Raw genomic sequence first — 230729 nt, forward strand, 5'->3', positions numbered from 1 at the left:
CAAAACCAAAAAACCAAAGTCCTGTCAACATTCATTAGCTTTACTGTAGTATATTAGATTAAATACTAACCTCAAAATTACATTGTTACCACTCTCATCATTAGATTTTACTACCACACCATTGTTTTGAATAGTTTCATAATAACTATAAATAGTATATAAATAGTAATAGTATATATAATACTTATAGGTACATATTAGTTATTTTATTGAAATAGACCGTATAGATCTTGTAAACTGGATAAATAGGCCTATTTCGAAGGTACTCATGTGAACTTTTAGTCCCAAACAACATAATATAAGATTTTAGTCTTGATATAAACACTATATTTAGGAAAGATAACATAACTTGTTCTTAAAATAATAAGTCTGATTATTAATTTTTCTTTTAATATAGATTCACTTAAAACTGTCTGTTCTTCCTTGTGAGATTTTCTTTCAGGTTTATAGGTCCTATAGTGCTTTTAGTAATTTCCTGTTTTCTTGGTCATCGGGATTTTCTTATCCATCTGGGATAAAACAGGTGGCGCTTATATTTTATTGATCTCTTGTTGAATCCACGCCACTCTACCAAAGTGGTTAGTGCTAGTCGGCTTCCCTTTGAGAAGATCCCCTGAGCTGTCTCTATAGCCTAAGTAAGTCTCCCTCCTTCCATTGGTTCCCTTGTACCCGCTTTCTAGCCCTCACTCCCCATATCTTTACTCTCCTTTTTCGTTCCTGTTATTCCCCATCCCTCCATTCAAATTTCATTCAATCCAAGTATAATTAAAGCAATATTAAAGTAATAAATTGTTAATAATTAATTATAATTAAATAATTCTTTATTTTTTTATTTTTTAAATTTTTTTTTATTTAACAACTGATCTTTCGCTAACGATAAACCGCTTCCGAAAATGCATGAAATTAAAGCTCCAGAATATTATTTAAAAATAGAACAATGCATTTAGTATGAATTTTGGATTTGTTATAGGTTTTTTTTTGTATATTCTCTTTTTCATTTTTTTTATGTAAAAATGTTTTAAATGTGTTTCCTCGATTTTTGTGCATTATTTATTTATTTTTCTTTGGTTGCTTACTATTATATACTTTTTTTTGGATAATTTATTCTACTTTATAGCCTACAACAGCCCTCAACTGCGTTGAGAAGCTGTAATTATGCCTTTTAATCGGCATTTTATCTGTCATTTTTTGTTATAATGATGATTTTTTTACAGCTTTGTAAACCTATGTATATGTGTATTAATAAACATTATTATTAAATACAATATAAGGCACTTTTTCCAATATAATTATTCACTTACTCCAGCTGTTTCTGGACAAACAAAATATCTTTTTCCACTGTATGAAAAATTATATTAAAGTGTCTTTCTCTGATAACTCAATATACCCAAAATTTCAACTTATATTTTTTTAAAACCTGATTTTGAGAAAAAAGTCTTGAAAACATCTTGTCGGACTTGCATTGTCTTATTTATTTAATGTAACACGACGTTTCGGTTAGTAAGTATCTCCAACCGTTATCAAGTATAAACTGACAGCATTTTTTTTTTTTTTTTGGTAAGGTTAGGGAATGCTCTTTTACGCACACCCAGCTTGAGCTGGGTAGTGTGGGACTCTCCTAGATAGGAATACCCACTAAACCACTCACCAAGCAAGGTTTGACCTCTCACCTCCACTGACTGCCCGGTTACGGGTCGGAAAACCTGCTTAACCGGAACCTCTATGTTCGGTTGCCTCTTGCTCTTTTCTAGAAGAGCGCCTCTTTTCAGAGTGCTGTCTCTTCCCTGTATCTCCGTATTTCTACGGCAGGGCTCGTAGTTCTTCAATCATTTCTGGGATGCTTGTAAACAAATCCCTGGGTCTTTTATAATAGACCCGTCTTTGTCTTTCTACTGCTGGATCGTAGTTTGTTAGGTGTTGCAGATCTTGGCATGGATAATTTCTTAGTTTTTCATAGAATTTTTGGGCCTTGTTGAGTATAAATTGGGGGATCGAAGTCCAATTTATGTCTCGATGTATATCAATGTTCCTAATAAACCAAGGTGCATTTAGGGTGGTCCTAATGCACTGGTTTTCTGCGGATGAAAGTCTCTTGATGTTGGTTTTGGACGCATACCCCCACACCGTTGAGGCATACGTCAGCTGAGCTCTCATAACTGCTTTTATTATAAGCAGCTTTGTTTCTTGTCGCATCTCGCTCTTCCTTCCTAGGATAGGATAGAGTTGTGTCATTGCTTTCTTGCACTTTGCTATGTTGGCAGCAATGTGATCTCCCCAGTTCAACCTCTTGTGGAGGTTTATTCCGAGGTATTTCACATTGTCCTGCCATTCTAATTCGGTGTCTTCAAGTGTCAAGTTGCCTTGATATGGGATGCGTCTCTTTTGGAAAATGATCGCTTGAGTTTTGGCAGGGTTGATCTTGATTTTGTTGTCAGAGCACCACTTGGCAATTTGGTTCAAGTTGCCCTGTAGCGCTCTGCCAACAACCGCTAAGTTGCGACTCCTGGCCAAAATAGCAGTGTCATCTGCAAAAAGGGCTGTCTTGATATTTGGTGAAGTTGGTAAATCACTTGTATATATATTATATAGAATGGGGCCTAGGACTGAGCCTTGCGGTACTCCCGCTTCTATCGTCTTGATTTGGGATGTCACGTTGCGTACTCTAACGTGGAAGGATCTGCCGTGTAGGTAGCTGTGAATAAGTTTAATTGTCTTAATTGGGAAATTTAGTCTCTTCATCTTATGTAATAATGACAGCAAACTACTATTCTATAGGCTTATATACTAGATGTGTGCAGCGATGTGGAAAGGAAAGTCATCCGTGAAAAGAGTTCGGGGGAGGACACGCCTCTCTCTAGATCCTACACTGTCCTGAGAGTAGAGGCTTCCAGATGTTGGGTATATCGACGCTTGGCTGGCTGAAGATCCTCTGATTCTGTGAAATGAAAGCTGCCTCTACGAACTTCCTCCTCCGCCAGTGCTGTTCCTTGTGCAGAATCTTGGCTTCTGACCAATGGATATTGTGTCCATTATGCCACGCGTGCTCTGCTATTCCGGATTTGGAAACCTCTTCTCTTTGGGTCCAGCTGCGATGTTCCTTCGCTCTGACTTCTAGGGGGCACTTCGTTTCACCTATGTATGAGTCACTGGTTTGGTCTTTGATACCACGCTTCTGATAGTAGTGCTAGATCTAAAGGCAGTTCTAATATTGTACTTGCTGGCAATGCGTCGGATTTGTTCCGATGTACCCCTCATGTAAGGTATGGGTAGAAGCCTGGTTGTCGTGGTGGCCTCGTCTCTGATTTGATTTGGACGCGTCCTTTGGATGGTCCTACTTATTAGCTTCTTTGGATATCCATTCTGTTGTAGGTCTTTATAGATGGTATCCACTTCAGTCTTGAGATCCTCGTCGCTTCTACAGATGGTTCGACCTCTATTGTAGAGGGATCTTATGATGCCTACTTTGGTGGTTGCAGGATGGTTGGACTCATATAGTGAAAATACTGGCCTTTTAACGAGGACATCTAGGAAAGGTAGAGCTGAGTCCTTCTCTGTCTCTATCGTGAACTTGATTGTCGGTCTGAAGTTGTTGAGGTGAAGCAGAAACTCCTGAAGTGCTTTTTCCTTTTTGTCCCAGATGATGAAGGTGTCGTCCACATATAGAAGCCAGAGCTTGGTTTTGCAATGGGAGGCATCTATTGCATGTTCCTCGAACCATTCCATGAAGATGTTTGCTATTACTGGGGAAAGGGATGAACCCATCGGAAGTCCTTCGGCTTGGGCGTAGAATCTATCCTTGACCTGAAAGTAAGAATTAACAGACTTAAAAGGCTTGGACTAAATTGAAAAATTATTCCAAATGCTTCAGACGTAGAAGAAATGATTGTAAATGTCCCTAAAGCCCTTAAGAAATGCCTGGAATAAAATTATTATTACTCTGGAACGCAATAAAAAATTACGTCAAATACCTGGAAGAAATAGACCATTATCTGTAGTGCCTTAAAAAACAGGCTTTAAATGCTTGGACTAAATCGAAAAGTTACTCCAAATGCTTGAAATATGAAAGAAATGATTGTAAATGTCCCTAAAACCTTTAAGAAATGCATGGAAAAAAATTTATATTACCCTGGAACACAATAAAAAATTACGTCAAATACCTGGAAGAAATAGACCATTATCTTAACTGTCTTAAAAACAGACTCCAAATCCTTGAACTATATTGAAAAATTACTCCAAATGCTTGAAATGTAGAAGAAATGATTGTAAATATTCCTAAAACCCTTAAGAAATGCCTGGAATAAAATTAATATTACTCTGGAAAACAATAAAAAATTACTTTAAATATCTGGAAGAATTAAACCATTATCTTTACTGCCCTTAAAAAACAGACTTCAAATGCTTGGACTAAATTAAAAAATTACTCCAAATGCTTGAAATGTAGAAGAAATGATTGTAAATATCCCTAAAACCCTTAAGAAATGCCTGGAATAAAATTAATATTACTCTGGAAAACAATAAAAAATTACTTTAAATACCTGGAAGAATTAAACCATTATTTTTACTGCCCTTAAAAAACAGACTTCAAATGCTTGGACTAAATTAAAAAATTACTCCAAATGCTTGAAATGTAGAAGAAATGATTGTAAATGTCCCTAAAACCCTTAAGAAATGCCTGGAATAAAATTAATATTACCCTGGAACACAATAAAAAAATTACTTCAAATACCTGGACCATCACCCCGTCCAGAGGCAGTGTGGTCCGAGTTGAGAAAGCTGCATCCTTGCTTAGTTTGTCTCGGATGATGTTAAGAGACTCTCCTATGGGTACATTGGTGTAGAGACTTTCGACATCAAAACTCACCAATCTGTCATTGGTCTCGACTTCGATCCCTCCAAGAAGGTCTACAAAGTGGGCAGAGTTTCGCACGAAAGACGCTGCATTTCCCTGGATCGGTCTAATGATCTCCAAAAGGAATTTCGAGAGTTCTGATGTCGGCGCAGAGGCATTTGCTCCTTATGAATCCTTGGTAGTCCGTATAGGTGTGGAGGTTTGCTATAATGTGGTGTCAGCCTAAAGCGTACCGCATCCGACAATGTTGAGGAGTACTTTTTAAGTGCTCTGTAAATTCGACCTTCTATGGTAGTCGTCGGATCCTTAGATAGTATTCGCCTTTGTTCAAAACTTCCTCAACCTTGTTCTCGTAGGTTTCCAGGTCCATAACCACAGTTGCATTGCCCTTATCTGCAGGAAGAATTTTGATGTTCTTTTCACTTTTGAGATTCCTGAGAGCTGTTTCCTCTTCTTTGCTGATGTTCTGCGAAGGTTTCTGTTTTTTAAGTGAGTCCAGAGCAACCCTTACCTCGTGTCGAAATTCATCGGCCTCAGGACGTGGTAGGTGGATTGATTCTACTGAAGACACTATGTCTATAAAGGATGGTTTTGAGGATATGGCGAAGTTTAGTCTTCTGTTTAACACCTTTTGTTCAGCATCGGTAAGGGTTGACTTTTTGACACATTAATGATGGTGGCGGGGAGGTTAGAGGTTGGTGCTGGTTGAGTCCTGTTGGTTCGTCTGGATTTAAGGTTTTGTATATTAAATAAATAAGACAATGCAAGTCAGACAAGATGTTTTCACTGTACCATTGTCTACCACCTTTAAAAAACAAAAAAGTCTTGGGTGTGAAACCATAAATTTCATACATAATTTAAATTTTTCCTTTAAAATTGTTTATCGTTATTTTTTTTTCTCCATAACACTTACATACGGATTTTTTTGTTTTTATTTGTTCTGGAAACAAATTTTGTCCAATATTTTTCCAAAACCTCCACCTCTGTGCATATATTGGTCAGGGACAACTGAATCTGTACAATTGCAAAAATTGTCTAGGGCACGACAAAATTTAGGGTGGAAGTGGAAATTTGACTTAAATAATTCGCTTGGGGTGAAATGTTACTTGTTATCCCTAAGAGCGAATAAAATAGGGTAAAATAAGAGGACGAATGGACAATTTCATTTTTGCTTGAGAGAATTTTGGCGAACGCACTGGGAAAGTATTAAAAATACTCCCTATAGTAATAAATAGAAACCCTGTACAGCCTCAAATTTAAAAACAAAAATTATTTGCCAAAAAATAAAGCCAAACATACCCGAAGATCTACAGTTTAAAAACTGAAATTAATTAATTTTTAAAATGGTATCGTGACCAGTACGAAAGAGCAAAGTGCAAGGACTTATAACACCCATTATTTTATTATTTAGCCGTTTTCGGTTGAATACTGAGAAGGTGCTATATAGGTGCTAATTGGATCGACGCACATGTTATTATTAGTAAATAATACCGGGTGTTAGTAAATAAGTGCGACAAACTTCAGCGGGTGATTCTGCATAGAAAAATAATGACAGTTTGCTATATAAACGTATGTCCGCAAATGCTTCGTTCTCCGACATACGGGGTGTTAGGGTTTTTCTTCAAAATTGACGATTGAGACAAATTGAGATATGCAAATTAAATTTGGAGGGTTTTAAGAGGTGCAATTAAGAATTTTATGTTCACCATTGGCGCGCATACAAGTGATTGTGAATGAATAGAGATATTTAAAATTAAAAATAATTTTTGAATTCCTCGTTCAATTTGTGACAAAAAACCTCTTTCACTTTTTTTTCATATGTGGCGCCGTTTTTATGCAAAAAAAAACATCTTGACGCGTATTTTTCATTTCTTTAATACATTACCAAGAACTATCTAATACAACCAGTACAATAATAGAAAATAACAATACTAAAATCTTAAATAGGCTATAATTCGATTACTCAGGTCATCAACATTTTTGACGGGAGTGGAATAAATTAATGACTTAAGAAAATCCCAAATGCAAAAGTCTAGATGATTTAAATCTGGCGATCGAGCGGGTCAATGTTCTGTATCTCCCCTACAACGATTTGGAAAAACTGTATTTAAGTGATCACGTACATTGATACTAAAATGAACCATAAGTGTTGCCTCAGCTGTAGAGAAATTTCTTCAAAAAGAACAGGTAACTCTTCCTGTAGGAAATGAAGGTAAGATTCTCCTGTTAGGCGTTGTGGGCCGATTAAATGATCGTCAATTAATCCAAGCCATACATTTACTGAAAACTGATGCTGAAAATGAGCCTCAAAGATTCCATGTGGATTCTCGTCAGCCCATAAATAGAAATTTCGCATGCAATGTCCAAAAGTAGCCTCGTCAGTAAACAAAATACCATTTAAAAAATTAGGAATTTGAGCGATTTGAAAAAACTAGACGCGGAAAAAAGTCTCTAGGCAGTAGACCTTGAACACGTTGAATATGAAATGGATACAAATGATTTTATTTGAGAATTTGAAGTACAATTGCTTACATTCAATAGGTATGTTGGCAATTTTTCGCATTTGCAAAATTTTCCATTTTTTTCGATAAATGAATAATTAATTACTTATAAATAATAACTAAAAGCTTAATAGTAGAAGGAACGCTAATTTGACATTTTGTATTTCGCAGACGAATGTTGACATTTTGTATTTAATATTAGATAAATATTGACAGTATAGCCTACTGGATTAAAGAAATGAAAAATACGCGTCAAGTTGTTTTTTTTTGCATAAAAACGGCGCCACATACGAAAAAGAGGTGAGAAGTTATGGACCATAGAATCCCTTACTAATGTATATATTCCTTTATTCTGCATAATATGATTATCTGCTTATTTCACAAATAATATTAGTTTACTTATAGGAGCAGTTAAACAAAATATAACCAGTTAGATTTTAGACATTAAATAAGTTTTTAATTTAAATTAAAAACTTATTTAATGTTAAAATTAAAAAATTATTTTTAATTTAAACTTTCTCAGTGGCGTACTATTTTATTCTTTAAAAAAATTGAGACCGAAATGGTGAACATAAAATTCTTAATTAAAAATAGGCGATAACTACCTCTTAAAACCCTCCAAATTTCATTTGCATAACTCGACCGGTTTCAGAACAATAAATAAATCGTCAATTTTTAAAAAAAACTTTAACGGAAAACGAAGCATTTGCGGACATACGTTTATATAGCAAAATGTCATTATTTTTTCCGTGCCGAATCACCCCTTGAAGTTTGTCGCAGTTATTTACTAACACCCTGTATATTGGGTGTCACTATTAAGCGGCATCACAATTATTATCCTAAAACGGTAAGTTTCTATTAGGTTTTCTTCTTTTTTCCCTGATACAAGGCAAAAGTAAAGAGAACATAACCGAATTACAAAAAAAAAATCATAAGAGTATAGAAAGTTTCTTGCAAACAAGCGGCGATGCGGCAATTTTTTTGTAACAAACGTTACCTACTTATATACGCACATGTAGAAAGCATAACATATCCGATTATTATTATAGACGTACTTGACCGGGATTTGGGTAACACTTTTTTTTTAAATTTTAGCGAATTTGTTTAACGTATTATAAAAAAAATGAAAATCCTCCATTGAATAAATCAAACAAAACCCATCAATGTAATTGTTTTACGTCAAAGCATATACCAAAACCGTATTATACGTCCGTGGCTCGTATAATCCAGTCAAACTCGTATAGTCTACGCCAGTACTTGCTTAGAACATTATCATTCGTTTCTTTAAAGGGTACTACTGTCTGCATTCAGTTGAACGCGCGCTGCAATTCACGTGAAAGTACTATTTTACTTAAGAGAAACGTGCATTCGCGTAATAACTTTGACATGTTATTAGAAATATAAAATAAACATTTATTGTAGTGGGACCCGTGTGTGATTTTTACCTGTTTAAGAAGGAATTATGGATGTTATAATTATTCCAAGCGGAAATGATAATAAGGTGAGTGTTCCATTATTATTGGGTTCATTATTTGAATTATTATTCAATAAGCGTTAGATATATAGCGTATCAAATCTATTTGAATTTTTCTACCTAAAATGGTGCACAGGAATTTTTTTATGACCTAATTTAATTAGTTTTCTTTATTTTTTCAGTTAATTGACATGCACGGGTTATAAAATAATAATTTCAGGATATAAAACAAAATTATACAGGGTGCCTCCGATTAAGTCGGCACTATTGGTATCTTTGTTAATATTTAAGATACAGGGTCGGTTAAATTAGCAAACTAGTAGGATTTTTTCTGTTGATTGAAATGGTGAAAACAGAAAAAAAATTGAACATCGCGTTTTCGAGAAAATGTGAAAAATGTACTTTTGTTAAATGGAATCCCCTGTATATTTTTACATAAATCAAAAGATAATAATTTTCTTAATAAAAAAGTTTTTTTACACTAATAGCCTAAACCTAAAAATAACGAAGTTATAGCGATATTAATAATTTTGTCAAATTTAGGCAAGTTGGCCTTGAACTTTTTGAGAGCAAAACAAATAAATCATTGTCTGAATAATAAAATGACAGTAGCCGTAGAGATTTTATTAAATAAAGAAATACTGACAGTTACATGTTAGCAAAGTTTGTGATTTTTGTAAGATCTAAATTAGTAAAATGTCTTTTACGCATATTGAAAAATGTGATATGTTAGAATGTTACCTTGTATGTCGAAAAAATAGTGACAGAGCACTAGAAGAGTACCGCCAGAGATTCCAGACTCGTAACTTGCCAAACCGTAGATACTTTTTAATTCTCTACAGAAAATTTAGAAGTAACGAAAACGTGTTTAAAAGAACTAGAAGAAGGAACCAATTTATAGTAAGCGAGGATGTTGAAATTTCTATTTTGGCATATTTTGAAGCTCATATGGAAAACTCAACTAGAGATTTAACAAGAGCTTACGGTGTGAGCTTAGTAACAATTTGGCGGGTCTTAAAGAAACAAATTTGTGCCATATAGGTATCGACCAGTACAAACATTGTTGCCTGGCGATAACGAAAGAAGACTTGCTTTTTGCAACTGGTTACGTAATGCATATGAAGCTAATGATAATATTTTAAACCGTATAATTTGGAGCGACGAAGCTAATTTTTCATACGAAGGTATGTTTAACCGTAAAAATGTACACTATTGGTCCCAAGAAAATCTTTTCCTTACTGATCCCAGAAATTCTCAAAATCAATTTAGTATAAATGTTTGGTGCGGCTTAATAGGAAGCCAAGTAATAGGACTTGTGTTTTTTATGATGGCACTTTGACTGGAAGGAGATATGTTGATCTCATATTATCTCGAGCGCTGGAAGATTATTTGGATAATATTAACTTGGAGAGACGGCAACAAATCTATTTTCAACAGAATGGAGCACCTCCCCATCAACTAAATGATGTAAGAATATTACTTAATAGATTATTTGACGATAAATGGATTGCGACACGTGGCCCGATTCGTTGGCCACCTAGGTCACCAGACCTAACCCCTCTAGATTTTTATTTTTGGGGTTACATAAAAAATGAAGTGTATAAAAAAAATACAGAACCGTTGATGAACTTTAAACACATATTAGGCAAATAATTGGATCAATAGATAGAAGATCAATCCTTAAAGCTATAAGACGTGTGCTTAAGTGTGCTCAGAAATATATTGAACAAGATGGCGATGTTTTTGCTCATTTATTGTAAATTAGTAGTTTTACTTGATGTTATTTATTTTAAAGCCAACTTGCCTAAATTTGACAAAATTATTAATATCGCTATAACTTTGTTATTTTTAGGTTCAGGCTATTAGTGTAAATACACTTTTTTATTAAGAAAATTATTATCTTTTGATTTATGTAAAAATATACAGGGGATTCTATTTAACAAAAGTACATTTTTCACATTTTCTCGAAAACGCGATGTTTAATTTTTTTTCTGTTTTCACTATTTTAATCAACAGAAAAAATCCTACTAGTTTGCTAATTTAACCGACCCTGTATCTTAAATATTAACAAAGATAACAATAGTGCCGACTTAATCGGAGGCACCCTGTATACTCCATGCTTTCAATTTATTCCTAGCATTTAGGCGATTTTAATAATTTTTTTTACAGCGATTTTTGATATACCTCAAAGTGACTTTTAATTTTATTCCAGGCATATAAAATCATTTTCCAGGCATTTGGGGTAATTTTTCCAGTTATTTTTATTTCTTCCAGGCATTTGATAAATAAAAATTAATTTCTAATGCTCGGGAGGCATGAAAAATGCCATTAAAGTCCTAAAAGAATTACGCTAAAGGAGGTACTGTGTAATATTGTATTACTAGAGGTAAGTAACTGAAAAACGGACCGAAAACATGAAAGTTTATTTCCAGTGCTTGGCAGATATAGAAAATGACATTAATGGGAATTTAAAACAAAACTGGAAAAATTATCCAAAATGCCTGGAAAAAGTCAGGGATTGTCAGACCTAGACCTATTTTTTTATCAAATGGTTGACAGATTGACAGCTGCTTGACTGATGACGTAAAACAGCTGATTTTTGATGGCACATCAACCGATGAAAAAAAAATGCTTTTTTGTATTGTTGAGTTTTGTTTCCCTGTTTTGATTTCACATTTCAGTTGATTTCCAAATTTATTTTTCCTCCTTAGATTTCCTCTTTGTTGTTATATTTTAATAGGACTTCACGTAACTTGCCAGGGTGCGAAAAATATTACCCCTATGCCCTTGCCTCTTGCACTTTGTAAAAAAATCTTTAAAAAAAATTATAAAATGTCAAAGTCAACTCTCAATTTTCTTTTCAACTCTCTAACTTCGATAGTTTCAGAGATGTGAGCATTTTGTACCTAGAATCTTCAATTTCTTTAAAAAAAAAACATTTTTTCAAATTCTAATGCGAATTTTTCCATTGTAAAAAAGTTCTGCCAAAAACGCTGAAATATGTGTTTAATGATTTTATTAAAGGAAGTTGTGTTTCAATTTTCAGCTCTCTAGCTTCAGTACTTGCCGAGATATGAGCTTTTTATGCCTTGGATCTTTAATTTCTTTAAAAAGGAAATTTTTTGAAATTCTAAGGCTAATTATTTCATTATAAAAAAATTCTGCCAAAAACGCTGAAATAGGTGTCCACTAATTTTATTAGAAGAACCTGTGTTTCAATTTTCAACTCTCTAACTTCAGTACTTTCTGAGATATGAGCATTTTGTGCCTAGGCTAGAATCTTCAATTTCTTTGAAAAGAGCATTTTTTTCAAATTCTAATGCAAATTTTTTCATTGTAAAAAAGTTCCATTCCACATTCAACACTTCTATTACACCATTCCACCAAAACGAAAATACGATGAACCAGTGATTGCCATCAGCCAATCATTGACGGACCTATCATATAATAAAGAAACGTTATGTGATGGAAAGCAGATAATTTAGAAACGTAAATAGCAAATTTTGCTTAAGCTGTGACTGCTGAATTTAAAAACGCGCCCTATGTTGACAAATTTTCCTAGTGACATGTGACATTTCCTTGTGATGTTAGAAGTGTCACTCGTCCGCACAGTGTTGCCAGGTAGTATTAACTTTGTTGACATTAAAATGCGCAATCAAAGCGCCACCTTTTGAATTAGCGTAAAACTATTAAAAAAGTAATGAGGAAAGTATAAATCAAGGAATCCGTACTTTAATTCGGGAAAGTTCGGTCAGTTCCGTCCGATGTTTTATTATATTATATTTGTTTATTAAATTACGCTGTAAATGTAACAAAAGCATAACATTACCCTTTTCTTTCATCAAGATCTATTTATTCTTATCTGGTTTATGCTCACAATTTTAAGGATATCAACGACACCTAAAGGGTTTCTACAGGTCATAAAACAAATGTAACTAAGGTTAAATTAAGTACACGTAAAGACAGCAAGGACAAGATAAATGAGCATATATTGTATTGTACAAGTTTGTTTAATTTATTAAGTCAATTGGTTCAGCGCCATATAAGCTGTGGTCCTTCGATAAAAATAAAAAGTAAGTAAATGCAGTTTACTGATACTATCATTATTACAGGAAAAAGATACCATCTACTTATAAATATAATTTCAGAATGGCAAACGGTCGCCATCTTGGAAAAAACATTTTTTTCAGACCCAAAACAAAATGGCCTCTTATTAAATTAAATGTGGCCAATATAGGTAACTAATAAAACACCGCCATTTTGTTTCGGATCTGCAAAGTGCTTAATACTAAAATTAAGATGGCGTTCATTTGCCATTTTGACACTCATTTGTCATATTGCATCAGGTGTGTCTCACATTTTGTGTTTAAATCAACCATTGACATTATTGACGGTACTGACAATTTAATCTTGTTTGAAAAATTATTAAATAAATGTGAAACAGCTACCCTGAAACTCAATAATTTAAAAGACCGCAATAACTGTCAATATTCAATGTATTTTATATTCAAGATGGCGCCTCGTCGCCATATTAAAAATCTCACTATATATCTTTATTATATTATGTACATCCATAGTATTGAGAACAAAATAACCTCCGATCCGAGTGAATGTTGGTCTTTTATTCGAAGCAAACATAATCAGTCTCAAATCCCCGTCTAAATGAAGCTTTCTAACCAATCATACAATACGCCTGACAGCATTGTCTCCGCTTTTGGAGATTATTTCAAGAGTGTATACACGAACTCACTTCCCAGCGATCATCCTGTCGTCTCTGAACCTCCCTTAAGTTGCATAGACCTCGTCGCCCTCGCGGCTACCGACATTATAATGGCGAGCAAGTGTCTCAAAAGCAAAATGACTTCTGACCCAGATCTAATTCCTAGTTTTTTAGCTAAGGACTGCTCTGTTGCATTTACAGACCCTCTGCTCTACATTTTTAATCTGATCCTTATCACAGGTATTTTTCCCAATATCTGGAAGCAAGCCAAAGTTTGCCCTATCTTTAACCCTTTCGCAACGACTTTATTTTTTAAAAAATGATTTTGATTTTACTAATGGGATATATATGTCCCACACGAGCTGATGCATTCAAAATACGAGTTTTAAATTTTAATTTTTTTAAATAAAAAATCTTGTTATAGGATAAGGTAGCTTATAAATAAAACAAAAAATTGCTTTTTATCTATTTATATAAGCGTATAAAAGAAATACAACCTGGGACACGGGTGTCCCACTAGTAATGAAAACTAAGTGAACATCGGGACAAATGTGTACCACCAGATAAACATAATACATAAAATTTAATTATAGAAACCATAAACGCGCAAACTATTTATGGTATATCGAAAAACAGTCCGCGCATAACGGAACTTTGCAACCTGAACACATAGTTTTTGTACGTTTTTCGATTTTTTTTGACGAGCACGAATGGCATCTACGTCGAGTGGTTCCCTGAATAGGTAAATGATCGCCAACATTTACCATATTTCTTGACGAACTTGAAGGTCTGCCAGTACAACGTTTCCTTACCATGCCTGCATTTTCTCTTCCCAAATTAATAAGCGATTCAGCTAAGTTAACTAAAAAAACTATAAATGGAACATCACGATTGTGAGCTTCTTTGCAAAGTATCCACGCATTTGTGGCTGAAGTAAGAAAAAGTTTATAGAACACCTTTCTCCACCATTTCTGTGACTTCCGGTCTATATCATAAAGGCCGGAGAGTTGATCTGAGAGATCCACTCCTCCCATATAGGAGTTATAATCTTTGATTGTTTTGGGGCACGGCCTTAGTTCCATCCTTCTGTCGCCGTTCTACAGTTTCCATCTCAGAACTGTGGCAGTTTGAGAGAACAATTACTTCTTTTGAATCTTTCCATAAGTATGCAGCAACACCTACGTTGCTAAATAAAGAGTAAGAATCGCCTTTCTTCATGTTTTGTTTAGCGACAAAATCTTCAAATTTTCGAAGATTTTTTCGTTTTGGCATACATGTACTCACTGCAGCAAATTTTATGGAAGACATCGATGAAACAGAAGCAAAAAATCTATCAAAGCATACCATTACCTCCGGGTCTCTAATAGACTTACATAAGGTCTTTACAACCCGTTCACCTAATCCTTGGCCAAGAGTGCTATCTGGAGTATCAACTTCTTTCCCGCAATATATGTTCATATCATATACGTAACCAGACTGTGAATCACACCTTTCCCAAACCTTGATGCCCCTTTTTATTGGTTTTAGAGGAAGATACTGTTTAAGAGCTGAACGGCCTTTGAATTTTACCATAGACTCATCTATGCTTTGAAATGTGCTCTCCGAACGCGCTTTTGAAAACGTATGCTTCAAACAGGACATTACTTCTTCAATGTAATAAAGCTTTCCTGAATTTTCTGGACGACTTGGATTATTATAATACATCTTAGATGTAAGAAGAAGAAAACGATCGCGTGATATGGCTTCTTTTATAGCTTCATTTCCAAGTGACTTATTAGAGGACCAGTAGTTTGCCATGCACGGTACTTTGTTATATGCCATAACAATATAACACCCCAAAACTATCATGATCTCATAATGATCAGTTGGAGCATATGCTTTTTTTGTTTTGACTTCGAGAATTTGTAATCTCTGGTTAGTGCATTGGGAAATAAACATAGACAGGCTTTTAGGAAACAGTTTGAAAAAACACTCCCGTTCAGACGATTTATGAGTTATGTCCGAATACAAAATGCTAGGGATTTTTATTAAGCTGCTACTGGTGGTCCAATGAATGTTTGTAGTGTCACAAATTGCATTTTCAGAATTCTCCTGGTTTTCTTCAATTACTTCAGGTTCAATAAGGCTTTCAGGGCTTTCGTTTTCAATGTTGGAAGTATTGTCGGTACTACAAATAATTGCCAATTCATCCTGGGAGACTCGTTTTGGCTTCTTCTTTTTAGGTGAATCCATTTCGATATCACTTTCAGATGAGGGCTGGTACTCAGAGCCGGAATCTTGAAAAGGATCTTCCATATCTGAATCATCGGATAATCCATACTGGTCAATACTCATAGCCATTTCTTGTAATTCTTTAGGTTTTAGCGGTTTTCTACTGCAAGCACAAAAAAGTAAGCATCAGCTGATGGGTTTTTAAAAATATATATCATGTAGGTCTTCACCAAACATAACGACTATAAATGCTGTAATTATTATTTTTTAAACGTACGTACTGTAAACTGTAATAAACGTATTATACAGTATTATTTTTATTATATTAATTTGAATTCTAAATACCTATTGGAACTTTTTATAAAATTATTATGTTTAAATTTTTACGAGGTGTAGAGGCATAAATTCCAACCGAAAAATATCAAAAAAATATTCACATATTCAAAAGGCTTACTAACTTTTTGTAATTTTCAATGATTTTTTGCCTTATAAATTGACGTTATAAGAAACATACAGCTAATGCCTAAATTTCCACTTTAATCTTAATTTTACGACTGGGACATATACGTCCCTAAATCTAAATATCTGGGTCTTATTTTATTCAAATACAACATACAATATTTTACCTTAACTAAAACTTACCTTGTCATAGTTTTAATTCACTTTTAAAGACAAAAAAACACCTTTAATAACCACAAAAACAAGAGCGCCACTTAACCGCTTGTTTACATTTCAAATTTACTATCCAATCTAACCTCAAAATACAGCCCACGAGTTATATTTAATTTCAAAAACTGGATAATACTACTGGGACAACAGCCGATATAAAAATAATACATTTTTGACCCACCCGTTTGTAAAAAGAATTGCCTGGGACATATATGACCCACTAGTATTTTTTAAACATTTAATTTAAAAATAAATGCGTATATTAAAAACAGTTTTTTTGGTGGGACACATATCACCCGTTAGTATCGAAAGGGTTAAAAAGGACGATGCTGGAACAATAGAGAATTACCGCCCTATATCCATTATGTGCAATTTCTTAAAGTTATTCGAGTTGGCTCTTTATAAATTAATTTTTCCCAAGGTTAAGTCCATGCTCAAAATGGCTTCGTTTCTGGTCGATCATGTACTACAAACCTAGTATTCTTCTCTCAGTTTGTGTGCGAAGCACTTAATGATAGAGGTCAAATCGATCTTATCTACACAGACTTTCAAAAGGCTTTTGACCAGATTGACCACTTCATCCTATTAAATAAGCTTGAACGCCAGTTTGGATTCTCCGATCGCTTGATAAAGCTCCTTAACTCCTATTTAGTTGACCGCTCTCAGTTTGTAGTGGTCGAAGGCTTTAGATCTGCTTGCTTTTCACCCACCTCTGGAGTTCCTCAGGGCTCTAACTTGGGCCCCCTTCTCTTTAACGTTTTCGCTAATGACTTGATCTCCACCCTCAATAGCTCTCGGTTAGCATATGCTGATGACCTAAAGCTTTTCCATAGGATTGACTCTATAGCAGATTGTGGTCAACTGCAAGAGAACATCAATACTGTACACCATTGGTGCACTTTAAACCGGCTTAATGTGGCCAGCTACTTTCGAATCAAAAGTCCAGTTGTCTTTAATTACTCAGTTAATGGAGAGTCTCTGGCAAGGTCTACCTGTTTTAAGGATCTTGGAGTCACCTTTGACCAAAAATTTTCTTTTATCCCTCACATCGAAGATACTGTTTCTAGAGCTACTCGCATGTTGGGCTTTATTATTAGAAATTGCAAACTTTTTTCTAACTGGACAGGCTGGACTACAGCTCCCTCATTTGGTCTCCCATTTACAACCAGCAGATTCACCTATTAGAATCAGTCCAACAGAGATTCCTTAAATGTTTGTCATTTAAGGATGATGGAGTCTATCCTCCAAGGGGTTTTGACCATAACCTGCTGCTCTCTAGATATACTGAACGGTCACTTGCGAAGAGGAAAAAAATGCATTCGGTGAAGTTCTTGTTTAATTTACTTAACCATAAAATTGACTGCCCATAACTTTTGCAAAGGATTTGCTTCCAGGATCTAGACAGTGTCCAGCTTTTAATTTTTATTTGGACACAGCCAGGTCCAACATTCTGTACCAGAGTCCTATTCACTTTATGTGCCAAAACTTTGACACTATTACTGATGCTTGTGACATTCACCATGACAATTTGGCACCTGCGTATGGTCGGTGGGGGAGGCTAGGTTATTTAATTTTTAGTTTGAATACATTTATTTACTAATTTTTTTTTGTTCTATTGATTTAAATTAATTGTTCTTATCCTAATTTACTGTTGATTTTTTATTATTTATTTCCTCAAACTCACTACTTTTTTTTATTATATAGCAATTCTTTTATAGTTTAGTTGCATGAATCTAATACAGTTCATGCATTCGTACTTGTACATTCATATATTTAATTCATTCTCCTGTAACTTGGTATATGTAACCTGTTGGAAATAAAGCTTATTATTATTATTATTATTATAATCTTTATTCACAAATGAGGCATCTATTTCGATACCAATATTACACGCGCTTATAATGTTATTAAGTATAAACAAAATGATAATAGTCCAAGTTCAACCACATTCGTCGTCATGGTCATTATAACCAAAAACTCGTAATTTCGGCTGTAGTAATTACGTAGGTCACGTTTATTGGGAAATAATGAATCGATTGCCGCACTACACCTGTTAGCGTGTAATTAAGGTAGAACCTTGATTTAAAATTTGGGCGCGAAATTTATAAACGTCACTTGTCATTTATCTGTGGCAATACGCAAATAACGTAGGGATGGTTTTTTTTTCAAATGACTTATTAACAGACTTATTTAACATCACAGTTATAAAATCCATTAAATTCCAAAAAAGAAGAAATCGTCAATGAGGAAAAAAATACTTTGGAGACAAAACTCCAAGAATAATAAATAAATAGAGTGGAGCTAACTGTTATCACATTAGAAAAAAAGGCAATTTATTTGTCAATTGACGTCAACTGTCATATTGCATCAGGTGAATGCATACCTGGCACACTCACATTTTATGTTTAAATCAACCATTGACATTTGACGGTACTGACAATTTAATCTTGTGTGAAAAATTATTAAATAAATGTGAAACAGCTACCCTGAGACTCAATAATTATAAAGACCGCAATAACTGTCAATACTCAATATATTTTCTACTCAAGATGGCGCCCTTCTGTCATATTAAAAATCTCACTAACCAAGACTTATTAACAGACTTATTTAACATCACACTTATAAAATTCATTAAATTCAAAAGGAGAAGTCGTCAATGAGGAAAAAAATACATTAGAGACAAAACTCCGAGAATAATAAATAAATAGAGTGGAGCTGGACAGATATAGATGTCTTCCGTGTTTTCTCTTCTCATATAAGATTCACTTTTTAGACGGGTTGTTTCTTATTAGTTACGTTGAGCTTTGGCGTAATAATTATATTTATTACAGAAAATAAACACAATCTGGCAACTGCGAGTACATATGTCAAAAGTTTAACAATGTAATCATATTAATGGCAACATCAAATAATCTAGATTAGACCCCCATTTTAGCATATTTTAGGTCTCTATTCAGTTATATAAAACAATGTATAAAAACCAAACGAAATTTTGTTGTTCAGATTTAACTAAGCGCCCTTCTAAGTATATTTCAATAAAATAGCTATCCAAAATTGAAACAAACATAACCTGGATGGCCTCAACCCTTTTTTCCATATAAAAATAATTTTCAGGATTTTGCTTATTTGTATGTCAAATGGCAATATCGCCCTAGATCAGTGAATAAGCAGAAAACAAGTTTCATTTGTTGTGGAGTTTTTGCATTATATGTTTTGAAAAAATTTGCAGATTTTGTTTTTTTTACCTTTATTTGTTTAACACCCCCTGTAGCTGCCTTTTGTATTTAGGTATGTAGTACAGATGCTGTTTCACTCTATTTTATAGTGTTAATTTACCCCACTCAGCACCCCTTTTTTACTCCCGGGTCCCGTAGGCTTCTAGGGTAAAAAAAAAAACAGAAAAAAAACACTTTTTTTAAAGCAGGGCTGACAGTTTTTTGCTCTATAAAGATACTAAAAAAGGCCTATATAGAGAAATTTTCTTATAGTAGAAAACCGTTTTGTAAAACCGTTCTGAGCCACTAGCTGACCCTGCATTTTATTGTAATAAAACTGTTACATGTCATTTGAAGTCGCTAAGATAATTAGCATGTAATAATATTATTTTAAAAAGGCGTTTTGGTTCATGATACCTATAAAGTATATTTTCCAAGTAGCACCCGTAATTTCATTTAAATCAACAATAATTACTATTGCCTGGTAGGCAACCAGCAAAGCGTCCTCAACACGATCTGTCACTTTGACATTCTCTGACGTGTGCTTGGGTCGTCACACCTAACCTAACTTTTTTGTTTTGATTTCGCAATTTACATTTCCACTTAGAAATTATTCGGATTTTATCAGCAGAAACTTGATCAGACGTCGACGGAGGACGCGGAGATCGGTACCCGGGTCAACGGAGCCAAAGGTAAAAGTACCGCGGACGTCATCGTGCGGCGTAAGAACCGCCAAACGCGACCAGTACGCGTTTTGGTACGACGGTTCGCTGTCATGGCCATCGGGTTCGCTTTATTAGGGGGCCTCGCGGCCGTTTTCTGGTACTTCTTTGGGCCCCAGTTTTTGGTACAGCTCGCCATTGTCGTTTTGGTTGCTTATTTGGCCGCCGGTCACTGGAGATGGTTTTATGTGGCACTGGTTACGGCTCCCAGGGATTTAGGGTAAGTACTCATTGATGTGTCTCCGATAAGTAGGGCTCTAGGTCACTGATCTTTTATGGGAACTTGTTTAGTAATTAATTGATGAATGTTTGCTTAGATGTTGCTTTAAGTGACTAATGATTTTTTTCTTGTCAAGTAAAGTTATTAATATGACACATTTGTATTCTGTGACATGCCACTATTGTTTAAATGCAAATCAAGATGTCAAGGCATTTCTGAAATACAGTATCGGACAAAATTAGAGAGACTCGACTACTTATGTCTTTTATGTAGGATAAAAATGATTAAATTCCTCTTTTTGTGCTGAAGGATGTTATGTTTTGAAGTAGTTTAAAAAGGCACTAAAATAAATTTTTAAAAAAAAAACATTTCTCAAGATTTATTAGGAAAAATTAAAAAATGCAAAAAATTCTGTGCGACAAAATTAGAGAGACTTATCCTTAAAGTACATTTGTACCCTATACTAATGAAACTAACCTAATACTTTGTCCAGTACCCTTTATTCTGGATAACTTTTTCACATCTATTCGGCATCAATCCAATGAGATTCAAAATTACAGCTGGATCCATTGATTTCCAGGCATTCTCGATTTCTTCAAATAATTGAGCACGATTCCCGATGTTTTTAGTGCGAATCTTTTTCTCTATAATCTCCCAAAGATTTTCAATTGGGTTCAAGTCCGGCGATTGCGGTGGCCATTTTAAAACTTGAATTTTGTTAGCCAAAAACCATTCCTTCACAAGTTTGGCCGTATGTTTGGGGTCGTTATCGTGTTGGAACGTGAATCTTAGCGGCATTTCCCATTCGGCGTAAGGCAACATTACATCTTCCAGTATAGTCCGATACATAAATCTATCCATAGTGCCCTTAATTTTGTGGATAGGACCCATTCCATAACCCGAAAAACAACCCCAAACCATTAAATTGCCACCTCCGTGCTTCACAGTACCAGAAACATATTTTGGATCAAGCCTTTTGTTTGCTGGGCGATGTACCAACTGCGCTCCATCACTTCCAAAAATATTATATTTAGACTCGTCACTAAACAAAACCTTATTCCAGTCCTTAGCTGTCCAGTAACGGTGACATGTTGCAAATAACATTCTAGCAGCTACATTTTTTTTTGATAGATGGGTTTTTTTTGCTGATCTCCTTCCAGGAAGCCCCGCCTCCACTAATCGCCGCTGCACAGTCCTGGATGAAACCCCAGGCGCCTCCAATTCAGCCAAAATCTGTGTTGAAGATAGACACGGATTATTCTGACTTAGTCGTTTAATTCTCCTGTCCAGCAGTACTGAGGTTTTTCTCTTGCGGCCACCTCTTTTAAGGTTTGTCACTCTTCCACGGAGCTGATAATTTTTTATTGTTCTGGAAACCATTTGTTTACTGACGTTGAATTGCTCTTTTTGTGTGTTGGCAAATAGAGAAGTCTCTCTAATTTTGTCCGATACTGTATATTTACTATACTGGGTTTTGATTTAGTGTATTAAAAACAGATAAAAATTGCTGAAACCGTATTGGAAAATACTGTTGGGGCTTTACATAGTCATAATTTACAGTGATAATTCTCATCAGATGAACTAAATGTCCCTTACGTAAATAATTGAGGAGCTTAAGGAGTAAGGTGGGATGGTTAAAATAATTTAGAGAAACTTAATTATTTAGGCTTCCCTGTGTGCTTGGAAGAAACGAAAATATTTGAGTAATTACCATAAGTCTTTTAAGCTCTACTGGGCTTAGGATACTACCTCAACTACCTAAAAATGTTAAAAATAATGTACTATATCCAAGAACCACTTTTATCTCTTAAATTTTGCAGAAAATTAATTATTTCAAGCTTCCCTGTGTGCCCAGAAGAGACAAAAATGTTTTTACAAATTCCAGGCAGTTGATGGAGTCATTCTTCTGAAATTTCTATATATCTTTCAAGGCTCTCCTAGACTCGGGACACTACCTCAACTGCCAAGAAATTATAAAAATAATGTACTATATCCAAGAATTGTTTAAAACGAGATTCTGAATTCAGGCAGTACTTTGCGAGGATCCTCCTTACCAAGTTAAACACTATGGCTTGACTCCTGTCAATATCTGTCACTTTTTGAAAATCTACTTTATTTCATTTTAGGACTTCTAAGAAAGAGTGCTGCTGTTCAAGTCTTAAAAAAAATATTAACACTACCATCCTTGTTTATTCTAGAAACTTGTTGTTTGATCTACTTTTAATTTTATACAGGTGTAGCTGCTAATAATTGTAATTTTATGAAATGTTCTGATATTGTACTTTGCCCATTACTTCACTCAACTTAGAATTCATTAATTTATTCTAGTTTAAAATTTTCTTACCAACTTCCTTCTTCAATTGAAATAAATAATAAATTTAAAAAGGAAGGAAGTAAAGCGCTTGATGCTGGAGAAAGCATAATAGAAACTGTTAGAGGATAATTTTTGGTTTTTAGTTTTATTTTTACTATTAGGTTATATTTTTCTTTAATTGCTTATACTTTTTTGTAATAGTTTGTTTATAACAAAGCAATTTGTTGAAACAATACCACTTTCTTTATTCTTATTCTTGTCACATGTGGTGAAGTTCCTGGACATTCAAAAATGCATCCTAATCTGATTTTTTGAAATGTGGATTAGGTGTTAGAACATATTTATCTAATAGACCACAACACACTAAAATTAATAATTTGGTATATAGTCAAAAAACTGTCTAAACAGAAATATTTAGGTAGGTACAATTCGTGGTACAACATTCAATTCCATAAACATAAATGATACAGGTATTATTCACTCATGTAACTAAATGAATCTTAAATGGGTGACCCATATTAATAATGTTGCATTCAGATATTAAGTACCAATCTTACTATTTTATTATATAAATCCTTAGTGGAATCTTTGTTACATTGTGCTATAGTGGCGTGGGATGTAGAACTATGTTCTAAAGGTTTTAAAACATATTTAATTATATAGCAATGATAGTGTCTTTAATATTCAAAAAGTTGTATATTCTAACCACCTGTATGTAACTCAAAATAATCCATTCTCTGAGACAAGAATAAATGTTATAGACATTTAATATTTACTACCAGTCACAAAATTTTAATTATTTAGAATGTGCTTCTAATAACAATTAGAAATGCAACACACATTAAAATTTTTAGTAAAACATTTAAACCATTTACATTTCAAAATGCACTGCAGTTACTGCAGTATTTCTTTCTAATATCATTCAGAAGGAACATTTTTTTTTGAGTGGGTAGCATTGTAAATTGAAGAGCAAACTTAATTCTTCTCATTTGCACATTACGGGCATTAAAGACTACAAAATTAAAATTTTCGAATCGGTAAATAAATCTGTATCTTGAATTTATAATTTATAAAACAATAAAGCAATTTAGTGGCAAGTGGACTGGCGAAACATGTTTATCACTTCAAAAACTTAAAAAAAACGGTTAATAGAAATGTTTTGTTAAGGGTTTACCATTTTTTAATACAGTTTGTATATTACATCTCAGGCTAGGAGAATTTTTAAGTTGTAAAAAAGGAAGTTTGATAAATTATGTCAAAGATCCTTTTAAGAGCCTCAATCTCCTTACACTTTCATCAAATTTAATCAAAGATCAGCAGTTTATAACTATAACACAAGGCAAGTAAGTCTTTTAGAGATTCAATTCCTGAGACTACAACTGCATATTAGTGCCCCAAGCTTTTTTAATAAACTTACAAGTGCACTTAAATGAATTTTTATCTCTTTGATGAATATTTATAGGCAGAATTGTGAAAGCCCAGGAGTAGACCTAGCGAGTGGAATATAATATCAATTCAAAAGTACATAAGTTCTTCCTTGTATGTTTTCTGTTTTAAGCTTGTATATGTTTAAGATTTTACTTACACATGAATAAACTTTACTTTATATTTTTAGTGCCTTAATAAAATACATAAAATGCCAAATTCAGGTGAAATATTTACAAGGACAAGACCTCCCCCTATACCAAATATTCCAGCAGAATGTGAGGAAACATCCTCACAAACCAGCGATTTTATTTGAGGATCAGGAATGGACGTTTATGCAGGTACCTAGTTATTTCACACCATAATTCATATACTAATAGCCATAACTGATAAAACTGCAATAAATATCTGGTTACCCGGTTTTTGCTTATAAGGCATTCTTATAAAACATGAATTATATTTTCCTTTATAGATTGATGAATATAGTAACAAAATAGCGAATATATTCAAGAGCCATGGCTATAAAAAGGGCGACATTGTGGCCCTGTACCTCGAAAATAAACCAGAGTTTGTCTGTATTTGGTTAGGACTCTCGAAACTGGGAGTAATTGTTTCTTTAATCAACACAAACTTAAGGCTGACTTCATTGGTGCATTCCATCACGATTGTCAAGTCACAGGCAGTCATTTTCGGTGCTGAATTGTCACATGGTATGTTATTATATAATTCAAGAGCCTTATCTTAAAAAGTTTATGGAGTACTACTTATATAATTAAAAGTGAAATATTTAATTATGTCGAAACGGTTTGTGGGGACCGAAGGTCGAAAATCACACAAACATATTATAAAAAAAAATTATAATTATTTTTAAAATGGTAATTTTGTAGCAGTACATTAAGCTTTTGGTATTATTAAAGCGTCATTTATGAACTGTGACCTTTAGTGTCGAGTTGTGTAAATATTAGCAATTTTAATTATTCCAAAAAGCTACGATAGTAACGAATTTATTATTATCATATTTAATTGTCATACAATACAGGGTGTTTCAGAATTATGGGATCAAACTTCTGGGGGTTGTTCAGTGCAACAGAAGAATCCATTTGAGTATAGGAACCCATGTCCGGAAATGCGTCTAAGACGCGTTAAAATTTATAAAAAACATTAATTACCTAAATAGGATCTGCTGCATTTATTGTTACCTTTTGTACATGATACCATAACAACAATTGTTTAAAATCAACGCTTATAAATGTCAATTCTCAATGTCATGTTTAAAAATTTTATAGCTTACAATTTTTAAACATTTATTGCTAATGGAAAACTTTACCAATCAAGAATTGGCGGATATGCATACGGAGCAACAAACTGCAATGCACGAGCAGCATCAGGTTGTATCATGAACGTCATCCCGAACGACAGGAACCTGGATACAAAAAGTTTATTGCGGTTCGTTGGCGGCTCGCTGAGACAGCCATGTTTAAGACCAAGATGCATGATACTGGTGTTGCTCGAACCGTAAGAACGGTCGAATTTGAAGAAGAGGTGCTTCACCATCAAATAGCACACGTGACGTCGCTAAGAATATGAATACGAGTAACGCTTCTGTCTGGCGGGTACTACACGAGCAACAACTCCATCCTTATACCACTTCCAGAAAGTTCAAGGTAAAGGGTGATTCAAATTGAGCTTCCACATTAAAAATATTAAAAAAAAAAGAAGAAATTGAAAATTATAGAAAAATATTTATTTTTCCCTTGAAGGTAGTTAATTACAATTATGTATGAAAGATGACATCATGTAAATGACCGCCGCGGCTCATGTGGCATGACGTAAACTGTTTGGAGAAATTTTCGACTACTCTGTGGCACAAATCAGGACCTATGTTGGTAATTTCTCGTCTAATCTCTTGTTTCAGCTCCGCAATGGTGTTCGGGTTATTCTTGTAGACTTTGCTCTTAAGATACCCCCATAGAAAATAATCTAAGGGAGTTAAATCACAGGATCGCGGCGGCCAATTGATATCACCGTTACGTGAAATAACGCGACCTGGAAACTTGCCGCGCAGTACTTGGATCGTTTCTCCTGATGTGTGACAGGTGGCACCGTCCTGTTGAAACCAGAGATCTTCGATATCCATATCTTCCAACTGTTCCCAGAAAAATTCTGTTATGATGTTCCGATAGCGAACGCCATTAACCGTAACAGCGTTCTCCACATGATCCTCGAAGAAAAATGGACCAATTACGCCTCCGGACCAAAAGGCACACCAAACAGTCACCTTTTGAGGATGCATTTTCACTTCAACAATCTGTCTTGGATTTTCTAATCCCCAAATACGGCAATTGTGAGTATTTACGAAGCCCCCAAGGTGAAAATGTGCCTCATCGCTAAAGATTATTTTCATTGGAAAATTTGCCCCTTGTTCTCTTATCCATTCGGCAAATACACGGCGCTGTTGATGGTCCCTAGGCTTCAATTCCTGCGTTATTTGGACTCTGTATGGGTGTAACTGCAAATCTTTTGTTAAAATCCGCTGTGTAGTGGAATATGTAAGGTCCAGTTGCTGCGATCGATGACGAATCGATGTTCTTGGATTTTCGTTCACCCTTTCGGCAACAATAGCAATATTGTGTTCCGACCGACCTCTACGAGCATGTCTAGGAGTTTTGATGTTAGCGACGGATCCAGTTTGCTCGAATTTTTGTACCAAATTCCAAATTGTCTTCTCACAAGGCCGATTTTGTGCGCCAAAAAATTCACGTAAAGCACGAAATGTATTTTTCCTTGATCGGCCGTTTTCATAATAGGCTTGGATAATTTTAACACGTTGTTCGGTCGTATATTGCTCCATGACTGTTTTGTTTATATTTTGACGTTAGAAATGTCACGTTGCCGTTGACAAATTCAGTAGCGATTCAAAAAAAAAAAAATTGTAATGTGGAAACTCAATTTGAATCACCCTTTATGACTGCAGCCGATTATCATCCTAGAGTTCAATTCTGTCAACGGCTTCTGGATCACATCATTGCACAACCAAATTTTTTACGATATGTTTTGTGGACCGATGAAGCCTCTTTCACGAGAGACGGTATTTTGAATAGTAGGAATAGCCATGTTTGGGACGAAGAAAATCCTTATGCAATTTTTCCAAGAAAACATCAGAATCGTTGGTCTGTCAACGTATGGGCAGGCATTGTTGATGATTATTTAATTGGGCCATACCTTCTATCGGAACGGTTAACAGGACCTATTTATCTGCGTTTCTTGGAGGAAGTTCTCCCAGAACTCCTTGAAAATGTTCTACTAAACGTTAGACAGCAAATGTGATTTCAGCATGATGGAGCGCCGGCTCACTTTGCTGTACAAGCACGCGAGTATTTGGCTCAGCGGTTTGGGCATCGTTGGATTGCCAGAGGTGGAGCAGTTTCTTGGCCTCCTAGGTCACCCGATTTAACGTCGCTCGATTTTTTCTTGTGGGGACGTGTAAAGTCTTTAGTCTACGAAACTCCAGTAGAATCAGAGCTAGACTTAATTGGATGAATAACAGCAGCATTTGAAATCATTCAAAACGAGGCTCACATTTTTAGTGTAGTCCGCCGAAATCATGTGCGGCATTTAAATCGGTGTATTGAGGTTGAAGGAAGACATTTTGAACAATTGTCGTGATGGTATCATATACAAAAGGTAAAAATAAATGCATTAGATCCTATTTAGCTAATTAATATTTTTTCTAAATTTAAACGCGTCTTAGGGCCGTAGTGGCCTAGTGACACACTTCCGGACATGGGTTCCTATACTCAAATGAATTCTACTGTTGCACTGAACAACCCCTAGAAGTTTGATCCCATAGTTCTGAAACACCCTGTATTTAGACACTTAAATGAATATATTTGAGTGTAATCACTAAACAGTTTTACAAAAATAAGACTTCTTAAGAACATCAAGTTCTGATTCTCAATGATATTAATTGTTTTTTTGTTGTTGTTTATCCTTCAAACTCACCAAATTTTTATTTAAAGAAGAACACTTGTTAATAATTTCAAACAAGTTTCTTTAAAAACTTGATACTCTAAATCAGTTTATCTAAAAGTAGTTTTTTTTTTTAAATCTGTATGCTATTTACTAAATATGAAAACTGATTTTTTTAGCTCTCACAGAGGTCCTCGATAAACTCGAATCCAAAGTAGCCCTCTACCAAATAAACTGTAATAATAATGCCAGTCCAAAAGACGAAAGATTCGAAAATCTCGATTTGTTGCTCAAAGATGCCCCCGTTACTAAACCGCAAATTAATGAAAAAATCGGGCATCACGACCATTTGGTTTATATTTACACCTCCGGAACTACTGGACTGCCTAAGGCCGCCGTCATTAGCACATCCAGGTAAAATTAGGTTGTTTTTCTCGAAAATACACCTAATTATTTTGTTATTAACTTAATTAAATAAGTACATTAATGTCTAATAGGGGAATATTTCGAATAACAAGTTTTTAATTTATTTTTTACGCATTAGGTTTTTTTTTTGACCAAATGGTTATTTTAGTCATTTCTTTTAATTATTTTCCACGTCTACCGATTCTAAAATACATAAAAAATTACTCGCAAAATATGTGGAACAAAAGAAAAAGTGTCTATTAAAATGTACCAGATGTTATACGTGATGATGCATATCTTATTGCTCAGCTCAAATATTCTTTAAATAAAAAATTGGAAAAGAAAAATGTATCCAAAGATTAAGAAAATAAATCCCACGTGTGATGCATCATACCTGAAAATGAAGATAGAAAAAAGAAAACAGAAGACAAGGCAGAACGAGTACAATTAAAGGATAAGAAAATATTAGAGCAGAAGGCTGAAATAATAAAAGATCAAATTGATGAAAAGTTGTGTAGATATCAAAGGCCTAATCATTATGAAATCCAGATTTCATGAGCATATTAATTATAAATTAAAGTATCATTTTCATATCTAGAAAAAAAATCTCATCAAAGACTTTCTTCCTTATTTTCTATGCAAGTCAGAACAAATAATTGGTAAAAGAGTGGATTTTATACTGATTATGCCAATAAAATCTAGAAACCAACTTGGTTCCGCCTACTTGGTTCTCTAGTTTCACAAGTCTCCAGATAGTTAAATTGAATAACAATAGTTATAATTAAAAAAAATTGACCAGATGCCGTTTTGAAAATTTGTACACATATTACGGACAATTTGGTTGGACACCTATTTCAGTGTTTTTCCAAATTTGTACGAGATTTCGAGAAATAATTTTTTTTTTTAAAATATTGATTTTTTTTTTAATTATTCGACACAATAGTCATAAGTCAAAAAATTGATCAGATATCATTTTGAAAATTTGTACACATATTCTCTGGACAATTTGGTTGGACACCTATTTCAGCGTTTTGCCGAATTTCTACGAGATTTCAAGAAATTTGGTTTTTTGAAAATATTGTTTTTTTTTTCTAATTATTTGACACATTATTCATAAGTCAAAAAATTGATCAGATATCATTTTGAAAATTTGTACACACATTCTCTGGACAATTTGGTTGGACACCTATTTCAGCGTTTTTCCGAATTTCTACGAGATTTCGAGAAATTTGGTTTTTTGAAAATATTGTTTTTTTTTTCTAATTATTTGACACATTATTCATAAATCAAAAAATTGACTAGATATCATTTTGAAAATTTGTACACATATTCTCTGGACAATTTGGTTAGACACCTATTTCAGCATTTTTCCAAATTTGTACGAGATTGCGAGAAATAATTTTTTTTTGAAAATATTTTTTTTTTCCAATTATTTGACACAATATTCTCATAAATCAAAAAATTGACCAGATATCATTTTGAAAATTTGTACACATATTCTCTGGACAATTTAGTTGGACACCTATTTCAGCGTTTTTCCGAATTTCTACGAGATTTCGAGAAATTTGGTTTTTTGAAAATATTGTTTTTTTTTTCTAATTATTTGACACATTATTCATAAGTCAAAAAATTAACTAGATATCATTTTGAAAATTTGTACACATATTCTCTGGACAATTTGGTTGGACACCTATTTCAGCGTTTTTCCGAATTTCTACGAGATTTCGAGAAATTTGGTTTTTTGAAAATATTGTTTTTTTTTTCTAATTATTTGACACATTATTCATTAGTCAAAAAATTGACTAGATATCATTTTGAAAATTTGTACACATATTCTCTGGACAATTTGGTTAGACACCTATTTCAGCATTTTTCCAAATTTGTACGAGATTTCGAGAAATAATTTTTTTTTGAAAATATTTTTTTTTTCCAATTATTTGACACAATATTCTCATAAATCAAAAAATTGACCAGATATCATTTTGAAAATTTGTACACATATTCTCTGGACAATTTGGTTGGACACCTATTTCAGCGTTTTTCCGAATTTCTACGAGATTTCGAGAAATTTGGTTTTTTGAAAATATTGTTTTTTTTTTCTAATTATTTGACACATTATTCATTAGTCAAAAAATTGACTAGATATCATTTTGAAAATTTGTACACATATTCTCTGGACAATTTGGTTGGACACCTATTTCAACGTTTTTCCGAATTTCTACGAGATTTCCAGAAATTTGGTTTTTTGAAAATATTGTTTTTTTTCTCTAATTATTTGACACATTATTCATAAGTCAAAAAATTGACTAGATATCATTTTGAAAATTTGTACACATATTCTCTGGACAATTTGGTTAGACACCTATTTCAGCATTTTTCCAAATTTGTACGAGATTTCGAGAAATAATTTTTTTTTGAAAATATTGTTTTTTTTTTTTTAAATTTTTGACACAATATTCTCATAAGTCAAAAAATTGACCAGATATCATTTTAAAAACTTGTACACATATTCTCTGGACAATTTGGTTGGACACCTATTTCAGCATTTTTCCAAATTTGTACGAGATTTCGAGAAATAATTTTTTTTTGAAAATATCGATTTTTTTTTCTAATTATTCGACACAATAGTCATAAGTCAAAAAATTTATCAGACAGAATTTTGAAAATTTGTATACATATTCCCTGGACAATTTGGTTAGACACCTATTTCAGCATTTTTCCAAATTTGTACGAGATTTCGAGATATAATTTTTTTTTGAAAATATCGATTTTTTTTCTAATTATTCGACACAATAGTCATAAATCAAAAAATTGACCAGATATCATTTTGAAAATTTGTACACATATTCTCTGGACAATTTGGTTGGACACCTATTTCAGCATTTTTCCAAATTTGTACGAGATTTCGAGAAATATTTTTTTTTTTGAAAATATCGATTTTTTTTTCTAATTATTTGACACAATAGTCATAAGTCAAAAAATTGATCAGATACAATTTTGAAAATTTGTACACATATTCTCTGGACAATTTGGTTGGACACCTATTTCAGGGTTTTTCCAAATTCGTACGAGATTTCGAGAAAAACATTTTTTGTTGAAAATATCGATTTATTTCTAATTATTCGACATAATAGTCATAAGTCAAAAAATTGATTGGATACAATTTTGAAAATTTGTACACATATTCTCTGGACAATTTGGTTGGATACCTATTTCAGCGTTTTTCCGAATTTCTACGAGATTTCGAGAAATTTTTTTTTTTTAAATATTGATTTTTTTTTCAATTCAAAAAATTGATAATTTTTTTTTCTGTAAGAAAGAGAATTTAAATGACTAAAAGAGAATTCAAATGACTGGAATAAAATGCCAAATTACTACGGACATAATGAGGACTTAAAAATAAACCATATCGATCCCAGTATGTCACTGTACATGGCCACCACGTATCAGACATATTTGGACAGATTTTTTGAGTATTGTCAGAGAAATAAACTTTACCTTAATTATGATAAATGCGCATTTATCAGTTTCACACGTAATACTAACTTATTTCAATTCGACTATAATTTTAATGGTATTCTACTTACGAGGACTGATAAAGTGAGGGATATGATCAATTACTTAAGCATCAAGTGTAATCGAATGCTGGAATTAATTGTAAGAATTAGTAGGCTACTAACCTCTAAAAGCATTATATTTTATAATCGTTTGGGTTTTGCCTCCGTCGTATGGGCTCCTCAATATGCGGTGCATGCTAACAGATTGAATACAATACAAAATAAATTTTTAAGATTTTTGAGCTATAAAAATACTGGTATATTAAACTTACAGGCTAATTTAATAGAACTTAGAGTTGAATATCAATTATATTCTCTTGAAACATGGCGCTCTCACACAGACATGTTCTTTCTCTATAAAATAATTAACTATCAGATTGACTCGAGTTATCTAATATCTCAAATACCTTTCCATATACCTCAGCGAAATTTTCGAAATTCTTATTTGTTTCCAGTCTGTTTGTATAGAACCAATGTAGCAAGGAATTCGCCGTTAAGTAGTATCCTTTCCCTATATAATTCCACATTTTTTTCTGTAGATTTATTTTGCCGCTCTCTTTCTATGTTTAAGAAGAGACTCAAAGATCCTTGTTCTAATTAACAAGAACACACAATTAGAAACTTAGCACTTTATTGTATTTCTGTTCTTGTATGATTTTTTACTTTTGTATTAATTAAGTACACCTGAAACACTTTGTAATTTGTGGATGTTCCTATGGGTTTCGGCCAGTTCGTTAACATCCTATTTGTTTTTGATAAATAAAAATAAAAAACACTTAAGAAAACCCCGTTTTTTCCTTTTCAGATATTTCTTTATTGCCGCCGCAATGAAATGGTTATGCGCGTTCCGTCCCTCTGATCGTTTCTACTGTCCCTTGCCCTTATATCACACGGCTGGTGGGTGCATGAGCATGGGCCAAATGCTCATTTACGGCTCGAGCATCGTCATTCGGAAAAAATTCTCTGCCTCCTCGTATTTTCCCGAATGTAGGAAATACAATTGCACCGTAAGACCTTATTATAAAACAGTACATTCCGAAATGTTTCATCGTGAATTTTAGACTGCTCAGTATATAGGGGAGATGTGCCGCTACATTTTGGCAGTACCGCCGAAAGAAAGCGACACCGACCATAAGATCAGGATGATTTTCGGAAACGGACTGAGACCGCAAATATGGCAAGAGTTCGTCGATAGGTTTAAGATTAAGAATGTCGCGGAGTTTTATGGTGCCACCGAAGGGAACGCCAATATTGGTGAGTTACTGTAATTTCGTTTAACATTAAATAGTTTGAAGAGGGAAGTGGCTGTGTTGCTCGAAGGACAAGATAGTATCATAGCAAAATTATATACCTAGCATGTACTTAGAATCGATTTTTACGTATAAGAATATTGGAAATATGTGCTGAGCATGTGCTAAGAATTATACTTATATGTACTGAGAAAATGCTCAGCATATAATTTTTGGCCGCAAGTAGCATGTGCTATGCACTAGGATTAGGAATGTTCTAGGAGTATACTGGGAATACTTGGCTCTGTATGCATAGCACATTCTTGGAACATACTTGCTACAAAAATCAGCTACATAAAATATGCTTATAAAATTTATTCAATAAAAATCACATAATGCAACATATTGTATACACTATTGTCCTCTTGTGTATTCCGTTTGTCAGCCAATCTAAAAAATAGAAATATTATAAAGTAAGTATAGAGTCATTATAAATGTTACACCCTTTATTTTTTTAAATTTTAACATTTAGAAGAAATTTGCTAGCAAACACAGTAGAAATTAAAGGTCTTATTTCACCAGAAATTCATGAAATTCATTCATTCACATCATTCATTGAACACAGTAGAAATTAAAGGTCTTATTTCACCAGAAATTCATGAAATTCATTCATTCACATCATTCATTGAATTTCTGGTGAAATAAGACCTTTAATTTCTACTGTGTTTGCTAGCAAATACCTATAAAAATACATCCCAGAACATGGACACCATTCTCCAAACTATTTAGAAGAAACTTTTTAATATAAAAGTTGGAGAATATGTTTCGTTTTTTTAGAATTTACTTAACATCGGTTACATATCAATATTGAAACCAAACCAAAAATTATGATAAAAGGCTAATAACTAATCTAAAATAAATAAAACCATATGCACTTAGTTTTCACTTCTCTTGTTTTTGTTTTGCAATCTTTCCTTTGCCTTGACCAGCCATCTTTTTATTTCACTGATTATTTCATCATCACACGCATTTGAGGTTATTTTACATTCTTCTATTACATCTCACTGCATCTAAAAAGAAAAAGTTCCATTAATAGTTATTTCAAATCTGTGATTTTTCCTAATGATGTATAGTGTTTTGGACTACGGAGATATAAAAAAATATATATAAAAAAACAAATTTTTCTATGAACCACAGCTGGGTTTACAAAAATTTATTGTTGTTAAACAATAGAGACAACATTTTTTTTAGATATCTAAAAAAATCTTGACATCCTTAATAAACTTAATATAGATTTTAAAAATTTAATATAAGGCTTATCAAACAAATCACCAACTTTTTTATAAAGTAGTCCTACAATTCCTAATTTATTATTATTATCATAGCATATATTATTTACTTCAAATATGCGTCCATCGTTTAGCATAACAAACCTATTACCAAATGTGTTACATGAAATTGTAAATGAATTACAAACCATTTTCTTATATTGTGGACTTTGCTATTATTGTGGACAGGTGTCAAAGGTCCCTCTGAGTGATCTGAGTGATCTTTATTACATTTTTGGCGAAATGACATATCTGTCCTTATTAAACAATTAACTTGAGGAAAACAAACATATCTTTCAGCTTCGCCTTCAACTAGGCAATGCGTACAAGAAAAATACCCTGTAGGGCCTTTAATTTGCAACAAGAATGATTTTGCAGGCATATCACAAATGACCATTGTTATCGCAAAATCTAACACAAAACTTTGTATGGTAATTCTGCCATTAAGTTGCTGACACTCTTACAAAATCAGATAAAAGCACATCTGGATGTGCAGGTTTACCTTATCCATGATATAAACCGATAAGAAACACAATGTTTTTTAGACTTTTTAATGACTTAATTGAATCTAAAATTGGCCAAAAACAACTGTCAGTACTTTTGGTTAAAGGCAAACCGTCAACATTAATAGCAAGTTCTATTGTATTCTCTTCCATAATTTTGATACTGTGTGCTTAAATCAAATAGTTTATTGAATTTTCAATACCAAAATAACAATAATTTTGAGTTAAATTTATATCAAATAACTTTTCAGAAGTTCTTAATAAAGTTCTAGCATCTGGCGGAAACTTAGTTTCGAGAAAATTTTTACAAAGCACGTTTTTAAGCAAATCATTCAGAGCAGAATGTGAAATTTTATTATAAACTGCCCACTTTCTTAAATCTAAATGAGCTTGCTTATAGGTAGAAAAGTTTATAAAGAACCGGCTGCTCAATATGCGCACAAACCCATTTTTCAACACAAAATCGATAGAAAATCCGGTGGCAGAGAGAAAAGACGAGCGCAATATATTTTCTCTCGCTTCTTATTAAAGAAACCGCAAGAACAAAGCAGCCGCCGTACTTCGTTTCTTTGTACCTGCCGGGGATTTAAAGCCTATGACGTAGCCTGAAGGCAGAAGGCCTACTCAGTGTCGTCTCGTACGGGAAGTGAGTTAATCGTGTTATAAGGCATTTAAAATCTGTTGTGTGTTTTTTTTAAAGTATAATAGTGACATAGACTATAGTTTTTTTAGTTAGACTATCCAATTTTTATTGTAAAAGGTAAGTAAAATTGCGGAAATTTTAAATGATGAGTGGATAAATATTTGCAACCATATAAACAACATAGAAAAACAATATTTCGAAAGATGTGATTTTGATGAAGCATTGGATTCTTTAAAATTTACAGTAAATACAGGCTCATCTGATGAAGAGATCGAATGGTCTTCATCGGATGAATCTGATTTAGGTTGTAATACACTATCTGATAGTGAATAAAAATATATAATATGTAAAATAATGAAATAAAACTTTAAGCTTATACCAATTTGTTTCTTTACACAAGTCGTTTAAAATACCTAATCCTTAAAAAAAATGTGAATAAAGAATAATTTTCAGCTACCTATTTGAAGTCCTGTTTTAAAAATAATTAGCGAACTGCATCCTCCTGTAAGTAAAACTATTTTTTATTAGATTTTTTATGGGAACATCACAATGCTAAAAAATATAATTTTAATTTATCTACATTTTTTTAAACGAATCTCGGAGCAATTTAATTCAAATATATGCATTCTTAGTTGGTATTTCAACTAAATCAAACGCACTTATAATATCGCTAGCTATACCTACTAAAAATCTAGGGCTATTTAAACTCTAGTACAAATAAATATTAATAATTTCAACAAGTGTGCCGCCTCCACTGTCTTCAGACCTCGACATAGTCATCTGACCCGATCGATAGAATAACGAGATGCGCGGATTTTGCCGCCTGTTGATGTCACCGGTTCTTTATAAACTTTTCTTACTATATAAGTAATATTCGAGTGGCTTGAGGCTTTATTTATAATTTCATTTGTAGCCAATGTCAAAGCTTTATTTGATTTGGCTGATGCCTGTAGTGGAGGAGTAAAATAAGAAGTGCTTGGACTTACTTCAAACATACTTGAATCCTCACTGAACTCAATATTATTAGTGCAAAATGTTGGTTCAGTTGGTTGAGAAGATGGAGAAATAGAAGTGGAGTCTTGAAGAGTGTCATCTAAAGTCAGCAAAAGTTCTGTTTCATTTTTTTTTGGTCACTATGCGTCCAAGTGAACGTTTACTTTTTGGTTGTTTTTTTGTTGACATTTTACGTGATACCTCTTCAAACTTAAGTTAAACACAATAACTAAAACTAATTAGAAAAATTAAAACCTATCAAACTAGGTATAAATTGAAATATTACAAATTAAAAAAGCTGTGTACCTACCTGCACTAATACCTAGATCCTCAGCACACACAAGACAGTCTTCTTTTTTAAAATTTCAGTAAAACTCAGAGTCTTCTGAAGAATACCCCGTTTCTTTGGAATTTAATGTTCCTAAACCTAACCCTCAATCCTCATTTATATACATTGCTACAGTAAACCCTCACGGTATACACTATTGTTATACCCGATTTTGACTACGGAACTACAGACCTCGTACTCTCGTATACGATAATAAAAGTTTCTCGAACAAAAGAACAGAGAACGAAACGGAAAATAAAAAAGTATATCCGTCTGAAGTATATCCTATAAAGTATTTTATAAGAATATGGCGAAATATTCTTAGCATATGTTATGAATAAATGCACGGGAACATACGTCTAAGAATATAGGTGGTACATAACTATATCTTGGTAGAACATGCTAAGAATATGAAAATAAGAATATACGTTCAATCACAATTTGGGTATATGCTATAGATATGAATATGCTTCTTATTGCTATGTGGGTAGTATTCAGAGCAATTTTATTTTAAAAGCTTAGCAGAGCACTTTCGGCGTATGAGCAATCATCAGTGCTAATTATTGTCAGTTAAGCCCAGAAGTAGTTCCCATAGTGGAAACACATTTGATATTATTAAAATTAAACATAACGTTTAGGCACACTTAAGACTATACAGAACACTAAACAGGACGAACAGTATTTAAAAAGGGGAGAACGTTAGTCTCCTTTGCTTTTGTTTACAGTTGTTTAGTTGGCGGGAAATACTATGTCAAATTAGGTTAGCCTACAGTTAACTTTACTTTAAAATTAATATTTATATTATGCGAACCTATCAGAGAGTGGTAGTAGCGAGAGATCGGTCTAGATGTCATTATCGTAAATGATGTGCGGTAGTGCGAGTTGGTTATAAATTGGTGGCACAAATTAGACTACAACAGTGAATCTTTGTTCGGATAAGGAAATTGTTATCCTTAAGAATGTAAAGGCAAACTTTCAAATTAGAAAATTGCCAATGCTTATAAAATTTATTTATTTTTTTTACTTTAACTTTTCTCTAATTTATCCATCTTCGTATCTCTTTTATTTTCCAAAATCCCCATGATAGACATCCTTATCTTGGACACACTGTATATGTAAGTTTATATGCAGTGTTTTCATTTTGATAGAATGTTTTTCATGTTATTCGTTGTAATCTTTGGTATGTTGATCAAATCCAAGTAAGTCTTTCCGACCCGTTTTTTTCTGATAGAATATTATGCCTAGATAAAAATTGAACCGTGAAGTGCATTTTTTTGAAAATTTTACTTATATCGGTCTATAGTTGCTGCTCTAACTTTACATAATAATTTTATTTAATCTGAATTTTTCGAAAATAACTTTTAATAAAGTTAATTTATCCAAATACCAACCATGAAAGAAGCATATTATTTTAGTAATTTAAGATCTCAAATTGGGATATAATTGGATAATAACTGTTTGTTTTATGGACTAGTAACAGCCTTCCGTATTATTTCTCGCTGTAAATTAACCCTCTTGTTACAGTAAATACCGATAATACAGTAGGAGCGATCGGTTTCGTATCGAGAATAATCCCGCAAGTTTACCCAATATCGATTATCAAAGTAGACGAGCACGGAGAACCAGTTAGGGACGCCAGGGGCCTGTGTCAGGCCTGCGCACCTAACGAACCCGGTAAGTTTAACTGAAAAAACCTAAAAATTAATAATAAACCTTATTTTCTATCAGGGGTGTTTATTGGAAAAATCATCCCCAATAATCCGTCCAGGGCGTTTCTGGGCTACGTGGACGAGGAGGCTTCCAAAAAGAAAATCGTTAGGAACGTTTTTCGTATCGGGGACAGCGCCTTCATATCCGGGGACATCTTGATCGCCGATCAGTTTGGTTATTTGTTTTTTAAGGATCGCACCGGGGATACTTTTAGGTGGAAGGGCGAGAACGTTTCCACCTCAGAGGTAGGAATTGAGGACGTTTATCTTTAAATGCCTCTAAAAATCGCATTTATGGCAACAAATTTAGTTAAAGTAAATTGTCCAAAAACAAAAAACTGCATATTTTTAATCGGTGGTGTCATATTTATGAACTTCTTTTTTGTGCGTTTTTACTCGACGTTATCAAAGCAATTAAAAGTACCATCACTTTTTTTTTTTATCGAAAGACATGAATGAAAAAGGCATTTTTAGGGGCCAAAACGGCATGAATACTTTATTTGCTGCTTATATGAACCAATAACGTCACAATAACTGACCGATTTTTACGCTCATTTATTTATATGGAGCTCTTATCGTTTGGTTATACAGGGTGTCAATTTGAAAAGGTACCACCCTATCTATTGGTATATTGGCTATTATCATTGCCCTTGTATAAAATTTAAAAATTTCCAAAAACGCGTCAAATTTATTTTTCAGGGGGTCATTTTTTAGGTTGGTTTACAATCAAATTGCAGCAGCCTCCTGGCGAGGACGGACTTAAACTCTAAACTCTTAAATGGTCGAGTGATACCTCATTTTAAAGGTCTTTTAATTACTTTTTCAAAGATACCACTTTTGATTGAGAAGTTTGCGAAAAATCAAGCAAACATGATAGACTTTTTCAACTAGTACTTGCGTGGTAATCACTTTAGTAACGTTTGACAAATTAGTTAAAAAATCTGAATCAAAGAACGGAAATTATTTTTAGTTACGAGAAAAGTCAAAGATGTGCAAGAAAAATGCCAGCATTGTTCAACGAAAGATATCCGATTAATAGTCGATTAAATCATAAATATGTTTTAAAACCAATTGCTAAGTTTATGGAAACTGATCATCGGTTGCAAATAAAAAAAGATGAAAGAGAGATTGTGAGAAATAATTGAAATGTCTTAAAAAGGTTTTTTGCTCCTTTTTTTGAAAGGGTATTTATTTTCCAATAATTTCATACCAAAACGTTTCTTTTACCTCAAAAACTCTCTGAGTTAGAGGCAATTTTGTCCCTCAAGGACCAGGAGCAGCCAAATTTGAGGTTTTGCAACTCGAATTGGAATATCAAAATTTTTAAGCATTAGTGGACATTTTTGGGTATAACTTGGGAACCACTGGGAATATTTTCATAATTCTTTGACAGTAATATAATGAAGTTCCCGAGGACGGATTCTAGGGTAAAAAAATTGTTCTAGAGTAAAAATATCAAAAGTTACGGTCGTTTTGGTTATGCCTAATTTTTTTGCAAATTTTCAAATGAAATTCTCATTATTGTTGAGAATAGTTTGAGAAAGAATTGAAAAGTCTTAAAAAGGTTTTTTGCCGAAGAAAGGGTGTTTATTTTCCAATAATTTCATACCAAAACGTTTCTTTTACCTCAAAAACTCTCTGAGTTAGAGGCAATTTTGTTCCTCAAGGACCAAGAGCTGCCAAATTTGAGTTTTTGTAACTCGAATTGCAATATCAATATTTTTAAACATTATTGGACATTTTTGGGTATAACTTTGGCACCACTGGGAATATTTTCATAAATCTTTGACAGTAATATAATGAAGTTCCCGAAGATGGATTTGAGGATAAAAACGTTGTTCTAGAGTAAAAAATTTCAAATGTTAGGGTCGTTTTGGTTGGGTCTTATTTTTTTGTAAATTTTCAATGAAAATTCTCACTATGGTTGAGAATATTTTGAGAAATAATTGAAATATCTTAAAAAGGTTTTTTGCCCAAGAAAGGGTGTGACTTTTCCAATAATTTCGTACCAAAACGTTTTTTTTTTACTTTAAAAACTTTCGAGTTAAAGGCAGTTTTGTCCGTCAAGGATCAAGAGCCGCCAGATTTCAGTTTTTGCAACTCTAAATGCAATATCAAGATTTTTAAACATTATTGGACATTTTTGGGTATAACTTGGGAACCACTGCGAATATTTTCATAATTCTTTGACAATAATATAATGAAGTTCCCGAGGATGGATTTTAGGGTTAAAACGTTGTTCTAAAGTAAAAATTTCAAGATTTAGGGTAGTTTTGGTTGGGCCTTAGTTTTTGCAAATTTTCAAAAGAAATTCTCACTATGACTAAGAATATTTTGAGAAATAATTGAAATGTCTTAAAAAAGTTTTTTGCCCAAAAAAGGGTATTTATTTTCCAATAATTTCATATCAAAATCTTTCTTTAACCTCAAAAACTCTCTGAGTTAGAGGCAATTTTGTCCCTCAAGGACCAAGAGCCGCCAAATTTGAGTTTTTGTAACTCGAATTGCAATATCAATATTTTTCAACATTATTGGACATTTTTGGGTATAACTTTGGAACCACTGGGAATATTTTCATAATTCTTTTGCAGTAATATAATGGAGTTTCCGAAGATGGATTTGAGGGTAAAAACGTTGCTCTAGAGTAAAAATTTTAAAAGCTAGGGTAGTTTTGGTTGGGCCTTAACTTTTTGCAAATTTTCAAAGGAAATTCTGACTATGGCTAAGAATATTTTTAGAAATAATTGAAATATCTTAAAAAGGTTTTTTGCCCAAGAAAGCGTATTTATTTTCCAATAATATCATACCAAAACGTTTCTTTTACCTCAAAAACTCTCCTGAGTTGGAGGCAATTTTGTCCCTCAAGGACCAAAAGCCGCCAAATTTCAGTTTTTCTAACATTTTAATTGCAACATTAAGATTTTTAAGCATTAGTGGACATTTTTGGGTATAACTTGGAAACCACTGGGAATATTTTCATACTTCTTTTACAGTAATATAATGGAGTTTCCGAGGATGGATTTGAGGGTAAAAACGTTATTCTAGATTAAAAATTTCAAAAGTTAGGGTAGTTTTGGTTGAGCCTTATTTTTTTGCAAATTTTCAAAGCAAATTCTCACTATGGCTAAGAATATTTTTAGAAATAATTGAAATGTCTTAAAAAGGTTTTTTGTCCAAGAAAGGGTATTTATTTTCCAATAATTTCATACCAAAACGTTTCTTTTACCTCAAAAACTCTCTGAGTTAGAGGCAATTTTGTCCCTCAAAGACCAAGAGCCGTCAATTCTGAGTTTTTGTAACTCGAATTACAACATCAAGATTTTTAAGCATTAGTGGACATTTTTGGGTATAAAATGAAGTTCCCGAGGATGGATTTCAGGGTAAAAACCTTGTTCTAGAGTAAAAATTTCAAAAATTAGGGTCGTTTTGGTTGGGCCTTATTTTTTTGTAAATTTTCAAAGAAAATTCTCACTGTGGTTGGGAATATTTTGAGAAATAATTCAAATGTCTTAAAAGGGTTTTTTGCTCAAGAAAGGGTATTTATTTTCCAAAAATGTCATACCAAAACGTTTCTTTCATCTCAAAAACTCTCTGAGTTAGAGGCAATTTTGTCCCTCAAGGACCAAGAGTCGCCAGATTTCAGTTTTTGCAACTCTAAATGCAACATCAAGATTTTTAAGCATTATTAGACATTTTTGGTTATAAATTGGGAACCACTGAGAATAATTTCATAATTTTTTTACATTAATATAATGGAATTCCCTAGGATGGATTTGAGGGTAAAAACGTTGTTCTAGAGTAAACATTTCAAATGTTAGGGTCGTTTTGGTTGGGGTTTATTTTTTTGCAAATTTTTAAAGGAAATTCTCACTATGGCTAAGAATATTTTGAGAAATAATTGAAATATCTTAAAAAGGTTTTTTTCCCAAGAAAGGGTATTTATTTTCCAATCATTTCATACCAAAACGTTTCTTTTACCTTAAAAACTCTTTGAGTTAGAGGCAATTTTGTCCCTCAAGGACCAAGAGCCGTCAATTTTGAGTTTTTGTAACTCGAATTGCAACATCAAGATTTTTAAGCATTAGTGGACATTTTTGGGTATAACTTGGAAACCACTGGGAATATTTTCATAATTCTTTTGCAGTAATATAATGAAGTTCCCGAGGATGGATTTCAGGGTAAAAACCTTGTTCTAGAGGACAAATTTCAAAAGTTAGGGTCGTTTTGGTTGGGTCTTATTTTTTTGCAAATTTTTAAACGAAATTCTCACTATTGTTGAGACTATTTTGAAAAATAATTGAAATGTCTTAAAAAGATTTTTTGCCCATGAAAAAACGTTTCTTTTCCAATAATTTCATACCATAGCTTTTCTTTTACTTTGAGTTAGAAACAATTTTGTCCTTCCAGAACCAAGAGCTGCCGAAGTTTTCCTTTATTCTAATAGTATATCGTATTTTTGGTAAACCATTAACTTTTAATTAAAAAATATAAAATTTTATTCTAAATAATTATTTAATGCCTTCTTTACGTTATTCATTTTCTATCTATAGTACTTTTATAGCAGCTGCTCTCTCTCTCTCTCTAGGGTCCTTTCTGTTTCACGGAACCCTCACTGATAAATCCTTCGACTGGTTAGGACATTTCTAGAAAAATGCGTGGAAAGTGATAACTTTAGTTTTAAACGTTCCATCTGGTCTGGTCACTCTATCTCCTCTTACTATAAATTTATCTTCAAAATATTCTATACAAATAGCAGAACGTTCAGTTATACTAAAATGATATATTACCAGTACTTTTTTTGTTTTATTATATTTATTTTACACCAGTTCTGGAAGGCATTATTAAATAATTAAACATATACGACAGTTTTAAATGCAATAAAATAAATAATTAATTTTCTTTTACTACTGAAATTGTTTTCCTCATTATTTAGGTGGAAGCGGTAATAAGTAACATAGTAAATTACAAAGACGTGGTCGTCTATGGGGTGGAAGTGCGCGGTATGGAGGGAAGAGCGGGAATGGCCGCCCTCTACGACCCCGAACGGACCGTCGATCTAAACAAGGAGTTTTACCAAGGATTGGTGAGGGAGTTACCCTCCTATGCCAGACCGATTTTCGTACGGATATTGACTAAACTCGATTTAACTGGTAATATATTATAGTTTACCGGCTGCTGATATGATTTTAACGTTACTAACTTGTCCCACAGGCACCTACAAATTGAAAAAGAACGACTTACAAAAGGAGGGCTTTAACCCGTCGAGTACGACGGACAGTATTTACTATTTAACGTCGAAGGGCCAGTACGAGCTGGTCACCCCGGAAATTTACGAGAAAATCAACTCGGGGGAGATTCGCATTTAGTATTTAAGCGTTAAATATCGACTGATAAGTTTTAAAAAGGTGGTTTTCTTTTTTGACCTATTGGCAATTTTTTTTTGAACACTTATTGGCATTTCCAAAGTATTTCGATGGAGGACTTGTAGGCAACACATTAAACTGCGCTATACTTACTTAGCAGACTAATTACGATGTTGCCAGCATGCAAATAAGTGTGTAAGGTAAACCTATTCAGTGACAGCCTGGGTTATGGTGTTTTAAGAAACACGACAATAACGACAACATCGCGGTTTAAGGTGTTGTCTACAAGTTTCGATTAACGGTATGACAATTAACGACCGTTATTTCAATCAATGTTAATCATTTGTTATAGTTAGTGTAAACTTACAAAACCGTACTTTTCTTAAATGGTTAATAATTAATTATGGACGGCATGCGATACCACGATGTTGCCAAATCATTTACGGATAAAATAAATCATAATTTTTTTTTCAAAAGTAAATTTTGTTAGTAATGGCAACATAGCGCGTTAATTCAACGAACCACGACTAGCTTGACATAAATAATTCCAAATCAAGCACTAGTAGATGGATTGTTGTCAAATATCTACAGGAGTCATTTATACAGTTACTTAGAAGGTAACTGTAGAAATGAGTACTTAGAAGACACTTACAGGCAGTGAAAGTGACTCAACTTCCTTGAAATGACTCTCAGATTACTCTGAAGTGCTTGGAGGAGCATTAAGACTACTCAAAAGATAATTCCAGGCACTCAAATTCGTAGAATAGGGTTTCCAGTAACCTTTAAGTGCCTGGAAGAGGCTTTAGAGTACCTAGAAGGCACTTTCAGGCAGTAAAAGTGACTCAACTTCCTTGAATTAATTCTCAGATTAGCCTAAAGTACCTGGAAGAGCATTAAGACGATTCAAAAGATACTTCCAGGCATTTAGATTCCTAGAATGGGGTTTCCAATAACCTTTAATTGCCTGGAAGAAGCTTAAGAGTACCTAGAAGACACTTTCAGTCACTAAAAGTGACTCATCTTCCTTGAATTTACTCTCAGTTTACCGTAGATGCCTGGAAAAGCATTAAGTCTACTCAAAAGTTACTTTCAAGCACTTAAATTCCTAGAATAGGGTTTCCAGTAAACTTTAAGTTTTCGGAAGAGGCTTTAGAGTACTTAGAGGCAGTAAAAGGGACTCAACTTTCTTAAAATAACTCTCAGATTAGCCTGAAGTGCCTGCAAGAGCATTTAGACTACTCAAAAGATACTTCCAGGCGTTCAAATTTGGAGAATAGCGTTTCAATAACCTTTAAATGCCTGGAAGAGACTTTAGAGTACTTAGAAGACACTTACAGGCAGTAAAAGTGACTCAACTTCGTTGAATTAACTTTCAGTTTACCCTAAAGTGCCTGCAAGAGCATTAAGACTACTCAAAAGATACTTCCAGGCACTCAAATTTCTAGAATAGGCTTTCCAATAAACTTTAAGTGCCTGGAAGAGACTTTAGAGTACTTAGAAGACACTTAGAGGCAGTAAAAGTGACTCAACTTCCTTGAATTCACTTTCAATTTACCCTAAAGTGCCTGCAAGAGCATTAAGACTACTCAAAAGATACTTCCAGGCACTCAAATTCCTAGAATAGGCTTTCCAATAAACTTTAAGTGCCTGGAACAGACTTTAGAGTACTTAGAAGACACTTAGAGGCAGTAAAAGTGACTCAACTTCCTTTAATTCACTTTCAATTTACCCTAAAGTGCCTGCAAGAGCATTAAGACTACTCAAAAGATACTTCCAGGCACTCAAATTCCTAGAATAGGCTTTCCAATAAACTTTAAGTGCCTGGAAGAGGCTTTAGAGTACTTAGAAGACACTTAGAGGCAGTAAAAGTGACTCAACTTCCTTGAATTCACTTTCAATTTACCCTGAAGTGCGTGCAAGAACATTAAGACTACTCAAAAGATACTTCCAGGCACTCAAATTCGTAGAATGGGGTTTCCAATAACCTTTAAGTGTCTGGGAGAGGCTTTTGAGTACCTAGAAAACACTTACAGGCAGTAAAAGTGACTCAACTTCCTTGAATTAACTCTCAGTTTACCTTGGGTGCCTGGAAGAGCATTAAGACTACTCAAAAGATACTTTCAGGCACTCAAATTCCTAAAATAAGGTTTCCAATAACCTTTAAGTGCCTGAAAGCGGTTTTATACTATCTAGAAGACACTTTTAGATTCCCCTGAAGTGCCTGGAAGAGCATTAAGACTACCGTAGAATGGGGCTATTTGAGAATTTTTTTGAGGTTTTTGAGCGATATTTATAAGACAAAAGTAAGCTTGATCAATTTTGTAATGGCGTTGGAAAGACCTATGATAGAGGTATCTATTTCTTATATTTGACTAACGGCTTCCTCTTCTGGGAGCCGTAAAAAATTTTTTTTAGGGCCTTCTCAAATTGCCCCATAGAGTGGGGCTTTTTGAGAATATGGCTTAAAATTGCATAAATCATCATTTATCCACTGAAGGGGATATTTGGAAAACAAAAAAAACATTTTTAAAAAAATAAAAAACATGTTAACATATAAAAAAAATATACAAAACAAAAAATATTTCTTGCAACATTGCAAATTACAATTAAAATATTTAAACAAAAAAACATAAAGTAGATAACTCTAAAAAATGATCAAACAAAAAAAAAACAACTTAAAAATAACTCTGGTTTGAAGGTAACAAAGGTTTCTTGAAGGTTACAAACAGTGGTAACTATATGTTTATTTTATGTTTAGTTCTGAAAGATTATCCGAAAAGGTAAAAAATTGCCTGGTCCCTGAACCTTCAATCTTAGGAGGGCTAAGTATCATGATAATCATTTCGGTTGTTACCTCGTCTTCATCTAACTTGGAGGAGATAAAAATCTTTCCGTTTTGGAGGATTTTTTTAAAAACGATGTTTTGAAAACCCGTTCCCCGTTTAGCAGGGTAACGGATTTTATTTGTACTATATAACATTGGCTTGAAATTGTTGCCGTGTATCGAACAACTACCCAATCATTGACCTTAAGATTACTAAAGTTTATAAGAGGATGGTCATCATCGTCACTTATTTCTTGCTGATTTTCATCATCATGTTCTTCTGGTTAGATTTCTTTATCAGGTTTTTTCAAATTAAAACAGGGAAGGTCTTCATCGTCAATATTTTGTAGCTGGTCTTCTTCATCATCTGATGATTCGCATGAACTTATTTCAGAAACATTTCTACTAGTAGACGGGTACAAATCAGATGTAGAAACACTTTTTCCTGCTTCTACAGTGAGCTTCTTGCGACGCGGTGCTTTACGCTGCTCACAACTACCCATACGCATTTCTTTTAGGACATCCAAAACTGAGCTTGAAATGCTTGAATCTAAAATATTAGAATCTGTACCTGTGGTGGACGATGCAGGTAATCTTTCCTTTGGTTACGCAGGATTTAGAGGGTACAATCCAGTTTTGGCAAATCCGGAGATTAAATTTTGCCTTCCTTTGCCATTCTCTTCAATCTTGTTATGGAGCTGTGCAAGCAATCTAGGGAATACATCTTTTGAGAGTGTAGTCATTTTCCGCCCTTGGCCTTTCTTCCACGTTGTCAGAATTTCGCGCCAATATTTCTTAAGTGGAGAATAAAATGCGACGTCTAATGGCTGCATGACATGGGTCGCATTGCTTGGCAAACAAATAAATGCAATATCCATTTTCTCGCACGTTTTAAGGACGTCTTCGGAAAAGTGAGAAGATAAGTTGTCCCCAATGAGAGCCTAAAATGAAAATTAAATATGGGTAAAATGACTTAAACCTCTCTGTTATACCTACTCACCTTTTTTCCAGGTTTATTTTTAAAAAATGGAACTACCACAGTAAAAAACCAATTTCGAAAACAAGCGGAATCGAACCACCCGCTTTTAGACCTATTATATCTGGCACCTTTAGGGCCTCCCTCAGTCCATGAGTCCCAAAGATGCTCACCTTTATACACTACATAAACTGGTAATATCTGGCCATCAGCAGTACCAGCATACATTAAGCTTTTGGCTGTTTTTGTCGAATTTATCACTCTTTCTGGGTACCTTGATCCTCTTTTATAAATATATTTCTTAGTGCCTGGGTTGTCGGTAAGGTTTGTTTCATCATAATTTATCATTAAACTAGGATTTACCGCTAATAAAGTATCTCGGGCATTATCAAAAAAATTATCGATAACTTCTGGTGAAAGTGAAGCTCTTTTAGTTGAAATTGGATGATAGACGGTTTGATATGAGCTTTTCGTGTCGTTTAAGAAAAGCTAATGCCCAATCTCTACCAGGAAAGTTATCCTTCAAACGAACCTCCTGTACACCTTTTTTATCCAGGTAATTCTTCGCAAAAAGTCTTAGATCCAATATGTCAAAGAGAAATCCCCAAGCTGCCACAATATTTAGGTATTTCACAAACTGTTCCTCTTCTTCCTTGGAAAATATTGAAGGTCTTCCCGGTTTTTCAAATATATTGGTCCCCCTAGCACGTCTGCTTATGGTGGCGATGGGCACTTTGAAATGCTCGGAGGCCTTAGCCAAAGTTAACCGCCCTTTTTTTACTTCTATTGCTCTGGCTAAGGCTTTCTCTGAGTAATGCCTACATGGCACGTAATTTTTGCCATTTCTGACATGGCTAAATGTTTTTTTATAAGTGCGCACCATTATCTCATACCATTCTAAAAAAGCCAATTTCATTTGAAAGCAATTTCTAACAATTTTCAAATAGCCCCCAGTCACTTCTCAAATTACCCCACTCCAGAAAATACTGAATAAAAAAAAAACAAAAGAGTCCTAAAATGTTTATGTTACCAATACACCTTCCTAAAACCCCATACTTTTATTTGGATTAAGTGCCAATATCATACAATTAATCGGTTTAGATTTACAGAGTAAAGTTAACCACTTACCGTTCTTTCACCAAAAAACAAAAGTGTTTTTCCTAATATTTTTACGCGCCAAATAAAACAGCTACCTTTCGTCGATCTGCGCTCGAGTACGCGGTTGCATGTGTACTAATGGCCTTGCGCGGCGTTTGCGTATTGTTATTAACTTTGTGGGCGTTGTTGCCGCTTTTAACATTTTTCGGATGAATTCTCAAATTACCCCTGATTTCCAGAATAGCCCCATTCTACGGTACTCAAAAGATACTTCTAGGCGCTCAAATTCGTAGAATAGCATTTTAATAACATTCAAATGCCTGGAAGAGGCTTTAGAGTACCTAGAAGACACTTACAGGCAGTAAAAGTGACTCAACTTGAATTAATTCTCAGTTTACCCTAAAGGGCATTAAAACTAACATTAGAGTTGTAACACTGAGACATTAAAACTTAATTATCCGATGTATTAAGATGACTGAATAATTGACAACTTCGTGGTATGGATTGCTTTCTGCAAGCCTTGCTTAGTACGAGAGCAAATGAAAAAAATAGTGGTATGAAGCTCAATTGTTATGATTTTTTCCTTGTTCTTCAGCGAATTACAAAAACAATTAAATAATAAAGAACTTCGTGGTACCTGCGAGCCTTCCTTAGTAAGGATGCAAATCCCAAAACGCGTTTCGCACCCCCATTAAGCTCCGAAGTGATAAAGCAATAACACCCGGACTAAAATGACGTTTTTGGTTTGATTTTTGTCCGAATCTCAGTGCGGTTACGTTACATTTTAAATATAAGGTAAAAAATATGTTTTTTCCCTACCCTGTATAGTAGTAATTGATACACGTGTGTTCGGTTGTTTGAATGCACTTTTGCGGTTACTTTTTTTTATAATTTTATAAGTACTGTTATTATTTTGTATATGTATATTATAACTCAGGCGTGGTTTATTATGTTTTCTTGTCAAGTGTTAATTAAAATAAATGAAAAAACAGTTTTATATGGTGTATTTTTTTATTGAGGCAAATCCTAAAGGGCAACTTATGGCGGCAGGACCTTATAAGGGTTCAAAATACCCTTGGGGTCGAACATCTTCTTCAGGTCCTTCATGATCGCGATACTTTCCGGGCTTTTGGAATATTTCATGTATTTAGGTTTCCGGAAACCGATCCCGTGCTCGGCACTGATGCTCCCCTTCAGCCTTGACGTATATTCGTAAACAAACGGCTCAATTTTCTCCAAAATTTCCCGGGAAAATTGTTTACAGGACACTTGAAAGTGGATATTTCCATCACCTGTAAAGAACGCATTATACATACACGTTATGGATGGTTATGACTGAATTACTACCAAGGTGTCCGTATCCAGTAATTCGTACGATATCCGGATGATTTGACAGTCTTTGCCGGAAAACCGGGACTAGGGAGTAGAACTGCTCGATCGGTAAGGACACGTCGTATTTGAATACGTAACCGTCCAGGATGAAACCTTCTGTTATGCGTTCCCTTAGGTCCCAAATATTCTGGAAAAAATAATGCAATATTTAGTCAATAGTGTAATGTGTGACCATCAACGCCCTATGTTTTTATGCTGAGATATTTACTAGTTTGGTCCTTGAAGTGTTTGTGGCGGTACGAGACTGTTAAATCAGCGCGATTATTGTTTATATTATTTTTACGCTAGCGAGCCTGCGAGCTCAAAACAAAGAGGTTTTAAATTTTAGATTTAGATTCCATTTGTTCGTTGTAACGTGCACAGCTTTTGTAGTCATTACTTGTTTTTTCCAAAATTATTAAATAATTTTCTAAGTGTCCACCGATTTTCATGAAAATTGATTCATAGGAAAGGATATTTAATTCTAAGCATAAAATATTCCTATACATGTAAAATATCCTAAGGTAATTTAATATATTATTTTAATAAACGTATATTTTATAATTACCCTGTATTCGTTTAAAAGTGTCTCAACCGCCCGAGAATTATCTTACATCCTTGAAAATCTACACCCTAAACATAAATAATAATATAAGCAGAGATTGAGAGAGACCCAAGGAAGTAAAAGAGTCAGTGAGTGCTAGGCACTTCGGCTTATAAAGAGCCATGTATAGAGTGGTCATAGTTGACCAGGTGTAGTGGTGTTTCTCCACTAGGTGGATATTAGAATGGTTGTGATTGTTTTGTGCACAGGTTAATCATGTCGACATGTCAGAAATATTTTATATTGTTGTTGTATAAGTCCATTGCTAGAATTTTACCGTATACCAGAGTTTGTCACTGTTTAGCGAGGTATTACCAGGTTGTGGTCGATTGTGTACCAATCGACAGGGATGCCCTCTTTGCGCGCAGTTCCTTCGAGTTGGTCTTGTGAGTTATAGAGTGGCCTCACTTGTCTTCTCGATTGACACATTTGGATTCTAAGATCTTGGTATATGTTATCTTAGTTTCCGAGTGTTGATATGCTTACTGCTTAGCGGCAGTGGAGCGTTTGGGGTAGCCTTAACTATTTTAGGGGACACTAGCTAGTCGTCGAAGAAAGAAGATATATATATGTAAATTATTAGCAATAATAAAGTAACTATATTGATGGTTGTTAGCATGACTGAATAAAGGGGACCCAGGTTCCCCGGTGAGTAAACTTAATCTTTATTAGATGGGTTAGTACAATAAATCGTAAACATTTTTGTTTCATGGTACTCTCAATCTCTTGCTGTATACATGGGGGAGCTCGCTGAATGAATTGCATTGTCAATACTCACGTAAGTTTAATTTTAAAATACCCAAATTTTACATACAAAATGTAATATATGCAATGATTTTTGAGGTAAGGGAGATTTGGCAAAATTGCCTAATACGTGAAAATCCGTTATAAATTCTCTAATTTTTTAACGATTTTTGTAAAAATTGGCTTATAGGAAAGGATTTTTAATTTCAAACCTAAAATGTTCCCATATAAAATTTCATATATTCAACGGTTTTTTAAGTAAAGACATTTAAGACAATCGCCTAATTAAGTGATTATATTCCTCTAAAAATTCTCTAATTTTTCACCGATTTTTGTGAAAATTGGTTCACAGGAGAGCATTTTAAATTCCAAATCTAAAATGTCTCTATTAAAATTTTAATAAATTCAATGGTTTTCGAGGTAAACTTGGAAGAGTATTAAGTCTACTCAAAAGATACTTCTAGGCACTCAAATTTGCTGCCCTCAAAGTGCCTGGAAGAGGCTTTAGAGTACTTAGAAGACACTTCCAGGCAGTAAAAGTGACTCAACTTCCTTAAATTAACTCTCAGTTTACCCTGAAGTTCTTGGAAGAGAATCAAGATTACTCAAAAGACGATTACTTCCAGGCACTCCTAAGATAGGGTAAGGAAATTTAAAACAATCGCCTAATTAGGTGATGTTTATGTAAAAGTCCGCTATAAACCCTCTAATTTTTCACCGATTTTCATGGAAATTGGCTCGACGGAAAGAATTTTTAATTCCAAACCTAAAATGTCCCAATACAAAATTTCATATATTCAATGGTTTTCGAGGTAAGGTAAATTTAGGACAATGGCCTAATTAGGTGACTTTTATGTCAAATTCTCTAATTTTTCACCGATTTTCATAAAAATTGATTCATAGAAAAGGATTTTTAATTCTAAGCCTAAAATATTCCTCACAAAATGTGATAATGCAATGGTTTTTAAAAATAAGGGAAATTTAGCATATTCGCCTAATTAGGTGATGTTTATGTCAAAATCCGCTATAAATTCTCTAATTTTTCACAGATTTTTGTGAAAACTGGCTCACAGGAAAGCATTTTAAATTCCAAATCTAAAATATCTCTATTAAAATTTTTATAAATTCAATGGTTTTCGAGGTAAGGGAAATTTAAAACAATTTAAGCCTAATTAAGTGATGTTTATCTAAAAGTCCGCTATAAACCCTCTAATTTTTCACCGATTTTCATGGAAATTGGCTCGTAGAAAAGAATTTTTAGTTCCAAACCTAAAATGTCCCTATACAAAAATTCCTATATTCAATAGTTCTTGAGGTAAGGGAAATGTAAGGTAATCGTCCATATAATTCATGTTTATGTAAAAATCCGCTGTAAATTCTTTAATTTTCTACCAATTTTCATGAAAATTGGGTCATTAAAAAGTATATAATTGTATATTAATGTGTATATTAATAAAGTATAATTCCTATATTCAATAGTTCTTGAGGTAAGGGAAATGTAAGGTAATCGTCCATATAATTCATGTTTATGTAAAAATCCGCTGTAAATTCTTTAATTTTCTACCAATTTTCATGGAAATTGGCTCGTAGGAAAGGATTTTTAATTCCAAACCTAAAATGTTCCGATACAAAATTTTATATATTCAATGGTTTTCGAGGTAAGAGAAATTTAAGACAATCGCCTAATTAGGTGCCAAAATCCTCCAGAAATTCTTTAATTTTGCACCGATTTTCATGAAAATTGATTCATAGAAAAGGATTTTTAATTCTAAAATATTCCTCACAAAATGTGATAATGCAATGGTTTTTAAAAATAAGGGAAATTTAACATATTCGCCTAATTAGGTGATGTTTATGTCAAAATCCGCTATAAATTCTCTAATTTTTCACAGATTTTTGTGAAAACTAGCTCACAGGAAAGCATTTTAAATTCCAAATCTAAAATATCTCTATTAAAATTTTTATAAATTCAATGGTTTTCGAGGTAAGGGAAATTTAAAACAATTTAAGCCTAATTAAGTGATGTTTATCTAAAAGTCCGCTATAAACCCTCTAATTTTTCACCGATTTTCATGGAAATTATCTTGTAGGTAAGAATTTTTAATTCCAAATCTAAAATGTTCCTACACAAATTTTCATAAATCTAATAGTTTTCAAAGTAAAGGAAATTTAAAGAAATGGCTCAAACAATTGATTTCTATGCCGAAATGTGTCATAACCTCCCTAATTTTTCACCGATTTTCATCAAAATTGCTTCCTAGGAAAGGACTTTTAATGATTTTAAACCTAAAATGTTTGTACACAAATTTCATGGTTCCATTCAATGGTTTCCGAAGTAAACGGAATTGAAATAAATCGTCCAAATAATTGATGTTTATATCAAAATCCATTTCCCACCGTTTATCACGAAAATTGGCTCACAAGAAAGAGTTTTAAATTCCAAATCTAAATGTTTCTATAAATTTGATGAAAGGTCATAAGAGAGGATTTTTTAAATTTTAAACAAAAATTTGAAGATACTCAAAAAAGTGAATAATTTATTACCTTCATTTTGCTGGGTTCATTTGTAACCGTTCCATCCAGAACCAAGCCGGAATCCATAACGTCACCCAAGAACCCATTGAGTTTCTCTTCGTCATGCGCGTTATTACTACCGTGGGTCTCTATCAACATATAAAACGGATATTCAGGTATCGGAGATCGCAGTTTCAAGTTTCCAGTACAAACCTCCAAGGTGCTCTCGTCGATCATTTCGCAGGAAGCCAAGATCTCCCCGAGGTCCCTTTTGGCCCTTTTTAGTACTTTTAGGACGTTTTCGAAAGACGGAAGACCTACAAAATGGAGTAGAGATAACATATCATCAATATTCCGCAGATTTCATTATCTTACCGACAAACGCTAAATTGACAGCTTTGGGTTTTGGTACGCAATGGATAGCAACTTTAGTAACCACCCCCAAAGAACCCTCTGACCCAATGAACAAGTGTTTCAAATGGAAACCGGTGTTGTCTTTCTTTAAGGTGCTTAGTAAGTCGATTATTTGACCATCCGGTTTAACCTTAAACGGATTATTCTTTACGTGTTAATTCTAGAGAAAGTTTATTTACAGCTTCGATTCCTAGCACGTTTCCGTGCAAATTTCCATATCTTAGCAGTCGTAACCCGCCCGCGTTTGTCGACACGTTTCCTCCAATGTGGCACGACCCTTTGGCTCCCAAATCCAAGGGCATCATCAGTCCGTGCTCAGCCAAGGCCTCGTCCAAGGACTCCAAGACGCAACCGGCCTGACATATTAAAACACCTGAATAGTGAACAATTGATTAATAAAATGTTTTCGAAATAAAAATCAATTAAATGTTGCTATTATAATAAAGACAATAAAAATTTATGAATAAACACAGTACTGACAGACTGAGTGAAGAAATTGGTTTTCTTTCCAACTAAAAACAATCCATATATCAACTATAGGTTAACTTTTCTTAAAGAAAACCTGAGTAGGATCACTGGCTCAGTCAAGAATCATTAGGCGAAGATGTTACTCTGAGATTTCACCGAGGTAGGGTTGGAATTATTTAATAATATTTTGCATAATGCTGACCAGTAACATAGACAAACTTTATACCAAATTTCATGCCTCTAAGTAAATGTTTCTTAAATAAACCCTGGGTAGCGTAACGGGCTCAATCAGAAATTCTTAGACGAAGAGGTTGTACCCAAATTAGCCCCAGTTAGGGTTGAAATTTCCTAATAATATTTAACATAACGCTGACCAGTTATATAAAGAAACTCTATGCCAAATGTCATGCCTCTAAGTTAATTTTTCTTACATAAACCCTGGGTAGCGTTACTGGCTGAATCAGAAATTCTTAGACGAAGAGGTTGTGCCCAAATTCATCCCAGTTAGGGTTGAAATTTCTTAATAATATTTCGCATAACGCTGACCAGTTACATAAAGAAACACATATACCAAATTGCATGTGTCTAGGTTAATTTTTCTTAAAGAAAGCCTGGGTAGTGTCGATGGCTTAGTCAGAAATCCCTAGACGAAGACGTTATCCTCAGATTCGCCCCGGTTAGAGTTCGAATTTTTTAATAATATTTTGCATAACGCTGACCAGTAGTATGGAGAAACTTTATACCAAATTTCATGCCTCTAAGTTAATTTTTCTTAAAGAAACCCTGGATAGCGTTACTGGCTCAATCCGAAATTCTTAGACGAAAAGGTTGTACCCAAATTACCCTCAGTTAGGGTCGGAATTTCTTAATAATATTTCGCATAACGCTGACCAGTAATATAAAGAAACTCTATACCAAATTTCGTGATTTTCGGATCATTTTCTTTGAGAAAACTTTAGTATTGTCAATGGATCAGTCAAAAATCCCTAGACGAAGAGGTTATCCCCAGATTTCTCCCAGTTAATGCTGGAATTTTCTAGTAAAATTTGTCATAGTGCTCACCAGTTATATAAGGAACCCCTGTAGCAAATTTCATAATTCTAGGCTAATTTTTCTTAAAGAAACCCTGGGTATTGTTAATGGATCGGTCAAAAATCCCTAGGCAAAGAGGTTATCCTCAGATTCGCCCCGGTTAGAGTTTGAATTTTTTAATAATATTTTGCATAACGCTGACCAGTAGTATAAAGAAACTTTATACCAAATTTCATGCCTCTAAGTTAATTTTTCTTAAAGAAACCCTGGATAGCGTTACTGGCTCAATCAGAAATTCTTAGACGAAGAGGTTGTACCCAAATTCCCCCCAGTTAGAGTTGGAATTTCTTAATAATATTTCGCATAACGCTGACCAGTAATATAAAGAAACTCTATACCAAATTTCATGTCTTTAGGTTAATTTTTCTTAAAGAAATCCTGGGTAGCGTTACTGGCTCATTAAAAAACTCTTAGACGAAGAGGTTGCACCCAAATTCCCTCCAGTTAGGGTTGGAATTTCTTAATAATATTTTGCGTAACGCTGACCAGTAATATAAAGAAACTCTAAATGAAATTTCATGTGTCTAGGTTAACTTTTCTTAAAGAAACCCTGTGTATTGTCAATGGATCGGTCAAAAACCCCTAGGCGAAGAGGTTATCCTCAGATTCGCCCCGGTTAGAGTTCGAATTTTTTAATACTATTTTGCATAACGCTGACCAGTAGTATAAAGAAACTTTATACCAAATTTTATGTCTCTAGGTTAATTTTCCTCAAAAAAACCCTGGATAGCGTTACTGGCTCAATCAGAAATTGTTAGACGAAGAGGTTGTACCCAAATTCCCTCCAGTTAGGTTTGAAATTTGTAAATAATATTTGGCATAACGCTGACCAGTAATATAAAGAAACTCTATGCCAAATTTCATGCCTCTAAGTTAATTTTTCTTAAATAAACCCTAGGTAGCGTTACTGGCTGAATCAGAAATTCTTAGACAAAGAGGTTGTGCCCAAATTCATCCCAGTTAGGGTCGGAATTTTTTAATAATATTTCGCATAACGCTGACCAGTAATATAAAGAAACTCTATACCAAATTTCATGTCTTTAGGTTAATTTTTCTTAAAGAAACCCTGGGTATTGTTAATGGATCGGTCTAAAATCCCTAGGCGAAGAGGTTATCCTCAGATTCGCCCCGGTTAGAGTTCAAATTTTTTAATAATATTTTGCCTAACGCTGACCAGTAGTATAAAGAAACTTTATACCAAATTTCATGCCTCTAAGTTAATTTTTCTTAAAGAAACCCTGGATAGCGTTACTGGTTGAATCAGAAATTCTTAGACGAAAAGGTTGTACCCAAATTACCCCCAGTTAGGGTCGGAATTTCTTAATAATATTTCGCATAACGCTGACCAGTAATATAAAGAAACTCTGTACCAAATTTCATGTCTGTAGGTTAATTTTTCTTAAAGAAACCCTGGGTATTGTCAATGGATCCGTCAAAAATCCCTAGGCGAAGAGGTTATCCTCAGATTCGCCCCGGTTAGAGTTCGAATTTTTTAATATTATTTTGCATAACGCTGACCAGTAGTATAAAGAAACTTTATACCAAATTTTATGTCTCTAGGTTAATTTTCCTCAAAGAAACCCTGGATAGCGTTACTGGCTCAATCAGAAATTGTTAGACGAAGAGGTTTTACCCAAATTCCCCCCAGTTAGAGTTGGAATTTCTTAATAATATTTCGCATAGTGCTGACCAGTTATATAAGGAAACTCTATACCAAATTTCATGTATCTAAGTTAACATCTTACTGTAAAAAATGTGACTAGCTGAGTGAAGTCTACAGAGTACGGCTTTCATCTCCTATTTTGCCCTAGTTAGAGTTCAAATATTCCAATAACCTTTTGCAGAGCCCTGGAGAGTTATATCCAGAAATTATACTCTCAATTTTATGTCTCCAGATTAACTCCTTTAATAAATATTGCCATCAACTCGATCAAAAAGTCTGCGAACAAAGACATGTCCCAGCAGTAAAAAAAAAATTAACAAAAGTTATCCCAAAAATTATAATTATTTGCCAGTGCAATTGTTAATTAACTATATAGCATTGCTAGTTTATTACAATTGAAAACTTTGTCAAAAACACGATTGACTGTTATAGCACTAGAGCAGAAAACAATATTAAAGAGACTTTTCCGATGTTGATGCCTGTAGATAAAATCAATGCCACAAGAGAATCAATTGTACAATTAGAGATCATGTTTTTCAATGAAGAACTAAAATGTTTGTTAGCTGAGTTGCACATTCTTCTTCAATCATGATATTTCGAAAGTACTGCTAAGAGCAGTTAGTTCTAAAAGGATGACGTAGATGAAAATGACCTGCATGCAATTCAGAATCTACAGAAACTTACGAGTGTTGTTTTCATTGTCTAAATGTTGTTAAGCAAATTGTCAAGTCCCGTGTTTCATTGAAATCACTCCTACACTTTTGACACCTTCGCTACGCTCCTTTCAAATTGAAATAGTTAATGAATTCTGTCTAGTTATATGATGTAAACAAAACATTCCCTTGCTAACCCATTGGACAGAATTTAGTTTTACTGAGATAATTTATCAAGAACTTCAAAACGTATTCATATAGTTCTAAACAGACCTCGATATATTTACCTGAAGTGTCATTAATGTCATAAATCGTGTTCATTTGTGAGGTACAAAGAACCACTTCGTCAAACACCGGTACGGAACCACCGACTAAACCGGTGTTGCCACCTTGCGGACATACGGCTACAGTGTGATCGTTACAAAAGGACAAGATCTTTGATACTTCTTCGGTCGTTTTCGGTTTGAGGACGCACGTACTATAACCTGTAAGAAATACACGTACTATAACCTGGTTGTTTATCTGCATCTAAGTATACATTTTTTAAATAAATTTGTTGCCCATGAAGGTTCAAATTCATCATTAAGTACCCGGACTATACTACCGTACAAACACAAGTAGCAACCGGATGTTTATGTTCAAAAAGTGTCCTCCAAAGGCGATAGTCCGGGGTCATGTTTCGAGTAACTGTGCCTTACTTACCTCTGACAGCCTTAATCCAATCAACATTATAACCTTCACATTCCGCAGGGTCTGTGATAACCCTTTGGGGTCCCAAGAGATCCCTGAAAAATTGAAGATGTTTGTCCCCTAGTGTGGCGAAATCCGCCCTGTTTACCGGGTAACGATCCTAAAATGTGACGTAAAATTTGAAGATGGCGACCGTAGGCCATTTTGAAGTGACAAAATACCTTGGTTAGGTCCGGTAGACCACTGGAAGCGTTTCGAAAGACGTACTGTGCGTTTTTGGCCTTCTGAAGGCTTCTTATGAGCATTTTTGTATTGAAATGCATCATGCCTCCCTTGAGTTGAAATCTGAAAAGAAAAATAGAATGTGCTTTTTTTTTTTGGCCACGCCCTAAGTAATATATTGTACAATTATTAAGGGATTGTACTGGAAAATTGTTTCAAAATTACTAGCAGGTTTTCTATGCGACTCCTTTGAAAAGTAACTAGTGCGTTCCTTTTTGTCACGCCCTAAATGTTTAAATTGTAAGGATATGCCTGAAATTGTACGTGAAAATTTACAATTATAAGAGTATTTTGTATAAGTTTTACATGTATGTGCTTTACTTCTAAGAACAAAAAAAAGATTTGCATTGGACAGTTTAAAACTTTTTGTGAGAGGTAATCAGCTAAGTATGGTTAAATAATAATAATAATAAAGCGCCTTTATTTAGCAAATACATAGTTTTACATAGTTTTGCCTTCGAAGGCGAAGATTAGCTAAAAGCTACTCTCTAAACTCTTAACCTTCTTAAATTACACAAAAAAAAATAAACAAACATAAATCAGTAGAAAATAAAACAATATTCATTTAACAGAAATAAGAAAATCTTTTGATTTATCTAAATGATTCCTGTAGAAACAGGTTCTTGAAATGTTTTTTAAAAACATACAGGCCATTGCTAAAATCAGGCCTAAAGACGTTCACAAATTTACCGGCGTTGTAAGTGAATGATCGTTCAAAGAGAGCCATTGAGTGATGGGGCATAGTCAGAGTGTTTTGCCTAATAATTCGAGCATGTACATATGATTTCTAGGTATAAGTTTCTCAAATAAATATATCGGAGCTTTGGACTTATAAAGGCGATATACTAAGGTGCAGTACAAAAACTTATATAGATAAGGTATTTTTAGCCACCCCAAATCATACATGCCTTGGGACACATGGTCAAACTTTCCTAGGTCAAAGATAAGTCTACAGCAGGTATTTTGCACACGTTGTAACCGATATTGTGTCTGCTGGTCCAAGCACAGAAAGAAAACTATCAGACAATATTGGATAATTGACATAACAAAAGTTTCGGCAAGTTTTTTCCTAGTCTTGAAGTTTAATATTGACTTATTAGCATAAAGCATACGCAAACGCAAATAGCTCTTTTGAAGAATAGTACTAACATGCTCTCTGAATCTAAGAGAGGCATCTAACGTGAGACCTAAAACTTTAATACTCTCAGAAAAAGTAATTAATGTATTATCTAATTTAATTTTTATAGTTGAAGTTATAATTCTAAATCCTGTCAAAAGTTCGACCGCAATTTTGCGAAACCACTTAACGCTTCTGCGTAGTGCAGTTGAATATGACGACATTTTTGATCGGATACATCGATAAATGACTTTGCTGAGTTATATTCGCATATTGCTGATGGTTTCATTCGCAGTCCTCCCTCTCTGGCACTTACTTCTTTTATTTCATCCCAGGGCCGTATCTGGACCAAAATTTTGGGAGGAAGGGGGGTTAAGCCAGTGACATTTTAGAAATTAGGGATAAAAAAAACTTTAATTTATAAATAGGTTTTACTAAAAGAAGATACCAGTTTAAACTAAAAAACACATTTAACAACGTTACAATTTTAAAAATAGTAATTATAATAACAACTGAATATTTCTTTGCTTTTCCCTCTCAAAACGATTTAAGACCTTTGCGGTATCAATTATAATATTTCTATGCACGCTTAAAAGGGCAAGTCCTGTTAGCCGCTCTTGACGAGTTGAATTCCGCAAATAGTCTTTTAAACGCTTTAGCGATGAAGATGATCGTTCTGATGAGGCTGTAGATACAGGTAACGTAGCCAGAATTTACAACAGAGTATGAATATTGGGAAACAAAGATGGATTAAGTTTTTGAAGGTGGTAGACAATGGTACAGTGAAAACTGACAGTCAGTTTACACTTGATAACGGTTGGAGATACTTACCAACCGAAACGTCGTGTTACATTAAATAAATAAGACAATGCAAGTCCGACAAGATGTTTTCAAAGATGGATTACATGCTGATAATGCATCAAGAGCATTTTTTGGCCTTTCTGCTTGAGGCAGCTTAATCCATTTTTGTTTCCACAACTGTAGTTCTGCAGATAACGTATCTAGGTCCAAAAATTCCTCATATAGTAATAAGTCTTCTATTTTTCCTATGTGTGCTTCGCACATATTTGGTACTATACCTAAATAAATTAAATACAAATAATACCGACGATAAACCGACTACTTTTATGTAGGTATGATGGCGGAAGCACATGAAGAGGAAAACCTTTTATTTAAATTGGAGTATATGGGACGAAAAGTTTGGTGCCGATGTTCCCGAAGAGAGCTTAACTACTCCCATGTCATCAATACAGGTTAGTAATTTGTAGTATTTTTATTGTTTTGTTATTAGTAGTAATTAGGTAGGTATAGGTAAAATAAAACCTATACCAAAGTATATAGATTTCAACAAGTAGAATCACTTCTTTGATTGCCTGAAAATGCCGCCTTTTTTTATAAGCGGTCGTAAATCACTTGTAAACTACGCCGGCACCCCTCGCATGAGGATACAAGTCCGTCCACAAAGTTCACATTAGAAATGCGTTTACGGGGGGCAATAAGGAAAGTATTAAGTTTAATAATATTATTGGGTAAAATCAAGGTTTTTTTATTTTAAAATATTTTGATGAGTTTTAATGCCTATTCATTGTAACACATTAAATAAACAACAACTAGGTAATAGGTAATATATTTATGTATGCATCCAGTCGCCATTTTTCTTTGCTTTTATTTCTTTTTATAATACTAATAAAACGCTTACATTTGAGTCAAAACCTTAGGAATGTTGTTAAGAAAACTAGAATCCCGTAAAAACTCTTTAATCTTAATAAAGGTGTACCTAATATAAAGAGTGTAAACCTAAATGTATACCTTAATTGCCGACTAGTTAAGCTGAATTTATACAGACAAATAGAATAAAATAAGGCCTTATTTGACATTTATGCATTTAAACAGCAAAATAAAATAAAATAAAAAATAAGGAATTACCAATCACATGCCAGGTATATTTCAAGAAATTGACCAATTACATACCAGGTAAATTTTATCTCTTTGTCTTTCAATGGGTTTTCTGACCAAAACGCCGTGCGTACTTTCGTTTTCAAATAAAAATTAAATATTAGTTGCATTTTGGTCAACTTCTCTCAATAATAAAAATGTAGGGTTGTACCGATTATCTTTATTTTTTTGATTGACCTGGTTACTTAAGAGGAATCATTTGGTTCAAACACTTAATTTAGACACCCTTTATTTAATCCTTTACTTTTACTTGTTTGGGGATTTTCCATATTTTATATATTATTTTATATACATATATTTTCCATTTTCCAGGATTTAATATAAATTATATTAAAGTAAAAGTCCATAAAACTACACTGAAAAAAATAGGGGGAAATATACCAAATAAATTTATTATTAATCACCAATTGTATTCTGTAGAAGCCCAAACTTTAGTAATTTTTTAAAGAATATTAAACTTTACTTTGCAAAACATACAAAATACAAAATATCATTTGTAAAATTTATTTTGCATGTAATTTTTACAATATACAAAGTAATATTTTAGTTTACACGGTAAAAATACGTAAACAAAACGGGAAAATACATATATTTTGTAAAATTACATAATTCGCTACGTAAATTAACAGACGCCACCAAATACGCCATACCTATACTCAGCTAATTTAGGCTAATTCAGCGTTTGCCCTTTGTTTAGTCACACCTCGCACCAAAATTATTAAGAGAGCGTGAGCTCAGGCTCCTATGGGATAAAGTATTGCGTATTAGTGCATTGGTTAAGTGAATTTTATCCATCTTGTTTGAGTTTTTGTGATAATACAGGTAAGTAAATATTATAATCATGTTTTTATGTAGTATTTGCTCGATTAAATTCATTAATATTCAAAAGTATAATTAACATTTGTATATACACCGAAATCTTAATGGATTATTCCGAGATAAGGAAATTTCCTAATAATATTCCGATAATCAGGAAAACTAAAGAAGAATGGCCATTACTATTTTCATCACCATCTCTCTTTTGGCATTTTCAAGAATTAACAGGTGCTGATATTCACCTACTCAATGGAATAAATGAGAAAGCTGATAAAATCACAAAGTGCCTTAAACTCCCCAAAGACGCTGATTTAGAAGAAAATGTATCAATAAAACAGCAACTAATTAAAAATTTAATACAGCACTTCAAGGAAGATATTGAATTTTTGATATCTCAAACGGAGGCAAGTGACATTTTTATAAATAAAAGAAAAAACCAAAAACTACATGACTCCAACCTTAATTACAACTGTAATATTATTTTTTATTTTAAATATATTTTTTTAATTCCAGGTCCAAATAAATTTATCCCGACAGTTTGCCACTAACGCCTATAATTCTAAAACAAGGTAAATAATTTATGCCTTAGAAGTATCAATCAATAACATATTATACTTATCTTATTATTTTAGAAAACAAAAATTGCTTTTATGTTTTGGTTGAACGTCAAATAATACAGGCAGATGGCTACACCAATTTTCTGGAGGCCCTAAAAGTTCTTCTTGCGTTGTACTTTGTACTAATCTTGGTTTACCCGAAAAAACTAGAAACTACCCTCCAAATTGGAATTTCTTCAAAGATATTTTCTAAAACTTCACCCCGATCAGGGAAGTAAAGCCAGGCAGGTATCTAATAGCCTAAAGAAGGTTTTTTTGTCTAATGAATTCAATAAAAAATAAAAAAACATAATAAGTACCTATAATATATAATATATCTTTGTTATATTATTATGCATACTATGTATATTTTTTATGTAGAAAAAATATTTTTTTTGTTAACATGTTACATGCCATGTAATGTTATTTATTTTGTTTACGTATAAGTACCTACGACAATAATTTGATGGAAGAAGAAGGTACATATTTCCTATATTTTGTTTTATTATTATTAGAACAATAGGTTTTTCTTAGACAGTGTGATTTTAAAGTCGATTTTTTGTTCTTTTAACAAAAGATTATAGATCAATATTTAACTTAATGGTGCTGGGTAATAAAATGTACAATTAAAAAGTAATCATTTTGTAAAATTAAAATTATTACTCGCAATGGAAAATCACCTTACTCGCCTGTTAAAAGGAAAAAATCAACTAAAGATTGCCTTTTTGTTAGTTGTTTATACCATTTCAAATTATATATATATTTTTATACTCTTATTTAACTATATAGGGCCCATATATAGTTAAATAAAAGAAGTAAAGCGCGCGTTTTCTGTTCGTACCCTTAGAAGTTTTAGCTGATGTCTTAAAATCTCAACACTCTACATTTAAAATTAAATCTATAGTTAGAACGCTATTCTGGTTAAGTGTTAATGTACTTCTTTAAGTGTTAATGTACCTTATATGTACCAGAATGTTAAATTATTATTTTTTTAATATATACTTAATTATATAAAATTTAAAGATTTTGTTGTTTAATTTCATACGTACATATATGAAGTAATATTGAATTACCAAATTTAACAGTCATATCCTGTTTGAGTTATATAACATAAGCAGGATCTGATTGGTAAATTATGTAACTCTATATTACTTAAAAGTATAATAATTTAAATTCAGTATAAATCATTTAATTATAAGTTTTAAAATTTTATTAATTTAAATATTAAATAATACAATATATATTTTGTAATTTTTACCAATAAAAAAATTAATTTCAAAGTATTTAAATGGACAATTTACTTGCCTAACAACTAATTATTCATAACATATTTTAAAATTTTAATAATTGTATTAATAAATAGTACAATATATATTTTGTAATTCTTATTAATAAAATTGGTAACATCGTTTTTTTCTTTAAATTATTATTGATTTTTACAGTATTTGAACGGAAAATTTACAAATTTTAATTGGTGAATTTACATTACATATTACTAATGATTATTACTTAAAATATTCTGTATTTTCATATTCACAATTGTTTTGTAATTATATGGAATAAGGATTGGTCACAAATTTACCTAAACTAAATACTGAATTTTACGAATCCTTTTTATCAATGTAGCACTAAATGACAGAATATTAAATTCACAAAAACAAAAAATATTGGCACACTCGGTAAACGTCGAAAATAAACTGAACCGAGTCAACCCTATAACCACATTTCGTCGACGAACCGGTATAAATCCCCCGCATGCGGGGGATCGATAAACTCCGATAGGCGAGAGGGGCGGCGTCGGCAGGTGCGGATGGTTAGTCGAAAAGGGTCGAGTGACTTGACTGTGTTAGACTGTGCCTATACCTACCTAATTACTATTATAATAACTAAGTGCCTAATAAGTATAAAGAAAGGGGTCACAAAATGGCGATGGCGTCTTCGTCTTAATCTTATTAATTCTTTTAGCTCAAAACTTTTACTATATTTACAGGTATTTCATAAATTATGCGTTAATTTAAATCAAAATTTTTGTTTATTAACACAAAATAGAAAATAAATAATATATAATTCTTCTAAATTATTTATTATTTAATTATAATATGCTTCTAAATTATTAATTATTAGTAAATATTTCTCGGGAATAAAAGCTATCATTATTGACTCGTGGTATAATCTACTATTTAAGTAGCTTTTAACCATTAGACATCGAAACAATTGGGATTTAGGGAATAAATAATTACTTTTTTTCAATTTTTAATTTTCAAATATTAACTCGTAATATAACAAGGTGGAAAATCAAATAAAATTTTTAATTTTTGCAACTGTAATCTATTCATTGCGTTATTAATGGCCAATTGCACCGTAAAAATAACAGTTGCTTAAAATTTAAACCACTGTTATTTTGCATTATGTCAATGGAAAATAAACCTGGTTTAAACTGCAGTTCCGTTGGTATTTGCATGGAAAAACAAAATTTGGTATTAGTGATAATGATGTGACTGGCTTAAATTTATATGACAAGGATGGTGTACAAGTGGATGAAGACTTTATTAGTATTTTGTTTGATATGAACAAAGAAGAAAAAGTCTTAGTATTAAGAGGGACTGACCCGATAATCGACCTAACCTTAACTGAAAACCATAGTTAAGCGACAAGAGTAAGTTAATCCTATATAATAGTTATTGTGCCGGCTGTACATACATACATCAGTAGATGACAGCTGTTAGTTCATGTTTAAAATATAACGTGTATGAAATTTTAAGTTTTCAGCTTTGAGCATTTTAAATTTATTGCAGATTTTTTTTTGTTTGGAAAAAGTATTTCCTAAAAATTGTCACCGCATGTATTTTTAAACAACCTTAATATTACTAAGGTACGTTTGGCTTAAACGCTTTAATCTAGTATTATGATACCTGGCCATAATTTAAGACATTTATTACTTTTATCAAACTTTTTACCACTTTTATTACAATTTTTTTTACCGGGACGCTCTATGACGTCAATCGATTGCTAAAATAATAATATAGCCGATGAACATTCTTATTTGCCCACCCGGTACAGTGTACAATCATTTCCTGGACACCCTATACACAATTTGTACTATTTTTTCATTAAAAAAGTCGTAATTTTACTCAATTAAAAAATTGTCTAGTTTAAAATAGTATAATTAGTCCTATTTTAAGAGTTCTCCTTAAATAAGTAGAAGAATCTTGATTAATTTGGTTCAACTATTTTAGGTTTTCTTACTGATACATTAACCAATAATTCGTCCACTCAGAATTATTCCTTTATGTTAACCGATGATGAAAGCTGTGTAGAAAGTGGTTCAAATACCAATCAAAACACCCTTTTTGTAAGTATCCTAAAGAGTTTCCTAAAGAGTTTTTTAAAGGTATGTACCTAGTATTAGGTATATCCGTATTTGTTTTTTTATGTTTAAGCATATTTTGAATAACTTTTTAAGTTTGTTTAATTTAAAGTATTTAAACTTTGTTCCTAGTATACGTTCCATAACCAATAAGACTGTAAATTATTGGTTAGTTATTAGTTTTTATTGGTTAAATAAGTATGTTAATAAAGTTTTGATTTTTTTTAAGGGGAATTTTATTTGAAGCTGCATAAAATATCCGGTGGTTATATCTACTATTACTCAATTTGCGAACTAAATAGTTTTCGGACTTTTAAATTAAAACTACTTAATTAATAATGTGTCTTAGTATTATTATTAAAATAGAAAAATTTTCCTACATAGGTACATGTAATGTCGGTAAGGATAATTCTTAAAATGTTTATTTTATGTACTAAAAATAATACACAAAGCTCGTAAAAATAAATTTTAAGAAATAACTAAAAATTTTAACTTAAAAAACTCAATTTTTACACAATAATGAGTAATAAGGACCTTCTTTTGTGAAAGTGATGCACAAAAGTTTGTAAAAATAAATAAATAAAATGTTTTTTTAGACTCAAAATAGAGTTAAATTTTACTCAACAATGAGTAATTGTGACCTGCTTCTGTGAAAATAGTACACAAATGTTTGTTAAAAGAAATAAATGAAACGTATTTTTAACTCAAAATAGTGTTAAAATATTTACACAATAATGAATATTATTGATCTTATTTTGTGAAAACATTACGAAAAAATAGGGAAATAAAAATAAAAAAAGGTAATTTTAACTTAAAAAAATGTAAATATTAATTCAATATTGTATAGAATTACCTCTAGTTTTATTAATAATTTGACTCATTTTATACTTAATGTTACTCAAAAAAATGATTTAATAATTAACTCAATAATGTGAGGGCTCGTTTTGATAAAACTTTAAGTTAATTTTGAGTTAAAATTGACTCAAAATTTTTTAGAGTGTACCACGTTGTAAATGTAAAAAATGCTCTGGTAAAATTACATTGGAATAATTGTATTTTTTTACTAGCTACAGTTTTTTGCTTAGTATTTTAGATAAATTAAATAAAAGACTAAAGTGGCAAATGGAAATTCAATAAACTCAGTAGGAACATAACAAAACTACATGGTTAGTTTAAAAAAAAAAAGGAAATATTTTTATTTGAAACTTAAACTGTTCAATATACAAGCAAACATAAACTCTTGAAGTAGCCAAGAACTTTGACATAGTCTATATACATTTTGGGGCCATATATAATATCAAATATGTTAATATAGGTACCTACTTACAAGCTAAATCTCACAAAAAAAACCCTTTAAGGTTGGAACTAATTCATTTAACATTTATGGACTCAAAAAAAATAAATAATATAATAATTTATAAATAATTATTTAATAAAATAATAATTTATTATTCTAACTTCGGTTAATATGAAATAACTTTTCTTTTCAAAAGATTTTGTTTTTTCGATTTGGTTCCTGCTTCGGGGTGTATTTTTGAAATATATCTTTGAAGGAACTCCAAAATGCAGGATGCTTCTTTGGGATATTCCAAATTAAAGACAAAATAAAGAGCAATTAAGCAATGCAATGCTCCTCCAAATGAGTCACATTTTTCCGTAACAGGTTCTTGTTCTAGGTATATTTTTATAGTATTGTTAGAGCCTACAAATAAAAAAAATACTTATAATCTTTTTTCAAAAAAAAAATTTACTTACCACCACATAATAAATGTCCTGGAATAAAATAAGTACATATAATATTTAACGTTATGATAAAAGTTTATTTATATTATTTAGTTTATTTTTTGTTATTAAAATTTTAGTTATTTGGCTCCAAATGGCATTAAATATAGCTTTTTAATACCGTTTATTATACCGGTAAATATAAATCATTAACATTATTAGTTTACAAGTTTTCTATTACAAGTTTATATAACCTTTACTTGCTGAAAATCTATACTAAATGCATACTAATAGGTAATAAGACATTTTCATAAAGGACCACGCACAGATTATATGGAAATTGGCAACCTGACCAGTCAGGCAATTTGACAAGTAATCATTGTTAACAGGTATTAATGTAAATATTTAACTTACCTGATACTTATAGGCACCAAGAAACAATAAAGAAAAACAGAAGGACTAGCACAAAATTCTTTATTACCTGTCGTAAGTCGAAAATAATAACTGAGTCAAAGTTTACTGAATAAAATACTAATAAAGTATTTTATTCAGTAAACTTTGACTGAGTCGTCATTTACGTTGAAAATTTCGGAATCGCTTGGGGACGCGTAAACACGCACTCTCATTGGCCGCGATTTACATAGCCAAGGTAAATTTAAGAATTAAGGTATAAATTTACAAAAAACTTATAATTTTACATTATAATAGTAAAAATAATTACAAATTTTATGTGATTTTATAATATGAATGTGATTTTGCAACTTTCTTCGGTAATTTTACAAATCTAATGTAATATTGCTTATAAGTTTCACAAAGTGATTTAAATTTACACAAGTTTATTAGGAATTTTAGTAAATACTTGGTTTATTACAAAATATTTTAATTTTACTGAATAATTGTTGTAACACTACTGAAGTTTCTGTAAACTTAAAAAGTAAATTTACAATCATTTTTTTCAGTGTACGTAGTTAAAAAGTGACTTTTGAAAATTTTTTGATATGTCTAATGTTATGTGAATGTGCCTTTTAGAAATACACTTATTTTGTTAAATATTTTACAGTAGGTATTTTATTTATATTGTCATATTATTACCTATAATTCGTATGTAATTTTATATTACATAACGAAAAATTTCCAAAAAAATACATTTACTATTTAATTTTACCTGGAAAACTACGTAAATTTACATAAATAAGCTTTGTGTAAATTCACATCGGATACATATGATTTTTAATAAAGAAATTCGCATTTTAATATTTACTTTTACCTAGCCAGCTCGGTAAATTTACATAAATTTATTACGTAATTTATATCGTAAGTTTACTTTAGAAACGTACATAATCTACTCTGTAAATTTCTGCATAATGGTTAGTGTATAATCACATCAAAAAATTACATTGTTTATTGTGTACCCATTTAATATTTACATAAGGAATGTAATTTTACACAACATATTGTGGTAACAAATTGCCAACGTAATGTTATGTAAATTTACAATGTGCGTTTTACCAGTGTATACCTAAGTTTATAGGTTAGATAGTAAAACTTAATGTCTAAAGGTTTTTATAAAAGTTTTCATAGAATTTGGGAATTATGCTTTTATTAATTAAATTTAGCAAAGCTAATTTCTTATGTCATAAAAGGAATCACTAAATGCATCGCAAAAGTGTGTATACACGTTCGGCGGTTGAAGAATTTCGAATATGATTTTTGCGTAATGTGTAAGAAGGAGACGGAGTAGAGCGAGAACAAACTTGGCTCCACCCTGGGCGGCTATCGCGTCGTCGTTGCGCTTATCAGTCCGGTTAAAGTTCGGTTGCAATTACTCGCATACCTATGTACGTGTTAGCCGATCATGTTTACAATTTATTTCAACATTTGGTACGAAGACGGATACAGTAATAAAATAAAAATCGTTTTCACTATTGATCAAAAGATTAATATCATTAAATGGTATTGTCATGCGGATAGTGCAGAAGAAGTTGTCGGCCGTTTTATATTTGCATATCCTGATCAGCAAGTCCCTACTGCTAAAACAATTTATAATATCTGGCATAAGTTTGAGCAGTGGGGATGTGTAAATCGGTGTGCAAAATGTTCTAGTGGCGATCAGGAACCTCGTCGAACACCTGACGCTAGGATTGAAAAGGAGGTCAAGGTGTGTGCTTTTGTGGAAGTAAGTGAACCTTGTTCTAGCTCCCAAATTTCTGAAGAACTTGATCTTCCAAGTCGTACAGTCAGTGGCGAAGCGTGAACTTTTTTTTCGGGTAGACAAACAATAAAAATCGTTAATTAGAAAAAAATCTTAATTCAATATTATTCATTTTAATAAAATAGAGAATGAAAGCGCCTGAAATATTAACTCAAAGAGAAAAATTATGTAGTGATATAAAAAAGAATAAAATAATTACTACTAGCAGTAAAAAAAAGATAGATAAATAAAAATAAATACTACTTACAAAAAAACACAACATAGGTATAACTATAACTTATAAATCCGTAATATCCATTATTTTAAAATTAATTAAAGACAAATAAAAACACAACTAAAATACAATTGCCAATATCGAACAGTCGTTCATAAATAACCACTAAAAAAACTTAAGATGTATTGCGCCGACCAGATCAAGCGTGTCCATAAACAATAACCCTCAACAGCATAATAAAATAGCTGGTCGACTTCAATAGACAAAAGCTCGAATGTCTTTTCCGCGAGTAAATTTCGCATACGTAATTGGCTGAATGCTGATGCGGCCGGACCTCTGCCACCTACTTGATGCGTATATGGTTCGATTAATTGCTCTAAATTTCGGAAGACAAACATCAATGTGTCCTTTTGGGGCTCGTATACAATAATTGGGTGTCAGCCCTGCATTTTTATTTTAATTGGTGCGTCAGGCGGGGCGCGCCTTAGATATTATAGATAGATAGATATTATAGCCGTTTAGATACTATATAATAATAGTAAGGAGCGACTACGCTCTGTGTTAATTTTTTTAAAATTGTAATTCCACAATTAGATGAAATAATTACGTAATAAATTAATGACAAATAACTGGATAATTTTGGGTAGACAGTGTCTACCTTGTCTACTCGTACGCTTCGCCACTGCGTACAGTGCGTGATATTTTGAAAAGAAATAAGTACAAAGCCTATAAAATTAAAAACACCCAAGAAATTTTTCCAAAAGATCAAATAAAACGCTTGGAGTTTGGTGAAACCTTAAGAGAAAAAATTAATCAAAATGACGACTTCACAAGTAATATTTTATTTACAGATGAGTCATCTTTTTCTCTTCTAGGTCGACATAATTCTTCAGTCGTGAGATATTGGTCTCGGGAAAATCTACATTTGAGTGTACCATTACGAACTCAATACCCGCAAAAGGTAAATGTTGGGCTGGTATTTTACCAATCACATTGTAGGGCCTTTGTTATTGATGGTACCTTAAACTCTAAGAGATATTTACTTTTATTGCAACAAAATATTACACCCGGTGTACGAAACTTGGATGTTAATTTTGAGAAAATTTGGTTTCAACAAGACGGATGTCCCGCTCACAACGCTAGACAAGTGCAGGACTATTTAACAAACACTTTTCCTGAACGGCTTATTTCCACAAGAGGTACCAAACCATGGCGTCCGCGATCTCCAACTTTGACGGAAATTCTTTACCAACACCGACATGAAAGAGCTATTAATTTGGACGAATTGCGACTTAGAATTATTAATATTTCTAGGTCCATTACACCTGAAATATTTGCCAATGTACGTAGAGAATATTACGACAGGTTGGAATACTGTGAAGCCCAACAAGGAGGTGTGTTTGAACACCTTATTAAATAATCCATTTATTTAGAATTATTATTTTGTTTAAGAGTTATTTTTATTTTAGAATATTGTATTTAGTTTTCACCAAAGGTTTTTAAGATTTGAGCATATTAAAGTTGTTTTTTTGACTTGCGATTATAAGCACGTTAAAAAACAACATAAAATTTTTATTTTTCGTGTGCGCGTAAAATTTCAATACTTGATTCGAGGCTAACCTACCCATCTCCAAACGCTTGCTAAACATCACTTCGAGCAAGCCGAAATTAAATTCACATTGCGAGCGGTACGGAGAATCGGCGTCGCTATCGGTGGGAGGTTACCGATGCAGTCGTTCTCTGTCTAATCTCTATCTATTAGGTCTAATACATTAAAACTCAATCCGTAAGATTCAACTCGCCAAACGTGTATATAATATGTAGGGCACAAGTGTTAAAGCTTATATAGCTTAAGTTCATCAGGGTTGCCAGTCTATTACAATTGTAATAAATCTATTACTTTTTCAAAACTTTTATTACCTTGTTACCATTTGCTAAAATCTATTACCTATTACCTTTAAAAAAAAAAATAAAAGCGCTCAACCTACATAATGAATTGAGTTCATATTTCGACTCCTGATTATTTGAAATTCGCACGCCAAAGAAGCGGTGGCGACGCGCCACGCTTTGACTCGTCGATGCGTCGACTCCTGAGGCGACATCCTAGCATATGTTAATTGTCAAGCACGTCCGTCGACTGTCATTACTAAGTCATGTGTCATTTATGTCAGAATGTCAATATTTTTATTATTTCATTATTTGTTTTTTTTATCTTTTGATTTTGCAAATTTGAGAAGGTTAAGTTAAGTGAAGATTTTCTATTAAGCCGAGTTCCCGTGACTGCCTTTTGAATCAATTTATACTGTTTGCCTTAATTTTTAATTAGTATGGACAGGTAAGAAAAAAAGGTAGCGAGTTGTTTATTTTCAATTTACAATTATTTTAGATTCCTTATTAAAAAAGCAAAACCAACGGTCCCAATGCAAAATCCACCCCCACAAGATCCACAGCCATCCACATCCAAGGCAAATGTTTCTCAGTGTGAGCTTTCATCTTCAACTGAAAATGAAGAAATGCCATTGCCGAAATCAAAAATGGAAAAAAAACCTATAAACAAAAGTTCAAGGTGGAATGGAAGCAAAAATATAATTTTTTGGATGTGAATGCAGAAGGATTAGCTTTTTGCAAAGTATGCAATATTGTTTTAAAGAGTGAATTGACTCATCTTGAGCGTCACAAGAAGAGGTCTTCTCATATAGCAAATATAAAAAAAGCAGAGAAAAATATAGCTTCTCATATAGCAAATATAAAAAAAGCTCCACAAATAACCACATTTTTGAATAATAATGAAATAAAGACATTAAGGGGTGTTAAAAGAGCTGAATATAAATTAGTGGGATTCTTACATGAGCACAATCTACCATTTATATTAATGGACCACCTCATCTTGCTAGAAGAATTTGAATTTGAAAATGTAGATAACCTCGGATTAAATAAACACCAAGCCATGAAGTAGGGATAAAGAAACATATTACACCACTCCTCGAACCAAACAATTTGATATATGAGATACTTAACTGCAAAAACTGAATGGTAGTACACTTTATAATAGGCGTCTTTTTCTTCGCGCATGATGGTTTAATGTTTCCGTTTCATATCGGCATCCGTTAAACTGTCAAAATTTATTTATTTTTTAAACTAAATATAGATTCGAGCCCAGAATATGCCTAACCCAACAATCACTACTTTTTTGAAAAGTTATTACCTTTTTTTCAAATCTGTTACCTTTTCATTGGACATTCTATTACCCCTTGCAAAATCAAACTGGCAACACTGAAGTTCATTATTCGAATAATTTTTAATCAAACTGGAGTAGAAGTAGTTCTATTTCTGGATTTATGAATTAATTAAACGTCCTATTGAGTGAGCCATATATTATACACCTACCTGTAACACCTTTAGCTTTTATTTATGATTATTTTGAATTCATGAGATATAGTTTTTGTTTTGTTGAATTAAAACATGCTAAGGTTAGCGAGGTCATGTCTAAGACTTTTCTTAATTTATTAAAGAATGAACCTGTGGGATCTCTTTTCTTTTTTATTGATCTTAATATTTTGTTGTTGTTTTGATTTATTTTTTGTTTATTGTTAAGGAAACAGTTTTGATTTAAAAAGGAAATTATTCTTGCTCTTAAAATGGTCTTATTTGATATATCAGTTGACTGTAGAGCATTTTCAGCTTCTAAAGCCAATGTTTCCCCTACACATCGGTCTTCCAGTATTCCGTTCTCAGTATTCCATTTGTTAAAATGTTCCCTCTATTCTACGTCCCTGCGCCGACATTGCGCCCATCCCCCCCAAACGTCCGCCTTAAATCCGTATAGAGCATGGCCGATGTGCGTTCAAGCGGGCGCACCTGCGCCCCCCATGGCTCCGCCTCTCTCCCCCTGCCCCTTTTTAGACGCGGACCGCGCGCACCGCCACGAGATCGACCGAGGTCCCCCCCCCCCGCGCTCCGCCAAAAGCTGCTCCCAATCAACGACATTGCGATTATAATGAGATTATATTGAATGTATGTGCGTCGGCCAATGAATGTTAAGTTATTTTAAAAGTTTTTGGTGGGGATCAGTAGTTATGGGGGGAGGGAATTCATTAATTGGGGGGATTAGTTAATTTTTCTTCACAGGATTAATCACGTGTATGAGGCTTGTATGTCGGCCATCTTGCTTGGTAAAATTGACAGGAGCTGACAGAAATGACGTTGTTGACTTTGACTGATCATCATTTGAGTTTGTTTTTTATTTCAACGTATGCTGGAGGCGTGGGTTGGGATTGGTTTAAGGATGCTTCATGCTATTTTAAATCAATAATTTTGTTCCCTGAAAAGTTATTCTCAATTCATATTTTAATTGATTTGCAGCAATTCCAGGTGTCCGGTAAGAAAATGTGAAATGAAATGTAATTTGAAGTTGATTAAAATTTGAGTTTGTCGGCCTTTTATTTGCATTTATAGTTATGCACTACATTTATAAACATTTTGTGTATTGTATTTTTGCAAATAAAAAACATTTATTATTAATATATTATTATCCTCTATAATAGAATCTGTGTGTTAATAAAATAGGGATATTATTATCCTACTGGTAATGTCTTTACATGTATGATAAGAAAATAACACAAAAATCTTCACAATATTTTCTAATCTGTTTGGAAACATTTTTAGATTAATTCTAATTTATATAATATCTATTATAATGAATTATTGTATATTATGTATATAATTTTATTTTATTTTTTTTTATATATTTTTAAGGAAAATTAAATAATAAATGTATTAAAGAAAAACATTGTTTTATTTCCATTTCGAAATTGGTAATATGTGGTTCACTATTGAACTCGTTTATTGTATGTGAAATAAAGCTGCAGAATTTTATCTTATCTTGATCAATATCTGATGCAGCAACAACTAATCGAAAAGTAACCTTTATAATTAGGTGTTTGCTAAATGATAACATAAGTTGAATTTTCCGCCTTAATTTGCCCACGCCTTTCTACCATTTTGATTGGTCCAATTAGTTACGTCAAACTGTCAAGTTAGTTACAACAGTTTCCGTTGCCAAGCGAAAGGACGCTAGCTGACTTGTCAGAAGAATTTCTATCAGTTTGTATGCAACCACCACTTCTCTATATATTTGTGTTCTGTGGGATTAATTAATAGTGAACGTACGTATATCAGGAATGATATTCCTCAGGGCCCATAATTTTCATAACATATATTAATTCACTTACTAATATTATTATTAACAATGGTTCAGTAATATCACTGAAGATGATGGAGATGACACGGTCGCTATATGTTCTGGAAGCTTCAAAAGTCAACAATTTATTATTTATTTATCCCTCACAGGCACTTGAAAGAGAGAGAGACAAAGAAAGAGTGTCACAAGATTGTAATTATATATTTCTTCAAGGTACTAGAGAGAGAGAGAGAACTGCATCCAAAGGCATAATCCTCTTTTGTCTTTATATTTTTCCTTTTATTTATTTATTCCTCACAGGCAGTTGAAAGAGAGAGAGACAAAGAGAGAGTGTCACAAGATTGTAAGAATGACTTTATCAATTGCCTGGAATTAGTCAATAATTAAATATTTCTTCAAGGCACTTGAGAGAGAGAGAGAGAGAGAGAGAGAGAGAGACAGAGAGAACTGTATCCAAAGGCATAATCCTCTTTTGTCTTTATATTTTTCCCTTTATTTATTTATTCCTCACAGGCAGTTGAAAGAGAGAGAGACAAAGAGAGAGTGTCACAAGATTGTAAGAATGACTTTATTAACTGCCTGGAATTAGTCAACAATTATATATTTCTTCAAGGCACTTGAGAGAGAGAGAGAGAGAGAGAGAGAGAGAGAGAGACAGAGAGGACTGTATCAAAAGGCATAATCCTCTTTTGTCTTTATATTTTTCCCTTTATTTATTTATTCCGCACAGGCATTTGAAAGAGAGAGAGACAAAGAGAGATTGTCACAAGATTGTAAGAATGACTTTATTAACTGCCTGGAATTAATCAATAATTATATATTTCTTCAAGGCACTTGAGAGAGAGAGAGAGAGAGAGCGACAGAGGGGACTGTATCAAAAGGCATAATCCTCTTTTGTCTTTATATTTTTCCCTTTATTTATTTATTCCTCACAGGCAGTTGAAAGAGAGAGAGACAAAGAGAGAGTGTCACAAGATTGTAAGAATGACTTTATTAACTGCCTGGAATTAATCAATAATTATATATTTCTTCAAGGCACTTGAGAGAGAGAGAGAGAGAGAGCGACAGAGGGGACTGTATCAAAAGGCATAATCCTCTTTTGTCTTTATATTTTTCCCTTTATTTATTTATTCCTCACAGGCAGTTGAAAGAGAGAGAGACAAAGAAAGAGTGTCACAAGATTGTAAGAATGACTTTATTAACTGCCTGGAATTAGTCAACAATTATATATTTCTTCAAGGCACTTGAGAGAGGGAGAGAGAGAGAGACAGAGGGGACTGTATCAAAAGGCACTAGAGAGAGAGAGAGAGAACCGCATCCAAAGGCATAATCCTCTTTTGTCTTTATATTTTTCCCTTTATTTATTTATTCCTCACAGGTACTTGAAAGAGAGAGAGACAAAGAAAGAATGTCACAAGATTGTAAGAATGACTTTATTAACTGCCTGGAATTAGTCAATAATTATATATTTCTTCAAGGCACTTGAGAGAGAGAGAGAGAGAGCGACAGAGGGGACTGTATCAAAAGGCATAATCCTCTTTTGTCTTTATATTTTTCCCTTTATTTATTTATTCCTCACAGGCAGTCGAAAGAGAGAGAGACAAAGAGAGAGTGTCACAAGATTGTAAGAATGACTTTATTAACTGCCTGGAATTAGTCAATAATTCTATATTTCTTCAAGGCACTAGAGAGAGAGAGAACTGTATCCAAAGACATAATCCTCTTTTGTCTTTATTTTTTTCCTCTATTTATTTATCCCTCACAGGCACTTGAAAGAGAGAGAGACAAAGAGAGAGTGTCACAAGATTCTAAGAATGACTTTATTAACTGCCTGGAATTAATCAATAATTATATATTTCTTCAAGGCACTTGAGAGAGAGAGAGAGAGAGAGACAGAGGGAACTGTATCCAAAGGCATAATCCTCTTTTGTCTTTATTTTTTCCCTTTATTTATTTATTCCTCACAGGGACTTGAAAGAGAGAGAGACAAAGAGAGAGTGTCACAAGATTGTAAGGATTGTAAGAATGACTTTATTAACTGCCTGGAATTAATCAATAATTATATATTTCTTCAAGGCACTTGAGAGAGAGAGAGAGACACAGAGAGAACTGTATCCAAAGGCATAATCCTCTTTTGTCTTTATTTTTTTCCTCTATTTATTTATCCCTCACAGGCACTTGAAAGAGAGAGGGACAAAGAGAGAGTGTCACAAGATTGTAATTATATATTTCTACAAGGCACTAGAGAGAGAGAGAGATAGAGGGAACTGTATCCAAAGGCATAATCCTCTTTTGTCTTTATTTTTTTCCTCTATTTATTTATCCCTCACAGGCACTTAAAAGAGAGGGAGACAAAGAGAGAGTGTCACAAGATTGTAATTATATATTTCTACAAGGCACTAGAGAGAGAGAGAGATAGAGGGAACTGTATCCAAAGGCATAATCCTCTTTTGTCTTTATTTTTTTCCTCTATTTATTTATCCCTCACAGGCACTTGAAAGAGAGAGGGACAAAGAGAGAGTGTCACAAGATTGTAATTATATATTTTTACAAGGCACTAGAGAGAGAGAGAGAGAACTGCATCCAAAGGCATAATCCTCTTTTGTCTTTATATTTTTCCCTTTATTTATTTATCCCTCACAGGCACTTGAAAGAGACAGAGACAAAGAAAGAGTGTCACAAGATTGTAATTATATATTTCTTCAAGGCACTAGAGAGAGAGAGAGATAGAGGGAACTGTATCCAAAGGCATAATCCTCTTTTGTCTTTATTTTTTTCCTCTATTTATTTATCCCTCACAGGCACTTAAAAGAGAGGGAGACAAAGAGAGAGTGTCACAAGATTGTAATTATATATTTCTACAAGGCACTAGAGAGAGAGAGAGATAGAGGGAACTGTATCCAAAGGCATAATCCTCTTTTGTCTTTATTTTTTTCCTCTATTTATTTATCCCTCACAGGCACTTAAAAGAGAGGGAGACAAAGAGAGAGTGTCACAAGATTGTAATTATATATTTCTACAAGGCACTAGAGAGAGAGAGAGATAGAGGGAACTGTATCCAAAGGCATAATCCTCTTTTGTCTTTATTTTTTTCCTCTATTTATTTATCCCTCACAGGCACTTAAAAGAGAGGGAGACAAAGAGAGAGTGTCACAAGATTGTAATTATATATTTCTTCAAGGCACTTGAGAGAGAGAGAGAGACACAGAGAGAACTGTATCCAAAGGCATAATCCTCTTTTGTCTTTATTTTTTTCCTCTATTTATTTATCCCTCACAGGCACTTGAAAGAGAGAGGGACAAAGAGAGAGTGTCACAAGATTGTAATTATATATTTCTACAAGGCACTAGAGAGAGAGAGAGATAGAGGGAACTGTATCCAAAGGCATAATCCTCTTTTGTCTTTATTTTTTTCCTCTATTTATTTATCCCTCACAGGCACTTAAAAGAGAGGGAGACAAAGAGAGAGTGTCACAAGATTGTAATTATATATTTCTACAAGGCACTAGAGAGAGAGAGAGATAGAGGGAACTGTATCCAAAGGCATAATCCTCTTTTGTCTTTATTTTTTTCCTCTATTTATTTATCCCTCACAGGCACTTAAAAGAGAGGGAGACAAAGAGAGAGTGTCACAAGATTGTAATTATATATTTCTACAAGGCACTAGAGAGAGAGAGAGATAGAGGGAACTGTATCCAAAGGCATAATCCTCTTTTGTCTTTATTTTTTTCCTCTATTTATTTATCCCTCACAGGCACTTGAAAGAGAGAGGGACAAAGAGAGAGTGTCACAAGATTGTAATTATATATTTCTACAAGGCACTAGAGAGAGAGAGAGATAGAGGGAACTGTATCCAAAGGCATAATCCTCTTTTGTCTTTATTTTTTTCCTCTATTTATTTATCCCTCACAGGCACTTAAAAGAGAGGGAGACAAAGAGAGAGTGTCACAAGATTGTAATTATATATTTCTACAAGGCACTAGAGAGAGAGAGAGAGATAGAGGGAACTGTATCCAAAGGCATAATCCTCTTTTGTCTTTATTTTTTTCCTCTATTTATTTATCCCTCACAGGCACTTAAAAGAGAGGGAGACAAAGAGAGAGTGTCACAAGATTGTAATTATATATTTCTACAAGGCACTAGAGAGAGAGAGAGAGAGATAGAGGGAACTGTATCCAAAGGCATAATCCTCTTTTGTCTTTGAATTAGGCAATAATTATATATTTCTTCAAGGCACTAGAGAGAGAGAGAGAACTGCATCCAAAGGCATAATCCTCTTTTGTCTTTATATTTTTCCCTTTATTTATTTATTCCTCACAGGCAGTTGAAAGAGAGAGAGACAAAGAGAGAGTGTCACGAGATTGTAATTAAATATTTCTTCAAGGCACTAGAGAGAGAGAGAGAGAGAGAGAGAGATAGAGGGAACTGTATTCAAAGGCATAATCCTCTTTTGTCTTTATTTTTTTCCTCTACTTATTTATCCCTCACAGGCACTTGAAAGAGAGAGAGACAAAGAGAGAGTGTCACAAGATTGTAATTATATATTTCTTCAAGGCACTAGAGAGAGAAAGAGAACTACATCCAAAGGCATAATCTTCTTTTGTCTTTATATTTTTCCCTTTATTTATTTATCCCTCACAGGCACTTGAAAAAGAGAGAGACAAAGAGAGAGTGTTACAAGATTGTAAGGATTGTAAGAATGACTTTATTAACTGCCTGGAATTAGTCAATAATTATATTTTTCTTCAAGGCACTAGAGAGAGAGAGAGAACTGCATCCAAAGGCTTAATCCTCTTTTGTCTTTATATTTTTCCCTTTATTTATTTATCTCTCACAGGCACCTGAAACAGAGAGAGACAAAGAGAGAGTGTCACAAGAATGTAAGAATTGTAATAATGACTTTATTATTAACTGCCTGGAATTAGTCAATAATTATATATTTCTTCCAGGCACTTTAGAGAGAGAGAACTGCATCCAAAGGCACAATCCTCTTTTGTCTTTATAGTTCCCTTTATTCATTTATCCCCCAAAGGCACTTGAGAGAGAGAGAGAGTGACACAGGATTGTAATAATGACTTTATCAACTGCCTGGAATTAGTCAAGAAAACATGTTACAAAATAAGTATTAGGAAAGATAAAAGACTATTTTAAATTTAAGTTTCTTGGTAATATTAAACTGCAATCAACTGAGGTTAATTTGTCACAGGTTTCTTGGTATCATTGTAAAAAAAAATGCGATCAACATATCATAAAATTAACAACTATATTAACAGTATATAAATCATTGAAGTAATTTAGTCTGGGAAGATTTACATAAAAATTCATTAAAACCACTTAATGTGGTACAAAATTATATTTAAAAAATACTCAAATCAAAATTACTCTAGTCTAAAGTTATTTTTAATTACGATATATAGGTACATATATACACACAAATCACAAATTAAATAATTTTAAAAATTTATAATTTATTTGTTATATTATAAAGATTTAGTGTTGACTGTTGATAATTATTACGTTTTGTTAGATTGGCATGAGTGATGAGGATGGAGATTATTATGACGTGACTCGATTATGGCAAGACGTATTAATTTATGTATTTATAAATTAAAATATAAAATAAATTAAATAATAAATTTAAATTACTGTACTTCTTTCTGTGAATCGCCTGTATCTCCCTTTGCCCGTTCTTCTACCTCCGCTTTAAAAATGAATAGAATATTTTTTTACATAATTAGAAAGTCGGCCATTTTGCAGGTGCAGGTAAAAGCCCCCTTGGCGCGCCTCTGACCTTCGGCATCACATCGAACCCACCTCCCCGGGACCGAATCTCCAATTGGTCCTTCGAGCCGCCAATCCCACCGGCCCGACAACGTCGAGGGCCTTTTTACAGGGCCAAGACACAGAAGTCGCGTATACGTCAGTCAACGAACTTTTCTCGCTTAACGGTTTTCCGTGGAAAATTTGTGTAAAACACCATCGACCTTCAGGTAAGTTTTTCTAGTTAGAACGACAAAAAATCTAAAGGGGGTGTCTTTTGAACGAGTCTATGCTGGGGTGCGGTCGCTTCTGCGCTTAGAATGTGCTTCGGACCGAATCGGTTGCGCATCATGAGGCAGAGTCTAAGCGGGTTTATACGGTTTTTTATGATTCGATAGGCCCCGAGGTCTATATTGCTTGCCAGTTGGCTAATAATAAATACGACGAGTCTGCGCATTAATAATATATGGTGGGTGTGTCTATTGTTATTGATTATGTTCTAGGTTAGGGCTATACAGAATAATAAATCCTTTATTAATAAAGGTGCAATACTGTTGATTCCTAATTCTACAAAATGCAGCATTAAAAAAATTATTTTATACCATAGAGGACCGTTAAAAAAGTCGCGGGAATTCAAAAATCTTACCACTGTAATTAATTTGCCAAAAGTAGCGAGAGGCATATTAAGCGAATATTTGACACAGAGGGCAATTAATGTTTCTTACTAGATTTTTCTATTAAATGGTTTATTATAATGTTTCAATATTCTTTATTACCATTTTTAGTACTTTACAACCAAAAAAAGCATTATTTCACTTACAGGTTATGTCAACGAGGTATAATACCGAAATTTTTTTGACAGACAGTGAGGGCAACCACTAACCCAAAAATTCCACTAAAAATTCGCAATGGCGCCAACGTAATTCTGATTACCAATCGAACTCGTATAACCTAGAGAGAGAACAAACAACAAAAAACAAACTTTCTCACATAACCACGACGTCAGCGAGGGCCCCAATAAACTTTACCAAGTGCGATAATGAAACTTTTCGCGTCTCTCTCTCTCTCACTCCCTCGTTTAACCGGTAACAAACGAGGACGGGATAGTGACGTGATAATGAACAGCGGAGGGGTCGTCGACCCCATCGTGTTGTCTCGATTCGATTGAAATGCGACCAGGTTGCCAAGTTAAGGATTTGTGGTTAATATAGTTTTGTATCGAAATATTATTATTTTTGTCATATCAACTTGACATTTTGCTGTTGACAATACAGCTTGACGTTCCATTGACATTTGACAGGTTGTTTAAGCAGTTGATTTTAAAGGGTATAGAACGCATTTGTATATAAATATTAATTGGATTTTGGGATACCTGATGAAGAAGTAAAGATTAGAGTGAAAAACTTTAAAATGCTGGACATTCTATCCATCCTTGGATTTCAAATGTCACCCTCTTCCTTTTCGCCCCCAAGATGGCGCTCATCATCCGCCATTTTATAAACTGTAACCGTCACTTTAAGGAGAGCCTAGACATATAGACATATCTCGACTTTAGTTCAGTATCATCCGATAGATGGCACCCGATGCCGCAGTATTTTTGATATAATTTACAGTACCCCTATTACATCAAAAAGGCGAAAAAATATATACCTACTGAACCTAAACTTTTGGGAATAGTTATCTATACTTTTAGCAAATATGTCTGCAGTGTTGCCAACAAACTATGAACCTGTTTGTTGACATTTTAAATCAATCTGATTATTAAAAGCTACATCTCTGATTTATTTTTTCGCAGTAAATCAACTTTCCCATTTCCTTGTTCAGACTTCCAGTTATCTGGGATCTAAACAACTAGGGTCTAATGAAACATTTCTCAAGTTATACTCTTTAAATCTGCTTAAGTAAATTAAATTCCTATGCCGACTTTACCTAATAATAATTCGGATTGCAACGTCCAATCCTCTGCAAGATGGCGCCTATTCGCCATTTTTAGCCCAAAAAAACCATCCAACTAGAAAAAAATAGACTTAGTGACGTCACATGTCACTTAATCTCAAATTTCCCTTTTAGTCGTATAACCGAGTATTAGGGAAATTTCGATGCTCTGGCAACGTGGCGCGTTCGGCGTGCCATCGAAGGCGGCGGCATCGCTTTCAAGGTCAGGGCCTACTGACCCATTTTCGTATCGAATAAGGGTCGACTGGCGATAATGTCAGTCAAATGGAGAAGCGTTCGGTGGGGGGAGGAGGTCTTTGACATTATCGAGTACTTTATGAGGTTATGTTCGTGCTTATGCTTTTTGAGGCTTTAAGAGTTTGTTTTTTAAGGTCTACAGTCGCCCAGACAAGTACTGTTGGCTATACAATTGTATTGGTATATAATATGGTTGGAAAACCTTATTTGGGTTAAAAAGTGCAACTTTTAATATTTTGAAATATTTATCAATTTTTAGTTATTAACACTTGACTTGTTAAGCTAAATTATAAATTAAATATTGCAAAAGAAAACATGTCAAAAGTAGAAGGAAGGAAGACCTTAAGGAAGAAATATACAGGGGGGTAGAACCCCAAAATAGAAAATATGCGATAGAAAATCAAAAATTATATCGCTATGGCAGAACTTGTCTGGGCGACTGTAAAAATGTAAAAAACGCACTACTACGTATTGAACTAAATTATACGTACCTACTTACATAATATTTTTAATCTTGTACCTGTTTCTGTTTCACTCGCACTGAATTACAAATAAATTCCACTTTTCACCTTGGCCGTCCGCAGTCGAGAAATCACTGGCAATATTTCGTTTTTAGATAATAAAAAATAATTTTAAAATTAAAAATAGAGTTAAAGAATTTATTTTTAGGGGATTTCGTTGATAACATTAATATAATGATTATTATTATGACGCCATTGCAAATTGAACGATACTATTATAGCCGGTGCAGTAATGTAGACGTTTTTATATTTTAAGTCCTTTCGTTATGCCGAGCATGCAAATTTTTATAGTCGCCCAGATAAGTTCTGTTCTAAGTGACAATTTATGAATTATTCAGAAAACGTAGCTGCAATTAAAAAAATTATTTGAAAAAAACCTAAACTACATATACTCATCTATATGTTAAAGCAGTAATTAGATACATATCAAGAGACAAATCAAAAACCCTAAATAAAATTTGGTGAGCATTCTTTCTTTAATAACATGTTTTTTGTTTTACGAGAATATCCCCAGTAGTTTTCCAGATATTCGGGTTTAAAGTGACTCCTCATCTTGAAAATTAATAAGTTTTATTGGTTCCACTGGAAGTCTGATATTTTGGAAAATATTGCTTGAACTAGTTTAGACCCTAAATAACATTTGATGAGAATTATTTTCTTAATAACATGCTTTTTGTTCCATGAAAATATCCCCAGTAGTTTTCCAGATATTCGGCTTTAACCCTTAACTACTGTGGTGCGGTCACCATGACCGCAGCGCTTATCAAGATCTCTAAAATTTGCCCCCTCTCAAGTTATAATGCCTTGGGCGTCCTTGTACCTTTAAAATTTAAATTAGTACAATTCAAGAAAGTAGTGCGAGTACGTCGTGTTTTGTGTCTCTATTTTTTTAGTTACGCCGAGTTAAATTTTTTTTGCGGTCATAGTGACCGCAGTACAGTAACGGTGAAATATTTTATTCTTTGCTTGTAACGAATATTCAAATTTATTATGGCTAATGATGCGCCAGGTCCGTCAAAAAAAAATCGGTTTTGCGATACTGATTTTGAGTCTACAGGTTTAAGGTGGTTAGATGAAATCGAAAATGAAATGTTGACTGCAATTGAGAGTGATGAAGATAGTGCCAGTGAAAGTATTTATGAACCAAGTGAACATGACACTGATACAGAACAGGAAGGGGATGAAGAGGAGTTTGCCAATACCGACGAGCAGGAAGATTCTGAGGATTATGAGGAACCGGTAAACCAAGCTTCCAAAAAATCAAGAAATTTCTATGGCAAAAACCGATTCAAGTGGTCATCTGAGAGCTTTACATCGCGAAGCCGAACTCCAAAGCACAATATTGTGCTTCGTTTACCAACTCTACGAGGATCCGCTAGTCTGTTAGGGCATGAAGCACAACCTTTTGCAGTTTGGAACTTGCTGATCACGGATGATATGTTAAAAACTATTTTGCATTGGACTAATGAGAAAATAAAGAAACAAAGGGCCAATCTAAAAAATTCATCAAGATCAGAGCATCAAGATTTGGACATTGTTGAGTTAAAAGCTTTTATCGGCCTGTTATTTTACAGCGCAATTTTTGTGTCAAATCATGAAAATATATCCAGAATATTTGCAACCGATGGCACTGGACGAGAAATATTTCGATGTGTGATGAGTAAGCAGAGGTTTGCATTTCTATTAGCGTGCTTACGCTTTGACAATTCTTTAGACCGAAATATCAGGAAACAAGAAAATCCACTTGCTGCAATATCTGAACTTTTTGATCAGTTTATCAAAAATTGTCAGACTCTATATTCTTTGGGAGTAAACTGCTGCATTGATGAGATGTTGGTCTCTTTTCGAGGAAGGTGCAGGTTTAAAATGTATATGCCCAATAAGCCATGCAAATATGGAATCAAGATCGTATGTATGACAGATGCACGTACACACTATTTTTTTAATTGGTATATATATACTGGAAAAGACTCTGATGGATTTGGTTTGGAAGAACATTTAAAAAAATTTAATAAACCAACGCAGTCTGTATTGAGATTAGTACAACCAATAGCTGGATCAAATCGAAATATTACCGCCGATAACTGGTTTACTTCTTTAGAACTTGTCGAGCAATTAAAGAATCGGAAACTTACGTATGTCGGAACTGTTAAAAAAAATAAAAAAGAGATTCCCCCAGATTTTTTACCTAAAAAAGACAGAAAAGTTGGTAAGGATGGAACTTTATTTGGTTTTACTAAAGACGTAACCTTAGTTTCATATGTTCCACAAAAAAATAGAGCAGTGATTCTCGTATCATCCATGCACCATTCGACATCATTTGACGATGGCACGGAAAAGCCAGAAATTGTAACCTACTATAACTCTACGAAGGGCGGGGTAGATGCCATAGATGAAAAATGTGCCAAACACTCTACAAGTCGCCGTACAAGAAGATGGCCTATGGTTATATTTTTCCGAATCTTGGACATAAGCGGAGTAAATGCCTATATTCTTCATCAGAGTTATAAGAACAATAAAGTAATGGAAAAAACCGACTTTATTAAAATTCTTGCTGATGAGCTAGTCAGGCCGCATTTAGAAAGAAGAGCCAATAATCCAAGAATTGCTCGAGATCTACGGTCTACAATAAAAAGAATTCTAAATATTCCTGAAGAACGTCTGGAACAGGTGGAAATGGAAAAATTGGAAAAAAGGAAAACGTGTTACACTTGTCCTTCAAAACTAAAAAGAAAAACTTTTCATTTGTGCTACATGTGTACAAAACCCATTTGTGTTGAGTGTTCGACAAAGCTTTGCATAAACTGCAGGCATAATTTGTAACTTTTTTAACATGTGCAATTTTTTTTTAGATAATGTTGTTTATGTAATGTTAAGTTTTTTTTTGTAACTCCATACCTTTATCTTTAAGAAAAAATAAGCCATATTATTTTAGAATTATTACTTTTTGTTTAATGTTTATTTTAAAAAAAACTGTAAAATTTTGAAAAAAAAGCCTTATGAAATAAAAACATTTAAAAAAATATATATATTGACTGGTTTTGTTTGTTTACCTTCGATTTTCATTAAAAACCTTTTAATATTTATTATAAATAATAAAACAATATGAAAAACACAAAAATATATTTTTTGGCGGTAATTATATTTGCGGTCACCATGACCGCACTACATGCGTAACGCTATTAAATCGACACTACAGTAGTTAAGGGTTAAAGTGACTCCTTACCTTGAAAATGAATAATTTTTTTTGGTCACCACTGAAAGTCTGATATTTTGGAAAATATTGCTTGAACTAGTTTAGACCCTAAATACCATTTGATGAAAAATCTTTTCTTAATAACATGCTTTTTGTTCCATGAAAATATCCCCAGTAGTTTTCCAGATATTCGGGTTTAAAGTGACTCCTCACCTTCAAAATTAATAATTTTTATTGGTCACCACTGAAAGTCTAATATTTTAGAAAATATTGCTTGAAATGGTTTGTACCCTGAATATCATTTGATGAAAATTCTTTTCTTAATAATACGCTTTTTGTTCCATGAAAATATCCCCAGTAGTTTTCCAGATATTCGGCTTTAAAGTGACTAAGCACCTTGAAAACTAGTAATTTTTATTGGTCCCACTGGAAGTCTGATATTTTGGAAAATATTGCTTGAACTGGTTTGGACCCTGAATAACATTTGATGAAAATTATTTTCTTAATAACATGCTTTTTGTTCCATGAGAATATTTCCAGTAGTTTTTCAGATATTCGACTTTAAAATGACTACTCACTTTGACAATTATTAATTTTTATTGGTCACCACAGAAAAAGTGTCATATTTCGAAAATTATTGCTTGGACTGGCTTGGACCTTAAATAATATTTAGTGAGCATTTTTTTCTTAATAACATCTTTTTATTTCACGAGAATCTTCCCAGTAGTTTTCCAGATATTCAGCTTTAAAGTGACTCCTCACCTTCAAAATTAATATTTTTTATTGGTCACCACTGGAAGTCTAATAATTTGGAAAATATTGCTTGAACTAGTTTAGACCCTAAATAACATTTGATGAGAATTATTTTCTTAATAACATGCTTTTTGTTCCATGAAAATATCCCCAGTAGTTTTTCAGATATTCGGCTTTAAAGTGACTAAGCACCTTGAAAATTAATAATTTTTATTGGTCACCACAGAAAGTCTGATATTTTGAAAAATATTGCTTGAACTGATTTGGACCCTGAATAACATTTGATAAAAATTATTTTCTTAATAATATGCTTTTTGTTTCATGAAAATATCCCCAGTAGTTTTCCAGATATTCGGGTTAAAAGTAACTCCTCACCTTGAAAATTAATAATTTTTATTGGCACCACAGAAAAAGTCTGATATTTCAAAAATTATTGCTTGGACTGGCTTAAACGCTAAATAAAATTTGATGATAATTCTTGTCTTAATAATATGCTTTTTGTTCCATGAAAATATTCTCAGTAGTTTTCCAGATATTCGGGTTTAAAGTGACTCCTCACCTTGAAAACTAATAATTTTTATTGGTCCCACTGGAACTCTGATACTTTGGGAAATATTGCTTGAACTGGTTTGAACCCTAAATAACAATTAAAAAAATTATTTTCTTAATAATATGCTTTTTGTTCCATGATAATATTCTCAGTAGTTTTTCAGATATTCGGGTTTAAAGTGACTCCTCACCTTGAAAACTAGTAATTTTTATTGGTCCTACTGGAAGTCTGATATTTTGAAAAATATTGCTTGAACTGATTTGGACCCTTAATAACATTTGATAAAAATTATTTTCTTAATAATATGCTTTTTGTTCCATGATAATATTCTCAGTAGTTTTCCAGATATTCGGGTTTAAAGTGACTCCTCACCTTCAAAATTAATAATTTTTATTGGTCACCAATGAAAGTCTAATATTTTGGAAAATATTGCTTGAAATGGTTTGTACCCTGAATACCATTTGATGAAAATTCTTTTCTTAATAATACGCTTTTTGTTCCATGAAAATATCCCCAGTAGTTTTCCAGATATTCGGCTTTAAAGTGACTCCTCACCTTGAAAACTAATAATTTTTATTGGTCCCACTGGAAGTCTGATATTTTGGAAAATATTGCTTGAACTGGTTTGGACCCTGAATAACATTTGATGAAAATTATTTTCTTAATAACATGCTTTTTGTTCCATGAGAATATTTCCAGTGGTTTTTCAGATATTCGACTTTAAAATGACTACTCACTTTGACAATTATTAATTTCTATTGGTCACCACAGAAAAAGTGTCATATTTCGAAAATTATTGCTTGGACTGGCTTGGACCTTAAATAATATTTAGTGAGCATTTTTTTCTTAATAACATCTTTTTATTTCACGTGAATCTTCCCAGTAGTTTTCCAGATATTCAGCTTTAAAGTGACTCCTCACCTTGAAAACTAATAATTTTTATTGGTCCCACTGGAACTCTGATACTTTGGGAAATATTGCTTGAACTGGTTTGAACCCTAAATAACAATTAAAAAAAATATTTTCTTAATAATATGCTTTTTGTTCCATGATAATATTCTCAGTAGTTTTCCAGATATTCGGGTTTAAAGTGACTCCTCACCTTGAAAACTAATAATTTTTATTGGTCTCACTGGAAGTCTGATATTTTGGAAAATATTGCTTGAACTGATTTAGACCCGACATAAAATTTGATGAGAATTATTTTCTTAATAACATGCTTTCTGTTTCTGTTTTTTTCGTTCTGTTTCTGTTTAATAACATGGCTTTAAAGTGACTAAGCACCTTGAAAATTAATAATTTTTATTGGTCACCACAGAAAAAGTCTGATATTTTGGAAAATATTGCTTGAACCATTCTTCAAAATAGGTAAATAAAAATTCAACAATTGTATAGATTTTACATACAATTTGATTCTGGAAATGGTACAGAATCAATTTGTGTAGAATTTCTCTATGCTATTGTGTTTAAACAACTGTGGTTCTATAATCAACAAATTGTGTATCAATTTGATTTATTTTATTGTATATATAGTACACTATTTGTATACTTAAATTCCACAATATTTTATATTCATTTAATATAATTGTTTAGTAAATAAGCAAACTCTTAGTGTTTTTTTAAAATTGTATGTACAGGAAAAAAACACAATTTGTGCATTTTAAATACACACGTTAGTGTAGGTTGTTTTTACAATATATTTTATTTTCTTTCATTTCAACTATAAAATTTTATTACAAATTGTGTATAATAATACTATATATTTGTTTTATAATTTTAAATATAGTGTAGGTTACTTATTTTAGGTTTGTATATCAAATTAACATAAGAAATGGAGTTTTTTATTACAATGTTTTGTATTTATATTCATAAAAATTTAAAAATAATCAATATATTTGTATAAAAAATACATTTTAGAGAATTTCGTCATAAATCTGTGTAATAATAAATTCTAGGGCGCCTGGGAAAAACAGGATAGGTCATAATTTGATTAAAATAAAATAAATCTTGTAAAAAATGGATCAAAGGTTTGCTGATCATTTTTTCCTTTTTTTGTTAAAATGCCCAATGACCTGTAGGTCCGTCGCAGTGATTATTATGTACTCCACAGCTTTCCGCTTACGGATACCGGCTTTTTGCTAGTAGATTGGACATATATGGCTAATAGTAAATTTCTGGATTTTCATGTAGAAATATTTCGTTGATTTCTTTTGTAAGAGCTATAAATCGCTCTGTTGATATGCTGAAAAATAAACAAAAATCATAATAAAATTAAGGGCATATTAACAAATAATAATATAGCTTACTACTGGGAAGAGGATTTATTAAGCTCATTTTTTATAATGAGTCGAGCCAAATCACCCCTTCTAAATTTTTTTGTTTTTTCCATATGATGGGTAAATTAGCTTTCCTTCCTCACATCCATCCAAGAGATTTTTTACGCTTTAAAATTAAGTTAGGATAATCCGAATAAAATTGCTCTTGTGGAAAATACCTTTTTTTACATCGTAATCGTATTTTGAAAATTATTGCTTGGCCTGGCTTAGACCCTAAATAATATTTACTGAGCATTTCCTTAATAACATGCTTTTTATTTCACGAAAATCTTCCCAGTAGTTTTTCAGAAATTCGGCTTTAAAGTGACTCCTTACCTTAAAAATTGATATTTTTTATTGGTCACCACTGAAAGTCTGATATTTTGGAAAATATTGCTTGGACTTGTTTGGACCTTAAATAACATTTGATGAAAATTATTTTTTTTAATAATATGCTTTTTGTTCCATGAGAATATTCCCATTAGTTTTCCAGATATTCGGCTTTAAAGTGACTTCTCACCTTGAAAACTAATAATTTTTATTGGTCCCACTGGAAGTCTGATATTTTGGAAAATATTGCTTAAACTGGTTTGAACCCTGAATAACATATGATGAGAATAATTTTCTTAATAACATGCTTTTTGTTCCATGAAAATATTCCTAGTAGTTTTCCAGATATTCGGGTTTAAAGTGACTCCTCACTTTGAAAATTAATAATTTTTGGTCACCACTGGAAGTCTGATATTTTGGAAAATATTGCTTGGACTGGCTTGGACCCTAAATAATATTTGATAAAAATTATTTTAATAAAAATATATTCGACTTTAAAGTGACTCTTCACCTTGAAAACTAATAATTTTTATTGGTCCCACTGGAAGTCTGATATTTTGGAAAATATTGCTCGACCTCTAAATAACGTTTGATGCGCATTCTTTCCTTCAGTATTTCTTACATATATCCCAGAAATTATTTTGAAATTCTTATTCAAGCCATATTTCATATCGTTCATATAAGTCAAATGATTTTTCCCAATTAGATAATTGTTCCTAGTTTCCAGACGATTAAAATCCCATTTTCCATGCCTTTGGCATATTGAACAAAATAAAGTTTGTTTCATTTCATCGCTCAATTATACAACCTAAACTATTGGAAATTTGCATTATCTATCTTACTTCAACTCATCGGATCCATCAGGTAAATATTCGCAATGGCACTGGCATTTCGGGGGGGTGGCTCCCTGTACGCCCTTCATGTCTCCCTATATCTACCCTCCATCGATCAATAATATAATCTGCCTCGGTCTGGTCCTGATGACGGCGAATCGAGTCATTTTTTTTTAACCATTTTAGATATACAGGGTGACGCAGTTTTAAGTATTATGGTCTTAAAAAGCTGATTATTGAAAATCAGAACGTTTTTTATTACTTTGCTTTGTCTTCTTAATATGCTCTTCCAGGGAATTAAAGTTAAATTGAGTAGGTCAAAAAAGAGGAATCTGACGCAGTTGGAATGACCATACTAGTCTTCTAAGTCAAGTCTCATATTTTGGTAAATATTGCTTAAACTGGTTAGGACTTTTAGTAATATTTGGTGCACATTCTTTGCTTAATAACGTGCTTTTTGTTTGATCAAAATATTCTTAGTAGTTTTCCAGATATTCGACTTTAAAGTAACTACTCACCTTGAAAATTAATAATTTTTATTGGTCACCACTGAAAGTCTGATATTTTGGAAAATATTACTTGGACTGGTTTAGACCATAACTAACATTTAATGACAATTATTTTCTTAATAATATACTTTTTGTTTCATGAGAATATTTCAAGTAGTTTTCCAGATATTCGGCCTGAAAGTGACTACGCACCTTGAAATTTAATATTTTTTATTGGTCATCACTGAAAGTCTGATATTTTGGAAAATCTTGCTTGAACTGGTTTGGACCCTAAGTAATATTTGGTGCATATTCTTTGCTTAATAACATGTTTTTTGTTTCACGAGAATGTTCGCAGTAGTTTTGAAGATATTCGACATTAAGGTGACTACCAACCTCGAAAATTAATAGTTTTTATTGGTCCCTACAGAAAGTCTTATATTATGGAAAATGTTACTTGGACTGGTTTGGATCCTAAATAACATTTGATGACAATTAATTTCTTAATAATATACTTTTTGTTCTATGAAAATATTCCCAGTAGTTTTCCAGATAATTAGGTTTAAAGGGACTGCTCACTTTAAAAACTAATAATTCTCGTCTGGACAGTTTGGTTGGACACCTATTTCAGCAATTTTCCAAATTTGTACTAATGTAAGACTTCGAGAAAAAAAATATTTTTTGAAAATATTGCTTTTTCTCTTAACATTTGACACACTGTTCATAAGCTAAAAAATTGACCATGTGTGACTTATTATTAAAAAAAAGTCACAAGTACCATAATTTTTTTGAGACATCCTCAACACCCAAAATCATTATTATGAAACGAATATATAAAAAAGCAAAAATATCCAACGATTTGTATTAATTCTTAAATGCACTATATAGTGTCCCACGGTAATTTTTTTAAATCGAAGTTTTTTAGACCCACAGTAAAAATCGTCCAAAACTATTTATAAATAAAACACCCTGTATTAAAAAAAAAACAACTCACTATTAGTAGGTATATTAATTTTGAAGGTATCCTCGGATTTATTTTGCATATTGGATGGCAATATACAAGGTGTCCAAACTATTTTTTTTAATTAAAAAAAAACTTTAATTGTATTTTAATAAGTTTAGTACTTTAATTGTATTTTAATAAGTTTAGTCTTTTTATTAAGGAGGTATTTTTAACTACTAATTCAGACAGTAGGTATTTTGATGGGCAAAATTTATCCTAAGGGAACTTAAAAAAGTCCTTTGGAATAAATATGTTGGTCTAGTTGGTCATTAGAGCAAATGCCTCTCAAGTGTACCCTAAGTATGTCCTAAATATCACTGTTTTTTACGAAATTATAACTGATTTTTTCAGTCTGATTTTTTTTAGTACATCCTGTATAAAACGTCGAAATATCTCCAGAGAAAATAAACAAAACAAACTTTCTGTGTGGTCCTCGAGATGTAAACAAGCAAATCAATTGTGTGGTGCTGTCCCGGGAAGGTTTTTAAATAAACATACCAGGGAATTTATATATATGTTACCTCATCATTTTTATGGTTACAGTGTAGTAATTCTATTTGCGTAGGATTTTTAGAAAAATATATCTTGTCTGTCCAGTAATGCCTTTTCTAAAGGTAATTCTGACCTTAAAAATCGTCTGAATCACGGTTATAAAGGGCATTTCTATCAATTGTACCGTGTGTCTTCATTTTTAGCAATAACTCATTTGAAGGAAAAAAAAATGAATATGAAAATGGTAGATCCCAGATTTCTTTATCAAAAAGTTGTTATTTAGTTGACAGAAAATCGCTTATAAAAGTCAAGTGTGTGGGGTACAAACTACCAATTTTTTTTTGAGTTGGTGTTTATATTTCTAAACTTTTTTAAAGTCATTTATTCGTTTTTTTCAGGCAATTGAAGCCAAGCCATTTTTTCTGGTCTCTAGGACATTAAGTCACTTTTCAATTAATTTCCTACATTTGAAGCCATGTTCAAGCTTATTCCATAAGCATTTAAAGTCACTTGTTTTTATTCATGGACTTAAAGTAATTTATTTATTTATTCTAAATATGTAAAACCAAGCAATTTTTTTCTCAGTTGGTGAGGTTTTGTTTGAAGCATATGAAGAGAATATGTGTACAAATTTTCAAAATGGCATCTGGTCAATTTTTTGACTTGTGAGTATTTTGTCGAATAATTAAAAGAAAAAAATCATAATTTTCAAAAAAAATTATTTTTCTCAAAATTTTGTACAAATTTAGAAAAACGTTGAAATAGGTGTCCAACCAAATTGTCCAGAGAATATGTGTACAAATTTTCAAAATGGCATCTGGTCAATTTTTTGAGTTATGAGTATTTTGTCGAATAATTAAAAGAAAAAAATCATAATTTTCAAAAAAAATAATTTTTCTCAAAATTTTGTACAAATTTAGAAAAACGCTGAAATAGGTGTCCAACCAAATTGTCCAGAGAATATGTGTACAAATTTTCAAAATGGCATCTGGTCAATTTTTTGAGTTATGAGTATTTTGTCGAATAATTAAAAGAAAAAATCATAATTTTCAAAAAAAATTTTGTTTTCTCAAAATCTTGTACAAATTTAGAAAAACGCTGAAATACGTGTCCAACCAAATTGTCCAGAGAATATGTGTACAAATTATGAGAATATATGTACAAACTATGTGTACAATGTCGAATAATTAGAAAAAAAATCAAAATTTTGAAAAAATATTTTTTTTCTCAAAATCTTGTACAAATTTCCAAAAACGTTGAAATAGGTGTCCAACCAAATTGTCCAGAGAATATGTGTACAAATTTTCAAAATGGCATCTGGTCAACTTTTTGACTTATGAGTATTTTGTCGAATAATTAAAAGAAAAAATCATATTTTCCAAAAAAAAAATTTTTTCTCAAAATCTTGTACAAATTTAGAAAAACGCTGAAATAGGTGTCCAACTAAATTGTCCAGAGAATATGTGTACAAATTTTCAAAATGCCATCTGCTCAACTTTTTGACTTATGACTACTGTGTCGAATAATTACAAAAAAAAATCATAATTTTCAAAAAAAAAACTTTTTCTCAAAATCTTGTACAAATTTGGAACCGACTATACTGAAAATGGATTAAAGGTTTAGGGACTATCCTGTATATAGGACTGGGCGACTTTTTCCAATTTCTCAAAAATACCTCTAAATAATTAATCAGCTTAATTATAGGACTGATAACGCATAAAAGAGATATTCTGCATTTATCAAAAAAATGCAGATTTAGTTGATTTAGAAAAAATTGCCATTTACCTATAAAATAATACCTAAAAAAAATTTTCTGCTTATATTTGAAAATAAAAGAAACCCGTTGAACAATAGCATCAGGTAATTCCCCCGTACCGATGTAAAGTACCTCCTCTTTGTTCATTTTCATACGGAGTTTTTTTATAATTAATTGTTTATTCTTCTCAGACTAACCAATAACAGACACAGAAACGGAGTAAGGGAATTCATTGTTTAAACCTTGGAGCAAACTTTAAACACTTCTATTCTGATATTTTTAGGCAAAAAAAACTACAATTATGTAAATTTTTTTTTTAAACATATTTCAAATAGCAGGGTTGTAAAACAGTAAACTTGGTGAATATTAGGCTTCATCAGCTTATGTTGATTCTCTTTTGCACAACAACCAATGACTGTAAAACTGTCGAAAGATCACTACTTTATGCAATATTTTAGTACTGAATACACTATTGAGTAGTAAATTGCATGAAGTTTATTTTGTCTCACTGATGAGTTCTGTATTTTGTCCTATGAACTGCCTTATCTGCATAAAGAATAGTGTCGTCTGCATAGACAGTACTAACTGTAAAAGATCGTTAATATAAATATTAAATAATATCGGGACCCAATGCTGATCCTTGAGGAACTGTAAAAAGTACAACAAAGGTGGATATCAGGTGAATTTTTTATTGACTTCCTATAGTACGGTCCTGTCCATTACAAGAAGAGTAAATCCCCTTGTTTGTTTATCGATATTGGTGCAATAAAAGACCGATTTCTTGTCGTCGAACCACAAGAACCGCTTGAGCATTCGTTCCTTCACAAGTCGGAATTTGTTTATAACAAAATGTACAAATTTTCGTTATTTTTCGTGCTCGCCTGTGTAGTTGTTATCGGCACTTATGGTGCTCCACTCGCTGAAGAAGTTGATGGTAAGTAAATCCTTATTTTTATAAATGTATCTTCTTTTAACCACCCTGTAGTTAGAGGTCCTTTTGGAATTAGAAATAAATTTCGTTAAACCTTTACAAACAAATTCAACCAATCCAAATAGGGTTTAAATAGTTTCTCACTTGGAATACATCTACTAAATCAAAGGTGTATTTTTTTCGGAAATATGCTGGAAAGATGAAAAGCTTTCCATGAAAATCTTCATGGATATTTAAAATTGTTGCACAAGGACCTAGATCCAGGTATATAGATTAGGAGAGAGGGCCCTTTAAATTGAGGCCACCCAGGTCTCCGGACTTAACTGCTATGGACTTTTTCTTATGGGCAACATTTTATGGTCAACATCTTATGGACAACAAGACTAAACCGGCCGATTTGAAGATTTAAAAGAACCAATTAGAAACGTGTTTCAGTTGCGATTGGGGTATTGACAGTTAGTAAATGGAGGACATTTTGAACACTCATTAAAAAAAGACTGTTTGACTGAATGAATTTTTGATGTTTAGGTAATGTTTGTTGAATATCGTTTAAAAGACTAGGAGTAAAATTTTCTCTCTTGTGTAAACAGAATCGTATATGATATAAGTATTATTTTTTACTATAATTATGTACGAGAAAAGTATAGATACAAAAACTATAGATTTTTTATCACCTATAATTTCCATAAATAGCATTTTTTATCAGGAAATTATTTTTTGCAAAAAAAAAACGTTTTTTATTAACCCTACCCTTGCCCCCCCCACCCACCCCACACGACTTACCAGTAAGAAATTGTTTTAAAAAATCATTGTTTTCCAAATTAATACGCATGCGTGGTTTCGTCGTTAATATCTAATCTATTAACACAGTTTTTTTAATTTAAATTTGATATAATTATCTATAAATATTTAATACAAAAACAGTGCTATTAGATTAGATATTATGGACGAAAAATGGTGATTTTTCAAACGAATTTCTTACTGATAAGTTGTGTGGGGTGAGTGGGGGGGTAAGGGTTGTGTCGATGAAAAACAATGTTTTTGCAGAAAATATTGTATATTCAATATTCAATTTAATAACAATGTTTATTTAAATATGATATAATTTTATATATAAATATTTAATATAAGACAGCGTTATAAGATTGGACAATATGGAAGAAAAACAGTGATTAGTAGTATAGATACAAAAACTATAGACTTTTTATCACCTATAATTTTCTTAAAAAGCATTTTTCTCTCAGGTAATTATTTTTTGCAAAAAAAAAACGTTTTTTATTAATCCTACCCTTACCCCCCCACCCACCCCATACAACTTACCAGTAAGAAATTGTTGTCAAAAATCATTGTTTTCCAAAATAATACTCATGCATAGCAGCTGGTTTCGTCGTCATTATCTAATCTATTAACACAGTTTGTTTATTTAAATTTAATATAATTTTATATATACATATTTAATATAAAACAGCGTTATTAGATTGGATAATATGGACGAAAAACAGTGATATGTCAGAAGAATTTCATCAAATATTTGAGGTGTAGTAATCGAGTTTAAATGTTGAATAAATATATTTTTAACGATAATAATACATGATCTGTTGGGAGGGTTGCCATTTAAAGAAATAATCAATGATAGCATATCTAGCATGTAAGATACCCCGTATAATTTTTTTTACATTAAAATTAAGGTAATTTAAAATACTAATCGACATATATTTCCGAAAAAAGAACACCTCCGATTAAGTGAATTTCTTCCAAGTGAGAGACTTGCACTGTGTAAATTACCTAATACATAAAAAAAATCAATTATCATATTTTTTTCCCTGCTCAGTATATTCATTTTTTTCAAAAAAAATATATCTACAGGGCGACTAAGATAACATCCTAGAGACTCATTCTTTTTTTTATATGCGCAGGTCACGTGATAGTAAAAAGGGCCACCTGCGACCTGCTCAGCTTCGAGGTGGCGGGGGTGAAACTGAACGATTCCGCATGCGCCGCCCACTGTTTAACCTTGAAGAAGAAGGGCGGCCATTGTAACGCCAATAAAGTGTGCGTTTGTAGAAATTAAGACCTTATACGTTTCATTTTTTAATTATTAATAAATTACGATTTTTTTTTGCATAATTATTCATTTTATTATTATGTAAACCCTCCTCTCATTCCTCAACTTTATTTTCACCTTCATTTTTTACAAATTTCTGTAATATTGTATTTTCCACTTTCCACGCCCTGTATAGGTTTACCCTCTAATTAAGTAGAATACTCCCTTTTTTTACTTTAATCTTTCCTTTGTTTTCTGGGGGTAATTTTCTTAATCAAGCCGCAATTTCGGAGTGGGGAAACCTAATGCGGTCTGGATACAAAGGAAAAAATTCCTAAAGGAAATGAGCTTTATTTGGGGCTCATTGGAGGGAAGGGGGGGATATAAGGTTCTTTGTGGTAACACAGGCGCTCCTTTTCTACCTTTTACATATAGTGCAAATTAGAGCGAGATAAGACGCGGTAAAAAGTCCCTCTGGTTTGCTATTTTCGAGCATCATTATTCTATGCGTATTGCCATAAGAAATAAAACAAAAAAAGAGTTTTTTTTAAGGTTGTTTATTCGTTAAAATAATTATTTACATTAATATTTAAATTTAAGGGTAAAGTAAAAAAAAATATTTATTTTACAATTTAGGCCTTACAGGTCAAACAGACTCATTTACAAGTACACAAATATATAACAAAATCATAACATAGAATTTCTTAGAAATAATTAAAATAAATAATTAATTACCGCTTGACATTAGGTATCACTTTATTTAAGGGTGTAAAAAGAACTAATAAATATAATAAAACAATTAACTGGTCCTAATGATCAACAATATGACAAATTTCATAATATTCAAAATATTTGACTATGAGTATCATTATTGTAAATCTGACAGATATAATAAAAGTGAAAATTTCAGTAGGTTGGTTTTTTAGGTAGAAAGATGTCTGTTTGTAAGACAGGGAAAATCTAAGTCATTGTTAAAAAATTTATATAAAAGCAGAAGAGCAAAATATTTTAAATTTTTAAGTTTTGCAAAAGCATTATATTTTTCAAGTAAATTTTAATGAACAAAACCCTGAGACGGGTACATTCTAAGTAAGTAACCAACTACTAAGTAAATAATGTCCAATATAGCCCCCAAATTTACACCTAAATCTTCATTGAATTAGGGTCATGTAATGCTAAATCTGTAAAGAATAAATGTGATACATAAGTGGAGTGTGACGTCTAATGAATGACAAATAATCAATGAATGTTTACTTTTATTGAAATTTGCCGGTAGCAAATAAACAATCCCTTTTCTGATCAAAATAACTGTAATTCTAATGTTGACAATGAAGCTAAGTTAACCTGATTTTTTAAATATTTCGTTCCAAATATGTACACACTTTATTCTTTAAAACAGTTGCAATTTTTTAGTAATGAAAAACGGCAATATTTCAAGGCAAACGTCAACGAAAAATTGCCACCTATTACCTAATAATAAAAAATCATTTACCCACTAAATTATTAACTATACATTATTTCATAAATTCCTTATCAACACATCCAAGTCAAGTGACTCTTTCAGATCTTTTACATGCCAAATACCTTTATTATAGTTACCAAATTCATCATTTGACAAACGTTTGTTTCAATTTACTAGCGCATCTAACAATGAATAATTTTTCCAACATACCAGCTGATTGGATAAGTACTCAACATTCATTTTATTAGATAGTCACATTTAATATGATGCTGCAGATTTAATCTACATACATCTCTACCAAAGTTAACGAAATCGAGGTTCAGTTTTGTGTCTCCAGATTAATATCGCATATTCCCAATGATTATCAGAAAGATATATACCGAGCATAGTTTAAATGGTTTAATTAGTCCTTTCTGTAGGATTTGCTCTTAGGTGATAGTACCCACTGTGCTTATTAGTCTCAACTAATTATCTGAATGGTCAACTAAACCTGGTGATAGAAGATAGATTATAGCTATATGTAGAGTAAAAGACTGTCTGGAATCGAAAAAAGCTCCAAGATCCCTAAAAGAACAACATTGTAATTGAAGTAAAAAATTACAGCCGAGTTTATCATTCGTATGATTAATATTTTGCATTATTTAGTTCAATATACTGAGTACGACCTCACAGGTACGATTGTAAACTAACATCCAACTGATCAAAAGGTTTGGTACAGTCAACATAAGATCTGTTGTCCTAGATCTTTCCTTAAGAAAGCCATTCTGTCATGAAACAATCATATTTTTAATATCATGAATTAGAGACTCAAAAACTTTACGGATATTACAAATAATAAATACAGGTCTATAAATAATTAATTATATCAGATCTATCATTAATACAGAGCTTATACTTTGGAAATAACCTGGCCAATGAATAGTGATTTCTCTTTAGATTTAGAGGATGAACTTCTACTAAATAACTATTGCGAAAGTGTTTACTGTACACTCAGAAAAATTTGATAGGTTGATTCAAACAAAAAATATTGTTAAGTAACAAAACCGCTTTTTTTGTAAAAAAACTACTATATTTTTATTTTAACTAAAGGGTAAAAGTTAATGTAATCATAAAAAAATTGTTACCATACAAAATTAATTTATCTAATAATTTAGATAATTTTAACTTAAGTTTTGTTGCCTGACAACATTTTCGTTATTAAAAAAGTTATTTTAACTATTTCTTTATTTGTTTTCCCACCGTTTAGTAAAATTTTGTTAATTCAAACAAAAAAATGTTTAATTTATTTTTAATTATTATTTTATAATATATTTAACCCACATTCTTTGTTAAACTACTAATATATAGAAAATGAACACTATTTTTTATTGAATCATCCCACTAATTTATTTGGATAAACCAAATTATTGTTTGCGATAATATTTAATAAGTTAATTTTACTTATTGGGAATAGTTATTTTAACAATAAGAAATTGTCAATTGTCTAATAAAATTTACTTAAGAAATAGTATAATTTAACAATAGTTGGGTTACATAACCATACTTTTTTGTTAATTGAAACTAAAATCATCCACAATGTTGTTTCAAATAACTATATTCATTGATTGATTTTACCACTTATTCCAGGTAAATTTACAACGTTTTTCGGTATTCCTGGAAATATAAGTAGCACACCATACATATTCTTTGCTTGCGGCCCGTTTCAATCTTTTCCACAATAGCACGTTGATAAAATTGCGCGCCAAATAATAGGAATAGGAAATAATTTTCTTCATTTTGTATTATACACTCAGTGTTTTGTGAGTTATTTTTTATATTTTATAAGAGTGAGTAAACAATTGGTGTAGTAAAGATGGATTATGATTTTTCAGTAAGATATACAAATCAGTTTGTAAATTCTCTACTCAATTCAACTAAAGACAACGAAGACGAAGGTGGTCTTAATTTATCCAGCCTGTCTAATCCTCTTGAAATTGGTGTAAAATATTCTGGGCTGACTTATCAAGTCGAGTCTGAACCAGAAATCGAGGAAACTTTGCAAAGTTGGGGCTTTGAAAATTTATTTGAAATCTTAAAATGTAAGTAATTTTTTCATTATTACCAATTTCATTTTTAAAGTATATCCACTTATTCCTTGTGCAATACTTATGGATCCACATTAACCTGCACACAAAAAAAACCTATATTAAAATCATTACATTTGCTGCCCAACAAACAAGTGTTTTGTTAATTTTCCAGTAACTAGGTTAATACATTTTCAACTTTTGTATTCGTATATTGTTATAGTTTCTTGCTATGAATTAATGAATATTTAACATTTAAATTTTGCGATAGATTATTAAATAAAATCAGCTTAAGTGATGAGCCAGAATTAGAGTATAAATCTAAGCATATCACTAAATCTACTTTAAAAGAAATGCCCTATTATGAAAGAATACAAAATTTGGATTTATTTAACGATGCAATTGTAAGCTCAGAATCGTTGATTTTTCTTAGGGAAGTAAAATATAAAAATACGCTGTATAAGGTCAATTTTTTTTTACTTTCAATCATTAAAATTGTATGAGATTGTTCATATAGCTGTGGAAATTAAAGAAAATTTAAAAAAATTGTTATTTGTGTTGAGCATAAAATTAGTAAAATCGACAATCACTTTCAATCTTATAAAGTATTAAATAAAATAAACAATTTTTTTATATTTTCAACACAGCTTCATGAATTTCACTACGCTCCTATTCACCTATATAAATCACCAAATGGTTTTGAATATATAAAACCAAAATATTATTACAAGCTTATAATTGATAATTGGTTATAAAAATAATGTAACAGATATAAAACAAAATTGGTATAATCATCAAAGGTGTAAAAGCAAAAAAAAATTAAATTTATTTTTTTAAATTGCCTTTAAGTATATTTTAAATAAGGATAATTTTAAAAATATTTTTAAAGTTGACCAAATAATCTTAAGTTATTTATGGATTAATTTTAAGAAATTTTGGATAAAAATCTTGTGTTTTATTAAACCCAACCAAAATAATTAATATCTGACTAAAATTGTAGCTAAAAATTATTATTAATTTTATACTCGTTAATGGTCATGTATGTTCAATAAAAAAAAATAAAACAAATGTTATGAGAACCAATTTCTTCATATTAAAGGATTAAACCCTTTCGTTTTGATTTTTTTGTTAAACTTAAATGGAAGTCAAAATTTAAGTGAATTGAAATGACTATTATTTAGTTAATTCGCTAAGACCATGTTAAAATCAACGTTTGGTTTATATGAAGGTATTTTGACGCATTTTCATATGCTCTTTTTGGTTGATTTTACTTATGCTTTTTGTTGAGTGTAATACTCTGCAAACTGACGTACAGGATGTGAATGGTATGGATGTGATGATACACCTGACAAAGAGCGGATATAAAATTAATAATTATAACACTTTAGTCATCAGGAATTAAGATATTCAGTTGCCAATACAAGACAAATTATTGGATTTTTTTTCAGGCACTCCTGTGAGAAAAATGTCGATATCCTTATGTTTAGTGTATGGATTTTAACAATTTTTTCAAAAAATACTTGGGAAGCCGTGTATCCCAGATATAAATAAATTCACTAGGTACAAGAATTGAAGATATTCACTTGCCTGCAATTTTTCTTCATATTTTTCACACAAAACTATTAAATAAAATACATTATATAATTAATATTGTACATACAAAAACTGTTTGAAGAGCATCAAATGCTTTTGGTTTTTTTTTTAAATCAAGAGGTAATGTGCAAAGATAAACCGAGCGAATGAAATTTGGAGATGTTTGAATTACAGACTTTTTTGAGTCAATTTAACAATTGTAATCAATGCATTTCAGATATCGAATCATTGATAATTGATCTAAAGATTCTGGTCCAGATATAGGATTCCACCCGTACTTAAATCGTAGCCCCACATTATCATATCCATCTCCTTACATTTACAATTATTATTATTTATAGGAAGAAATAGATCTCATATTACAAATTGCAGGCCAATCTGCGGTTTAATTATTCGAATCAATTGTGAAAATCTCAAAAAATCATTAAGGGTCAATCTTGCTAAATTAATTCGATAATCAATTTTTTTGACTACTTACAATTTCTAAATTGTATTAATCTGTATATATTGTAGATATTCTTTTTATTTATTTTTTAATTTTGTTTTGTTTTTCTTTTCTTTAATTTTGTTTTGTTTGTATTTTTGTGTCTTTTTTGTTTTACAGCTTTCTCTACAAATTGTAACAATTTCTTGACAATAAAGCATTGATTGATTGAATCTTTTCAAGCTATCTTGCTAATGCTAGAATATAGAAGCAAGGTCCAAGTAGACATAATTTATTGATTTTAAAAAAGCCTTTCGACTGCAATATCTTGCTACACAAATTAAGCTCCTATGGTGTAAGTGATAAACAAATTGTGAAAATAGGTGCCTATCAATCAAGCTCCATTTTACTTTGAGTTATTTGCTAATGACATCCTGACATCATGAGTGTTTTAAAAGGAGAATCACTGCAGGAAGATATTTCTGAACTATGTAATTAGTGCACAGAAAACAAAATGAACCTACATCTTACAAAATATAAAATCACAATATTTCCGAGCAAGTTAAACCAGTCTAAATATCCATATAAACTCAATAATGTTCAGATACTGTTCACTGATCATATTGGTCATATAATTTTAAAAAAAATTATGCCTAAGCTTTTAAAATGTTGCAATGTGTTTCAAACATGGATTTAATAAAAATTGGATCTACTTGGACTACTTCTGGTTAGTGTGTTCATCTCCTTATTTGAAGTTTATGTAAAAATATGACGTATGAAGAGCCATTTGTAAATATAGTCTCTGGGTCACAAAGTAATGATTAATACAATAAACTGTCCTTCAATGGAACTACAATATTAAAATTTTATGCACCTGATGTGCATACCAGCAGACAAACCAGTTTGTTTTATATCAATGCATGTAAGAGGGAGATACTGTTGAACATAAAATTATATATTTCTGTAGTAGTAGTTAATAAATTATTTTATTTTTTCAGGCACTCCAATAAGGAAGCATACTAATATTTTAATTTTTAGTAAAAAAAGTGCTAAAAAAACCTATAGAATAACCCCAAAAATCAATAATTACAAGATTTTAGCTGCTAAAAATTAAGATATTCAGTTGCGAAAAAGAGAGAAATTATTTTATTTCTTCCAGGCCCTCCTGTGAGAAGAATGTCAATGTCTTAATTTTTAGCCTATGTGTAAAAGTACTTGAGAAGTCCTTAGAGTGTACCAAATATCAAAAAAAAATTTAACCACAAGAATTTAAGATTCTATGCACTAAGAGAAACTCTTTTATTGTTACATAATTTAAACATTGATGAGATATAATATATCAATGAACAATATAAATTTTAGGTACCTATCTAATAATTTCAGTATAGTCAGGGTTATTTTTTATATATTTTATTTTGTGTACCTTAAGTGTGACTTACTTAAGCTAACTTTTATTTTATTGTACTACTGGGGGAAAACCTTGCATAGTAAGTAAATTAATACTTTGAAGATCTTTGAAATGAGATCTGGGTCCGCTATAAATTTATTTACAGTTGATGGCATTTGGAAAAATATAAGATGTTTATATTAAGAGTATTATTTACAAATCAATATTACAAGATCAAAAGCCATTAGATTAGCTATTAGTTCAGATTAAGTAGATATTAAAAAAGATCTTTGAAAGTAGTTAGCGAAAGAATGTAATATTTCAGTAGTAGGTAATTGTTGGTTCAGAGTAAAACATATTTTTAAATACACAGTTCTTAATAAGATTCAAAAATTTGTTGGGGTTATTATTACCATAAATATTCTAAGTCTAAAGCATCCAAAAAGCACTTTAAAGTTTCGAAATACCGAAGACACTTTTCATATTTAAAATCAAAATTTTAAAAATTCAAAGGTTGCCATCCTTCATTCACAATATAATGTAAACTATATTTATATAGGTATTATAATATTTTGAATTTAAAGCAAGTCATTACTGAGCCTATTAAACTATGGGATCTAATTCTGAAGTAAGTTCCAACCTTGTGGAAACATAGTTTTGTAATGCCAATTTTTAAATCTGGCGACAATAGCAAAATCGAGAATTACAGAAGTGTTTGTATACAATCAGCCATTCCGAAGCTCCTGGACAGTCTTATCTATGATGATATGAAATTATATTTTTATTGTAAAGAGTTGTTACTTAGCGAACAACATGGATTTATTTCTGGAAAGTCTACTGAGACTAATTTGTTAGTGTTTCAGCAGAATCTGTTGAGTGCCTTGGAGAGGGGATGTCAGATGGATGTAATCTACACCGACTTCTCCAAGGTGTTCGACAGAGTTGACCATAGTATTTTGGCCAAAAAATTGGATATTTTTGGATTTTCTAATCTTATGGTGAATTGGTTTGTAAATTCCCTGTCAGGGAGGACCCAGCAGGCACGAATAGGTAATGCAAGATCAAGCTATATTAATGTCACTTCAGGTGTTCCACAAGGTGGGCACTGTTCACCTTTGCTCTTTAATATTTTTGTGAATGATATTTATTGGTGCCTGTTTTGAGAACAGTGACTTCCTTTTATTTGCTGATGATTTGAAGTTTTTTAGAGAGATTTTATCAATACTTGCTACTGCAACGTGATTTGGATAGATTGAATGAGTGGTGTGTTAACAACAATTTGTTTTTTAATGTAAGCAAATGCAATTATATAAGTTTTCTCAAGCATACTAAAAAGGTTGTCACTTCATATAGCATTCAAGGAAGTACACTTCAATATTGCAGCATAGTTAAAGATCTTGGTATCTCGTTTGATGTTCATTTAAACTTTAATGCACACATAAACAATATTATTCTCAAATCCTCAAAGAATCTGGGTTTTGTACTAAGGAACTGTAAAGAATTTTCTATAGAGACCTGTAAGAGGTTATACATGTCATTGGTTGTTTCATTGCTGGAATATGGCTCAGTGATATGGTCGCCCTTTTACATGAATAATTGCTTGTCCTTGGAAAGAGTTCAGAACAAATTTATTAGGTTTTGTCTCTATAAACTTCTAATAAGAATTCCGGATGATCATGTTTATGATACTGTTTTAGAAATGCTTGATATGAAGACATTGAGACAAAGACGGATATATGCAGATTTAATTTTTTTGTATAAATTATTGAATGGTCAGATAATTTGTCCGGAACTTCTGATGACAATACAATTTAATATTCCATCTAGGAATTTAAGGCAGTATCGTGTCTTTTCATTACCATTTCATAGTGTCAATTATGCATTACATGCTCCTATTGAAAGAACTCTAAGAATTGTCAATACTAGGGAGGTTGAAATTTTGGGCATTTCCTTATCTAGATTTAAGAGTTAAATAAGAGAAAATGTTTAATTATTTTTTTTTTTTTGGTGCAATACTGAATATTATACTTTAGTAGGATATGTTTTTAGTATTTTTAGAATTCTGTTATATTGATTTAAGTTATAAAACTATTTTCGGTATTTTACATTTATAAGTAGGCTTTATTACTGCTTAATAGTTAGTATTTATATATAAGTCTCCTATTCAGCCCTATTCTCCTCTTACTAATACATCTTTTAACTTAATTTGTTTTAATAACCAAAAATTTGAGTAAAACAGCTAATACAACATCTAAGATAAAATCTGAATTGAAATTTACTGTAATGAATCCCTTAATTTTACTTAAAATTGTAAAAACCATTTGCAATAGAGCAATTGATCAAGTAATAATAAATCAAGGGTTAATAAATAACAATAAATCTGAGTATGCCTTTTTGCTGAAGTCATTACTTAATACTGTTAACAGCTGCGTTTTACAAAATTTTCATCCTACAATCTGGAAAAGGGCAATTATAAAATCCTTAGGAAAGATTAGTGATGCAAAGGGCTCAACTTTTGTTTAGCTGTAATCAGTTATGTAAGAAATTTTGGTTTATATTTAGTATTTGGAAGTGTCCATTAAATAAAAATTACCAACATTTTTCTGTGGAAGTGTATTGATCATTTACAAATTTCCGACTTTAGAATAACTGAAATCAGTTACATGAATAGATGTTTTTGATTTATTGCTAAAAAACACTTTGCGGGAATACATCATTTTTTTGCTAATAACTGATTTCAGCTAAACGAAAGTTCAGTCAGTTGGGTTGGATTTAAGTAAAAATAAATATTATATAAAACCCAACCCAACCAAACGATAATGCATCCCTGCAGTGTTTTTAGCATATTTATATTTAAAAAAATAGCTAAAAAATAAATCAAAAACATCATGTAACTGATTTCAGTTATTCCAGAGTTGGAAATTGTAAATGATGGATGCATTTCCGCAGAAACCTGTTGGTAGTTTTTGCTTATTTGACACTTCGAAATATTAAATAAACAAAATTTTTTTTATGTAACTGATTTCAGTTATTCTAAAATCCAGAAAATGGACAGGACGCATTTCCGCAGGAAATTTTTTGTCATTCTCAAATTCAAATTCAAATAGTTTATTGTCCAACAGGAAAATTCCCAATTACAAAACAATCGAAATAATTAAAATTAGTTTAAAAACAGTACAAGTTATAAGCACCTTAAATAAGTAGTACAAAAAAAATAATATAAAAAAATAATATAAGATCTAATATAGAGTGATAACAAAATTTAAAACAATAGCATAATTGTAAAAATATAAGACACACTAACCAAATGATAACAATCACAGAAAAATAATCAGGTATCATTCAAATTAAGTGAGGAACACATCCTTTTTTTAAAAACATATTCAGTGCTGCTAAACATCTATAGCATTCATCTGATTATACCATGTACAAGCACAGCACAGTGCTGGACAGATTTGTTAAGTTAAGAGAGGGATTAAATATATGGTGCCTCCTTATATTGGCAAGAGATACAAATAGAGGTAGCCTCTCTAAGAGCTCAGAACAATCAATTTTATTATTACAAAGTTTATATAAAAATATCTGACTAGAGAGAATAGTACTTTGCTTTAGTGACAAATAGTTGAATCTATTCAGCAGGTACTCCTGTTCCACACCTCTTATTGGATAAACTCCATCCAACTTAACGGAAAGTAACTTTAAGAATCTGCGCTGTACATACTCCAGTCTGTTAACATGAACATCATAGAAGGGGAACCACAACATAGAGCCAATTTAGACTTTACTAATGAATTTTACAATACAGTCAAGCTGGATATATTCTTAAATTGAGAAGTGGACCTTACTATAAACCCGAGGGATTTTAAGGCTGAACCAGTGACCTGTGCTACATGCTGGTTGAATGTGAGCCTTTTATCTACTTTAATGCCGAAATCCTTCACTGAAGAACAGTCTAGCAACTGAGAACCACTCAATATATATGGGTATAAAATCTCTTCATGAAGAATGGAAATTGTCATTTTTTTTACATTTGTTACAGTTTAGGGGTAGTTTATTTCTTTCACACCATTCAAAGACCCTATTCATGTCCTCTTGCAGCTTCAGGCAGTCCAGCATAGTACGAATGATACGAAACAACTTCAGATCATCAGCAAATAAAAGACAGAAACTCTCCATACAATCAACTAAATCATTAATAAATAGATCGAACAGCATTGGGGCGAGGTTACTGCCTTGGGGCGCCCACTCGAAGCCACATAATACTCAGACCCAAGACCATATTAAATTCAACATACTGAAGCCTGCCAGTCAGATATGAGATGAAGAACTCCACCAGACAACGATGAAATCCAGCCGAAACGAGCTTCCGTACCAGCAAACCGTGATCCAGCCGATCAAAAGCCTTCGAGAAGTCTGTGTACAGCACATCCAACTGGCTTTTCTGATTTATAGCTAGATATGCTGTTTCCAAGAAACAAGCCATATTAGTGACAGTAGATCTTTTCTGAAAGAAACCATGCTGCTTTTCTGTAATTATGTGCTTAATTTGAGGAGACAATTTATCGTGCACACATATCTCAAAGGCCTTCGAAAAATTAGAGAGAATTGACACCAGTCTGTAGTTCTCTATTCTGCCATGGTCGCCACTCTTAAACACTGGACATATTTTAGCCTTTTTCCACTCTTCCGGAAATGTATTGGTCTTGAGTGATAAGTTAAAGATTTGTAAGAGTGCGGTACAGCCAGGGCCGATGCACAGTCACGCAAAAGAAATGAAGGTCTTTGGTCAGGACCCGCAGTTTCTTTGTTTTTTAACTTCTGTAAAGCTTTTCTTACATCTGCCTTAACAAAAGATTGGACCAAAATGTTGTCTGAACCATATGTATCAGATTCTTTGGGCTGAACAATAGAGGACTCAACATAAACACTCCTGAAAAAATCAGAAAAAGCATTTACAATACTTTTAGGACCCACAACAGTGGTATCTTATAGCTCATAGAACCTGGAATGCGAGAGTTGTTTCGTTTAAGGTGAATGAACCTCCAGAATTGCTTTGGATCACTCTGAATAGCTGACTCAGTCCTGGATATATACTCGTGATAAGCAAGATCCATTTTTGTTTTTACTACCCTCCTAGCAGCTCTAAAATCCTCATAAGCAGCAGAGCACCGTGTATGAAGCCATCTCCTATGTAGCCTAGACTTTAATTTTAATAATTTCCTAATTTCATGAGTGTACCACACAGGATATGAGTATTTACTATTAGAGGGTCGAAAACGAGGAACAGCTAGACAAAAAATTTCATGGATTTTGTCATTAAAGGTTTTAACTTCCTCATTAACATCTGACTGGGTGTGTATAAAAGTCCAATCCACATCAGAGATAAGCTGGTAAAGATAGGGAAAATTAGCCCTCCGAAAATTATACTTAGGACTCTCATTGTTGGAGGGGAAATCTGTAACACTCTCGAATTTGACAAGATTCAACGAGATATTAATAGCATGGTGATATGCATCCTCAGTGACAAGGGGTTGGTCGTCCCTATCCACAGAACACTGGAAGTTGGAGAGAACTAGATCAAGCAAATTATTGTTGCAGTTAAGGGCATTATTAAATTGAGAGAGATTCAAAAACGCCATAAAATCCCTTAGGCCAGCAAGTTTAGTCTTACAATCATAAACATTATCCTGTATAAACCTCATATTAAAATCCCCCAACAACAAAATATTTTGGTTCTGAATTGCCCTAAAAGAGGAAAGGTAATCAAAGAGAGACAAGTAATTTTCTAAAGGCGAGTTTGGTGGTATATATATAACAAAAATATAAACACTTGTCTTGTTTACAGACACCCTGCAACCCACAATATCCATAGATGGTAGTATGACCTCCAAGTCCTTCAAATCAACCCTGACAGATGCCAAGTCATGTCTAACAGCAACAAGAATTCCACCTCCTCTTTTGACTCCAAGAGCCTTGAGATTTCGGTCCTTACGATACACTAAATAGTTATTTTCAAAAAGTTCCTGATCCCATACACCATCCTGAATCCAAGTCTCAGATACACATATAAGTTGATAATCGCCACCGGACACTGACTTGTAGAATTCGTGTGTTTTGCTATTAAGTCTCCTAACATTCTGGTAAATTATAGAGATATCCCCGTTGGACAAGGCTATTGGTTTTTTTGTTTACGATTGTTATCCAAGGACACAATCTTCTGGGATCCATTGGAGTAGACAATTCTCAGACCTGACTCACCAGCCTCCTTACGCCTCTGAAGTTCTGCCTTCAAATTTCGATACTCCTGTTGTTGCCTCGGTGATTTATCCATACTTAGAGACAGGTGTTTCAAATTAGTACTTTTTTTGAGTCTGACGGCGTTAGCAATCGAAAATTAGCAATAGAAGCTAAAAATGTAATTTTCTCTTTAATAGTAGATTTCTGCTAAAGGAAATTTGAACCATGTAAAGGAATTTAAAGACCTATAAGTACTATATTGCCCTTAGTACCCAGAATCTTTAAAAATTGATTCATCAACACCAACAGAAAGGACCAATCGAGTTGTGTCATTAACGGATTGTATAAAGTGACAAAATAAGCCTTTTTATAGTTATATGCATTCTGTAATATTTAAATATTTTAATTATTTAAAGTTATATATGTGTATGTTAGTGCTATTTTTCGTTTAAAATGTGCGGATTGGCAATATTTCAAAAAATTACGAGAGCAAGATAATGGGCATGTTCATCCAAAATTAAATAAAATGATTTTTGTACCATTACCATTAATAATAAGATCAAGAAATCTATTGTTACAGTTTTATATATAAGTGAAAATATTTTAAAAAAATACTTGGTGCCACCCTGTTAGACTGACCCAGTGCCTGTCTGCTCCCTTGACAACTGACAGTAAACACGCGGTTTATCTGTCATTTGCCCAGGTTGAATAGAACAGGGCCGGCTCAAGAAAATATTAAATGTTAAAAACTAATTTTTTATAAATTAAAATTTATATTTCTTTAGGGAGATAAATTTGTTTTTTTTCTGGCAAACTTAAAAAAAATTCCAAAAAAATCACTGCCGTTAAGAACACTTAAATCACGGTTTCTTCTATTTCATGTCACAAAACACACATACACGCAAAAACCCTCTTGTTTTCGCACACACGAATGTTCTCAGTATATTCCCTCGATATTCGCGGACAACCTCTCGATAACTAGACCGACTCGACTTACTTGAAATTTATAATCGAGAAACGAAATACGAACGAACGGAAGGCATTCGTCCTTCGAAACTTTCGAAACGTGACGCTCTTTGTTTGCCCCTTCTATCCGAGAGCCCCTCGGGCCCCCACCGTGCCCCTCCCCTGACCGATTCCCTGCCGCGGTGCCAGTTGTTGTTGCCCCAGGCTCCGACGTATTATCTAAATAAATTTTTGACGAACCAGTGGCGTCCCATCCACTTTTTTTCAAAATATTCCTTCAAGTCTAAATGAGAAGATCATATTCAAAAACCGATCATTTCATTTTTGAGCTATATTTTATACTTGCTCTATTGAATGATGCACTCCAAAACCAAACAAATCCCATTAAATCCTTACTAAAATCGGTCTACCGTAGGACCTTCCAAGCAAATACCAATAAAGCCACCTTAAATCCTGTATTTGCCATGTATGAACATAAAGGCGTAGTTAGATGGTAGATGTAGGTAGATAGAGTACAAAAATACTTACAATAGGGTAAAGAAGTTTACAAGTTAATGGGGTTGTCTCCAATAAGTATGAAATATGAAACATAATAAGACAGAGTTAAGCCCGTTTTATTCTCAAGAAGAAAAAAGTGCTTGTCACTATGGCCTGTGTTAGTTTTTAAACCAAAGAAAACCGAGTTAGAGAATATTGGCACACCATCTAGATTCATGGTGTCAAAGTCCAAGGTCATACTTGACAATTGATGAATTAGAACTTGTAGTTTGCAACCGTGATTTTTAAAGATTTTTATCCTGCCTGTAATCTGTAATTATTAAAAAACTACTTTTTTATGTTTGCCTACTAATTAATTAGATTTTGTAATCTGTTTAGGTGACGTAAATAAAATAAAAAAAAAGAACAAAAATGATATAGGGACGCCACTGTCCGGAGGTAATTCAGCAGCGTCGAATATAAGGTTTCAGGCACGTATAAAGGACAAAAGGGGGACGAATCCCATGGGTCGCCCCACGGATAGGATCAACAAAACACACACAGATGTGCAGCTGTTTCGCTTTTTTCCTACTTCTTTGGGACAGGGTCGGAGGTGCCATTTTTCAAGTTTTTTTTTGTTCTTGGGTGGGGCTACAATAAAACTGAAATTTTGAAGATTTTATCGAAGATCCATTTGATTTCTTAATATCAGGCTTTTAATTTCATAAGAATATCTCCACTATTTTTTGAAATATTCATCTTTAAAGTAAGTGCTCACCTAGAAGAACAAACATGACCTCAAGACTTTACTGTACAAAAATTTCTTTAGTTCCAAAACTGTTGCTTGGACTCTCTTGAATGTAAAACAATATTTGCATAGAATTGATTTCTTAATACCAGGCTTTTTATTTTATGAGAATACGTCCATTAGTTGTTGAGATATTTAGCTTCAAAGTGAGCACTCACCTTAAAGAACAAACATGGCCCCTGGACCTTACTGTACAAAAATTTCTTTAGTTCCAAAACTGTTGCTTGGACTCTCTTAAATGTAAAACAATATTTGCATAGAATTGATTTCTTAATACCAGGCTTTTTATTTTATGAGAATACGTCCATTAGTTGTTGAGATATTTAGCTTCAAAGTGAGCACTTACCTTGAAGAACAAACATGACCTCTGGACCTAACTGTACAAAATTTTCTATAGTTTCAAAACTGTTGCTTGAACTCTCTTGAATGTAAAACAATATTTGCATAGAATTGATTTCTTAATACCAGGCTTTTTATTATATCAGAATACGTCCATAAGTTGTTGAGATATTTAGCTTCAAAGTGAGCTCTTACCTTGAAGAACAAACATGATCTCTGGACCTTACTGCACAAACATTTCTTTGGTTCCAAAATTGTTGTTTGGATTCTTTTGATTGTAAGACAACATTTATAAAGAATTGATTTCTTAATACCAGGCTTTTTATTATATGAGAATACGTCCATTAGTTGTTGAGATATTTAGCTTCAAAGTGAGTGCTCACCTTGAAGAACAAACATGACCTCTGGACCTTACTGTACAAAATTTTCTATAGTTTCAAAACTGTTGCTTGGACTCTCTTGAATGTAAAACAATATTTGCATAGAATTGATTTCTTAATACCAGGCTTTTTATTTCATGAGAATACGTCCATTAGTTGTTGAGATATTTAGCTTCAAAGTGAGTGCTCACTTTGAAAAACAAACATGACCTCTGGACCTTACTGTACAAAAATTTCTTTAGTTCCAAAACTGTTGCTTGGACTCTCTTGAATGTAAAACAATATTTGCATAGAATTGATTTCTTAATACCAGGCTTTTTATTATATGAGAATACGTCCATTAGCTGTTGAGATATTTAGCTTCAAAGTGAGCACTCACCTTAAAGAACAAACATGACCTCTGGACCTTACTGTACAAAATTTTCTATAGTTCCAAAACTGTTGCTTGGACTCTCTTGAATGTAAAACAATATTTGCATAGAATTGATTTCTTAATACCAGGCTTTTTATTTTATGAGAATACGTCCATTAGTTGTTGAGATATTTAGCTTCAAAGTGAGCTTTCACCTTGAAGAACAAACATGATCTCTGGACCTTACTGCACAAACATTTTTTTAGTTCCAAAATTGTTGCTCGGATTCTTTTGATTGTAAAACAACATTTATAAAGAATTGATTTCTTAATACCAGGCTTTTTATTGTATGAGAATACGTCCATTAGTTGTTGAGATATTTAGCTTCAAAGTGAGCACTCACCTTGAAGAACAAACATGACCTCTGGACCTTACTGTACAAAATTTTTTATAGTTCCAAAACTGTTGCTTGGACTCTCTTGAATGTAAAACAATATTTGCATAGAATTGATTTCTTAATACCAGGCTTTTTATCTTATGAGAATACGTCCTTTAGTTGTTGAGATATTTAGCTTCAAAGTGAGCTCTCACCTTGAAGAACAAACATGATCTCTGGACCTTAGTGCACAAAAATTTTTTTAGTTCCAAAATTGTTGCTTGGATTCTTCTGATTGTAAGACAAATTTATAAAGAATTGATTTCTTAATACCAGGCTTTTTATTGTATGAGAATACGTTCATTAGTTGTTGAGATATTTAGCTTCAAAGTGAGCACTCACCTTGAAGAACAAACATGACCTCTGGACCTTACTGTACAAAATTTTCTATAGTTCCAAAACTGTTGCTTGGACTCTCTTGAATGTAAAACAATATTTGCATAGAATTGATTTCTTTATACCAGGCTTTTTATTATATGAGAATACGTCCATTAGTTGTTGAGATATTTAGCTTCAAAGTGAGCTCTCACCTTGAAGAACAAACATGATCTCGGGACCTGACTGCACAAAAATTTTTTTAGTTCCAAAATTGTTGCTCGGATTCTTTTGATTGTAAAACAACATTTATAAAGAATTGATTTCTTAATACCAGGCTTTTTATTGTATGAGAATACGTCCATTAGTTGTTGAGATATTTAGCTTCAAAGTGAGCACTCACCTTGAAGAACAAACATGACCTCTGGACCTTACTGTACAAAATTTTCTTTAGTTCCAAAACTGTTGCTTGGACTCTCTTGAATGTAAAACAATATTTGCATAGAATTGATTTCTTAATACTAGGCTTTTTATTTCATGAGAATACGTCCATTAGTTGTTGAGATATTTAGCTTCAAAGTGAGCTTCCACCTTGAAGAACAAACATGATCTCTGGACCTTACTGCACAAACATTTTTTTAGTTCCAAAATTGTTGCTCGGATTTTTTTGATTGTAAAACAACATTTATAAAGAATTGATTTCTTAATACCAGGCTTTTAATTTCATACGAATACGTCTATTAGTTGTTGAGATATTTAGCTTCAAAGTGAGCACTCACCTTGAAGAACAAACATGACCTCTGGACCTTACTGTACAAAATTTTCTATAGTTCCAAAACTGTTGCTTGGACTCTCTTGAATGTAAGACAATATTTGCAAAGAATTGATTTCTTAATATCAGGCTTTTTATTTCATAAGAATACGACCACTATTTCTCGAGATATTAAACATTAAAGTGAGAGCTCACTTTGAAGAACAAACATGACCTCAGAACCTTACTTTACAAAAATTTTAAATACAAAAATAAAAAAGCTTTCAGCTGCGTATATTATACATGGAAAAACAATGGAATATCTGTGTTCCCAATAAATCAAAAGTCAACTATGTGGAAAAATTAGGATATTGAATGAAAACTACCTTAAAAATAGAAGAAAAAAAGATCGTGCTGGACCTTAAAATGTGCATGCAATGAAAACTTAAAAGAGACTTTAACTACCTGAAAAACTGCCTGATTTTTTTTTTTTTAAATTTTAAAACACCCTGTATAGTATACACGGGAAAAGAATGCAATAACCCCGACCCCACTAAACCCATAAATCAAAAATTCACCAAACTATTCAAGGTTCGCCAAGAGAGCGTGTATATAGGTAACAAAAGGCCGAAAATTCAGGTATAAACCGGTCAGCCTTCTATAACGGCAAATTCTATAAAATATTCTTCGATTTTTGCCGAAGATTAGAATTGCTTGAAAAGGCCAGACATGCCGCTTTAAGTGCAAAATAAAGAGTCTCCCTCTTATACGAAAATCTCTAATATAATGTGCGAAGGTGTTTCCCTTCTAATTAATCCGAAACCAGCCCTTAATGAGAATATTATACAAACCCCTTTCCTCCCTTCTGCCTTTATGAGGGAAACTAATCATGTGAAACCCCCATAGATCCCTGGAAATTGCCGGGTGTCAGTGGGGAGGTTACCTTAGCAACCCTTATGTAGTATATCGGTTATATTATGTTAAAGCATAATTTTATATATACAGGGTGTCCCAAAATTACATCGCAATTGCTTCATATACAGGAATCTTGAAAAGTGAATCGTTTTTATGTTACAGGGTGTTTTATAATTCCTACTGAAGATGGTTTTGTCTCTGGTCTGTTCATTTCATATTATGTGCATGGAAATGTTGAATTAATGAATAACTATCAAGTGCCTGCAAAAACAAACCATTTTTTTGTTTAATTAGTTTACTCCTTCCAGGTAAAATATCTTCAGAAAGACTCCAAATATGTGGAAGATGTCTTTAAAACAGCGATTTTAAATAACGTTAATTTTTATATGAATTTATGGTCTGGAAACATCATAAATGGCTTGAAAAAAAATTATTAGCTCTATTTGGAATTATTCTAAAAATATTACAACTGTGACCCTTCCAGATGGAATTCTGCATGAATGCAAATGGATACTTTTTTCCACTGGAAATAAATTAATCAATTTTCCAAAAAATTGCATAGCAAGAATTGGAAAATGTATCAAAATTCGTGAAAAAATACTAAACTGCCTGGAAAGAAACCTCTATTTAATTGCTTGAGTTCAAATGTGTTAAGTATCTGTAACAAAAAAGAATGCCTTCCAATGTGAATCGAATCAATGCGAATGAATTATCATTAAAAATTTAAAAAACCTTCATATGTAACTGATATTATTGATCAAATAAGCCCTCAATTTCCTGATGGAAAATATGATCGTTACCCCAGGAAATGCAAGAATTAAAAAATGAGTTGAAATTCACTAAAAAATCCTTGACTGCCTGAAAATAAATCTTCATTTATTCGCTTGTATCCCAATTATTTTCAATTGCCTGTAAAAATTGTAAAACGTCTTGAAACTCGTGAAAAGAATCTTCAAGTGCCTGAAAAAAAATTTTAATGACTTCAGAATTGGAAAATGGGTTAAAAATCAGTAAAAAAATATTTAACTGCCTCGAAAGAAACCTCTATTTAATTGTCCAACTTCCAGATATCCTCGAAACATGCCTAGAACGAACCTATAACAAAGTAAAATGCCTTCAACTGGTGCCTAGCGCCAGGCCTCAACTGCCTGGAAATAAATATTCATTTAATTGCTTGACATTAAAAGGTTCAACTGCCTGGGAATATGCATAAAATAAACCTGTGACAAAGGAAAATGCCAAATTGGAGTAAAATGACTTCAAACTGATGAAAGCGATGTTCAAATGCATGAAAAAAAAATCTGCCAATAAAACGTGGAAAATCACTTCAATTGCCGGGAATGGTTGAATAAATAGGCCTTCAACTGCCTGGAAAATACTACAATTTTTTTCCTTTCTATAGAGAACTACCTGGAAAAATTGATTGATTGAATATATTTATAACCTGGTGTTTTCGTGACAAAAACAAGCCGCTGTTATAGTTTCAATCAATTTTTGGTGAAAAAAATCGATACGAGGGGATATAAAATGAAAAATTCCAAACTTTGGAGGTCGATATCTTAGCTTCTATGGGCATTATCGGGAAAATTCCAACGGTTTTGTCTTAGTTTCGTCCTTCCGAATCCAACGAGACCATCTGCAAGGTCGTAGCTCTCATATTAGCCAAGGTATTGCATTTTTAGGGTCAAAAACGAGGTCGAATAGTGATTTTTTTCGAATTTTCAAAGTGTTCTCTTCAATCGGGTAAATGAAAATTCTGGTTTATTTTAAATAATTTGTACAATAAATGATCATTTCGGCCAAGTCCATGGTGATCATAATCAGCTCAACTGCTTCGACAACGCTAAATTATCACTATTTGGAACAATTAGAATGATTTCAAATATATGGAAAATGAAATAATTTATGTTTATTTTAGGATTCATAAAAAAAAATGTTTTCCTTTAAGGCTGGATAAGTTTTCCAGATTCCTATCTCTACTTGGAATTATTCTGAAAATACTACAACTTTGCCTTTTCCATATAGAACTCTGCCTGGAAAACAGATACTTTTTCCCACTGGAAATATATTCTTCACCTGTCTGAAAAATTGCAAAGCAAGAATTGGAAAATGGATCAATAATCGTGAAAAAACATTGATGGACTGTCTGAAAAGAAACCTGTATGTAATTGCTTGGTTTCAAAAGGTATTTAACTGGCTAAATTGAACCTATAACAAAACAAAATGCCTCCAATTGCATGTAAAAATTAAAAAATGGCTTAAAATTCTTTAAAAAATCCTTATACAACTGCCTGGAAAGAACCTTCTATTTAATTGCTCGAGTATACCAAATATCCTCAACAGCCTGACAAAATTCCTAGAATGAACCTATAATAAAGTAAAATGCCTTCAATTGCCTGTAAAAATTGAAAAGTGGCTTCAAATTCTTAGAAACAAGTTTTCAAGTGCCTGGAATTGTTGATTAGGTAAACTTGGAAAAACATTTAAGTAACTTTAGTTGCCCGAATCAGAAAATCGATCATAATTCATAAAAAAAATTCCTCTACTGCCTAAAAATAAATATCTATTTAATTGCTTGATTTCAAAAAGTTCAACTATCTGAAAAAATGCCTAAAATGAACCTGTGACAAAGGAAAATGCCAAATTGGAGTAAAATGACTTCAAACTAATGAGAGCGATGTTCAAATGCTCGAAAAAAAATTAAATATCTGCCAATAAAACGTGGAAAATCACTTCAATTTCCGGGAATTGTTGAATAAATAGGCCTTCAACTGTCTGGAAAATACTACAATTTTTTTCCTTCTATAGAGAACTGCCTGGAAAAATTGATTGATTGAATATATTTATAACCTGGTGTTTTTGTGACGGAAACAAGCCGCTGGTATAGTTTCAATCAATTTTTGGTGAAAAAAATCGATACGAGGGGATATAAAATGAAAAATTCCAAACTTTGGAGGTGGATATCTTAGCTTCTATGGGCATTATCGGGAAAATTCTAACCTTCCGAATCCAACGAGACCATCCGCAAGGTCGTAGCTCTCATATTAACCAAGGTATTGCATTTTTAGGGTCAAAAACGAGGTCGAAAAGTGACTTTTTCCGAATTTTCAAAGTGTTCTCTTCAATCGGGTAAATGAAAATTCTGGTTTATTTTAAATAATTTGTACAATAAATGATCATTTCGGCCAAGTCCATGGTGATCAGAATCACCTCAACTGCTTCGACAACGCTAAATTATCACTATTTGGAACAATTAGAATGATTTCAAATATATGGAAAATGAAATAACTTATGTTTATTTTAGGATTCATTTAAATGTTTTCCTTTCAGGCTGGATAAGGTTTCCAGATTCCTATCTCTACTTGGAATCATTCTGAAAATACTACCACTTTGCCTTTTCCATATAGAACTCTGCCTGAGGGAAAACAGATACTTTTTCCCACTGGAAATAAATTCTTCACTTATCTGAAAAATTTCAAAGCAAGAATTGGAAAATGGATCAACATTCGTGAAAAAACACTGGACTGTCTGAAAAGAAACCTCTATGTAATTGCATGATTTCAAAAGGTATTTAACTGCCTAAAATTAACCTACAATAAGAAAAAACGCCTTCAATTGCCTGTAAAAATTGAAAAGTGGCTTCAAATTCTTAGAAACAAGTTTTTAAGTGCCTGGAATTTACGGTTAAATAAGTCTTCAACTGCCTGAAAAAAAATGACTTTAATTATACCCTAAGAAATCTAAGAATTGAAAATTAGGTTAAAATTCATAAAATAATCCTTAACTGCCTGGAAGAAACCTCTATTTAATTGCTTGATTTCAAAATGTGTTTAACTGCAAAAAATTGCCTAAAATGAACCTACAACAAAGAAGAATACCTTCCAATGTGAATCTAATCAAAAGTCTTCATATAACTGAAATTGTTGATAAAATAAGCCCTCAATTTCCTGATGAAAAATACGATAGTTACCCCAAGAAATGCAAGAATTGAAAAATGAGTTGAAATTCACTAAAAACTCCTTGAATGCCTGAAAATAAATCTTCATTTATTTGCTTGTATCCCAATTCTTTTCAATTGCCTGTAAAAATTGTAAAAGGCCTTTAAACTCGTGAAAAGAATCTTCAAGTGTCTGGAAAAAAAATTTAAATGATATGAATATTTAAGTATCTGGAGAAACGTCAGAATTGGAAAATTGGTTAAAATTCATTAAAAAAATATTTAACTGCCTCGAAAGAAATCTCTATTTAATTGCTCATAAGTTCCAAATATCCTCAAAACATGCCTAGAATGAACCTATAACAAAATAAAATGCCTTCAACTGGTGTCTAGTGCCTAGATTTGTAGATTACGTAAACCTGGAAATATACATTCATAAAAAATGCCTCAACTGCCTGGAAATAAATATCTATTTAATTGCTTGATTTGAAAAAGTTCAACTGCCTGGAAAAATGCCTAAAATAAACCTGTGACAAAGGAAAATGCCAAATTGGAGTAAAATGACTTGAAAACTGATGAAAGCGATGTTCAAATGCATGAAATATGTGTATAACGCATATGTTTATTTTAGGATTCATTTAAAAAAATGTTTTCCTTTCAGGTTGGATAAGGTTTCCAGATTCCTATCTCTACTTGGAATTATTCTGAAAATACTACAACTTTGTCTTTTCCATATAGAACTCTGCCTGGAAAACAGATACTTTTTCCCACTGGAAATATATTCTTCACTTATCTGAAAAATTGCAAAGCAAGCATTGGAAAATGGATCAACATTCGTGAAAAAACACTGGACTGTCTGAAAAGAACCCTCTGTGTAATTGCTTGGTTTCAAAAGGTATTTAACTGGCTAAATTGAACCTATAACAAGAATGCCTCCAATTGCATGTAAAAATTAAAAAATGGCTTCAAATTCTTTAAAAAAGCATTTAAGTGCCTCGGTAAAATAAGTCTTCAACTACCTGGAAAAAATACCTTTAATTATACCCCAAGAAATCTAAGAATTGAAAGATGGGTTAAAATTCATAAAAAAATCCTTATACAACTGCCTGGAAAGAACCTTCTATTTAATTGCTCGAGTACCAAATATCCTCAACAGCCTGAAAAAATTCCTAGAATGAACCTATAATAAAGTAAAATGCCTTCAATTGCCTGTAAAAATTGAAAAGTGGCTTTAAATTCTTAGAAACAAGTTTTTAAGTGCCTGAAATTTACGGTTAAATAAGTCTTCAACTGCCTGGAAAAAATACCTTTAATTATACCCCAAGAAATCTAAGAATTGAAAGATGGGTTAAAATTCATAAAAAAATCCTTATACAACTGCCTGGAAAGAACCTTCTATTTAATTGCTAGAGTACCAAATATCCTCAACTGCCTGAAAAAATTCCCAGAATGAACCTATAATAAAGTAAAATACCTTCAATTGCCTGTAAAAATTGAAAAGTGGCTTCAAATTCTTAGAAACAAGTTTTCAAGTGCCTGGAATTGTTGATTAGGTAAACTTGGAAAAACATTTAAGTAACTTTAGTTGCCTTTAGTTTAGAAACAAGTTTTTAAGTGCCTGGAATTTACGGTTAAATAAGTCTTCAACTGTCTGGAAAAAAATGACTTTAATTATACGCCAAGAAATATAAGAATTGAAAAATGGGTTAAAAGTCATAAAAAAATCCTTTATTGCCTGGAAAGAACTTTCTATTTAATTGCTCGAGTACCAAATATCCTCAACTGCCTGAAAAAATTCCTAGAATGAACCTATAATAAAGTAAAATGCCTTCAATTGCCTGTAAAAATTGAAAAGTGGCTTCAAATTTTTAGAAACAAGTTTTCAAGTGCCTGGAATTGTTGATTAGGTAAACTTGGAGAAACATTTAAGTAACTTTAGTTTCCCGAATCAGAAAATCGATCATAATTCATAAAAAAATTCCTCAACTGTCTGGAAAAATGCCTAAAATGAACCTATAAGTTCCGAAAAACTGCCTGGAAAATCACGGATCCTGTTAATCTCCCTCCACACGACTATGTCAAGCCCATAGCAATACAGCAGAAATAGAGAGATAAGAGGAGCGAATAAGATTTACGTATTTTATCAGGTAATGTGGGGTACATTAATGGCGGGTTTTATGACGAATAAATCACATCCCTTAAAGGGTTTTTTTTTTCTTAATTCAGGAAAATGTCCTCGGGATGATTATTTTTGAGATCGATCATTAAAAATTTGCCGAGGCGATCGGTCGGCTCGTCATTACGGTTCGATTCGTTTCGCTGATGGTAACGGTGGGTCTATAATGGCTCAATGGCCAGCCCTAAGCAATTATCCTTTACTCTATAGAGGGGCGTTCGTTATTTTCATTACGTGAGGGTATATATTCTTTTTTTTTGCAAGGAAGGGATGTTTTTTTCACTATGGAGGTCGTTGTCGAGTAGAAAGGATGATGAAGGGTCGTTGTGCTAGGAAAGGGAAATTGTTACAAGAAAAATTGGTGCATATGAATGAAGATGATCAACCGGAAACTCCTGGTTAAAAAAGGTTTTTCACAAAAAGTTGGAAAATTGCCAAAATTTATTTTTGATCTTAAGACTCTGCTATCTGGTAAAATGCAGATAGCCCCCAATCAAATTAATTTTGAAGGTGAACAACTGTGTATTGCACAAAAATTAATTATTTTACCAAGGCCTCCGAAACTAGTATTTCCCAAGTTTCAACAAGTCACATTAAGTAAAATAAAAACAATTTTAAAAAGTCAAAAAAATTTTGATGGTGGGAAGGGAGGCATATCCGAAACTTTCAAAAAGGGCTACAGTTTGAAAAAATGGATAAAAAAGCCTGCAAAAATGCTTCAAGAAAATTTCAAGTACAATATTTATCTTATACACTATTTTTCATTTAAGTAATAGTTTCCAAGTTACACGCCAAAAAGTGACTTTACAAGACAAACTTGGTTTTTCTTGGCTTCCTAATTTTCAAAACTAATTTCCCCAAAAACCGTCAAATATAGAGGAAAATCCCAAGAGTACTTTTTGTTAAGGAATTTTAAATACAATATTTTAGTTTATACACTTTTTTCCTTTCAAGCAATAGTTCCCAAGTAACAGCGCAAAAAGTGACTTTACAAGACAAACTTGAGTTTTCTTGGCTTCCTAATTTTCAAAACTAATTTTCTCAAAAACTGCCAAATATAGAGGAAAATATCAAAAATACTTTTTTATAAGGAATTTTTAATACAATAATTTAGCTTATACACTTTTTTGCATTTAAGTAATACTTTTCAAGTTACAGGCCAAAAAGTGACTTTACAAGACAAATTTGGGTTTTCTTGGCTTCTTAATTTTCAAAACTAATTTTCTCAAAAACCGTCAAATATAGAAGAAAATCAAAAGAGTACTTTTTGGTAAGGAATTTTCAATGCAATATTTTAGCTTTTACACAATTTTCCTTTTAAGTAATAGTTTTCAAGTTACAGGCCAAAAAGTGTCTTTACAAGACAAACTTGGGTTTTCTTGGCTTCTTAATTTTCAAAACTAATTTTCTCAAAAACCGTCAAATATAGAGGAAAATCCCAAGAATACTTTTTTATAAGGAATTTTTAATAAAATATTTTAGCTCATATACTTTTTTTCCATACAAGTAATAGTTTCCAAGTTACAAGCCAAAAAGTGACTTTACAAGACAAACTTGGTTTTTCATGGCTTCCTAATTTTCAAAATTAATTTTCTCAAAAACCGTCAAATATAGAAGAAAATCCCAAGAGTACTTTTTGTTAAGGAATTTTTAATACAATATTTTAGCTTAAATACTCTTTTCCATTCAAGTAATAGTTTTCAAGTTACACGCCAAAAAGTGACTTTACAAGAGAAACTTGGGTTTTCTTGGCTTCTTAATTTTCAAAACTAATTTTCTCAAAAACCGCCAAATATAGAGGAAAATCCCAAGAATACATTTTGTTAAGGAATTTATAATACAATATTTTAGTACCACACTTTTTTTCTATTCAAGTAATAGTTTCCAAGTTACAGGCCAAAAAGTGACTTTACAAGGCAAATTTGGTTTTTCTTCGCTTCCTAATTTTCAAAACTAATTTCCTCAAAAACCGTCAAATATAGAGGAAAATATTAAGAGTACTTTTTTATAAGGAATTTTCAATACAATAATTTAGCTTATACACTTTTTTCCATTTAAGTAATACTTTTCAAGTTACAGGCCAAAAAGTGCCTTTACAAGACAAACTTGGGTTTTCTTAGCTTCTTAATTTTCAAAACTAATTTTCTCAAAAACCGTAAAATATAAAGGAAAATCCCAAGAATACTTTTTGTTAAGAAATTTTTAATACAATATTTTAGTACAACAATTTTTTTCTATTCAAGTAATAGTTTCCAAGTTACAGGCCAAAAAGTGACTTTACAAGGCAAATTTGGGTTTTCTTGGCTTCCTAGTTTTCAAGACTAATTTTCTCAAAAACCGCCAAATATAGAGGAAAATATCAAGAGTGCTTTTTTATAAGGAATTTTCAATACAATAATTTAGCTTATACACTTTTATTCATTAAAGTAATAGTTTCCAAGTTACAGGTCAAAAAGTGACTTTACAAGACAAACTTGGGTTTTCTTGGCTTCCTAATTTTCAAAACTAATTTTCTCAAAAACCGCCAAATATAGAGGAAAATATCAAGAGTACTTTTTGTTAAGGAATTTTAAATACAATATTTTAGCTTATACATTTTTTCCTTTCAAGCAATAGTTCCCAAGTTACAGCGCAAAAAGTGACTTTACAAGACAAACTTGGTTTTTCTTGGCCTCCTAATTTTCAAAACTAATTTCCTCAAAAACCGTCAAATATAGAGGAAAATCCCAAGAGTACTTTTTTATAAGGAATTTTCAATACAATAATTTAGCTTATACACTTTTTTCCATTTAAGTAATACTTTTCAAGTTACAGTCCAAAAACTGACTTTACAAGACAAACTTGAGTTTTCTTGGCTTCTTAATTTTCAAAACTAATTTTCTCAAAAACCGTCAAATATAGAAGAAAATCAAAAGAGTACTTTTTGTTAAGGAATTTTAAATACAATATTTTAGCTTATACATTTTTTCCTTTCAAGCAATAGTTCCCAAGTTACAGCGCAAAAAGTGACTTTACAAGACAAACTTGGTTTTTCTTGGCCTCCTAATTTTCAAAACTAATTTCCTCAAAAACCGTCAAATATAGAAGAAAATCCCAAGAGTACTTTTTGTTAAGGAATTTTTAATACAATATTTTAGCTTAAATACTCTTTTCCATTCAAGTAATAGTTTTTAAGTTACACGCCAAAAAGTGACTTTACAAAACAAACTTGGGTTTTCTAGGCTTCCTAATTTTCAAAACTAATTTCCTCAAAAACCGTCAAATATAGAGGAAAATCCCAAGAGTACTTTTTTATAAGGAATTTTCAATACAATATTTTAACTTATACACTTTTTTCCATTTAAGTAAAACTTTTCAAGTTACAGGCCAAAAAGTGCCTTTACAAGACAAACTTGGGTTTTCTTGGCTTCTTAATTTTCAAAACTAATTTTCTCAAAAACCGTCAAATATAAAGGAAAATCCCAAGAATACTTTTTGTTAAGGAATTTTTAATACAATATTTTAGTACAACACTTTTTTTCTATTCAAGTAATAGTTTCCAAGTTACAGGCCAAAAAGTGTCTTTACAAGACAAACTTGGTTTTTCTTCGCTTCCTAATTTTCAAAACTAATTTCCTCAAAAACCGTCAAATATAGAGGAAAATCCCAAGAGTACTTTTTTATAAGGAATTTTCAATACAATATTTTAGCTTATACACTTTTATCCATTAAAGTAATAGTTTCCAAGTTACAGGTCAAAAAGTGACTTTACAAGACAGACTTGGTTTTTCTTGGCCTCCTAATTTTCAAAGCTAATTTCCTCAAAAACCGTCAAATATAGAGAAAAATACCAAGAGTACTTTTTTATAAGGAATTTTCAATACAATATTTTAGCTTATACACTTTTATTCATTAAAGTAATAGTTTCCAAGTTACAGGTCAAAAAGTTACTTTACAAGACAAACTTGGTTTTCTTGGCTTCCTAATTTTCTCAAAAACCGTCAAATATAGAACAAAATCCCAAGAGCCCTTTTTTATACGGAATTTTTAATACAATATTTTAGCTTATACACTCTTTTTCGTTTAAGTAAGCGTTTTCAAGTTACGGGCCAAAATATGCCTTTACTAGACAAACTTCATTTTTCTTAACTTACTAATTTTCGCAATTGATTTTCTCAAAAACTGTCAAATTTAAAAAGAAACTCCAAGAGTACTTTTTGATAAGGAATTTCCATAATAATATTTTAACTTATACACTTTTTCCTTTTAAGTGTTGGTTTCCAAGTTACAGAGGTAAAAGAAATCTTCATATGCTTGGATATTTTCCTAAAAGAGCTACCTTGAAGCTTGATCTCTTCAGTTACCTGAAAAACTGGATAAAATGGGCTTAACTGCCTGGAAAAAATTTGAAAATCCCTAGAAAATGACTTCAAATAAATAAATTGCAATAAAAAGGTCTTTAAATGCTTAAAGAAAAATTAAAAAAACACTACTTGGACTACTACTACTACAACTACTCGGAAAATTTTTAAAAAGGGCTTTAACTGCCTGCATGAATTGGAAACTAGCGTCAGTTTTATTAAAACTTCTAATAAGTCATTTTAGACGAATTACAGGTGATAAAAGCATTTTTAATTTTGAGCGGGAAAATTGAATCAACTTTCTATTGGAGCATGTGCAGTGATCTATCTATATATATATATATATATATATATAGTACGTTTCAGACGCTTAAACTGTCAACAATGCCTTGACATATGTCAAACCGGACAGTTATCCAGAGTATCCAGGCGGCCTCTTTTATAAGACCTACGAACTAATTTCTAACCCTTAATTAAGGGAGTGAACCCTTCAGACCCTTGTTGTTGACTGTGTTCGAAACGTGGCTATATGAATATGTATGAACACATTATGCAAATTGGATCTCTCCCTCTCTTAACTTGCCATTGGGGATGCGACAAGTGCGGACGCCATTGCACTTTAAGGGTTGTTTTTGCATTGGCTTTAAATGTAAATATGCTAGGGAATGCTTCCATGTATTGGTAAAAACGGACCCGTTTCTAATCTTTTTTGAGGTTATATACTCCTTTTCCTATATAGTTTCACAAGTAAAACGATAAAACTTTTCACCCCTCGATGGTGTACCTATGACCGTTCCCCCAAAAACCATTACGACTACAACCCCGCAAATCCGGAAGTGACTTCGCCCCCATCCCCTGGCCCTCCCTTAGTCTGCCATATACAACGTACCGAATTAGCCCTATCCCGAGGGATACGCGTTCCCTTCTGGTCGATATACACACACATACACACGCACCCTAGCAATTGCTACACCAGTGTAGGAAAAGATGGTGTTTTTTTTGTTAATTTTAGGGATTATTACAACACTAAAAAAATTATATTCTTCAAAATTAAATTTATAATAATGTAATTATTAAATGTTAATAACAAAAAGAAAATAAAAAAAGTCTTATGGAGGAGCTGGGATTTGAACCCAGGACTTTCCGCATGCGAAGCGGACACTCTACCACTGAGTTACACCCCCGATACACTACGATTTCCGATATGCACTACTCTCTATAAGTGAGTTTGGTATATTAAGGAAAACTAAGCTTTGTGCAAATGATTTTAATTTTTAGAAGAGTTTATACACATATTGCTCTTATTTTGGCTATAAAATGATTTACACCAACATGTTTTAATAATTATTCATTATTTTGAGGTTGTCAGACCTTAAAGGAGACAGCTGACATTATTTAATATTCGACTGTTAAATAACGTAGATAGGAAAAGAAGGTTAATTGCCCTAGAAATTAGCTTTTCCAAGAAATGTCACTTTTTAGAAAGTAAAGGGCAGATTTGAAATGGCTCTTTTATGGCATCCAAGGACCGAAAGACACCCTCCCCCCCGCAGGGCAAAATAATAAGATGCAAATTTAATATTGCAAAGAAAAGGTCATCTTATACCAATAATGGACCCGTAGTAGGTGGTCATCGGTCTTGTAAGTTTTTATGACGTTTCGACCATTGAGGTTATAAAAATGTAGACACTTGTCGTTTAGAAAAGTCGAATAAGCTACATGTCCCATATGAAAAGATGGCGCTGATCCAAATGCCATTTCTTTTAATAAGAGAAAAAATTGACCAGATGCCATTTTGAAAATTTGTACACATATTCTCTGGACAATTTGGTTGGACACCTATTTCAGCGTTTTTCCAAATTTGTACAAGATTTTGAAAAAAATTTTTTTTTTGAAAATATTGTTTTTTTCTAATGATTTGACACAATAGTCATAAGTCAAAAAATTAACGAGATGCCATTTTGAAAATTTGTACACATATTCCTTGGACAATTTGGTTGGACACCTATTTCAGCGTTTTTCCAAATTTGTACAAGATTTTAAGAAAAAAAATATTTTTTGAAAATCTTGATTTTTTTCTCCAATTATCCGACACAATAGTCATAAGTCAAAAAATTGACCAGATGCCATTTTGAAAATTTGTACACATATTCTCTGGACAATTTGGTTGGACACCTATGTCAGCGTTTTTCCAAATTTGTACAAGATTTTGAGCAAAAATTTTTTTTTGAAAATATTGTTTTTTCTTCTAATGATTCGATACAATAGTCATAAGTCAAAAAATTGACCAGATTCCATTTTGAAAATTTGTGCACATATTCCTTGGACAATTTGGTTGGACACCTATTTCAGCGTTTTTTCAAATTTGTACAAGATTTTAAGAAAAAAAATATTTTTTGAAAATCTTGATTTTTTTCTCCAATTATTCGACACAATAGTCATAAGTCAAAAAATTGAACAGATTCCACTTTGAAAATTTTTACACATATTCTTTGGACAATTTGGTTGGACACCTATTTCAGCGTTTATCCAAATTTGTACAAGATTTTAAGAAAAAAAATAAAAAAATATTTTTTGAAAATCTTGATTTTTTTTTCTCCAATTATTCGACACAATAGTCCTAAGTCAAAAAATTGACCAGATGCCATTTTGAAAATTTGTGCACATATTCCTTGGACAATTTGGTTGGACACATATTTCAGCGTTTTTCCAAATTTGTACAAGATTTTGAAAAAAATTTTTTTTTTGAAAATATTGTTTTTTTTTCTAATGATTCGACACAATAGTCATAAGTCAAAAAATTGAACAGATGCCACTTTGAAAATTTGTACACATATTCTTTGGACAATTTGGTTGGACACCTATTTCAGCGTTTTTCCAAATATGTACGAGAATTTGAGAAAAAAAATAAAAAAATATTTTTTGAAAATATTCATTTTTTTTCTCCAATTATTCGACACAATAGTCATAAGTCAAAAAATTGAACAGATGCCACTTTGAAAATTTGTACACATATTCTTTGGACAATTTGGTTGGACACCTATTTCAGCGTTTATCCAAATTTGTACAAGATTTTGAGAAAAAAAATAAAAAAATATTTTTTGAAAATCTTGATTTTTTTTCTCCAATTATTCGACACAATAGTCCTAAGTCAAAAAATTGAACAGATGCCATTTTGAAAATTTGTGCACATATTCCTTGGACAATTTGGTTGGACACCTATTTCAGCGTTTTTCCAAATTTGTACAAGATTTTGAAAAAAATTTTTTTTTTTGAAAATATTGTTTTTTTTTCTAATGATTCGACACAATAGTCATAAGTCAAAAAATTGAACAGATGCCACTTTGAAAATTTGTACACATATTCTTTGGACAATTTGGTTGGACACCTATTTCAGCGTTTTTCCAAATTTGTACAAGATTTTAAGAAAAAAATATTTTTTGAAAATCTTGATTTTTTTCTCCAATTATTCGACACAATAGTCATAAGTCAAAAAATTGAACAGATTCCATTTTGAAAATTTGTACACATATTCTCTGGACAATTTGGTTGGACACCTATTTCAGCGTTTTTCCAAATTTGTACAAGATTTAAAAAATTTTTTTTTTTTTGAAAATATTGTTTTTTTTTTCTAATTATTTGACACAATATTCATAAGTCAAAAAATTGACTAGATATCATTTTGAAAATTTGTACACATATTCTCTGGACAATTTGGTTGGACACCTATTTCAGCGTTTTTCCAAATTTATACAAGATTTTGAAAAAAAAAAAATTTTTTGAAAATATTCATTTTTTTTCTCCAATTATTCGACACAATAGTCATAAGTCAAAAAATTGAACAGATGCCATTTTGAAAATTTGTGCACATATTCCTTGGACAATTTGGTTGGACACCTATTTCAGCGTTTTTCCAAATTTGTACAAGATTTTGAAAAAAAATTTTTTTTTGAAAATATTGTTTTTTTTTTTTAATTATTTGACACAATTTTCATAAGTCAAAAAATTGACTAGATATCATTTTGAAAATTTGTACACATATTATCTGGACAATTTGGTTGGACACCTACTTCAGCGTTTTTCCAAATTTGTACAAGATTTTGAGAAACATTTTTTTTTTTGAAAATATTAATTTTTTTTCTCTAATTATTCGACACAATAGTCATAAGTCAAAAAATTGACCAGATGCCATTTTGAAAATTTGTGCACATATTCTCTGGACAATTTGGTTGGACACCTATTTCAGCGTTTTTCCAAATTTGTACAAGATTTTGAGGAAAAAATATTTTTTGAAAATATTCATTTTTTTTCTCCAATTATTCGACACAATAGTCATAAGTCAAAAAATTGAACAGATGCCATTTTAAAAATTTGTGCACATATTCTCTGGACAATTTGGTTGGACACCTATTTCAGCGTTTTTCCAAATTTGTACAAGATTTCGAGAAAAAAATATTTTTTGAAAATATTCATTTTTTTCTCCAATTATTCGACACAATAGTCATAAGTCAAAAAATTGAACAGATGCCATTTTGAAAATTTGTGCACATATTCTCTGGACAATTTGGTTGGACACCTATTTCAGCGTTTTTCCAAATTTGTACAAGATTTCGAGAAAAAAATATTTTTTGAAAATATTAATTTTTTTCTCCAATTATTCGACACAATAGTCATAAGTCAAAAAATTGACCAGATTCCATTTTGAAAATTTGTACACATATTCTCTGGACAATTTGGTTGGACACCTATTTCAGCGTTTTTCCAAATTTGTACAAGATTTTGAGGAAAAAAATATTTTTTGAAAATATTAATTTTTTTTCTCCAATTATTCGACACAATAGTCATAAGTCAAAAAATTGAACAGATGCCATTTTAAAAATTTGTGCACATATTCTCTGGACAATTTGGTTGGACACCTATTTCAGCGTTTTTCCAAATTTGTACAAGATTTCGAGAAAAAAATATTTTTTGAAAATATTAATTTTTTTCTCCAATTATTCGACACAATAGTCATAAGTCAAAAAATTGACCAGATTCCATTTTGAAAATTTGTACACATATTCTCTGGACAATTTGGTTGGACACCTATTTCAGCGTTTTTCCAAATTTGTACAAGATTTTGAGGAAAAAAATATTTTTTGAAAATATTCATTTTTTTTCTCCAATTATTCGACACAATAGTCATAAGTCAAAAAATTGAACAGATGCCATTTTGAAAATTTGTGCACATATTCCTTGGACAATTTGGTTGGACACCTATTTCAGCGTTTTTCCAAATTTGTACAAGATTTAAAAAAAATTTTTTTTTTTGAAAATATTGTTTTTTTTTTCTAATTATTTGACACAATATTCATAAGTCAAAAAATTGACTAGATATCATTTTGAAAATTTGTACACATATTCTCTGGACAATTTGGTTGGACACCTATTTCAGTGTTTTTCCAAATTTGTACAAGATTTCGTGAAAAAAAATATTTTTTGAAAATATTCATTTTTTTTCTCCAATTATTCGACACAATAGTCATAAGTCAAAAAATTGAACAGATGCCATTTTGAAAATTTGTGCACATATTCCTTGGACAATTTGGTTGGACACCTATTTCAGCGTTTTTCCAAATTTGTACAAGATTTAAAAAATTTTTTTTTTTTTGAAAATATTGTTTTTTTTTTCTAATTATTTGACACAATATTCATAAGTCAAAAAATTGACTAGATATCATTTTGAAAATTTGTACACATATTCTCTGGACAATTTGGTTGGACACCTATTTCAGCGTTTTTCCAAATTTATACAAGATTTTGAAAAAAAAAATATTTTTTGAAAATATTCATTTTTTTTCTCCAATTATTCGACACAATAGTCATAAGTCAAAAAATTGAACAGATGCCATTTTGAAAATTTGTGCACATATTCCTTGGACAATTTGGTTGGACACCTATTTCAGCGTTTTTCCAAATTTGTACAAGATTTTGAAAAAAAAAATATTTTTTGAAAATATTCATTTTTTTTCTCCAATTATTCGACACAATAGTCATAAGTCAAAAAATTGAACAGATGCCATTTTGAAAATTTGTGCACATATTCCTTGGACAATTTGGTTGGACACTTATTTCAGCGTTTTTCCAAATTTGTACAAGATTTAAAAAATTTTTTTTTTTTTGAAAATATTGTTTTTTTTTTCTAATTATTTGACACAATATTCATAAGTCAAAAAATTGACTAGATATCATTTTGAAAATTTGTACACATATTCTCTGGACAATTTGGTTGGACACCTATTTCAGCGTTTTTCCAAATTTATACAAGATTTTGAAAAAAAAAATATTTTTTGAAAATATTCATTTTTTTTCTCCAATTATTCGACACAATAGTCATAAGTCAAAAAATTGAACAGATGCCATTTTGAAAATTTGTGCACATATTCCTTGGACAATTTGGTTGGACACCTATTTCAGCGTTTTTCCAAATTTGTACAAGATTTTGAAAAAAAAATTTTTTTTGAAAATATTGTTTTTTTTTTTTAATTATTTGACACAATTTTCATAAGTCAAAAAATTGACTAGATATCATTTTGAAAATTTGTACACATATTATCTGGACAATTTGGTTGGACACCTATTTCAGCGTTTTTCCAAATTTGTACAATATTTCGAGAAAAAAATATTTTTTGAAAATATTCATTTTTCTCTCCAATTATTCGACACAATAGTTATAAGTCAAAAAATTGAACAGATGCCATTTTGAAAATTTGTGCACATATTCTCTGGATAATTTGGTTGGACACCTATTTCAGCGTTTTTCCAAATTTGTACAAGATTTTGAGAAAAAAAATATTTTTTGAAAATATTCATTTTTTCTCCAATTATTCGACACAATAGTCATAAGTCAAAAAATTGAACAGATGCCATTTTGAAAATTTGTGCACATATTCTCTGGACAATTTGGTTGGACACCTACTTCAGCGTTTTTCCAAATTTGTACAAGATTTTGAGAAACATTTTTTTTTTTGAAAATATTAATTTTTTTTCTCTAATTATTCGACACAATAGTCATAAGTCAAAAAATTGACCAGATGCCATTTTGAAAATTTGTGCACATATTCTCTGGACAATTTGGTTGGACACCTATTTCAGCGTTTTTCCAAATTTGTACAAGATTTTGAGGAAAAAAATATTTTTTGAAAATATTCATTTTTTTTCTCCAATTATTCGACACAATAGTCATAAGTCAAAAAATTGAACAGATGCCATTTTAAAAATTTGTGCACATATTCTCTGGACAATTTGGTTGGACACCTATTTCAGCGTTTTTCCAAATTTGTACAAGATTTCGAGAAAAAAATATTTTTTGAAAATATTCATTTTTTTCTCCAATTATTCGACACAATAGTCATAAGTCAAAAAATTGAACAGATGCCATTTTGAAAATTTGTGCACATATTCTCTGGACAATTTGGTTGGACACCTATTTCAGCGTTTTTCCAAATTTGTACAAGATTTCGAGAAAAAAATATTTTTTGAAAATATTAATTTTTTTCTCCAATTATTCGACACAATAGTCATAAGTCAAAAAATTGACCAGATTCCATTTTGAAAATTTGTACACATATTCTCTGGACAATTTGGTTGGACACCTATTTCAGCGTTTTTCCAAATTTGTACAAGATTTTGAGGAAAAAAATATTTTTTGAAAATATTCATTTTTTTTCTCCAATTATTCGACACAATAGTCATAAGTCAAAAAATTGAACAGATGCCATTTTAAAAATTTGTGCACATATTCTCTGGACAATTTGGTTGGACACCTATTTCAGCGTTTTTCCAAATTTGTACAAGATTTCGAGAAAAAAATATTTTTTGAAAATATTAATTTTTTTCTCCAATTATTCGACACAATAGTCATAAGTCAAAAAATTGACCAGATTCCATTTTGAAAATTTGTACACATATTCTCTGGACAATTTGGTTGGACACCTATTTCAGCGTTTTTCCAAATTTGTACAAGATTTTGAGGAAAAAAATATTTTTTGAAAATATTCATTTTTTTTCTCCAATTATTCGACACAATAGTCATAAGTCAAAAAATTGAACAGATGCCATTTTAAAAATTTGTGCACATATTTTCTGGACAATTTGGTTGGACACCTATTTCAGCGTTTTTCCAAATTTGTACAAGATTTCGAGAAAAAAATATTTTTTGAAAATATTAATTTTTTTCTCCAATTATTCGACACAATAGTCATAAGTCAAAAAATTGACCAGATTCCATTTTGAAAATTTGTACACATATTCTCTGGACAATTTGGTTGGACACCTATTTCAGCGTTTTTCCAAATTTGTACAAGATTTTGAGGAAAAAAATATTTTTTGAAAATATTCATTTTTTTACTCCAATTATTCGACACAATAGTCATAAGTCAAAAAATTGAACAGATGCCATTTTAAAAATTTGTGCACATATTTTCTGGACAATTTGGTTGGACACCTATTTCAGCGTTTTTCCAAATTTGTACAAGATTTCGAGAAAAAAATATTTTTTGAAAATATTAATTTTTTTCTCCAATTATTCGACACAATAGTCATAAGTCAAAAAATTGACCAGATTCCATTTTGAAAATTTGTACACATATTCTCTGGACAATTCGGTTGGACACCTATTTCAGCGTTTTTCCAAATTTGTACAAGAATTTGAGAAAAAAAAATTTTTTTGAAAATATTCATTTTTTTTCTCCAATTATTCGACACCGTAGTCATAAGTCAAAAAATTGAACAGATTCCATTTTGAAAATGTGTACACATATTCTCTGGACAATTCGGTTGGACACCTACTTCAGCGTTTTTCTAAATTTGAACAAGATTTTGAGAAAAAAAATATTTTTTGAAAATATTCATTTTTTTTCTCCAATTATTCGACACAATAGTCATAAGTCAAAAAATTGAACAGATTCCATTTTGAAAATTTGTACACATATTCTCTGGACAATTTGGTTGGACACCTATGTCAGCGTTTTTCCAAATTTGTACAAGATTTTGAGAAAAAAAAATTTTTTGAAAATATTGTTTTTTCTTCTAATGATTCGATACAATAGTCATAAGTCAAAAAATTGACCAGATTCCATTTTGAAAATTTGTGCACATATTCCTTGGACAATTTGGTTGGACACCTATTTCAGCGTTTTTCCAAATTTGTACAAGATTTTAAGAAAAAAAATATTTTTTGAAAATCTTGATTTTTTTCTCCAATTATTCGACACAATAGTCATAAGTCAAAAAATTGAACAGATGCCATTTTAAAAATTTGTGCACATATTCTCTGGACAATTTGGTTGGACACCTATTTCAGCGTTTTTCCAAATTTGTACAAGATATCGTCAAAAAAAAATGGGAGACCTTTAAGATCCTGACTTAAGTCCCTTCAATACTTGATTAAATTCTATTTAATAAAAACCGAACTTTTCTACCATGATAATCAAAATGTACCCAATTGGATACAATTGTACCCAAGCGACAACACTGTCTCGACCATTTCTGACCCGACTCAAATCCCTTGAAAGGAACGAACACCTGTCGCCACTTTTGGAACGAGGGGGCGCCCCCACTTAACCGAACTTTAATCAAGCCCCTCGTAAATGCGCCCGCGGCCCCTGAGCCCCTTTTTTGTATTTTACTCGTGTTGTAGATTGGAATGGCGTTTTATATATAGGGGGGAAACCACACACGTCCAGGAATATTCTTTATGGGATGTCTTTCATTCGATGTACAAATATAATACGTGTCATCGTGTACAAATTTTCAAAATGGCATCTGGTCAATTTTTTGAGTTATGACTATTATGACTTGTACAAATTTCCAAAAACGCTGGTATAGGTGTCCAACCAAATTGTCCAGGAAATACGTATACAAATTTTCTAAGTTATATTTTGAGTGGTTTTTGATTTATGGCCAGTTTCTGAATTTTCATTGAAAAAAAAAATTTGCTTAAAAATTTTTTTTTCAAAAAATGTATTTTTTTTGAAAAACGCTAATGTAGGTGTCTAATGAAATTAATTAAAGAATAAGTGCGTACACATTTTTAAAGGGGTATTTTAGGTGGTTTTGAATTTATGACCATTTTCTGAATTTTTATTGCAAAAAATGATGTTCCTTAAAAAACATTTTTAATTTTTTTAAAAAACGTCTAAAATAGACGTCCAATGAAATTTATTGAGGAATGTGTATATATACGAATTTTCAAAAGTGTATTCTGAGTGATTATTGATTTGTGGCCATTTTCTGAATTTTTATTGAAAATTAAAGACATTTCTTAAACAACTTTACTAGCCATTGAAATACTACAAAACTTGTTCTAAATCAGCCAATTTTCGATTTAAAACTAAACAGTTTCACATCAAATTAATATACAGAGTAGCACTCTATAAAATGGTGAAACATGACAGGAATTAATGTATAAAGTTATCCAAACTATAATGGAGCACCCCGTATATTAATATATTTTTGTATTCTATGTCAAATTTTAATAGATCTAATGGGTCACAAGTAGTACTTTGATCTAGCCCTTTCCGAGATATTATGAATTGAAAATTGTCACTTTTTTGCATTAGGCTTGAAGTTTTATTAATGTTCTTGTATCATTAATAAAACTTCGGAATTAAACGTAGGTAACTCGTGTGTGCAGCGAGGATTTGAGAAAAATTGAGTTACATGATTTGCTATCGAGGGATTTCTGTAAACCTCCAATGAATCTTGCCATTTTTTCTTATTAATATAAGATCTAAACTCTTTGTATGGTATAGTTTATAATGTAACAAATTCAATCAAGCATTTTTTCTTTGAAAGAAACTTTTCAAAACGCTTCCCCCACCCCGATCCAATCCACCATTCCTTTTTCTCTTTCTTTCAAAACAGGGAATTTCCAAACACGAGACATTATTAACGCCATATCTACATAATTCATCCTAACTAAAACCCACGCCAAGTCGAGCCTCCATGCTTAACGCACGGGCATGCGTCCCTAGGACCGAAAAACCTAAGCAGCCATTAAACGGAACGCGCACTCTCCAATCTTGAGTGTGCTAGAAAAGGATGGCAACGGATCCAATCCCCCTTGGACAATCGCCATATCGTTTTACCCGAACCGAAACCGAACTCACCCGAGCGGCTTTTGTTTTGGCATTGGTGGGGGATTAGAGACCCTCGGTGTTAATATGGACGGTTACCCCCCGCGCCCTTCAGGGGTGGGGCAGGACGTGTTCTGATTGGTCAGAATCAAGGGACGCCGTCCGAGTGATCGCCTTGTGAGCACCACCTTTGGCCTTTCGTTTTAGTGAGTTTTAAAGTGAACGAGAGCGAATTCGGTGCGTGTGCGGTTTTCGAGTGCATGTTTTTAACGCTCAGCTTAGTAATTATTTTTTACCTTTTGAGTTCCCGTTATAATATTAATGACGACGTTGTTTTCCGTTATTTTCCTTTGGTGATATGGAACGTAGTAGGGGTTTCGGGTTTTTTACGAAAAGGTCAGTTTTTGTTGCTATTTTTATTTAGTTATTTTCATTTTCCTTTTTGGTGGGCGTCCCGCAGTCCTCGTGAGGCACGACAACACATCAGAACAATTATCGAAACGGTACGTCACACACACACGTTAAATCTATAACCTAAATGTTGTGTTTTTGTTTTGTGATTTATCGACCAGGAAAAAAATATAAGAAAGCAAAATGGCGACGCACCAATTCAATTGTTTTCTCACCCTCCCTACCACCGGTTTGAATGTGAAAAGCGGCATTTGCGCAATCGTTTCACCTACTTCCACTTATCACCCAGGCCAATGAATTTATCGTTACAATGTTGCCGACCTTATCGTCCCGGGACGTTAGGGCGAATATCGCTTAACCCCCTCAGTAATTTTCGTTCGGTTTTCTATTTTGTGCAGTACAACTGCAATATGGTGACAAGACAAGTCTTGTTAAATAGTTTGAGGTTCATTTTGTTTTATGTATTATAATTTTTTTTGTATATAAGGTAAGTGTTTTTTTATATTATCACATGAATAATGTTTAAACTTTAACAACCCGAGTGAAATTAATGTTTTTAATAAGGGTATACCAACTTACCTTCTTGTATCACTTAATAAATCCCCAATAACATTATCACAATATTAATGTGCACAAAATCACACACAAGCGACGACCATCGGTTGTTTTTATTTTGTTCGCTGTCCTAAACTTAAAGGGGATAGACCGACGCGTCCGATCCTCTATTACACTGACGCGGCCATGTTGGCCCCGTTGCCACATCCCCTTTTAGTCTTAACCAAAAACCATTGTTTTCACACAATATACATTAAATTTATTAAAAAATAGCGTAAAACCCGACTAGAAATCATATATTAATTTAATTGAGCACCGTTTATAATACCAAAAGTGTCTCGGGTGTGAATGAGATAGTGAAAGGTGCGGCAACAGTGTGCGCCAACAAAACGGAGATCCACGCAACGGCGTGTTCTTAAAGGGGATATCCCGTAACGTGATTCAAGAGTCGCTTTTAAAGGGGATAGACCCGAAGGTTGATTGAATGAGCACCCGCTGGTAAATAAATGGTGGGTATCGCGGGGGGGTTAGACGGAAGGGAGGAAGGAGGGTTTTTGTACGAGAAATTTTTAATAGCTGTTGCCACAGTTGCAAGTTTGTTTATAAAACATCGGTTGGATATAACTGAATCAGGAACGTAGCATTGGTATGTCGTTTAGTTAAAGTACCTATACCTATAAATAGCTTTTTACCAAAAAAAAATTGTTGTTTATAGAGGCTTGGAACCGTTATAAATCAAGTCAGATATTTATTTATTGTTATAAGAGCGTAGCTCTTATTATGGGGCTCTCCCGCAGTGGAGTTTTCGCACAAAATTCAGACCGGTCGGACAAAAGTGTTTATAACTTTGGTTGTATTTGGGTTAGAGAAACGATGTTTACCTTTTTATAATCTAGAAATATGAGGCTTTAATTTGATTATTTTCAAATTTTCATCTGTTTTTTTGTTTAGGACTAGAACGCCTTCAAACTCAAAAAATTTTTTTTCATCGATTTGGTCAAGGGAATTCGATACAGGTCGCAAGGGTTTCTTGAATATTATGAAATTTAACAGATCGATTAGAGTTAATGAGGACCTTATCTGTATAGTTTTTGGTTATTCTCAGCAAACGGGAAGTATTTTTTTTAACGCTCAAAGTTTCAGACATTTGTGATATTCTAGCCCTTCTGACGGTTTAACGGTATCTTTCCGGCAATAGTGACTCACAGAAGATGTGTGCGCCTTATCGAGAGCTACAATTTTTATTTAGGACTTTTTTTGAAAAAATGTTTTTTTTAGGAGAAAAATCAAAAAAACCCAAAAAAATGTATTTTTTTTATTTTTTTCTGTGTAAAATTTTTATGGTGCAAAATTAAAAAAAAATTCATGTGGATTAATTAAACCTACATCCTTTCCGAATAAAACAAAGTATTAAGTTTAACGCTATCATTTATACAGGGTGAGCAGCGCTCAGTTGAAAATACCCTTTTTCACGCTTTTTTTCTTCAAATATTAATAACTTTTTATTGGCGGCACTTAAAGGTTTCATTCAATTGGAGCATTTAAAGAACCTTTTAAAACCAATTTTTCGACATACTCTACAATCATCTACGTAGAGCAGTTTTTGCTCTACACTATTTTTTGACTTTGACGCTTAATACCGCAATGGCTATGCCATCTACGAAGACCATTTTTGCCCTCAAACACGCGGAATTTATCTGGCTATAATTCACTAAATCCGTTTTATTTCATATATCACCATTTTCCAAGAAAATTCAATTTTCCATGATAGGTCCCAAAAAATCGGTCAGCTGAATATTGGTACCCCTACGGGCCCGATAATCAGGGTATAAAAACTAATGTGGTCTAGCACCCAACAAGTGCGCGTCTCCGTGGCAACGAAACCGACGATTTTCGCCCGTTTCCACCTAAAATAAAACCCTTTTTATAATCGAAATTTAACTACTAAAACCGATTGGAATCGGTCCAGAATTGACGCTAAACTGTTTCTAAGGCTTTATACTATTTTTCCATGTACAAATCATAAGGTAAAAACCTTTTTTTATATCCGAAATCATCGTCTGAAAATGGTCGATTTTGACGTCTACGCGCAATTTTATTGCCGACTTTTACGTTTTGACAGCATGACGTCAACATGGATGAATTGGCTCGGACTTGCTTCCTAATTTCATTGATAAAATGCTTAAAATAGCTCAGAACTTCCTGAAATTGGTACGAAATTATTCCAGAGACTCTGGAGAATCCGAATATGTGCATATCTTTTACCAAATCGGGTTCTTTTAGCCGTGATAATTCGGCAACGTTTGACATTTTAGCAATTTCCGTGTAATATAATATAATATTCATGCGACACAGTGTCTATACAAGGCATTTTGCTAGACAAAAATTACAACACAGTGGGTCCTAATGATAAAAAAAAATCTAATCGGGATTTAATGAGTATTATTATTTTATGTGGTAATTTTTTTTTTTTGAAACTTTTTTTGTATTTGCCCGATTTGAATGAAATTTGGTATTTGGGTTTGGTTTAGGGTATAATTATTAATTTTTTACAAATTTTTGAAATATTGAGTTTTAGGGTCACGTGACTACCAAAACTTTTTTCCTATGGGTCCGATTGGATTGAAATTTGGTATTTGGGGTTTATTTAAGAAATAATTATTGGTTTGTATCAAATTTTTAAAATATTGGGTTTGAGGGACACGTGACCATCAAAAGGTTTTTCCTATGGGTCCGATTTGATTGATATTTGGTATCTGGGGTTTATTTATGAAATAATTATTCTGTTGCCGGGGCAGCACCTGTTAAACAATCTCTTATAAATGGTCCTTTTTTAATTAGTTTTCTCTGACCAAAAGCTTTTCTACTGGTCCCAACTGATCTATTTTCTCAAACCGTTCTTCTGTTATCTTTTCTAGAGGTTTATATCCATTATAAATCAGTTGAAATAGGTATCTATAATCAATGTCAGGCCTAATATTTATTAAAATTCTTCAGGAAGCTTTGAAGTTAGAGCCTCTTTGATTTCTTTAAATAATGTTCACAAAAAAACCTTTGTATATAGAGGGTCGTAAACCCCAAAAATCTATTTAGTTATTCATTGTTAATATCTGGACAAATAATTATGAAAATCCCTTAGGACATACGGGAATTATAACGATTTAATAACAACCTTACACTTTCAAATTGGCGAAACTCTTAGCGCTCAAGACAGTCCATAATACATCATACTCGATACATCCATCACTATCTAATTCACATGTCATAATCGAAAATGGAACAACACTGAACCGTCGGCTAAATGTTGCGCCCTCTAAGTGTCGAGAAATAGTACTAAGCGGGAAAATATGGCGGCAAACTTAAATTTTGCTCTACATCCTTGTTAAAATATTAAATTGAATTGCATAAAGGGGGAAAAATTACATAGTTGTTGTAAATGCATGGAAATGATTAATACTAGTTCTTCCAGACAATTAAGGCCTACTCAGTGCCTAGGCGAAAAAAATTTTAATATTCCAGGCAGTTTATGTTAACTGCAACTGTCTAAAAAAGATATAAATTAGCCGAGAATACCTGGAATAGAAAAAAATTATTTCAGGCAATTGAGAACTATTTCCAATATTAATTATGTACCTGGAATGAAAAATATCTATTTCTTTCCAGGCAGTGCAATAAAAGAAAAATTACGTTACAATTCCAACTGCTTGAAAAGGGGCACCGAGTTTGTCGTAAATGCCTGGCAAATTTTTTCAAAGAATTAAGGATTTTTGAGGCTATTTTCCAGGCAAAAATATGATTATGAGTGCCTGAAATAAAATTTAAAAAAATTTTCCAGGCATGTAATTGGTAAATGTTAACTTTAAATTTATACGAAATTAATTTCGTCACAATTGCCTGTAAGGCATCAAAATTACCTTAAAATGTCTGGAAATTTTAAGAGATTTTTCCAGGCAATTTAGGAATTTATTTCCAAGTCACACTAAGCGTCTGGAATAAAAAAGATTAATTTTTCCAGGCAGTCCTTTACAAGGAAAATTTCAATTTAATTCAAACTACCTGACACGGGTAAAAATGAGTTGTGAATGCCTGGAATATTTTAAATATTTCTTCCAGATAGTTAAGGTTTTTTGAGGGTTATTTTTCAGGTAACAATATAATTATGAGTGCCTGAAATAAAACAAAAATCGACTTTTCCAGGCATTTCATTGATAAATGTTGACGTTAAATTTTTACGAAATTAATTTCTTCACAATTACCTGTAAGGCATCAAAATTACTTTAAAATGTCTGGAAATGTTAAGATATTGTTCCAGGCAATTTAGGAATTCATTTCCAAGTCACACTAAGCGCCTGGAATAAAAAAGATTAATTTTTCCAGGCAGTCCTTTACAAGGAAAATTTCAATTTAATTCAAACTACCTGACACGGGTAAAAATGAGTTGTGAATGCCTGGAATATTTTAAATATTTCTTCCAGATAGTTAAGGTTTTTTGAGGCTATTTTCCAGGCAAGAATATAATTATGCGTGCCTGAAATAAAATAAAAATAATCTATTCCAGGCATTTAATTGGTAAATGCTGATGTTAAATTTCTATGAAATTAATTTTTTCACAATTACCTGAAGAGCATCAAAATTACTTTAAAATGTCTGGAAATTTTAAGATATTGTTCCTTGCAATTAGGGGATTGATTTCCAAGTCACACTGAGTGCCTGGAATATAAAATACTAATATCTCCAGGCAGTCCTTTATCAGGAAAATTTCATTTTAATTGCAACTACCTGAAACGGGTAAAAATTAGTTGTGCATGCCTGAAATATTTTAAAGATTTTGCCAGATGATTCAGGATTTTCCAGGCTATTTTCCAGGCAACAATATGATCACGAGTGCCTGAAATAAAATTAAAATAAACTTTTCCAGGCATTTAATTTGTAAATGCTGACGTTAAATTTCTATGAAATTAATTTCTTCACAATTACCTGAAGAGCATCAAAATTACTTTAAAATGTCTGGATTTTTGCCTGATGATTGAGAATTTTCTAGGATATTTTCCAGGCAACAATATGATTATAAGTGCCTGAAATAAAATAAAAATAAACTTTTCCAGGCATTTAATTGATAAATGTTGACGTTAAATTTTTACGAAATTAATTTCTTCACAATTACCTGAAAGGCATCAAAATTACCTTAAAATGTCTGGAAATGTTAAGAGATTTTTCCAGGCAATTAAGGAATTTATTTCCAAGTCACACTGAGTGTCTGGAATAAAAAATACTAATATTTCCAGCCAGTCATTTACCAGGAAAATGTCATTTTAATTGCAACTACCTGAAACAGGTAAAATGAGTTGTGAATGCCTGGAATATTTTAAATATTTCTTCCAGATAGTTAAGGTTTTTTGAGGTTATTTTCCAGGCAACAATATAATTATGAGTGCCTAAAATAAAATTAAAATAATCTATTCTGGGCATTTAATTTGTAAATGCTGACGTTAAATTTCTATAAAATTATTTTTTTCACAATTACCTGTAAGGTATCAAAATTACTTTAAAATGTCTGGAAATTTTAAGATATTGTTCCAGGCAATTTAGAAATTTATTTCCAAGGCACACTGAGTGCCTGGAATAAAAAATACTAATATTCCCAGGCAGTCCTTTACCAGGAAAATTTCATTTTAATTCAAATTACCTGAAACAGTTAAAAAATTAGTTGTGCATGCCTGGAATATTTTAAAGATTTTGCCAGATGATTGAGGATTTTCCAGGATATTTTTCAAACAAAAATATGATTATGAGTACCTGAAATAAAATAAAAATTAACTTTTCCAGGCACTTAATTGATAAATGTTGACGTTCAATTTTTACGAAATTAATTTCTTCACAATTACCTGTAAGGCATCAAAATTACTTTAAAATATCTGGAAATTTTAAGAGATTTTTGCAAGATGATTGAGAATTTTCTAGGATATTTTCCAGGCAACAATATGATTATAAGTGCCTGAAATAAAACAAAAATCGACTTTTCCAGGCATTTAATTGGTAAATGCTAACGTTAAATTTCTATGAAATGAATTTCTTCACAATTACCTGAAAGGCATCAACATTACCTTAAAATGTCTGGAAATTTTTGATATTGTTCCAGGCAATTTAGGAATTTATTTCCAAGGCACACTGAGGCCTGGAATAAAAAAATACTAATATTTCCAGGCAGTCCTTTATCAGGAAAATTTTATTTTAATTGCAACTACCTGAAACGGGTAAAAATTAGTTGTGCATGCCTGGAATATTTTAAAGATTTTGCCAGATGATTGAGGATTTTCCAGGCTATTTTTCAGACAACAATATGATTATGAGTGCCTGAAATAAAACAAAAATCGACTTTTCCAGGCATTTAATTAATAAATGTTGACGTTAAATTTTTACGAAATTAATTTCTTCACAATTACCTGTAAGGCATCAAAATTACTTTAAAATGTCTGGAAATGTTAAGATATTGTTCCAAACAATTTAGGAATTCATTTCCAAGTCACACTAAGCGCCTGGAATAAAAAAGATTAATTTTTCCAGGCAGTCCTTTACAAGGAAAATTTCAATTTAATTCAAACTACCTGACACGGGTAAAAATGAGTTGTGAATGCCTGGAATATTTTAAAGATTTTTTTCAAATAATTCAGGATTTTTCAGGCTAAACTATAATCACAAGTGCCTAAAAGAAAACAAATATCAAAATATTCAAGGCAGTTAAATTAATTTTTTCTTCATACCGTAAAAGAAAAATTACACCTTATTTACAATTATCATCTGTATGGTATACAAGTTACTTTAGAATGTCTGGAATTGGAAAAATATGTCTTTCAAAAAATTAATAGTCAAATAGAGGTTAAATAATAAGGATTTCCATTTGAAGAAATGAGGTCGACCTTCAAATGACCTTGAAAATGAGGTTCGACGTCAAATCCAAGGTCACCGTTGGGTTCCTCGTTAAGACTTACCTAGGGTATGACCTTTATTTGTTTTCTTTTACCACTGAACTCTCGAGATTTTTAAGAAGTCATTATTTGTCCTCTCGGGATTACTTTACCCGGACGTAAAATTTTCCGCTCTTTCAGAATCAAAAATAGGGGTTCCCATTTAAAAAAATCGCTTTGACCTTCAAATAACCTTGAAGGTCAAGCTCAAGGGCAAGTTTAAGGTCACCATCAGATGCACCGATTGATTCCCCAAAACTTTTGTATTTAAAGATTTTTTCTAGCGTCCATATTTCCCAAGATTTTTGGGTGTGTCCATACTTTTGGGACACCCTGTATGAAAAACTTCATTTACAGATTTGAAGTTTGTATTGCTATTTCCTTGCTACCAGTGACTAACTACGAACTAAAGCAATAAGTAAGTATGTATGCCAAAAATTTACACTGATTTCTATCTGCAGTTATCAGCGGCATACTGACCAATAGATAAAAATAAAATAAATTAAAACCGCTTTTACCCGCTAAAACATTATTTTGACCCTCATCAGTGGACACCCCCGTATATATAACAATGAAAGAAAAAAAAGACAACGAATCTAATCATCTCGTTCTCACTAATTTATTTTTTTTTTAAATCGCTTCCCGTCTCATTCGTACTCACTCCTTCTCCCTTTCGATCCCTCTTTGAGTCACGTGACCCACCCTCGGGCTCCCCTCCTAAAGAACCGCCCGAATATCGTACTGTCCTTTTCTGGTGCGACCGGTGCGACAGAGAGGGAACACCACCCTTCCGAATAGGGTGCGAACGCACCCCTCTAGATAGAATTGGAAAGGGGGATATATATATACAAAGGACTGGAGATTAGGACCGTTGCGGGACTCCCTTAATAATAATAATATTGCGTGTGCTGCTAAAGCAAGGGGTGCGAGGGAGAGGGTGGTTGGATTTTAAATTTTTGAAAAGTTAGGGTGGGGTAGTGATTTATATATGTGTGGAAAAAATGGCGGCAGAAGTTCTAATTAAAGGTTGGTCCAGAGATGCAAGTTCTAAATCAAGAAGACTTATTCTGTTTTACCGTTAAGGTATAGATCTATCGGTCTCTCTCTTGCTTATTAGAGATCTTATTGAAAGAAGTACAATTGGTGAAAATGTGATGGGTTTTATACTTTGTTGTGAATATTAGTAGGCAAATAATACTTAGGATTAATATTTTGGACATTTTACTTTCTACGACCGACTGACAAGTGACACTTGATAGATGAAGTTTTTTATTTGTCTCTTTCAAACATGATGCATCTTTGAAAAGGTTATTTCATTTAGTGGAGAAAACTAAGTACTTACCTCACTTAAAGAAGCCCCTTTAAACATATCATTAGAATACCATTATGACTGGTAAAGCAATAAAAACTCACCGTATTGCAATCTTAACAAAAAAAAAGCCACCACAACGCTACAAGCGCTGAATATGCAAGTTTTATGAGAAATTACGACACAAGGCAACAATTTTTTTCACCGAAAATAACAATTTCATTATGCATCGTTTATTGGGCATGGTCAAAGTTGTCACATGCTGAAAAGAAAATAAACTTAGGTTAGAATTTTTTTTTCACATGTGTTACACGGAAGTTTTTAGGTTAGGTGTATATCTAAAAAAAACTAAAGACTCATTAGCTTAGTTTACACCGGAAATACTGTATTGGTCCCAGTCCTATTTTTACTACTTAATTCCTCCCTGTTTCTCCCTCAAAAAAAATCCCTTATTTTCTTCCATGGGGAAGAAGGACCTTTCCGCATATATAGGTGATAATGGTGCCGGATATATTACGTCGATAGTAATGGCCCTTTAGGGCCAGATGTTCCCGACAAAAAAACGTATATCGAGTCGATATCGATAGGAGGGTGCATATTTTTTACCTGTGACCCCTGTTTTCGAGGGGTGCAATTTTCTAAGAGTCATATTCCAGTGTGTAAGATTAAAAATAGAGTTTTAATACCCACTCTGAGTCGAGCCGCAGATAAACGAGACTAAGAATAATTTACGTTCACGTAGGTAATTACTGTGTCTATTAGTAGAACCGATTTATCCACTTAGTGTCTCTTAAATGTGTCTTATAGTGTATAGGTAAGAGATTTTTTGGTAAGTCTATGGTAGGAAGTGAAACGCCCTCTTTCCTGTTTCTCTTTTTTTTTGTTTACATTTGTACTTCACACTTTTCACTGAGGAATTATTATATACTATTTGACCCAGCAGAATTATTTATTAATTGAATTATGAATTTTGAATCTTTATATACAGGTCATTTATTTACGTGTTTAGCAGAATACCCTACTGTCAGAGACACTGTCAACAAATTGACCAATTCAGGTCAAAAGAAGTAAATATTTAGTCATTTATTGGTTTAACAAGAAGCACGTCGTCGTATATAGGATTTAAATAATATATTTTTTTACACGATAATAATTGGTTATAAATTTAAAAACTTTGTAATTTTTTAACGTAGTTATATTGACTCGTTTTTTGGCGAGAAGCTATTTAATATTTATTGAGCATAACACAATTTTATTGAATTCACCTTTGAACTGCCAGGTAGTTTCTGTTTTCAATTCTCAAATTCCGTTTTTAACCACTTGGCTTATTTCACTTCTTCTAGGTATTTGAAGAAGACACTCAGAAGGTTTTTTTTTAATATCTGCTATAATTCAGTTAAAGCCTCTTTTCAACAGTAGGTATGAAAAATGTCTTTTAAATTTTTTTTTAATTGCCTGGAAAAAAAGCATTTTTTACCTCTACATGGTGGTTGAAGGAGACATTTAAAAGTTCTCTTTTTATAAAGAATATAAAAAATAATTTTCAATGCCTGGAAATCACTGAAAAATAATATTTAATATTTGATATATAGATAAATTGGCGTCATTAAATGTCTGGAATAAATTGAAAAATTACTTCTAATGCATTAAAAAAAATAATAGTCTGGAAATAACTAAAAAATAATTACAAATATTTGATATGCAGATAAAGAGCAGTCATTAAATGCCTGGAATAAATTGAAAAATTACTTCAAACGGCTGGAATCTATTAAAAAATATTTCAAATCCTTAAAATACAACGAAAGCTACGTCATCAAATCTCTAGAATAAATTGGAAAATTTTTTAAAATGCCTGGAATAAAATATAAAACTACTTTAGGTACCTAAAGAATATAAAAAATCATTTTAAATGTATGGAAAACTTTTAAAAAAATCTTTGCCTATTAGAAAATATTTAAAATCCTTGAAATACAGAGTAAGTGACATCATCAAATACCTGGAATAAAAGGAAAAATTACTTGAAATGCCTGGAATAAAAAAAATGACTTGAGTTACCTAAAGGATAAAAAAAATTAATTTTCAATGCCTGAGGAACAATTAAAAAAAATTGCCAGGAAATCGTTCAAAACAATTTCAAATCCTTGAAATACAGAGTAAGTGACGTCATCAAATGCCTGGAATAAAAGGAAAAATTACTTAAAACGCTTGGAATAAAATAAAAAATTTCTTGAGGTACCTAAAGGATAAAAGAAAATAATTTTCAATGCCTGAAGAATATTAAAAAGATCATTGCCTGAAAATCGTTGAAAACAATTTTAAATCCTTGAAATACAGAGTAAGTGACATCATAAAATGCCTGGAATAAATGGAAAAATTACTTCAAATACCTGGAATAAAATAAAAAATTACATGAGGTACCTAAAGGATAAAAGAAAATAATTTTCAATGCATGAAGAATATTAAAAATAAAATTGCCTAGAAATCTTTGAAATATAAAGTAAGTGACGTCATCAAATGCCTGGAATAAAAGGAAAAATTACTTAAAATGCCTGGAATAAAATTAAAAAAAATGACTTGAGTTACCTAAAGGATAAAAAGAATTAATTTTCAATGCCTAAGGAACAATTTAAAAAAATTGCCTGGAAATCGTTCAAAACAATTTCAAATCTTTGAAATACAGAGTAAGTGACGTCATCAAATGCCTGGAATAAAAGCAAAAATTACTTAAAACGCTTGGAATAAAATAAAAAATTACTTGAGGTGCCTGAAGGATAAAAGAAAATAATTTTCAATGCCTGAAGAACATTAAAAAAAATTGCCAAAAATTGCCCATATTCTCAATCAACGGTTACAATGTGTATTTTATTAATTTGGTCCTCGTTGAGTGAATTCTAAAGTCACTTATTGGTCAAAAAAAGCCTCTTTTCTGATCTCAGCACCTCACTAATTGTCTAAACTAATTTAAAAATTAATAAAAAGCGAACCCTCCCATTTCAACATGGCCTGCACGTGGAACAAAGGAGGCATTATAAGTTCCTCCATCATGCCATACCATCGTCGTGAATATATTTCTAGAAAAACGTCACTCAGATATTTATGATTCTCGAGTGGATATAAAGGAAGATGGATTAACAACTGCATTTTTGGGTTTTTGGGTATAGCCAAGGTCAGTTTTGGTTCGGTTGTGCGTCGGTACGGCTCGAATGTTCGACCGTTTCTCTTGTTAGTGATTTTTTTTTTTTTTTTTTGACTAGTGTTGCTTTATTTGAGTTTAAAGTGTGTGGAAATTTGAGGTGTGCATTTTCCAGATCAACACAAAAAAATCGACTTGCCATATTTGGCTCTTACTGTTCATATAAGATACATGCGCATGAATATCACAATATGACTATCAGAGGCTTTCAAATAATGTTTGCTATCAAAACTTTTTATTTATTTATTATTGCAGCTTATTCAATAGCCAATTACAGATACCGAAATTACCTATAACTAATAAATTCACAATAATCAGAAGCACTAAGTAAACAATACAAAATCCTACATAGCTCTTATTAAAATTATCTAAATACACAGGAACAAAAACGCTATAAACTATTAAAATCCTGCATCTGAGAAGCATACAACCTATATTATTTATAATTCTAGTAAACCTTTCTAAGCTTATCAAATCTATATGTCTAGCATAAATATTAAAAGAATGGAACATACAGGGTCCTGTAACAGTGCGTTGGTCTTACAAAAGCCTAAAAAAATTAGGTTAAAATTTTCTAACCTCTTAAAAAATTTTTGGGACCTGATAGTGCATATCTGAAAATAATTTGAAATATACAGGGTGCTTTAAAGAAGTAGGGCGATATAAGCAGCATTCTTTTTATTTTATTTTTAAGACCTACTTAGGCTACCTAGTATATGCGCTAAATATGGCTGCTTTATCATGCGCAGTTTGACTGCAATAATTTAAAAAAAAAAAAATTAATTTCATCTTGATACTAGAAATGTTAATTCAATGTCAATATTGGACTTAATTGGGATTCTAGAAGAATAGAGAATTACTTTGACTTAAATTGTTTCCTTCTGTCATATACAGGGTGTTCGTAGTTAGCAATCATATTTTACGAATTTCAAAGCTCCATTTTTCGCTTTTTTTTTAATGGAACACCCTGTATATTTTTTATCCATTTAATGAAGATTTAATACATGAACATTTTTTATTATGTAAAAATATTAGCTATCTAACATATTATCTATCCTGAAAACTTCTTGCTACTTGATGTACCATTTGTGGAGTTACTTGAGCAAACGCATCCCGAATTCTCCGCTCCATATCTACTGCCGTTGTAGGTGGATTTCTACTATAAACAATTTCTTTTACAAAACCCCATAAAAAAAAATCTAATTTTATTAGGTCAGGTGATCTGGCTGGCCAATTAATAGGTCCATTCCTTCCAATCCATTTTTCTTCAAAGGTTACATTTAAATATTCAGTGACATTTCGAGAAAAATGTGGAGGAGCTCCGTCCTGTTGAAACCACATTCGGTTTCTAGTAATTAATGGAACATTTGCAAGTAATCTAGGCCGTTCATTTTGTAAAAATTGAAGGTACATTTCTCCATCAGGTCCCAACATTTTTTTAAAGAGGTTAGACATTTTTAACCCTATTTTTTTAGGCTTTATGGAAGACCGACGCACTGTTGCAGGACCCTGTATAAGGTACATTTAATTGGACTATACGCTGTAGGCCATTTTGAAGATGATGAAACGTATTAATCTTAAAAACAAATAGAAACGTTTAAAATTCATGGATAAATCAATCATGTTTTAATTAATTTTATCAGTAGTTTACAGATTCCAGTGACATAATAATAAAACAATAATTGTTGATAAGTATATATTTTAAAAAAGTCTAATTTATCATGATTTTCATTTTTTTCCAAGTTATCTTGAAAACCTAAAATTTTCTATGGTATCTCTGCATAACTTTATGTTCATGTGACTGTTTTTCTATCTGCTATGGTTATATCCCAATCATCAAAATGGGCCACGCTGTATGTTAGACCAAATCTTTTAACAATACAAAATACTAATACTAAAAAAATAGTAGCACGTACATAAGTAACAACATACATAAGTAAAGAAAATGTTTTATACTAAAATTGAGAAAAAAATATGATCAAATGTTTATAAAATCTAAATAAATAGTAATTCTATTAAGTAAAGTCTATTAATTTCTTGACTTTTATGAAATTTTTTTAAAAAATTCACGAAGAGCTTATGTGGTCCATATTTTGGGAAACCTGTATTATTTTTTTTTCAATATAGCCACTGGGTGTTTTTGGGAATGCCCTATAATTTTAAATATATTTAAAAATTTGTCAACACGTTTGTTTGCACCAGAAGTAGATGCTTATTTTAAAAGCCCCACTCCAACTATTCTAAGCTGTCAAAAATTTTAACAGTTGACATCAGACGATAGAGAAACAAACATTTTCGTTCTTGCTTTTAAAAGGAAACTTTTATGCTGTTTAAGTTCTGTCCACGAATATTTCAGGAGAATAGACAAAAAATATCTGCGTTTAAAGAGCATGGAGTGTGACTATACAGTGCATTTTTTTTTTCTCGGGTCATATGTTTTTACGTGTAATATTTTCCACCCCATGTTAGAACCTGTTCTATTTAATCGATAGGATTGAAACTTGTAACAAGTGAAGTCTAAGTTAACCATTATTTTGTGCAAAAAAAATTGCGAGAAACCTATTCAAAATACGTTTTTCTGATGAAAAAGTTTGCTTTTTCTGCACCTCGTAACCTTCATTACCTTTACACTTCAAAGCAGGTAGACAAATAACTGACAGTGACACAAAATAATTTCCTCAAAATCTCAAAAATATATTTTCAAAAATCAACAATAAACAAATAAAACCTTTCAAATAAATTGTTCAAAGTGACCTCCAAATTGAGCCAAACAAAAACCCAGACAGTTGTAGAAATGTCTTTTAACATTTAGGAGCTGCCGGGGAGTAATGGTACGCGAAGCCTCGATAATTCTATTACGTTCTTCGATATTGTTGGGTCTGCCTCTAACAATATCAAACAATTTCGATGATAGATAGCCCCAATAAAAGTTATCTAAAGGCGAAAGATCGAGGCTTCGCGCCGGCCATTTAGATGGCCCAAAACGTCCAATCCTGCGTCCTGGGAACGTGGCATTCAAAAACTCGGTAACAGTCGCTGCACTATGAGCGGGGTTGAAAAAATATCCTGCCATTTTGAACAGCGTTTCCTAATGCGGGAATGACCTGCACCTGAAGTAAAGAAAAACTCTATGAAAAATGGTCCAATTATTCGATCTCCAAGAATTCCTGCCCACACGTTAAGTTTCTGTCTTGTTTGACGTGAGGATTTTCTCGCACCCATATTCGAGTATTTTGTTTGTTGACTGTACCATTTGTACAGAAAGTACTTTCGTCTGAAACTAGTATTTTGTTTGTAATTGTGGGGTCGTTGTTAATTCGTTCCATGCACTGTTCACAAAACTGCATTCTAAGAAAATAATCATTAGGGAAAAGTTCTTGAACATTTCTAACTTTAAAAGATTTGTATTTGTTTTTTCTGATTGCCTTATAGCAACTACTCCTACTTTTTCCGGTAACTTCAGCAAACTGAGTAAGACTATTTGTTGGATTTTCTTCAACGGCCAAGCATACCTCCATTTTAAATTCTTCGTCTACTACAGTTTCGGTTCTTTTTCGTTTTAAGTGAGAACTGGCGATGCATCCAATCGTAATAAATTTTTCATGAAACCGTTGTACAGTTGAGGAGCAGACTTGCAAAATGCATTTTGTCCAAATTTTCCATATTTGAGATAGAGATGGCCTTGCATTCCTATGATGAAATACCAACTTTTTATGAACATTTAGACCACATGGATGAAACTTGTATGGTGAAAATCGGAATCGTATATCGGCCATCTTGCTTGGCAAAATTGACAGACAGCTGACAGACAGTTGTTGACATTGACTGATAGAACATCATTTGTCAATGTCATACCATTTGAGTTTGTTTTTCATTTCAATGAATGCCAGCCTGGGTTGAGTTTGCTATTTGTTTTAAGGATGTTATTTTAAATTTATTACTTTTTTTCTAAAAAGTTCTCTTTCGATATTGGGAGTAGTGTTTTAATTAGTTTGGGGCAAGCAATTCCAGGTTTCTGGTAAGAAAATCTGATTTTATTTGTTACTTTTTTGATTTGATTTCAATGAAGAAGTTTCACTTTTCAAGTATTTAATTTTTAACTTGATTATTATAAATACATATTACAAAATGTCTGGCCTCTCATTTTCTATTCAACGAATTAAACTATAGCATATCGGAAAATCAACATCAAAAAGGTTGACATTCACTAACCCAAAAAGCAGGTTGATGTAATTTATACTGATAGAGAGAAGGCTTTTGACAGAGTGAAACATAGTCACATAGTAAAATCTCTCTATATTTTATTTTTTTTTGTTTTTATTTATTTATTTATAACATCATATTATAGTTACACAGTTATAATAAGTTATTACAATATCAAAATTATACAGTTATATTCCCCTAGGTGCAAGCATCTGTATGGGAAGTAATAAATGAACAGTGTACAATAAACATTTTTCTTCTGTTCAACTTATTTAAAGAAAAAATATATACATTAATATGAGCTCCTAAGTATATTTATAAAATAATAACAGTGAGGTAATAAAGTACCTAAACAATTCAACAAGGGAAGGCATCTACTAATATTAGGATACAACAGACTTAAACTTATTAAGATTGTTTACAATATATTCCTTCACTATTTTTGAAATTTTTTTATTTTTGATGTTTCTAATATGTTTAGGTAATAAATTGTACAGTTTTGGTCCTCCTATAAATTTAATGGATCTCTTTCCGAACTCACTATAGCATACAGGAAGAATTAGTTGATTATCTTCATTAGATCTAGTGTTTTGGTTATGGTTTATTGGATATCTAATATTTTCACGATTGTGTATGAAGCAACAAACAGTTATACAGAATAAAGTTCTTATGTTTATATAGGTTTCATTATAAATTTCTTTAGTAGGGTATAAGAATGGTTTTTTAAGGATTATTTTTAATATTGTATTCTGCATTATCTGAAGAGGATTCAAAGAATTGTAATGCATACTGCTCCAGAGTAATATTCCATATCTTAGTATTGATTCCACTAAACTTTGGTATATGGTTATAAGCATATTTCTGTCTAAAATATTTCTAATAGTGTAAAATTTGTAGACTGGGAAATTTAATTTTTTTGTTAAATGTGCAGTATGTAAGTCCCATTTCATGTTACTATCAATGATAATTCCCAAATACTTTACATTTGATGCTTCCTGTATTTTATCTGGTAGATTTTAAATATCTAAGTGTGTGAACAATGGTCGATTTATTTTAGTCTTTGAGAATGCAATATAGTTGGTTTTTTGGACATTTAATGTTAATTTGTATATATCAAGCCATTTTTTTACAAGCATAATTCCAGTTTAAGCACATTTTTTTACTTCCTCCCACGTATCTCCGTCAAAAGCAACAACAGTATCATCTGCGTATGAAATAATTATACCGTTTATGTTTAAAGTTGTAAGTGAGTTGATGTACAGAATAAACAACAGGGGTCCCAGAACGGTCCCCTGTGAAATCCCAATTCTCACTGTACATGGGTCACTTAAAGTGTCATCTATTTTAACGTACTGTTGCCGCTCCACAAGATAGTTCGCAAAGACCTATAACACGGGACCCCTCACCCCGTTTTTCTCGAGGACATGCATCAAGAAGCTGTTTGTGGGGCACCATGTCAAAGGCCTTCGCCAGATCCAAAAATACTGCTAAGCACTTTTTGCGAAAGTCCAATTTATACCTTACATGTTCAATGAGTTTGTGCATGGCATCGCCAGTACTCAAGCCCGAAGAAAAACCAAACTGGTTTTCAGACAAAAGTCCATTTTTATCCAAAAACCCGGCTAGTCGCTCCCTTAAACACTTTTCGTACAATTTTGCGAAATTAGAAATTGTACTGATTGGTCTGTAATTATCAATTAAACTTTTGTCTCCAGATTTAAAAATGGGGGTTATAATGGATGTTTTAAAAGATTTAGGAATAATTCCGGTTTTAAAGATTAACTTTATTATATATGTCAAGGGTTCAATTAGATAAATGTGAAGTTTTTTAATTAGTTTTGCTGAAATACCATCATGTCCCGGAGCGCTGTTACTTTTTAAAAAGTTTATATGTTTTATTAATTCATTGTGATCTACTGGCCTTAAGAACATTGAGTTATTTACATTTTTTAATTAAAATATATTTGACGAGTTTGGTATTTTGTTGTACATATCGAGGCCTATCTTAGAGAAGTAATCATTACAAAAATTTGATTTTTCTTTTAAATTGCAATTATTTTTAGCTTCCACGGGAATTTTAATAGAAATTTTATTTTGTTTTTTATATTTATTGTTATATTCAGATAATAGTTATTTTTATTTTCATTAATTTTTGTCTTAGTAAAGGTTTTTTGTGTAGTCAATTATTTTTTTAAAATTATTACGGTATCTTTTACACTCTCTTTCTTTTTTTTCTGTAAAGTTATTTTGTAATTGTTTTTTTAATCTATCTCTTTTTTTTATTGATACAATAATGCCGTTTGTGATCCAGGGTTTAATTTTTTTGTTAGTTTTATTGTAAAAAATTGATGTTGTTTTACATTTTAAGTAAATTTCTAAAAATTTGTTTATGAAAAGTGTATAGGCTTCTTCTGGATTGTTTGTTTTAGACACGTCATTCCAATTTTCATTCTCAAATAAATAATTTAGTTTTATGTAATTTATTTTATTTTTAACATCAGTTTTTACAATATTTTTTATTCTCTCAATATTTAAAGTATGTGAAAAATTTAACATTATTGGAAAATGATCCGTTATATCATAATTTATTATATACGGTTTTGTGTGAATGTTAATTATTTTATTACTGTTCTTTACAAATATATGATCGAAACATGTGCCTGATTCTGGCCTGGTGATTGAGTTTATATGTGATTGAAAACCATATGAACTTAATGTAGAAATGTAATTTGCCACGTTTAAATCAGTATTATTTAAGAGGTTAATATTTATGTCTCCAACTAAAATTTCAACATTATTTGACTTGTTTCCTGACTTTCCTGTAAAATATATATTAAGATCCTGTACAAAATTTTCGATAGATGAGTGAAGAGATCGATAGATACAAGAAATTTCATAGTGCACATTTTATGTTCCAAAGTTATTCGACCCACCTTTAATTTAGTGGAATCAAGTTCATGAAATGCCACTTTAGCATTTAGATTGTCTCTTACCATAATAAGAACACCATCATTTTGTGTGATATTTCCATTACTATAGTGAGTGGTCAAGTCTTGAATAGTAAATTCTAAAAAAGAGGTGAGTTCAAAACATTCACTTAGGACTATAACATCACAGAAAGAAATTTAGAAAGTCTCTAAAAATAGTAACAGTTCATCAAAGTTTTTTTTTACACTTCTTATGTTAACATGCATTATATTTAAAAGTTTTTTATCTGTGTCTATTTTACCACAGGCTCTACAGTTTCACTAAAAATTTCACTGGATATCGTTTCAAGCAGCTCCACTTCTTGTTGTCTAGCCATAATTTATTTTACTTTTTAATACTTCTAGATGGTATAGCTTTGTGGGGCATTCAGAATCCGTGGCATCATGTTTGAGATTATGGTTCGTTTTATATTTTTTATTTGAATGTTCACAATTCACGCATTTCCTATTTTCTTTATTTTGGGTTAAGTGACAGTCCTTTCGATTATGTTCTCCTCCACAGTATGAACAGGTGGTTTCATTTGGGCAGTCTGGACTTTTGTGGTAATATCCACAACATTTAAAACACTGTTTTACTGCTAAATTTTCATATGCAGGGTATCGTTCCCATCCAATGTATATTTTTTTGGTCCACATGATTTTTTTAAAGAGGTTTGGGGAACAGTCGGCGAAGATGTTTAATTTATTTAATTTAGTTTCTTTCATAAAGGTAATTTTAAATGAATCTTTATTATTAAAAAATGTATTTTGCATTCTTATAGATTTTTCAATTTCTTCAGTTGCTGATTTATTCTTGGCAGGATATCCAACTATTTTGACCTGCGGATTCCGTAATTTTGTTTCCTCTACCTCATAGTAATCACCCAGTTTTTGTTTAATTTCATTTTTTAGTTTCGTAACACTCTCTGTGTCATTGCATTTAATTATTAAACTTCCGTGTTGTGAAGATCGGGTTTTATCAATACTTACATTAATATCTGCAGGTTTGATGTTCTCCATTATATCGGTTTTTGTTTCTTGAGAGTCCTGTGTGCCCTTCGGTTTTATAATTAAGTTTGGCCGATTTTTTGTTTTTATTGGCATGGATGATTTGTTGTTTACAACCTCTGCAATGATGGTATTGCTGGTGCTTGGATGCTTTAAGTCTTTTACTTCTTGCTTAAGAAGTGAGATTATTTCATCCCTACTTAATATTATTTCTTGCTTGCTTTGTACAAGATCATTCAAAAGTTTAAGTCCGTGAAAGTCATTGCAATTTTTGCAGAAGAACTTCATAACACGATCTTTTAATTCTATCACTTTTACTTCAGGGGACGTAAGAGCTGCACAACCCTTACACAATCTCTTCAAACAGTTGTCACGTTTAAATGTTCGCGTAACTTGCTTGCAAACATCGCACTCCATTTCGAAATTTTCGATTTTAAAATTGGAACGTAGCTACTTCATTCCATTGTTAATGCATTCTTGCGCGGGTTCAATACAAACATAAACAATGATAATTTTGCAGCAAATTGGATGTTTTTGGTGAAAATAATTATGTTTAGCTAAGTAAGGCACTATCTATTTTATAAATTCACTGTTTTTCAGAATTTATATGCACTCGGAACACTTTTATTTACGCCGTTTTACGGAGCAACATTTCACGCGTTATATATCGACTACGTTCATTGTACCATATATAAAAGTAATGTTACAAATATTTTAATAAAATTGATAATTTCTTATTTAACCGTTAGACAGTATTTAATCTCTTTCAAAATTAAGGCATTTAATGAAAATAAATTAATAAATATTATAAGTACCTACGCCTACGAACGACCACGAAATTTAGCCAAAAAGAACGGAATTCTCCAGTTTATTACTCTATACATTTCTGGAATAGAGTATAGTTATTAAAAGTTATACATAGTTTGGCATGCACCTGGATATGTTTGTTCATAAACAATTGTTTTTTTATACCTAAACCTATAACTAATTAATAACTAAAATCAACATAACTTGACCTACACTATCAACAGAAAAACCCTATAATCGCTTTAAAAAATTAATTAATTTAAAAAAAAATCTTTATTTTAAAATATAAATTCCCTACAGCCTTTACTAATAAATTTTTTAATACTATCAACCGCTCTCAAACTACTATTGGTATTTTTAAGGGCCTATTTACATAATTCCTAGTAAGAATGATTAACAAAATTTTTAAGTTTATGTGATTTATGCATGTTGACAAAATATATATTGAACGAATATTAAAAATCGAGTACGATATCGTTGTTGTTTTTTGTATATAACCTTCAAAATAAAGTTTTGTACTATATTAAGTTGTTTCAACGAATTTCCATATAGGCTACCCCATATCTTGATTAATATCCCCCATATCTTCAAAAATAACATCGATAACGGATATTTTCTGTCAATTTTATAATGTAATGATCCCACTTTAAATGTTTATCAATCATTAGGTCGCAAAATGGTGATCAAATAATAAATCCTATAGAGATCGCTAATCATTTTAACAAGCATTTCATGAATGTTGGTTTAAACCTATCAAAAAGCATTAATACTCCCCCTCACCCCTTCACAATAAACAGGACATTCCCAAACTCCATGTATTTGAAACCCGTTACTCAGAATGAGATAATTAAATATATAAATTCTTTAAAAAATAATGGCTCACCTGGTAAAGATGGAATTTCTGCAAAAATCTTAAAACTGCTCCATATGCACATTTTACCACCACTTGTACATATTATAAACTTAATTTTTAAAACTGGTGTAGTGCCAAGTCATTTTAAAGTATCTGTGGTGAGTCCAGTTTTTAAGTCCGGAAGTAAGGAATTGATGGATAATTATAGACCAATAAGTGTCATCTCTAACCTGGGAAAAGTCTTCGAAAAATGCTTTAAGGATAGACTGTTATGTTATTTTGACCAAAATAATGTACTATCAAAAAATCAATTTGGTTTTACTCGAGGAGTCAGTACAATAGATGCTATATATGAGCTTGTTAGTGATATAACTAAAAGTATGGACAAAAATAAAAAGTGCCTTGCGGTGTTTTCGACCTAACAAAAGCATTCGATACAGTGTCACACCAAATATTATTACAAACATTAGAAAAATATGGTATCAGAGGCAAAGTATTACAACTTTTACAGAGTTATCTATCAAACAGAATGCAATACACCAAGATAAAAAGTAACCTTAGCGATCCTGATATCATTAAAATTGGAATACCGCAGGGCACTGTACTAGGACCCCTACTTTTCAATGTTTATATAAATGCAGTGAATGATATAAAAACTCCTGGCAAAGTAATATCCTATGCAGATGATACAGGAATTATATTTATTGGAGACACATGGCAAGAGGCAAAAGTTAAGTTTCAAGAAGGTCTATCATTAATCAAAAATTTTTTCGACACCTTTAAATTGTCACTAAATCCAAAAAAATCTAAATATATAGCATTTTCCATAAACAGTTTAAATAGACCAAACTTTCAAAATATTATTGTAAACAATATTAATGAACCAATTGCATAGGTAAACTCTATAAAATATTTGGGAGTCCATATAGACAAACGTCTAAAATGGGATATACACATTGATTATTTAACAAAAAAGATAAAGGCACTCTTACATAAATTTTATTTACTAAGGGAAATTTTGTGCAGAAAACTGATTGTGTTGATCTATAAAGCTCTCGTGGAACCCCTGTTAAGGTATGGGATATTGATTTGGGGTGGGGCATATGAAAACAGTCTAAAAAATCTTAAAACAATACAAAACTCAATAGTAAAGATAATGTTAAAGAGACCTAGGTTATTTTCAACAAAGCAATTATATAATTTTGAAATACAAGATTTGAAAACTCTTTTTATAACAACCTGTTGCTCTTATGTTCATAAATTCTATGGTAAACAAAGTATAATAAACCATAGACACCAAACCCGAGCTAATAAACACCAGCAAATTGTACTACCTTATATGATTCAAGATTTTGGTCAACATTCGGCAGTATTTTTAGCTCCAAAATTTTATAACCTTCTCCCAGAAAATGTCAAACAACAGAAATACTACAAAAAGTTTAATGAGCATGCCCTAAGTTATATATTAGGAAACAAAAGAAAATTTTGTTGATTGATCATATGTGCTTGTATCAATATTCTGCTTTTCACCAAACTTTTTATTTTCTTACTCGATAGCAATCAGAACATAAATACATAAGGGAAAAAGAAAAAAATCTCAGTATGGACATTTATTCAATTATTTATTTTGTTTCAAATATTATAGGTTTTAGGTACCAAAGACTAGAAAATTCTGTAAAATACTACATAATACCTTTGTAGTTAAAATGTATATGTGTATATAGTATATGAATCTTTTTTTTTTTTCTCTTTTTCTCATTTTTATTGTCTGGTTTTTGATTTTTGTTATGTAGTTTTGGGTAAACTTATTTAAAATGTTAAATATTGTGAACTAATTTATATAACGGCTGGCCTGCTAAGGGTAACAACATTGATATATTAGAATTTTTAAATTGTTTCTACCATAGCACATACAGATTCTCTGGTATCTAGGTGCTTTATATTCTTAGAATTGTAATATTTTATATTGAAGTTGAATATATTGAATATATTGAATTGAATATATTACACCCAGATATTTGGTGATCTCTGCAGTATTCTGCAGTCATCTGCATATGATACCAGTGATCCATTATGAACAGATCATTATTGTATGCTATAAAAAGTATAGGGCCGATATGAAAAACGTGAATAAATCTATTTTCTTCTTCTTTTCAATAATTGAGCGTAAGAGATAGTATTTTCTAAATTGATATTTACTATTATACCCAAACAACAAAAGAAGTAACTAATTTTTTGCTACTTCCAGGCAGTTGAAAACGACACTCTGAATATATCTTTGATACCACAGTCATATTCAGATTTAAAGTGTCTGGAAAAATAAAAAAATGGTTATGTGGCTTTTTTGAACTGCCTGGAAAAATAACATTTTTTATTAGTCATTGGCAGTTGTTATTTATGCTTTTCAACCTCCTATAAGAGATAACAATATGTCGTTGATTAACTTTTATAACTGTTAACCTCCTTAAAAAACAAAAAAATCTGAGAGGGTAAGAGAGAAAACAAAATATGGAATAGTGATAAACGAGTCAAACAGACAATTCATCTTTTCCTATCTATATAAAACACTAATCGAAAGTAGATTGGGCTAAAGGTCAAACTAATGGTAAAATCGGTCCCAAATTTCCTAAAAAAAAACACTCACACACTTTAAACTCAGATCGGCACCATCGCACATTTTTTCAAAAACACTATGTAAAGTTTCAAACGACTACCTGAAGCCTATACCAATGTAAAAACGACCGAGTGACAACAACAACAAAAAAAAAAAAGAAAAAGGTCCGAAATAGTTTCCTGATGATAATAATGCGCTTGGAGAAACCGAAGGGACTGTTCAGGTTGAAATTCAAGAGACCGTTCAAGGTCAGAACCATCAAGGAGTACAACCGATTCAGAGAGAGACAGTTAGAGAAGAATAAACTTAAGGGAGTCGATGGAGTGTAAGAATCAGTTCGTTTGGTCTCGGTTATTTGTGAGTTTAATGTTTTGGTCCTTCGAACTGGAATTTTAAAGGGTTTTCTCCGTAAATTAAGTGGAAATTCGTGAGTGCCTGTGAGAAATAAGCTATTTTTTAGCGCGTTTATCAATAAACTTCCCTGGCAAATAGGAAAATAAATCAACTCATTTTCCTCTTCTATCATTTACGTAAATAAAGAAAAAAAATTAAAAATAATCCCTAATTACTTAAGCTGTTTTATGATTTCTGTACAAACCCGAAACGTTGCTCTAAAGTCAAATTAAAAAAAAAAAAAAAGGCAAAAATCGAAATTAAAAAATCCACTATATATGCTCGTAAACCCATAAATACCGAAAAGGTCCGACGACTTCCTAAAGTCGCGTAAATTATTTACGAAGGGGGCATCAGACCCGTTGCATGTTAGAGAACCGGTACTTGTACCATCGGAGAAGAAGGCGGTACCCAAAACCCCCCAAAAAAATAAAAAAGAAGCGGTTTTCTGCCTTTTTCTTTTTAATTATATACGGCGGTTTTAGGATGGGTTCCGCTACCTGCTTGGTCGCTTCTTTGATCGAGAACCGGTTTGTATGTCGGGTCCTCATTCCCTCCCTGTACTCTTTTCCACCCCCTCCGTTACTAAAATAAGAAGTTTTTTTTTGCCAAGGGTATTTTACGCCCTCTGCCCGTCATGGATCTATAATCTGGAAACAAGAGAGGGATGGATTTCGAGAAGGGGCACTACAGTTAGTTAAACCTTTATTAAATTTGTTTAGAGGGAGTAGGGAGAAGATTGTTCGAGTTGAATCAGGAGGTTTTTCCTGTTTTAGTTCTTTTCTGGAAGAAAATTTTGTTTTTTCAGAATCCTGTATGGTTTTTCATACGTGATTAATTTTCTGTTTCTTACAGGCAGTCAAAGATGATTTCGATCGATTTAATTTAGAGAGAAACACCTTAAAAATTTCGATTCAAAGGACCAGAATTATGTATTTCTTTTCAGCAAGGTTTGTTTTAAATTAAATATTTAATTAAATTTGTTGTGTCCTGAGGATAATTTAATACTAGTCGAAAATGAGAAAATCATCTCTTCAAAGTTTGGGTTAATTTTGTCGTTCTTCCAGGCCGCTAAATTAACTGGAATTCATATGCCAGACAGTAGAAATCTAATAGTCCTTTGACTGTCTGGAAAAGTAAAGCTGTCAGAATTATCTGCTTCTTAAATTTTAGTTAGATAAGTCCTAAAAATATCCGGTTCAAAGGACCAAAATAGCTTCGAATAAGACATTTTCAATATGATAAGTAAATTTTTATTTCTTTCAGGCTATCAAAGGAATACTGAATTTCGACTGTCTGATTGGGATCTTCAGATTCGTCTAACGATAGTTTTCCTACTTTTGATCAAATTAGGTTATAAAAACGCTCTAGAAATTCCGGTTCGAAGGACCAAAATTATATTTTTCTGTTCAGCAAGGTTTGTTAAAACTAGGAACTTAATTTAGGTTGGTAATGTCCTGAGGATAACTTAATACGAGACGAAAATGAGAAAATCGTCTCTTCTCGTTTTTCTTCAAAATTTGGGTTAAATTTTATTGTTTTTCCAGGCCGTTTAATTAACTGGAATTCATATTCCAGGCAGTCGAAATTTAATTGTCCTTTAAATGTCTGGAAAAGTAAAGATGTCAGAATTATCTGCTTCTTAAATTTCAGCATCAGGTTCAAAGGTTCGGGTTCAACCAAAAAAATACTAAATTTCGACTGTCTGATTGGGATCTTTAGAGTTTTCTAATGGTAGTTTTCCTACTTTCAATCAATTCAGTTTAGGGAGGAACGTACTCATAAATCATGTATTTTTTTTTCAGCAAGGTTTGTTTAAAGTATTTAATTTATATTTGTTGTGTCCTGAGGATGGATAACTTAATAAGAGTCGAAAATGAAAAAATCGTCTCTTCTTCAAAGTTTGGGTTAATTTTGTCGTTCTTCCAGGCCATTAAATTAACTGGAATTCATATGCCAGACAGTAGAAATCTAATAGTCCTTTGACTGTCTGGAAAAGTGAAGCTGTCAGAATTACCTGCTTCTTAAATTTTAGTTAAATAAGTCCTAAAAACATCCGGTTCAAAGGACCAAAATAACTTTGAATAAGACATTTTCAATATGATTAGTAATTTTTATTTCTTCCAGGCGATCAAAGGAATACTGAATTTTGACTGTCTGATTGGGATCTTTAGATTTTTCTAATTATTTAGTTTTCTGACAGTTTTAAAGCCTGACATTAAATAATTCCAGTTGACGTAGTTTTGTTTTGGTTTTTTCAACACACCTGGCATCTTCTCTCTTCCTTTTTCTGTTATTTTTCTCTTTAAACTGCCTGGGAAAAAAACATGAGATAAATAATTCTTGAATTTCGTTTTCTTCCAGATTCCACAGCAACCTATCAAAAAGGTTTGAGGTATCACTGAAAAGACTCTTGGTAGTAGGTTCATCTTTTGTAAATCTGAGTGTAACTGATGTAAACTTCGAACTACCTGGATGATTTATATATGAAATTATTTGTTAGAAATGTCTCTTGCTTCATGTTAAACTTTAAACCCTCATAAGAATATCTAAAGCAGTTTTTGAATACAATAAATTTGACACTTTAGTCCTTTAATATGAGCAATTTTTTCTTTCTACCAGACAGTCAAAAAGATACTAAAGTTCGACTGTTTGATCAGGATCTTCAGATTCTTCTAACGATAATTTTCCTAATACTTTCGTTCAAATTAGGTTATGAAAAACCGCTCTAGAAATTCCGGTTCGAAGGACCAAAATTATATTTTTCTGTTCAGCAAGGTTTATTGAAATTAGGAACTTAAGTTAGGTTGGTAATGTCCTGAGGATAATTTAATACGAGTCGAAAATCGTCTCTTCTGGTTTTTTTTCAAAATTTGGTTGTTCTTTTATGCCATTAAATTAACTGGAATTTATATGCCAGGAATTCAAATTCCAATTGCTTTTTATGGAAAAGTGAAAAAGTCAAAATTACGTATTTCTTAGATTTTTGCTGTTCAAAGGACCAAAAAACCTTAGAATAAGACATTTTCCCTATATAAGCAAACTAGATCGCGATAATCACATTTTTCTAACAACAGTTTTCCTACTTTAGATCATTTCAAATAATGAAGAAAAATCCTATAAATTCCGACTCGAAGGACCAAATTTATATTTTTCTGTTGGTTTATTGAGCCTAGAAATCCTATTTAGATTTTTGTACCAAAATAGTGTTTTTTTTAAAGATTCGAGGTAACTTCGTCTTTCTTCCAGGCAGTTAAATTGACAGAAACTGTTATGCCAGGCAGTCAAAATCTTATTATCCTATGACTGCCTGGAAAAGTGAAGAAATTATTTGGTTTTTACATTTTTCCTCAAATAAATGCCAAAAGTATCCGGTTCAAAGGACCAAAATAGGATGTGCTAAGTAATTTTTGATTTCTTCCAGGTTAGGAAACTGGATTTCTAGGATGTATTTTTTTGTTTGTTTTTTCACCACACCTGGAATCTTCTCTCTTCTTTTTTCTGTTGTTTTTCTTTAAATCTGCCTGGAAAATTACTTGAAGAAAAATGCCTGAAAATCTGTTTTTTTTTTTAATTTTAATTTTTTATTTTGAATATTTATTTTAGAACTCATTGTGCTATTTTAAACCTTTTGCTAAAGAAAAGATACCCTGATTAATGTTTTATTTATTCCAGGCGGTCAAAAGAAATCTGGATTTCAACTGCCTGGAAGCTTTTCTTTTCTTTTTTTCTTTAAACTGCCTGAATACCATAATAAAAAATAGAAAATTCTGGATTTATTTTTCCAGATTCCTACAATTCCACAAGGCATTCAAAACATCATACAATCACATCATAGTACGTATAATCAGTATGGTCCAATCAATGCACATTATTTAAAAAACTAAAAATGACTAATAAAAATAAAATTAAATGTAGATATTTTTAAAAAAAATTATTTTGTGCCAGTGGCGTCCGTAAATAGTTTATCGTCAATATTTTTCAGTAAAAAAATAATACACCACTGCATTTTTCTAAGTAAGTAACTTTGTCACGTCCAGTAGCGCGCCATTGTTTTTTTTATGAAGGGATAAATGTGCGGCTGCAATTTAAAACATAATGATAGTTCTTTTCTTACAAATCCAAGTAACTAATTAAACCATGAGGACCTACGAAAAAACCCCCGGCAGCCGGCCATATGCCAACTATAGCGAAGAAAATTTAGAAAAAGCAGTGGAGGCCGTTCGAAGTGGTATGAGCAAAAAACTAGCGGTCCAAACCTATAGGATCCCATCACGCATGACTCTAGTCTATAAATGCCTTGTAAGGCACCCAAAGTCTGACATCCGACAGTCCTCAGTAAGGAAGAAGAAGGGTTAATATCAAGATCCTTGGGAGTCGTGGCAGAATGGGGATTTCCACTAACAAAGGCAGATATAAAGGCTGTTATTAAAAAATACCTTGACAATAAGGGTATTGTTATACCTGTATTAAAAGACAACACCCCTGGGGATGATATGGTTAGTGCTTTCATCAAACGAAACAATTTATCTGTTCGAATAGCCTCGAAAATCAAAAGATCCCGATCCTCAGTGGACCAAGAGGATGTTTTGAGGTTTTTTGCAATAAGTATTATTAGACTCTAGTGGGGATCATATATATAACTATGAAGAAACAAACGTCACTGATGACCCCGGTGCTAGACAAGTCATTGTTCCACGAAACTCGAGAAGGGTCGAACGTGTCCAAAATCATTCCAGGTCAGTCATTAGCATAATGGTCTGAGGTAGCGCCAGTGGAGTCTTGTTGCCGTCCATGGTGGTATTTAAAGCCAATAATATTTATGAAAACTGGTGTAAAGGAAATTTTACTTCCACATATCTTAAGAACAAGAGAACCTGGAAAAAGAGTGACCCTCGTAGAAGACAACTTGGCCAGCCATTTGGCCCGAAGTGTCGTACAGGCAGCACAAGAACATGATATATATATGAGCCCGTTTCCTCCCAATGCCACACATCTAATGCAACCATTAGATGTGGCGGTATTCGGACCAATGAAGAAGAGATGGCGTGATATTCTCGAAAGCTGGCGAAAAGAACAATTTCCCATTTTACTGAACAGACTTTGGGTGGCGATTAGTGACACAGTGTCGCAAAATTTAATATCAGGATTTCGGCTTATATCCATGTAATGCGCAAGAGGTTCTACGAAAACTTCCCGATACTGCTGTTCACGAAAAAGAAATTGGGAGAACATTAGACGAAAGTTTAGTTGAGTTGTTAAAAGAACATAGGGGAGTTCAAAATCCCGAGAAGAAAAGAAAACGAGGATAAAAAATAGAACCAGGAAAAATGTTTCGTCCATCACCGATACTCAGAAGTAGGCGAGAGCGCCATGAATATTGTCGATGATGATGCAGAACCATCTAAAGGAAATTCGAAGAGCGTAACAAATAAATCAAAGTTGGGTGTGAATGGTAAAGAAAAAATCTCCCATTAAGAAAATCGACACGAAAAATAGATGATTCAAACAAATGTGGCATCTGTAAGTGTTTGTGGGAAAACTACAAATATCGAGTTGAATGGATAAAATGCTGCAAATGCCAAAAATGGATTTGTGATGGCATCTGTAATAATGATAGTAGGGATCCCTATTTCATTTGTGATAGATGTAAAGATAGTTCGGATTAAGATCCCTATCATACAGACGAATATGTGCCTAACTAAAGTCTAGTGCCTTAACGTTTAGTGCCGTATTGATTAACCTCGTTTAATACAGCATTAAGGTTGTGTATCAAAGTTCCTGTTTATTTAGGCATTAATTGCCTACTCCTATACCGATACCAAAATGTATGTATAAGTTTGTTTTTTATTTTCTTGTTTTGTTTTCTGGTTTATTTACTAGAGGAAATAAAATACTTAGCAAATTGTTTATTTTTCATGTTTTTCACCATTTGGATGTTAAAAAAAAATTAGGTACCTACCTATATAATAATAATAATAATAACAATAATAATAATAATAAGACGTTTATTAGCCACCAATACAAAAAAAAAAGCATAATTACAGAAGGTAATATGATTATATACATGGAATTGAATATTAGAATATTAAACAAAGAGAGCATATTAAAAACAATAGGTTATATAAAGAATTTAGTTAACACAAGTAAGGCAACTAAAAAGCCATGCATTCAGACTTCCAGAAAAGAAGGAAACAACTTTCTGGATTCTGTTAAGGCTTATAATAGAAGAAGTGAGAGAAAAAAAAACCAATTCTTATAGACAAACTAAAAAAAAAAACAAATAGGTAGGCATATACTTATGAGGGAAAAAAGCAGTAGGGGGAAAAATGGATGAAACGGAATGAAAAAATTCTTCTTTTTTCTTCTTTTTTTTTTTAAACAGTTAATTTTTGAATAATAAATGTTAATAGAATATTTTACGTTGCATTCAGTTAGTTAGCATGTGCGTAGTATTTTAATAAAGAAAGGCATTTAAGAAAAATTAAGTTTGATTTAAAAGAAGACGCTTGGTTTTTAATTTAAAAGTTTTTTCAGTGACAGTCAAATTAATTATTTTGAACTTATTAATCAAATTTGGTACGACATAAGAAAAGGATCGCTTAAAGAGTTCTTTGCTATGGCTAGGAATTGTTAAAAGATTTTTACGTCTTATATTAAGATTATGCACATCAGTACGATAGGTAAGCTTTTCAAGTAAATAAGGCGGAGTTTTTGATTTAAGAATTTTGTAAGAAAAACATAAAATATATAATATTCGTCTATTGTGCATATTTAGCCAACCTGCTTCTTTTAATTTATAAGAAATATGTTGCCGTCTTCTTATACCAAATATAAGTCTTAAGCAAGAGTTTTGAAGTTTTTGAATTCTACCTGAGTCGGAGTTATCGAGACATGGTCCATAAATTGTGTCGCAAAAATTTAACGGTGATAGTACTAAAGCATCACAGAGCAGTTTTTTGATACTTGAGCTTAAAAAATGTCTTTGACGATATATTGTTTTTAAGGCAGAATATCCATTTTTTAGTTTAAGGGTAACATGTTCTTTGAATCTAAGTTTATAGTCCATTACTAGTCCAAGATTTTTTGCAGAGTTTTTAAAACTTATTATATTGTTATTAAGGTGTACATTTAAATTATTTAAAATATTAGTTCGATGATTGTCACTACAAAAAAGAATAGCTGCTGATTTAGTGGGGTTAATCTTTAGAAGTAATTTTTGAGTTTCTATATTTAAGGTATTCAAATCCTCATTTATATATTGATTAGCTTGGACAACATTAGTGTGATGAAATGAATAAAATAGCTGGGTGTCATCTGCATAGCAATGGTGCTTACAGTGTAAAATTTTTTTAGTAATTTGTGAAGTATAAAGAGTATAAAACAAAGGACCAAGAATGCTACCTTGGGGTACCCCAGAGGTAACATCCAGTGCATTTGATTTATTGTTATTAAGCACTACTCTTTGTTTTCGAATAAACAAGAAAGAAGACACCAATGCCAACGCAGACTCAGCAAAACCCATATATTCTAATATAGCCAGTAATATTCTGTGATTTACCATGTCAAAGGCTTTAGAAAAATCTAAGAGAATCAACACCGTAGCTTTATTTTTATCAAGTTCCTTAAAAATATCATCAGTCACTTTAGATAAAGCGGTTGCACAACTATACCCCTTACGAAACCCAGACTGGTATTTAGGAATTAAATTATTTACATTTAAATATTGAACTATTTGATACTCCATAACTTTTTCTAATATTTTTGATAGTATAGGAAGTACAGATATTGAGCGAACATCATTAAATTCAACAGGATTTTTTATTTTGGGCAAAGGAATAACATTGATCGGGAAAGCAGTTTTGTTCTAAACATACGTTTATAATATGAGTGAGTGGTTTAATTATGACAGGACAACAAAGCAAAATCAGGGTAATGTTTAATTGATCAACGCCAAATGCTTTAGATTTAATAGATTTTAAGTAATTTATTATTATATCTTGTGTCACCAAATTAAATTTAAATTCAGCCAAATAATTTAACCTATGTTTTTTAAAATACCCAACAAATTCTTCGTCAGGGTTATTATTGTTTTTGTTAATATTAGAAAAAAAAAATTAAGTTTATCTACATCTTGCATAAGAGGAGGAAGTTGTATATTTGATTTATTAGAAATATTTAGTTTATTAAGTTCTTGCCATGTTTCTTTGTTATTACATACTCTAAATCTCTAAATCTAAATATGACACACGCCAATATATTTTAGCCCCATATCTGGGGTTTCTTTGTCAGTATAACGTCGTTTAAGGTGTTTTAAACCTTAATAAAACTTTGTGACAAAGTAGCCCCCAACCAAGGGGTTACTTTGTCACCATCAATATATTTTTTTTAGCTAAATCGCTTTTTATAAAAAAAATTAGTATAGTTGTAGTTGTAGAGGATGATTTCGTCGGTATACTCGTAATTTTTGGCCACCCAAATTACGAAGGATACCGGAGTTACAAGTAAAAGTTTGTTTAAAAGGTGACAAAGTAACCCCGGTTTACGGTATATTAATTATCTTATAAAGTTTGTCGATAGAGTTCCCGGACACCTGGCATTATTCATTGCTCGTTAGAAATATCTCTTACTTTCAGTAAAAACTTCAAAACTTCAGGAAAAAAATTATTGTAAAAAAATCATCTTTAGGGTGATAAGAAAAACCTTAGATGCCTCGAAATAAATAAGGAAACAATTTTTGGGGTACATAAAACCGACCTTTAGATGCAAAACTTCCGAAATTAACATACTTCAAACCATAAACGGACACCGAAAATGTCTGTCACGATTCTTTTTCTTCTGCGGCCCTTTTTTACGTGACTGCGGAGAAAATGTAATTACAACGGATTTTCCACCCTTAGAAATAAACAGAGAGAGAAAGGGAGATGAGAATATAGTCAGGGACGGATCGAAGGACCAAAGAAAAAAAAACAAAACAGAAACCTGCTTCGCGAACAAACGATTTTAATTTTCTTCCTCCGATAAATTAAACAAAAAAAATCAACGGGAGTCCAATTAATTCAAAAACACATTTTCGCTACCGGTCTGGAGGGTAATTCCAGGAGCTTCCCGATTAAATTTGATCCATTTCGCTCCTTAAGACGGATGTTCATTAGACGAAGGGGTTTTCGTACCTTTAATGACATTTATGCGGGTGTACGTAATGTGGGAGGGTCCAGTTTCATATTATATACATGAGGTATCCCGTTGCCTCGCATTGTGAGGTTAAGGCATTGGATTCGTTTGTGAATTTTTCATTTAATAGTTTCGAGATATTGACAACAGTGTACAGAGAAAAAATAAACCATTTGAATTAACTAAATTTTGCGTTCATTGAAAGTACATACGTGTGTATTTAAATGAATCATCAATCAAGGTATTGGTAGAAGAATGCTAATTTCCTGGGGTCAATATTATTTTATACATTTTGTGAAAAATAGTAATTCAATATCATATAAATGAATAAGTTTTTTCATTAAATTTTTTATATTAAATTTAGGCATTTAGTCGATTCACATTATTACAACTTTGAATCAAGTGTCTTAAAATCCTTTTTTTTTCTTATAATTACTCATTGAGTTACGTTATTTATAATTAAACAACGTAAAATATAAAGTATAAATTATTTATAGGTAAACAAAAATATAATATAAAACTGAAATTAAATTTGTTAACATAAATTAATTTAGGTGAATAAGCTAAGCACGTTATCTCCTATTTTAGCTCTTTCTAGTTTATCAAAATGTTCTGATAACAACTTAAAAAATATTTAGATCCGTAATATTTTCAACTAAAAAGGGAAAACATTTTCATTGATTGCCTTATCTTAATTGTTAATGTTTAGAATGCACATAATTTGAAAATTCCTTATAAATAATTCGTTAGTCAAATTATTCAAGGAATAAATAAATATATGGATACATTTTTAAATTTAAATTATGAATAGCTTTTGAGTTATGAGCATTTTGTAAAATTTAAACAAAAAATGCCCGAAATCCTGTACAAGAATCCAAAATTCCTGAAAAATATCTTTAGTTAAATTATTTAAGAAATATACAGGGTGTCCCGTAATTAATTGGACATAGGTTAATGTAGGATAACTGACAAGAAAATAAACCGTTTGAGCTCAATATCGCTTAGCAAAATGTTATTGGTTTTCGTTCTACAGGGTGTTAAAACTAATTTTTTACCAAACATTTATTGAAATATTTTGGAATCCACTGGATAGATTAACCTAAAATTTGGCGTACTCTTATTATTTGGATGGGGAAAGAAAGCAGCCCAAACACGTATCTCCATCGAAAACGACAATTTTTATTTACCAAGACAGTAAACTAAAAAACTTTTAATTTAAAGGAAACCCAGACGACTATGGTCCTAATGCTCAGACAAATTTATGCCCTCGCCAAACTTTCCTCCATAAACTGGGGGCAAAATTTATCGCTCTAATTTTCCTAATGGCCCATAGGACTTTAAACTTCCCAATCTGACACTACAGAAGTAATTCACTTAATTCTTTTGTTACAGATCTCAACACTACGATAGCCTACAGCAGCAGCAGCAACAGCAACAACAACAGCAGCAGCAGCAGCAACACCAGGCAGAGTTACAACAGCACAAACAGCCCCTCAAGGATACGACAAACACGCCCCCCAAGTGTCACAAGGTGAACAATAATAACGAGGAGGGACAGAACAACAATCAGGAGCCGTCTTCTACGCAGGATAACGAGGGCAATCATCAACAAGGTATTACGTTTATTTGTCGGTAAAATGCTACTATGTTGTACTATACTCGAATTGTTCGACGTTCGTTTTGTTTTCGAACTCCTCCATATGCTGCTTTCTCTCTATTTTAAATCAATTTTTGAATAATTTTGATTCTCAATCTTTTAAACTCACTGGAAGGTCAGATGGTGGACTGAACGGGTCCATACAAGAGCATGTTTGTTTGAACACTCTTTTATTCGTTGATCTTTTCTGAGCCTATTTATAGGCCCAGTTGGATTAACATGCAGTTCTTCTTCTTCTTCTTCTTCTTCTTAGGTAACGTCAACTACTTGGAAGATATTATCGAATTTTTATACAAGCGGTTGAATTATTACTACAGAAAAAAGTTGCTTATCTTTGTCTAAAGCTCGACTTCTCCATATGATGTTATTTGATTTTCTGAAATTTCGAAAGCCATTCGAAGGTCGGACGAAGGACTGAACGATACGATATAAACATGGACATTTTGATATATCTGAATTTATATCTAGCGTGCCATGGTTATGTTGAAACAATCAAGTAGGCTTGGAACAGTTTTAGACCCTTTCTTTCCTTGAGTTAACCCACTATTCTTCTTTCTTCTCTTCTGTTTTCTATATTATCGTTTAATATTTAATAGTGTTTGCATTGGTTGAAAATAGTGTTTTTCTCTCGTAATGTGTCTAATTATATCCGAAAAACATCATTTAATTCCCACTTTCTTGTAATTTTCAAACTGAGATATTCTTCTACTTTCTGTGGTATTGCCAACTGCCTGGAAGAAAATATCGATATTTTCTGTTATAGGCTCCTCCATATCCTGCTTTCTCCCTTTAGAGCTCATTGGAATATCGGGTGGATGACAGAATAATTTAGACATAAGTGAATGTATTTTTCCAGTCATTTCAAATATTTTTTTTTGCGTTTTTAGAATTTGAAATATCTTTTAAGTTTTCCAAGATTTTTTGATTTTTTTTTTGAACATTTGATATTATATTTTAAGCATTTTTTGGGTATGTACATTTCTAAACAGGCATCTGGTCAATTTTTTGAGTTATGAACATTGTGTCAAATATATAGAAGAAAAACATAAATATTAAAAAAAAAAATCTCAAAATCTTGTACAATTAAATAAAAAATTGTACCTGGACAGAATATGATTATTGTACATAGTCATAGTAAAAATAGAACAAAGTCAAAAATTAAAAAAAAAGAAACATTACCTCTTTTTCTATTAAAACCTGAGCATCGTATCCATTTAGATTATGCCTTAAATAGAAAAAATATATAAAAAATCAGTCATCCTATTTTATTTCAAACCTAATTAATGCTATTTAATGAACTATTAAATATGATCAATGTAGGTTCGCGATCTCTACAGTGTTTGGAAACATTGGCCCAAAAGGCCGGGATACACGACATCACGGCGGACGATTGCAAGTACGATGTGGCAAACACACTTTTGAACTTGGACAGGGGACACGAGTTCATCAAACAAAACGTGGACATGTCGGTTTCTATGGCATCGGACATCAATAAGCAGGTAAATTGATAGGGAAGAGAGAAACTGTCTCTTTTGCTCGGTTTACAAAAAAGCTCTTTTTTATCAATTTTTTCATAAAACTTCAGAGCGCTTGCAACAAAAAAGTCGTATAACATTTTTTCGAAAAGTTGTTAGTCCTTCTGGTATCTAACATTTTTTTATTTTATCAAATTTCTTTGTTTTTTTTTTCATGTAAACAAGAATATCTTCGTTATTCTCACCACCACATAAAATTTAGATATACCATCAGAAGGAAAATTAAATTTGCTATAATAAGGGTATATTTAAGTAGTAAGTAATATTTAAGTAAGGTAATATTTAAGGTAAGGTAATATTTAAGTAGAGTAATTTTTTATACCGGGTGTTATCAGAAGTTAAATGTAACATTTGGGAAATGTGCAACATTAGTGGTATCTTCTTCGTTGTCGTTTTTCCAAAATTTGGTAAATAGGGACATGTTTTTTTTTCAGCAAAAACTACTTCATTTAATATGCTTTCCAATGATATACTTACTTTTGTGATAGCTATTTGTTTTCACAGCATTATCATGGGCAAAAGAAAGAAAACCACAAAAATTGAAAATTTTCAAATTTTATATTTCTTGATCTTTTGAGCACCAATGCGGCAAGTACTTGTAGATCTATCTTCCCTATCACCTCTTAAACTTTGACGGTTTTTATAGTAAACACCCTGTATTAATAATAAAAAGTCTATAAAATTAACTTTCCAACATCGCAGCAACAAATGGTAGACCAAAACAATCAAGCTGTCCAACAACAACAACAACAACAAGAACAACAACAGCAACAACAACAACAACAGCAGCAACAACAACAACAGTATCAACAGATGCAACAGCAACAACAACAGCAGCAGCAACAACAGCAGCAACAACAACTTGTCCAGGCGGCGCAGAGTCCGCATCTGCAACAAGTGACCGTGAACGCGCAGGGGCAACAATGCATACAAACGGCGACGAACATGGGGCCCCCACAGCAGCCGCAGCACGTGCAACCGATGCATCAGCAACAAGTTGCGCAACAGGGTCAACAGGTTCAGATACAGACTCAGGGGGCGCAGGTTCTCGCCGCGGCGCAGAACGCTGCGCAAACGAGCGCCACCATTACCACTATGGCGCCGTTGCAACAGAATCAACAAGCCGCGCATCCGCAACAAGTAAGAATTATCTTTTTTTTTTAATTCAATTTAAACCAATAAGCTGTCATTGAAACGGCGGGAAAAATTAGATTCTTTAAATTTTTGGAGAATTCTTAGAAGAATTCTTCTGCTCTTATGTGGAAAATTATAGAGTAATTACTACAGTTCCTGCTTTTCCACTTGGAACTTTCGGCTAAATGTGGTCGACACAAGGCCATTAAAAAAAAAGTTCCTGCTTCTGTTAATGTTTTTTTTCTAAAAATTTTTATTATCAGTCCTGTTTTTAACTAAACTAGACTTGTTTTGCCGAGATTGACATTTAAGTTGAAACTATTGAATTTTAACCATAGGACGTGTAAAAATATTGATGACCTTAAACCGATAAATATTGAAAAATACAGAATTTCTACATGTACAAGTTTAAATGTACCTAGTTGTTCACTGAGAAAATTTGTATTAAGCACGTTAACTCCAGTACGAACGATACGACTCATATTTCCAAAGTGAGTCCTAAAATTTCACTCTCAACTTTCACAACTTTCTGGAAGAAATAATTAATTTAATTCTTCCAGGCAGCTGCAACATAAAAATGGAATTTTTAAAAAATATTTCAAAAATTTATTCTTGATATAAACCTCAACTGCCTGGAAGAAATAATTAATTTAATTCTTCCAGGCAGTTGAAACATAAAAATGGAATTTTTAAAAAATATTTCAAAGATTTATTCTTGATTTAAACCTCAACTGCCTGGAAGAAATAATTAATTTAATTCTTCCAGGCAGTTGAAACATAAAAATGGAATTTTTAAAAAATATTTCAAAGATTTATTCTTGATTTAAATCTCAACTGCCTGGAAGAAATAATTAATTTAATTCTTCCAGGCAGCTGCAACATAAAAATGGAATTTTTAAAAAATATTTCAAAAATTTATTCTTGATATAAACCTCAACTGCCTGGAAGAAATAATTAATTTAATTCTTCCAGGCAGTTGAAACATAAAAATGGAATTTTTAAAAAATATTTCAAAGATTTATTCTTGATTTAAACCTCAACTGCCTGGAAGAAATAATTAATTTAATTCTTCCAGGCAGTTGAAACATAAAAATGGAATTTTTAAAAAATATTTCAAAGATTTATTCTTGATTTAAACCTCAACTGCCTGGAAGAAATAATTAATTTAATTCTTCCAGGCAGTTGAAACATAAAAATGGAATTTTTAAAAAATATTTCAAAGATTTATTCTTGATTTAAATCTGAACTGCCTGGAAGAAATAATTAATTTAATTCTTCCAGGCAGCTGCAACATAAAAATGGAATTTTTAAAAAATATTTCAAAAATTTATTCTTGATATAAACCTCAACTGCCTGGAAGAAATAATTAATTTAATTCTTCCAGGCAGTTGAAACATAAAAATGGAATTTTTTAAAAATATTTCAAAGATTTATTCTTGATTTAAACCTCAACTGCCTGGAAGAAATAATTAATTTAATTCTTCCAGGCAGTTGAAACATAAAAATGGAATTTCAAAAAAACCTTTCAAAGATTTGTTCTTGATATAACCTCAACTGCCTGGAAGAAAAAATTAATTTAATTCTTCCAGGCAATTGCAACATAAAAATGGAATTTTAAAAAAATATTTCAAAAATTTATTCTTGATATAAACCTCAACTGCCTGGAAGAAATAATTAATTTAATTCTTCCAGGCAGTTGAAACATAAAAATTGAATTTCAAAAAAACCTTTCAAGGATTTGTTCTTAATATAACCTCAACTGCCTGGAAGAAATAATTAATTTAATTCTTCCAGGCAGTTCCAACATAAAAATGGAATTTTTTAAAAATATTTCAAAGATTTATTCTTGATTTAAACCTCAACTGCCTGGAAGAAATAATTAATTTATTCTTCCAGGCAGTTGAAACATAAAAATGGAATTTTTAAAAAATATTTCAAAGATTTATTCTTGATATAACCTCAACTGCCTGGAAGAAATAATCAATTATCAAAGATGTGACAAAAAAAAAGACAGAATGAGAAAAAGGGAAATAAAAAGAAACAGAAGGAGAACAAAAATAAAACTTTTGCTATATTTAAACTGACTAGACGAAATTATAAATTATTATTCAAAAGTGAAAAATTAACCGATTTGCAAAAATCGATATTGACATGAGCAGTCAAAAATAAAAAGAAGAAGAAGAGGAATAGACTGAAGATTCTTTTTTTCATTCTCCGTTAATCAGCAAAAAATAGTTTTTTATGTAACAAGTGTGAAAAATGAGCCTTTTTTGATGAATGGAAAACTTTTTAGTCAACAATTTTCATGAATAAAGAAAAGGGGATTTTACACACGTGTAACGTACAACATTTTCTCTACCGAAGAAAAGGTAAAAAAAAAAAACAAAAATTTCAAATTACTTTACGCACTTAAACGACTTTAGAGTAAAAAAACGTCAAAACATTTTTTGACAAATTATAATTTAAATGTCAAATTACTATTTACGCACTCAAATAAACGTCGAATTACGCACTAGGGTCTAAAAAGAATTTTTTAGGCACCAGTGCGTAAAAAGTGAAACTTTTACGCACTGGGAGCAAAATAGGGAAAAAAGAGCAAAAAGGGAGAAAAATAGATCTTCTGCTATATTTGAATTGCCTAGACAATACCATAAATTTATAAAAAATGGAAAATTACATTGTTTTCAGAAATCAACTAAAAAAAAGACGAAGCAAAAGAAGAAGAAAAAGAGAAAAAATTAAATAACTTCTTAGAATAAAAAAAAGTAAACTGCTTGCAAAAACAAAAAAGAATTACTTTATCAGTCAAGAAGACCTAGAAGAAAATTAATTTAAGTGCCTAGAAGATAATAATAGTTAAACTTTGATTATTTTTTTAAGTGCTTAGAAGAAACAAAAACAAAATAGAGCTTAAAATAACCAGAGAGAAAATACGTGCAAATAACCGAATTATGTCATAATTAAATAATTTAGATGTTCATGTATGCTATTACATTGTAAGGTTTATATTGTTTTCTTTATAGCATTATGCTAAATAAATGCTACAAACAAAACAAAGGTAAGAACACAAAGTCACGGTCTCATCAAATCCATGTAATTTTTTCAAAAAATACACGTGTATCGCTCCTATCGGAGCATCATCAGGCCTAAAAAATACATTAAGATATTTTTCACAAAAAGAACGCTTATAAATTATGATAAAACTTATTACCTAGACCTACACAGATCACATTATAACTAACAACAAAAGAAAAGCTAGGTTAAGTTAACAATTCCTACCATATTGAAAATGTAAAATGTCACCAGTGGGGAACGATCCAGCAACCTTTAGATTCATAGGCGCGCGTCTAACCCATAGGCCAAGTAACATAATCAAACATGGGGAACAATCCAAACTATATTACTAAGTGTGAATATAAGTAAACAATTTCGTTTTATTTTTTTTTATTTTATTTTTTTCGATTTTGTTTCAATCATGTCAGTAGAAGCAGAAAAAGGAACTTCAAACCTAACCTTAAGAAGACTGTAGATCTTTCGATGATATTACCTCAACTTCGTGGAAGGAATATCACCCAATTATTAAAATAGATGATTCTGGAAAGTATGACAAGGAGAGCAAAGAGAAGGAGAAGACATGAAAATAAGAAGAAGCAGAAGAATAAAAATAGATCTTTTGCAAACTTTGGTCTGCCTAAAGGAAGTTATCAATTATTCAATAATGTAAAAATAAATTCTCGAATTTCAAGGAAACCTCCACTGCCTGGAAGAAATAATTAATTTAATTCTTCCAGGCAGCTGAAACATAAAAATTAAATTTGTAAAAAACCTTTCAAAAATTTATTCTTGATATAGCCGAATAAATAAGGGAATAATCCGAACTATATTACTAAGTGTGAATATAAGTAAACAATTTCGTTTTATTTTATTTTTTTTAATTTAGTTTCAATCATGTCAGTATCCCTATACCTGTCCACCAAACTTGTATGTTCCTTTATTCTGGTGGAAATTTTTCTCCCCAATTGCCCATGTAAATGGCCTTACAGTCATTACATATTAATGAATATACCCCTGATTTTGAAAAGAAATCTGGCTGATCTATTGTACTAACTAGCTGCCTTTTCAAACTGTTTGTAGTTTTAAAAGCAATGAGATTGATCTAAAAAGGTGACTATTTTCATTAATAAGATGGATTCAGTTGTAAGTGAGTTTATATTTATTATAGAATTTAGAATAAAGGCGATTAATTATATCAAGTGGAAAACCATTATTAAAAGCAATATGTTTAATTATATTTAGTTCATTAAGGAAAGCTTCTCTAGAAAGGGAAAAAAAATTACATGGATTTGATGAGACCGTGACTTTCTGTTCTTTTGTTTTGTTTTTGTTTGGTCTCATGGAGAAAAATGGATGACACAAATGCTACAAAGTTGCATGTTAAAGTCTGTTTTGTTGTTTTTTGTCATATTTTCTTTCTTTCTTATTTGTAGGTTGACTGGGGTCACGGTAGGGTCCAAGTAATCCAACAGCCGACCCAAAACTCCATGTATCTGCAACAATTGTACAACCCCCAAGGGCAACTGCTGATGCCCGGAAATATCGCTTTGCATTCCAGCATCAATCCGCAACAAATCCAGGTAAATTATTACGTTACGAGGCTTTAGAGGACCCTAACGCTGACCCGGCGAAATCGCATTTTAGGTTATAACTAAACCGTTCCAAGGTAACTTAGGTAACCAGATAGCGGCCGGTCCACACATGATAACCGCGGCCCAAGGGAAGCAAGCGGTGCTCCAGGGTAGTCAGGCGACCACGTTTCCCGGTTACACCACCATCCCGACCATTCCGACCACCCAGAATCAGCAAACGTTGGTGTTCAGTCAGCTGGGGGTGATCAGCTCTCAGCCGAATATACTGCCCAACCATTCTGGACAGGCGACCGCACAAGTTGCTCAACAGAAACCGCAGGAAATGCACAAAGTAAGTCGTGATCAATCAGTATTTGCAAATTTTGTAAATTGTTACACTGCGGAACAAAAAAAATATATGAAAAATCGTAAATGAAAAAATAAACGAGTTATGGAACATTTTTGAAAAATTGGAAAATTTTTTTGGTGAAAAATTGACAAAAAGAAATTTTAATTTTTTTTGTATACCAGAGAAAATCTATGTATCTCCTATGTATTTCCCATGGATACCCCTTTGGATTTTTAGAGGAAGGTTTTTTTGGGAAAATTGAGTATAACTCTTTTCTGGTGCAGTTTTCAGAAAACTTTCATAACACTCTTTTGAAACTTTTTGACCACATAAGAAAACATAAGCGGAACATAAGAAAACCCATGTAAAATTTAAGGGGGTCAATTATTGGCTTCCCTGAACATTTTATAGAAAAAAAAAATTTTTTATTTTTAATTTTTTTATTTTATTCTAGACCTGTGAAGGCATCTTTAAAATTTGCCCCCCCCATTTCCAGGCATTTGGGGTCATTTTTCCAATTTTGTTTAAGTCTTCTAGGCATCTGATAAATAAAAATTAATTTCTGATGCCCGGGAGACATAAAAAATGGCTCCTAAAAGACCTAAAAATATTATGCTAAAATTCTGAAAAAAAAAAGAAAAATTAATAGAGGTAATTTAAGTGAGTGAAAAATTGACTGAAGGCATGAAATTTTATTTCCGGTGCTTGGCAGATATAGAAAATGACATTAATTGCCTGGAATTAAAAAAAAATTGGAAAATTTATCCCAAATGCCAGGAAAAAGTGAGGGATCGTCAGACCTAAGCTTTTGTCGTATGTTATATATAGGGCGTTCCATTGATCATGTTACAAACTTCTAAAATATATAGAAAACGTCAAAAAAAAAACTTCATATGAACATAGGTCCGGAAATGCTTCCTCAGGGAACTAGAACTCTTTTAAAGATAACCTTTACAAACTATAGTTTTCATTTTACAGCTTCGGAACTACTTCATTTTAACCATATTTTAACCAGGGGCGTACAAACCCAAGGGGGGGCATTGGGTAAATTTAACCCCATTTCTCTAGGCAATCTGCCCATTTGGGCGTCAGATTATGATGCATTTTGAATAAAAAAGGTACTGTCAGTAAAAATCGGTAAATATAATCGCAAACAATATCCATTTGTACATCGCTTGACATTCATTTAAACGTTCGTCTAAATTTGTGTTTCTTTGAATGCCATAGACAATAAAAATTAGATTAAATTACAATTTATTATTGTAATAGAAGAGATACATTTTCCTTATAGCTTGGCAGAACAACTTGTAAATCAACTACAGCGATTACAACCCTCGCTTGCGCATTAAGTTATAAGTGTCATTATTCCTTTCAATAAGACAAAACCGTTGGAATTTTCCCGATAGCTCCCATAGAAGCCGAGATATCGACCTTCAAAGTTTGGGTTTTTTCATTTGTCGGGTATACCCTCCCGTATCGATTTTTTTCACCAAAAATTGATTTTTGTCGAAATCAAACTAAGTATACCAGCGTCTTGTTCTGATCATCTAAATTACGAAAACACTGGGTTATAACAGGATCCGAGCAGAACTACGGAAATGAGAGCACTTTGAAAATCCTGAAAAAGTCGTTTTCGACGTCCGTTTTTGAGGCCAAAAATGGGCATCAAAAATGCCATATCTGGGCTATCGTAAAAGCTACGACCTTGCGGATGGTCTTGTTATATTCAGAATGACGAAACTAAGACAAAACCGGTAGAATTTTCCCGATAGCTCCCATAGAAGCAGAGATATCGACCTTCAAAATTTGGGTTTTTTAATTTTTCGGGTATCGATTTTTTTCACCAAAAATTGATTTTTTTCGAAATCAAACTAAGTATACCAGCGTCTTGTTCTGATCATCTAGATTACGAAAACACCGGGTTATAACAGGATCCGAGCAGAACTAAGGGAATGAGAGCACTTTAAAAATCGTATAACCGATCAGTTAATTTCGTGAGTTGTAAAACGACACCGGTCCCATATGTCGGTAGTGTTATGATGTTACATTATGAATTTTTTTTATAACTTATTTATAAAATGCAATTTTTGAATTATGATGTTCTTCTAGTTAATAGAGCTGCATTTATTAATAATATTTAATCGTAGCCTGGCGGCCAACCGATGCAGTTCACCAACAGTCTTCCCTGGCAATTTACAAATGGTATTCCGCAAGTGTGGGCCACCAATAGCCTCCCATCCCAGGCTCTATTGGCCCCTAACCCGATTTTTATTAGGGGCACCCAGGCCGACGGCACCCCTGGGATGTTCATCCAACAGAACCCTCAGACTGCTACGATACAAACTCAACAAAATCGTAAGTACCCTCATGATGTGAAAAGTAATGGAGTAACTTTTCGTTTTTAAACATAGAAGCCATCGCCACACAAGGAACAGTCGCCCAAGCGACCAAAACGCGCCCGATAAACGAAAACATTCAACCGAAACAGACTCCGAATCGTCCATTGAACATTTTGCCATCGAACGCGGCCAATATTCGACCGGCCAGTTCTGTTTCCACGCAAACGATAGGCGCCCAAACACCGGTAAGTGTCTCGAGTAATTCAAAAAACCACTTCACAACATTTCTAGCACTCAAAAAAAAACAACATTACAACAACATCCTTTTCTATGTATAATTACCATTTTGGTAATTAGACATATACATTGCAGACGATGGGCGGGAACAAACAGGGGGCCAAGATGAGAACCAAAGCCCCACAAATACGATCTCCGGCACCGAAGGCCGACGCCGCCAACCAAACCCAAATGAAATCTTATACGAACCTACAACAGCACATCGTAGGCAACAAGTGAGTATTTTGACTTTTTTATGCCTCATCGGCTCAAATCCTTTGATATTTTGCCGCCTCACGATACAGTCGACCAAACAAATGATCCGCATCGCCCAAATCGTTCTTTTTTTTTACAGAATGTTGGTGATGAACACTTCGACCGGTATGACGACAACGATGACGCCCGGCTCGCCAATGACCGCCGAGAAGGCCCAACAGTTGGCCAATCAGAACAAACAAGCTCAACAGGCGACCAACGCGCAGATGCAACAAGTCACTTTGCAACAGCAACAACAACAGCAGCAACAACAGCAGCAGCAACAACAGCAGGTGATGCAACAGGCGATGCAACAGTATCAGATACAGCAGCAGGGCCAACAGCAACAACAGATCGCCAAGCCTATGATGAGTAAGTTATGCAAAAAAAAACTAAATATGTTCTCAAGAATCGTCATCGTGCACATGTTTTGTAAGCGTTCAGAAAACTCATTTCGCCTATCGAAATCGTCATCAAATAACTCTTGCCCAGGAATAACTTTGTAGGGGTGATATTTGTGCTTTTGAACTAATCGGTGAACTTTAGATTTCGCCATGTGTAAATTAGCCCTAATCTGTGACAGAGGAGTGCATGGATTTTCTTCTAACGAAAACAAAACGTCAAGTTGTTCATTTTCATCTCGAGCAGGACGAGCAGATTTCGGCAGATCCCTAACATGACCGAATTCTCTAAATTTAGCCTCTATTCTACTCACCACCTTTTGACATATCGGAGGACGATCAGGATGGATTTCGTTGAATAATTGAGCAGCTTCTCTTTGAGTACGTGTTCTATCACCAAACCCAACCATGCACAGAATTTCTATTTTTTCTCGTTCCGTTAACTTTACCATTGTGAAAACCGCAACTTTGCTCGTACACTTCACACTTGACAATATCTGTTTGGCGTACAACTGTCATACAGTTTCTATGAAAATACACGGTCACCAGCCAACAATAAAAAACACGAATGTTTGGTCGTCTTTTTTCGATAATTGTTGACTTTAGGTATAGGACATGGTGCATGAAACACACGTAGAATTCCACGCGAAATTCAAAAATGAAATAAAAAAAGGTGCTTTCATTTGAAAAAACTAAGTTGACGGTCGTAATTTATTTTTGAGCAACCCCGTATATACAAACTTAACGTACAGAAATGCGCAACGTGAACTAAAAATCGACGGGTCCGAGCGTTTTTTTCGAACACACCCTTGAATTTTAAATGAATTTAGACATTTGAACTTTTGGGATGCACTGTATAAATAATCCGCAAGCCACTCTTCCTACACAAATTTTAAAATATTGCAAAATCAAAAATTCTACAGACTGTAAAATGTTTTCTTTCTTGAATAGTCCAAACGATCCAAGGTATCCCTCAGCAACAGATCCAAATGTCGACAGGTGACCGGCCTATAGTGCCGGTCGTGTCAATGTCACAGCAAAGTGCCCAGCAGGTGCAACAGCAGATTCAGCAGCAGATTCCGGGTGCGATACAGCAGGGTATCCAGTTACAAGGCAACCTGGCCGTTACGCAACAACCCATGCAGATGAACATGCAACAAATACATCCTGTAAGTAAAGAAAAAAAAACAAATAGGATGCTTAAACAGCGTTAACAACGTTATTTGGGGCAGCAAAATTTGCACTTCAACTAAATAGATACAAACATTATATAAATTTTAATTTACCGCGGCAAAAAACGAATGTCTTTCTAATTCCATCTGATGGCGCCACCGTGAATATAAGGCCAGTAAAGTGTAACAGGTCGCTTGGCGTTTACAGCGCGATGAACGATGTTTATAAATCTACGCCAAAAGTATTGAACATGTAGATTTATTAGTCGGAAAACTCTAATAGTAAAACCTTAGAACATTGAAAGGCTAGAAGTAGCATGCCGTGGAACTATGGACAGGTTTGTTTGCTTGCAACATCTCTGATGCAATGATGCCAAATGCTTATACAGAAATGGCCAAAATCACTTTATAATATCATAAAAATTTTCAGTTGTTTCCGAAGGCTCAAAACAACACTACTGCTCCCCTTTAATAAAATATCAAGCATTTTTTAAAAATAAATTTGATAAAATACTCTATATCGAAGTCAATATTAACTTTAAATAAATGAAAATAAAGTACGAAGAAACGAGAAAACGGTAATGGCATCGCAACGCCGCTCGATCCCATTGTTTATGCCACCGATACAAGCACTCTCTACCAGTGACGTCGTCAACAAATATTTACCTGATAAATTTTTATTAATTATTATAGAGTTTGAGTATAAGTAATATTACCATTTATGAGCTATTTATGTGTTTTTTTAACGGACTTCGTTAGAGGAAGGTCCTAATAAAAGGCACCATTTTTGTCAAAGCATTTTTATGGAAATTAAATATTTTAATAATATAATATTATAGATTTCTTAATAAATCATGTTTTAAGACACAAATTATTAACATTTTGCAAAATTTTATTGTTATTATTATATTGGACAAAACGCAGGTTTACATCACTTACTTTATATCACATAATATATACTTCTATGGTGCTGACTTTTTCAAAGGGACAGTATTGATTCAGCGGAAAGAGTTAAAACTACAAGGAGGTTTAAATTGTGAAGGAGTTGCAGGTTTTTTATAGGTTATAAGATTTTTATTATTAAGTATTTAGCCTGTACAATGGTTTTGAGACATTTAACAGTGACTATATAATACCTAATACCAAATATTATATCATATTAATTTATACTAAAAAACAAAGCTTACCTAAGAATAAAGACTATGTACAATAGATTAGATTAAATAGTTTATTAGTAAAAATATACAAACAAGTACTTTTACAAGTCAAATAAAATATGTAGTATGTTGGGCTTTTTCGAAAATCATGTTATTATTTCTTAAGTATTTTAATAATGATTTGAGACATCTAATTCAATTTCTTTGGGGCAAATTTGTTTATTGCAATCTTCGAATTTTAATTTTTTGCTCTTTATTTTTTTTCCATAATTTGGTAACAAGTGATTTAGCTTTTGAAACGGTGGAATCATCAGTGCTTAGGTCCTCAGGATATCATTTTGATTTTACCCTAGAATAATATACATAAAAATATAGTATTACCAATTAATTGCATTTAATTAAACAAATATAACAAAATAAAATACTATATCACTTTTAAATAAGATATATAGAATAGGATGATACATGGCATAAAACTAGTAGTCTATTTTGAGTGTATTTTTACCTTTTCCTTGGCAGAGTCAGGGAATGTGTAGCAGTTAAACAAAAACGGATTGGATGAGAAATAGTAATTGTTGACCTAGACCCCACGGTTACTGTAGAACTATTAATCTCAGATGCAGTTATTGTTGATGATGAATGATCAGATCTATAATTATACAAAATTTGGTGTATCTAGAATATTAATCTATTTTAATTATCCATACTTGTCTATATCAGCTTCACTGTTTGTACTATATACCATTTTGGAAGCTAAAGAAGTTTTTGCACTCTTCAGGAAAGCTACCCCTGCAGCTTTGAAGGGTAAATCACTTGGTAAATTAACTGAATTATTAGCTGCTGTGTTTTTAACCAGTGCATTGGAAATCCTAGTAAAAAAATAGTTTTACATACATACCTAATTTAATAAGTATTAGGTATAAATAAAGCTTATATGAGTAACACTAATCCTTTTTGTGACGATTTTTTTATACTAGAAAAATATATTAAAAAAAAAATTACCTTTGAGGTAGAGCTGATTTTTTTAATCTGTTTAAGTCTGGCTACTGATAATATTATCTTTCTTATATAAGAAATCACTTCTAAGAATGTGATCTGAACAAACAAATATGTTCTGTTTAATTGTGTTGATTTCCATTAATGAAATCCATTGTTCCCTTTGGGCATATATTAGGCAATCTATAATAAGTATTTGATATTTAATCAAAAAGCAAAAAAAATTACAGTAATGAATTAATATGTAGTGCCAATTACTATATATATTATTGTAAGTTGCAATATGGTAAAACAAAAAAAAAATATCGACCAAATTTTAGGGAAAGACAAAATTAACTTTATACATAGATATCAATATCTAAATAATTTTCAAAATTCTTTAACGGCAATAAAAAATTGGTAATTTCATCTATCTACCTAATGTCTATATTAAAAAAACATAACTATACATAGATAGGTACATGGTTATTAGGTATGCCTTCTTTCTGCCAAAACAACAACAAAAAAACAAAAAATCGTGTAATAAAACCAGGGACAAAATTCTAGTTTTATATTTTTTATAGTTTATTGATAGATGAATATGTTCAAAAAAATATTTAGATTTAAAAATATAAATATTTTTGTTTTTTACGCACACTTTCACATTCAAGTTTTTATTAGGTTTATCTATAAGATCCCCTATTCTACGTTTATGATGATGGTTACCCCATGATGTGATGTTATGAAAGTATCGGTACTTACTTGTGAAAAGATCGGCTTGAATCACCTTTTTATCATGATGCGGCACAAACGACACAAGTTTTTCCCATCCTAGCAATTTAAAAAAACACTAAAATGTGGCCTTTTTCTTTTTGAAACCGAAAATTAAAGAAAATACACGAATCCCGAAAATAAACAAAAAGCCGTTTGACAGATGACACTACGCGTATGGCTCAGGCGCTTAAGCTCCGGTGTTGTCGCTTCAAATTTTTTAGAAGCAGTTTTAGGGATAACAATGTTAGTAATTTTGTTTTTTTTTTCTTAAGGATATTATATTTATTCTTAAAATAGGTTAATTGTAGTATTTATACTTTTTATTTTAAATTTTCCTATAAAATACAACACAAATAAGTTAAATTAACGTTATAATGGTTGTTAAAATAAAGCTAAAAATTTCCTCCGTTGGAAATTTGCGTCGACTTGACAACAGAGAATCGGCAAATATGTTTGTAAACAAAACACCCCTCTTGCCCCTGTGCACATGTTGGACTCAAACAAAGTTGTTGTTTACTAATTCTAGCCTTTCAATGTTCTAAGAGTAAAACTGTATGATTTACCTATGTGTTGTTACGTTACCAATCATGGTATTTCCCAGAAAAACCCGGCGGTGCAACTAATGTTTTCAAGCCAGTTCATTAATTTAATCTCATCGGGACAAACGTGTTTAGTATTTTTAATAATGGAATATTGTTTAGATCCAGAATTATCAGGTTATTGCAATTTTTTCATTTTTGTATTTAGCAACAAATCGCTCAGATGACAGCACCGCCTGGCACCATCCTAACCAGTCAAATACAGCCGGCGACCAATCAGACTGTAGTGCCCCAAGTGGTGACCCAGCAACAGCCCGTACAACAGATGCAACAAATCACCGTTGCCGCCCAACCTCAGCAACAGCCTCAGCAACAAGCGGTTACCCAGCACCAACAACAGGTAAAATTACTCTAACATAATTTTCTTGCTTAATTTAAATATTATGTTTTACAGGTTCCTCTTCCGCCGGCGGTACCTCCTGTACCCGATAAGGACGACACGCCATCTAGTATGCAACAACCGACTGAAAACTTTTTACAGGCGACAGCTGTCAATCAGATGACGCCGGTCAGTACCACCACCGTTGCAGATCAGACGTCAAAAGATTTGGTCGTCACTTCTGACGGTACGTTTAATTTTTTTTATAGGAAATATTTATTTTTTTTGAAATATGGCGGGAAAAAGTTTCGAATTTGTTCACATCAGAGGGCTTTGTCGTTAAAGAGCTACTGACAGGTGGCGCTGATTTTTTTAACGTTTCCAAATGACCTTACTGAAAACTCCAAATTAAGTATTAATAATCGTGTCGCATTTTAATTATTGTTCTATAATATTGTTTGTGTTAATAAATACAACAATTAAGTTAATAGAAAAACGACAAAACCCTTTTTGCCACAAACCTGTAGGTGTATAAATTCTTTACTATCTGTCAAATAACTTTTTTCAAATTTCTGGACAACCAATACAAAAACCTTCATAATTCCCTCAAAAATGGCCTGAGTATGTTTAAAATTGCCTCAACTTGTTTGGAAACCTTACTTTTTATTTAAAAAAATATTTTAAGCTAATATTTTTTATACGGAATTTTTTACAGCTTTTTAAAGCTGATGGTATTTTTTGTCCAGTTTTTTGAGCATCCAATATAATAACCTTCATAATTCCTTCAAAAATGGTCCAAATTTGTTCAAAATTGCCTCCATTTATTTGGAAAACATCAGTTTTTATTACTTAAAATGTTTTAACTCCATATTTATAATAAGGAATTTTTTACAGCTTTTCAAAGATGATTTTTTTCTAATTTTTTGAACATCCTATACAAAATTTTTCATAATTCGCTAAAAAATAGTTCGACTTGGTTCAACACTGCCTTAGTTCGTTTGAAAAACATCAGTTTTTATCCTAAAAAATATTTCAGGTCTTCATTTTTAATGGGAAATTTTTTGCAGGCTGTCAAAGATGATGGTAAACATTTTTCCAACTTTTTGGACAACTAATATAACAACCTTGACCTTATACTGCATCTCACATTTCAGGAACATTCTAGATCATCTGGGAAAACTATTTTTCGGATATGACTTGACTAACTAAAGACGGGAAACAACATTTCATAGTGATCGTCCATGATTTCTAGATCTCAAAGGTACATTTCTATTGATTTGAGGGTCAAAAGTGGCTTTTTTGACTTTCTACCGCTTCTCACCTTACAGTAACATTCTGGATCATCTGGAAAAATTATTCCTTGGACGTGACTTGACTAACTAAAAGCGAGAGACAATATTTCATAATGATCGTTTATGATTTCTGGATCTCAGAGGGTCATATACCAATTTGGGGGTCAAAAGTGGCTTTTTTGACTTTCTACTGCATCTTACCTTCCAGGAACATTCTGGATCATCTGGAAAAATTATGTCTTGAACGTGACTTGACTAACTAAAAACGGGAGACAATATTTCATAATGATCGTTTATGATTTCTGGATCTCAGAGGGTCATATACCAATTTGGGGGTCAAAAGTGGCTTTTTTGACTTTCTACTGCATCTTACCTTCCAGGAACATTCTGGATCATCTGGAAAAATTATGTCTTGAACGTGACTTGACTAACTAAAAACGGGAGACAACATTTCATAGTGATCGTCCATGATTTCTGGATCTTAGAGGTACATTTATACCGATTTGGGAGTCAAAAGTGGCTTTTTTGACTTTCTACCGCATCTCACCTTACAGCAACATTCTGAATCATTTGGAAAAATTATTCCTTGGACGTGACTTGACTAACTTAAAACAGGAGATAATATTTCATAGCGATCGTCCATGATTTCTGGATCTCAGAGGGACATTTATCCCAATTTGGGGGTCAAAAGTGGCTTTTTTGACTTTCTACCGTTTCTCACCATTCAGTAACATTCTGGATCATCTGGAAAAGCTGTTTTTCAGACGTGACTTGACTAACTAAAAATGGGAGATAACATTTCATAGTGATCGTCCATGATTTGTGGATCTCAGAGGGACATTTATACCAATTTGGGGGTCAAAAGTGGCTTTTTTGACTTTCTACCGTTTCTCACCTTTCAGTAACATTCTGAATCATCTGGAAAAGCTATTTTTTGGACGTGCCTTGACTAACTAAAAATGGGAGATAACATTTAATAGCAATCGTCCATGATTTCTGGATCTCAGAGGGACATTTATCCCAATTTGGGGGTCAAAAGTGGCTTTTTTGACTTTCTACCGCATCTCACCTTACAGCAACATTCTGAATCATTTGGAAAAATTATTCCTTGGACGTGACTTGACTAACTTAAAACAGGAGATAATATTTCATAGCGATCGTCCATGATTTCTGGATCTCAGAGGGACATTTATCCCAATTTGGGGGTCAAAAGTGGCTTTTTTGACTTTCTACCGTTTCTCACCATTCAGTAACATTCTGGATCATCTGGAAAAGCTGTTTTTCAGACGTGACTTGACTAACTAAAAATGGGAGATAACATTTCATAGTGATCGTCCATGATTTCTGGATCTTAGAGGGACATTTATACCGATTTGGGAGTCAAAAGTGGCTTTTTTGACTTTCTACCGCATCTCACCTTACAGCAACATTCTGAATCATTTGGAAAAATTATTCCTTGGACGTGACTTGACTAACTAAAAACAGGAGACAACATTTCATAACGATCGTCTATGATTTCTGGATCTCAGAGGGACATTTATCCCAATTTGGGGGGTCAAAAGTGGCTTTTTTGACTTTCTACCGTTTCTCACCATTCAGTAACATTCTGGATCATCTGGAAAAGCTATTTTTTGGACGTGCCTTGACTAACTAAAAACGGGAGACAACATTTCATAGTGATCGTCCATGATTTCTGGATCTCAGAGGGACATTTATACAGATTTGGGGGTCAAAAGTGGATTTTTTGACTTTCTACCGTTTCTCACCTTTCAGTAACATTCTGGATCATCTGGAAAAGCTGGTTTTCAGACGTGACTTGACTAACTAAAAACGGGAGATAACATTTCATAGCGATCGTTCATGATTTCTGGATCTCAGCGAGACATGTATACCGATTTAAGGGTCAAAAGTTGCTTTTTTGACTTTCTACTGCTTCTCACCTTCCAGGAAAGTTCTGGATGATCTGGAAAAGCTGTTTTTCAGACGTGACTTGACTAACTAAAGACGAGAGATAACATTTCTTAGTGATCGTCCATGATTTCTGGATCTCAGTTTGTCTTAATTAAAATGACATTTGATTTAATTGAACCGTAGGGAGCGGTCCTCAACCAGAATCCAAAGAAGCTCAGGATCTCTTAAAACCTCAACCGCAAGACCAACTGATCCAAGCTACACCCCTACCGGGTACCGTGCCCAGTCAACCGGCCACCTCGACGACCACCACGAGTACCACCACCTCCTCGGAAATCGGTGGTATACCACTGGCTGCTACCGCCGAAGAGGTGAAAGAGAGGTGTCCTCCTAAGGCGATGGTCAAGCCTCAGGTCAGTAAAGTAAGGACATTGTTATTTTACCAGGCTATAATAAGGAATATTAATCTTCATTATTATTTTATCGGTAGATTCTCACTCACGTGATCGAGGACTTTGTGATACAGGAGTCCTCTGAACCGTTCCCGGTTAATAGGAGCGGCATGATTAGCGAAATTAAATCGGCACATTCGACGAACGAGAGGGACGACGAACCACCAAGTAAGAAAAATATTATTGTTTATTTGACCAGTGTTTCGAGAACGATCTTAGCATCTTCAGGAGAAGATTGAAACTTTTTGAGTATAAAGGATCTCAATTGGTTCTCAGTGGAATTCTTACTAAGCATATAACTTTTAGTCTATAAAAATGTAAATTTGATACAGATTTCAAATTCTTCTCTTGACGAGTGCGGTAAAACCTGCGTAATTTTATCTAAATTTTTTTCTATATAATTCCTTCAGGAAAAAAACTGGCATTATCGCCAGGTTCTTTATCACCGAAAGGCGACATGGCCAAATGCGAGGCCTGCGGAATCGTCGATCACAAGTCGAAGTTCAAGAAAAATAAGAGATTTTGTTCGGCAGCGTGTGTCAAAAGGTAAGAGCTTACATATACCGTGTAAAAGCTTACTTTAAATTTTGCTTATGACGCTTTTCCAGTGGTAAGAATAAGGAGGACAAGAAGAAATGGGACAAACCGGAGGACATGGATACCGACGAGCATAAGGCCGAAAGTACCAGTCCCGCCACTGCTGAGGACAATATCCCGAAAGTGGATCCTCTTAAATGGGGGGTAAGTTGGGTCTTTCGCACCGGAAATCTTGGGAATTTTAAGTTTTGGGATGTTATCAAAAAGGGGGGATTTCGTATTGAAACTTTGTTCTTCAAGAGAAACATCTAGACTTACTTTCAGGGACAGAAATGTGGATTTAGTTCCTTCATAGTGTGGTAGAAAATATTCTTCTACTGTGTGGGAAAATTGTTTTCTTTTTTCAAGTTTTTCACAAAAAGTGACGCTCGGATTAAGAAAAAATGTCATTTTTTGTTTTTTGAATTGCAGTATACCATCCGATACCACCTATAATATGTACTTACTTACTCTAAAATGAAATCCAAATATAATATTAGCATATAAATGTACAATGCACCTAATAAAACGTTTAAAATATTTCTTATAATATATAATATATTTAAGTATTTAACACTATCCACATTAAACAAAAACACATATATTTATATTAACACATATCAGGCCTGTGAAGCAAAAAGTCTAATGTCAATAATTTCTGTAAAATGTCTTAAATCTGTAATAGCAATATCAAGATCAGAGGCATAAATATTAAAATAATCATACATTCTATAATATTGGTGAGTTCTTGTATATATTTGTTATAGAACAATCAAGATGAAACATTTTTCTTTGTCTGGTATTACCAACATTAATGAAGAATGGCAACATTGCCATAATATAAGGAGCATCAATCTTATTTGTCAAAATTTTATAAATATACACTAGGCATATTTTAATGCGCCGATTTTCTAGGGATAATCTGTTAAATATTTTCATAAGCACATTATGGTGATAACCTTGTTCAGGATAATATCCAAATTTCTTGAAAAACATATGTTTTAAACATTTGCGTTGTACACGCTCTATGGTTTTAATCCAGACGTCATATTGTGGAGACCAAATTATACTCCATATTCTAACTTCGGTAAAACCAGACTATCAAACAGTTTTAAACAACACTCAACATTAAAGTTTTTGGTAGTTCTAATAACGAAACCCATTATTTTGTGTGACTCATTAACTGTGTTAATAATGTGGTCGGTAAAAGCTAAATAACAGTCAACAATTACACCTAAATCATTTTCATTGCTGGAATGTTCAAGCTGGATACCGCTAATATTGTAGCTATAATTAATTATATTTTTGTTAAGTGTCGGCGACATTACTGAACATTTTTTATTATTGAAATGAAATGAGTTTGCATTACATCAATCAATCTAAATAATTTTGCAGAAAGATGCAATCACCTAGAGAAGTAATTTCCATGTAAATCTTCTGGCGCCCTTAACCTCTACATACTGTTGTTAATTTTCTAAATAGGAAGAAATTAACTGAATTAAATCTGTAGTTACATTAGTTTCATAAAGAGATGTTATTATTACGGAATGTCGAATTTTATCAAATGCTTTCTCCATGTCGGTATATATGACATATAAATAACCTGTTTTTTATTATTCAAAGCATTGTGAACAAATGAACAAAATGTAATCAAATTAGTTAATGTTGATTTATTAGGCAAAAATCCATGTTTATATTCGAATATATTATGACTGACTTCAGCATATATTCTATGAAATAAAGTTCTTATCTATATACTTTAGAAACAGCATTCAGAATGGTAACAGGTCTATAGTTTATCACCTCATGCTTAGCCCCTTTTTTGTGCAATGAAATTATTTTACTGATACGCCACTCATCAGGATAAGTTAATGTCTGCAGGCTACGGTTAAAAATAAAAAAATGGACATATCCTTATAGGAGACCTGAGATGAAAAATCAGACTCTTTTTTTATTACGAACATAGGACCAGAATAAACCTGCTTTTACTCTACTTATAAATGTTTTATTTTAATTTTAATTTTTTGCCTTATTTGTCTGTACTTATCCCACCAAAATGATATTTTTGATTTTCTAAATTTGTTTAAAAACCTTTCCTTGGTTTTGATCATTTTAGTGATCTCGCCATTGTACCATACAGGAAAGGTCTTTTTCCAGTTGGGTTGACTTAGGAACACACTCTTCAAAAATTTCATTCATTATGCTATAAAATTCCTTCACAGCATTATTAACAACACAGCATTTATATACATTATCCCAATTCCCGTTTTTAAACGACGTGTACATAAGGTCAAAATTCACTTTTTTAAAATGAAATTTTGTATTGTTGACTTGTTTACATTCTTCAAAATTATTATTGATATTTACATGAATTGAAAGAACAGGAAGATGCCTGTCAATAGGCAACAATGGATCATCATTAATGTTTACTAAAGAGCTCTGTAAGTGGGAGCTAACAATAACTAGATCTAGTAGTACATTATAAATATTACGTACCGTATTAATTTGTGTAAAATTAGTAAAGGCTAAAAAACTTTTAAAATCACATATAGAAACATTTTTTACATTATGGACAAGTTCATGAATATTAAAATCACCTAAAATTATACACTTACAGTCTAAAAGGTTTTTCTCAACACAATTATAAACTCTTTGGTAAATAGTCACACTACAATCAGGTACAAAATAAACAACTACAACATACAAAAATCCTTTTAGGTCTAAACTAATTTTAATACAAAGTGCTTCAATATCGTTTTCAAATATATCACATTTCTGTGCTGTACATTTTTTGCTTATTGCGTTTAATACCCCTCCACCTTGTCTTTTGCCTGTCAGTACTGATTACAGTTATGGCAGAAGTCGGCATATTCAAAAGAAAGCCAATTATATTTATTTTATAAGATTTTTCAATGCATTAAGAGAATAATACGTGGTTCGTCATTAATAATGCATGAAAATTTAAGGACGTATTCCTTGGGTCAAAATTTCGAAAAAACTTCTTATAAACCTACGTCCGATAATGCTTCCCTGCTGAGATACAGGGCGTTGAAATTTTAATTAAAAATTTTCGTGGTATTTCTAATTATGTAATTTGAAAGTAAACGAGAATAACCATTTGAGTTTAGGTATAGGGAGGTTGTCTAAGGTGCTAAATTTTATTTTGGCGCCACGTATTACATATTGTAGTACGTGCAGTATTGTAAGTACAACAATGAAAACAAACTTTTAATTCATTCAATCTAACTCTTATAATATCAAAGGTTTTTTTAAAAAGGAAGAGTAATTAACATGAAGTAAAACACAATTAGGAGTAAAGGTTATAGAAGTTCTTGAAAGTGTTGGGTTGGGTGGAAAAAGTTAAATTTTCGTGCAATATTAATGATTCACCCTTTATAATAATTACCGTCCTACAAGGTATAATAATTTTTAAAAGAAAAATGCCGAGAATTTCTAAATTTTTAAATTTTGAACTTTAAATCTCGTATTATAATAATATAATTTAAAAAAAATAACCATCACAGAACAACCATCTTCTACGATTGTTTTCTTTCATTCGATTAATCCAAGATGGCGTTCGTCTGCCATTCTTAAAATTGCAACTGTCACTTTTACGTCAAAAGATCTTTTCGCTGAATGATGTACTTTCCATAAGGCACGTTCAAATTTTATAAAATTGTCTATTGGAAAAAATCCATTGACGTAATAATGTCAAATTTTTAATTACTCAAAATTTAACGTTGACGGTCGTGTAACTTTCCTCAATCCACAATTTGCAGTTAAACTTTGACATTTAGGTCAAGAAAATTTAAGCTGAAACTGAGGTGGCTAAATTCTTTACGGAAATATGCATCTTGATTATTTGGAGGAGAGTTCCTCAATATGTGACTCCCAAATTAAACCTGTATCCAATGCGATACCAAGGAAGGTTACTATTACATCTAGAGTTTAAAGACAAAGACCGCAGTCTCGAAGGGAAAAAAGTATATTCTGGGTCATGGTTTCATTTAAGCATGATCAGCCGTGATGCCAAGACTAGATAGACTACTGTCAATAATCAAAGATGTTGTGTCATCAGCTATAATATTGACTCAAGATGACAACTGGGCAGATCATTGATATACAGCAGTTATGATAGGCCCAAGAACCGATCCCTATGGTATACCATGTGTTAACAATAAACTCTTGACATGTACCACCCTCAAAATGGACATATTGACTTCTGTTATTCAAGTAAGACTGGATCAGCTTAATGCTCAGATCGTCGAATCCATAGTAAGTTAGCTTATTAAGTATGTATGCAAAGTTTCGTAAATTCGGGCATGTTCGGGATACTGAATAACTGAAGAAGATGAGCTGAACGGTCCAAGATAATCCCAAAGCCACAATCACAGGCACGGATTCTAATATTAATTAACGCGATCTACTGTGCATTAAGTATTGAAAAAAGCAAAGTTCCACTCTTATAAAATATTCTTACTTCAAGAGCTATCGGGTTGTGCGCAAATGCAGCAATTATGTAATGATAACAATAATTTTGTGAAACGGATAAAATATTTATGACGGAAACCCTCATTGGTTCACAGAATGTCATAGACAACACCCTCAAAAAGTCGAATTTTTTGAAATTTAAGATGGTAAAACTAAAGAAATTGAAAACATTGTTTTTTTTTATTTTTAAATAGTTAATAGAAATTAACGTGTTTTTTAATTTAATAAGTACAAAGTGGGTAGACAGATTAAAAAAAAAATCTTCTAACTCATCTAGGGGATTTGAATCCTTTAATTACTACAGAAAACTTCGATTTTCACCAATTTTAAATCACAGATCCATTATAGGAACGAATTTTGAAACCAAATCTGGGTGCTTAGAAGATCATATCCTGTACTGTAAAAATTTAAAAAAAAACCGATTACTCTCTTTTAAATTTCAATCTATTTAATTTAGTCATGACTAAATTATGTGCTGTCTAACTAAAATGTCCATACTTTTAAGAAATAAAAGTCTCAATACATTGGGCATGATAAATCTATAATTTGTTTTTTCAATCCGCTACCCCCAAGGGGGGTATTATCGTATAGTAAAAAAATCGGTCGAATCCCTGTTTTCTATGAGAACTCAAATTGAAAACCCTTGAACGACTTGAAATTTCTAGCACTATAAGGTCCGAATGAGCTTAACAACTGTATATTTTTTCAAGAAGATCGATATACAGGATGGGTTATTATGAGGGAACACACATGTGAGTGAAAAAATAAAATTAATTCAAACAGCAGTTAATGGATAAAGGTGCATCATTTGCCTTTAAAATGTCATGCTACCGAATTTTTTACAAGCCATACAAGACAAGTAATAATGAATCTAACCCAAGAAGGTCCAACTCAAACTCCTATTTTCATTAATAATAAGTTCTTAAAAAAATCATATTTTTAGGTATTAAATTCTTTTATATCCTGATCCAGTTGGAACTTTCCAAACTTTAATACTTCCTATGTAATTCATAAAATTTCCAAAAAAGCTCCTATAAGTTTTATAGCAAACTCCTAAAAGTTTACAGCACACGCCCTATAACTATAAACTGTATAAGAAATATAAATCTAATATAAGTATCACGGCCTAAACCGTAGTTAGTGTAATAATAATTGTCGTTAAGCTGAACAGCTACACTAGGAATACCAAGTTTCTTCTCAATATATTTACACCAAACTAACCAAAAAAAAAGAAACACCCCGGAGAATCTCACCTTTTTTTTTGTTAAACGACCAAAGCCCGGTAATTAAAGAGTAAAGTGTATATCACTAAACCAGCGAGTTTAGAAGATTTAAAAGAACAAATACGCCAGGAATTGGAAATATGACTCCAGACGTCATTGCAAACGTTCAAAAAGATTTTTAAATCGCCTATTGTTAACGGTGCTCAATTCGAACGTTTAATTTAGATAGGTATTTCTTTAGTTTTACATTTTATCATCATTTTTTATTAAAAATTTGAATTTGATGCATAAGTAACCATTATTCATTCTTGCCATATTCTTTGTAAAAAAACGGGTTTCTTTTACGCGCTTTCCATTTAAAAAACATATTGATGACGTCATACCTTTTGTTTGAGTCACCCTGTATATTTACTTTCCATATGGAATAACCCTAAACCGAATATATATTAAAATCGACGGGTTCGGGTATTTTTTTTTCAGAAACGGTCCATTTCATTTTTTTTTTTTAAATTTATCCGCTACTTTACGGATGTACTGTATAGAACATAAGTTTGCGTTCAAAGCAGTCCTCAATTTAGTCTCTCAACAGGGTGTCTAGAATTTTCCCAAAAATTTGGACCAAAGAAATTGGACGATAGTTTTCAGGGTCCGTCTATGAACCTTTCTTATGTATTGGTATTAGTTTTGCGATTTTGAGACAGTTAGAAAGCTTACCTTATGTAATAGACAATCTGGCCAAGGGAACAATAATCAGTCAATTTTTTATGGTTTTAATGACCCGCATATTGAAGTCATATGGATCTCTAATTTGACTATTATTCATAGTATCAATCACTTGGCGCACTTGATTAAACAAATCACTAAAAGCAAAGCCAGAACCACGATTTTTAGTCAAATATGTCAAAGGGTCATTAGAAGGCAGGGGCGTAGTGATTGTAACATTCACAAATATTTCATTGAAGTGACAAGCATTTATTCCAATCTTTTGAACCTCATCGTTAAAAGACTTAATAATTATTATTAATTGATTCACAATATACATTGTTAACAAAAATATAACGACTTGCTAAACTTAATTTTTTTTGTTAATTTCAGGTGCCAGAAGTGGTGGAATTTATCAAGAACTTACCTGGATGCTCCGATTACGCGGAAGACTTCCTGATCCAAGAGATCGACGGTCAAGCTCTGATGCTCCTGAAGGCGGACCATTTGATGACCGCTATGTCGATAAAACTCGGTCCGGCCCTAAAAATTGTCGCGAAAATCGACGATATGCGTACTGATAAGGAACCACCCAAGCAACAATAAGTGAACGTTTAAAGACGTGCACTACAGGTATTATATTTTGGAGTCCAACAATCCCTTAAAAATAGAAGGAAATTTCGTTAAGGGGGTTATCCTAGTTGGATTAAGACTGATGATGATAATTGATCTAACCATTAACGAAGCGGTTTTAATATAGTAGTAATTTATAGGTGACCTTTTGGGCACCCTAGATCTGACTTTGACAAAACAATCGTGTAAATATTGTACAAACTGAAACCAAATAATTTAACAAAAAAACAATGAAATTGTACATTATTCGTCCATTGTAGGCACTGTAGAACTAATAAAATTTTAATTGTATATAGTAAGATTAATTTATATAATAAAGTATACTTAAGGGCTAAATAAATATATTGTTTCTTAATATACGGGGCGTAACAGCCGCGGTCGGTCTTTATTAACATCACTTTCTATAGTGTTTATCCGACCGCGGCTGTTGTCCTGTAGGTCCGTTCAAATGTGCAATTTGTCTGTTTGTTAGGTTATTAATTTATTCTTAGGCTTCCCTAGTGTAAAAAAAAGAACGGTGCAGATATTCGAATGATATTTGTTACATGTTTACATACTGCCACTAAAGATAATAAAACGTTTGTAATTTATATAAATGTCTGTTTTATTTTTGCCTTTGAACCTCTTGGACTGAATCCACACTTTAATATTCAACTTTTATTTTTTAATTGAGGACCAATCGGAAGAACGGAAAATTTCACTTTAGAAGGTCATGTGATCCGAGCATGTGAAGTCTGGAACACCTCCAAGCTAAACGAGTGGAGAGTCTAAATATCACAGTTTAGAAAAGTTGCCTGGAAAATTAAGTCAATATTAATATCTTCCAGGCAATTAAGATTATTTTAAAAGTTTCATTGCCAATAAGACAAAAAAGATTGATTACTAAAGACGACCGTGGGCATATGAAGATAATTGAATATTTTTAGGTTGGTTTACAAATAAATAAAAGTTCTCTGGAAGATTATTCAAATTATGGAAAATATTATACATGCGTTAAAAGGTTTGAAAATGCCCTCAACTACATCCAATTGTAAATTATAAAAAGGAAATTCAAAGCCTAAAAGAATAGAAAAATGAAAAAAGGAAAAACTTGGAATAATGACCTAAAATTAGTGTTTTATTTATTAGGAAAAATGTCTGCGCAATCGACGTTATAATTAAATAAAATCAAATTCCCGGAAAAACTTAAATAATGTTGCAACTAAATATTTGACACTTGCAAGCTATTATGGTTTTTTGTCCGGACTCTAAAAATCCATTTTTAGTTTCACTTTTTAGGCAAATTATTTAACATGTAATTTGTCAAGGGTTCTATGCTTATTTTCAGACTTTCTTCTTGGCCTCATGGTACCAGATTCATATTTGACCTTGGTCAAGGTTAAACGCAGGTAGGAAAGCTTAAATGTTGATATTATGGCGATTTTCCGCTTACAATTCTAAAGTAATGACAAATTATTAACTTCAACGCAGACTTTACCCTTAGATCTTTTAGTTTTCCTCCAGTCAGTTGAAAATCATGATTTGTTTCTTCCCAGTCACTGTAACTGTCTGAAAAAGTGGCCTGAACTACCAACTGCCTGGAAAATCAAATAGCTTTTTAACTGCTTAGAAAGTAGAAAAATAACCTCGACCGCCTAAAAAAATTAATCACACATTCCATTTTCTGCTGTAGATACAAGAGAAAAATTTTGATAAAAACGTCATCCACTTACTGAAATAATCAGTATATCAAGAAAAAAATTTTTAAGAGTAGAATTTTCTTTTGACTCTTATGGTAGTTCTCCAGGCAGACCGTTGTCATGACTTATTTCTTTCAAGTAGTTAACATCACTGACTAGAAAAAATTAATCAACTTATTAGAAAAATTAATCATGATATTGAACTGCCTAAAATGGATGCGTTCAACTCCTTAGAAAATATGGAAAATGACTTGGAATGTCTGGTATATTTGTTTTTCTTCAGCAAAGTTTGGAAAAACCATTCCATCTATTTGCATATCTACAACTTAATATTTAGAATGCTTTGGACTAAAGTAGTCTTTGAGGGACTAGAGCAGTCTAGAGTAGTCTTTGAGGAAGGTTTTCTTTGTAAGGAAGAAGAGCGAGATCAAGAATAGGAGTTTCTATAGTTTTTTTTTCAGAAAAAAAGCTGCTGCTACTGGAAGACAAAAAACTATTCTTCTTTAAGGCATTGGAAAGTCGATCTTAATAAAATTGCTTATTTCTGAAATATATGGGGGGGTTTTTGAGCCATTTTTTACCAAAAAAGTTTTTTCTTCAATCATTCTCATCTGGTGACTGGTCATATCTATTAGAAAGAATTTTCCGAATAATCCTCTGCTAGATGATTCTTCTATGATATCATGTCCCCTCAAAGATATTTGGTAGATGGTTTGGTAACTAACGAACGAGAGATAAAAAAAAACACTGGAGGAGCTACATCTAAATTTTGTATTTTTTTTTAATATTTAGGAACGATGCATTTGAATATTAATACGATGTCGATGGGTTTAACTTGTTTTTTAAAAAAGTTTTATGACTTAAGAAAAGGTGTTTTTTTTTGGTATTTTCGGTGTATAAAGAATTAAATTATACCTTTGTGCTAATTAAGAAAACTAGGTGGAAACGATGATACTTAATCGAGGGATGTACTTTTTTTTTAAGTTTTATGAGGAAACTTCTGCAATTTACGATAAAGTAAAAGTTGGTCACAACTTTAAAAAATGTTTAAGTAAAAGTTGTTATGCGGATTTGGTAAATTTTTATTATTTTGAAGGCGAATGGATGCCTGATTTTTTTAAAATTTCTCCAGAAGAAGGTTTTATTGATTGCACACCAGTTTTATCAAATTCAGGTAAAATGTGAACGAAATTGGGTATAGATACTGAATTAAAAATTTACATTAAATATGCAAGTTTTTTGTGAATATGGTAAATTTTTATTGTTTTGCAGGCAAATTTCATAATTTTTCACGTCGCTTCCATAATTACCTGTAAGAAACAAAATATTCCAAGTTTTTATTTCATATTTTTTTAAATAAATTATTTAAAAAAAAAACTTATTGACATAGTTGATTTAATAATCTAAAGGGAACTACACAGTCTCGGTCTCAAAAGTATTTACTAATTCTAACAATAGGTTACATGTGTCAGGGCCTAAATTCTTGAGAGGGCGTATTATAATACTTCCAGTTATTTTTATTTGATTTTAATATATGTACAACATCTTGTCAGGATGTATTACAACAATAAACTTGTAATCAGTAAACTTTTAAACAGTAGCAAAACGATAAATGTACTTACAGTAACGATAGATGTATTACTTACGTCAGGATTCGAGATCATTGAATGACATGATACTACAAACCTAAAAAGTAAAAGGTACCTGTGAGCAAATATTTTACCCTAGTTATTGTGATTGTTAAATAAAAGTAAAATACGTTTACACAAGGCCATTTCAGATTTATAGCACCTGTACACAATACCATAAAACTATCAATAAGACTAACATCCTTCAAATTATAGACATCAGTAGACCTTGTTAAAGAGTTGTTCTCCAATTCAGGCAGAACAAAACCTGATGTCCAGCATTAGAAATCGAGTTAATGGGATAGTAATGGCCAATTAAGTATACAGTCTACAAAATAATCCCAGGTGCCACAACACTCTGGGTTGCACTAGTGCCACACACCTACTAGCTAGTGTGAGTAGCGTTGTTTTACGTACCAAGGTATCAGGTCACTACATTTAGTACGGAAGGATGCGCATTTAAATATTACTTTCTTTATACTAATAATGATTAAAATAATAAGAAAAACATAAGGTAAAACATTGCTCAGTGAAAACTCTCACCTTTGTAATTTTTCAGGTTTGATAGTTCAAAAAATTATCCATTATCCACAACACTAGAGAATAGTGACGGGAGAACAAGTGGACACTGCTCTACGACTGTTTTCGAGTAAAGTTACCATCGAACTGTACTCTAAAAAGGATCATATTAGAAATATCCCTTAAAAGAATTCTGGTAAACATCTGTCATCGCCTATGTTTTTGAGAAATTGTAAATACCAACATTCCCACACATTATAACTTTCTCCGAAGTGACCTTTTTACCCGCATAAGTACTAGTGCTAACCCGCATAAGTACTAAGTGCTATTTCTGCTTATTTTGTTATCTCCGAAAACCTCTTAAAACCATAAAACTTAAAAATTCTCACAGATCGTCCTTATCTTTACATGTCAGCCCTTAACATTCCGATCGGTAATCCTTGCTCTTTTTTATTAATTTTTGATGATCGACAAAAACTAGAAAAAATATAATAAGTTAAATAAATTCACGTCTTACACATGTGTGTATAATATAACTGTAAAGCATGTACTGTTTGTAGTCGATTTTTAAGGTCTGATGATGCTCTTAATAAGAGCGAAACACGTATAACCTATAGAATTAATAAATACTTTTGAGTAATACTCGTTTTCACCTGATTTGGAACCAATAATTTCATTATGTAGATAAATTGTATATACTTCTCCTAAAATCCACTAAAAAAATTATCTGTCATTCTATTTGAGATGCACGAAGATGGTGTACTATTAAAATTAATATAATTGGTAATTATTTTACGAAAATTGTCTTTTAATCAGTCATTTTTAAAAATAAGTCCATAGTGTTTCATATTTTTTTAAAGGAAAAAATAAAGCGAATTTTTTTATTTAAAAATATACAGGGAGTTCCATTTAAAAAACATTCGTTTACTATTTATCTCCAAATCCTAAATTATTACAATAAAACTTTATAAAATATATTCTGTACCTTGGTAGAAAAAGGGCCAATGTCCAAATTTTCCATATTTGAGTTATAGGCATAGGAAGTTACTTTATTAATGACTTAACATTATTGAAAAGTCCAAAATACTTGTGTTTTAGCGAAATAAACAAAATAAACAAAGGCCTATGTCCAATTCTAGTTAATAGAAAAAAGGCCAATCTCTGGACTTAGGCCTTGTCAATATATTAGAAGAATAAATTAAATGGCCAAAGTCCATAATATGGACATTGGCCCTTTTGTATTATTTTATTTAGGAGATTGGCCTTAAGATTTTAATGTGTACCTAGTTTTTAGGACCTCAAATTTTTAATGTAATTTATTATATTATTAGTAAACTGTGTTTTGTGTTTGAATAACGTTAAATTATCAAAATGAGCAAAAGGACCCTGGAAATTTTGCAGAGATGACTGAGAAAAAACTAAAAAACGTGTAAGGAATGAAAAAAGTTGGATGGAAAATGAAAGAAGGGATCGCAAAGGAAAAGGAAAAGAATATAAGACAAAAAAAGGAATCCTACAAAGGGCAAAAGAGCTAAAGGAGCCATGCGAATGTATACTAAAATGTTGGCAGAAAATGTGAAGATGTCCAAAGGCAGAATCTATTTAGAGATTTTTACAATTTATCAAGGCATGGTCAAGATCAGTTTATAGCGGAAACTGTTAAGGAATGTGCAAAATTTAGAGAACGACAAAGAAAATCAGCTGATAAGCAAATTAAACCGAGTCGAAGAAACTTTTCAAGAAAGTACTTTCTCATAAATGAAGATCTCAAGAATTTTGAGGTTTGTCAGAAAATGTACCTAAATACTTTTGATTTGCCCCTAAAAAAGTGAGAGTAATTGTCAAAAAAAAAGATTAAATGATTCAAATATTTGCTCTTTAGACGGTCGGGAACATCAGAATCATTATAAAGTTACCGAGGAAAAAAGAGATTTTATTAAATCACATATTAATAGTTTTCTTACATACAGCAGTCATTACTCTAGAGAGAAGACATCAAAAAAAATATTTAAGTCCTGATCTTTCAAGTGCCCAAATGTATCGACTTTACATGCAGTATTACGAGGAACAAAACATAAGCCTCGAAAAAGAGTCACTTTACAGACAGATTTTTAATGAAGAATTCAACTTTTCATTTCATGCCCCTGCGAACGATACTTGCTCTAAATGTGACAGTTTAAATGTAAAGTTAAAGACATTTGATGGTAAAAATCTTACAGAAGAAGAAGAAAAAATTAAAATTGAAGTTTTGGAACAAAGAAACGGTCCCTTAAACCTCTCTGAAATGGCTTACAAACTTAAGTCACTAGATAAAGAAAACAGCAAGAAAGACATCAAATTTGTTGTTGCATTATTCGATCTACAAAAGTGCTTACCTACACCATATTTGCGTAATGGCGTTTCTTTTTATAAAAGACAACTCTGGACTTAGAATTTAACTGTTCATCAGAGTTCAACTGCCGGCAATTTGGGAATTTGCTTTTTATGGGATGGGACAATTGCTGCTCGTGGAGGTCAAGAAATTGCTTCATGCGTCCGAAAATACATCTTGTCATTACCAAAGGAAACGGTAGTTTTAAATCTTTATAGTGATTCATGCTCGGGGCAAAACAGAAATAATTTTATGTGTACTATGATGAGCTATGTCTTGAAAGAATGTCAAGATCTAGGACATTATTTGCAAGAAATCAACCACAAATTTATGGAGCCTGGTCATTCTCATATGAAGGCCGACAAAATCCATGCAGCAATCGAAATATGCAAGAAAAAAACGACTGCTGAAATAGTCCCCCATGACTGAACTTATTTTATAAAAATTGTGCGCCGAAATCCACCCCTACAAGTTAAGGAAATGTTACAAAAAGATTTCCTAAATTTTAACAGCCTTTTGACGGAAAAACTTATAAAGATCTTCCGACCTAAATGTTGAAGATATACAAGACCCTGAGCATGAAGAAAATAACTAACTTTCTCTGTTATTTTAGTGTAGGTATCATAAGCAATAAAGATTTATGGCCACAGAAAATTAATATTTTAATGCTAAAAAATACGAATTTCGTGTATAAATAATGTCCATTAGCTCTTTAATACCGCCTTGGCCAATGTCCGCGCTTAGGGGCCAATGTCCATTTTTTTTTGCAATTTAGAAGACTAACAATACATTTTCAAAAACAATCCCTTCTTAAGATTTAAAATCCCAAAAATAAGTAAAGTAGGAAAAAAGGGTCGCAATTTATAAAAATATAAAGTCAATCCATCTCATTAACCCTGTTTTTCTCAAAACAGTTGAAATTGACATTGGCCTTTATTCTACCAAAGTACAGATTATATTCTATAAAAAAAAACCTAATGAAAATAAGAGAGATCCTAAAATCCAAAATTTTGTAGAATAAAAAGTATGACAGCTGTAAAATTTTTAACAATGACATATTGAATCTAATAATCTGAAAATTGAATCCAAGTTTAAGACAGTTTAAAGAAATACTACATATTTCCCATTCTCGCTTTCAAAATCACAATAAACCCATGCAAAGGGAATTTTTGTATCTCTTCCTAAAACATGTTCTTTATCAATTTTCTGTTTTTTTATTTTACTCATGTCCTCTTGAGGTTAAACAGAATATCTGAATATGTCCAGCATTTTCTATTATAAAAGAAACCTAGGAAAAACTGTTATTCCCATAAAGTAACTTCCTAGTCTCATACACATTTTAAAAAAAAAAATATAATTAATAAATAATAAAAACGAGGAAAATGAAAGCAAAATGTTTCATTTAAAAATATCATAAAAAACTGTATGTTCAAAGTCTCTATATACTGCAAAATCTTTCCCTATAAATATATATGCAATCACTTCGTGTGTAACTGCGGAAAAAAAACTGGAAAAGCAGTTTCCCTTCAGTTCCAGATCAGCGTCCAAGAAGGAAAACACGCGTTATCATCAGCATCAATGTTTATAAATAATGCAACAAAACCGTGCTCATAAATAACTTTATCGGGGTCCGGTCCGCTCTTGCAAGTCAATGCTGCCCGTCATCAGTCTCGAGCAAGCATCGGTACCGATAAGACATTGGAATTTATTCACTGATAAGAAGTTGTTTACATTTTTTATTTATACAGTTTGTACTTTTTAAATAAACGACAAGTCCAGGCAACATCGATTGGATTTTTACAACATGAGCGCACCGGGGCATGGTGCTGGCGGCCCCGGCCCATCTGGGAAACAACCCCCAACCAGCAGCAACCCCTCATCTTCTACGTCATCCAAAAGGCAAAAAAATAAAAACAGGGACTCACCAGAGCAACCTAAAGAAAGATCAGCAAGTTCCACCAGCTCTAAAAGGGATAGGTCGCCCGGTAAGTCCCTCTCCCCCCTAACCAAAAAGTCACACTCCCTCCAACTCTTAACTAATGAAAACAGCACACTTAAAAATGAAATTGCTGAACTTCGTAGTTGTTTGAAAGGCATAGAGAGTAAGACTAAGCAACAAAACGAAGTAAATCAAATCCTTAATACCGAAAACAACAAGTTAAATGAAATAAATATGACCCTCAGATTGGATATAGAAAGATTAACTGAAAAAAACTCTCACCTAAATACAAAAATAAACTCTTTAACTACCCAAAATAATGAATTAAGCGACCAGGTTGTCCATCTAAAAGATGAATTGGCAACAATATCTTGTGAAAATGCCAAAATTAAACTTGAAAATCTAACCCTCAAAAATAATATGGACAACCTGGCCACTAATTTTAAAAACCTTGAAATAAAACTAAATCTATTATCCCAGGAAAACATGCATTTGTCAAATAAAGTAAATAATAAAGCGTTTGATTTTAAAAATACCCGCAGCGCAGAGGGAAGCGCACAGGGGGATCCCTTGCCCCTCTCTCCAACCCCCGCTGGGTTTGCCCCCCGGCGTGGTGTGGAGACTGAGGATGAGGGTCCCTCAACTTCTTTCCCCCCTGGGACTGAAGTCAACCACCCACCCCAAAATCCCACCCCTATTTTTCACCCCCAAAACCCACCCCCAACACAAATGGAGACAGACTTTCCCCCTCTAAAACAACCACCAAAAACCCTCCCCTTAAATCCACCCCCCTTACAAAGCCACCCCTCTACTTCTCGTCCTCAACCCTCCAAACCCACCCGTCCAGACACCCGTTCAATCCCACCCGTAATCCTACGCACCACCACCAACTGGGTGCGAACGCATTCTTGGTTAATGCAAGAAAAAATCACTTTTGATAAGATCACTAACCACCGTCTCGGACTGGCCCTGTACCCTCGTACCTCCCTGGACCACCGCAAAACCACCAAGACCCTTAGGGACCACAACCTAGAATATCACTCTTATTTCCTAGAAGAAGATAGGAAACTGATTGTGGTTGCTAAGGGTTTGGACAATAGAATGACCCTTGAAGAGATCACGGAAGACCTGAGGGCAAAAGGGTTCGATCCGGAAGAGGTGGGATGGCTCAGGGCCGGGCCCAGAAGAAACGTCATCACCAACATCCTAAGATTCCTCGTCCCAAACTCCCAATCCCACATCTATACAGTCCAAGAAATAAACTGTATCAGAGTCAAAATTGAACAGTTGGACACTTCCAAAAACAAACAAATTTCGCAGTGCCAGAGATGTCTCGAATGGGGGCATTCCCTGCAGAATTGTGCTGCAAAGCCAAAATGCAGGAAGTGCGGGGGAGAGCACATCTCCAGCACATGCGAAAATCCTATCCCAGAATCCCAAGAACGCCCTAAATGTTGTAATTGCGGTGGAGAGCACTCACCCAAGTACTTCCGATGTCCCAAAAATCCCAACTTTATCAATTATCAAAAACAGTCCTACGCTCAAGCGATAAATTCTCGCCAAAATCCCATCCCTCCAGCTCATCCCAACTCTATCCAAAATCCCCAAGTCACCCAAAAAACTGCACCCCAAACACAACCTAGAACCCTCAATCCTTTATTGCAATTAATCCCTTTAACTGAAAATCCTGAAATCCTAAACCAAAAAATAGACATAATCCTAAACACCCTTATTAATAAAATTTCTGCCAACCCTCTCCTAAAAACCCTTTTTACCTAAACCCTTTCCCTAACTCAAAAGATGCAGGACGAAAACTCGGACACAAACATCCACCAACTGTCTATTCTGTCATGGAACGCCAACTCGGTCTTTCCTAAAAGATTTGAGTTGGCTGATTTCATGACAGAAAATGACATTGACATAGTTCTTCTGCAAGAAACTATGCTCAGACCCCACACAAACTGGACTATAACTAACTATAACACTTACAGAACAGACAGACCCTCGGACAGACAAGGGGGCGGCACAGCCATCCTAATTAAATCCAAAATTCCTCACCAAATCGCACAAAATCCTGATACCTTCCCCTATATTGAAAACACCTCCATTTCAATCAAATTTGCCAACAAAACACTAAAAATCATTTCCGTTTATAGACCACCCAAACAACCTTTCTCCGCAGAAATCCTTGATTCTCTCCTTCATCATCCCTCTAATCCTATCCTACTGGCCGGTGATTTCAATGCAAAATCCACATCGTGGGGTTGCAGAAGAAATAACCAGGCCGGTAAAACCCTCCTCGAATACTCCCAGTCCAATCTTATAACTATCCATGCACCTCCAGAACCCACCCATGACCATTATAACGGTCAAGATATCCTTGATCTAGCCATTACCAAAAACCTTCCCCACAATATTCAAATCAAAAACTGTGATGACCTATCTACCTCCGATCATTCCCCCATAATTATTACCCTTTCCAACCTGCTTATTCCCATTTCTCTCCCCACAAAAAGAATCACTAATTGGACCCGTTTTAATAATATTCTTAAAGAAATCCCCCCCATAAACAACCCTCTGAGCCCCTCCCAGATAAACAAAAGTATCCTTTCTTTGTCAAATAACATCCTTTCTGCACTAGAAAGCTCATCCTCAATAATCCCCATCCCACAAAAAAATCCCCACGCCCTCCCCCACAACATCAAGTCCCTCATTAAAAAAAGAAACCGTTTAATGAAAATGTACCGAGAATTCCTAGACCCATCCAAAAAAACAGAAGCCAAACTCCTATCTAAAACTATCCTTTCCCTTATCCTGGAGCATAGAAATCAAAACTGGACCCAATTCCTCTCTGAAGTCGATGTTGAAAAATCCCATTCCCAATATTGGCGCCTCACAAAGTCCCTCCGGGGTAAAACAAAAACCCTCATCCCCCCCATTCACAGTCCCCATCATGGAATTGTGTACACGACGGAAGAAAAAGCACTAGCCTTTGCAGACTCCCTCGAGTCACAATTCCAGCTAAACCCCATCCCCCCATCCCTTTATGATCATGAACTGACCATAGAGAAAACACACCGTCAAATTTCCCGTACACCAATAGATCCCAGCTGCCCCATAAACCCAGCTACCTTAGAAGACCTAAAAAACATCATTTACAACCTAAAACCTAAAAAATCCCCCGGCATCGACTCCATTTCCAATAAAATGATTAAAAACCTTCCCGATAACATCCTTCTCTCCCTCCTAAATATTTATAACAACTCCCTAAAACACTGTTATTTCCCATCTCCCTGGAAATCGGCATCGGTAATTGTTATTCCCAAACCCGGCAAAAACCTAACTTTTCCTCAAAACTGGCGCCCCATAAGCCTTCTGCCCACAATGGGCAAAATCCTTGAAAAAATAATCCTATCCCATATTGAATCCTTTTTAACTTCCCATCCAATTATCCCGGTAGAGCAATGTGGCTTTGTAAAAGGGCTCTCCACGGTTCATCAACTGTGCAGAGTCCAGCAAAGCCTCATTGACTCCCTAAATCGGACCCATTCCACCCTCATGCTAGCGCTGGACGTTGAAAAAGCGTTCGACCGTGTCTGGCATGAGGGCCTAATCCACAAAATGCACTCCTTTAAATTCCCTTTAAACATCACCAAAATTATCCTCTCCTTCCTAAAAAATCGGTCCTTTCAGGTTAAAATAAACAATATTCACTCCCCCACCCGCAATATTAATGCAGGGGTTCCTCAAGGTTCACCACTGTCCCCTATCCTATATAACATTTACCAAGCCGATTTACCAAAAACTCCCCAAACACAATTAGCCCTATACGCCGATGACACCTTGATCTATGCATCCTCAAAAAATCTTAAAACAATCCACTCCTATATCCAATCCCATATGAATCTTATCGCTGAGTGGTCTTGCCGATGGAGGATCAAAGTCAACGCAGATAAAACTGAAGCGATTTTGGTCTCCCGGAGGCGAGACCGCTCAATCCCTCCTATAAAAATCCATAACTCCCCGGTCCCATATAAAAATCAAATCAAATATTTGGGCTTCTACCTCGACCACAAAATATCCCTAAAACCCCATATAACAAAAACCCTCTCCATCGTTAACAGTTCCTTTAATGAACTTTATCCCCTATTAAACAAAAAAAGCCCCTTCTCCCTTAAAAATAAATTACTCCTTTATACCCAAATTATAAGACCTAAACTCCTTTACGCCGCCCCATTGTTCATAAACTGCCCCAAGACCCACCTACAAAAGCTTCAAGTTTTTCAAAACAAAATATTAAGAATAATTACTGACGCCCCATGGTTCATTAGAACCGCCGACCTACACGTAGACCTAAACTTAGACACGATAAAACAACACCTAATAAAGACCCATACGAAATTCAAAGACAAACTCACAATCAACAGTGATAGTTCTATAACGAACTTCCTAATAAAACCCAGACCAGACAAAGCATCTTTTGAGAATCTTTTTCAATACCAATGCCCACTACAAGCTCCTCCCATCCATCTTCCATCCTAAACTCCGCCCCTCACCATCAGCACCTCAGTCCCGGATACAATCGACGCGCTAATTTACCTACCGCGCTTAACGGTCCGAACAGCCACCGGACCGCATAAAACAAATGCACAGTTTGCCGCGGATATGAATTGAGCTCTCTCAACGTAAACAACACAGACGCATGAATCTTTTTGCTTATTCTAATAAAAGCCGTTAATAAATAGTATTGTTAACTAAATAAATATAATAGATCATAAATTAATATAAAATAATATAAAATAAAAATAAAATAAAATAATATAAAATAAAATTTTAAAATAAAACAAATAAAATAAAAAGTATTGCTCTCTTGCCCTTAAACAGCTGCGAAGGCAGTAACCCGGCCTTCGCACCCCAATCCTTCCACACACACACCTCTCCCGCCCTCTCCATTGTCATTCCTGTCTCTCCCCCTATCCCCCTTTGCTCAGGAAGCAGAGCCATAAACAAAAAGATGCCTGCCTAAAGTCCATTAGCTGACATGTGACAGCAAGCCACGAAAAGGGCAACACCCATGCCAGGGTACGCCCGGTTGCAATGCCATGAAGAAGATGCTGCCCGTCTCGATGGTACGTACCCATAAATCTTCCGATATATTGTGTCCGGATAAATAGAAAAAAAAAAGAAAAAGTCGGAAATACGTCCCGTGTACTGGTTGTTGAAGCCCGATACACGGTAAATCTGGATAGACAGGTTTAGTTTAGTGTTCGCCACGTTTACGTTAAACTTGAAACATTTATGGGAACTTTTAGTAAACACTCGAACGCTCTATGAATGAGTAATTCTTCGAAAATGTAGAATGTTTTATGAACGTAGCGGATCTTTTTGATGCTGACGTGAATTTTGGAAATTTTCCATGGTTGCGCCAAGTTGCGCATAATTATGTGTCAAAAACATAAGCGGAGTTAGGGGGGGCTTGGGGGGGCTTAGCCCCCTTTAAAATGAAATTAGCCCCCCCAAAAAAATTGTTCAAAACGTAAAAAAACAGAAAGTATAAGACTTAAAGAATATGTGGTTGAAGCTTCCACTTTCGCAGTACACTAAGAAACGTTCTTAAATTCACCTTTGATAAAAAATGAGGCACAAAAGTTTTGGCTAATTTCAATTTATTATAGGTCTCTCGACAATATAATAAATCATCTAAAATAAGATTTTCTTCCGAAAGTCAGAAATTAGCTAAATCTGTCTTCAATTTTTTGCAGATGTATTTTGATGGTAGTTTGGAATTCATTAAATTGTATGGAGGGAGATACCTTTTTAATCGATAAGGAACTATTAAAAGCTGAAATGACCGTTATTGGGAATTGCATAAATAAAAGCCAGAGCCACAACATTACCATTTCTGATATTAAAGATGTATTAAGAAAAGAGACTTTTCCAAATGCATATACCCTTATGCAAATAGCATTAGTTTTGCCAATTTCTTCAGCGTCCTGGCAACGCTCTTTCTCAACAATGAGATGAATTAAAAATTGGTTTAGGTCAACGATGGGTCAGGATCAATTTAGTTCTTTAGCACTAACCACTCTTAGTATTGAAAGTGGTCTAACAAAGTCATTGTCGCCAGATGAAATTTTAAAAGAGTTTTTAAAAAAAAGAAATCGAAAACTTTTATTAGAGTAGTTATAAGATAATTTTATTAGATTTCATTTTAAATAAATTTTGCTTTTACTATTTTTGAAGAATTATTGCGTTTTATTAAAATGATATTGGTTTTGAAGGTGGCAGACAATGGAGAAATAATGTCTAATTGTCGGATTTGCACTGTCTTAATTAATTTAAACAAAGTTAAACACGGCGTTTTGGTTGGTAAGTATCTCCAACCGTTACCAAGTGTAAACTGCTAGTCTACACTTAATATAACATTTTAATATAATAATGGTTGGAGATACTTACCAACCGAAACGTCGTGTTTAATTTTGTCTAAATTAATTATTAAGTCCGACAAATAGATATTAAAATGATATTATTTTGAACTTTGAAATTTTTCTTGAAAGCTTAAAATTTTTTTAAAAACTAGCGACGTTTGACTTTTGCTGTGTATGCAATAAACTCCAATACATACCGGGTGGTGCGTCGCCGAGCGGAACATAGGATAACCCATGTAAATTTTAAGGGGATCAATTATTGGCTTCCCTGTACATTTTACAGAAAAAATGTAAGATAACTTTTTGAAGAGACCTATCTGGCAAACCCTCGTGCAAAGTTTCAAAAAATTTTAATAAGCGAATCTTGAACTATTCAATTAAATGTAATTGCAAAATTACCAAATTTTCGGTTCAGGTAAAACCAGACACTAGCCACCAGCAAACAATTTGTTATAAGGCTTTGTCAAATCTGACGTACAGCCGAATACAAGAAATATTTTTTTTTTCATTTTATCAATCTCACAACCATACATTCAAAGTAAGATACGTTAACATTACTTTTTTATCTAAACTTTTATTTAATATAAGGATGAAGTTATATTAAATATTTATATCTATTTTTTCGTCGAATAATTCATACATGTTTTCAAATATCGACTGTCGCTGATTTATTGAAACTTTTCCTCACGTCAGTGACAATATTCATTTTACTGGTGCCCGTTTGGTTTTCCTGAACCGAAAATTTGGTAATTTTGCAATTACATTTAGTTGAATAATTCAAGATTCGCTTATTAAAGCTTTTTGAAACTTTGCACGAGGGTTTGCCAAACTGGTCTCTTCAAAAAGTTATCTTACATTTTTTCTATAAAATGTACAGGGAAGCCAATAATTGACCCCCTTAAAATTTACATGGGTTATCCTATGTTCCACTTGGCGACGCACCACCCGGTATACAGAATGGTTCATACATTATGGATATTGCAATAAAATTCAGAAACGTGTTCCTTGGATGAAACCTAATATGAAAATAAAAGTAAAACAAATTCATGATATTATGTATATAGTACAGCAAATTAGAATAGAAGCTGTTTAAGTTTTGTTTAATAATTTTAACGGCTTATAAGTGAAAATGAAGGTGCCCATCAAAAAATTTGTTACCTCCGGCGGCGCCTGCGGCGGACTTTTCTTTGATGGCCACCCCCTCACCTCTTCGTGTAACTCTGCCCCTGGATGGGGGCTTTAGCCCCCCCATTTTTGAGGCTCTAACTTCGCCCATGGTCAAAAATATGAGTGTGGTCATAGGAAAAAATTAGTATGTAGTTACTTTATATTCGTAATTAATAATCATCAAATTATTGATGTAGATTTTGTCTAAATTTGATCCATACAGGGTGACAATTTAAAAACTCGAAATGGCCAAATATAAAAAAGCTGAAAACATGTTTCTATAAAACGAAGGGAAAAAAAAAAGCATATTATCGGCCAGCCCTTGGACCACCCCTAAAATCTTTAATATAGGAGTCGAGTGATATGTCATCTTGCAAAATGCTTGCAGATGTTACCATAGAAAGCCAGATTTTAGAAAATTTTTCTCTGTCTGAAAACAAAAAATAATAAATAATAATAATAAATCAGTTTATTTACAATAATGAAAAAAAAATTACAAAATGATTAATTTCAATTTACCAGTAAATAAACAATAATCACAAAAGTAGTAGTATACTACTTGTACGTGTAAGTAGCTTTTAATTAGTTTATAGGCTATACTCTTAATGCCATAAGAATAAAATAATTGAAAACACACTTTTGAAATTATTTATTATTATTTAATTAAATATTCATACCGATATACTGGTCTCTTAAAAATTCTAGGTATTTTGTATTGGTTTATTCGCATTTTATTATCACATAATTTATTTTAAAAGTAACTGGTACATAGAACATACAAAAACACATTATAATATCACTAAAATTTGTCAGTTATTTTGACAGACACAAAATAATATAGTAATTAATAGATTATGATAAGATACTCTAATGTTAAATGAATACAGATAACGTATATTAGAGAAAAAGTCAACATCGTAACGCCGCTTGATCGCATTGTCGATTCCACCGACACAAGGAATCTTTACCAGTGACGTCGTAAAAAAATACCAGTGTCGATTATGCTTTAAATTATAAACAATATTACAGTTTATGAAGCTTTTATACGTTTTTTTTTAATTTACTTCATTAAAGAAAAGGTATTTATAAAATAAAAAACATTTTTATGGAAATTATATATTTTATAATTATTATAGATTATTATTCTACGTTTATGATGACAGTATCATGATGTTATGACAGTATCGGTATTTATTTGCGAAATCGACTTTTTTCTATGGTGCGGCATAAACGGCACGTAAAGTTTTTACCATCGCCGATTTTAACAGTTCACAAAAACACTCAAAGTTGTTGTTTACTAATTCTAGTCTTTTAATATTTTAAGAACTTGTATTAGTATTATTATTTTAAGAACAGTTGACTTGGTTTAGTTTAAACGAAAAGCATCGTACAGCATAACTGAACCTGTAGACATGATTTTCATTTACGGTTTCCAGGATAAATGTTCCTTAAAGGTCAACCTTTTTAACAAAAGGCATGCAGATCGATTCAGCTCGGAGTAGTTAGTTGTTCGCCAACTAGTAACCAAATTTGAAAGAAACCGGTTCTATCGGGAATGCAAAAAAAATCAACCGAGATTAGTCCACCAAAAGTGCAAATTGAAATTCTGGATTCACTATGGATCGTAAAAAATGGCTTTGTATTTTTTACTACAATGTTGCGCCGCCCTTTCTTTTTACAAATTGTAGTAAATTTTGTCTTATTTGTAGCAAGAGATCCTATGAGCATATGAAAGCAAATCTGACAGTATTATAAGCTCGTCAAGTGGTAATTAGTCCAATACTGAGTCGCATATTTTACAATGAAATCAGAAAATTTGTCAAAGTAATTGGGAGAGCTATTGCTTTTTTAAAAATCACATTTAAAAAATTAAACAAAAACCATAAGGCCACTTTAACAAAAACCGAAAAATTAATGAAGAAAAAATTCAATAACTAGATTAGGATCCCTTATTCAAATACTTGTATTGCTTATTAAATTTCCTATTCTTATGATTGTCTATCAGCCTTTACACTTCCAGCAGCTGAACATAATTTATCTTATAGTAATTTGCATTCTTATTGATCTACACAGGTTATTTTGGAAAATGAGGTTGATAGAGAAAGTCTGGAAAATATGAACATGGAATTCTTGAAAGAATTCAACATTTGGTAAATATTGGTCCTAGGGTGAAGATTTAGACGTCAGTATGCCTTGTAATATTATTGATTCACCAGTCAGCAAAAATAATGTAAGTAAGTGCAGTAATGTAGTATAAGTGTTTTAAGACTCATGCATTAGACTATGTTAGGGAGAAGTAAGAAAAGATGTTTACATAGGAATCTCCAATTTTAGAAGCAGCACCCTCAGTTATATTAATGGAATTGTGAAAGATAGAGACTAAAAGTATTATTCAAAGTTCTAATTCAAAAACTCAAAGTAAGTAAATAAGAAACCAAAGAGAAATTGATCAATGGCACGAATGTGAAATCTGGAAAATGATCTGGCAAGGAAAAGGAGTTAGTATACACAATTAACTTTCAGAAAATGATGATACTTTTTAACATAACAGTCCAGAGATTTTTTTTATAGCAAATAGACAATCCCTGAATTGTGATTCTTTTAACTCTTATAACTGATCTAGGAAGTTTTATAGCAGCTACCTATTATCAGTTTGATTTTTTTCGCCAGTTTATAAATAAATAGTCGAATTTCAAGCAATTTGTAAGTTTTATATGCATTAAAATATTTTTTCTAGATAGTGACGACTATGATGAGAGTGAATTTGTCTTGTGGCTCTCGAATAATAATTAACCGGAATAATAATGATCAATGAGAAATATAATATCTTACAAATAGTAAACTTTCTTCTCATAAGATGTGGCATCAAACTTTTCAATATTATTTGAATTTTTTCAATTTTTCGTGTCAATATAAATAATATCACAATTTTAAGGATATTTCAATTATAATTTTATAGAAATTACTTTAATAATTTATTACCGTCCCTACTTGTACTTTTTTTTTGTAAGGAAAATTCCTCCAACTATAGCATTTATTTTTACAAATTTTTTTTAGTGTGTAGTGAATTTAACTCCATCAACTCGTGAAGCATCTGTAGCAACTGGATCATTTCGTGAATCAATAAGAAATTAAGTTAAATTTCATAGGTTTTATCCCTATAAACTGCAAATGCTGCAAAAACTTGGTAACGACGACTCAGACAGAAGAGAATGACGGATAGAATTACTCGATTAGTTAAAAGATTTGCTTCAGTGATGAGTGTACCTTTTGTTTAAATAAATAATCAAAACTGTCGTTAATAAAATGACTAGAAGGCACTCGTATTTAGAGAAGAGCATACCCAATACCGCCAGAAAATTAATATTTGATATGTTCGGAGTTGGTATTATTACTGGCCCAATATTTATACTAGAAAAAAAGTATTAGAAAACTAAAGGCCCATACACGAAAATCTATTTTTATAAGAACCGTTACAACAATTCCAACAGGATCAAGATCTTTCTCCTGTTATATAGTTCCTATTAGGGAATTGTGGGATGGTCATTATCCTAACTAGTAGAATGGAAGAAGAGGTCCTGTCAAATGGCCACCTAGATCTCCGGACCTAACACCGTTTGACTTCTTTTTGTGAAGTCACATTAAATTTGCAGATTTTGTGATGAACCTGGGCCTAGATTTAATAAACTAAATGCTAAATTAATTATGCGAAAATAATATATAAAAAGTCAAATAAATTTGCTTTTAATTTTGAAGACGAATTTCTGTTGGCTTCAAAATCATTTAGATAACTAGGTATAATTATTGACAAAAACTTGAACTGGTCAGAAAATATTAATATCGAACGTAAAAAACTAAAAAAGTGTCTATCTTATAAACCCAGTTGATATTAAAGAATAATTGATGAATCTATACTATAGCTTTGTTTATAGTGCATTGAGTTATTGCATAGTTTTATGGGGTAGGACCATGGTTATCGAGAGAGTCTTTGTATTTCAAAAACATGTAATTAGGATTTTATTCAATATGCTATTCAACAACAGTGGCTGAAATTTATATTTTAAAGGTTTTTAAAATTATATTTATATATTATAAAGGTAAGTTGATTATAGTGGGTGACTGACATCAGCATAATACAAAACAACTTACTTGTTACTAATCATACTCACCAATTGTATAAAAAGTCTCTCTAAAATCTGACAAATCGTTAAATTTTAAAACTTAATGTATAATACTGCTCTTCAACGCTGTTGAGTTTTAAAAATGTTATAAATATTAAAGTGGATATCGTATACTAAATAATTGTTGACTATTATGTAATTTGATCATTGTCAGAACTTTTTTATATATTTTGACAAATTCCTAAATAGAAATTTTCTATACATTTACCTTATTTATTACTTTATATATTAATTGTGACGTGCTTACACTGTGTTTTTAAGACAATAAATGATTTTTCATATTTTTTTTTTTGTAATTTTCAAAACACAACCTGAGTCACTAGAGCAACTCCAGCATAGAATAGTTCAGTAATTCCATGATATATCCAGAGAAATATTTGTAAATGTACGTAAAGAATTAGAAAGTGGGTTTTATTATTGTATCATCATTTTCAACATTTAATTAAGTAATAATAAAAATTTAAAAATTGCGTTCTTAGTTATTGTTTTCCTACAGAAACTCTTAACAGAGGACAACTGGAAAGCATTTTTGAACAGCTTGAAGATGATGTGTTACTTGACCCTTCTTTCTATTAAAGATTTTAGGGGTGTATCTTACTATCCAAAGGGTTGCCAATAAGGGTGATATAATTTGCTTGTTCTTGTTTTTTTATTGAGGTTTTCGTTCCTAATATATGACCATGTTAATTATCACTCTTTATAACAAAAAATTGGTTGCTCCCTGATAAACTAAACCCATCGTCGTGGTACTCGTTTTTGTCCGACTAACTTAATGGTATAATAGAACCTTTTAACGAGTTCTTATTTAACCACATTTTTTATTATTGTATATTTACGCATTTTTTTTTAATTAACGGGTTTTAGGGGCTTTCTTTAACAAAAAAAAATTCAAAATTTAGATCTTGCACCGCTAATGTTTTTTTCTATTTCTCGCGCTATTGCCCTTATGAAAGTTTCCTTTTGTTTTCTGATTACCATCCCTTAATGGAGGTCTCTGACGTCATTTGTTACCTGCAAAGATGAGCTGTCAGCATGTCAATAATTCGGAGTTTTTTAATATTTGCTCTTCATCTCTATTAAATCACTTTTGACCTGGCAAACTATTTTTAAATAAGTTTTTTAAAATATGACAGACTCTTTTAACAGTTTCATTAAGCCACAGATCTTCTAATAAAAAAAACTTTACACCATCTATGAAGTATCTTTGGGGAGACATGTATCATAGAAGAATCATCTAGCAGAGGCTCATTCGGAAAAATCATTTTAATAGACAGCGAGTTTTGACCAGATGAGAAAAATAATTTAAGGAAATGACTAAAGAAACATCAACATCCTATATATTTTTACTATTAAAAAACATATACATAAACCCCGTTTTTTACCTCGATAAAAAGTCCCTTTATCATCCGTATTTCCACATAAATTTAATAAAAGACACATTTCCGACGCCTATTAGATTTAGATATAGCGTCCCCGAAGATGTACCGGGGGCAAAGATAAGTTTCCCAATAAATATCTCAATACTGGCTTAAATCTATTGGATCATCGCGATGCCCCAGTTCGAATGCCGAAGGATAAACCAGTCAATTTTCAGGTCAGGAAAAATGTTTCTAGGTTGCGCAAAACAAAAGTTTCTTCTTCGGAGGTCCTGGATTTTTATTTTAAATTACGAGAGAGGACGTAAATTGGCTTTATCTGTATTCTTGTATATGGGTTTCAAGAAATACTTACATAGTTTTGAGAGAACACTGTAATCCTAAATAGCTTGAAAAATGCATTCGTTTTTTAACAAAACTACGTATAATCCAATTAACTTCAAGGTGTTTAATTAGTTTTACTGTTCAATAGCAGAGAAGGTGACCTCCAACTAGTTTTTTTAGTCAACGTATCCACTCAGACCTTAGAACATTGAAAAGCCTAGACAGATGTACATGAGGTCAAAAGTGTTCTTCACTTAAGAATAAACACACTTATTATTATCGGTGAAGATTTCTCATCTTCTGCATTTACAAATGAGGTGCGATGAAGCAAAACCATATAAACCTAATGATGAACTCAGATTTATCCAAAACCTGCTTAAATATCTTTTTTAAAAATCGGCCTCAAAGTGAAGTAAAAATCAAGCAAAACAAGATAGATCTAGAAAATCAACTTGCAATTCATGTTTTTCATTTTATAGCATTAAGAAAATAAAGAATAAACATATAACTATAATTAGGTTTTTATTTGAATTCTTTAAGAAGGAATGTAATTTAAAAAAATCATTTTTCTTTTTTTTAGTAACAAATAAACGCGTGAACACACATACATCAAACAAATTACCTACATTACAGATAAATTAAATATATTCAACTCAAGCAAAGTTAATAGTTTAATTAGCAGTAATAATCAAAATCTTTCCTACCAGGTCTATAATATGAAAACATTTCACATACAATATAATTTATATTACTCACGTTTTTTTGTAAATATTTAGGAATTTTGTATAATTAATTTATAATATTGGTGACGCAGCCGCAGTGGTCTTCTGTGATTTCTCCAAAGCATTTGACTGCGTTAACCACAGTAAGGTAAAGCTCTTTTGCTACGGTTTCAGAGGTGTTAATTACGTTTATATTAATAATTTTGCATCTCTCGATATAATTTTTGCAGATGATACCACCATTTCATGGACTAATAAAAATTATGAGTGATTCTAATCTCTTATCTGTAAACATTAAATAATACTAAATTATTGGCATTTAATAAACTAAGGAATGAAAAAATGGGACGTAATATAGAAACATGATTTCTTCCATTCAAGCATTAGAAGCTGAGAATCATGAATATTTTTTAGAAACAGCTTCAGCAATTAGAAATGTCAAGAACACCTATGACGCTTCACTGCCAAATGAAGGATCAGTGTTGTGTATCAAAGAGATTTTAGAACCAGTAAGGTCCCACCAGTTAATAATGATTTAATAATGACGTTAAAAATAAATCTCAATTGTTGATTTTGCGATTTTCAGTAGTAAGGTCTAAAGATAAAGTTTGACCTTTAGACTGACCTAACTGACTTAATCCCTCTCAAGTCCTAAACCCTACAAATTTTTCTAAGGAATAAAAAGCATATTATTTAAAAGAATATTTTTTAAGAATGCTGTCTAAGTTATGAACTATTTTAGTTAAAACTTTAGGAAATGTCAGGCTTTTGCAGTAGCAGGGTCTAAGGATAAAATTTGACTTTCTAAGTGAATACTCACTTTAAAATTAAATATCTCAAAAACTATACGGAATATTCTCATAAAACGACAAGCATATTATATCTGAGAATGTTCTCAAAAAATATTATTGTTAGTTCAAATCCATCCAAATAAAATTTTTGAAGATATTAGGGGTTTTCAGTAGTAAGGTCTAAGGATGAAATATGATCTTTAGAGTGACCACTCAATGCCAAGTCCAAGGTCTCGAAAACCATATTCCTAAAAGGTAAAAAGCATATTATTCATAAGAATAGTCATTAAGAATTTCGTCTAAGATTTAAACTATTTTATGAAAAATTTTTAGAAATATCAAACGTTTTCAGTAGCAGGGTGTAAGGACGAAGTTTGACTTTCAAGGTGACCACTAACTTTAGGGTCCAATATTTCAAAAACTATTAAGAATATTCTTATGAAACAAAAATTATTTTATTTATAAGGTTGTTCTTAAAACATATTAATGTAGGTTTAAATGAAACCAAATGAAATTTTTAAAGATATAAGAGGTTTTCAGTAGTAAGGTCCAAGGATGAAGTTTGACTTTCATGGTGACCATTAACTTTAGGGGCGAATATCTCAAAAAATATTAAGAATATTCTTATGGAACAAAAAGCATTATATTTATAAAAAGGTTCTTAACAAATATTCTCTTAGGTTCAAATTAATCCAAGTCAAATTTTTGAAGATATTAGGGGTTTTCAGTAGTAAGGTCTAAGGATGAAATTTGATCTTTAGAGTGACCACTCAATGCCAAGTCCAAGGTCTCAAAAAGCATATTATTCATAAGAATATTCATTAAAAATTTCGTCTAAGATTCAAACTATTTTATGAAAAATTTTTAGAAATATCAAACGTTTTCAATAGCAGGGTGTAAGGACGAAGTTTGACATTCAAGGTGACCACTAACTTTAGGGTCCAATATTTCAAAAACTATTAAGAATATTCTTATGAAACAAAGAAATTTTTGAAGATATAATGAGAGGTTTTCAGTAGTAAGGTCCAAGGATGAAGTTTGACTTTCATGGTGACCATTAACTTTAGGGGCCAATATCTCAAAAACTATTAAGAATATTCTCATGGAACAAAAAGCATTATATTTACAAGGAGGTTCTTAAAAAATATTCTCTTAGGTTCAAATTAATCCAAATGAAATTTTTGAAGATATTAGAGGTTTTCAGTAGTAAGGTCTAAGGATGAAATTTGATCTTTAGAGTGACCACTCAATGCCAAGTCCAAAATCTCAAAATTTATAAGAAATGTTCCTAAGGAGTGAAAAGCATATTATTCATAAAAATATTTATTAAAAATTTCGTCTAAGACTTAAACTATTTTATGAAAAATTTTTAGAAATATCAAACGTTTTCAGTAGCAGGGTGTAAGGACGAAGTTTGACATTCAAGGTGACCACTAACTTTAGAGTCCAATATTTCAAAAACTATTAAGAATATTCTTATGAAACAAAAATTATTTTATTTATAAGGATGTTCTTACAACATATTAATGTAGTTTTAAATGAATCCAAATGAAATTTTTGAAGATATAAGAGGTTTTCAATCGTAAGGTCCAAGGATGAAGTTTGACTTTCATGGTGACCATTAACTTTAGGGGTCAATATCTCAAAAACTATTAAGAATATTCTCATGGAACAAAAAGGATTATATTCATAAGAAGGTTCTTAAAAAATATTCTCTTAGTTCAAATTAATCCAAATCAAATTTTTGAAGATATTAGGGGTTTTCAGTAGAAAGGTCTAAGGATGAAATTTGATCTTTAGAGTGACCACTAAATGCCAAGTCCAAGGTCTCAAAAACCATAAGAAATATTCCTAAGTGGTAAAAAGCATATTAGTCAAAAGAATATTCATTAAAAATTTCGTTTAAGATTCAAACTATTTTAGGCAAAATTTTTAGAAATATCAAACGTTTTCAGTAGCAGGGTGTAAGGACGAAGTTTGACTTTCAAGGTGACCACTAACTTTAGGGTCCAATATATCAAAAACTATTAAGAATATTCTTATGAAACAAAAATTATTTTATTTATAAGGATGTTCTTAAAACATATTAATGTAGTTTTAAATGAATCCAAATGAAATTTTTGAAGATATAATGAGAGGTTTTCAGTAGTAAGGTCCAAGGATGAAGTTTGACTTTCATGGTGACCATTAACTTTAGGGGCCAATATCTCAAAAACTATTAAGAATATTCTCATCGAACAAAAAGCATTATATTTACAAGGAGGACTTAAAAAATATTCTCTTAGGTTCAAATTAATCCAAATGAAATTTTTGAAGATATTAGAGGTTTTCAGTAGTAAGGTCTAAGGATGAAATTTGATCTTTAGAGTGACCACTCAATGCCAAGTCCAAAATCTCAAAAACTATAAGAAATGTTCCTAAGGAGTGAAAAGCATATTATTCATAAAAATATTCATTAAAAATTTCGTCTAAGATTCAAACTATTTTATGAATAATTTTTAGAAATATCAAACGTTTTCCGTAGCAGGGTGTAAGGACGAAGTTTGACTTTCAAGGTGACCACTAACTTTAGGGTCCAATATTTGAAAAACTATTAAGAATATTCTTATGAAACAAAAATTATTTTATTTATAAGGTTGTTCTTAAAACATATTAATGTAGGTTTAAATGAAACCAAATGAAATTTTTAAAGATATAAGAGGTTTTCAGTAGTAAGGTCCAAGGATGAAGTTTGACTTTCATGGTGACCATTAACTTTAGGGGCCCATATCTCAAAAACTTGAAGAATATTCTTATGAAACAAAAAGCATTATATTTATAAAAAGGTTCTTAAAAAATATTCTCTTAGGTCCAAATTAATCCAAATGAAATTTTTGAAGATATTAGGGGTTTTCAGTAGTAAGGTCTAAGGATGAAATTTGATCTTTAGAGTGACCACTCAATGCCAACTCCAAGGTCTCAAAAACCATAAGAAATATTCCTAAGGGGTAAAAAGCATATTATTCATAAGAATATTCTTTAAAAATTTCGTCTAAGATTTAAACTATTTTAGGCAAAATTTTTAGAAATATCAAACGTTTTCAGTAGCAGGGTGTAAGGACGAAGTTTGACTTTCAAGGTGACCACTAACTTTAGGGTCCAATATTTGAAAAACTATTAAGAATATTCTTATGAAACAAAAATTATTTTATTTATAAGGATGTTCTTAAGACATATTAATGTAGGTTCAAATGAATCCAAACGAAATTTTTGAAGATATAAGAGGTTTTCAGTAGTAAGGTCCAAGGATGAAGTTTGACTTTCATGGTGACCATTAACTTTAGGGGCCAATATCTCAAAAACTATTAAGAATATTCTCATGGAACAAAAAGCATTATATTTACAAGGAGGTTCTTAAAAAATATTCTCTTAGGTTCAAATTAATCCAAATGAAATTTTTGAAGATATTAGAGGTTTTCAGTAGTAAGGTCTAAGGATGAAATTTGATCTTTAGAGTGACCACTCAATGCCAAGTCCAAAATCTCAAAAACTATAAGAAATGTTCCTAAGGAGTGAAAAGCATATTATTCATAAAAATATTCATTAAAAATTTCGTCTAAGATTTAAACTATTTTATGAAAAATTTTTAGAAATATCAAACGTTTTCAGTAGCAGGGTGTAAGGACGAAGTTTGACTTTCAAGGTGACCACTAACTTTAGGGTCCAATATTTCAAAAACTATTAAGAA

General features: G+C 32.3%; 4 protein-coding genes and 1 non-coding gene across 15 annotated transcripts; 3 read left to right on the top strand and 2 right to left on the bottom strand.

Moving 5' to 3' along the window:
* Positions 1-8615: 8615 nt before the first annotated feature.
* LOC126743879 (long-chain fatty acid transport protein 4) lies at positions 8616-50242 on the top strand. Of its 2 annotated transcripts, none has more exons than XM_050451125.1 (11): positions 8616-8851; positions 20268-20581; positions 24511-24661; positions 24793-25030; positions 28469-28703; positions 33057-33258; positions 33313-33505; positions 38800-38949; positions 39004-39230; positions 43918-44134; positions 44196-50242. In XM_050451125.1, exons 1-11 carry the CDS (start codon positions 8813-8815, stop codon positions 44348-44350), a joined length of 2121 nt encoding a protein of 706 aa, XP_050307082.1. In that variant the 5' UTR covers positions 8616-8812; the 3' UTR covers positions 44351-50242. The 2 variants fall into 2 exon arrangements, with proteins under 2 accessions (XP_050307082.1, XP_050307083.1); XM_050451126.1 differs by having other exon boundaries at positions 20271-20581.
* Positions 50238-141760, bottom strand: LOC126743880 (D-2-hydroxyglutarate dehydrogenase, mitochondrial). Of its 5 annotated transcripts, none has more exons than XM_050451127.1 (9): positions 141570-141760; positions 59680-59803; positions 59471-59618; positions 59056-59253; positions 55072-55265; positions 54854-55022; positions 54509-54795; positions 50593-50764; positions 50238-50537 (listed from the first exon to the last, which is right to left on the bottom strand). In XM_050451127.1, exons 2-9 carry the CDS (start codon positions 59782-59784, stop codon positions 50284-50286), a joined length of 1527 nt encoding a protein of 508 aa, XP_050307084.1. In that variant the 5' UTR covers positions 59785-59803; positions 141570-141760; the 3' UTR covers positions 50238-50283. The 5 variants fall into 5 exon arrangements, with proteins under 5 accessions (XP_050307084.1, XP_050307089.1, XP_050307087.1 ...); XM_050451132.1 differs by lacking the exon at positions 141570-141760 and adding an exon at positions 85413-85564; XM_050451130.1 differs by lacking the exon at positions 141570-141760 and adding an exon at positions 85392-85546.
* LOC126743884 (defensin, isoforms B and C-like) lies at positions 97897-100187 on the top strand. Its single transcript, XM_050451136.1, has 2 exons — positions 97897-98063; positions 99977-100187. Exons 1-2 carry the CDS (start codon positions 97979-97981, stop codon positions 100129-100131), a joined length of 240 nt encoding a protein of 79 aa, XP_050307093.1. The 5' UTR covers positions 97897-97978; the 3' UTR covers positions 100132-100187.
* Positions 130575-130646, bottom strand: Trnaa-cgc (transfer RNA alanine (anticodon CGC)). Its single transcript has one exon. It is a non-coding gene; the product is annotated as a tRNA-Ala (tRNA).
* LOC126743878 (polyhomeotic-proximal chromatin protein-like) lies at positions 140790-204473 on the top strand. 6 transcript variants are annotated; one of them, XM_050451118.1, is made up of 19 exons: positions 140790-140975; positions 141040-141082; positions 176423-176643; positions 178008-178186; positions 178925-179362; positions 183844-183990; positions 184055-184333; positions 186478-186685; positions 186742-186914; positions 187027-187181; positions 187301-187572; positions 188553-188770; positions 192427-192618; positions 192673-192844; positions 195984-196222; positions 196291-196420; positions 196663-196798; positions 196861-196993; positions 203638-204473. In XM_050451118.1, exons 1-19 carry the CDS (start codon positions 140840-140842, stop codon positions 203848-203850), a joined length of 3684 nt encoding a protein of 1227 aa, XP_050307075.1. In that variant the 5' UTR covers positions 140790-140839; the 3' UTR covers positions 203851-204473. The 6 variants fall into 6 exon arrangements, with proteins under 6 accessions (XP_050307075.1, XP_050307077.1, XP_050307078.1 ...); XM_050451120.1 differs by having other exon boundaries at positions 195984-196213; XM_050451121.1 differs by having other exon boundaries at positions 187042-187181.
* The last annotated feature ends 26256 nt before the right edge of the window (positions 204474-230729 follow it).

Source organism: Anthonomus grandis, chromosome 13, assembly GCF_022605725.1.
Source record: "Anthonomus grandis grandis chromosome 13, icAntGran1.3, whole genome shotgun sequence".
Lineage (NCBI taxonomy): Eukaryota > Metazoa > Arthropoda > Insecta > Coleoptera > Curculionidae > Anthonomus > Anthonomus grandis.

Coding starts and splice junctions, on each gene's coding strand:
- LOC126743879 (XM_050451125.1), top strand. CDS start 8,813: ATGGATGTTATAATTATTCCAAGCGGAAATGATAATAAG. Junction 20,582..24,510: donor ACGGCTCCCAGGGATTTAGG/GTAAGTACTCAT, acceptor TTATATTTTTAG/TGCCTTAATAAAATACATAA. Junction 38,950..39,003: donor CTGCGCACCTAACGAACCCG/GTAAGTTTAACT, acceptor ATTTTCTATCAG/GGGTGTTTATTGGAAAAATC.
- LOC126743878 (XM_050451118.1), top strand. CDS start 140,840: ATGTTTTTAACGCTCAGCTTAGTAATTATTTTTTACCTTTTGAGTTCC. Junction 179,363..183,843: donor AAGCCGCGCATCCGCAACAA/GTAAGAATTATC, acceptor TCTTATTTGTAG/GTTGACTGGGGTCACGGTAG. Junction 196,421..196,662: donor GAGGGACGACGAACCACCAA/GTAAGAAAAATA, acceptor TAATTCCTTCAG/GAAAAAAACTGGCATTATCG.
- LOC126743880 (XM_050451127.1), bottom strand. CDS start 59,784: ATGATGCATTTCAATACAAAAATGCTCATAAGAAGCCTTCAGAAGGCC. Junction 55,023..55,071: donor ACGTGCTAGGAATCGAAGCT/GTAAATAAACTT, acceptor AATCCGTTTAAG/GTTAAACCGGATGGTCAAAT. Junction 50,765..54,508: donor ATGAACCCAGCAAAATGAAG/GTAATAAATTAT, acceptor TATTTTTTCCAG/AATATTTGGGACCTAAGGGA.
- LOC126743884 (XM_050451136.1), top strand. CDS start 97,979: ATGTACAAATTTTCGTTATTTTTCGTGCTCGCCTGTGTAGTTGTTATC. Junction 98,064..99,976: donor ACTCGCTGAAGAAGTTGATG/GTAAGTAAATCC, acceptor TTATATGCGCAG/GTCACGTGATAGTAAAAAGG.